Here is a 202,695-nt window from a genome sequence, read left to right on the forward strand (position 1 = left end):
GAAAATACCGGCGAGAAAGTCGATTTTGGGCTATCTCTTTAATTTGATCAAATAATTCAATTTGGGAGGGTTTGGCAGATTTCCAGGCTATATTCTGAGCCTTATTGGACTATTTTTGAACTTTTGGATCCTCCGATCCTAAGGCCTTAAGTCTAGCGTTAAAACTCTACCCTTCGAACCTACTTTAGAGCACTTACAAATCGATTGTGGTTTCAAAACTTCCTGGGGAATTTCTCTTTTTCTCTTAAATATTATGACCTTGATGGTAGTTCTCGTATAGATTTGATAATACTACATATAAACAATGTTTCATCCTGCTTCCAGATTTCAAATAGAGTCGGGATCAGGTCTGTTAACGAAAATGTAAACAGTTGTGATGGCAATCGTCAACAAAAAGATGATCAGGAAGAGGCGGTCCGCCACTTTAGCGACTGCTTGCCATTCTTCCGTCAGCTCATCAAATTTCTCTTGTTGCTTGGCTCGTTCACTCAACACTGCAATACCCTCTGAGATTTCTTTAGGCAGAACAGCGACATTGCGCTGTCTTGACGTCTCTTCTCTGTGATGGTGGTGATGGTGATGGTGATGGGCAGGGTGGAAGTTGTCATGGAAACGCCAAGCTCCATTACCTGTGGTCACTTCTGTTGTACCATGTTTTTCGTGCACTGCGGTGTCAACTTGCTGATTGGAACGAGGGCGTGCCAATTTACGTTGAATGGGTGGATCCACCCTCAGGAAGGGCGCTAGATATTCCAGCACGATAATCCTTATTGGTTTAGGAACACTTTCGACGGCCCTAGTGCATTCATAGAGGTTGAGCACGATGCAGGTTGCGATCAAAGATAACCCAATGATGACCATCGAAGCGATGAAGAACTTACCGATCAGGGGCGTAACTTTTGATGTGGTGGGCGTCTTTTCTGCTATCATCAACATGAAGACTGTCATTGCTAACAATGTCGTGATCACCAAGGTAACGCGTTCACCCGTTGCCGGGGGTAGCACGAATGTCAACAATCCAAGTGCAGTGATGAGGAAGCAGGGAACAATCAGGTTGTTGAAATAGAACAAAGTCTTCCGTCTGATGTGAATGGTGAAGGTGACATGAGGGTAGGGCTCGTCACAACACCTACAAGAAAAAATAAATTGGTAAAGCTCAAATTGCAGATGTAGAACGATAAACTCGGTATACATTCACTCACCATCTGGATAAGGCTATCACTGTGTCTCAGTAACATTCTGCCGAATGGTAGTTTGAAGGTTTCGATGACAAACTTGCACCGCAATGGACTGTGTTCAAATTCCAAGCACTTCGAGGGAGGGTGTTAGGGAAATATGGTGATAGACTCTCTACCTTCATTCATAAGACTAGTACATAGCTTACACTAACATGCCACCGCAGCAATATAATATTTAAAGAATTCTATAATAAATTGTATAATCATAACAATGTCAATTGCAAGATTATAAGAAATGCATGGGGACAAAAAAATAGTAAGTAACTACACGTTTGGGTAAACGAAGAAATAAAAGATTTTCTTTTTTCCTGAAAATAATAACAATAACACTCCATCTAAATAAATAAAAACGATGGCCTAGTTATAATTAAGGTTTCGACGAAGACATGAAAAAATCTAATTAAAAAGAAATGACTCTTATGTTTTGCAAGCTAAAGTTTATTCCACTTAAATTGGCATTCATTTTTGCTATCATGTGGAAACCATATCAGAGTAATTAGACTACTCGAGTACCTAATAAACGTACAGTAGCGAATAAACGTACATGGTCGAAAATGGAGGCATGCAAACCTAATTGAAGGATCTTTTTAATGAGGTCAGGGGGTAAATATTGGGTAATTTGCTTTCTTTTGACGAGTAGAACAAACCTCAAAAGTCAAAGATGGATATTTATCATTAGAAACAAAAGTAGGCACTTGACATTGAGGAAAATTTTTGTTAAAATTAATAAACGTACATGTACGTTTATTAGATACCCGAGAGTATCTTCCTTGAGAGTGTTTTGTACATGGTAGCAAAACAAACTTCCAATTTACATGGAATAGATTTTAAATGTAAGACGGGTTCAAGAAACGAGCTTGTCGGAACAGGTTGACGAGATAAAGCTTTTAATGCTTTAAAGATTGAAACATAAAAAATAATCAGGAATAATTAATTGATTTGATTATTGATTGATTTAATTACTGATTGATTGATTGATTGATTCTCTATTGCTACTTTGCCTAATAAACAATAGTCAAGAGGATACTGCGGATAAAATTTATCAAAAAGTTCTGCGCCATCTTAAATAGGGCGAAATAGAAACCAATCCTAGCTAAGGCCCGGACTCCACTCGCCTACGCTTTGATTGTACTTCTCAAGCAAAATCTTTTATGTTGTTGGTCAAAAGAAAAATAAAGATATGCCATTGTGGTCCATTCAGACGTACCGTCGAGAAAAGTTGAAATGCGCCTAATTTTTTTTAAAGTGCATAGTACTTTTTCATGATGCAATCTTTTCTCCAAACTAAAAGCTGATTGAATCCATTAAGATGATCGCAGCGCAGACAATGAAGAGACGTGCCTTCAGGAAGCTAGACTTTTTGAGTTTATAGCTATATACTTTCACTTTATGGTGTTTCTGTATGACTGTCTGTGTGCCTAGTCTAACCACCGTTAAATGCCTTCTGGAAGGTCCCTCCTAACTTGGAAAGCCAGAATTGGAGCTATTTCACCAAACTACTGGAGCGCAAGTTATTACGTAGGCTATCACAACTGAAAAAGTTGAATGTATGCGCCTATACAAACTTTTTTCAGGTTTTCCAAATAGATTTACCACACTGAACAAACAGTGAAAACACTCTAAGTGAGGTAAATCTATTTTGAAGACCAAAAAAAAAGTTTGTTTACATCGATTCACATTCAATTTTGGATTCATATGCTACATTCTACTTTTTTGTACTTTGCCGGTATCTTGTTCATATTTTTGCGGAACACTTAATTGGCCGGAACATACAATACGAACAAACGCGCGCGCAAAGATTCGAGATTCCTGTCCAATATCCTTGCGTGAAGCTATGAAGGCCTCCTCACTCGCTACGCTCGTTGCGGGGGCAAAAAAAATTTTTACTCTTAAAAAACCATTAAAGTATTAGCAAATAGTTACAAATTAGTTGAATTGCTCTTTTAGATCATGACCACACACTAATGTACGATCCTGGGAACTACAAAATATGGACCGTAGCGATACTTCTTCTTATCCCACGCAAATTTTGCGCTTTTCCAAATCCTCTTTCTTAAATACTTTGCTACCCACCTTAATGCACAGAAAAACAAAAAAACCTCAGTTTCTAATTACGAAGTCACCTGAAGTCATGTGTAGCACAATAAAAAATACAGCTATGATAGCAGCCAATGGGGGTAAAAATAACGGACTGGAACTCGATGGGGATTGATATTCCCATGCTTTTTATTTCTGGGGATTTAAATTCTTTTATTTTCAAGTTAGAAAATTCAGTGGGGATAGGAATAATAGCATAATATTACATAATATTACATAATATTTTGCAGTGAGGATTGGTTCAATTTTCAGTGGGGACAGAATCGGAGTATTATTTTTCACCGGGGACGACATTTTGGCTAATTTAACCAGTGGGAAGGCGTTCCAGTGCGAGAAAGGGGTAACTTAGTAAAGGACTATGATCAAAGATGATTGAAATGATGATTAGGTTTTTGTAGAAAGATATTACTTGCGTCTTGTTTCAAAACGGATTTTTCTTAAACGCTATTTAGATATAAACTAGACTGGTTATACCACATGTCTATAACGTAAAAGTCGAGGGTAGACTTACGGGTATTTGGTTATTTTGCGAACAACTTCTGCTGAGATCAACTCAAATTCACCACTGGGTAGATAGGTTGCAAGGTCAGCGGTAGGTGAAGAGTTCGTGATGTTAATCCTCAAACCGTCATATGTCCAACTCAAAAACTTCAAATCACATTTCTGATCATCAAAAGGAAAAAATTCTACATTGATGGAGCACCTACTACGTAAAATAGTGGGTGCAAACCATTTATTAAGACCATCGTGCTGCAAAATAATCTTCGTTTTGAATTGATCCATTTGGCCTGCACCCAACGTCTCTTCTGCACTGAAAAATCATTAAGTATTAAGTTGGAGAGATAACAAGTTATTTTTCATTTTCAGATTTTACAGCGTTCGGAAGTGAAAAAAAAAAAGCTTTTGATCCCTCTAAAGTAGAGCAAACTTTTTGAGTTTTGAATACTGGAACTATTTAACTAATTGAACTATTTGCTATGAAAATTTCAATAGCAAAAGGTTTACAAACCAGCTTGTTTGAAAACCTGTTGAAAACTCAACAAAAAAGGAGCGAGCAATAAAAGGCTTGACCATACACTCTAAATTCAAGGCCTGGTATAATTTAGAACAACATGGCTAGGGCCTTGTTCGTTTGAGGTTTGAAAAAAAGTTGAAACTCAACAAAAAAAGAATGAAACCTACTTGTTATACAACACGATATCCGGAACCCAAATCAACTGCGGTGGCAAATTTATGGACTTGATGCCACCATAGTCTGAAGGATCCCATTTTAATAAATGGTTAAACCAACGCTGTAACAGATGAATAATTATTTGACAAAGTAAGATATTTCGAATTTTCATCTTACTAAATAAACGGGAGGTTTGGAATAACCGGGGGAAAGGGGTTGGAAGAAAAATGTCCTGGGTGGAAAATTTTAGAAAAATTAATTAGCAGGGGACGTTTATTACCCGAGAATAGCATTACCAATGGAAAAATAAGCAAAAAAATCGTCCCTGGTGAGCGAGACCAATACCCTGAAATTCTAAAATTAACTATGATTTATTATCCTTATTGGTACCCTGAGTATCAGAGGTTAAGTTTTCAAAGAATATATCAACCTCTGAAGACCAAGTAGAGAAATTTTATCGCGCATTTGTCAATCTAATCACTGTAAAAAGAATCAAAGATGAAGAGCAAATGCTACCATATTAATGTCTAACAGACTGTATCAAGTATGCATGTTTACTATTGGAAAATTCCCCAGAAAACTCTAAGTCTAATTGAAATGAGTTTCTTTTAAAAGAAACATTTTACATGATTCCCAAATGTATAACAGTAGTTACTAAACTATTAATTATGGTAATGTTACTTCAAAGATTTATTATACAGGGTGTCCCTAATTAAAGTATCGAGTCGAAACACAATTATGAGTAGAAAGTTTTATGTGCGTGTTCACAAAATTGTATTTTAAGCTCTCCCTCTTTTTTCTTTGTCATTACGATTAATTTTTACGTTGTAACTACCTTTTGTAATAAGCCTGTGTGATGGAGAACATTCTTATATTTTAGCGATAACACACACAAACTTTTCTACTCAATCGTATGTTCAAACTCGATACTTTAATTAGGGACACCCTGTACACTGGATAAACGACTCATGAAACGATGGAGAGCGATCATTGTATTTTCATTGTTTCAGAAAACATAATTGATGTTCTAGCTTTGTCCGCAAAGGACAACTGTCATGGCGGCTCGAAGATGTCTGATTTTTAAAAATGTTTATCAGTCTTGTTTTTAAAAAGTTCTCTAGCTCTTTCGTTTTGTACATTTGCAGAAAAAAAAGTTTGAAAGTAAGGCTAGCATTCCAAGCTGGATACATTGGTGAAATCTAATGTGAGAAAAACACCAATAGACAAGAAATTCAGACAAAGTGCTTATAGTGACACGAAATTTTCAATGGGAAATATCTTTCCAAGACTGTCCCCAGAAGAGCTGAAATTAACATACATTAGACTTGAGTGTCTTGGCTCCACTGTGGTATGAAAATCCTTTGGAGGCACGTGGTGGCAAGGTGGTTTTTTTGAGGTTGAAGTTTGAAAATTTCCGGTGTCAACTTTAAATTTCTTATACACAACACCTCTTTTGCATCTTTCTCACAGCTTGAAACGTCATAACGACTTATAACTGGCAATTAGTTGGAAGAATCTGACTCTCACAGGAAAGTTTTAAGTCTCTTTTGGGAATTGGATGAGTGATTTTCGATAAGAAATGCAATAAAAATGCTTCGAAAAATCATTTAATTAGGGAAGGAGAGTGAACAATAATATCATTACTGCGGACATAGCTAGGGTAGTACACGAGAAATTGGCAAAAATCTGTTACTTGTATATCGAGTGTATAATAAATCCTTGGTTACTTCAATGGAATCGAAATAATAGACATACTTTTACTTTTCCCCACGTTGATAACCCACTGAATAGAATTGCGATTGGTCGTCACAGGTTGATATATGATTTCGGTATGTGCTTTTCACGGTACCCTATTGGCTCTAAGCTCCTTTACTTTATCCTTATTGGCTAAAATATTTGGTCACTTAATAACTAAGTCACTTTGTAATTTAATTTTGAATTTGGAAGAAGGTTATCTTGATGCTTGATGAAAGAGATAGAAGAAGAAGAAGAAGAAGAAGAAGAAGAAGAAGAAGAAGATGCGAGACTTTCTTACCATTCTAATCCACACATTGCTCACTAAAACTTGATTCTTTTCTTCCTGCAAAAAACGAAGGAAACAAATATTAATCTGCACCATAAATAGACCCTTTATATAACCCTGAAATCTTCAAGAATCACACAATCTCAAGAAGAGAAAAAAAGTAGTTTAAAGCTAGGCGGTAAATAACCCACCTATTTAAAGTAAATCCTGGAAAGGAAAATGTAAAAGTTAAGCAGATGGATATCTTACTAAATCTAATAATTGTGTGTAGGCCATCCCAAAAATAACTTGTACAGCGTCGCTTTTGTTTTGAACTGGTCGAACTTCTTTGTTATAATTATTGAGTAAATGAGAAACGAGCCGCATCTCATCATCGTCTTGATTACGAGGAGCCATAGTAAGCAGGTATGGATCCACAGCTCTGGCGTTCCTGGTGGTGGTGGAGCGGCGCACTAAATCTTCATCTATTGTCATCTCAGATTCAGAAAGAATTTTGTAAATGTCTTCATGAGTGTCTGAAAACGAAAGATAACGAAATTTGATCGATCAGTTTATTTGTACGTTAGAGAGCCTAAATCATGCTATAGAGATAATAACCATAGAAGAGCTTTCTCAAATCAAAATCTGAACAATTCTTTGCGAAATTTCATGATCTTTTGTGCAAAAAATGTATTAAAAATCTGGGTCTAATTGTGGGAAAAAGTTCCCCTAGGGTTATTAGACAGAAGTGTAAAATTGATTTTACAATTTCAAGCAGGATTAATGTTGTTGAAATGTTTTTGGTGCTCAGTAAATTCTAAGAGCTTTACTCAAATCTTTCTCAAAATCTGACCCCAATGAATTGTTCTGGCGCCTAGAAAATGAACAGACCTCGAAAAATGGAGATGAAAGTGTTATGATGAAATATAAGCATAAAAGTCAAAGATTTAAGCTACAGGTATACAATAGAAACTCAAAAACAAGTTAATGGGATGTTTCGAAATTATTGATGTATATTTAGATGGTTTAACCTCAGACATTTTGAAAGTTATGGATGACTCAGCGATACCTCGTACCATCTCTAAACTGTCCTGGTGGTCCGCCAGAAATGGGCTATTTCAGAAATAGTCTGTACCCCCTATGTTGAGGAGGTGTGGTCCAGGGTGGTCAGGAAAATAAAAAATCCAGGGTGGTCTGGTTTTTTGAATGATAAAATCCAGAGCAGTCAGTATAATTTTGTTGAAAATCCAGGGTGGTCAGTATAACGAGGTCGAAAATCCAGGGTGGTCTACAGAAATGGGAGAAAAAAATCCAACGGGGTCCTGAAAAATTGGAAAAAAATCCAGGGGGGTCACCTTTTTAAAAAAAGATCGCGAAATTGTATTCTACCATCATTCTTATGATCAGTCATACAAAATTGTCATTTACCTAAATCTGATGAAGAAGTTTTTTTTTTGCAAGAAATGTTGGCTTTGTTCAATGAGGTCCCCAGCAGTTTTGGCGCGATTGGCGTTTTTTCTACCGTGAAAAGCACAGGTCGAAATCATATATCAACGCTGTGCCGACCAATCCAGATTCTATTCAGCGCGCAATCAACGAAGACAAAAATAACCATGACGACCATCCAAGATCTTGGATGAAGTTCAAAGTTGATATTTTTATTTCCGTCGTTGAAAACACAATGCTTTTTAAAAAGAGTCAGTGATAGAGAATCATAACATAGGTCGTGTTCAGACCTGAATGTTTAAGTTTAAGGTTTAAGTAGTACTTTGTTGATATGGGAATTCAATTATAATCACTTTTCTTTTGTCATCATCGATTGGCGATCTCGAGGAATCTCCTTTCCTAACTTATAATCATGTCATCTTCTCTCTTGAGGTACTTTGAAACAAAAAAGATTTCAGGGAATCTCTCTGCAAAACAGTAATTCGTGTTCGTTGAAGTCATTACTGCTAGAGATGCTCCGAGCGTCTCTAAGTCATAAATTTCACGTTCTTTTTTCTTCATTTACAAAAGGAGCATGCTTTTCACCTGCGAATTCTGATTTCATCTATTCAGAAAACTGTAACGAAATCGTAAAAACTTTTTTTTTAAACCAGAGGGTGATTCCTTTTTAAACTTTGGTTTAACTAATGAGGAGCGTGCCGTTAAATACAAAAGGAATATAAAAGAAAAATGTAGACCTAATTGCTTTAAACCTTGGTCTGAACACGACCATAAAGTCTGCCTATTATTTCGATTCAATTAAATTGACATTTCCATAATTAAAAGTTTAGTAATTATTGTTATACATTTGGGGATCATGTAAAAGATTTCTTTTGAAAGAAACTACTTTCAATTAAACTTGGAGGTTTCTGGGGAATTCGTAAATAGTAAACTGCATACTGATACAGTCTGCTAGACATTAATATGGTAATATTTGCTTTTCATCTTTGATTTTTTCTTTAGTGATTAGATTGACACATGCGCGATAAAATTTCTATTATTGGTCTTCAGAGGTTACTATTTTCTTTGAAAACTCAACCTCTGATACTCAGGGTACGTTTTTTCATGTTCGTGATTTCGTGATTTAAGATTTTAAAAGTGCGTGATTGCGTGATCGGAGGAACAAACGTAATCAACGTGATTTTGATAGAAAAGAAATTTAAGTTGTGATAACATGGGGGGCCTTAAATGTATTCGATTTAATATCTACTGAGAATATCATTACTTACCCGATAAAACCTCTTTCAGCAACACGAATGCAATCAAAACAAAAATCTGCATCTTCTTCCCAAAACAAAAAACTGAAATCCAAACGAAACTGTAATCAAACAAAATACTTCTGAGTATGAAAAGTAAATTTTTTGATTCATCAACGTACATCAAATTAATCTTGTTTGCTATTTGCCCAGAAGACAATGGAGAGCGGTTTTCACACAAGCAGCATTTGTCAGCCCGTTTCTCACCACCATCATAATCATAAAATGAATACCAAACGCTTTTAAAGATTTGATTGATGTGTCTAAAATAAGATGAAAGCAATCACACCAGTCTTTACGTTTTGCCAGTCAAGTAAGAATTCTCTGTGACGTGGAAGATGTTGCGCCAACTTTTATCAAAGAAAGTAAGGAAACAAAATATCCAGTCCCTTTTGTAAAATAAGTGTTTCAAAAGATTGTTTGATATATTTTTAAGGAGAAAATTTCATTCAATAATTTTTGAGAATATTAAAACCCCATCGAGAGTAAAATCAAAACAAAGAACAAAAGATAGAGACAAGAAAGTTAAAACAAATTGGATATCCTTCCAAAGCCTCATCTACTTTGACCCCAAATTTCTTTGTTTTCAAAGTTGCGGTGAGAATACATACACAAAAAGTAATTCTATGTGAATAGAGAATTTTTCATGTTTGATAAAAGTTGACGTCAGTAGAAAGGAGACGATAATTTAAAATACATTGCTGGACATCTACATCTGGAGAGAGAGAACACTAAATTTTATCAACAATATTTTCATCAAGTTTTATTTCAAACATTAACATAATTTACTTCACACTTTTAAAATTTTTGATCAAAGATATCATCATTGTGTTATAGAAGTCACAGTTTTCAACTTCCAAAACATATTCCTTCGTGGAATAAGTAACTCTGTTCAATTTTTATCTAACCTTTCCAAGTAAGCTATCATTTATTCATTCTCTTACTCAACTTCTATTTGAATGGTTTCAACTCACCAACACCCTGCTGTGGAATGTCTTAAAACCAATTCAATCTTTCTGACAAGCTGGTCGACGCTTTCTCCGTCAATTGAAAATTATTTTGCACAGAAACTGAAAAAGTCAACAGAAATAGGAAATAATTTCATTGATTTCCGACTTTTGAAAGTTTTGAAAACATCACAAGATTTTTAAAATGGTGTCGCTAAAAAATTTGAGTAGAAACTCTTCCTCAATTTGACATAACAAAGGTCTTCAACTTTTCATGAAAAACGAAAGCACGAGGGGCAGTATTTCATGGGAAAAACATTCGCAAATAAAAATAATTTTAAGTAGTCTTCTTTTTCTCCTTTCAGATTTGAAGTCGAAAATGAAGATTGCAAAATGAAGAAGGAAATTACCTTTGTCTTTATTATAGGTAAGTATCACCTGTCAGTATTTCATATCTGTTATCTTTAGCATTTCGAAGAGTCATGTTTCCTTTAAACTTTTCAGCGCTTTTCTTTCAGTGGTGTTACTGGATGTTGTCAGTTGCAATGATGCAGAACTGAGGCTGTTTGAGAAATTATTCACAGGCTATAACAACAAAGTGAGACCCATCAATGACAAATCAAAACCAGTCAACACAACCCTGGATATTGCTTACGTACAGCTTGTCCAACTGGTAAGTGCTCTCATGTAACACGTTTTTTTATAAGCACATCTAATTTTTTTTAAAGCCTTCGGATGTTCTTAAATTTTTAAGTTTCGAGCCTAAAAATGTTCTTAACATGTTCTTATTTCAACCAATTTTTGACCATTTTTACCCATTTTCCTAAGAAATCGAGTGTTTTTGAGACCATAAAGCCTTAAATAGTTCCTATCTTGTTTTTAACATTTTGGCCGTCGAAGCCTTATGTTCTTATATAGTTTGTTCTTATAAAGAAAAAGTGTAACACCCCTGTGTCACCCACTGGATCCCAACCCCACTGAAAGATTTGGCCAAAGTTTCGTCTGTGGGAAAAATGTCTTCCAATTTCATATCAGTCCCATTGGGAAATTGACTTTGATTTCATCCCCATTTGAAATTCAATGTTTAGAAATTCAATGTTTAGAAATTGCACTCCAAAACTATCCCCCTAGATTTTTCAAGCCTGGAGCAATAGAATTGTAGTTTTGGTTAAAATTTTTATCCCTGATGTGGGAAAAGGTTTCACCGGTACTGTGAGACAGGGATTTCACATGTAGGTTGTAAACGGCCCTATCAGGAAAAATATTAACCGCTCAAGTAGTCATGGATGCTTTCCAATAGGGCATGCAAAACAGTGCACTAAGACGTATAAGTATGAAACAGTTTGATCTAACCCTCAAGGCAAAAGAGCTAGCACCTGTTATTGTATTTTACAGACCGAAACAGACTTCTAATAAAACCTAAAATCAATTTCTTTTCTCCAAAGTATGCCTACATATTGTTAGAAACAATTTTAAACTTATTCAGAAAAATATTACAACCTATTTCTGAAAATCATTCTAATAAATATTGAAAAAGTCTCATTTTACCTGAAAACATATACGGTTGAAGTTAAAACATTACGGGCTTCATAAAGAATTTGTTCGTACCATTTTCGATTCATGATAAATCCAAGATCACGAAGTCCAATATTTCTAACAATTCTGTATTCGAGTTAAGTTGACTAAATGATTGTCCTTCTTTTTCCTTAGGATGATCGAGAACAAACTTTGATCAGCAACGTCTGGGTGCGTCAGGTATGTCTTCCATAGTCTACTTGAAATTGATATAAAACATATTTAACTTTATCACCAACAACAAATTTTGAAAAGTTTCTTAAACTTGTGATTTTATCACCATAGTAAACACACCCTTTTATTACAGTCCCGCACTGGAGAATTTTGGCCAAATTTTTTTTCCCGGTGGAAAAAATACCCTGCAATTTCACCCCCTGGCAAATTGACTTTGATTTCACCACCTGGCAAATTGACTTTGATTTCACCACCTGGCAAATTGACTTTGATTTCACCACCTGGCAAATTGACTTTGATTTCATCCCCATTCGAAGTTTCAACTGAAAAAAATGCACTCAAAAACTATCTCTACTGGTTTTTTAAGCTAAGAATGATAGAAAATGTTTACCCACCCCCTGTAGAAAAAAAATTTCTACTGGGGCTGTGAGACAGGGGTGTGTTCACTTCAGCTGAAAAAATATTATACTCTCAGTCTGTTCCTCTAAAGGATCCTGCATTGTAACACGCATGCGTAATTGTCGTTCTTTTATACCACATGTAGTTAATTCCCGTGATAAAGGAAAGGGAATAAATCGGGGTGGTACAGTCACTTTCGGTCGGGGCTGTGGACGGCGAAATATGTCGTTTTTTATGAAATTTGTCGTTCTTTTTGTCTATTTTTAGTAAAGCAGGATTCTTTAGATAAACCCCTCTCTAATCTAACCAAATTGTTTACTTCGGAAAAAAAATATGGTTCAAAGCCTTTTTAAATAAAGTTTATTAAAATTCTTGATTGTTATTTCTTTACACAGAACTGGCAGAATGACAAATTGACGTGGGATCCGAAGGACTTTGATAACATCACCGTCATTAATGTTCATCCGTCAAAAGTTTGGCTGCCGGACGTCATTCTTTATAACAAGTGACCGTCTTTTTTTTCTTCGAAAGCCTTCTTTAAAAATGAAAAATGAAATATGTTAAACTCGTTACTTTCGAGGGTCACCTCGAAAACAGCGGTAGAGGAGCAGAAAAAAAAAGACCACTAGCATAATTACCTTCTTAAGACACTATTATTTCTTCATTTTTGTTTTTCAGCGCGAAGAGTGGCGTGGGAGCAGGCATGATGTATCGTTTCAAGACAAAAGTCTCCATTTTTCACAACGGACTTAACAAATGGTATTGAATTAACTATTCATATGAAGAATGTCGAAATGATACTTGCTCCAGGGATATATTATAGCGGAGCTGGATAACGCACATTTAAAAAGCCTTGTTCTATACACCCCTGTCTCAGTGCCCCGGTGGCCTGATTTCAGTACATGATTTTTTTCAGTACATGGTTTCAGTACATGATTTTTTCCTACGTCACTGCAGTAATCAAATTTTTATTGCACTCATTTGTAATCATCCTAAATGGCTTGGGAATTCAAGAACTGTTTTTTATTGTCGCTGTCTTTATTCAATTTATATCTCAATTCACAAATGAGTGCAATAAAAATTTGATTACTGCAGTGACGTAGGAAAAAATCATGTACTGAAACCATGTACTGAAAAAAATCATGTACTGAAATCATGCCACCGGGGCACTGAGACAGGGGTGTTTCTATCTCTGTCCCTGACATTAAAATTTGATATGAACTCGTGAAATTTGGATTTTCTCTTAGCCCATGATTCAGCTGCTGCATTTATCGTTCACGATTAAAAACTTTTAATTATCAAGAGGGTCTGTAAAACATTGGTGAATGGCAATTTAAAAAAATGAAAAACATTATAAACGTTATAAGAAGCTTCTTCTCTAAGATTATAAATAGTACTTTTTCATTTGAAATACCGCGCTACACCGCGGGGTGCCTCACTTTCTAACTGATATTTTCAGATAGCAAGTCGGTATGTCTGATTATGGAAAAAATTTCAAGTCAATTGAAACAATATTTGTCAAAATATTTACATCCGAAATTTTTAAAGAGAAATCATGAAAGCTTCTCAAATTCATAACACACGCATATAAAAATAGATTTCATTTACAAGGAAGCTTTTGGGGTATCTTCTACAAATATTATTTTGATGAAAAGCGGGAACATCATAGCAAAATATGTGCAAACGTACTGCATGAATACTTTGTCTGCTTCATTTTTCTTATAAAAACAGAACACTCAAGGGGACAGAGATGGATTTCTATTATCAACAGTTTACAATAGAAAAGACAAAGAAGCAATCCGCTAAGCAATTCTCGTCCTTCATCCAGCTCCGCTATAAAATATCCCTGCTTGCTCGGAAGAATAATACTTCCTAACATTATGCAATTCCCCCATTTTTTTTTCTAGGTACGCACCAGCCATCGTTCGGAGCAGTTGTAGTATTGACATCAAAAACTTCCCTTTCGACGAACAAAAATGTGACCTGGAGTTCGGTAGTTGGACGTATAATGGATATGAATTGGATTTGTTCTACGCCAATGACAAAGCTGACACTTCTTTCTATTTGGCAAGCGCTGAATTTGATTTGATTTCAGCCAAAGCCAAGCGATTCGTCAAAAGATACGAGTAAGAATCATTCCTTATTTAGAAAGAGTAAGCCTGGCCCGCAAATTCCTTCCTACCTTTTTCTATATAAAAAGCCTCAATTTTCATAGTACGAAGGACTTAGAAGATTTAGAACTTCTGTTCATAAAGATTTCGAAATTCTTTGAGCTGAATATGGTTAAGCTTATTAAAAGATCTTCCAAAAGATAAAAAAAAGCGAAGGCACGCGTAGGCGAAGAGGGTCAACGGAAGGCTTATCTTGGCGTCTTTTCCATCTCTTTCAGATGTTGTCCAGAACCATACCCGAATATCATCTACACAGTGCACGTGCGTCGCCAACCTGGTTTCTTTCTCTTCAACGTCATCATCCCTAGCATGGTTATCACCTTCTTTGCTATTCTCACTTTCTCCTCTCCTCCCAACGTCGGAGAGCGCATCTCCCTGGCTATCGAATCTTTCCTGTCTTTGAGTTTCTTGTGTATGATGGTAGCGGACAGTATACCGGTCAATTCGGATGTGTCTCCCCTCATCACCAACTTCTTGATGGTGTGTATGATGCTCATCTCCTTGGCACTAGTTTTTAACATGATCTCCATGAACCTGACTGGCACCAAACCCGTACCACGATGGTTACATACACTGGCTTTTGTCTACATTGGACCACTTGTTGGTTATTGCCGAGATACAAATGCCACCACCAACAGTCTTGGACGATTCTTTTCATCACGCGTGCCAAGTAAAATCGAAAATAAAGTCAGGTTTATGATTCACAAGTTGCATACTCAGTTATCCGAGAAAAAATTGTATTACGGAGAGAAAATGTTGCGCCACCTTTGCCGTTCAGAACATTGCATGCCACAAAACAGGGAGGAGGTTCTTCACGAAGAGGAGAGACAAAATATGCGACAAATCTTGAAACGCTCCTCCGTAGAGAACAATCAAAAGTTCAACCGTGATTTCTGGCGATGTATCGCACAAACTGTGGATCGTGTTTGCGTTGTCAGCTTCTCGACCAGTTTCTTGTTCGTCTCCGCCGCTGTCCTCATGAAGGGGTATGGACACCAATTAGAATTACAAAAATAAAACAATAACATCTCACTTATAATTATTTTTATCGTAAATACATTTGGTCAATTCCTTTACCGACCTATTAACAATTGAGTTTAACTAAAGAGAAATACGTAAACATACCTCAAAAATGCTGGTTTTATTTTACCCTACAAGTGAACTAATCTTAATTAAGTGGATCAATTTTCGCGAGCAGATATTTTAGGGAGACAATTTTTTTCAAAAAATAATTTGATTTTCTCAGGATTTAATTTGGCGAGCACAGAACATAAGAATTTTCGCAGGGATAAACTTTTGCGAAAACAGTCTTATTTTGTTTTTTGTTCAGGTATATGTGGTGATATTTTTTGGAGCTTCTAATTTTCACTTTCATTATCAAGCCCCAGCAAAAGTGATGACGTAAAATGGGGACCAGCAAAATGGTCAAAATTTTTCTCACCACTCATTTTTGTGATCTTATAGACCTAATTGATCATTTAAAAAAGTTAGTTTGCTTTTAACAAGTCTGTACACACGAAGAACATTGTAGCTCTCACTAGAGGGTGATAAGGTGATGAAAGGTTTTGTTTTAGCAGTAATTATTTTTTGAATATCAAATAAAAACTGGAGAAAAACAAGAAAGATAATGATCAAATGAGTGTCTAAAAATACGATAAGGAAAAATTTAGTTTAAGAATTGGTCCATCTTGTTTTCGAAAAGTACCGCAAGAAAAGCAGAATAACAGGAAAAGTGTTTTTTTAGAGGAATACCGTCTCAATTTTATTACGTAAAAATAATGAAATAATACCTGAATGCTAAAGGCACGTAAAATATGTTTTTAAGGATATTTGGGTTTTGGATAAATGAATGACGATCGAGACTCGGAAAAGATCTTGATTGAAATCAACCTCGTTCCCTGTGCATTATCAGCATTTTGATGCAATGATGGCGCTAGATCAGCCAGCACCAGGATATTCTCTGGCGTCAATCAGTAACGTAGATAAAGCCTTGGATACATGGGGACGAGGTTTGATTGAAATAATGCGCTTACTGTAAGTTGCTTACCTTAAGGGCTCTGGTCATAGTGAAAAATCAATTTCAGATTTTTTAAAGATAAAACCTTATGTTTTCGCTTCTTTGACAAGAACAAACTGCTTTTGAAAAAATGAGTAATTTAATGAGTAATTAAGGAATAAGTGTGGCATGGACCTTAATAAAACGTCATAAAGACGCTATTAATATACTTTTCACAAAAAAAGCCTTATTTCCTGGGGGAAATTATTCTATTGTTTCAAACTTTTTTTAAGTTAATGACAAATAATTTCTTTATTTAGATTTTTTCGGAAAAATGTTCTATTTGGCTACATCTGTTGTTTGCTGTTTTCGTATGGAAATTTAGTGGAGAAAATTGCCAAAAATGAGGTTTTTTGGAGATTTTAAAGGAAAGATACTTTCACAAAAATTTTCCGAAATTATATTTTTAGATACTGAATAGATACATCACCTGAACCAAAAAAAATTCCAAAATGTTTGATTTTTACCGAGATTAGGGCTTTGAAAGGTGAAATACTCTTCTTCGAAAAACTGTTCGCTTTCTTCTTCATTTAATTGTTCATTTCAATTTTTCGATTTTTAAATTCTAAAAAGGTAGGTTTAACAGGACATATAAAGCGGTTATACATTAATCCTTTTAAAATGCAGAAATTGCCATTTAAGTTGGTGTAAAATCGAAAAATTGGGTATGTCCAGAGCCCTTTAAGGGAACTAATTTTCGCAATACAAGGGGGAAAAGTTATACGTTTTAAGACTTAAACCTTGACATCTTGATAGTAAATCGGAAAGACAAAATTGCAAATAGAAACATAGCAGGCGTAATTCTTTTTCACTAGCATAAAAACTACAAAACTGAAGTAAACAACATAAGGGACTTAGTGCTAGAAGTGGGCTATACAGGGTGATTTTTCAAAAAATGTCAAACTAAATTTTTTTGAGGTCTAAATTATAAGTGTAGACAGGATCAAAATAGAATTTTTGAACAAAAATGAAGAAAAATAATGTGGGAAACCTTTTTGTAGACTAAGGTTTGTGCCCTCAAATCAATCTTTTCCCATCTACCCAGCTACCCAAATTATGAGTCACACATTGATTGAATGCCGCTCAAATTTGGCACATTCACTTCTCAGGGACAGAAATAAAGTATATCAAAACAATTATTCGAGAAATATAATTTTGGACATTTTGGGCGTAGCCCAAAGGCTTTACGCAGGAAGAGGAAGGCTTGACTATAAAGGCGAGAAAACATTCTTTCCTTCTTGACATGATTTGACGAAAAAAATGAAAATGACCCTGTATAGCCCACTCCTATAGTGCCCAAAATAAGAAATTTTTTCGGGTACAAATAAAACTAATATAATACTGCCATGCCTTTTTCAGATGCATTTATCTACTTGGAAAGGAAACACCTGCTTTTTTCACAGTCTTTTTTTCCAATGTTAATAAAATAGAACACTTTGTGGATAAAATATACGGGCAATTAGGACTGATATTGGGCAAGATTCTCCAATGGAAAACGTAGATTACTTATTTCAGGCGCAGGACTAACTTTTTCATTGCAAAGAGTAAAACATTCCCTTTTCAACGTAATCCCTTGAAATAATGCAAAACCAACATATAATAAAGAGTCACGACAATATCCTATCAGACAGAACAGACAAACTTGACCCCAAAGATTTGTTTGTTTGTTCATTGGTCAGTTTGATCGTCAAAACAATCAAAAACTATATCAAAATATGGCTTAAAATCATTTCAAAATCAATTGGTCCAAAATCATTCTAAAACGCCAAAAAGAAATTTTTCAAGTTTGCCAAAAACGGACATTGCGCAAAAAAAGTGTCAAAGATTTGGAGGGATAAAATATTGTTTAGATATCTACTGTGGATGTTTTTACCATTTTTTTGACTGTTTTGACCAATGAAGTGTAGGCCCGAAAGGCTAGAAGCGAATCTCCTTAGTAGGATTTGAAGCCGATAAATCCTACCAAAGTTGTGCAGCATGTATGTTTTTTATACAAATTCCGGCGGATTGAAAGTACGGGTGTGCCAAAAAACGGGCCTAAAATTGAAATTTTGACGTAGCCTTTGCTACTTGTGCTATGCCATTCAAACTTTGCAGATGTAATGGAAATCTTATTTGAAACATTTCCTGAAAATTTCATCAATATAGCTAATCTACCGGGTGCACCAAAAAAAGTATACAAGTTTGTCGAGATATTCGACAGACATTAAAAAAAGTCAGTTTTTTTTACCTCAAACTACTTTTTCAAACCTAATGTATGATAGCTCAAAATTCAAGTTAGAGCATCTTCTATACGATAAAAAAAGAATGAACAAAAAATCTAAATCCTGAAGCTCACAATATCTCGACAAACCTGTATACTTTTTTTTGGTGCACCCGGTAATTTAGAAGATATTAGGATTTCTGTAAAGTATGTCAAAATGACTTGTTTATAGAATTGACGTCAATTTTTAGTTGTCTGTATAGTTTATTTCTTGGCACTTTCCGCTAAATTTCAAAAAAATATATCACTTGAAAACAAAGAAACCTTTAGATTCAATTGCATTTTCCTACTTTAATGACGTCATTGGGCCCAAAATGGCGAAATTTTTAACTGGCTATTATAACTAAAGGTGTCATGTAGTCATGCAGAAAACAATGAATTTTCAAAATGATCAAGCAATATAGAGATTTTAGTAGACCGCGCGCACATTTTACCGAACGAATTTTCAAAAGGTTTTGACGATTATAACCCCATTAAGGATAGACTAGTAAACCACGTTGTTGTATTTCGCTGCAGATCAAACTTGCAATGGGATCTATTTCTATATATGTTCACTGAATACAACGTCTTTCCAATCCACTCTCCCGCGGCAATTTCAATTTTTTATAAGAACTCTTTATTATAAGCACTATTCCCGCGTTGCTGTGTCCAAGGAAAGACAGACGCTTGCTAGTCTACATTATTAAGGAGTATGACAAGCAGTAGCGTGGTGGGTAAGCTGCTCGCATCCACTAACGAATCCGTGCGGTTTTGTAGAGGTCTGCGATTCAGACTACGTGGTGGGTCGACCAAAATTGGGCTAAACTGGAGAGACACACGAAAGGTTTTGGGTATTTTTTCTCTTTCTGGAGTGCTATATCTAAGGTGTAAAAAAGGAAAGTGGTGCTGAAGTTAGTAATCATGACACAACACTACTGTGGACAAGAAATTTCACCTCTAGTTTTGCAACTTTTGTTACAAATTTTGTTCTTTGTGTCTTTTAACATTTTATCATTTCCCGTAACCACTTTGATTGAGTGAGAACATCTTTTTTACAAACTTAAATTCTCAGAACCAACATGTTTAAAGAAATGTAAACTTGTAATTTGAGAAATTCATTTTTAATTTTATTTTTCGACAAGCTTAACTATATTACATATCTACAAATAATCTAAAAAAAAAATTAAAAATAAACTAATACAACCAAGGGAACATACTCTGCAGGTGTAAAAAACGCATACATTGTTTGAGCGTTTTTCGAGTTTCTTTGCGACTTGAGCTATACTGGACAGCAAGTCGTCGAGTATTTTTGCTCTTCAGAAAGTCTAATTGCTCTTTATCGGAGTAAGATGGAGGAAAGTGTAATTTCACTTCCGCAGCATTCAGAGTGGTCAGTAATTTATAGTCTGGCTTATTGACATCTTTAGTACAGTTTTTCAAACCCTCGATAAAGGTAGAAGCGATGTTGTTTAAACTGAAACTACGGCAGATATCGATGGTCTTGTTGCGCGGTCTGCATTGACGGTTGGTTGGTTTGATGACGTCACTCTTTGGTGATCGTTCGTCAGTGAAGGTGAGAACAATGGTTCTGGATCTTGGTCTACAAACATCTTCTAAGATGATGGATCCGTTGTCTTCTTCAGGAAGAAGCATTTGATGTGAGAAAGTGTGCGAGCGACCTCTCATTTTGATGAGTTCTGCTTCTTATGATTTCCAACGTCGACTGATGCCAAAGAAATCGTCGCACTGTATATTTATGGTGATAGTGATTTCACATTAATTATTCATTTACCTTCAAAATATATTACAATAAGAACAATAGAACAAAAAATGAGAAAATAAAACTATTACAAAGCACAGCGAGGAAAATTACTAGGACTTTAAATAATTCAAAAGTTTGATGAAATGCTTCAGAATAAATTCTCTTTGTGAGTCCCGGTAAGACAGTAAAATGCGTCCTCTAAATTAAATTATTTGGACCCACGCCTATATCAAGGGTATTGGAAGAGTTTTCAGGTCCAAACTCCGGTCAAATTGTTGTCTTTTCAAAATTAAGGTGAAACCTAGATGTTCAAAATGAGCAAAGAAAATGCAACCTAGCAACTGTTCAAAATATTTTCTGTCAGAACTAAACCTAATTTACGTAATTTGTATTTTCAAAAGCATATCGACAATATCGACTTGAAGGAGGGTTTTACTCTCAGCATGATATTCTCCCAGGTGGCAACAAACGGGGAGTGTAAAATACAAAAATCAAGTTTTAGAAAAATAAAGGAGATTTCTTATGACAGTTAAAAATATCTTCGAAAATCAATAAAGGGGTGTAAAAAAATCAATAAATCAGAGGAGGAGTTTGCAATGCACTTGAGAGTAGGTCAAGATTACCATTTCATTTTCAGCCAGAGATTCGGAATGATTACACAAAAATTATATATCATAAATACATTACGTATTTCTATTATCATGTAATAAAATTTACTTTATACAGGAAACCTTTTTATACGAAAAAATATTCCTACAGCAATCCGCATAGTATCCTTTTCCTCAGCTAAACATACGGTTTGTCCGTCTGGTCCATTCTTAATCGTTTACCGGAAAATTTCGAAACGGTTAACAGAGAAGGCGTCAACGTAAATGAACTTTATGAGGTTGAATCGCGGATTAGTCAGAGTGACTTATACAATATAATTTCTCTTTTAATTCTACTTAAAATATAAAGTTAAAACTTTTAAAAGATTATTTGAAAAGTCAGTGTTAGTAGTAAACTTTTCCTGAAAATCTGCGGGAGTGAAAGAGAAAGGATATATCTAGTAGTGATTACGAAATTCATAGAATATGTCCTCCCCTTGATAATGTACATCTTTCTAGATTGTGATTGCGAAATTAGAGACGTGTGATCTAAAATGAAACTGAAGAGCAGGTAAAAGGAGAAATACTCCAAAATATCATTCAATGTCTCATAGAAGCTTCTCCTTTCCTGAATAACGCGTAAATAATTCCTTGTATAAAAAGTTTCTCTTTCAGCATGCTCCATTAGTAAGATACCTTTTTTCGCGTCACTTGAATAATTTCGTCTTCTCTGTATCATTATTGTCTCTACTGGAAACTTTCTTTTGTGTTTTCGGACGCGGTTTGGGCCTGGGTCGAGGAACAGGGCGTGCCATTGAAGAAATAACCTGTGATAAGAATTCAATACCGAGTTTATGTATCGGAGGATATCGAGGGTGACGGTAAGTGAAATCGATACAAAACAAAGTCGATAGTTGATGTACGGCTCTATATAGCCTTTGCTCACCTAAATAGACGACGGTATCTTGGTGATTTTACCGTCATCGAGCAAAGTGGACGGCGGTTTCGGCCCCATGTCAGCTTTGCTTTATACCGTCCCCCTCGATTTATCTCGAATACATAAGCTCGTTGAGAACAGAGGCTTTGTCCATCTTGGGTACCGTATCTGTATGAACAAATTTTTGAGAGTATAGACTATGGAGAATTTACGTAACATACAAAAAGAAATTAGACACGTACCTTTGGGGATCGTTTGTTCTTTCGAGGAGAAGGTGAAAAACCAGATGGACTTGAATCAGTTTCTAGTTTAGAAAAAAGGAAACGATTAATATTTTTAACGGCTATGATCTAAAAGACGGTTACATAACATTGGGAGGAAGTTAGTCGATACGAGACTCAAAAAGAAAATTCCTTCAATAAAATTATCGGAAAAACTGAAGAAGAGGTAGACTGGAGTCGTTTATAATGCGTGTAATACTAATAATACTAATACTAATAATACGGGATTTAGTTTGTATAAACGACTGGAAGAATCCGGTGTTCCAGCCTTATAGATACAGGGGCTAGCTACGCAGAAACTTGCGTAGCGAGAAAACAATTTATCAAGCAACAACAAACTCTCAAAACGAAATCAACTCAAATGAAAAACTTTCAATACACAAATCCACACATATTCTTTTTTCTCAATAATTATTTTGAGCAGGAAAAAATTATAATTGCAATATTGACACTTTTCTTTTGTTTGGAGTAAGTGCACAAAGGTTTCTAGACGACTAAAATTGTTCCATTCATTACTTTTTGCTTTATTTCTACTATGTATAAATTAGTCGTCTAGCTTGCTAGACTAAAGAAGAGGGTATCATTCTTTTTTGCGAAATTCGCAGTAGAAGACATTACACAAAACGCGGAGGGGGGGGCACTCGATTTAAAAGCGACCGTGCTAGCGGCTCAAAATGAGGCCTTTGAAATCGGACTTATACAGTGCAAAGAAAATTTTGAACAATTTGAGTCAATTTTGGCGAAAAATCAGCCCTTATGGTGACCCCCACCCCAAGGACACAGAAGGACTAAGGAAGACTTGTGAACTCTTAAAGTGACGAAAATGAAGAAATATTTTTCCTTAAGTTTCCCTGGCTTTTAGCTTTCCCCCAATTGAAAAAGAGAATTATTATGAAATGATGAAGAAATATTTTAACATCAATTTGATTAGCATTATAAAGAAATGTAAATAATATAATACGCTTTTTAGTGCAAAAAAATTAAGGCAATTTAGACCCTAAAATACAAGCTATTCTGTTACAAGAAGTCTGGAAGATTAAACTGAATTAAAGACAAAAAAGGAGAAAAAATTTCCTGACTTTTCCCGGATTTTCCTGAGATTTGTCTATAAGCCAGCATTTTCCAGTTTCTCCCGGGTCTAAGTTTCTAACACATTGCTAACACCAACGGATAAAAAGTTTCTATTTTTCTTGCTTTTCATTGTTCTTCAATCATATTACTCATCCTCAGGTCAATTTTTTGGCGTAAATTACGTAAGTACTCAATAATATCTTTTCAATGGTGAGTGAAGGAATAACAGGCCAAACCAAGAATTAATTCATATTCATCTATGAAAGCAAGCATTCCATCTTTACCTCTTGTAAAATAAAACGTACGTGGTATCCGCAAAATGTGAAAATGACAAATTTGGAAACAAAAGTCCCAAGATGGCAAGTTTCGAAAAAATTCCTTTTACGTTATAGCCACTTGAAAATAGAAAACATTTAAAAAACAACAAAAGTGTTAGCGAAATATGTTTCGTAATGGATATCAATCTCAAAATAAGTCGAACACAATTTGGTTGGCTCAATTTAGGTCCATTGAATTAAATCGAAGAACATTAACTATAATTCTATAATTCAAATTTTAGCAATCGTAGTACAATAATAGAACGTCCGGCTACGGTGCGCAAGGCCGTAGGTTCCCATGCACCGGTCATACCAAAGACTTCGTACGAAGTACACAAATCGTACTTGATGCCTCTCAGCTTGATGCTCAGCAATCAAGAGAAAGATTTAGAGTAAGTGGAGCAATCCAGGGAGAAGAGTGGCGCCCTCCCCTACCTTCAGGTAGATAGCTATCGAAAGAGAAGCCTTCGGGTCGCCTCCGACTGAGGAGCAATTTATCGCCTGGTTGAGTTTGTTTACTCGATTTTTCAATGGTAGATATTAACTAATGGTCATGTGCAGTCCATTAGGACACGTGACAAATTTTAAGTGAATGATCTGTTAAAAGTTTCCCACTTACCGGGTGAGTCGTAAGACGTTTTGGTGTTTCGAAATTTTTCTTTCAAAGCGCGAGCGATGATATCGGCCGGATCATTGGATTCAGCTTTTGAAGATTTAGTGGCTTTCATTGGTGTGCCTCCTGGTGATCTAAGATGGAGAAAGAAAACATTTGAAAGACGTGGCTTCTGAATAGCACAACGCACCGAATCTAAAAATAGTAACAAATCTGCCTAAATTTATTCGCTTGTTTAACTTGCGATCATATCCTCATTTGTGTTAATTGCTCTTGCACGTTAATTAATTACAATATCAAAAGAAAGGTAATAAGTTTCACGGTTTCCTAATAATTTCGAAATGAATTGTGGGATTATTATCATACACATTTCTAGCTGAAATAATTATGGCGTGTGAGAAGCGGAGCGCTATTGTGAGAAGTTGAATTGTTAGTGATGATTAGAGGAAAGAAACTTTAAAGAGGAATGTCGTTGAGAAAAGTTCACCTGTTGGGTACAGATTTCAGCTTGACGGAGGAGAGCCCTCTCAAAACATCAGAGAGGTTGGGTGCACTCTCCTCCTCGTCTACCTTTTTTGTTTGTTTCACTGCTGTCTGAAACAAAAAAAATAGAGGAAACGCGTCAAAGTAGACGGAATGAAAGTACCTCAAGAAGGCGGAAAACTCCTCATTTCGAAAAAACCTATTTTTTGGTTTCACAATTAAGGAAGATGTAAGGATGTAATACCATTACATGTTTCAGATGTAATTTTGAAGTATTTCTTTTGTTGACTTCAATCTTGATTTTGAAGAGCCCGTGTAGCGCTTTAGAACGCCTAGGAGACAAATAAAATAGGAACTTTTTTCAAAAGCAATCAAAGTCCTGTTATACAATCATCACTTAATGCAGCTACTTTACCTTGTTAATTTTGATGACAGGAGCAATATTGTTTGATGGGGCGGGTGGCGGAGGTGGTGGTGGTGGAGGTGGAGGTGCTTGCAAAATAATGGGCGGAACCACAGCAATTGGCGCTGGCTGGCTTGGTGGCGCTAATGGTGCCGCTGAAAAAGGGGAGAAACACCGGTTTTAATTACGTCTAACATAAATTATGTTTCGAGTTGAGTTGACAAACATTTTAGATAAACGGGCCAGTAGAGTAGATCATTCGGCAACGCTACACAAGGTTACGGGTTCAAACATACGATGGGTTTCACCAATGAGAAAAAGAAAGTGGACAATCATGGGAAAAAAACGTTGTCTACCCAATTAACAATCAGTTATTAACCATGAAGACGTAAAGTAAACGGCAACCGTTTTGCCTGGGTATGAAGGAAATTTTTCGTGTTTCAAGCTTTTCCTTTTTCGAGAGTAAAGTTAGTCGCGTACAAAAAGCACGTCACTTACATCCAGAAACGATCATGGCTATTTGTGCACGTAGTTTTGCAAGCTCGTCCTCCAATTGGTTGATTTTGGCGCCTTCTGCCGACGATTTGTTTTCTGTACTCGATGAAGATTCTTCTGGTTTGCTACTCTGCTGAAAAAAAGTGAGGGGATAGAAAATAACTCGTCTTGTTTGGGCTTTTCCAGAAATAATCCGTGTCCCCTTCCTGTTGAGGATATCGGTTATCCAGAAAAATCAACATCCTCGACGGTGGGGGTAATTTTTTTTCTTCTGGAAAAGCCCTTTAATTCTGCTCAGAGGGATTCAAAGAGAGCGATGTTTTTTAGGATAAAAAGACCTTGGATTGACTTTCTATGAAAAGGGAAGAAAATTACCGAAGGTTTTGGTTGTTGTTTGTCAGTAGCTTCATCTCTCTTCTCCCCTTCATCTTCTGCATCATTCGTTTCTTCGCTATACTCTTCTTCATCTTCTTCGCATTCTTCTTCTTCTTCATAAACAACTTCTTCGTCTTCATCGAAACCATCCCATACTAATTGTCCAATGTCTGCTAAAGTGGGTACCACATGATATTTTACCTACGGAAGAACTTCACATTTAAAGCTAAATCCAGTATGGAGGGACAAAAAAGAACTATGAAAACGGACCGAAGAGAGAGTGTATTAATTTAATATCAAAGTCGATTTTTACCTGATCAACATGCTGTCGCACATGGTCCAAATTCGCCGATACAAAGTTCGTGGCGGATGAAATGAAAGCACGTCTTGAATTGTCCAGCAACTGAAAGAAGAAGGGTATCCCTACATATCATTATCAGCTCTCAATTCGGTATACCTCTGTTAAGGTTTTAACACACAATACGAAAGATATTCAGAAGCGCAGCCAAGAGGGGCGCAAAATTTGTGTAGGAGAGCAGATTTGTATGACACCGTAATTAGCTTTTTTCATTATGAATAGTTACAGTGTCATAAAAATCTGCCCCCTTACACAAATTTTGTGTACGCTAGTGATACTTACCTCATAGTAGGCTTCTTGTGAAGATGCCATAGGTACATTACTTCCGATGTATCGCACCATACTTCTCTTGCAACCTACTGCTCCCTTTCTTGAGGAAGTGACACCTGGATAATCCTTCTTATTAAGAGGACTACTTCTCTTCTTTGTACGCATCCGCTTCTTTTTCAGCCTGTCACCAATCTAGTGAATAGAAACAAAAAATTGCTAATGCAGGCAATATTTGAGAAAGGAAAGGCAGCGTCAGGTGGTGGTCAAAAAGGACACTTTTTGTAGTGTTTTTCTACCAAAAAGGCTAATTTTAACTAAAATTTAGTTGTTTCAGGAGGGGCAGCGGCAATAACCGGGCGCTAAAAGGGCCTGAAAAATGGCCTGTAATGAATTACTTTGAGAAGCGATGGACTCTGACGATGATTTAGTAGAGTGGGTGCTTGTGGATTTAGTATAAACCTGTGGACCATTAATATTAATAAAGGTCAGGATTTTGGAGAGAGTTAAAATTGCGATTTATAACATCAGACATCAGTGTCAAGCCCAGCCCGGTGTTCAGCCGACTTACAGTAGGTCAACACTGATTTTTAAGTTCCACCACAAAAAGCCATTCCCTGTGTCTATGAGTGTTGTAGACACCTACTGTAGAGTTTGAAGATCTTTTAGCTGTAAGTTAAAGATATTAAAGACATTTTCAAGGGTTATATATTCTGTGATTCTGCGAAACGTGCCACCCTGTTTTTTTTGGAAATTCTTGGAATTCTTCTTAGTTTGGGTGTATGGGCATTTGAAATCAAAAAAATATTCTAAAATTTCAATTTACAGCGTGTTGGCATCATGGGTTATAAACAGATCCAGGATTTTGAGACTTGAAACTGCCATAAAACAATTTTCTTAGGACAACAAAATTTTTAAAAGGAAACTTTTAAAAAAAAAAAGTCAAATCTGGGAAAATCATTCCTGACCCGGTTGATTATTACTGACACGGTGTGCTGTCGAACAAAATGGGGATGTGTGAAAAAATTTCAATTAGTTGAACAAATTTCAATTTTCAAATTTAGGTCACAACAGAATCCTCCGCAAATTCTTTCAGCTTTTTATCTCTAAAATTACACCAAAAAAATATACCGATCATCCTATAGAGCACTAAAAAATATCCCCTTTCTATCTTGGTTTGTTCTGCCTTGGATTATAACTGAAAATATCTTCAAAAAACCTTTGTCCGTCCTTAATCAGCATTGATCAGGTATGTTTTTATTCTATTTGAACTAATATCAAAAAAGACCAAGGAAGCCCTGACTGATAAGTCAGCCTGTGACCTGCTGCAACAGCTTTTTGCTGGTACCTTCAGTGCAGGGGAAAAAATTGGGAAACATATTTGGTGTGCCTTTTGTGTCTGAATTCCACACTGGCCTGGCCTGGCCTGGACTGGGGACAAGTTTTTCTCATAGTTATCAACTTAGCCTCACCAAATTGCAAGAGAGCTCCAAGTCTGAAAATTTTCCCTGATAATCTAATTTTTCAAAATTGGAAGATCGATAAATCTGATTTTACCATCAGAAATTTTTTTTTGGAAATCAGGAAATTCTTTTGAAATGCAGGACATACAATTAGCTTGGTAAAATCTGTTTCCACTTCAAGAAATTTCGCCCAAGTCATCGATGACGCAAGAAATACAAAAGAAACCAAGAAAAGATCAACGAGAAAAGCTGTGGGAATAAATGATTGTTTGCCAATCTTGGAGAGTTTCCAAACTCAAGATTAAGTTGGCGGGTTTCATGAGTTTACCTCTGGTATATATATTCAGACTCCCCAGATTGGCAAACATGAAGAAATAGAAGAGAAACTAAAAATTCACCCCTGGAAAATATTTAGATTGTTTTATTTTGTTCAATCGCAAACGCTTGTAAAAGCACCAAATATTTTATTATGCAATCCTGGCAATATCGATTGTTTTACTTTGTCCAATCAAAATATTGCCGTACGATTGTTTAAAAAGAAGTATCCAATCAAATGGAGGTAAAGCGCTTTCATCAAATCAGAAAGGATTCTTTGAAAAAATAATGCTCGCATCAAATTCCCTTCATTTAAGAATTAAAGATAAGAAAAAATTCATCCCTTAGAATCAACGATTGAAACAAAGAAAGTTAAATGGCTACTCGTTATCCAAGGCGCCGAAAAGTAGTCATCAACCTTCCTCACACACAGCAATCTCGTTGGTTGAAATTTTAAAATAACTTTCCGATGGAGCGAATTACGGAAGCAACTGAGAAGAAGAGACGTTTTTATTGCAGATTTCGATATAAAAATTGCATGGGGAATACTCCTGTCAATAGACCTTTTCGCCTTTCCATTCGCCATCTTGAATATAATGCAAAAATACAGGAACGAAAAAGTAGTGGTTGGATTTAGTTGGAAAATATGCAAAACATACTGTGAAGTTGGGTAACTCACCAGTCGATCCTGACTTGACAATGGAGAACCAAATTTGGCAATGCATAATTATTACAAGTGGCCAAGAAAGTTTGTGTGACGCAAAAATTGCGCAGTCAACGAAGCGCTAGAAAAATGCCCACTGAAAATTGAAACTAGGAATTTATTGAATATTTCACTAATGAAGTATCGAACTTTTTGTTTTTTTGTAATTATTATAAATTCATAGTATTTAGATACCATTTTTCGAAAGTCAAAGCACAATTAAAGTGAATTTAAGATGATTGGGTGGATATTGGGCGGACAGGCGTTTTGCACGTCCCGAGATCCGAAATTAGACGAGAGTAAAAGATGGGGGAGTTTTTGTATGCAATATCAATCCATTTTTTTATTTTTTCGCAATTGAAAAATGAATTTTTGATTTTTGAATTAAAGAAATATAATGTAATATATTATATTTGATTGTCAATGCCAAAAGATATTTCTTTACTTTACCAATAAGCTGCTATGTTGCTTTGCCACTTACCCCCGGATTGTTTTAGTAGGCACTTCGGTAACGTGAATAAAAACACCCGTATATGTTGAACCCGACTGTGGAACCCGAAATTACAATTACATAAATTATTGTGGAAGTGAACGCTTGAGAAGAATGTTTGGGAAATCAAAAAGACAACTTTTGTAAGGATGTTGACTTTTGTTTATATGTCACTCTGTGACGGACTGATTCAATAGGTTGGCAGACGATATCATCCACCAGGATGCATCCTCTCTTATTTCCCCCCTATTTTCTACTTTCCTATCTTCTATCCTGATTTTCTGACTTTCTCTAGTGTTACTAACTGTTTTTTAAGTATTTTTCTGAAATTTGCCTGTACCGGTGAAACAGGTCTCTGACCCTGGCTCGAACCACCAAATGCAAGCAACCTTGGATTACAAACCCAATGCCTAACCGCTTGCACCAACGAGACATGGCATAAATCTGTCATTCACAAATACTTATAGCGTGTAATTAAGAGACCTTTATTAAGAAAGCTCCCAACCCTACCGGTGCCCCTACAAAGATCCCTACGGGATCCTAAGTTAGGTCTCAGGGTACAGATGCCCCTAAGAAGGCCTTCGGCCTTATATGGTGACTCTCGAGCTCCAACCCTAACCCTCACTGATAATACCAGATGATCTTAATCAAACGGAATCAACCGATTGAAATTCGATTGTCGAACACAATCGAATCTCAATCGAATGTCAAAATTCTGGGTAATATTCGATTGCTTTGATTGTTGTTCGACTGGTTCGATCGTGGATTCCGTTTGATTGAGATTGTCTGGCAGTCAGGCATTTTGAAGAACTGCATAGATGAAATTTTTTTTCCATGGGTCAATTTTGTCTTCGAAGATTGAAGAAACTTTTAACGAAAAAATAAAGTTCCCAGTTTTCTTCCTTTTTTCCCATTTTCAGTTTGAAGTTCATTTTTATTCATTTTCACGCTTTTAGCCTGAGACGTCCTATCTCATTTACACTGGGTGACGAATACCCCATGCAAATGCTCACCCCGTTCATTTGCCAGGATGTGCCTGACTGTCTGGCTTTATTCTTGCAGCTTCCCAACATCCAAGCTCTCAAATATCACAAGCCGAATGAAATTACTTTTGATTTCCCGTAGAAATTACTAGTTATTTATTATCTTGTCTCTGGTTTACAGTCTGGTCCAACTAACTCCTCTGCAGGGATATCTGTCCCTGCATGTGTGAGTGTCTCTAATTGGTCAGTAGGCGCCCAGTCACTGAGCAGAATTTTTGCGGGGTTTTCGATATTTTTCTATGCGCGCGCATAATTTATGGAAAAAAGCTGACATGTCAAAATAATATAAACAAATGAAAATGAAAACACAGGTTCATTTCTAAACAAAATGGCCGCTGGAAAAGAGCCTTTATAAATGTGGCTGATGTTTTGATGTAGTTTAAAGTAGTTTTGAAAGTTTATTGAGTTTGTAAAAGAGGTTTAATGGTAAGTTAATTATGTGTGTCTGCCTGGCTTTCCAAAGTTTTGATAGTCTGTCAACAAGGGTTCACTCACATACAGTATCAAACAAACTGTATCAAACTTTTTTAGTTGCACCAGACTCTAAAATTTTAGAAACTTTGTATGTCACAAGGTAAGAGTTTTTTTCTAAAAATTTGAGTCTGGATACCCAGGCTAGGATTTACCAAGTTGACAAAGGACCCTGCCAACGCACCGGACTTAACGAACACCAGACACGCGAAAGTCCGGTGTAAAATGAGAATTTTTTTTACCACCGGACAATCTCTACACCAGACTTAAGAAAGTCGGATGTCCGGTGTCAGAGAAGCAGCTTTGTGAATTCAGACAAAATCATATCGGCACGTAAGTGCCGACCAAAATTGGCCGTAGGCCGGCAAAATTTTGCCGACCTAGAGGTCATTTTAGGTCGGCAAAGCCGTCCTAAGTAGCTTGTTTGGGTCGGCAAAGACGAACTAACAAATTTAGCTGCTCTATAATTGTGTTAATAAGTTTTATGTTTTATAAAGAGAATGGAATGAGGCTCGATTATCATGTGATACAGGGGGGGTCAGTGTACCAGAAGGTGGCATGTATCCTGGGGTGGGTGGGTGTTTGAGAAAAAAATTTGTCATGTACTACCTGTGTACTATAATTGGGGTGTTGGGTCCAAAATCGAATTTTATTTTTACTACCTGTGTACTATAATTGGGGTGTTGGGTCCAAAATCGATGTTAAAAGTGTGGAAACAAAAAGGCTCAGAAATTATCTGCTAAAATAGAAATGTAAAGTTGTTCTATTATAAATTGATCAAGCCAAGTTTGTCCAAGATCATTCTTCCAAACTTCTTGGAATGAATTGAAATCCTACTAGATCCCACTGAAATGAAGGTTTATCAGGTCAATGTAAACATTCGAACATTTGAATTCAAACATTCAACATTGGTGCCAACTCTCACGCATTGGGTGTGAGACTCATGCATTTCCACATGGTCTCGCGTAATTTTTGAAAAGTTTGATCTCTCACGCATTTTGGATTTTTGAGAAATATTTTCCTGTTTTCCCAATTTCCCGATTTCCTGATTTTCCGAAAAAGGGTTTTCCCAATTTCCCGAATTTTGGAAAAATGTTGACCCGATTTTCTGATTTTCGGAAAAAAAGTTTCTTTATTTTCCGGATTTTTCTAGGTAGTGCCTGGTAGTAAATGGGGGGTATGGGGTGGTTTTGGTTTTTTTCCAGGTAATACCCGGTAGTAAATAGGGGGTATGGGGTGGTTTTGGGATTTTTCCATGTAGTATGGTGTACTTCAGGGGTGGGTGGGTGTCAAGTTTTGAAAAATACCTTGTAGTACACATACATGCCGCTTTCTAGTACACTGACCCCCCGCCCCCCTTGGGACGAAACCGGTGTTCCGGCTTTATAGAATCCATGGCTAGGTACGCAGAAACTTGCGTAGCGAGAAAACAATTTATCAAGCAACAACAAACTCTCAAAATAAAATCAACTCAAAATGAAAAACTTATGACCTAAATAAAAACTTATGGCAAATCCACATATTTTTTTCAAGAACTTTATTTTAGCGGGAAAAAAATATAATTGCAATTTTGACACTTTTCTTCTGTTTGGAGTTAGTGCACAAAGGTTTCTACAGGACATGGGCCTTTGATTCCAATTTCTAATGTTGTAAGATGAAAGTGGCATTGCAACCTGAGTAATTTCTTTGGGGTGTAGTGACTAAAATTTTCTTTGGTTTTGAACCTGGAGGGTAGAAGTAAATTTTTCTCCGACTAAGATAAATATTCTGATTTTTTTCCGTGATAAGGGTCCCTTTCAGAGAGTGGATTGATTTTTTGTAGCCCTAACAGAGATTTTCAAGGTTTAAAAAACGTATCCTTACTGCTCTCAAATGTCTAGTACCCATTTTGCCTAAAAGGGCCTAAAACCCTGCCAGTTTACCCGCTTAAACCTTTGGCTTATGTCTGCCATAAGAGTGAGCAGGCCAGTGGAGATATGTTTCCTCTAGGAGTGAAAGGTCATTCTTGGGCCCTTGATATGGAATAGCCTTTACATAATATATACACTGGCGAATGTGAAGCTTATTTCGGTCATTCTACAAGAGGTAACTTAAACCATAGTATTATGCTTAAACTTAAAACACTGCTAGAGAATGATTATTTCGCTAAGAGTGGAAATCTTTAGTTAGTATCAATTACTTATTCTTTGAAAAAAGTTAATAAGGTCTAAATAAGGAAATGCTCTGTGGGACCCATTTTTTTTAAGCATCACACTGCAAAGACTTCTTTCGGAAGGATAATTAAATGTTATCAAAACTCAAAATCTGTAAACTTTGAATTATTTAACAATTTCACTATGGCTTTTTAGTTATATAAGACATTATTAACCCCTTAAGAGACGATGTTATCGGTAGGAAAATAGAAGAGACTCTCTGGTTAAGAATGGTCAATGTGCTATTTTGCGTAGAATGCATATGTATCAAAAGTTTAACAAAAATATGATGTAGATCCATTTTTGAGTTCAGTCATTTCAACTACACGCTTTTTTAAAAGAATATCTTCTATAAGAATATAAGGGTGAAATTGGCCAAATCGTAAGAATAACCTAAGAATACCCTCTAGGGTGAATTTCACAGAATTTAATAAGAATACACGAGACATTTTGTATTTGGTCAACAGAAAAAACTGCTTCCTTTGTTGGAGATAAATTGAAGCTTTGAGGAAGAAATCTAATTTTAACCCAAATGTTGTTCACTCAAAAGTCCAAAACTCTCAAATTGATCATTTGTCATGTTTGTAAAAAAGTCAAGTCTAAAAAAGTAAGAATACGTTAAGTATCAATGACGAGTATACTAGACATGGGCGAAGCCCTCCTGTAATGCCCAGTTTGAGTAGAAATCGTCATCTTTGGTCCAACTCGAAGAAATTGGATTGGGTTTCATGGTCAAGCAAAAAAAAAATCAAAAGTGAGTCTTTCCAGCGAGATTTTAAGTCAAAAAGTAAAAAAAACTCAAAGATTTGACCAAAATCCACTTTATTAAGATTTTGACCGTTTTTTGACCATTTTTTGTCAACGAGTGATTCATGACCGCGTTAAAGGAATATTTTAAGAATATTTTACCCTCAATTTTGGCTCTTTCTTAAGAATACTCGACTCTCATCCAAAGTACACTATTCTTATAAAAAAGAAGTGTGCAACTTTTCTTGGTGAGTTTGTCATTTGTAAATTCATAGGAAATTTCGAAATGGTACTTTGTCTATTTATTCACGTGCTTTGAAATTTCTTCGCTTGGAATGATTTTTCTCGTTTTATATGAAATGTCGTTACTAATTAATAATGGGAGGCACTTCGGGTACTTTGCCTCGAACTTAAATAATTTATTTTCTGGACTTTAGTTAGGAATTATAAATTTTGTTGCTATATTCACAGTTATTACACGTTTTTTCAGGTTTTTTATGTAAAATCCTAAGAAACTAATTAGTATTTAGCTTTTTTTTTATAAGAATGGCGTTTTTTCATTTTATCATTGATATTCTTAACTTTTTGGCGAAAATCATCCAAAAGTATTCTTACGGTATTCTTAGGTTAAGATCAAAATTGACAATCTACAGGTTAAAATGCATTAAAAATTACATTCTTAGGTTCGGTTGCTAAGTTCCATGATGGTGATATATAAGTTACACAACAAAGCAAAACTTTGCAAAAAGCCATTAAGCAGAATACGATTCTCCAGTTGAAGTAGTAAAAAAACTGGTTAAAAAAACAATTAATATTGTCAAAAATAACAAAAAGCTCCATGCAAAAATTATTTTAGCCATAGAAAAACTTTTGAATCAAGCAATAGATAAATAAGAACCCATTTAGATTGATATCACGAAAGATACAGTCGAAATACTCAAACAGGAAGTATAGAATGAAATAAGGAAAAAAAATTGTATATGTAATCGTCAGCCGTGCAAAATTACTCGAATCTGATTGGTTTAGAGGAATGCGATTAATCGTTAATTGCACTATTACCACTTTTCGCACTCTTCGGCGGGGGGACACTTTTGTCCCCTTATTCTTTTCTCTCCCAAGTCCTGTGTCAGAGACTTTTTTTACTATATAATAAAAAACAAAGACATTTTTTTTCTTCAATATAAAAAAGAACAAAGAAATTTTACGTTACAATAGCTTCTTTTAATTGAAAACGCAATTCGAATGTCAAAAATTTTCCCTTTTTATAAAAAAACTATGATTTACTAATGATTATTTACTGACGATTACTAGTACTAATCACATGATAACAAGTGCAATTCGGGAATAATTGCACGAGTGATTTTTTTGTTAATAATTTTCCGAGTCCGAAAGGACGAGGAAAATTCGAAACAAAAAAATCACGAGTGTAATTTTCGAATTGTACGAGTTATTATGTGATTACGAGCTAATCGCACAATTTGTTTCACTACTTTTTCCCGTCAGGAAAGTAGCATTACAGAAATTACACAGGCAGTTTTATGTTTTTCTCTTCTCTCTGTGTCTTTCTTTTATTGTTGTTTATTGATTTTCTTTCTCACAAAATAAATTTCGAATGCAGTAAAACGTTCGATGAAAAAAAAATATAAGTAAGAACATTAAAATCAATTTTGTAAAATTGACGCGTTTGTAAAATTAATTAACGATTAATTGCTCTCTAAAGGATTCAATTAATGATTAATTGCTCTCTTTGAAGGCGCGCCAAATAAAAAAAAATAGCTCATCGTGCGATTACATAGAAAGCATCTTACTTGAACAATTAAATCAAAAAGAAGAATTTTTTATCATAAAAAGAGAGCATCGTAATTTTTTCAGTAATTTAATTGTAGACTTAGAAATCGATAAAAAGGGAAAAGTTGAAGAAATCGAAGAAATTTTCAAAAAAGTAGTATTAAAAATTATTGGGAACAACTTCAATATTTGGAGAATAAAAATTCAATCAAACTGAAGAAATGGTACTGAAGTGGGTAAGAGAAATTATCACCCAAAATCCTGAATTACATAACTTTTTCATAAAGAATCAAGAACACATTGGGAAAAAACCTGCCAATCACAGTTCAATCTTGAAAAACGCAATAGAGAATTTTATTATTATTGGAGGGGTAGGTGTAGGGAGTGTAGCTTTGTACGAATTTTTCTAACAATACAGCTTTAAAATACCTAAAACACATGCGGAAAATTCATCTATATTAATACGCTTAAACGTGTGTGTTTATAACGTTTTGTGAAAAGTTTTCGAAAATCTAACAAAGCTCTACAAAGCCTCCTCTTCATGGCGTTGAACCATCATCTTTTTGCACATTAAGCAGATTTCCTACCACTAGACTAACTTTGAGACCCCAAGATACTATTTTCTATTCACCAAGTTTGGAGCTTGATGGGTTAAAATCAACCTTCTTCCCAAATTTCTTTTGTCAATTTAAAATATTCTTATTCAGATGCTCTTTAAAACTTTCTGTTTACAATAGCGGCTCCCAAGTCTTTCAAAGTCACCCTCGAATGTCCAACCACGATGGCTAGCCACGATGGCTAAGAAGATCTAAAATATACTTTTGCTAAGCCATTTATTTAATTGTGGTTAAAAATTGCAATGCAATGTTATCTTTTTTCTCCTTTATTTTCTAAAATCAAAATCAAATCAACGATCGGCGGCTATCTTTCTTCCGTTAGAATTTTTTAGATGTGTAGTGATTCACTGGATTGGGACATGCAGCGTGCGACGCTGCGCATACGGCTAGTTAGTTCTTATTAAGTTTTTTCATCACGACTTTATGGCATGAATAATATTACCAGTAGTAAAATTATGGTATCGTAAACGCAGATTTATCAATTATTTTAATCAATTTCACGGTACAGAACTCACGTACAATAGAAATAGCGCTTTAAAAACGTAGATAACAATATTTTAGATAACAAGATTTCACCTGTACTATCGATAGATTTCATAAATTACGTAATTTTAGAATATCGCCAAAAAATGTTACAAAAAAAGCTGCCTATAGAAAAACTAGACTATTACATATACTTCTTCAAACTTTCAAATAGATGACTCCAATTACAGCATCGCCAAAAATGATGCGACTAAAAATTCATGAATATTTAAAATGTAACGGATTTTTCAAAAAATAAACACAAAAGCTAGATATAAGTATGAAACAAATGTCCAGCATATTCATATTCTATTTTTCGTTTCTCTTTCTCCGTAACAGGAATAACTTTTCTTAAGAAAAGATTAAAAGTCTAGCTTTAATAAATGTCTACCCTATCCTCTATCATCATCACCGCCCTGTCCAAAATGAAAAGTGCTTTTAAAAAATACCTAAATCCCCGATATTAGAAATATTTTTATTTCACTTTCGATATCAACCACGGCTGCCATTTTTTTGTAATATACACGCTTTTTTTTATTAGAATACCTAAAATTTGGCTGAGCCTGGATGTGCTTATTTTTTTAGCACTTTTCAGCCTAAAATGTTCTTAGATGCGTTCTTAAATTTTCAGACTACTCTAAATCGACAATATCATGCAAAATAAAGAGCACTTGAAATTAGTAAAATTTGGACAATATTTGACTCTCGATTTAGAAAATCCATTCCTAAGTTTGTTTACAACTGCTTGAAAAGAGGAAAAAATTGTAGTTTCTTGTCATTTTTTTCAAAACTGAGGCTGGGCATATGTTCTTACGATTCTCTTAATTTTTCGACGAATTTCAGCCTCAATGTTCTTATAAAAGAAAAAAACTCGATCAAACGCAGATATTTCAATAGAACAAAATTTTGCTTAGCCTAGAGAACAATAGCTGAATAGTGCAATTCTTATCCTCTTTTCGCAAATCTATGGCCCATATATGATATGCTTTTGTATGGTTTTGTGGTATGATAGTATCGAAGATAATAATTATTCATAAAGAAAAACAAAACGTACAGTATAAAATGTGCCAGTTGCGTTGTTGCAGGACAGATTATTATACACAGATTTCAATCATCTTTATTTACCATTTTTGGAAAATGAATAAAGACCTTTTTAAAGACGCTTTCCTTCAGAGGAAAAAAAGCCAACTGTTTTATTCTACAAGGCAAACTAAAGTCAAGGAAACATTAGAAGCAGGGTCTCTACTGAAAAGCAACAAAGGATTGAATATTCTATCGATCGGGGCTGGTGATGGAACTTTAGACCAATGTATCATCAAAGGCAATCAATTAAAAGTCGACTTGTATCATGCTATTGACCCGGTGCTGAGTAAATTTTACTCACATTTTGTAGAGAAAGTCAAATCATGGGATATACCTTATGTAGTTGAACAGAAAGCTTTTTCAGAAGATTATGATTTGCCGCCTAAGAATGAAATTACGGTCAATCAACTGAATGGCTTAATTCAGCCTTTTTGTGATTTTTTTGGTAATGATGATAACTCTGGTCAAAATATCTTTGATCTTGTGATCATGTCTAGTATGTTATACCATGTGGATCATCCAGGCTTAGCTGTCAAGAAAGCAAGATCTTTTTTGAAGCCTGGTGGTGTTATTATTATATTCATACAGACTTTTGAAATCAATTCTGAAGTCTATTCATACATGGTCGAGACGTCACCACCTGAGTTTAAAGAGGCTACCCATAATTATGCAATGTGTGACCAGGATGTTATGAAGGAGCTGGATGATATGAAGATTCCATACACTCATGACGTTTATGATGATGACGTAGGACATTGTCATGACGTCACTGAGTATCTGGCAAGTAATGGTCAATCACCAGCAACGATGTTTCGAATGTGTTTAGAGTTTCAAGCGCAAAAAAAGTTTGATGATTGGAGCGAAGAACAAAAGATGGGTGTTTATGAGATTGTGAAGAGACGAGCTTTTCAGAATGGTGAAGGAAAGGATGTAGCACCTGATTACCTTGCCACCATTGTTGTGAAGGCTGAAGATGAACGATAATGGTTCTTGATGTTATTTTTGTTGGTATAATCAGATAATGGTTTGAATATATCGGTATTTAGATAGAACTATTTATAAAGCGCTTTTTTTCGGGACACACTGTATAAGCATCTTTTTACCAGAGTAGCTTGTTAGATTCAAGAGCAGCCACCGGCTAGGAAGTATGAAATATCTGTTCTTGCGGTCCCTTTCTCCTGGAAAAAACTATCTGTTTTGTATCCTGGGCTCTGCTGGATTATATCATCTGTTCTTGGAAAAAATGGGACTCCTGGAAAATGTATATCTGTTCTCTAGAAATATTATGCTCCTGGAAAAATATAACAGCTATTCTAAGTAAGTTAAAATGCTCCTAGAAAATGAGACCTTTTAAGAAAATTATGAAGTTACCTGGAAAAAAAATCTGGCATCTGGTTGTGTTTTTCACAATTTAGCTTCTGGATTCTTTGAACAGATTGTCCGCTGGAAAATTGTATGTGTTTTACCTTAAAATGTGCTCCTGGATTCTAAGAACAGATGTCTTTAAGACGACCCCCTGGATTTTACCTGGGTGTTTTGAGGAAAGTCTCTCCTAGATTTATCCATAAAATTCTCTCCTGGAAAAAAACAACAGATATTTCAAAAAATTCTGGCGGCTGCTCTTGTAGATTTAGAAGGGGTTCAATTTGGGAACCCTCAGTTGGTTTGCTACAAACATGCCTTTTATAAAACACTTGAGGTGTGGCCTACATTTGCATCATCATAAAAAAATCTCATTACACTGAACTTACCACATGATAAAGAAACTAAATATAAAAACGTTCATTATGTTATTAAGTTTTGTATAATGTTTATTGCAACCTTGTTACTTCTATGTGTAATTATAACAGCGAGATACCCCTAACTTGATGTCACATTGTGGCTATTCTTTACAGACATAATTATTAAATGCAATTCATACCAACTTTATTACATTTCAAATATAATCTATTATAATAAGCGTAAATCAGGTCTTGCGTGTTAAAAGGTTATTATTTAACCATTTTTTTTGTTTTTGTTTTACTTTCTGTCGTGTGAGCTATAATATTTAGTGTATCTTTTTTGTTTTGTAGGATTCGAAGAATTTGAAATATAACTGTATTGTATTACGTTTTGTATAGTTTGAAATGAGCAACGAGTTTTATTTATCTCTTTGGACCGAGGCCCGGAATCATCGAGTTAGAAAACTTTGAGTTAGCTAAAAACCGAGAAAGCTAACTCGAAAAACATAATGTGAAAACGAAAATTCGTGTTAATTTCAACTCGAAAATCCTTTTATGGAATTAGAAATCGAGTTAGAGTTGAGTGACGTCATAATTTGCGCTTTTATGACGTCATAGTTTAGCTAACTCAAAAATTCTTAACTCGAAGTTTTCTAACTCGATGATTCCGGGCCTCTTCTTGGACCTACCTTGATCCTTTAGATTAATCTTTGCTCGTTCGTCCGTTCGTCTGTTCCCAACTTTTCTCGGGATTGACCTGACACAGATTTTAAGCCAAAAATGCAAAAATTTGACAAAATTTACTTTTTTAAGATTTTCACCATGTTTTGGTCAACGAGTGATCCAAGAACCTCTAAATTTAGCCTTGCTTTACTTGATTCTGTCCTCCAGCGAATTAATTTGAAGTTTTACCATTGGGCATCTTTCTAACATTCAGGCAGGTCCGCGCAGACTCTAAGCTATCCAACGAACTATAAACGAGCTTCTAACTCCTTCTAGATCCGGAGATATAAGCCTTTAAAGTTTGAACTAGTGATTTTCTTTAAAAAACTTAGAATATATGACCGTGGCACTTAAAGGGTTAAATTCTTTTGATTTCTTTTATCAAATATATCAAAAGAAAATACTAGGCACGCCCGACAAAGTACGACTTTTTAGTAAACTCAAGATTGCTCTGGACATTCTTACTATCAGTATTGAAGATTTCTAGCCTTCTAATATACGAAAATTAAATAAAACTTTGTCAAAGAAACAAGTTTATGTTCAATTTCGTTATCTGTTTGATTTTGTTTTGAAAAAATATTTTTTCAAGTCAGAGAATGAAAAGTTCTTTATAAGCACACACGATTTCAGACTTAATTTTGGAGGAAAGTATCAAGCAATAGAGTTCGCCTTAAAGAAAATATTTACCGAAAAATCATATCATTCGAGGAAGCAGGGGGGGGTCAGTGTACCAGAAGGTGGCATGTATCCTGGGGTGGGTGGGTGTTTGAGAAAAAAATTTGTCATGTACTACCTGTGTACTATAATTGGGGTGTTGGGTCCAAACTCGATTTTGATTTTTACTACCTGTGTACCAAAATAGGGGGGTTTGTAACGGCTAAGCCTTTTCAGTTCAGTGTTTTTCTCATAATTTTTGGCATTCCCTCACATTTTGTTCAGGTTTTCTCTGTGTTTCTCATTTTTCTCAGTTTTTCAGTTTTTCTCATGCTTTCTGCATTTTCAGTGTTTTTCTGTTCTCAGTGTTCACCATTTTGGATTCTAATTTGTTTATTTATGTTAATTTATTCAAAATATGCATTTTTCCAATTTTTGGTTTTGGTCAGTAATTTATACATTTTTATCATTTATCAACTTTGACCTATGACCTAGAATTTATCATTCTGTAAATTACACATTTTCTAGAATTTGCTATTTAAGCAAGGACTTTCATTTTCACATCAGTTCAACAAGAGATTTCATGGAGTGAACATCAAATTTTTCTAAGTCAACTTCAAACAAGACTTAGTCATAATTTATAAACTTTTCTCTCATCAATATGAGTTTAGTTTATTAACTTTTATCACACCACTGCCTGGATTATTCCAGCCTCACACTTCAGGCAAGCTGGTAAGTTTTTTCAGCCATTTTGTTTTTGTCGGCCATTTTGTTTTTTTTCTTTCTTGATGCTTTGCATCATGAGGCATTAAGATTAGGCTAGGACTAGCTTACTTTATTTTCAACTAATACTATTCAATCAATTTCATCAATCAATATTCAAATTTATACATTCAAACAGGCTTATACTTTAGTTTTACTTTAGACTTAAGCTTTTTCCTTGTGATCAATATTTAGTATTTTTTCAATTTCAATTTTCAGTTTGAACATTATCATCACACATGTTACAAACACTTGTGACCGCTTCAAATTTATTCATCCCCACTCCGTGAATCCCTACATTCAAACAGCGTTGAAGTTGTTTGTCAACCGATCAACGTTTCATGTCAGATCGACCCAGAAGATCAAAAGCCAATATCAGATACGATATCTATGGTACTACCGGCAAGAAAGTCATAAAGCCAACATCTCCGGAAGTTACCCATCCGCTAGCCGAAGAAGCTTATCATCCGCCAATGGAAGAAGAAGCGATCAAACCCAGAGCTGATGGCATCATGGTGGAGACTGAATTAAAGAAGCTTCTCATTGAAGAGTCTACTTTTCGAGATGAGATCACCGATGCTATCCAAGAAAACTCAACAGATATTGTAAAGAACTCATTACGGCTGATCAACTCAAGCACCGAAAAAATCAAAGAGCTACGCCTTCAATATCGGTCCATCCACAAAACCATTGCTGCATTGATGGATCCCAAGGAATACCAAACAAATTATCAACCGTTCTACACAGACATCACACATCAAGTGGTAGTGTATTTGCAACAATTGAACATTCTCACTGAGGCTCATCATTCGGCAGAGGTCAATGCTGCCACTCAGATCTCAACCAACCAAGCGTGTCTTTTAATTGACGAAATTGATCGCACAATCACTTACCTCAACGCAAGCTGCACTTGTATTGCAACCCTCCTCAGTAATGAAGAACTCAAGCAGCGTAAATCACACATTGAGGAGCAATCCAAAGAGCTGAAGGAAATACCATCAAAACTTCGTGAACTACTCGGCCTTCGTCCAGATATGGAGAAATACAACAGTTTGAAGACAAAGTATGAAGCACTCATCAAATCGAGAGCAGCATACCACGTAAAGATTAATGATGAAGTCAAACTTAGAGAATTCGACAAGCTTGAATCGTTCAAGAAGAGCCGACTTAACATCAAACTGCCACAATTCACCGGGTATGATTCAAAAATTGACATTTATACTTTTATTGATGAGTTTGATAAACTTCACTCCGATTCTGTACCCAAGTCGCTTCAGCCAGAGTTTCTCAAGAACAATTACCTCGATAAACAAGCCTTGGCTATTGTTAAAAGTCTTGACAACATCAAAGACATATGGGATCGCCTGAAACAAATCTTCGGTGATAAGGAGGTACTTTTACAACACAAACTCCACGAACTCATGGAATTGACAAAGAATCCAAAGTTACTGAAAGATTCAATTAAAATCATAGACTCTCTGAGTAAAATAACTAATACAATGAGAGATCTCATGCAACTTGCTGCAAAACACAATATTGAAAATGAACTTTTTTATAGTAACGCATTTTCTCAGATCGTCAGCAATCTAGGAGATAGCAGAATGATGAGATGGCTGCAACTTTCGTGCCAATCTCCAGAAACTGGGAAGAGAAAATGGAAGCAAATGATTGATTTCCTTGAAACTGAAATGGCGGTGCATCAGCAAAAGGCTGCCATACAGATTGCGTCCAACCAAGCTCCAAAACAACCTTCCAAGAAACAACCATCATCCTTTGGGAATCACTCAAACACTGGTGGTCAATCAACTGGCCAATCAGGTCAACAATCAAATGGTCACCCTGGTTATCAATCAAATGGGCAATCTGGTGGTCAATCAGGTGGTCAAGCAAATGGTCAATCAATCACTGAATGTTTTGTGTGTGGTGCTACTGATCACGTGCAAACCAATGGTCCAAATGGGACCAAACTTGTCCAATACTTTGCATGCAAGAAGTTTGTGGACATGTCACCTGCTGATCGTTTTCAATTTCTTCTTACAAATGGTTTTTGCTTCCAATGTCTCTACCCTGGCGCAAACGTCAACCAAGGAAAACATCGAGATGGGAAGTGTCAACATCAGTTCGCTTGCAAAAACTCGTCACACAACAGATTCCCAAGAACGAAGCATGTTCTCGTGTGCGACGAGCACAAAAATGATCAACACAACAAAGACGTGCTTGAACACTACAAAGCAAGATGCATCCTGAAACAACCACTTCCTACGTATTCAAAGAACATCAGCATCTTCCATTCGATCTTCAAATCTCAACTCATCAAACCTTCACCAACTGACGATCAACATGACGCAATTTTCATCCTTCAACCAATCAGGATTGAAAATTCCAACTTCACCATTTTCTACGATAACGGTTGTAGTGATTTTATCAGTCGTTATCAATCCGTGCAACGTCTTGGTCCATCAAGAGCAAAACAAGTCTACGATGGTACAATCCATATGAAAGGAATTGCTGGCATCTCAAGTCCAACCAATCATGGTATCTATGAAGTCAACTTACCTCTACGAATTGGGGGTAATGCACTGATGACTGGACCTTGTCTCGATCGAGTCACAAATACGTTCCCTATGTATCCACTCAATGGGGAAGTTTTCAACGACATCAAGACAGCTTTCATTACGAATGGAGGCAATGCATCAACACTTCCAACGGTTCCAGAGAAGGTCGGTGGTGATGTCGACTTCATCATTGGTATCAAATATCTACGTCATTTTCCAAAGCCCATCTTCCAAATGCTATCAGGTCTCACCATCTATGAGTCATCCTTCGAAAGTAACGATGGTTCCTTTGGTTTGATTGGAGGACCACATCAGGTATTCAATTTCATTCACCAAAATCAATCAACCAATTTTGTCACCAATCAACTCAGACTCTACTCCTTTGGATACCACGTCAATCCAGATGTCCGTCTTCTAGGCTACAACAATCATTTTGGAGATGTCCAAGACGATACAACAAATCCAATGCACTTCTTCAACTCTGTTGAGGAAGCCGGAAGCTCAATCACTTATCGATGTACCAAATGCAGAGACTGTTCAACCTGCAAAGAATCACCCAACGACATATGTAGCATCAAAGAGGAGGCAGAGCAAGAGATTATCAACAACTCTGTCACAGTCAACATCAAGGAGAGAAGTTCAACAGCAACCCTTCCTCTCATTGCCAGCACAGATCGTCTTCAACCAAATCGTGGCATCGCTCTTCAAGTCTTCAATCAACAGCTCAAACGTCTGGAGAAAAACCCTGATGACAAAGCTGACATCATCAAATCTGAAGAGAAACTTCAATCATTAGGGTATGTTGATTATGTAAAAAACCTTTCTCAAGCAGACCAAGACCTTCTTCATCAATCTAATATCCAGAACTTCATCCCATGGAGAGCAGTCTGGAAAGAAAACTCTGTATCAACACCTTGTCGTGTTGTTTTTGATGCTTCGATGCCAACCAAGAGCGGTTTTTCCCTAAATGACATCATCGCTAAGGGGAGAAACAATATGAACAAGCTTCTCAACATCTTCCTTCGGTGGAGGGGATACAGATTCGGATTCCACACAGATGTGCAAAAGATGTACAACTCGGTCAAGCTAGACAAATCACACTGGGTTCTGCAACGATATCTCTGGAACAAAACACTTGATTCTACCAAACCACCAGAACAAAAAGTTATCAAAACTTTAATCTACGGTGTCAAATCATCAGGCAACCAGGCAGAACGATGCTTACGGGAGACAGCCAAGCAATTCCAAAATGATCACCCTGACATCTACAGAATCGTATCAGAGGACGTTTATGTGGATGATTGCTTATCAGGTGATCAGACTCTTCCCAAGGTCATCAACACTGCAGATCGACTCGAAACTGTTGTAAACAATGGTGGCTTCACACTCAAAGGTTTCACATTCTCTTGCCAAGATCCAATCAAAAAGCTTTCCAAGGACAGTCATTCTGTATCAGTTGCTGGACTCAAGTGGTACCCAAAAGAAGACACCCTATCAATTGATGTTCAGGATCTGAATTTCGCGAAAAAGTATCGTGGTCGAAAACCAACTTCAATCTCTGACATCCCAACCAATCTAACACGCCGACAATGCTCATCCAAACTTGGAGAATTATACGACATCTCAGGCATCGTCACACCTTTCATTGCAACAATGAAGATGGATATGCATCAAATCGTCAAGCACAAATTTGAATGGGATGATACCTTACCGGACAACCTCCGCAACATGTGGGTATCACACTTCGAAATGATGAAAGAGATAAAGACCATCAAATATAAACGCGCTATTGTACCAGAAGAGGCCGTTAATCTCAACATCGAAACTCTTGACTTTGGCGACGCCAGTGAATATTTGGCATGTTCAGCAATTTATGTCCGATTCAAACTCAAAGATGAAACATACTCATGCCAACTCATCTTCGCAAGATCGCAAGTCTTAGAGGAAACAACCCAACCAAGAGGAGAGCTCCTGGCAGCCCTTCTCAACAGTCATACTGGCCAAACAGTCAAGTCAGCATTTGGAGACCGTCATAAATCGTCAATCAAATTCACCGACTCTCAAATCGCTCTATACTGGATCTGCAACCCAAACCTTGATCTGATGAAGTGGACAAGAAACAGAGTCATCCAAATTCTACGCTTCACTGACCGATCTCAATGGTTCTATGTCAAATCAGAAGACATGATTGCCGACATCGGAACTCGCAGATGCTCATCTATCGACACCATCAATAAAGAATCAGACTGGATCAATGGATACAGTTGGATGAAGTTACCTTCTACACTGTTTCCATCCCTATCAAAGGACAAGATTCAACTCAGTGCTCAAGAACGTCAATTGGCTTATAAAGAATGCAAGCCAGAAGCGAAGTCATTCTTTTCATCTTCAATCATCATAGCAGATGAGGTCGCTAAACGATACAAGCTTTCAAATTATCTCGTTGATCCAAACGCCAGGAAATTTTCCTCTATTGTACGTATCTTGGTTATCATTCGAAAATTCATCAAAACTCATCTCAAGATCTCATCACTTCGCCCGAAACGTCTTCAAACAAAGATTCAAGAGGATGACTTAGAAGAAGCAACGAATTACCTGTTCAGAAAGGCAACATTGGAAGTCAACACCTTTGTACCTACGAACAAGGTGAAGAAAATCTCGGAAATGAAAGATGGAATCTTGTACTATACAGGACGAATTCTTCCAACAGATAACATCACGATTCTTGGCAATGCAACAAATGTCATGAAGGATCTAGGAGCACTTCACTTTCATGTACCAATCATCGATCGACATTCACCGCTGGCATATGCCATTGTAAACGACATCCATTGGAATCATCCGACAGCCAGCCACACAGGAGTCGAAACCACTTGGAGATATATCCTTCAAGTAGCATACATCATTGAAGGAAGATACCTCGTGAAACAGATTCGATCCTTATGTGCCAAACTGCTTACACTAAACTACTTACTCAAATCCTTTTGCTAGTTTTTGAATAAATTCTCACACTTTTCCACACTAATCTACCATGCAAGCAAATCAACTCAAATCTGTCTGCTTAAAATTTAAGATTTCGGCTTTAAGATCATTTTAGCGTTTTATATTTACACATTTAGATTTATATTAGATCAACTTTATACATAAATATTAAACTTATATTTTATATACTGACGCACATTGAAAATATTTGCGTAATTTCGTAGAATTTGCGAGATTAGCTTAATTGTCTTATGCAAATACATAACTAGAACTAGAATGTCGATTTTTGATGAAACAACAACTTGATGTATCTATGGGGCCCACGTCACTAGACAGTCTCAACATCGCTCCAGCCTTCTATTGCTCCCAAACCGACTTAGCTGGACCATTTTCATCCTACTCGAATCATCACAAACGAACAACAGTAAAAATCTGGTTAATCGTTTTCTGTTGCGCAACCACAACTGCCGTGAAGATCAAGCTGATGGAAGATTACACAACGACATCCTTTGTGCAAGCATTCACACGTTGGCATGTGAAGTTGGCTACCCAAAGAAATTACTTGTTGATGAAGGGAGTCAGCTTCTCAAGGGATGTAAGTCAATGCAACTCAACTTCCAAGACATCAAGGCCAAGATTGAGGCAAAATCATCTATCGAGTTCAGCACCTGCCCAGTTGGTGGACACAACTTCCATGGTCGAGTCGAAAGAAAGATTAGAGAAATTCGAAAATCATTGGAGAAATCAGTCCACCTTGAAAGACTCTCCATGATGCAATGGGAAACCCTTGCAGCATCCATCTCCAACTCAATAAACAATCTACCTTTGGCAATAAAAAACAAAGGTGATTTTGAATTCGCAGACCTCATCACTCCGAACAGACTCATTCTCGGGAGGAACAATGACCGCTGTCCAACCGAACCTCTGTCAATATCAGATGATTCTGATAAAATCATCCGTTCCAATGGGAAAATCTTCAATGCGTGGTTTGAGTGTTGGTTAACCTCGCATGTACCATCATTGATGCACCAACCTAAATGGTTTAACACTGATCGTGATCTACAACCAGGTGACGTCGTTTTGTTCACCAAACAGGATTCTGCCATCGCTTCAACTTATCAATATGGTCGTATCAAATCAGTAAATCGTGGTCGTGATAATGCCATTCGTGATGTTGTGGTTGAATATCAGAATAGTAATGAGAATACAAAGCGTTTAACGACACGTGCTGTGAGGACTTTGATTTTGATATTGGGAGCTGATGAGATTGATTTATCAAAGGAATTGTTCAAATTGAAATGACTTGCAAATTTGCAAATTTTGCATGAATCTTCAAATCCTAAATGTGATTTGATGTTTTATGGAAAAATTCAAAAATCAAATAAAAATTATTAAAATTTAACATAATTCAAGAAAAATTTATTTAATACATTTATTTCAAGTAGTATATTTCAAGTATTTTCAATATTCATATAATTTCTATTAGTATTTTTCATATCTGTTGGGGGAGTGTAACGGCTAAGCCTTTTCAGTTCAGTGTTTTTCTCATCATTTTTGGCATTCCCTCACATTTTGTTCAGGTTTTCTCTGTGTTTCTCATTTTTCTCAGTTTTTCAGTTTTTCTCATGCTTCTGCATTTTCAGTGTTTTTCTGTTCTCAGTGTTCACCATTTTGGATTCTAATTTGTTTATTTATGTTAATTTATTCAAAATATGCATTTTTCCAATTTTTGGTTTTGGTCAGTAATTTATACATTTTTATCATTTATCAACTTTGACCTATGACCTAGAATTTATCATTCTGTAAATTACACATTTTCTAGAATTTGCTATTAAGCAAGGACTTTCATTTTCACATCAGTTCAACAAGAGATTTCATGGAGTGAACATCAAATTTTCTAAGTCAACTTCAAACAAGACTTAGTCATAATTATAAACTTTTCTCTCATCAATATGAGTTTAGTTATTAACTTTTATCACACCACTGCCTGGATTATTCCAGCCTCACACTTCAGGCAAGCTGGTAAGTTTTTTCAGCCATTTTGTTTTTGTCGGCCATTTTGTTTTTTTTCTTTCTTGATGCTTTGCATCATGAGGCATTAAGATTAGGCTAGGACTAGCTTACTTTATTTTCAACTAATACTATTCAATCAATTTCATCAATCAATATTCAAATTTATACATTCAAACGGGCTTATACTTTAGTTTTACTTTAGACTTAAGCTTTTTCCTTGTGATCAATATTTAGTATTTTTTCAATTTCAATTTTCAGTTTGAACATTATCATCACACATGTTACAAACACTTGTGACCGCTTCAAATTTATTCATCCCCACTCCGTGAATCCCTACAGGGTTGGGTCCAAAATCGATTTTGATTTTTACTACCTGTGTACCAAAATAGGGGTGTTGGGTCCAAAATCGATGTTAACAGTGTGGGAAACAAAAAGGTTAAGAAATTATCTGCTAAAATAGAAATGTAAAGTTGTTCTATTATAAATTGATCAAGCCAAGTTTGTCCAAGATCATTCTTCCAAACTTCTTGGAATGAATTGAAATCCTACCAGATCCCACTGAAATGAAGGTTTATCGAGTCAATGTAAACATTCGAACATTTGAATTCAAACATTCACCATTCGTACATTAGAGGTGCCAACTCTCACGCATTGGGTGTGAGACTCATGCATTTCTACATGGTGTCACGTAATTTTTGAAAAGTTTGATTTCTCACCCATTGTGGATTTTTGAGAAAAATTTTCCCGATTTCCCGATTTCCCGAAAAAAAGTTTTCCCGATTTCCCAATTTTTGGAAAAATGTTTACCCGATTTTCCGATTTTCGGAAAAAAGTTTCTCCATTTTCTGGATTTTTACCAGGTACTACCTGGGTAGTAAATAGGGGGTATGGGGTGGTTTTGGGATTTTTCCATGTAGTATGGTGTACTTCAGGGGTGGGTAGGTGTCAAGTTTTGAAAAATACCTTGTAGTACACATACATGCCGCCTTCTAGTACACTGACCCCCCCTGTGTGGTATCAAATGATAACACAATTAGATTAACCTAGAGTGTAAATTACTGTACGTCGGCAAATAAAAGCCGACTTCAGCTCAAGTTACGTCGGCTTTCAGGTCGGCATTGCCGAATGCCGACCTAGATTCACAGGGCTGGAGAAGGATATTTTTTTCCACTGGACAATCAAAACACCGGACATGACCAGTCCGGTGTGCGTCTGGTGTTTGGTGTTTCTTAATTTTTTGTTTCATAACTGTCGTCCAGCGTCCAAAATTCCCTGTATGCAACACTGGACTGACTGACACCGGACTGACTGACACCGGACTTATTGCGTCCGGTGTAACGAAAGGATACTTAATTTTGCCACCTGACAAATACACCGGACAGCTCCACTCGCAGCTCTACTCTACCATTTTTGTTTTGATTTAATTTTGTATTTTAATGACCAGCCCCAGGTCTTCATTTGAGGGCTATGCATGTTAGCCTCCACTGATGCAAGTTACCCAATCTTACGGTATGTGTTAGGGAGATTTTAACCTAACCATGCTTGCTCAATGGCAAGTTTTCAGGTTTTGATAAAACAAAGTCTTCGTTCAAGAAATTTTTACCTTTTCCTGGCATTCCTCTTCATCATTCTCTTGAGAATAACCTGGCAAAAGATTTCTGACATAATCGATCATGTTAGATATTGAAGAACTGTCTTGACCAGTGTCATCTACTTCACCATCCATTTTGGTACCTCTAGTGTCAGAGTGTTTTGTCTGGTCTGGATGGAATATTTTTGACTTTTTTTCACAGCAGTCAGTTCAAAGAGGGATTTTTCCTTTTTGCTAACCAATTTTTTTACCTTAGTAAAACTCTCGTAATTTCCTGAAAAGCACAAACAGCGATTTCAATCCATGGGTCATAAACCTTGATTTATAGTCGCTTCGGGAGAAGTATAAGAAGAGGGAGGTCCGCAAAATGGACCGGTGAACACCGGACACTCCTTCTCCACAGCAAGCGGACATCCCATAAGTGAGATCTTAGCTACGGAAACAGACAGCGTACGAGCGCAGCCGGACTAAGACGACGCAGCGACGACGCGACTTCCGGCGTGGTGTTGTTAAAAAAAAGAGGAAGGAATAGAAGAAGACGATAGAATATAGTCGATTCGTCGATTTCCAGGATTCTGTGGTTCGAACTAAATATTACTGACCCCTTCAACTTGAAGTTAATACATAATACCTTCTATATTTCGCAGAATTTTCATAATATTTGTATTTGCTTTTTTTTTGAGAAGATAGAGTAGAGTTACTAGAGCGGGGATTTCGGGTTTCCGCCTCCTCCTCCTTCTATCAATATGCTGAAACTTTTGTTATTTAATTAAATAAAAATCAGACTATGGGAGCTAACTAACTCAATAAAAATGAGCAGAGGTAGCTAGGTTGGCACTTTAGGAGTTTAGGTAAGGTACTGGTTGGGTGCTGTCTAGTCTATAACTTTGTCAATTGAGCTTGAACCGTCAAACCTTCAATGCTAGATTTGGAATCTCTTCTATTTGAACATTATGAAACAAAAAAATACTAAATTAGTCTTTCTCAGCCCCTGTTAAGAATGAAATTGTCACCTTTCAAAATTAAGTAAGTTAAAGGGTATCAAAACTGAGGAAAGTCGAATCATGGCCGCACATTCCGACATTTACAACACTGATGTCCCAACACTGGATTGAATTGAAGTAGGAAAACTTTGCACACATATAAAGAGGCGATATAGGGGTTCAAATACAGTTTTCCTGTCAAAATTTTGGCTGAATCCCGAAATCCCAGACACTAAAAAAACAAAATAAAGGCGAAAACTAAGATTATAGCTAATCACAGTCACCGTCTGATTTTAAAATACCAGTGTTCCCCCGTATTTGTTAAATCAAATCCCGTAATACTGTACTAAAAATGGCCATTCCCTTTAAAAGTACAATCCCCTCTAAAGATTAAGAATGTAATCCAACAAAAACATTTTCATAATTCCGTTCAATCAAATTGCTCCAAACTGAAAAATCCAATTTGTTATTTCATGATGTTAATACACTTTAACTTTCACACTTACAATTTACTATGATGTGAGGATTACGTAATATTCAGCAAGAGAAACTTTTACAGAAAAGAGAATGTCACTGCTTAAAACTTAAAATTCCTTGGATTTTAAAATCATTAAACAAAACTAAGATTACATTACAATGACGTAACACATCTATTTGAGAGCAACGAATAAGCTTTACTACCTTTAAAGTGTGAAGTCATTTACATTTACATGAAACACAAAACAACTTTTCTTAACCCTATTCGTACTAGGGGGGGGCTTTTTCTGTCTGGGGGTAAAATTATTGTTAATAGCTCCCGAATTAATAGACTTTTTGGAATGAAACTTTCTGTAAATTCCTCACTTTTATTTAGCTTCAAAATAAAAAAATTTGACTCCTTAAAAATTTTCACACCTTGAGCATGATGACATTGCTGCTGACAGTAAGGTGTCATAAAAATTGACACATTTCTAATACAAGTTTATAAATATATCGTTTAATTTAAACCGTAATTTATTGAATATTTAGGATAAAATATAAGCATTTTAGACTCAGGGAACTTTTTTTCTAAAGCCTTTGTTATAATACAATAGATATTCAAAAGAACAAAGGAAATTTTCGGTTTTTGATCACTTAGGGAATGATGAGTGACGTCATCAAAAAAATCTTTTGTCAAAAGTTACTTTATATGTAATTGGAATCCCATCTATTCAACTGTTTTTTTTACTCCTCTCCCCCTTCCCTCTCTCTACAATGTCGCTGAGTCAAGTTGGACTGAAATTCAACATTGTATAAGGGGGGAGGGGAACTTGTGAATTCATACCAAAAAGCGAGGAATTCCATTACTTTTGGCCAGTATTGTAGAGGGGTATCCGTAACCTTTATCTAGGCAAACAAAAAAGATGTCTTAAAATTTGTGCTTTTTTTCGGATGACAGATTGAATCTAGCACTTTTGTTTTGTTTTTGTGTTTTATATTTTTCGAATTCTTGGGTTGGCTAAAGCTCATTTGTTGAGTGAGACAGGGGTGTAAAAATAATGAAGATTTTTACTGTTCCGTCACTCTTTATAAGACCTTTGTGTTTTATTAATCCAGTGATGGATTTTTTTTAGTTTCTGGCGGTGGGGATTTTTTTTGTCCTTATTATACACCCCCTTCTCGCAGACGCGGTAAGATTTTTTTTAGCCAGTGGGGATAAAAAATAATTGAGTGAAACTCAATGGGGATTGATATTCCCATATTTTTTATGGCTGGGGATTTCAATTATTTTGTTTTATAAAGTCAGAGAATTCAGTGGGGATGTGAAAAATAGCATAATATTTTGCGTGAGGAATGGTTTATTTGATTATTATCAGTGGGTCAAAAATTGGAGGATAATTTCCCACCGGGGTATTTTGGACAATTTTTACAGTGCGAAGGGTTCCCAGTGGGTCTGCGAGAAGGGGTGTCTTATTTTTGCATGATTTGTAAAAAATGATAAAATTTTTCATGCCAGGGATTTTAAGGCAATATTATATTTTTCTCAACTTGATAGTTCAATATCATTAACCCTTCAAACCCTTCAAAGTGTCCAATTTACCTTGTCCCAGTCAGACTTAAAGATGTAACTTTTATGAACATTTGATTGAAAAGGTAAAAGAATAAGGATCTTTTTTTAATAGTTTAAAAGTACCTTTCCAATGGTACTTAAACCATTATTTAACTCTCTCATTATTTAAGTCTCAAGTTTTAATACACCCCTGTCTCACAGCCCCGGTGGAAGTTTTTCCTCAATGGGGATAAAAATTCCTATTGAAATCTCAATGGGGATAGATATTCTATTGTTCCAAGGTTAAAAAACCCAGTGGGATGGTTTTGGAGTGCTATTCTTAAAGTCAAATTCTCAATGGGGCTGAAATTTTACGGTATTTTCTCACTGGGAACGAAATATTTGAGAAATTTTCCAGTAGGGCTGGGGTCCCAGCGGGTCTGTGACACAGAGGTATTTTTATGCCAAATATATGAAGTTTTGGCTTTCATTAAAAAAGTTGAAATTTTTTTATTTTTCAAAACTGTGTCATCTTATGTAAAGATGTAAAGAAATAAGAATTATTAAACCTTGAAAAAAAGAGAAGGAAAATCAATTTTTCAACTTGAGCATCGATGAAAATTTCAGACGAAGATTTAGTTTAAAGAGAAAAAGTTTATGAAACATATCATAATTTCTTTGTTTAGAATTATAAATTTACAGGATTTTAAAAATAAAGCTATGTTATTTATAAAAGATTCGTAGTGATTGTTGCTAATAGATACAGTCGTCAGAGTCTTGGAAGCCTCTTGTGGTGCTGGATAGATCTTTCGGTGCGTTCTCACCTTATGACCTCCAGTCGTAGCTTTTCTGACTGCCTGATGTTGGCGTGGACAACTGCTTTAAGCTAAAAAGATAAAAAATGTAAGAGTTTTTATTGATACGTGGCTTCGTTTAAAAAGCAGACGGTATGCTAAGATAAAAAGTCGGATAAGTCTTTTTCAGATTATTTTTAATCATATTTTTAACCAATTTTCAGTTGAATTCATTGTGTAAAATGTTATTGTATGTAAATTGAGATTTCCAGGAAAATGAAGGAAAAAGAAGAAAAGTCTGTAGGCGGACAACATCACCAAAACGCAAAGCCGCCATCTTGGTTCTAGATTCCTCTCCCGTTACAGCCCCAATGAATTAGCGATGTTTCGTCAGATCTTTCCGCCCCTCAACATGATATTACTGTGCTTATTTTGAAAATTTTGGTGAAAGCAGCGCCTCATTGGGTCTGTGGTTGGATTGGAATTGACCATGATGATGACAGTGCGGTGTTGAATGATGTATGACATGCTGTGTGTGTTTGTGTGTGTGATTTTGTTTGTGCGTATGCGAAAGTAATAAACCCTTTCTAAACTATCTGATATTGTGTCAAAAGAATTACTTGAATATGCTTAGTAAGATAAAAAGTACGCTATGACTAAAAGAAAGAAAGGGAAGAGTATTATTAAGAAATAAAGAGGAAGCCAAGGGTTTATTACTTCAACTACACTCTTCAAACTTTTCTTCTTTGACCATTCAAGGCTTTCAGCGTACCTTAAGTTAAGTCAACTCGTCATACAGTCATAGTCTTGTCAAAGTTAGTTAAAATCTTCCGGTCTCGGAATAACGTCTTTATGGACACGTTCGTGAATGTCATAGTCTATGAGGTCGTCATCTTCGTGTGGGATGGTGGATTTCGTGTCGCGTTCCATGGAGTCATCAACATCGTCGACTTCATCAGCCTCATCTTCGTAGAAAGAGGCGTGTTCTTGGTCGGGAACGCCCGATCTGCGGTAATCGTTACCTTGGTTATTGTTGGAGCCCTCTGATTGTTCTTCTCCATGAGGTGGTTCCTCGTTGTGAGGCGCTTCTTCTGGGTAGTTTCCACCATCTTGCAATCCACCGATATTCATGTTGGGGCTTTCACTCTGGACACCTTCATCATGTTGAGGGGCGGATGATTGGATGTTCAAAGGCTCTTGTTGTGGACTTCCTTGAACTTCCATGGTGTTGCCATTGGAGTTGGATTGTTGAGCAAGGTTGGCAAGGTTACCCAAACCTGCTGGTAATCCTCCGTTAGAAAGACCTCCACTGAGGCCTCCTGATAGGCTGCCGACCAGATTCTGGAGCTCTCGATCACGATCAGCATTGTTGCTCATAGAGTTGGAAATAGAACCAAGATTGGACATTCCAGACTTGGTGAAGGCCTGACTTTGTCTTTGTTGTGGAAGAGCTGGAGTTTCCATTTGTGGAGGTAATTGAGTGTGGATGGCTGCATTAGATTGCCCTTGGTTTGGCATCAAGCCAGCTAAAGGACTATCATTGTTAAGTTGCGTGTTCAGTTGAGCACCAGAACTGACTGGAGTTTGGCCTCCTCCAGGATGAACGAAAATGACGGAATCACTCCCATCAGTATTTCCTCCCATTAATTGACGTCTTCGTCGTGAAAAAGCTTTTAATGTGAGTTGTTTCTTACCACTTTCAGCTGGTGATGAAGGGATGTCGCTTCTTTTACCCCATCCATGTCCAAAACCACCATCATGCTCCATGGTGAGTCCATGTTGATGACCACCATAACCAGCATAACCACCACCATAACCACCACCATAACCACCACCAAAGCCAAAACCGTTACCGTAAACTTCGTGACCGTAATCGTGGTGAAGGGGACCGTGCACAATATGAGGTTGATGAATGACAATGGGTGGTCTGTGGTACACTGTTGGTGGTGAGGTGACATGCACTGATGGAACGTGGTTACCTGCGTTGATGATGGGGACTGGGGGAGAGATATGGACAGCGGGGACGTGTGGACGGACGTGAATAGCTGGTACATGAGCAGGGATGTTAATGTAAGGGACATGGGGACCAATATGGACAGCAGGGACATGGGGTCCAATATGTACAGGTGGGTAGTGGGGACCGATGTGAATGGGTGGAGTATGGGGACCAACATGAACACTAGCAGGGAATGGATGCCAACCGTAATATGGAGCGTCACGTTTTTGGATGTTATTCGTCTTCTCAGTCAAGTCAGTTGTGGTTTGTTTGTCTTCGTCAAAAGAAGATTCATTGGACTCACCTTCAATCGATCGTTTTTGTTTGATAGCTCTCTTGTATCCATGACCATAACCTCCAGCTTCACAGCATTCTCCATCATGACCACCCAAACCACCATAACCGGCACCACCATGGCCATAACCTCCATAACCACCGCCCAAGCCGTGGCCGCCATATCCGCCACCGAGTCCGTGGCCTCCATAGCCACCTCCATAGCCACCACCGAAACCACCACCGGAACCACCACCGAATCCGTGGCCGCCATATCCTCCGTATCCACCGTGACCTCCCCATCCGTATCCAGATCCGTAATGACCTCCATAATCTCCTCCAACTCCAACATGATGTCCGAAGTCGTGGTCTGCAGCATGTCCAACAACATGAGGTTGATGGTAGACAACTGGTGGTTGATGGTAAACGGTTGGTGGTGAGGTGACGTGCACTGGTGGTCCCATGGGTCCTGCATGGACAGTGTGAACAGGTGGTGGCATGTGAACGAATGGAACGTGTGGTCCAACATGGTATAATGGAGCATGAGTACCGTAATGGATGCTTGGTACATGTGGTCCGACATGAACAGCTGGAACGTGTGGGCCAACGTGAATTGGTGGAGCGTTTGGACCAACGTGGACGGGTGGAGTGTGTGATGGCACATATGTGGTGTGATCGTGGTGGGCGCCACATCCGTAACCACCTCCATTGTAAAGACATCCACTGAATGCACAATCATGTCCAACGCATCCATGACCACCGTATCCTCCGTATCCACCACCGAAGCCGTGTCCACCATAACCACCGCCATAACCGCCTCCATTTCCGCCATAACCACCGCCATAACTGCCTCCATTTCCGCCATAACCACCACCGTGGCCATAACCGCCATAGCCACCGCCTAAGCCGTGACCGCCATATCCGCCACCGAATCCGTGGCCTCCATAGCCTCCTAAACCGAGGCCACCGTGTCCACCACAACCTTCACCACCGAAGTAACAGTTGGTGATATCATCGCGTTTTTGGGCAGCAACTTGATGTCCTGGATATTCAACAACTTGAAGTTTGGATGGTTTAGCTTGGACTTTGACTCCTTCTGGTCCAGCATTGACAACAAGTTCTGGTGGTTTCTCGTGGACAGTGAAGTGTGACTCACTGTTTTGGTCAAAATATGGTCTAGCATAGACCGCCGCAAAAAGTACGGCTAACAAGCAAATCTTATGCATCTTTGCTTCCAACAACCACCTCTCTTCTTTACACCAATTTTATAAAAAAATATTTTGGTGAAGATTGAAATCTGAAAATTTTTTGTTGCAGCAACAAAAAAATGCTTTTGCAAGAATGGGAAAAACTGCAGCAGATGAGGTAAGGAAGCATACAGAGGGTGAGCAGCACCTGTGGGTTCTCATTCGAAAGCAATCAAGCGTTCTATCAAACGACTCTTCACAAAATACAATTATTTTATGTTGTTTAATTTCAAATCCGATATCAAATCATTAAAAATTCATAATTACAGCGTTAAATGCTTTGAAGTTTCGTTAGGACTTTTTTGGAGGATTTTGAAATTAGGACGAAGGCTTTTAAAAATAAAAATCAGGTTTACTTTCACTTTTAAAATTATTCTTCATCAAAAAATTTTAAAATTCTTAAAACTTTAAACACTTTTTAATTGATATACACAAAGTGTGTAATTTTTAACTTTTTTTCGAAATTGAAAAATAATAGACAATAATTAGTTTCAAACAATGGAAACAGGCACCGTTTGAAAACAGTTTGAAATTGTAAATCAAAGTACAATCACATTTGCAAACAGCATCTTGCAAACATTCAAAACATGCATTTATCTTTATTTCTAATGAATAATTGTTCACTATGTTTAATTTATCTGTCATTTTCAATTTCATACCCAGTTGAACTTATTAGACTCTTGGAATATATTCTTTGGAGTATCTAAGCATTAAAAGGCCAATTAACTCCGTATACTCAGCCATTGTCTGTCAAAGTGCCACAAACATCCAAAATTTTTGAAGCCTTCAGATGTTTCAAGCCTAAAAACATTCTTAACCTGATCTTATTTTGACCATTTTGTGAGTATTTGTGACCATTTTCCTCTCGATTTTCCTAAGAAATAGGGTGTTTTTTAGTTCCACAAAGCCTTAAAATGTTCTTAACTTGTTCTTAACATTTTGGCCATCGAAGCCTTATGTTCTTATATAGTTTGTGTATTCTTTGGATATCTAAGTATTAAAAGACTGGGGTCCAATTAACTCGATATACTAACTCAGTTATTGTCTGTCAAAGTGCCACAAAATTCTTAGAGTGATACACGTTTTTTTATAAGGACATCCAAATTTTTTGAAGCCTTCAGATGTTTCAAGCCTAAAAATATTCTTAACCTGATCTTATTTTGACCATTTTGTGAGTATTTGTGACCATTTTCCTAAGAAATAGGGTGTTTTTTAGGTCCACAAAGCCTTAAAATGTTCTTAACTTGTTCTTAACATTTTGGCCATCGAAGCCTTATGTTCTTATATAGTTTGTGTATTCTTTGGAGTATCTAAGTATTAAAAGACTGGGGTCCAATTAACTCCATATACTTACTCAGTTATTGTCTGTCAAAGTGCCATAAAATTCTTCATAGAGCAGTATTTAAAGTCTCTATATATTAGGGGGTAGGGTAAAAAAATGGAAATTTGGAATTTTGTTATTTACAAAGATTATATTTTAAACATCATATTAATCCACTCAAAATACACTTATTATAAACCTATTTATAAAAAAGAAATCAATCCGTTTTAAAGATGGTTCAGTCTATTACATGATTCTTTTACTTGTTCTCCGGCTAACGAACAATACATTTCGGACACTCGGGAAAGAGTTTTCTATTTTCGAAACCATTTACATCTAAAAAAATTGCAAAGCGGTCCAGACAAGTCACTCTATTCGCAAGATAAAAGCAAAATATTTACAGGGTCACGCACTAGAAATTGCGAGTTAAAATAGATAATCAATTCGTAACAAACTTGAATATTCTTCAAAAAGAAGGTTTTCTTTAGCTTATGGTAATCGTGTCTCACGTAAGAGAGCGAGAAAAACGAGTCTTTCGCCTTTCACACATGAATCAAAAAAGCTCAAAATAAACATGAGCCCAAAAAATAAACTATTATATTTTCAAGAACTAATTCGGTGTTACAACTAATATACACATGGGATTAAAAATATATAATATACTCTATACAAGAAAATATTTACAAAGTTTTTTCCGTTTTGAATGTATAAGTATTTTTTTCTACTCTACTATTTTTCCGTTATAAATTATTACCTATAGCATGGCCACACCCAGCTTTAAATAATCATCTTAGACACACAATTAACTTTGCTGTTTTGGTTTAAAAAACTGGGTGCGACATACCACTAATTAAATGATTATTATGAGAAGCATGTAACTAAAAAATTAAGTTTTTCTTTACTAGGCTAAATACGTCTACACCCCTGTCTCAAAAAGCTATTCCAGAGTTATTCGTAATTTTCTGCGACAGGGGTTTAGTTTTTATTACATACAATCCTTCTGTACGTTAAGGGGCTCAAACTACCAATGAAAACTTTGTCTTTTGAATTCTAGACTTTCAATACTATTGTTCAATTTTTCGAGAGTTTTGGAAGCGGTTGCGGCGACTTTTTGTTGATAGAAATCGACCTCATTGATGAGCGCGCTTGTTGGTATGGTGATCATGTGAGATTCCGGAATGAAGGCCTGTCGCTCCTTGAATACCAAGGAATATTTCCGATGGTTCGCCCTGAAAGAAAAGAATAATGTTTCATAAAAAAATTGAATTTTTAAGCTATCAAGCATTTTAAATCAATGATTATTGAGAAAAACATGCAGACTAGATATGAGATTTAATACTTCTTTAATTGCATAATTCGACATAAATTACCTCGTCTTTTTCTCGTTTAGATGTCGAAGAAATCCTTTTAATCTTTTTTGACCAGCCCATATCTTTTCTTCGAGAGTAGATGAGTTGTTTTGAGTTCTAAAGAGGTATCTGCCTGCTTGGTTGATCGGTGTGGTTTTGATTATGATCGGGGTTGCCGTACTGATTCGGGTGCGGAACCAGCGGTGCGTCAGTAATTCACTGGCTGTCGGTCGATTCTCTGGCTCTTGTTGAAGCTGAAGAAAATAAAATGAAAGTTTTTTTTTCTGAAGCGGATTTTATCGCTGGTTATAACATCAAAGTAACCTTTCCAAAATGAGTGCAAAGTTTGAAGATAGAGTAGTGTCTTTCCCATATATAACTAAAAATTCTCAAAATCTTACAATTTCTTGAATGATAGCTTTCCCATCATCGGTCACGTGACTCCAGAGATGTTGTGGAAACACGAAGTTGGCTTCTTGGATGTTTTTAAGTAGGTGATTGTAATTATCGTTGAAGAAGGGTGGGTAACCAGACTGAAGGAGAAAAGATAGCAGACGATTATAAAAAATAACAATTTTCTCTTAAAGGAGTTAGGAATTAGAATTTAACATTTTGAAATTCTACATTGACGGTAATATATGGGAAATTCTAATAAATGATAATCAACTTTTTGTAGAGAGGTTCTTCAGAAGAATGTGAAGAACCAACACTCACCTGTAAGAGGAACATGAGAACGCCAACACTCCAGATATCTCCAGCGTAGCTGGCAATCGGTTCATCCGACAGACATTCAGGAGCCATATAAGATGGATTACCAAGCGCGTCAGCTCGTAAAAACGTCGAATCTTCCGGAACTTTTCGAGATAAATTGAAATCGATCAACTTCAGTACTGGAGTGACGTCAGGTCTTTTCACGGTTGGCACATTAAACCATAATATGTTTTCGGGACAAACGTCCTACACAAAAAAAACATGTTTAAAGTCAGTATACAAAATGACGTCTTGTTCAAAATTTAATTTTGGTTGATTGTAGAGGCTGATATCAAACCAAAATTAAATCAAATGTAACTTATATAAACCTTATAGGAAATGAAAAACCGCAAGTACATGTCGAAAATAATACGCAATGCGTGGTAGATACGGACATGGACAAACTCAAAGTTAAAACAATAGAAGTGTACATACCCTATGAATGATTCGATTTGAGTGACAAAATTTCAGAGCTTCCAATAATTGTTTGGCAATTATTTTCATGCCATTCTCATTGAACCCTGGCCAATTCAGTAAACCTTCCAAAAATGAACCCCCGGGAATGAACTCCAAGATCATGGCAATGCTGCTCGTGTCCCTGACAACGCCATGGAAACCAACGATGTTACCATGGTTACCAACTTCTTTCAAGATCTGAAAAAGAAAAATACGAACAGTTTGTATCAAGGGGAAAACATTGGTAAGAAAACAAACGTTTCGGAATTTTTGGCATTTTAAAAACAACTTTCACTATAAATCGTCTAAGTTTCGAAGCTTTAAGGATGGAAAATATCTTTTGCGGGTTATAAAACTTAAAAATACATCTTTACCTTTTGTTGAAAACAAAATTAAAAACAACCTAAAGTTACCTCAGGTCAGGCATGAAAAAACTATCATCAATATTTAATCCGCTTTGAGTGAGAGAGAGCATACCGTAGGCAAAAACAGAAAATATCATTTTGACTGAATTTGTACAATGTGGAGGGAAAAATCTGATTTAAAACCACTTTTAAAACCTACGAGCTCAAATAGTGAGTTTTGAATCTGAAAAAAACATATCAGTCACATTAGAGATATTGGAAAACTGATAAAATTTTCAAAGTATTTAATTTTGCACTCACCTCAATCTCGTTTTCAGTTTGCCATTTCACACCGAGGTCATCCCCAAACTCCACCACCTTGGCCGCGTACTTTTTCGACCCGCCAAAACTTTTTCGACATGCGTATACATTTCCCCAAGCTCCTTTTCCTAAGATGGGATCGAAATTTGAGAATCCTTTTAGATTTTCCCTCATCTTCTTCGCGCAGATAGTACCAGTCAAATTATATAAAACTTTGTTCCTTTGAGATGTGAGAGGCTGAACTTCGATTAAATAACTGGCTAATCTTCTGAACTACTCTCTGTTATATCAACCTATTTTCCTGAAATTAATTCTCCTTTGCATAACAATACAGATCGTTATCTAGATGACGATTTCTTATTTATTGTAAGAATATATATAAACCTAAAAAGGGATTCTTTCATCAGTAAAATGACGCTGAATTAAGCCGCAAACGTGTTCAAAGAAAATATATGGGGATTTAGAGTTAGGATTGAAAATAATAATCTTGGTACGATTACCAGATTTTGTGCCAAGCTTGTTTTTACATTTTAACGATAACCACATAGTAGAACACGTTCTTATGAAAAAAGTTTCAGAAGTTTTTGATGTCTTTTTGAGCTGACATCTTACAACCTCCCGATTTCTTTTTATTGATCCGCTGAGTTTGATGGCGATTGTTTATTGGCCCCCAATCAGCATGCAGAGATTTTCTATTTCATTTCTACACGTTTGAGAATGAAATGAATGGAGGTTTTTAAAAGAATAACAGAATCGCGTTACCGTGAAGTTTAGCGGCCATAGGAGATCAAGGGAATAGTCAAAGAAAAAAGAGAAAGAAAGTCAGCGAAGGTTCCAACCTAAACAGTGGGTACTTTTTACAAGCTGTGAAACTAGCGCTAGCTAAATTTACTTTTTTCTTCCAATGGTGCTTTCACAACGCTTTTAGGCTGGTATTCAGACAATGGACTCAATGAACTTACGGTACTTAACTCTACAATATAGTGATAAGTAACTTTCGTGTTTCGTGTTCGATTCTTTTAAAAAGAACCTTAAAAAAGGCGGCAATTTAGAGCTGTAGAGCTGAGAATCTTTAGTGGATAAAAGTTAGCCGATAAATAGTCTGTAACCCCTAAGTTGAGGAGATGTGACGCCCAAGGTGGTCTGGAAAATTAAATATCTAACGGATGGGTCTAGTTTTTTGAGTGTAAAAATCCAGGATTGGCCAAGGGGGTCCCGAAAAATTGAAAAAAAATCTAGGGCGTCACCTTTTCCAAAACGACCTCCTCAAAAAAGGGGGTACAAATATTTTTCAGAATTAGCCCAATTGCATTCTCCCGAAAATGTGATACAGGTCATTACACTCAGGCCCGGGGGGGGGGGGGCACTCAAGGTAAATGACCTACCAGACGTTCGGCCCTTAAGGGTAGGTTTTTCATAGTTCAGCTAGTGCACTGTAAGGGTAGGAAATTACAAAACTGCACTGAACTGCACTGTAAGGGTAGGAAATTGTGATAAAAGGCCAATTTTTTGGTAAAATTGGCACAAAATTGGTCAATTTTGGAGGAAAAATTCCACATTTTCTTGAAAATTGCAAAGATTTTCGCCCTTACGGGCGAGAAATTTTGAAAAAGTGCACTGTAAGGGTATGATTTTTCATGGAAATTCACTGCACTGCAAGGGTCCGATTTTAGAAGCCAAATTTTGGGCCGAACGTATGGTCGTTTTCAGATCGAGTGCCCCCCCCCCCCGGGCACTCAGGTGAAAGCAAAGGGAATTTATTGGAAAGCAAAATCGACTTATGACGTAAAGAACCAGCAGGAGCTGTGAATTTCAATTTCCCGAACAGCGAAATATTCATAGTTAGCACAGTTACTTCTATTTGAAACATGAACTCGGTATTGGGTTGTCTGGGAGTTCTACTTTTATTAAAACCCTATCAAATCTTATCTCGAGCTATGGTGAAGTGATTAGTTTCCCCATAAAACTTCACGTTAAGTTCTTTGTATTTGAATTTCCAAGTCATCGTTGTTTCTTCTCTTATCAAGCCCTCAAATCTTTGTGATGGCATCCTTTTAGATAAGGATCTAACGGTTTACTTTCTTGATGAATAATCAGCCGACATTTTCTTTCAAAGAAAAAATCTTTGTAATTTATTGATGTTGCAAGCATAATTCAAATCCTTTTGTGACTGTGGTAAAGTTTCGTAATAAGTCTTAGAAAGTTTTAAAATTTATTCGAAGTTTTGAACTTTTTTAAGTTTTAAAGTTTGTTTTCACATTTCAAGCACGAGTCTTAGGATAGACACAAGTAAGAAGAGGGTGCACAGCACGAGTAGGATAGACGAATCGAGGATAAGATCGAACCCTAATTTAATCAAAGTTTATCATTTAATTGATGACGTATTAACCAGCCCTTACGATAAGGTTTTGCAGTTTTGAGATAGGCAAAGGAGACATCAGCACATATTATCCTTTGGAAGTAAAGCTTTAAAATGCCGATGCAGAGATTTCATTAAAAATGGATCACTCTCCTGTTGACAACGGCATCGGCAAGTTTATCTACTCTGTACTAGAAAATGATTGTTTAGGGAACCTCAACACTGCATACCATAGTATGCTTATCCCATAATTCTAATGGCTTATTATGCATGGTATCATCTCCCAAATCTCTTATCTAACCTTCCTGAGATGGTTGTCGACATGTGACGTAATCACTTTGTGAAAACAATGATCTTCCCCTGACTACAAATAATTTTCTGTATGGTAAACAAAAGAAAGTCGGCCTCAATTTCTAGATAGTAATCCCTCTGGTTTCAATTGATGATTTTCCAACTTTCTTTAAGGGTAAAGAATAATTTTCCTCTAGCAATTTTTCTACACCTATCGTCACTATTCTGCAGCAAGAAGATTGAATGTTGCTGAAATCTGCCCTGGAAAAATGGGGAAGGCTACAAAAAAAAGAAGACATTTCATCTTAAGGTGAAAATAAAATTGTTGCTACGGATGTCTGATGCACAGCTAAATTGAACATAATAGGGTTGTCCTGTCTACTTTAGGGTTCCTTGTTGAGGTCATCTTATACAGGTTACCAAGGTTTATCTGACGGTATTGGTCATCTGCCAACGGCTGACAGCCAAAATATTTAATCCATCATTAGAACTGGTGCGAAAGACGGCCAACTCTTCTTGATTAAGCTTTGAACCCCTAGAGACGTTCAACGCTTCTTACTAAGCTTTCAAGCCTTAAAAACGTCCAACGCTTATTTTGCAACACGTAATTCCCAGACTTACATCTCCTCCCCTTTCTTTTGAAAACCTTAATCTATGTTTATGAGCCCCCGATGTTTGCAAAAATGAAATAGGCTGAACGCATTCGAAGGTTTGAGACTTTAAGATAAATCATCTCAGCGGGAAGCTAATCTACAAAAATAATCATGCTTCTTAATGAGCAGGCCATTACAATTAGAGCTTATCGTCTGTTTGTTGATTAAGAAATCAAAATGCCTCAGGATTATTACCCTTTTTCCTTCACTCTTATCCGTAGCATCCCAGAATTTTTCCTTCTCCTTTGAGTCTTTGAAATCAATTATTTAGAATTGGCTAAGTCACGTCTCTAAGTGCTTTAAGATTAACATATACCACGATCTTTAAATCGGAAATTGACTTTTTGGTAAAAAGTAGGCGATAGTAGCGTAGCAAATTTTAAAGCAATTTGTGGAAAGATGATTTTTTATTCCAGTAGATTTGCGCCATACCAACAAGGATTTAGTATGGATGCTTCAGTCCCTTAGTTTAACAATTTGGTTGAACTAAAAATTCAATATCCCAAATCGCGAATGTACACAAATGGGACACAAATGTACTTAAGTTAAACAATGTAAAATCCAAATGACCTAGCTTTTATAATTTTATAATGCTAAGTTTTTACTTTTTACTTAACAAAACTCAATGTTACGCAATCGTTTTAAGTTACACAATATCATGAAACACCATAGCTTTTAGTACCAATAAAGTACCGGGTGACCCACGAAAAAGTTCAGACGTTTCCCGACATCTTGAGGCTCAACAAATGTCCCAAAGTGCTTGGTGTTTTGATATTTAGAAAGTAGATATCCTAACTTAAAATTTGAGCTATCACTTTTTAAATTTGATCAATTTGTTCTCTACTTATGAGCTTTTAAACTCAAAATTCACTTTTCGGAAATTGTAAAAAACACGTAAAAAAGAGGTATTAAATTTATGCAATCAATCAGAAAATCACTTACAAATTGACTTACTTAACGAGTTTTATGACATTAATGATTAATAAAAACACCTTTAAAAGTAATTTTTGTCTAAAACAAGACTAGTTTTTATAAAAATTGGCGCTTTTGTAGATATCAAAAACGTCTAAAAATACCAAATTTGATACCCCTTTTTTACGTGTTTTTTCCACTTTCCGAAAAGTGACTTTTGACTTTAAAAGCTCATAAGTAGAGAACAAATTGATCAAATTTAAAAAGTGATAGATCAAATTTTAAGTTAGGATATGTACTTTCTAAATATTTAAACTCTAAGCACTTTGGGAGATTTGTTCGGCCCAAGACGTCGAGAAACGTCTGAACTTTTTCGTGGGTCACCCGGTATAAACACTGATCTTAACTATTTGACTGGATAGGGCTACCCGTATATAGGAAGCGTGTCCAAATTTAGAGCTGACTAGTCTACGTCATCTTGTTTTCAATTTTGGTCGTCAACAGCACGATTCGAATGCTTTGAAATTCAAAGGTTCGAAAACCTAAGATAAATTGGTAAACAACATGCCAGACTAATCGACTTCAAAACTGGATACACTTCCACGGGAAATCTAAGAGCAGTTATATAATATCTGTGGGTATGAATTTCAAAGTCCATCAGTGACTGTGAGGGGTTAATTAAAGCAAGTTCAAATGTAACGAACTTAACAGGGATTCCAAACACTGCGTGAACCGGCATGCATGGGTTTTGAAAACTAAACTCTTCTAAATATATATCCTATTGACGTCAGCCGAGCCTTCAGGCGATTAACTAAAAACTTTCTGTGAATTAAAGAATAGACTGATCGGCCGTTAACTATGCATTATTCAGTCGGGAACCGATCTAATCTCACGGCTTAAAGAAAATTAATCCAGTTTGGATTTTAGATTTGTAAAATAGTTGCAAGTAACGGTCATTATGAGTGACCTATCCTCAAAACTATTCTTTGAGATTAAAATTGCAAAAATGCAAAACACTGCAATAAAATTTTAAAATCTATTGCTCATAAATTCTGATGTTTTACGCAACTTTCGAATCACTACTACACTCGAATACATAGTACTACAGAAAGTGTACAAAATCTAGGTCATTACTTTGAGACAGGATTAAGGAGAAAAGAATCTTACCAAGAAAATTTTCGATGTGCATCGCATGTTTCTTGAGTTTTGTGACGATAACGCTCGAAGGTTCTTTCCTCGGGAAACTCATTTCTTTTCTCCGGACTTTGTTTGAAACGGTCAGTCCGGTCTATAATAAAAAAGAAAGATAAAGTAACATCAAAAAATATTCAAACTAACACGAAGTGGTTTTTCTTAGCCAGTTTTGAGGTGACACTCAAATACAACTTAAATTCATACCAAAGTTTTCTCTAACTGGCACGAAGTGATTTTCTTAGCCAGTTTTGAGGTGACATTCTAATACACCTTAAAATCACACCAAAGTTTTCTCAAACGTCATTTGATAAGAAAGCAATAGATATTCAGTAGCGAATGAGCAATCATTCCCCGATTATTCAAAAACCCAATTCAAACGGGTTCAATTTCTTCATGCATATTTCAGAAGTAAAAAGTTTTCGAGGAAAATAAATATTGATGGCGCGCCCGCGCTACGGGAATCGACATGCATATTCAATTTCGATTGAATTTCTTGTTTTCATTATAAGATCGACGCATTAGTCTCAATGACACCGCTTAGAAGTCGGGAAACCCAACGAAAAAATAAGTTCTTCTTTCGGTTTGAAGTTATGTGAGCCAGAAGAAGAAATCCAAAACAACAAACTGAACGAGAGTTTAAAATCTAGGGCTAGTTATGCCAAACATACGCTATTAAATAAAAACGTATCTGCTGACGTCATCAAACGCAGAACACGTCAAACCATCAAACGTGACGTGTGCAAATTGAGGCGATTCTTCAATTTCACAATTTCCTGTTCGTTAATACTCAGTCCAACTCTTCCCAGATCGTTGTTGCAACACAATATAAACTTTAAAACACGGGCTGCCAACATTGATTAGTGGGTGATTCAGATATAGTGACACATACCTCAAAGTTCCGCTCATCCGTACGAACACAGACCGCAGTGCAATAAAGCAATAAATTTATGTCCGCGTCCACTTGACTCAATATCCTCAAAAACCTTTTCTTTGACATCCAGGCATTCTAACATAGCACCGAGAAATTTCTTAAGCTTTTTTGTTTATCCCATAGTTCGTACTATCCACTTATTAAATTCTAATTGACTTTTTTTTGAGAAGTGATGAATCCGAAAGAGAATAGCACCTTGGTTCGAATTTGATATTTCATACCATCTTAAATTTCTCCGTTTTATTTACCTTATATGCGAAGTAGAAGTAATCCAATATAGGACTAGTTAGAGGAAAGCAGGAACGGGGGAGAGTGTCTCCCATCCTAAAATGACTTTATATGTATAAGGGTAGCACTCCATCTTTGGGGTTGAAACCCCAGCTAGAAATAGACTTGAATCCAATTTTTACCCGGCTTTTGATATGTTCTAAAAAAGGGACTAGGAATGAAAGTCGGCATTTTCGATCAACAAAGAGGATAAGCACTTTTAATTGAAATAGCGGCCATATTTAATGTAATCCAATCAGTCATAATTAACTTGTATGTCCTTCTCAAGAAATTGCTTTTTGCGATCAAGCCTTCTAAAATAAACTTTTTTCAATGTCAACCGATTACCTGCTTAAGCCGAATTTTCTTTCCGGAGAGGGAGCCTGAGAAACGGCTACCACATCTAAGGAAGGCAGCAGGCGCAAAATTACCCAATCCCGACTCAGGGAGGTAGTGACTTATACATTTCATAAAGCAAGGCCACTACTAATTTCATACCGCTCGACGATGCGATCAAGATCAAAGGTAACGTACAAGGTAGAAAATTTCGTTTGTAGGAAGAAATGACCTTTATAAAGCTCAGATGTAGGAATTACAGTGTAGATAAATATCAAATTTTGAGTAGGCTTCTGCTCATCCTCTAGCGAAAAAAGTTTCTTATAGGAAGTATATCTATATCTGCGAATCAGACTAAATTTTGAGAGGATTTCAAAAATTCACGATCTCTTCAAAGAAATGAGATCAAAAATATGACAGAAATAGCAAAAATGACTTAAACTTTATTCACCAAAAAGAGCTTTTCATGGGCGTAGAAACTAAAACATTTGATCACTTAATGTAGGATAAGCGGTTTTGATTTGTAATGGATTCCGTCGATAAGCTAACTCGCGCATGAGATAAAATTACGAACGAAATTAAAAGACGAATCTTCAAACACATTCTTGATTTGTCATATTTGTTAAAATATATTCAACTGATATAGATGCTTACACTCTCAACACCGCAAAAATTCCCATTCGAGAGACATAACAGCAAACTTTACTTCAACGAACAATCTCCTCTCAAAAAGGAAAAAGTATTTCGCAAAAAAAAAAGATCGGAGTAAATTATTTAGAGATAATCACACAAAGGCTTTTGGGAAAAGCAAATTTTGCAACAAAAAATAATTGAGAGTATTATTTGAATATGGAGAAGTAAAATGGTAAATTAAAGCGGCAAAAATGAAAGTTTATTGTAATTTCCAAAACAATTCATCTCGTGTCTACGACACTGACATCATTTTAACCCTGGAAACATTACGCTTAACTTCAACGCTTACAATTCTTCACTATTTGAGATTCTTATGATCTCGATATTTTATATAGAAATAAACCAGCCCGTATGGAATCATCTCATAAGGTTTCATGCGGAAAGAAATAGCGGTCAGCACCAGCAGGTTCCAAGAATGTGAAAAAACTGAAAACTGAAAGAAGAAAAACATACCATGGTTACTTATTAGTCCAATAAATATATTGCAGACCAGACCAGACATTGACGGTCATAAAAATTCACCCACTGAAGTTACTATAGTATTTGAATAATCCACTAAATGTCTGAACCACTTATTATGCAAGTTGACCTCAAAACTGTTTTAAACACACCTTTTAAATATGACGATACTGAATAATTTCATAACCGTTCCTATCAAAATTAATTTCTTTTCTTACTTCCTTAAGATTTATAAACATGTGGAGAAAAAAAACAAAGTCTTGGTATGTTATCATCTCGTGAAGTCAGGAAAGCTTCAAAATATTCGGATCAGCATGAAATCACATTTTGAAAATAAAAGTAACAGGACAACAGAACGATGGCTTGTCAAAAACAAATGAAAAATCCTCCAACATGCAAAACCAGCTATTTCCTAGTATGAAAGACCTTCCACCCAGTTGCAGATTTCCGAAGCAAAAAATAGAAACACGATAAAACTCCGGCTTTACTAATTTTAAATGAATTCAAATTATGTTTGAATATTCAACAGGTTTCCATCGGAAATGAGCTTCAGCCAAAAAAAAATCAACTTATTAACTCGCTGTAGAGGCATATTTATTTGATTGCATAACTACCTATCAGCAAGGATTAATAAACTTTGCGAAATTAAGTTCAAATAGAATATCGATTAACATACGATATACGAGTATCAGAAATCCAAACACTGTGAGAAATAAGCCTTCTATTTCATTATTTTCAAATATTTGAGTGTAAGAGTATATTTGGTTAATATTTCGAGTAGGCGGGCAGGTCTCGTGGTACATTCAAAGAACTTCCATGGTGAAATACCTACAATTCTATAAACATGTTCAAAGTGCATGAGCATTGACTTTTTATAGAAAATTTTACTACTCACTTAAAAAGTGAGCACATATGATACTGAAGCCGTTAAAAAGCGCACTTTATGATCGTTGAGCTGACGTTCTACTGTTCGCTACGCTTCATTATTCGATGATATTGAAAGCCACTGTCAATAGGACACTCGCATAAATGACGCTCTACTATTCAATACGCTCCCTTATTAGATGAAAATGCCCTTGAAAATCGAATTAGAGAGCGTCTACTGTAAATTCGCCAACGGGAAAAATTCACATACTCCTTTAGACTAGAGTCTACTTTTGGCTACACTTTGCTTTTTGATAATTTTTTATGACGCCGAGTGAAGTAGGCTTGGGCGTTTTCTATCTGGCAACCAGATGGTGAAATTTTCATCCCATACGCTAAAGCACTGAAGGTCGGGAAAATTTACAACATCTGGAAGGTTTAGATCACGGGATTTCACGAGACCACGTTAAGGATATTGCAGCAGGAGGTCTGGTAACCCAGTCCTCGTTTTCGGGGATTAGCGGGTCCAACCGAAATATTTTTAGGTTTAAAGTCAAGGGCTGTTGAACCCGACTGGGGATGCGGCACATCAAAGGCCGACTATCATTCCTCTCCGATGGGAAATTGGCCCGCTCCCTTTAGAGCTTTTAGAGTGGGCGACCGCCAATCCACCATCGGAATATCAGACAAGGGCGTTTGGTGAGGTCGCCATTTCGAGAGAAAATGTTAAAAATCTAAATAACAATAAAACTACTTGGAGTCGAAATATATAATCAAAAATGAGAAACAAACATCAATAACAGATTTGCAATCCCTTATTCTCAAATAAAAATATTGCTTCATATTGTTTTTGCCTTCCAGAAAAACTAAAATCTGGCGGACTATTTTACAGTCCGCCTAAGCAAAAGCATATTACCATATACTACAGGGCCACTTAATCGCGCCATCTAGTCTATAAAAAAAGCTTTAAGTGGACCCTGGGCTAATACTCCTTGCGAAAACCTTTTTCAGCATATAGTTAGTTACCTTAGTCCAAATTGATGTTCCTTAAGCAACAATAGGCAATGAGCTAAAGTGAAATTCTTGTTCTCGTTGACTTTAAAATTGTTACAAGAAGACCTCCTCTTTCCTTTCACATCCGTTTCCTGTCATGGACCGTACTCTACGCACACTGTTTGTACACGAAAACTTTTGCACGAAAGTTTCTCTTAAAAAGTCTTACAGACAACCTGTCATTGAACAATTAGACAAATACAATTTCCATCAAACAAAGATTCTTTCCAAACCGCAAACGAAATTCAACCCTGGCAACCCTATGACAAACAATGAGAAGTAAACCGAACGGCAAAAAGCACTTCCAGTTGTCTAAATATCACTTGAAACGTATTAAACGTTATTCGAAAACGTCATCTGCAAATTAAAGTGTGTTACTTGATAACCTAAGCATTGCTATATGCTCTCAGAACTTTCTTTTGAATGTTATTTACTCAAATATTTTGCAATCATCTGGAACCGCACTCTACCAAAACAATTTCATATTAGTTTTGCATCACATAAATTATACATTAGTTTACCGGCGTCTGATATTGCTTGATGCGATTTCCTTATTTTTCGTACAAAAATAAAAGGATATTAAAAATGTTCATCTATCTGTAACTATTTATGTTCAACTTATATAACCATAACATTTAAACCACAAGACCCAATTATTTGAAAAGCCTTGAATTAAACGGAAGTCGGTAACATGGTTTAGATTTCCAAGGTATTTGAATTCAAGAAGGAATTTGACTTTAAGAAAAAAACGGTAAAAAACGGAAAAAGTTTTTTCAAAATGTTACGGAATATCATACCATATTCAAATTGTCGATACTTAGCGCTTTACTACTTCAACATAAAAAGGTGTAGTGCCTATTTGACAAACAAACTGTTTTCTACTGGTATAAACATTTTCTAAGAGCGCATCGCAAAACTTCTGGGATCAAAATGTTCATATGTTTAGCTCAAAATTTATGATGGAGAGTTTTCATCTATTTATAAACTTTTCTTGGAAGTGATATTACCACATCAAAAGAACTTCGGTCTTTCACATTGGCTCATTGGACTACATAGTACACTCACAAAATATCCATTAAAACATTACCGTTTCATTCCAAAACAGGTTGAAAAGCTAAGTTTTCAGTTTGGTGAATTTAGAAACTATATCACAATATTTAAAAAAACTTTTAGCAAAGGGTTGTTAATCTGTTCACTTTAAATTGGGTTTAAGGTATTATCCCTTCAATGATTTCGAATGAGAAATGTTCTCTCGTAAAGCGTCATATATGCAGTAAAATACAATATTATACAAAATTCTACTGATTCTGCCATTTTGTCAATTCTTTCCTAAAATCCCGCCAAACCGTCTAAAAGAGCACAAAAATTCCATCCACCAAATATTTCTATGAAATTCCCGATTTCCGTCAAATTTTGTTTCCTGATTCTGAAGTTCCGACAACTTTCTGCTAAATTCCATTTTTCTAGACTAAAACCAACCAATTTCCCTTCTCCAACATAGGACCGCATTTCTGATTTTCCGTCCAACTTGTTCGTCGAATTCCGCTACTCCGTCCGAGTAAAGGCATGATTCCGCCCCTCCGCCAACCTTGAACCCTCCTCTCGGTGGTCTGAAAGAAATATTCACACGGAGACTTTTTTATTAGATGCTATTAAAATTTTCTTCTTTATTGAGAAAACTTACTCCTTAAAGTTCCAAACTGCTCAACAAGTGTAACAACCAAGCTATCTAGAAACTAATGAAGTTATACTTTAGCTTTACACCGAATTTTTATACAACCTGTGCAATCTCACATAACTGATTGAGGAAATAACATCTTGACAGGTTTGCAACATCCAGGAAATTAATTAAGAAGAAAAATGTTAAAAATAACATGAAGCAGGCCTCGATGATCGAATATCAATTCCAATTTCCTGGAGAGTTTGAAATATTGTGAAGAGGTTATGAAGCAGAGAAAAAGGATGTCAGTCTTCGCTTGGTATGTCCTGTTGTTCACTTGACCATCGTGAATGAAGAACACGACACCAACCTCACTATGGTATGTGCAGAAAGGAAAAGAGAAAAAACAACGAGTGTCAAGAGGAAAACAAAATAAATATTAATGCGAATGGATGGAACCAAACATATCTCATATCCTCTTGTTTCTTTTATGAGCTTGGAGAAGAATTCAAGATGTATTTTTGCAGCGCAATCAAGCCATCATTTTTCGGGTGATCCAACATAAAGTCAATACTTATTCCTCCAATCAAGCAACGAAGCAAATAGAATATTGGAGCCAAGATAAATTTGAGCGCAAGCTCTCATCATTTGTGATGATTTTCTATTTCTGTTGACATTATACAAATCACTTGACACCTTGTTAGTGGTGGGTTGGATTTTCATCACTTTCTAAACTCAAACACTTTTATCAAATTCAACTATAAACATTCACGTGTCAAAAACACCAATCATAAAGCAACTAACCACAAACTACTGCTTGGAGAAGAAAAAACTGAATATAGAAACTCAGTCCCGTGACTATAACGATTTTCTGATTCTTGATATTGTTTTCAGGCCTTTTGAAATTTGCAATGAGTAAAGCCGTTTAATTGAAACATTATTAAGGAACATTTTATTTTCAAGGTCAATGAAACTCCCTAAGAGTCTACCACAAGACTAGACATTAACTGATAAACAATTTTTAGAAAAAGCGATTGTAAGATTTCTGCCCTTTTCCTGTTCTGTATTAGAGAACTTGTGGACCTATTTTTCTTGTCTAAAAAGGGTTTCAAAGATAAAACTCTTCGTCTATTTTCTCTTTATCTCTCATAGAACTAAATACAGACGCCACGTCTATCCTTCTTCCAGGCTGAGATCTTATATAACTGAAGATCGTGAATAAAATGAGTATGGTACCATACAAGGAGATAAATTTTCTCAGATACATAGAAGATTACCAATGAAGCTATTAAGAGAGTCATACAGGAAATGATCTATTTATAACCACTAAACGCTAATGATATTCGTAGTTAATTTAATGAGAATAAAATTTTGTGATCACCCTGGATCACCAAATTTCCTGCTTTATCTTTTACTAAAAACTTAAAGAAAAAAGTGAAAGGTTTATCATCTTTCAAGAAAATATCCCTATTCTGTCTGCTCCGAAAAGGTCAAACAAGAAAAGACCAGAAAGAACAGTAAACCCTACTTATTGTTGCAAGTTTAACAAGAGTAAAAGACCAATCATATATGTTACAGTCAACCTCAAAAAGTAAAAATAGCATAACCTATTTGTACCTTTCCATTCACATACTATATTCTTTAGAAAAATACTTTTCTGGTGAAATCAAAATCAATCAAGAAAACTTACATATAATTTGATGGATGGGACACACATGATTGAGTGATGAACAAAACTTCCCCTCAAAACTGCAACATATTGGCTGCTGAGTGATCCATCATTACACCCTTTATTTAAGAAAAGAGAAATTTGATTAACGTTAAATCCAATTTGTTTTACTACAGGTGAAAACATTCAATTTATTTGCGATGTTAGCTATTTTAAGCCTTATGGAAATAAATGGATGGAAATAAAAATAAAAATAAAAATCTTGATGATATTATCCCCAAAGTCGAGGATGTATGGTGGCCCATAAGTGTCAAGTTAGATTGATAAGATTGATAACATAATCACCACTGCGACACTACTTGATATATACTTGAATATGAACTTCATAATAAAGAAATTTGTTATGTATTGGGGAAGCCAACTGCATAGCTGCTAATTTTTTTGCTCATCCCATTCTCGATACTCAAAGTTTTAAATCACAACCAGGGAAACTTTTATATGTATAGCAATTCCTATTGGGAAAACATTTCCTAAAAACCAGGAAATCTTCCAGTGTCAAAAAGTTTTTGTCAGTGAAATCTAAGGTGTTCCAAAAAGGTTCCCAATTGGGCTACTCATTGAGGTACCTTTTTTATCTCACATTATGCATGCCAGTCGCTCGTCTTGCTACTCTAGTGATCACATAATAGGAATCTTTATCCAGGTAAATGTCATAGCTGTTATGTTTTGCTTCAGTGAGATTAACCATTTTGTTGTTTTGATTTGAGTTGGCCATATTTCTTTACAATACAAACCAAAATATATGGCTTCATAGTCTATGACTCTAAAACATTTCCCTTTTTTCCATAACCAACCATTTGACAGTCTAGACTTAAAACTCCTATATCAGGATTAGAAATTAAGCTAGCCTTACCTCTTTATTTTCCATTTGCAACAATGCAATGCTGACAAGTTGACACATCACATTGACAAGTAACCCCTGTGGGAAGTTTATATCGAAATCTGCAACAAAAATGAAAGTGGTCTCTTCTACTTTGCTTTGTGGCGCTCCTTCACAGACTGTATATCTAATTTCCACCAATTAGATTGCTGCATTTCACATGGCCCTTCTTTTCTGCACCTGTGGCCTTTCAGTGTCTTGCACGCCAGGGGGCTGTAAAATCTCACCTTTCATAACACCTCCTTTTATTTGTTTCAATAATCTGTGATCCTTCAATTCTCTGAAGAACGTGAGTTAGATTGTCAACAAAGTTCCGTAAAAATCATTGAATAAATAAAAGAAGAACTTAAAATCTTAAATATTTTCATTTAAAGAATTGGTGCGAAAAAGTGAAACATGGAAAAGTTTCATTTTTTATTGCTTTAATCAAAATAGGGGATTTGGAAAATTTTCTATATTTGGTTTTTGCACAAACCCCTGTAACTATGGGTGAGCACCCTGTTGCTAAGATGTTGGCTTGAAATTGAAAATGAAACCATTGAAAATGAAAGTGAAATTGGCTCGTACACTATAAATCCCGTAATCTTGATATAGGAGTTTAAGTCTATGCTGTTTGATATGATTCTTACTCAATTTGAGGGTGCTGTTTGAGAATTAGAATGTTACCAAGCTTGAAAACCCACAGTTATAATTTGTGTTGTGTTTTTTAGTCTGTAGGTAAAATCCATGTTTTCAGTATTTTTGACCATTCTCCAAAGAAATTGGGTGTTTTAGAGCCAGTGAAGCCTTAAAATGTTCTTAACTTGTTCTTAATATTTTGGCAACCGAAGCCTTATGTTCTTTTATAGTTTTTTGTTATAAAAAATGTGTATCGTTTGAAACAATAATGTTTGAAACATTTGCGTAAATTTTTGGGCCCCCATTCACTTGATGGGGGGGGTTTGTAGGGGTTCGAAATACCGTTTTCCCGTCAAAGTTTTTGCTGAATCCCGGAATCCCGAAAATTGAAAAAAATAATAACACTGTCACACCGGTTTGTACAGGTTCAAATACCGGCAAAATGACAAAAAATAAGGCCAAATACCTTCACCGTCTGATTTCAAAAATACTGTTTTCCCGTCTTTTTTTTCGTCAAATCCCGTATAATACCGTACTAAAAAAGGGCCAATCCCGTCACACCGTAAAAGTACAAACCCCCCCTTGATGATCACAGTGTTGTGGGCCCTAAACTGCTGGTTCAAAACTTACATTTGTTCTCTCTCAAAATTTGAATTCAACTCTTTGTAGATAGAGCAATAGACTTTTTTTCAAAGAGGCCACCCTGTTGAATAATTATGTAGTCCAGCAGAAAAACAATGATAAAACCATGCATAATTATTACAATATGCATGATACAGTAAATTATGGATGACTTTATCATTGTTTTTATGACTGGACTACATAATTATTCAACAGGACGTCCTCTTTGAAAAAAGGTCTATAGGGTTCACTGATTCGATTGGGGGTAAAACAAAGCAGATCAAAGGTGATCCCTTTCACCAAAATGAATTGAATTAAAAAAGCATTTACCCATTTACCTACAAAGTAATTTTGATGATTTTGTCAGTTTTTATTTGAGCAGCACATACTGTCACATGTTAAGACACTGGACATAAGGTGAGTGGATTTCTGGTATGCTTTCACTTACCTCTGGATACATAATGTCATCACGCACATATTGCCATGTGCCTTTTTTTCTGAAGAATAATGTGGAGCAATTCCGAACTCCCGCCATTTTTTCGTCATAAAAAGAAAGCATTACGTAATCTATCAAAATGACATATATTTCATAATGGTAAGCTAAGTTGCGATCTCAAGCACAAGAACGTTTTTTCTGAAGGTTCACGGGTCATTCATTTGAGGGCTATGCATGTTTAGCCTCCACTGATGCAAGTTACATACCCTATCTCACGGTACTTTTTAATAACATCTGACACACTTTGTAACAAAGGGAAATTTCCATTCAAAACAAAACTTAGAGATTTTTCTAAGATTTCAAAACTGTTTATGATAAACAAAGGTTTTAATAATTGGGAAAATGTAGGCAAAGTTGTCTGGCGTACCTGGAAAATGAGTTAGGGAAGACGTTCAAATCTTTTTTTGGGGCAATAGGTTTTTAATTTTCCTTTTTATACACCCCCTTCTCACAGACCTGGCAGGATTTTTTCAGCCAGTGGGGGGTAAAAATAATGGATTGAAACTCGCTGGGGATTGTTATCACCATATATTTTCTATGGGTGGGGATTTAAAATCTATCTTCAAGTCAGAAAATTCAGTGGGGATGGGGAAAATAAAATAATATTTTGCATTGAGGATTGGTTTATTCGATTATTCTTAGTGGGGACAAAATTTGGAGTCCACTGCACTGGGGACGATATTTGGGCCAATTTTTCCAGTGGGAAGGGGTACCAGTGGGTCTGTGAGTCTGTGGGTGTTTTTATTATGAAAGTTAAAACATTCGATGTCTATTTTTTTTTCATAGCTAGCCGATCAAAACATTTGATATATACTTACTTGTGTTACTTGTGTGGTTTTTCGAGCATCCTGCTTCAGGTAAGGTTCTTGGTGAACCACGCCTCTGTGTGATCAATCTGTCGAGAGAAAAAGAATCTCAGCAGATATTTTTCATGTCAATTATTGAATTGGAATTAGCTCTCCTGCACCCAGTATATCCATGGATCTGGGGTTCATCTGGGATAGACTTAAGGTGTGTGTCCAGGGCTCTTTTGAATTTATCGATAGAAATGTTTTTGAGGTTTCTGATGCTCTTTGGCATAGCATTAAAAAGTTTTGCACCTTGCACTGGAAGTGTGCTGTCTCTAAATTTTGATGTTTGGTTCTTTGGAATTGACAGTGTACACATCCGGCCCAGCCGGGGGTTTTCAGTGGTTTTGATACCATTTACAGTAGGTACAATCTTTTCCATCACCTTCCAGACGTACATTATTCTGTAGCGTTCTCTTCGCCTTTGAAGTGAGTAAATTTTTTATATATATAACTACAATATTTTAAAATTTGGTTTGTTATTTTTTCTTCAACCATGTATATAAAGCTTTTTCTTTGTTTGTATCAGGGAAATTAGAAAAACCAGGGTTATGACTTCTCTATGATAAATGTACCTATAATCAGCCCATTATTAAGACAGTAAGATCATTCACTATTTAGCATTTTTAAAGTATTTAGAACTGAATCCAGTTTATTTTGTTTACTTAAAAGTCTGAGACTTTGAATCTAAATCTTAAGTTTCTCTGTTTTAAGTGTAGCGTGAAGCAATTTACAGGGCTTTTATGGCATTTAAATTTATATTTTATAACAAAGTGGGCCAGCTTTTGGTATTAAAAAGTGTAGTAGGTAATTGCAACTGTGGCGTTTATTGCAACTGTAGCGTTTTTCACAAAGTGTGTTAGAATAGGGGCCTTACAAGAGTATGAAAAGAGATTTGGATTCACAAGAATTACTTCCCCCCTCAAATTCAAAATTACTTTTTCTTTGGTCAACACATGAAAGTCCCCAAAACATAAGTCCCCCCTCATTTCTGAAAATTTCAAAAAACTTTGCCCTTAAAATTTTGCCCAAAATTCAAGCTTATTTTAAGGGGGTCTGAAACCATGGAGATTGATCTATGTTTTTCAATCAGTGATTCAAGCTTTCATATTATTCTCGTCTCTAAAGAAGGGTGTCGGAATTAGATGAGGGATGTCGATATTAGACCAACTTACGGTATCTTACTCAATATCTCATTTGCCTTCTCAATATGAAAAAAAACTGCTTCTTTTGGACAGGAATGTGCACTGTGTACAGGGCCCACACTATCAGCTTGGGGCATGGGGACATGGCATCCTCCATTTCTTTGGAAAGAGAAAGGAATTTTTAATTCCCAATCTAAAGTCGCAATCTAAAAAAAGGCTTAATCCAAACACAGTAAAAGTATTTCGTTGATATTTCTTTTTCTTATGTTTCCATTTTATCAAAGAACTTGTGCTATTGAAACAATTGAAACAAATAATTTATATGACTGCTTGTCATCTAAGGCACCAAAAAGCCATTAGCGCAAAAAATTAAGGCTAGTCGTTAACCTTCATCATATGCGGCAATCTCATCAGTTGAAATTTAAAAAATTAATTTGGGAATACTTCTATCAATGTGTATTATGTGTCAATATTATGTAAGCATTTTTTATTGTTGGAATAGAAAAGAAAAAAGAGGTATGTCTAGCCTAAGCTAATTGTCAGCTGTCAGAATAGAATTAAAGTTTCTCAGGAAAAATCATCAAAAGTGTATTTTTTTACCCATATATATCTTTTAGTTAAAAATGGTTCCACCTTCAGCCCTCCTTCAGTAGACCCTCCTATATCTTTTGTTCGAAAAACCAAAACACTGACGTAAAATGTTAGCCAGCAGTATGAGCCCTGGTCTGCCCTGGTAGATATCTTATTTCTATTATATTTGCGCCTATTTTTCAATAGAGATGTCACATGACTCAAATTCTGTGTCTTCACTTGACTCAAATCCTGTGTCTTATTGGACTAGAGAATGCAAAAGTGAAATCCCACAATCTGATTAAATAAGAGAAATACCTTGCAAACTGGAACACATACACATTCACATCGAAAAACTAAATGTCCACAAGAAAATATCTCTCTTTGCTTTGGATTAAAGGTGGTAAATTCCCGTTGATTTTATTAAGGTTTCCTCTTATCTTCTCATTTACTTTGATTAGTAGAGGCCTCTTCAATGTTTGGGAAAGCTGAGTTTGTATAAGTCATTTATTTCTCGTTGAAAAAAAGTGTTTAAAGAAAACATTTTTTATGCTAAAGGTTTAGTTTTCTTTGCAAATTTTTGTAAAATTATTTAGGAGTCTGAAATTTTTGCAGAATTTCAAAAAATTGTTAGTTCTTGAGATATATTCAAAAGTTTAGAAATCAGGAGTTTGCTTCTCCAAACCAAACAGGCGTGGACTGAGGCTCACACATTCCCACATTGTCTCACACAATTTTTGAACAATTTGATTTCTCATTCATTTTCAATTTTTGGTAAAAGTTTCCATGGTTTTCCATTTTTCCCAAAACTTTCCCCAAAAATCAAAGGTGTACAAAAATTAATGAGATGAATTACTTATAGAGACTAATAATAACTATTTGCCCTAATCACAAATTTATGTACTTACATAAATTTGTGATTAGGGCAAAATAGTTAGGTCAAATTTAAAGTTTCTATTATTTCTACTATTGTATAATAATATAAACAAATCTCTCTAAAAAAACTAAGGCTCACAATTTTAATTTTCAATACAGAGAATCAAGGAAGGGAGATTTTTAAAACAGTTTTGCTTTTGTTAATAATTGTATCTTTACTTTATTAAGATTGACAAAAAATAATAATAATTTCTATATATTTGGATATTTTTGCAAGTGACAACTCATTTCTCAAGATGTTTGGTAAGTTTATGAACAAAAAGTTCTTCCATCCTTCTTCTTATCCCAACCAAAAACAAAAATGGATCCACCAGCAACGAGCAGATGCAAAAGAGAAGCAGGAAAACGAGAAGAAAGAGACGTACATGAAAGAGCAAGAATCTTATCAAAGTCGAATGCTGTCCGCCAAAACTAAAGAAGAGAAGATGAAATTAGATTTGAATTTTTTGTACGATGTTCCACCAGGTATGAAGAAAGATGATCCAAATGAAGAAGAAGAAGTGGAGGTTTGTCTTGCAAAGTTCATTTTCTTTATACTTTTCTGGTTCATGCTCTCCACTCATGCTGAACTTGGATACTACTCTTAGTTTATTCCTGCAAAAATTAAACATACTTTGATTTTTGGCCACAAGATCATGGCGGGTGCAAAATTGTAAAGTTGAAGAATTCTTCATTTCCTAATTTTCTCTAGGTGTTGACTAGGAAAAGCCAAGTTGAATCTCATCATGGGTGATAAACAAATTTCACCCTTTTTTTGGATACATGTTAACCTTTAGCCGCCGAGAGACGTACCACGTACGTCATATATACAGGCCGAGAGACGTACCACGTACGTTTTGATACTGGGGTCCTTTCAAAGTTTAATAAAATAAAGACCAGTTTGAATTTTTCAATTCTGTAAAATTTAGCAGACAGGATAGGGGTGAAGGTTCATTTTTTAAAAATTTTACGGGTCCTGCTTTTATACATCTCGAGATATCGGAACTCAATGTCGGTGTATTTTTCAAATGTCAACAAAACATCGTTTTAGTGGTGGACAGAGGGTGTTTGATGGATTTTTGGACTGAAAAGTCATGTTTATGTCTGGTTTTTTCTTGGTTTCAGCATATAAATATCATTATATGAGATAGAGAACCTTTATTGGCAGTTTCTATGTGGTTTGAAGGGGTTTTAGGGGGTATTTCCTGACATACATGCCTATCTCTAGCTCCAACAACTCAGGGCTGTTTTGCCTCAGTTTTTCCACTATTCTGGTGTTTTATTGCTTGAATTTACATGATAGAGAGTCTGTTATAATTATTGTAGTAATTTTACAGGCTTAGGGTAAGTGCAGGGCCAATTTTAGAGCAACGGGACCACTTATTTTACCTGTTGTGGCCAGAGTGTCGATTTTGGTGGAAAAGTGTGCTTCACCGAAACTTAGATTCTGAGATGAAATGAGCTTCTTCAGCCCTGAAATTTCACACAATGGTGGCTTATAACATAAACTAAAACAAAATAATTTTTCTGGGACCAATCTTTACCATGTACCCACTTTTTTCATTCAATTTGTCAAAAAAAAGAAAAAAAGTGAAAAAATCGTAAACATGGAATTTTTACTGTTTTGATTTGAGGCTGTGTAGTCAGGTTTAAAAGGGTGATGAGGCGTCTTTTTGGTATTATCTGAAAAAATAGATCCTTAGCTTTTCAAAATGGGTTTACTTTTTACTTAAGCTTTAGCGGTTCAGATTTTATGACATTTTCCGCGAAACCTCCATTTTCATGAAAAAAACAGCGGCAGCAGCGCGCGCTGTTTTTAAAAACAGCGGTGGCTAAAGGTTAAGGTTGGGTTAAAACTGGATTGAAAATGGGACTGAATTTCTGAAGACTGAATTCCTGAAGACTGAAGTGCTTTACTGATAAGATATCAGTAATCAAAATTTGAATACTATCAGTTCAGATCAAAGTGATTACCAGACACAATTCCTTATTTTCACCAAGATTTAACTTATTTTACTTCCAGGTTAAATTTGAATGGCAGAAAAATGCCCCACGATCCAAATATCTCAAAGATTTAGGTCTTGCATGTCAAGATCAACCATTTGGAATTTGTGTAAAAAATATTCGTTGTTTCAAATGCAGACAATGGGGCCATCAGAACACTGATCGTGAATGTCCTCTGTTCTTTTCCAATATGCCATCTGATGGCTCTACTGGCAAAAGTCAAGCAGACAGTTTGCGCTTAAGTGATCCATTGAGACTTGTGGCAGATATGAAAAAGCAGCATGGTATCACGCTAAAAAAATCAGTGATTGGTCAAGAAATTGATCCAATGGCAGAACACAATCAACTTCTTGAAAGTGACGACGATGATAAACAAAAAAAATCAAAAGAAAAAAACTCACTTGTTGATAATGATTTGCAATACATAGCATCATTGAGTAACAAAGAGAAAAAGAAACTATTGAAAACTTTGAACAAGTTTGAGAAATCTGTCAATAAAAAGAAAAAAAGAAAAAGAAAAAGAAGGAACAGTGAGGATGGAAGTAGCGAAAATGAGTGGATGGAAACCAAACCAAAATTACCAAGGAGAAAACAAAAAAGACATAGAAGTAGCCGTTCACCATCCTTAAGTGAAGAGGATAGAAAATATCAGAAGAAACATAAACAGAGGGGCAATAGGAATGTACATAGAGAAGATAAAAGAAGGACGAGACATGAACGTGACTTTAGCGAAGGAAGATACTCTGATACTGAATATCGTCGTGAAAGAAGACATAGAAGAGAATCTAGGGATACGTACCCAAGGGGAGATTTTGACAATATTGATGGAGAAAGAACTCATCGTAGAAATGATGATGACAGAATAAGCAGGATGATCAGTGAATGCCGTGGCTCACAGAAATGATTTTTATTACATCTTATTATATTGGGGTAGTCTTTTGCAGAGAATTAATTTTCATTGTACTCTCAGGTGCTTAATAACCTCGACTCTTAAAGTCTTCCCATTTGTTCATTTTCTGAATCTTTCAATCCCCCTACCCTCCCCATTTTATTAATCATGGAAATATTTTTTAGCTGGCATAAAGAGTCGTTTGCATTGCTCTTACTAGCCTGATTTTACTATTACCGGGTGACCCACGAAAAAGTTCAGATGTTTCCCGACGTCTTGAGGCCGAACAAATGTCCCAAAGTGCTTGGAGTTTTGATATTTAGAAAGTAGATATCCTAACTTAAAATTTGAGCTATCACTTTTTAAATTTGACCAACTTGTTCTTTACTTATGAGCTTTTAAAGTCAAAATTCACTTTTCGGAAAGTGTAAAAAACACGTAAAAAAGGGGTATCAAATTTGGTATTTTTAGACGTTTTTGATATACAGTTTTTGAAAAAATCTGAAAAATCTATAAAAACGCCAATTTTTATAAAAACTAGTCTTGTTTTAAACAAAAATTACTTTGAAAGGTGTTTTTATTAATTATTAATGTCATAAAACTCGTTAAATAAGTCAATTTGTAAGTGATTTTCTAATTGATTGCATAATTTTAATACCTCTTTTTTACGTGTTTTTTACACTTTCTGAAAAGAGAATTTTGACTTTAAAAGCTCATAAGTAGAGAACAAGTTGGTCAAATTTAAAAAGTGATAGCACAAATTTTAAGTTAGGATATCTACTTTCTAAATATCACAACTCCAAGCACTTTGGGACATTTGTTCGGCCTCAAGACGTCGGGAAACGTCTGAACTTTTTCGTGGGTCACCCGGGTATATTTTCCATCCCTTCCCCATGGGGATTAGGTATTCCTTGTTTATCAAGCACCTGGGATTAGACACTCCCTAATAATAGAATCTATTGTTGTTGTTTTACTACTTCTGAGCCTTTAGTTTCTTACCATCAGACAATCTGCACATCACAAAATTTCTTTCCTTGTCAATATTAATGGCACTGGCCAAAGTTATTCTTTGTAAAATATACATTTTTTTATATTTATTGTACATAGAACACAAAAGAATAAATCTAACACTGAAGCTTCTGAACCATTCCCCATAAAAAAACAAACACAACATAACTATGGCTCGTCTACGGGTATCACTAATAGACTTCCACATTTACGTCTTATATTTTCATGAACAATAACGTCATTGTTTCCCTTTTCATCTTTCTTATCTTATTTATTGTTCTTTTTGTTTTGTTTAGAAAAATAAAGATAAATTGATTAATAAAAAACATGGCCTCAATCACAAGCAAGTTTGGGTTACCTTTGAGACAGGTATGAGCGTTTTCTTTTTTTTTTGACTTTTGTATTTAATGTATTTAAATAGTACGTTTTATCCCAGTGATAAATTAAGTTGTAATAGATAAATTCTGACTGAATTTTTTCATTGATCTTCCATTTCCAATTTTCAGACAATTCGTCATTGCACCAGTCAAATGAAATATGATGGTCCTGTTGAAAAGTGTAAGGAATCAAAAGAAACTTTTTAATTAGTTTTTTTCAATTCGGTTGTTGTTGACTCGCATATTTTCATTTCACAAAATATAAAGAAAGATTTATTGGGATGTTCCATCAAATTTCAATACAGGGTGAGGGTTGACAAACCTTTTCAAGTCAAAAAAGATTCTTAATAAATGTGTAGATACCCCCTGAAAAATGACAAAATTTCAAGGTGAACCCTTGGAAATTTTTTAACTTCAACCCCCTTTAACCTCTTTTAAACCCTCCCTTGAAATACTTCTCGGATTATCCCCTGGAAATTTTCGTCAACCCCCTGTACGGAGATGAAATGGAATGGCCCAATGACCTCTCATTTTCTTTAGGTATGAATAGTGTACAAATTCTTGGTCGAGTCGGTCAAGACCCAATCACTCGTGGTGAAAATGACAATTTTGTGACCTTCAGCATGGCTACATCTAAAACGTATGCAAAGAAAAATATGACAGGGGAAACTGGTTTGTTATCAATTTGTCAATTCTAATTTTTACATTTTAATTATTTCTTTCATTGCTTTGTATTTGTTTACGTTTTTGCATCCTAGAATCTTTATGTAGTACTGACGACTCTGTATTTTCATTTTATTTTCAGACTACAACACACGAACACAATGGCACAACATCACAGTCTTTAGACCTTTTCTCATTGAACGTGTCCAAAAACAAATCTCTAAAGGGTATGGTTATTTTTTCCATCATCAAACTAAAAAAATTGGCTTTTTTTTTGTTTAATCGTTTCAAGGGTACTAAGTATTTCCGCTCATCTCGTATATATTTTATTACTTTATTTTCGATAGGACAAGAGTGATGGTACAAGGAGCCATAGAATATGTTGATTATACAAAACCTGACGGAAATAGAGTTCTGATGACCAGGATTGTACCAGGTACTAATTTTGTGGTTCATTTTACACCATTTTACACGTTTTTTTATAAAAATATACTTTATGAGAAAATTCATTATGAAATTGACCGGAAGATGAAAAATATGGTAAAACCACCATCATGGTTCCACAAAAATGCCAAATTTTTGCCTAAGGTTTTTACCGTAAGAATATTTCGGGATGATTTGTCCCAAAAAGTTAAAGATATTCACGATGAATAGGACAAACACCATTCTTATAAAAAAAGCGTGTACGCCACTTTTCATCAACAATGTTCCATCTTTTTCACAATCACCTCAGACTTCTTTTTGTTTCTGTATAATTTCTATCAATCGCTGTTATTAACATTGGGTCTAAAAAAGGCTAGCGAAATCTAACGCCCTCATTAATCATTGTCATTGAACCCAATTATTAAACTGAGTCGTACTCAAAAACAAAAAAGAACTAATTCCGAGAAATCGTTAAAACCTTAAAAATTGAATTATCAAAATTAGCATGGTTACACGAAAAGGGATAAAATCTGAAAACTCTAACAAAGTAGTTTCGATTAACATGGCTATGCTGAAGAAATCAGTGCTGGGCTTTAGAGTCATACACTTTTTTCTTTTATAAGAGCAATGCCGAGCCTAAAATTAGTCAATTTCAAGCAATTTAGTTCTAGTAAAAATTGAGTGAAGCCTAAAATACCTCAATTACACCAAAAAATTAAGAACAGGATAAGAACAATTTGAGGCTTAGATTGCCAAAACGAAAAAGAACAGCCGAGCCTCAGCAAAGTTTTACTGGCTGTTGTAAAAAAAGGTGTAAACCAAAAGATTTTTCTTCATTCTGTGAAAAGTAATTTGAAAATTTTGAAGAGCTTTGACCCTCGGTAAGAAAAACCGTTTCCAATTTAACTTTTCGTTTCTATTTCCAGAGGAATTCTGTTCTTAATTAACGAAGACTTGAAAGTTTGATTTAATAAACAATTTTAAACAATCTTTATAAGTGAATCATTAGATGATCTTCCTTTGATCCTAACATTTCATCCAATCGACCAAATTTTATAAATGAGTAAAGTTCATCCTTTCTGATGCTAAATTCGTTTTTTTTTGTATACTTGTGAAAATCCACTCAAAAAGAGAATTACGCCTTGTAGTTGACTTCCTCAATCAACGATAATCTTTGTTTTTTTTTTCAGATGACATCTTCATTCTCTCCGGCACTGACCACGATGCACAAACTCACTGATAAAATTACGTGACATACTAACAAAAAGAGAAAATCAAATAGGTTTATATTTTACAAAGGAAGAAGAAAATATTTATGTTTTATAATAGCTCTAAGATTTTTTGTAGCCTTTTTTATTTCACTTTTTTTACAAGAAAGAACTCTTTTTTAACTTTTTTTTGTTACTGAACCAATGACAAAGTCACTTGTTTTCAAACCCCTCAGATTATAGATTCCAACCTGGTTATGTAATGGCTCATAGAACATGTTACAAGACAAATAAAACATGATGGATTTGTTTTTCTAATAAATTACTACTCTTTTGATTTGAAGTGTTGTTACACCAGTAAGAAAACTAGAAACATATTGACTGTTTAGTGTTACCAAACTTTCACACGAGAATCTTAAGCCTTTGTATCAAAGCGATAAATGTTCTGTAAAGTCCCTTTTCCTAGCTTCTTGGATTTCCTTAGAACAAAGTTTCGAATTTATCCAAATGTTTATCTGATCGTGTAATGTTTATCATCCTACCCTTTAAAATGCATTTTTTGTTGTTTTTATCCTTAGAAAAAAAACTGTTATTTGAACAAGACATCTCATGTTACAAGAATGTTCATTGGTTGAGCGATTTCACGAAGTATCCCATCGCATCAAACTTTTTTCTGACAGTTAGGGATAAGGAAACATAAAATTTAATATGATGATAATGTTGATTTATAAACAGTTTAAAGGGTCATGAAATTATTTTGATGGTTTGATTTGAAGTGATATTTTATTTGACCTTTTCATAGGAAGTATTATATGAATGTTACCTTGAATTATCCTTTCATTTCTTTACTTCTGTTTTCAAGGAGCGAATTCTGAGAAATTATAGAACAGAGAGAAGTACTTCAAAAAGAATGATGGAAAAAACTGCATCTTTCGATGCTTCCCAAGAAACAGGTACAAACATTTATAAACAATTCTCAGATCCCATTTCTGTCATTATTTCTTGAAAATAATTTCTATAATAACCCGAGGCTACTACTTTACTATGTGATGAGTGAGTGAAGATTTTCATTGTGTGATTGAATGCTTTTGATTTTCATTATAGGTTACGATGTTGTGGTGGTGGTACCTTCAACTGTCGTCTCGAACGTTTGTTTCTTTCGTTAACTGTTTTTCTTTTTTTACGCTTCAGTCCAACCTTATTACACAAAAATAAGTAGACATGTTATTAACACGAATTAAGAAATTTCGTGTTTATTTTTTGCGTGTTTATTTTACGGCCGTTAAAGTTATGTTTTTACTTATTTTCAAAGAGAACTTCTTGATCGAAAGATAATAATAACTCTGGTTCACTTTTCATTCCCATTTCGAGGATTTTTTTCACTTTCTTTGTAGATGACTGTGTTTTTCATTTCTTTAGACATGTCAAGAATGTATCATCCTATTCAATGCTCCACTTCCAAGAAATATCGACTTCTTCGTCAAGTTTGCTTCACCTCACAAAACGAGCTTTGTCAAAGCTGAAAGGCTTAACGATACTGCCATGAAATTTCAAACACCTTGTAAGTACCCATCCATTCTTTCTATTCGTGAAAATCTTTAACACCCAATAGACCCCCAGCTTCATCAATGTACAGTTTTTTTTCTGAGCAAATTTTACTTTCAGGCATATTTGAAACTCAATCTAAGTTTACTAAAATAGCACAGCTCAAAGTGCTTAGAAAAATCCCTGCTCTTAAATAAATTCAAATCAAAGTTTCTTTTTCTCTCGTACACTACCTTAGTAATTTAATCTTTATTTTTCCCAGATAATTTTCCAACGGGCGCATGTAAAATATCAATACACAACAAATCAAACAAAAACTTGCTTTGTCGTTATAAAGAAGACTTTCTATTCGAGTCAAACTTGGAGGCAGTACATAGTATATTACAAACAGTGTCCGATCCTATCTCCTTCATGGCTGACGCTCTGGACGTCGAAAATGATGATGGAATTGCCATCGATTTCACGCTGGAAAAAATCTTCAAAGCTAACCGTCCACCGAATTTTCACCTTTTAAAAGATAAAGAGACAGACTTGAACATCTATACTTCAGGTAGAATGGAAAGAAATCATTTACTTAACTTGAAGGAAAAACAGATAGATTGATTGCTTCGATCGATTTCACAATTTCTGTTGTGATTTTCGATGCCTTGTTTCCGCGTGGGTTCCTTTTGCAACAAGAAACATAATTGTTTGACACATCGTTCAGACAGCCAGTTCCTTACACTCTCAAAGTGTGAAATTGTTTTCATTCTCGGGAAAGTTTACTATTTAATAGTATAAGTGATTCGTGTCAGTGTCAGCCTTTGTTCTTCGTGGAAACTATTCTTAATATGCACCATTGCAATGTCTTACACTGACCCAACAGTTGATTGGTTGAAAGTGACGTATTGACAGATTTTAGGTCACTTACAACCAATCAGCTATTGGGTCCGTAATGTAATATCAGAAGACAGTGCAATGGTGCACATCATGAATTCCCTCAGTTGATAACGTTATTTATTCATCTTTCTCAGAACTTCATCATTCGCGCAACCCAACTCTTCTACACTTCGCCGCCCGTTACAATTTGGTTCGGTTATGTTTGGCCTTATCAGATTCACCAGGTGGCAAAGAAGCCTTGAACCTTCAAAACTTAGATGGACTTTACCCTCACAATTTAGCTGAACAATGCAAAAACGATTCCCTCGCACGACTACTGGTAACAAATCAAGCCTTTTACATTTTCTCTTTATAAGAATAAACTATATAAGAACATAAGGCTTCGAAGGCCAAAATATTAAGAATTTTTAACTTTTAAGAACATTTGGAGGCTTTGCAGACCATACAACACCTATTTTCCTAAGAAAATGAACAAAAACATTGTGCTCAATACATACGTGATCAAAGATATGGGTGAAAGATCTTGTATATGAGTGACATTGTTTTAAAACATTTCGAATCTTTGATACAGAAATAGGGTATTTCCATGATCTGTGTATGTTGATCGGTGATTATCTCACCTAAACACTTTGTGATGAAAGATTTTACAAACAAGAAAATGGCGAAGAAAAAAGTTATGTCTCGGAGCCATATGAAGTGTTTGATGTCATTTCATTTCCATTGATGTTATTGACAAAGTGTTGTTTATTTTTGTTCATGCTCATCTGGTATTCGCCCTTACGAAAAGATTCTTATAATATTCAAAGCTCAAGTTACAAAGTGACAAAACTTCTTGCTTGTTATTCTGTAGACTTGAATTGAATTATTGCTTAAAAGCAGATCTTGAAAATTTACTCCTGGAAATTATATTCGACTGATTTTTCTTATAAAACAATAAATTGATTTACATGGAACGACCTTTGTCAAAAATATTTCGTATGTCATACACGCGCTTTAGTGTTTATTTTACAAGGCATGCCAGAACGTGAAAATGCTGTGTAGTTTCAATACGAATTACGTCACTCATGTTCCTTGTTGAAGCCAAATGTTTTTCCGTGATATCATTGCTTTTCACTGAACGCGTTTATAATTCATAGGGACCGCGTCAAAGTAAACTTTGGAATGATCAAGTAGATTCTTGGACCAGGCTTTATATTCCTATCCCATTCCAATTCAAACAGTGTCAACGTAATAAGTACGTGAATGTTCTACGTAACTTCGGCGTGATTCATTTTTCTTTTCCTTTTAAACACCCTTTGTTTCCATGAATATCTTTTGATCGTCCATAATTTCTAAACCATTTTCCTCTTCTATTCCACATTAGGTCGAAGCTAAGGACAATGACGCATCCACCAGTCAGCGTGGGTCGAAATGCGCCGATGAAATTTATGAACAGATGTCTCCTGAACTTTTCAAACATTACAAACAAGTGAAAAAGACTTTCGTCTTCAGTAAAGATGCTCAAAGTTTTGACAGTGCTAGCAGTGATCCTTATGGAGGTATTTATTATATTGTTCGATCGATCTAAAGTTTATTCCACTGATATTTATATACCCTGGACCAAGTTTCTCATCCCCGGCCAAGAAAAATCTTTGATGATTGAGTTTATTTTGAAAGTGATATTCAATGGTAGCACTACTTAATAGCGGTGTAAATGCATCAAGAGCGCTAAATCAACTTCCTGGAATACTTTTGATGATGTAACGCCGTTAATTTTTAACAACTGCAAGGGCTTCTTTGCAGGTACCACTTCCTAAAAAACTCCGACCAAATATGGTGGATATAGCTTTGTCCAAGGTAAACAAAGGTCAGTAGTCTACTCAGGTTTTCACAAATGACATCATATTGCAAACCCACTACGTCATACATGCGCAACTATGCAATATCTCGTCATATAAATAACGTTAACTGCGTAAAGGTTTATTCCAACATCTTCGACATCATAACATGATAATCTAAGGACAACGCTGCAGCATTTTCTTTGAAGCTGACATTATCAACCCTAATTTTTTAATTACTAAGATTTAGTTCCTAAGAAAAGCACAATAGAACTACATAATGCTTGAGCATCAAGTCTTCACACAACCAACATAAAATTTTACCTTGTTGATGAAAAATCGTAAAGGGACATAAAAAATGTTTTGTTCCGAGGGGGGGTGGTCGGTACTGAAATCTTAGACATATATGAGTACTAGAAGGGTTTTCGAGAATTGTTTGCATACCACCACCCCATTTTAGAGAAGTGATATACTAAAGTGTCATAGTGTGCACCCCCCAGAATAGTGGGGGGGGGTTTGCTGATTTGGGTCGAAAATTTTCAGGTGGGATTTGGGGTTTTCCAGGTTTTAGGTGGGAGAAACAAGTTAAGGTGGGAGTTAATTTCTTTAGGTGGGACTTTGGGTGTCACTATTACCATGTAATTATGTAATTAATTTTAGATAGATAGAGCTGCTTTTATTTTGCATAAGCTGAGAGCCTTAATATATCTGCTTTTTAAATTTATATATAATAGGCATATTAATATATCATATTACGGTAAAGATATTTTGTTTTGTTCCTCGAATTAGTATATTTTTTTTGTTTTTAGCTGGGATCTGGGAGTCCGGGCTGAAGGTGGGAATTTTAGGATAAGGTGGAACCTGAATTTTCAGATGGGACCTGGAACCCCCTTGCACACTATGAGTGTATCCAGATATAATTGGCAGTGGAAACAAGAATGCCTGTAACTTTTGTTACTCAAATATAATTGTGGAATTTTTTTAACTTGTTTTAGAGAATCAAAATCGCTATATTTGAATGTATTTTTGGTTGAAAAATTCGCGATTTTTAGCTTTTTTTCTACTTATGCTATGTACAAGGTTTATTTTTACACCGGTGGTAGTTCAACCTTAGGTTAAGAAGGTTGTCAAATTTCAAGGCAAACGGTCAAAAAAGGCAAAAAGTCCAATTCGGAAAATATGGGACCCGAAATACCTCTTGGTAGCACTTTTCTATGAAACTCCAAATTTTTGGTTAGTTGCTAGTTTTCATTTTCTTCAGTGCATATGACTTCTTTATATTTCTTTGAAAGGTGTCGGTGTAGACGAAGACGACGATGAGGACGGTGGAGAATATGAAGATATGGAACTGAACAATAACATCAGTGCACCAAACAGTAGAGAAAGTAGTCTCAAAGGTTTGTCAAAGCCTAATTTATTAGTTCAAATGAACTGCTCTTTTGGACTTACTCAATGAAAGGGTCTCAAAGGTTGTTCAAAGGCTAATTTGTTGGTTCAAATGAACTAGTCTCAGGGGCTTTCTAAATGAAAGTAGTCTCAAAGGTTTGTCGAAGGCTAATTTGTTGGTTCAAATGAACTATTCTTTGGGACTTACTAAATGAAAGGGTCTCAAAGATTTTTCAAAGGCTAATTTGTTGGTTCAAATGAACTAGTCTCAGGGGCTTTCTGAATGAAAGTAGTCTCAAAGGTTTATCGAAGGCTAATTTGTTGGTTCAAATGAACTATTCTTTAGGACTTACTAAATGAAAGGGTCTCAAAGGTTTTTCAAAGGCTAATTTGTTGGTTCAAATGAACTAGTCTCAGGGGCTTTCTAAATGAAAGTAGTCTCAAAGGTTTTTCAAAGGCTAATTTGTTGGTTCAAATGAACTATTCTTTGGGACTTACTAAATGAAAGAATCTTAAAGGTTTTTCAAAGGCTAATTTGTTGGTTCAAATGAACTATTCTTTGGGACTTACTAAATGAAAGGGTCTCAAAGGTTTTTCAAAGGCTAATTTGTTGGTTCAAATGACTAGTCTCAGGGCTTTCTAAATGAAAGTAGTCTCAAAGGTTTGTCGAAGACTAATTTGTTGGTTCAAATGAACTATTCTTTGGGACTTACTAAATGAAAGGGTCTCAAAGGTTTTTCAAAGGCTAATTTGTTGGTTCAAATGAACTAGTCTCAGGGGCTTTCTAAATGAAAGTAGTCTCAAAGGTTTTTCAAAGGCTAATTTGTTGGTTCAAATGAACTAGTCTCAGGGGCTTTCTAAATGAAAGTAGTCTCAAAGGTTTGTCGAAGACTAATTTGTTGGTTCAAATGAACTATTCTTTATGACTTACTAAATGAAAGGGTCTCAAAGGTTTTTTCAAAGGCTAATTTTGTTTGGTTCAAATGAACTAGTCTCAGGGGCTTTTCTAAATGAAAGTAGTCTCAAAGGTTTATCGAAGGCTAATTTGTTGGTTCAAATGAACTATTCTTTAGGACTTACTAAATGAAAGGGTCTCAAAGGTTTTTCAAAGGCTAATTTGTTGGTTCAAATGAACTAGTCTCAGGGGCTTTTGGGGCTCTAAATGAAAGTAGTCTCAAAGGTTTTTTTCAAAGGCTAATTTGTTGGTTCAAATGAACTATTCTTTTGGACTTAACTAAATGAAAGGGTCTTAAAGGTTTTTCAAAGGCTAATTTGTTGGTTCTAATGAACTAGTCTCAGGGGCTTTCTAAATGAAAGTAGTCTCAAAGGTTTGTCGAAGGCTAATTTGTTGGTTCAAATGAACTATTCTTTGGGACTTACTAAATGAAAGGGTCTCAAAGGTTTTTCAAAGGCTAATTTGTTGGTTCAAATGAACTAGTCTTAGGGGCTTTCTAAATGAAAGTAGTCTCAAAGGTTTGTCGAAGACTAATTTGTTGGTTCAAATGAACTATTCTTTAGGACTTACTAAATGAAAGGGTCTCAAAGGTTTTTCAAAGGCTAATTTGTTGGTTCAAATGAACTAGTCTCAGGGGCTTTCTAAATGAAAGTAGTCTCAAAGGTTTGTCGAAGGCTAATTTTGTTGGTTCAAAAATGAAACTATTCTTTGGGACTTACTAAATGAAAGGGTCTTAAAGGTTTTTCAAAGGCTAATTTGTTGGTTCAAATGAACTATTCTTTGGGACTTTCTAATGAAAGTAGGTCTCAAAGGTCTTTCAAAAGGCTAATTTGTTGGTTCAAATGAACTAGTCTTAGGGGCTTTCTAAATGAAAGTAGTCTCAAAGGTTTGTCGAAGACTAATTTGTTGGTTCTAATGAACTATTCTTTATGACTTACTAAATGAAAGGGTCTCAAAGGTTTTTCAAAGGCTAATTTGTTGGTTCAAATGAACTAGTCTCAGGGGCTTTCTAAATGAAAGTAGTCTCAAAGGTTTGTCGAAGGCTAATTTGTTGGTTCAAATGAACTATTCTTTGGGACTTACTAAATGAAAGGGTCTCAAAGATTTTTCAAAGGCTAATTTGTTGGTTCAAATGAACTAGTCTCAGGGGCTTTCTAAATGAAAGTAGTCTCAAAGGTTTATCGAAGGCTAATTTGTTGGTTCAAATGAACTATTCTTTAGGACTTACTAAATGAAAGGGTCTTCAAAGGTTTTTTCAAAGGCTAATTTGTTGGTTCAAATGAACTAGTCTCAGGGGCTTTCTAAATGAAAGTAGTCTCAAAGGTTTTTCTAATTCGAAGGCTAATTTGTTTTGGTTCAAATGAACTATTCTTTGGGACTTACTAAATGAAAGGGTCTTAAAAGGTTTTTCAAAGGCTAATTTGTTGGTTCTAATGAACTAGTCTTAGGGGCTTTCTAAATGAAGTAGTCTCAAAGGTTTGTCGAAGGCTAATTTGTTGGTTCAAATGAACTATTCTTTGGGACTTACTAAATGAAAGGGTCTCAAAGGTTTTTCAAAGGCTAATTTGTTGGTTCAAATGAACTAGTCTCAGGGGCTTTCTAAATGAAAGTAGTCTCAAAGGTTTGTCGAAGGCTAATTTGTTGGTTCAAATGAACTATTCTTTGGGACTTACTAAATGAAAGGGTCTCAAAGGTTTTTCAAAGGCTAATTTGTTGGTTCAAATGAACTAGTCTTAGGGGCTTTCTAAATGAAAGTAGTCTCAAAGGTTTTTCAAAGGCTAATTTGTTGGTTCAAATGAACTATTCGGAGGGACTTGTTAAATGAAAAGAGTCTCAAAGGTTTTTCAAAGGCTAATTTGTTGGTTCAAATGAACTATTCTTTGGGACTTACTAAATGAAAGGGTCTCAAAGGTCTTTCAAAGGCTAATTTGTTGGTTCAAATGAACTAGTCTTAGGGGCTTTCTAAATGAAAGTAGTCTCAAAGGTTTTTCAAAGGCTAATTTGTTGGTTCTAATGAACTAGTCTCAGGGGCTTTCTAAATGAAAGTAGTCTCAAAGGTTTGTCGAAGGCTAATTTGTTGGTTCAAATGAACTATTCTTTGGGACTTACTAAATGAAAGGGTCTCAAAGGTTTTTCAAAGGCTAATTTGTTGGTTCAAATGAACTAGTCTTAGGGGCTTTCTAAATGAAAGTAGTCTCAAAGGTTTTTCAAAGGCTAATTTGTTGGTTCAAATGAACTATTCTTTGGGACTTACTAAATGAAAGGGTCTCAAAGGTTTTTCAAAGGCTAATTTGTTGGTTCAAATGAACTAGTCTCAGGGGCTTTCTAAATGAAAGGGTCTCAAAGGTCTTTCAAAGGCTAATTTGTTGGTTCAAATGAACTAGTCTTTGGGACTTTCTAAATAAAACGGGCCTGAAAGATTTTTCTAAATGATAATGTGTTGGTTCAAATGAACTGTTCTTTTGGACTTACTAAATGAAAGGGTCTCAAAGGTTTTTCAAAGGCTAATTTGTTGGTTCAAATGAACTATTCTCAGGGGCTTTCTAAATGAAAGTAGTCTCAAAGGTTTTTCAAAGGCTAATTTGTTGGTTCAAATGAACTATTCTTTGGGACTTTCTAAATGAAAGGGTCTCAAAGGTCTTTCAAAGGCTAATTTGTTGGTTCAAATGAACTAGTCTTAGGGGCTTTCTAAATGAAAGTAGTCTCAAAGGTTTGTCGAAGACTAATTTGTTGGTTCAAATGAACTATTCTTTGGGACTTACTAAATGAAAGGGTCTCAAAGGTCTTTCAAAGGCTAATTTGTTGGTTCAAATGAACTAGTCTCAGGGGCTTTTTAAATGAAAGTAGTCACAAAGGTTGTCGAAGGCTAATTTGTTGGTTCAAATGAACTATTCTTTGGGACTTACTAAATGAAAGGGTCTCAAAGGTCTTTCAAAGGCTAATTTGTTGGTTCAAATGAACTATTCTTTGGGACTTACTAAATGAAAGGGTCTCAAAGGTTTTTCAAAGGCTAATTTGTTGGTTCAAATGAACTAGTCTCAGGGGCTTTCTAAATGAAAGTAGTCACAGGGTTTGTCGAAGGCTAATTTGTTGGTTCAAATGAACTATTCTTTGGGACTTACTAAATGAAAGGGTCTCAAAGGTTTTTCAAAGGCTAATTTGTTGGTTCAAATGAACTATTCTTTGGGACTTACTAAATGAAAGGGTCTCAAAGGTTTTTCAAAGGATAATGTGTTGGTTCAAATGAACTAGTCTCAGGGGCTTTCTAAATGAAAGTAGTCACAGGGTTTGTCGAAGGCTTATTTGTTGGTTCAAATGAACTATTCTTTGGGACTTACTAAATGAAAGGGTCTCAAAGGTCTTTCAAAGGCTAATTTGTTGGTTCAAATGAACTAGTCTCAGGGGCTTTTTAAATGAAAGTAGTCACAGGGTTTGTCGAAGGCTAATTTGTTGGTTCAAATGAACTATTCTTTGGGACTTACTAAATGAAAGGGTCTCAAAGGTCTTTCAAAGGCTAATTTGTTGGTTCAAATGAACTATTCTTTGGGACTTTCTAAATGAAAGGGTCTCAAAGGTCTTTCAAAGGCTAATTTGTTGGTTCAAATGAACTAGTCTTAGGGGCTTTCTAAATGAAAGTAGTCTCAAAGGTTTGTCGAAGACTAATTTGTTGGTTCTAATGAACTATTCTTTATGACTTACTAAATGAAAGGGTCTCAAAGGTTTTTCAAAGGCTAATTTGTTGGTTCAAATGAACTAGTCTCAGGGGCTTTCTAAATGAAAGTAGTCTCAAAGGTTTGTCGAAGGCTAATTTGTTGGTTCAAATGAACTATTCTTTGGGACTTACTAAATGAAAGGGTCTCAAAGATTTTTCAAAGGCTAATTTGTTGGTTCAAATGAACTAGTCTCAGGGGCTTTCTAAATGAAAGTAGTCTCAAAGGTTTTTCGAAGGCTAATTTGTTGGTTCAAAGAAATGAACTATTCTTTAGGACTTACTAAATGAAAGGGTCTCAAATCAAAGGTTTTTCAAAGGCTAATTTGTTGGTTCAAATGAACTAGTCTCAGGGGCTTTCTAAATGAAAGTAGTCTCAAAGGTTTTTCAAAGGCTAATTTGTTGGTTCAAATGAACTATTCTTTGGGACTTACTAAATGAAAGGGTCTTAAAGGTTTTTCAAAGGCTAATTTGTTGGTTCTAATGAACTAGTCTCAGGGGCTTTCTAAATGAAAGTAGTCTCAAAGGTTTGTCGAAGGCTAATTTGTTGGTTCAAATGAACTATTCTTTGGGACTTACTAAATGAAAGGGTCTCAAAGGTTTTTCAAAGGCTAATTTGTTGGTTCAAATGAACTAGTCTTAGGGGCTTTCTAAATGAAAGTAGTCTCAAAGGTTTGTCGAAGACTAATTTGTTGGTTCAAATGAACTATTCTTTAGGACTTACTAAATGAAAGGGTCTCAAAGGTTTTTCAAAGGCTAATTTGTTGGTTCAAATGAACTAGTCTCAGGGGCTTTCTAAATGAAAGTAGTCTCAAAGGTTTGTCGAAGGCTAATTTGTTGGTTCAAATGAACTATTCTTTGGGACTTACTAAATGAAAGGGTCTTAAAGGTTTTTCAAAGGCTAATTTGTTGGTTCAAATGAACTATTCTTTGGGACTTTCTAAATGAAAGGGTCTCAAAGGTCTTTCAAAGGCTAATTTGTTGGTTCAAATGAACTAGTCTTAGGGGCTTTCTAAATGAAAGTAGTCTCAAAGGTTTTTCAAAGGCTAATTTGTTGGTTCTAATGAACTAGTCTCAGGGGCTTTCTAAATGAAAGTAGTCTCAAAGGTTTGTCGAAGGCTAATTTGTTGGTTCAAATGAACTATTCTTTGGGACTTACTAAATGAAAGGGTCTCAAAGGTTTTTCAAAGGCTAATTTGTTGGTTCAAATGAACTAGTCTTAGGGGCTTTCTAAATGAAAGTAGTCTCAAAGGTTTGTCGAAGGCTAATTTGTTGGTTCAAATGAACTATTCTTTGGACTTACTAAATGAAAGGGTCTCAAAGGTTTTTCAAAGGCTAATTTGTTGGTTCAAATGAACTATTCTTTGGGACTTACTAAATGAAACGGGCCTGAAAGATTTTTCAAAGGCTAATTTGTTGGTTCAAATGAACTATTCTTTGGGACTTTCTAAATAAAACGGGCCTGAAAGATTTTTCTAAATGATAATGTGTTGGTTCAAATGAATTGTTCTTTTGGACTTACTAAATGAGAAGGGTCTCAAATGTTAAAACTAAGATACATCATTTTTTAATACTCTGTTTTACAATTTCTCTCTAAATGTCACGTGCTCGTCCCTGGAGAGTTCATTTATTATGTTTTTTTCAGCCTTTGGTTTTCCACAACTTTCGACGAGAAGTTGTTCTGTTCCCGATATAGCTAAAGGTTTGTCATATTTAGAGTCTACTATTAACTTAACGTTAGCTGCAAATCACTTGGGAATTATTTACGGGGTTCCCCTATTCAGAAATCGTTCACAAAACCATCATAAGTGTCTTCGTTGAGAAGGACTTGAATCTAGTTGAACAGTTTGCTACTTGATATATAAACTCAGGAAAAGTTATTTCCCAATCTATTCAAACTGCTTCTGAAATATTTTAAATATTCCATTGTAGCTCAATCAATTAATTGGTAAATTAAAGAAAGTTTTCAAATACTTCGCTCATCTTTACAGGTTTACAAGGTCCAGCACAATCCAATGGGGTGAGTAATTTGCCTCCGGACTTCCTTTCAAACACCTAACTCTTTCTTTTGCACTTGATGATCAACTTTTTACTATACGACTTTGTTTCTCAGCACGAGTTACTGTTAAATTAAACTTTGTTTCCTTTTTAAGCAGCAAGTGAAACCAATGAATCCTTTACTTGACGAACTTCGAAGAAGAAACGACATCAAACGCACAAGCGCCCCCGTCATCACGCCTCTACCACGTGGTTTCAACACTCGTGCTGGTCTTCCCAACGGAACGAAACCGGTATACAAAAAACAATTATCTATCGAGGAAATTGACCATGTATCATCCACTACTCCTCCAAATGATGATATTTATGACATACCTACATCTCGACCCAGCCAACTTTTCCCTGCACCGCCACCTTGGGTAGCCAATAGCAACGCCCAAACAACCGCCAATCACAATCGACCACAGCAATTTTACAATCACAACGATAAAAAAGGTGCTGATGAAATTTATGATAGCCCTCCTCCTCGTAAAACTCCACTTCCCTCACCACACGTTGAACAGAAACCCCTCCCTGGTATGGAAATCTACGACTCACCGCCCATTAAACCGCCACAACAACCCAACATGGAGATTTATGACCTCCCTCCAAATAAAACAAACGCCCAATTTAATGATGATATCTACGATATGCCCCCTCCACCCAAAAGTGCACAACCCCCTGGCATGGAAATTTATGATTCACCTCCTGTAAAAGGACATGCTCAGCCAAATATGGAAATTTACGACATGCCTCCTCCGAAGAATACGCAACAGCAGCCTGGCATGGAAATCTATGACTCTCCTCCTGTGAAAGGAAAATTACAACAACGTCTCTCCGGGATGGAGATTTATGACTCTCCATCGTCGAGGTCATCTGAGAATGGTTTATACATCCCTGCCTCAAACTTCTTGCGAGATGAAATAGATGATATGTATGAAGTCCCTCCTCAAAGAACATTGCCGACAGATATGACCAGTTTGAAACAAAATCGTCTTTCTCAAGTAAGAAGAAGCTGCAATATTTCTAGTATTTTAACATTGCATACTTTTTATAAAAACATGCTGGAATCTTGTCTAAACCTAAATGGGCCAACAACCTAAAAGTAGGCCCGGGTTTTTACAATTACGTAGAAATGCAGATTTTTTTTTATTTAAACTATTCAATAAAAACTAAAATAAATTATATTATATAAGGAAAATTTATCCAAATATTTCTAAAAAAAAGCACCTGAAAAAATCCATACAGTAGCCACTGAAGATAAGCCTATATCCTATCCTTTACCTTCACAGGAACAAGAGGGTTACGAGACATACGACACACCGACGAAAAACAGCAACCATTTCATCGAAGACGACACGTATGAAGTCCCTCCCAGGCTTTCCGCTTCTACCGAAGAACTTTCCTTCAACCCAAACCTTCATAACAATCGATCCCCTCCCAAAATGCCACCTTCCCGTCTTAACGCAAAACGTTTTTCGGAACCTGTTCTTCCCCAATGTAAGTTCTAATTCATCTTCTAAGTCTTATGATTTACCATGAACACTACAGCTTAGCTTTTTCTTAAATTAAGCTATGGAGACAAACTGTAAGAATTTTATCGCGCATGTCTCAATCGCATCCTTCGATTTACCTCAATGTTTTTCCTCAATGTAAGTTTTTCTTTGTCTTTCAAAATATTACGATTTGCTTTCACGAGCTCAAATTTTAAGCATGTAACTTTGTAAGTTCAAATAGTGGTAGAATAGATTCTACTTCTGGCTGAACTTAGCTTTTTTGATAATTTCTGATGGCGCTGAGTCCATTGAAGTAGGCTAGGACCATTTGACGAGGTCACCACTTTTAAAAGAAAATGTTAAAAATCCAGATAGAAAAAAATAATCAAGAATGAGAAACAAACTTCAATAACAGATTTGAAACCCCTTATTTTCAAATAAAAACATTTCTTTATCCTATTTCTACCTTCCAAAAACGTACGGTTTGTGTTAGGGATTGCATTTACAGATTCGAACGTATGTTTCCACAGTGAGAGTTCATTGTCCATTGTAATATTTGAATCCATTTCTCAGTTTCGGCAGCAGATAAAGCACGTCTTATCCAACGACAACAAGTGGCTATCCAACGCAACCATGGTACAGCGGGAACGCCCCAACCACCGCCATCAGCGCCCTCCATTCCACCGAGAAACCCAACGAATAAACAACAGCAGCAACAATCACCCAACCAACCACCACAGCCGCTACAAAGATCGCCCAAGGTTCGTCAGTTCTTTATTTCTAATATTCTGAAAGATTTATATGAACTTAAGTACTTGAATAAAGGTTCAATGGTATCCGATTGGGCTATTCCATTTTATATCCAAACAGGGGGGTGGACGAACATTTCCAGGGGGTAATCAGAGGGGATAAAATGTTAATTCAAAATTTCCAGAGGGCAAAAGACCGATTTTAGTTCGTCCACCCTCACTTTTAAGATATGACTTTTAAGATTTTGACATTTCTAAAAATCTTTCTTTGTATGGAAATTTTATGGAACAGCCCATTCTAGCCCGTTGTAAAATACGAAATTGCGTCAATGTCTATATCTGCAAATAAATTAATACAACGACTTCATAACTGCATCAATTTTACAGACATACCAAAGAACTTGTAACCAATCAATCTTTCTTTCTTTTAGTTCCAGCGACGCCCTATGAATGCACCTCCACTGCCTCCTTCACGAGTTCCCAAACGATAAATACCTCTCTCCAACGACGAACTATTTGCTGGTTAAATAGAATGACTCAGGCTGGCCTGGATGTTATTAATACATATTAATTATACAAATTCAATGATCAGTTTACAGATTTTCCTGGAAAAATATTTTCTGCCCTCTCATTCTTTTTGAAGACTTACACGCTTTTTTTATAAGAATATTTATGACGAAATTGGCCAAAAAATGAAGAATATGGTAAGAATATCTCCATCATGAAATTTGCCAACTGAATGCGATTTTTAGAGCGTTTTACCGTTATATTACCCAGCAATGCTAAAAGGATCAACAAAAATGCTAAATTTTAGCTTGAGGCATGTATTACATGCTAGATTTTGGACGAGATTGGATCCAAACCGAAGAATACCGTAAGAATATTTCAAAATGATTTTCCTCCAAACGTTAAGAATATTCATGATGAATTGAAAAAGCACCATTCTTATAAAAAAAGCGTTGAATTGTTGTTTTTAGGAAATGACAAAATATTTTTATAATAATGTACCAAGTTTATCAATTTTGGTGATTGTTATGAGAGCAAACTATTTTGCGTAATGGTGTGACGAAGATATTACTGGGGCCTCAGAAAAATATTTTTCTAGGATTGCCTTTTTTTCACATGTACAAAACTGAATTCAATAAATCATAGACATTTTATTATTTTATTATATGTACACTCAGGTGCCAAATGAAAACAGGGGTTGGAAAAAGTAGGGGATTGGGGAATCTTTAAACTTTAGTAAACGGGGGGACTAATTAACGGGGGGGGGGGGGGGGGGGGGGGGGGGGGGGTTGGGAATTGCACCTGTAAATCTGTAAATACCCCAAAAATAAGGTGGCTGGCTATTTAGAGCAACTCTTCTTTTGAAAGCTGAAAAAAAATATTTTCAAAAATTGATAATCGGGTTAAATTGATAAGGTCTGAGGGGACTAGAAAAAAATCGAAAAATTAACAAGTGTGGGGGCGTTTATTACAGGCACCTGAGAGTAATACGTTAGCAGAAGTTTTTTTATATTTTACAATTTCCGTAACTAATTTTGTATACTGCTAATGTTATTTTTTGTCCTTCATGTTATATAAATAATGATTGTTAGCATCGAAATAATAGCAAGTTTAGCGGAATATTGTTGTTTATTCAAAAACTTTCATAATTCTTTTTATTGGCTTTTATAAGAGTTTTACCGTTGCCAATCGTTTTTTGGTTCTGCACTGCTAGACAAAGTTTGTGAGCATAAAAGATTAAGAACTCTTGACTATTTTCGTAAACAGACGAGTTGAGAACGTTGAGAGTCTCAAGCTTTCATTTTTTCTATGGGCTTATCATAGTTGAGCCGTATTCAGATCACCCTTGATATTGAAAATATATTTTGTAGAAAGCTGATTGTCCAAATTAAAAAAAACACTATCATCAAGAAATTTGTAAGTTCAATTTTTGTTTTCTCGTTTTTGCGTTTTCTACAAGAGAAATCGTCGTCTTTCTTTCGAGAACGTTTTGGTCATTCCAACCCGTCGGTGTTTGAAATTTATAGGTAAAAACATTTTGTTGATCCAAGATTTGATACCATATAGTACCGTTCTGCCAACTAGAGTACTGAGCACTCTGGTGATCTTAAAGTTGAATTTTGTCTTTACCAGGAAAGCGCACGAATTTCTTGTATTGTCTGTAGGTTGTCAGTCACCTGTTGATAAAATGTAAGCCTTTCTTTATCCATTTAAGTTTTTATCAAGATGAGCTTTACGTTAATTGGATTACAATACTGTCGCTGTATAACGAAACAATTGCAGTTGCCAAAGAGATGTCCTGACTAAAGCCCTTTCACTTCATAGCTCTTTGTTTTTATATTTGAAATTCTTGTTATACCTATTATTGTTATACCTACTACATTATGGTGGTATCATGGTGCGGTATTGATCTCAAAATATAGCGTTCAACATAAAAAAAGAAGTGATCTAATTAACAAATCACAACGCATCGACTGTAAAGCTTTTGATCTATCACCTCGCCAATCTCGTTCCCTGTGTATTATCAGCTTTTTATGCTTACTGATTGCTCTAAATATTCTCTGGCATCAATCAGTAACGTAAATAAAGCCTGGAATACACGGGAACGAGGTTGTCACCTTCGAACATCCGCTTCTAAATCACTGGATCGCATGCTAGCATAGGGTATTTTTCTTAAAAACTTTCGTGAACTACAAACTAAATGAGCTTCAATATTTCGTCTATCGTTTCAGGTTGTGTACAAATGATGGATAAGAAGAAGTAGATGTTTATTTATCGAAAAGAAGAAAGAGTTCAGCGAGAATGAGCTACAAAAGATTTAGAGGACACCTTCCTGAAGCAGAGATACTGAATGGACATTCGAAACCTGCTGTTAAGACATACGGTGTTTTCCCCTTCAACACAATGAAACAAGAGAACGGGAAGAAAAATACGGAAAATACGGAAATTATTTCAAGTGACAATCTTTTGTACCGGAAAAAGAAGAGTAAGAAAGTTGGTCATTTTGGAACATTATATTTCATAGCTGTAGATTAATTCTCTTAGATTTTGAAGATATATTTGATGAATATTTATTTTGTAAATTTACCCTATTTTCAATGAGACTCTTCAATGTTTGTAAAAAGAAAGATGTAACTCCTTGAAATAAGACAGTCACAATTGTTTTTGTATCAATATTATCTGGAACTATTAATGTTATAACTTTCGATATTATTCGAGTCTGAAGCGATTGTGTGCTCGTTGAAAAGATAATCAGGATTGAAATAAGTATCATCAAATAGAAAAAATTCAAACAAGTTTGGAAATTGAAGATAAAAAATCAAGGAGAAGAACAAAAGTAATTACTCTAGAATTGTACTGATCCCGAATTTTCACATTCAATTCTAGAACGTTTATGAAAATTTCACTGAAAACCTCACTGTCAAGATTATAAAAGAGCTCCAATTTGTTGCTTGGTTAATACTACTTCATTTTCATCTTCATTTCTCAATTAATTTTTATTTCATTTGATGATATTCCACTCCTGAATATCCTGTCAACGAACACGAAACCTCTACTATTTCATTCAAATTCTATCAGCACTGCAACCTTTTCGTCTTTATTGCAGATTATATTGAAACTTGTAAACTGCTACAGTAATTCAGAATAAATTTTGGACACATTTTCATGAGGAATAGAGTTCGCTTGACATATCTGACCCTTACTCTCGTTTAATGTGGGAGGAATCGAGGCAGCTACTTTCGTATATAGAGCCTCACTTGGTTCAATTTCTCAACAACCCAATAATTAGTGGGTGATGATAGGTGCTAATGTATTGGGCGTAATAGAGTTCGGTCAGGAAATAATTGATTCCTATTTATTCTTCTTTGTCAACTCTTTGTCAAACGAATGAAAAGAAGATTGACCTATGTGAAGAGTGAAAGAGATTTGTTGGTACGAGTTACGAAATCACCCGTGTGTCTGTAACATATGCGATTGGAAATGGAAAAATTATCTTTTAATTTAGATTAATATTTTAATTTTAATTAATGTCATGTGTTATTTGAGGGGGATAGGGGCGTCATTAGTCCGACGGTAACTTTAAAGCTTTTTGATAGACTAGATGACACTGATAAATGGTCCAGTGTAATTTTGTAAACTTTTTTGGCGATATTCTCTAGTCTTCTTAATTGGATTCAGCCCCACCAAGAATCATTAAATAGCAATTGCTAGTTTGTTATCTGAAATGCATGACGAAAGCAGATCAAACACCCCCTTCTCACAGGCCCACTGGGAACCTTCCCACGCAGGAAAAATTGTCCAAAATATCGTCCCCGGTGGAAAACTATCCTCCAATTTTTGTCCCAACTGAAAAAAATCACTGAAAAATCCTATGCTATTTTTCCCATCTCCACTGAATTTACTGACTTGAAAATAAAATAATTGTTCCCTGCAATAAAAAATAGTCGAACGTGCGCACTGCACTGGGCTCAACTTCAGATACTCGAAAGTCCAATTGTAACATTTCAAATATTTAGTATTAGGTAGCAAATATTATAACTTTGTCCGTTTTGGCTGAAATTTGGTACACTTGTTCCTTGGGTGATTACCTGGGGTTACTCGTCACCAGTCGTCTCCAGGCCCCAAAAATCAAAATTTTTTGAAAGATGAAAGAAACACCCTCAGATATTCACCCAAGGAACAAGTGTGCCAAATTTCAGCCAAATTCGACAATTTTTGAAGTCTCCAGGCTGCCCCAAAGTTTTGGGACATACACACAGACAGACACACACAGACAGACATTCTCAGATTCTAGCTCAACTGAAGTTGAGAATATGGGAATATCAATCCTCCCCATCGAGTTTCAATGCGTTACTTTTACTCCCACTGGCTGAAAAAAATGGGTGGGGGATGAGAAGGGGATGTGATCAATGAGGATATTTATGAAGTCGCCACTAATTCGTTCTAAGTTTCTATATTCCCCTTCAGTACAAAAATATTTTACATTTCATGTCCATTTACTTGAAAATGTCACCAATTTTCTTCAAAACCTTTCCTGGACGTATCATGACTGTCATAATGTGGTTGTGTGTAAACATAAATGGTTAGTAAATAAAAAAATCATAAATTTTCGAAGCTCCTGAAATTCTATCGTTCAATTCATTTTATCCGACTATTAATTCTCCAAAGCATTAAAACAAAAGTTTTTTTTTCACTAATTATGCTTCGTCAGACAAGGCATGCCATTGAGCCACTGGTTTCCTTGGTGACGTCAGCATAGCTTCCCAGTGTTTTCGTCCTAAGTTGTTTTCAGCTTTAGGTCCGACGATAACTTTTCCTAATGTTTTAGATTGTCCAGCAGAGTCTCCATAAGTCATGACCGAAACAACGATGTCTGTCTCCTTGATGCGTTCGAGTGGTGTATGGAAGACAAAGGCTTCGTTGTATACAGGCGCTGTTGAACGACGAACGCTCGACGTTTGAACCGTCTTCATGCTCTTACCAAGAATCAAAAGCGAGACACGAAGGTAGGTTGCTGTAAATGAAGGACACACAAAAAAGGTTTAAAAGTTGAGTCTTTGTCAAAAAAAATTAAAGCATAAGCTTTTTATTCAATCAAACATCCTTTTCTTTACTCCTTCCCGATGACAATGAAAAAATAATAGCTAATGTGAATCCTCTGTTTTCGGCTTAAATACGCTCTTCTCGAGATGCATAAAAGAATTGCAGGCCTTACTTTCGATTATTATTATTGCCAGGGTAACTCTAATGTTAAGATATTTAGGTTCTATTTTTTCGAATGTACTGAGAATTTCAATGTAATTGGAGTGTTAGCAATAGACCTTTTCATAAGTTACGCCACGAAAAAGTGATGTTCGTGACGTAACTTATGTAAAGGCCTATGTGTAACACAAACAGGAGGAAGTCAATTTTGAACCTACCTAATGGTACTTCTTCATCATCCGAAATATTTCGTCCCTTGAGAGCGACAAAAGTCAATCGGCCAGAGGTTGGCATGTAACACAATGAAAACAACACTTCGCCTTCTTTTGAACTGTCGACTGCAGTCTAGAAGAAAACAGTCAATTATTTTCATTAGCTCTATGATTTCCAAACAGTGTTTGAGAATAAGAATTTATAGACTAAAATAACTGGAAATGTAGTTTAAGTTTATACCTCGTTATCTGGAGAGCGTGAAAGTTCATTCAAAGCGACAGGAATAACACTTGGTTTATCTTCTCCGCCTTCAAGATCGACCGCGTCTTCAACTCCAAGGTTGTATGTGTACTCGTTGACCAATCGGTGTTGAGAAAATCGGTCACATGCGTAAACAGCCACTTTTAGTGTGCGCGTTGTGATCTCGGCCGCTTCACAGTCAAATTCGGCCGCTTGATCAAAATAGTTGCACTCAGCGACTGGTCGAAGGTCAGATTCAAAGAAAGCCATTTTCTCTGGCAACAGGTTGATGATAAGATAGACGTATGCATTTTGTGAAAGTTTCTCGTCGACTTGTGAGAGTTCAACTTGTTTAACGTTTACTTTGACGCGGTTTCGGTGAACGTAAAAACTTGATTCGACGTCTAAACTTTCGACGCGTAATTTTTGTAATTCTTCTTCTTCTACAGTGTCTCGCTCAGGGAGGAAAGATGACTGATCTAGCTTTGGTTTCTCAGAGATCTGTGGTAAACTTGGCGTGCCTTTGATGGAATCTGATAAAAAAAGACACAAAGAAAAGAGTTAAGAAGGAGATGTTATCTTTCATTTTGAAAGATGTTGATGCAAAGATATGTAAAACAAAAATTTGTCTTTTTTAGAGTAGAAATACTGACGAAAGTCATTCAACGAGAATTTTCCTTTTTTTCGAGCTCAACTTCTCGTATGATTTCAAGGGGATAAAATAAAATCTGAAGAAGGGTTCATCAAAACCGCACAGTCAAAATTGAAGGGAAACAGACTACAGAAAATTATTGAACAATAAACTGCAAGTTGAGGTTTACCTTTTAGTGCTCCTTCATCACAGGCTAAATTTGCTTTCTCAGGCTCGTCCTTTAGCTTGGTGTATTCGCCATCCTTCCTGCGTTTGGAGACCAGCCACAAACAAAGGGTGCAGCCACACGTTAACAAGGCCAATACGAACAAAAAGATAGAAACGATCAAAATCACATGCTTTGAATGCTCCGAAACTGAAATGGACAAAAACCATGAAAATATAAGTTTGTGATTTTCTAAAAAAATTTAATATGAATGAAATAATTAAGGAAGAAATAGGCTAAAATTTGAAAATGCCCTTAAAATTTAGTTATGAATTTCGAAATATTGACCAAATTTTAGGAATTTCTGAGCCCGACATTTTGATCAAAGTCTTTCAAAGGTTTTGAAAATGTTAAAATTATTTTCTCTCAAAGCGTCGATTTTCGATTTTTGACTCGGACATAACCCGTGACTCACAAACCTAGTACTACCCCCTTCAGAGATTAAAACTAGTTAAATCATGAACATGTAAACAACTGGACATCCATCTACTTTGTCTTTTTTAGAAAGCACTGCTAGCTTCGTTGCCGCCTCGTTCAAAACATAAAATGAAACAACAAATCATGACGATATACCTCATGGGAATATCTTGCTAACAACGTCAAAACTCCGACTAATATTTTTAAATTTTGACTCAAAAGTATGGAATAAATTTACAGAGTGTGATATTCAAATTATGATATTCTTATGACTCAGGCTCTCAACTTTGACATACCTTCCAGTCATAAAAAATTATTGGAGTGACAAAAGTGATTCAAAAGTATACACAGTTGAAATTCTGCATTTCAGCGTTGAAAATTAAATGTTGATCAAATATAATTCAAACTTATGATCCTATGATAAAATTTGAGAATAATTCTTCTGTGAATTAAATTCACAAAAGAATTATTCTCAAATTTTATCATAATTACGAGTAATGTCCAGCTCTATCAATCCTTTTTAGCTAAGTAATTCAAAAAAATAAAATTGTAACTGAATATTGTCGGATTTTTTAAACCAATATGCTGGCGGCAACGAAGCTCGCTTCAAAGACACAAAAGAAGATAGACGTCCAGACGTCCAAACGTTGATATGTTCAATGAAATAAACCTGAATAAACCTTCATTAACCAAAATACTCTTTCTTGGCTTTTCATGGACATTATGCATAGGCGTAGCGAGATACTCTGCAAAATTTATGGATGAGAGCGGTTTTTACGACACTATAATTATTGTCTTTGTTATATCAAAAGATAATGAATATGTCATAAACGTCATAAATTTTGCAGGGTATCTCGCTACGCCTATGTTATGAAATTCGACCCTTATGAAGAAAATAAAAAGAGACCCCTAAAAAACTGTACAATTAATTTCAGACTTTAGATTATTGATTCTAAATATATGAAGCTCCTAAATATTCTGGAAATCATATGCTTAAATAACTTTAAAGTCTGAAATTAATTGTACAGTTTTTTAGGAATCTCTTTTTCTTTTCTTCATATAATGAATTCAAAAAGCAAGCAATGGTAAGATAGTCACAACAAGGGATCGCAAAACATGAGCAGCTTACCTCCCGTATTTATAGTTTCCGGTTGTTTCTTTTGCTCAATAAACCTCAGTAAATCTGCTTGAGAAATGTCAAAAACTTTAGCTGCTTCTGCCGACATTTTGTCTCAAAAAACTAACAAATCAACAACATAACATAAATATTCCCTCCACAATTTTTCTTTAATGATTTACAAAAAGGCCAGCACAAGCTGGATAATTGATTGCGGATTGATCAATTTTTGTTCTCGAAGGTCGACACCGCGTTGTTCACGGTTCGCTTACCCTACCCTTTCCATCGCAGAGCTCTTTCCTAATAACTCTCAATAAAATACGTTTAAAATCATTTCTATTATCTTATAAGATGGAGAGCAGTTTGCAGTTATAATACCAAGGTAATTGCTTTTTATATCAAATCAAAAAAATTATTGAATTGAAATCTCCATGGCGATAAATAAGTTTGATTTTATTTTCATACAAAGCTAACAACGATGGTTATTAAAAGCTCTTTGTTTATCTTTTTTTCCGTAATTGGCATGAGATTGGTCGTTTCCGTTGCCTTTGAGATAACCCGGTCGTTTATTGAAACCTTCCACAGGCGTCCAATGAACTACAGGTAATAAGGGCAATAAGTGAATACATTCGAGAGAAAATTTGGAAAATTAAAGTCTGTCCAGATATAATTGGCAGTGGAAACAAGAATGCCTGTAACTTTTGATAGTCAAGTATAATTATGGAATTTTTTTTTGCTTGTTTTAGAGAATCAAAAGCGCTATATTTGAATGTATTTTTGGTTGAAAAATTTGCTATTTTTAGTGGTTAAATTTGCGATTGTAAAAATAAAGCTTTTTTTCTACTTATGCTATAACGTTTATTTTTACACCAGTGGTAGTTCAACCTTAGGTTAAGAAGTTTATTAAATTTCAAGGCAAACAGAAAAGTCCTTTGGAAGATATGGGACCCGAAATACCCCTTGTTAGCACTTTTCTGTGAAGTATCAAATCTCCAACTTATTACTAAAAACGGGGGTTATGTTATCTTTTTTGAACAGTGCAATTAAAAGTTGGAAAATGTTAAGTGTTGGTGCATTGGTATTATTGGTATCATTGATTATTTCGAAACGAAGTGAATTCACAGTATAATTGTTTTTATTGAAAAGATAAGCATGAACTGATATTGCCTTTGTTATTTTTAAGTCATTAAAGAACTTTGCTAATTCCCAAAACACGGGCAAAACACTAAACACAGTTTGGCTATGAGGTCATTAAAGAGATTGTAAAATGTGTTATGATCGAAAAACTGTTTTATCAATCATATCACTACCCCCGTGCAGTGTCTTGTTTTTGATCCTTCCACGACGAGAGTTACTTCTAAAAGAAATTGTTTTGATTTTCTCGCAGCTAATGCCGCCCTGTTGCTTTCGCGTTTTGAACTGAAGTTAGCTGCGCGTTCTATCTCGCTTTATATAGTCGGACATTAAGGGAATAATTTATGCAATAAAATTAGAATATTTGCTGCCCACCAAAAAAAGTTCCCTTAAGAAGGTAGTGGTTTTGTACTTGTTGAAAAGATAAACAGGAGTGGAATATCATCATAAAGAAAAGCTCAAAAAAGATCGGAAAATGAAGAAGAATTAAATCCAGCGGAAGCGCGGAGACTGGGGAGACCATTTTGAGCCTTCAGCCTCCCCACTTTTATGATTGTTCCGCTGGGCCTGTCACTATATGGAATAGAAAGGGGTTCTTCACTTTAAGTAATGATATCTAATAGACAATAGAACACCAAAGAAAAAAAGATGGCAGGGATTCCTAAAAGCATCTAGCATTTCGAATTCAAATCATTTCAATACTTGGTGCAGAAATTTTAACGACGAATAAAACAGCAAATTAGTGTAAGAATTTATAAACATTGCATAAACAGACAAAATCAGGGTCTCGAAGTGGGATACTGACAGTACAGACAAATTTAGCCATATTTGAGCAGTTCGGGCTAAAAAACGATGCATCTTTAATTTTTCAATCAATTTTGGGGTATTTTTTCCCTTCCATTTTCCGAAATGTTCCCTCGAAAAAAACTTCAGGAAGCCAAATCTGAGTAATGACATGGACTTGGGGTACGCTGATTTTTTTTGCAATTTTCAGTCGAAGGAAAGCTTTTATGCTTTTTTAAAAGGTTTCAAAGGATTTTGAAATAAGTTGCGAAAAATAAAGAAAATTTATTGAGAAGTCGGAAGATCATAGTGTCCTAGTAGATTGGTTCCCCTCCCTTGAAAATATTGAAAAAAATCCCTTTGCCCCCCCCCCCCTAAGGTTTTTAAAATAATTCCTCCCCTTGAAATTTTTTGATTTTTTGCTCATAACATAACACTGCTTCTGTTCATGTTATCTCGTCCCTATATACAAAGAAAAAATGTAAATTGTCACCACCTCGAATATAAAACACTATTAAATGTGTTTAGAGCTTGAAGTTGAACAGATATATTTTGACATCAGAGAACAGAAAATTTTTTTCCTCAGATTTTTTCTCCCCACCCTTGACTTTTTGGAGCTATTTTTTATCCCCTCCTTTTGATTGCCCCCCCCCTAGAATTTTGAAAACGATTTTGCCCATCCTTTTCCCATTCAAAAGGGGGGGGGGGGAGGACACTATGAAGATTTGGACAAAGTTTCGTTATCTCGTTAATGATATCTCAAGTTGACCCTTCCTTGAGTTGTTAATCCACCTATCCACTCATTTTTCAAAAAACTTTATCTTTTAGAAAAATATCTTTACAACGGTTCCGAAAAGGGAAGACATCGCGCCGAATGGGGTTTCCTAATTTTGACGTTCGAATCATAAACGTCAAGTTTGCGGATAAATAAAGGCTACCTTCGAAAACTGAATTTCGAAGGCAGGAAAGTCTACAGCGAAAACTGAAGCAAACATTACAAAGCATTCCATTTCTCTGCGAAGTTATGTATTCTCTACATACATAACTCTTTCCAATCGAATCTCAATTTAATTAATTTTACAACTTTCCTTCATTCTCAGGTTTTATTTTTAAGAATGAGAGTAATAATTAAAGGTTTTATTTTTTGAAAAGTTCAATGTGTTCTTTTCAAAAGCCAAACTGCCAAAGTCACAAACGGAACTTTTTGTTTTGATTTTGATTGCAACATTTTCGAATCTTTCGAATGCGTGACGCAATTTGATTGGCGCAAAATAGAACGCGCGCGAAAAAACAATGCAATGACTTCTTCTCTGAGATGACAAAAATCGCAACACCAATTTGGTGCGATGAAGTGATTTTTAGATTGATAATTGCACAAGAAAGGCCTAAAAATGTAAGGGTCGATAAGAAAGGTTTTTCTAACAAGTGACATTGCATTGTAAATGTTTAAATTGTTGAGTTACTAAGTTCTTCTTTTTTGTGAAAATACAAAAATTAATTGACTATGATACATAAATGAGCTAAATATTCAAATATTATATTCCATAAAAGTATTTACATATTTATCAAAAATATTCATTTTCCATTTTATAAAGCACCCTCTAAAAGACTACCTAACCTCAGTTAGGTCAAACACAAAAAGACGTGGAATTGAATTTGAAGTTCTGAGTAATTCTGCATTTAATTAAAGGGGGTTGGTTCCTCGGATATATCATGTACTCCTAGAAAATGTGGTTAGAGCTATATTCAAATGGATAAAAATTGAGAGTAAAAAACTATAATTTCTACCCTTCCCGTTCGAGTCTCTTTGCGCATGCGTCAATTCACACTTCGGACATCAATGTGTGGTCTTCTAAAAATTGAAAGAAAAATAAGAATATTAAATGATATGAAACGATATATTGAGTTACAGGGAGAATTTTTTTCAAAGTCATTGGCTTTTCCTTATTTACGATTTGGAATTTGATAGTGGGAGTGACAATAGCATACCGCAGTGATTCTAAAGATAGACATCAAAATTACTGTTTGTCCGAGTTTTAATCCCATCATCCTTTGCATTAATTGCTTTTGCAAGTCAATTACACTTTTTGACAATACAAAAGTAGTAACTTGCACGCATTACGAATCAAGATGAAAAGGATTGTGGGATTGAATTTCGGTCAAATGTTGAAAGTAATAATTATGACGTTTGCATAGCGGGTGTGCTATTCAGAGAAAATTTAATTCTCATGACACAGGACAATTTTTATAGATTCTATAGGCAACCCTACGTCATATTCGATTCCTTTTGGAAAAGAAATCTCAAAGAAAACTCACCATCTCTAGCTGTGGTGCAGAATCTGCAATGAAGTTTCGAACCAACCATTCGCACTCTGATGGCATTGCTATCATTCAACAGCGCTTGACAGACCACACATCGAAAGCACGATTGATGCCAGTAATAATTTTGTGAATCTACAAACATCACACGATTCTCTTTAATGAGATTCGAACAATGAGCGCAACGCAGTGTTTGATTCGGTTGCCGGAACATCGGTCGAGCTAAGTATGTTTTCGATAAGGTGTTATCCCGGAACCCATCATCCGAAAAATAACCCCGATAATCCATTGTCGCTTGTTTACGGGTTTCGTTGAAGACGTCATCATCGTCCGAAAAAGCGGTTCCTAAAGATGGTGCACCTTTTGGACGCTGGTCCACTTCGTGATGTGAGTGTTTATTTGTTCTGTTGACAGGTGGTGGTTCGGGTTGTGTGTGAGGAAGGTTTGCGTATTGTGGATATGAAGGATAAGCGTGCTCTCTCGCAGGTGATGTGGGTGTTGTAGGGAATGAACGAGTATTGGTAGTTTGAGAATGCGAATGTCCTGAGCTTGATGAACGCGCCGATGATTTGTAATTTCTGGGCGGAGGTGGGCGTGCAATGTCCGGTTCATCTAATAAGTTCTCACGTGACTGTCTCAAGATATGTTCCTGTTCTGCACGGACTTTCATCAGTTTTTCAGCCTGCAAAGCTAAACGGTTTTCTGCAGCTTCTCGCAGAATTTCTGCATCACGTTCTGCACTTTGATTGGTCGAAGATACGGGCGCTTTAGGGGCGTAATTTGAGCGAGATTGGTAGTTGGAAGGCGGCGGTGGGCGTTCATAAGTTGAGTCTTTTGCTTGACGCCATTCTTTCAACTCTTGCTGGCGTTGCCAGAATTTTTCTTCTTCTCGTAAAAGTTTTAGGATGTCAGGAGTAACGCCCAACTTCTCGACGAGATCAGGGTCATTGTCTTTCCCTCGAACCATACTTCGAATGTTGTTGTCGAAATCTCGAAATTTATCTTTCTTTGGTAGAGGCCCTGGGTCTTCATTTTTCGGTTGACTGTAAACATGATGTCTTCCATTAGAAGGGTGGTCCCACTTGTGTTCTTTCGACTTATGGTTCCGATGGTTTTCGGCACCCTCCGGCCTCCTGTGATCACCACTCCGAACGTTTATTGTGGTATTTTTGGATGGTGACTTGGATCGATCTTTTTTATCGGGAGATTTTGATCGATCATGTCGATGGCTATCACTCATTGAACGTTCTTGATGTCCAATCTGACCACCATTCAGATCGTTCTGGTGGCGAGACTTGTGATGGTGGCTCAGTGTGGGTTCACTTTTACGACTTTTGTGCTTTACTTTTTGATCCACTGGCGGTTTTGTGGGAAGTGGTGGTTCAGAGCGGCGCTCTTTTGGCCGACCGTGGCGCCCAATAGTGTCAGAATTATAATCAAAGCCATCGATTCGAACGGTGACATCTCCGTTACTTTTAGTTTTGTGTTTCTCAGATCTTGGTAAAGAATTCGTCTTCGAGTCTGATTCGTGTTTTCGATGTTTCTTCGATTTTTTAGAATCCGATTCGGATCGTTTCACTCGATCTTTATCGCGTTTGGAAGAACGATTTTCTTCACCATCATCGTGATGTTTTCGATGCTTACTGGAAGATCTTCGTTTGTGAGAAGATTCTTTTGTGATTCCTGGCATAGTTTCGTCTTCGATGCCCGAATCATTCCCTTCAGTCGAGAAAATATCGTTTTCCCCCTCGCTCAAAGTCGATTCGTCCTCTTCGACGTCCAAATTTTTCGAATAGCTATCTGTTTGAAGTTTTATATCGTCAAAGAAATTATCGATACTGCTCACACTACGAGGAATGCGAGTCGGATAATCGATTGAATCGCTTTTTGTTCTTTGATTCGGTTTTGTATCGATGACAGGTCCCTCGACTTTCCCGACGGCTAACAATTCACTAACGACGTCTTGAAGAAAGTCCAAATCGTCCGTTTTTTTCGTTTCTAAAAAAACAACAAAATAAAAAGAAGTTTTAAATCACAAAACACATCTCAATTAAAAGAGGGAGGTTTAATTAAAGATGACGGTATACAATTCTCAAATGGATTATCTTATAAAAACATGGTTTCTATAAATTGGATTTTCTTATCAAGTGCAGACAACGCTAAAATGTCAATGTCCTGTCCCAATGGACTTTCTTTCGATTAAAACATGACGTCATACAACTCGGGAAAACGAAACTAAGCAATATTTTACGAGTCCTTTTCTCAAGATACACGTTTTTATTTTATAAGAACAAACTATATAAGAACACAAGGCTTCAATGGCCAAAATCTTAAGAACATGTTAAGAACATTTTAAGGCTTTGCGGAGTCTAAAACACCCGATATCTTAGGAAAATAAGCAAGAATGGTGAAAATAAGAACATTTTTGGCTTAGGGGTTTCAAAATTTGTGGATGTTCTTATAAAAAAACGTGTTTTGACATGCACCAGATCATTAGCGACTTAATTAAGCAATTAAACAATAATAGACGAAAAACATTGAATGAAAATAACTACGATCATTATCATCAATATTATGTACAACAAAGCATATTTCATGATTCTTAAAAATCGAAGATGAAATTCTGTGATAGGGAAAATGTTGCAGTGTAAACAATATCGAAAACAAGATAACAGTTCATTGCTTTAGTAAAGGCCTTAGCCAAGTGAGTGCCTCCTGTACCAAAATAAGGTTCGAGTATTTCTATCTCACATACATACGGTAGACTCTCCAAAAACACTTCATAAAAATCTTTCAAATCGCGTGAAATTCGAGAAACAGTTGGCGAAAATAATCTCTCTTCGAATACTCAAAATGCAAAACCAATGTTATATCAAATTCCTGAAAGAAAAAGATTTCACCCTTTCAACCACCAAAAAATGCTAAGCAAAACACAAGTTCAAAATGATTGATTCTTAAAAACTCCCACTTCACCATGATCCGACAAAAATCTCCAACAATTTCGAAATTGTATTGACAAAATGTTTCCACTTTCTTGAAGAACAACTCAACGGTGGAGTGCAAAGCATCAATTAAGTTCCCATTAAACAAAATAATTGGCTCTCCCTCCTCGATGCTTTGAAAGTACAAATTGCAAAGAATTTGAATTATGAAGAACAATTAAGAGAAATGATCACTGTTTAAAAGGAAGTCGTGACTTCATGTCAATCGCTTCAACTTTCGCTTTCATCTTCCGAGGATAAAAAAATTGAAGATTTATATAAGACTCGTGTTCTAGGATTATGGGTAGTAAAAGGGATAGAATATACACGTTTTTTATAAGAACTAACTGTATAAAAAACATAAGGCTTCGATGGGGAAAATGTTAAGAACATTTTAAGGCTTTGCGGACTCGAAAACACCCAATTTCTTAGGAAAATAGGAAAAATGGTCGCAAAATGGTGAAAATAAGAACATGTAAAGAACATTTTAGGCTAAAAAACAAAACCCAAAAAGTTAATAGCATTATACTTTGGATGTTCTTACAAAAAAACGTGTAATCTTGCAAGTCCTTATCTTATATATTAACTACAGTATTGGACGAAATGGCTTCCCATAAAACATCCCAATCTCTTCGAAGGAGCAACTCAAAATATTTCCAAAAGTACAAAACCCATCAATTAGCAAAAAGATTTCATCGACACAAAACGTAACATAGAACCAACACGCTAAACAACCCCTTCGAATAAAATTCAATTCCTTTGCCTTACCGCTTGAACTCAAAACGCAACTCCTGTGATTACTGTATCAAGAAATATCTACCTCTCTTCTCTTACGAAATCTTTTCAAACAAAAATACTCCAAAAGTTTCATTTCCAAAATCAACAACAATTTTAAAGTGTCCATGCAAATATAGACTCATCGTAACAAATAATGCAAACACTAGCCTGAGAAAACACGCAATGTACAAGAACATTAGACTCGTCGTAACAAATAATGCAAACACTAGCCTGAGAAACACGCAATGTACAAGAACATTAAAACTCGCAGTTTTACGAACTAGACTGTGTCATATTATACACTAACTAAGCAAGCAGAATCGCTCTCACTCCGATTGATACAACAACGATTTTGTTTTCCTTCTTTCTTTCAAATTCTCTCACAGTTGATACACTTTCAAACGATGGGAGATTGAATTTCTTTGTCATCAAAAGGTCCTCGTATTACAGAGTGATTTGAGAGTCGATCAGAAGCTTGTGACACGAATTGAAGTATTGCGAGAGATGAATATAGTTCTACTGGTCTTTTAAGCTTGAATCTCGTTTTCCATTCTAGAAAACCAATTCTAAAATTCTAAAACCAATTCTAAAAACCAAATATAAAAAACCAAAAAAACTTTAAAGTGAAAAGCTTGATAATTCATGTCTAGGAATAAACACTTAGACCATGTACAGACGTTACGCTTTTGCATCGTTCCGGTATGGTTCGGAACGATTCCAAACCGTAAAGTCTGAACATGGTCTTAATCATTTATCGTACAAGAACTCGGATTGAAGTAAAATTGCAACCAAAGCCCGAGTCATACAATGGTCCAAAAGCTGACAGTGTAAGCAAATCAAGAGATAACACCAGAGTAGAAAAAAATACAAATGCGAAAGTTATGAATAAAGTCAATTTTGGGATGGTTAAAGGTTAAAGGAAATAGCGATTGATATCAACAAGATGACGATAAGAAACTCCTCAAACTTGTGGTAAAAAAAAGTTATGAAAAAGATTAAAATGTTAAATCTAAAATGTATAGGACGTAAGATAATAAAAATTGATGACTTCAAAGATTTTGAGTAGTAAAGGATGAAAAAAAATTCAGCATACCTTTCTTGGCTCGTTCTCTGTCTAGCGATTTTGTATAAGCGCCTCTTGCAGCACGTGTCATAGTTTGCGATCGTCCCATTGGTCGCCTTGGTACACTCGCTTCACCTTGCTCCTCTGTTCGGCGACCGTAATTTTGGCTTTGTGTTCTCGGAATATTGCTTTTAGACGGTTTCTCAGTTGTATCTGATATCGGTTCAGCAACCGGGATGTCTTCTACAGATTTTTGAGCAGGTGTTTTCAATTTCGATTTTCGTTCAAGCGTTTTGCTCTTGAAGTAATTCGTTGGTGGTTGTTGAACAGGCGAACCGGCTCCTCCGCGCGGGCTGTCTTTCTCGTCGAACATAGACAACAAATCATTGAGGTCACTAATCTCCTCCCTTGTTAAAGTATCCATCTTGTTTCGATCGTCTTGCTTTGTGTGCGTCTCTTTCTTGGGTAGTTCAACAGGTACTTCCACCACAGAAGGCGGTTTGGAGGAAACTTTTGGTGACGTTTCAACCGCCTTCAACGCCTTCTTGATTTGCGATGGAGAGTTTTTGCTGTTTTTTCGCGAAGATTTCTGTGAACTGAGTGTAAATCTTTTGCTGCCTTTAAAAAATTTGTTTTTGTTGGAACTTTCTTGTTGTGAGGTGATGAAAGAATGAGGCGAATAAGGTGTTCCCCCCTTCTGACCGCCCGTTAGATAACCGTCGTCAGGGGTGGTCGGTGCCGGACTTTTAGGTGATGGTAGAATGATCAAATCAGGAATAACTGAAAAAGAAAGGAAAACAGAGTTTTTGAAATCTTACTTATAAAATAGTATGAATCTCCGAGCGTTAGCAAAGAATTTAAGACAAATTTGACAATTGAACTATATTTGATCACTACAATAAACTACCTGACTTGCCAAACACTTTTGATATCAATCGTTTCATAATCGCTCTAGTGTAGCAACATATCGCTTAATTTTAAGTGGCAGGTGTTCTGCTCACCACGGCGTCTAACGACAAATGAGCTGAAGACAATGCAGTGGAAAACGACCGTCGAGAAACCAGAAAAAAGTGACGTCAATTTCTATTCGACATTTTAAACACCCTGACCACTTCATGTTTTTTTCAAGAATTTGCATACTTCATAAGAATATTCATGATGAGATTGGCGAAAAATAGGAATACGCTAAGAATATTACCATCATGATACTTGGCAACAGAACCTAAGAATACCATTTTTAGTTTAGAGCATTTTACCTGTAAATTGTCAATTATCCCCAAGCAATGCTAAAAAGTTTTAAAAAATGCCAAGTTTTTTCTTGAGTTATGTATTGCTCGCAAGATTTAGACTGGGTTTTGATTCTAACCTAAGAATACCGTAAGAACATTCCAGGATGATTTTCCAAAAAAGGTTAAGAATATCCATGATGAAATGGAAAAACACTATAATTCTTATAGAACACATGTATAAAGCCTGAGTTTATATACACGTTTCTTTATAAGTAAGAACATCAAAAATTTTCGAAGCCTTCAGATGTTCTTTACTTTTCGGGCTTCAAGCCTAAAAATGTTCTTAACATGTTCTTGTTTTCAGCCTTTTTTCAGTGTTTTTGTGCATTTTCCTAAGAAGACAGGTGTTTTAGAGCCCACAAAGCTTTTAAATGTTCTTAACTTGTTCTTAAGATTTTGGCCACCGAAGCCCTACGTTCTTATATAGTTTGTTCGTATAAAAAAAACGTGTAGCTCTCTGACCTTACTTGTTACTGTCTAATATCTAACTGATGCGGAGTTTTTGAGCTATTGGAGAAGACATCGAAAGTTCAATTTCATAATTCATCGAAAGAAATAAAAACTTCTTGAAAAAGATTTGAACTCTGAAAGTTTAATCTTTCTCAAGAGGTTTTTACTTTTCGAAAACACATCACGAAGTTTCATTGCCAAAGTCACGAGAGAAACAAATTAAGTTTTACGGAGAGGTTCTATACAAAAATAAAACACTCAAAAGGGTCGGTCTATTCTGAAAGAATCAACTACAATCTGTGACTAAAGAATTCCCTTCCCCCTAGTATCAATGTTGATGGGTGGAAAAGCTGCCACCATGCTCAGAAAAAGCTCACATCAACACTCATATTAGGGGGGGGGGAAGGGATTTTTCAAGAAATTGCTACATGTTTTTTCACTGATTGTAGACACCATCAAATATCAAGAAAAGTGAGCTAAGGAGAGATCATTTTGTGACATATATGAGAAGTAATTATCATACACTAGCTGAAGCCAGGGGGAGATCGCAAAGAACGTATAAGGTCAACCAAAAAATGCATCACTTTTCCAACTCCTTAGTAGAGGTTTTTTAAATCAATGTTTTTACTGTATGTGATCATTCACTTTGTTAGCGTGCAAACTTTCACAGTTTAGCATTTTGAGATCTGCGACCCCTGGTTTCCTGTGTTCACGCCATCACAGAAGCTTTGATTTAAAACAAAATAAGAAATCGGTAAAAAGACCAGTAGATAGTGGCAAATTCATGACACAAAATTCGCGAATTATCAATTGACAATTGACAATAAACAACAAACAACAAACACAATCACTTTGAAAATGGGAAAAATATTTTTACTGGAGCTTACCAAAAAACTTGGATAAGTTAAATACTAAAGTACAATTCTCGGGCGCTTTACTCTCACAATATCTGGTTTTCGGTAAATGCTCTCCAAAAAGTTAAAAACGATCTCACTCACAAAAAAGCAACCGATTTCCTTCCCGTTATAAAACATCAAACGCCTTAGAAATATTTCTGGAACACTTTCTTACCTTGACCTTTCAGTAAACTAAAACAAACTCATTCAAAGAAAACAAACTGTTTCACAGACATCATACCTTCACCTCAAACAAATTGAAAAAGCTTTTCTTAGATAAGCCGATCAGCCTACTGTTTTATCAATCGTTTGACGATTAAAATGTAGTCTATGCTGACTACAACTTTATTCATTAATGATTCACTACACGTTTTTTTATTAGAACAAACTATATAGAACATAATGCTTCGCTGGCCAAAATTTTAAGAACAGGTTAAGACCATTTTAAGGCTTTGGACTCTAAAACACCCTATTTCTTAGAAAAATGGTAAAAAATATTCAAAAAATGGTTAAAATAAGAACATGTTAAGAACATTTTCAGGCTTAAAACTTAAAAAGTACCATACACGTTTTTTTATAAGAACATCCAAAATTTTTGAAGCCTTCGGATGTTCTTATAAAAAAACGTGTATGGTACGTCATCCATAACAGTGTTCATTGTAAGAATAACCTCACCTAGATACCTAATTACAATTTTAATTCTATGATAACCTCAGGGTATGTTCCAGATCAGATTTTTAGGCAAAAAAAATTATAAGGTTCATTTGATTGCAAACTTCGAGCTAATATTTCCCAAATCTTGAGGAAGTTTAAACCTAACAAAAGACCTTTTGAAATATATGTTCTTATAACTGATAAAAGGAACTTGTGAACTATCAAAATCGAAATCGAGATTCTTAATCAGATTTCAGCATCTGGTGATAGCATCTCTTTTCTATGAAAATGATCTCATTTGATTCATTTCACCATGATCGATTAAAATCATTCATTAAGGAAGGTATACGTTTTTTATAAGAACAAACTATATAAGAACACGAGGCTTCGACTGCCAAAATATTAAGAACAACTTAAGAACATTTTAGGGCTTTGCGGACCCTAAAACATCTATTTTCTTAAGAAAAAGGACAAAGATACTCATAAAATTGTGAAAATAAGAACATATTAAGAGCCTTTTTAGGCTTAAAACTGAAAAAGTTAAGAACATCCAAAGGCTTCAAAAATTTCGCATGTTTTTATAGAAAAACGTGTTTAAAGGCACCAGCACTCGTAAAAATGTATAAGAACACTGGTACGTAATATATCTAAAAGTACGATTTTTTTTGTTTACGAGGAAGTGACTTTGAAACTTTGGAAAGGTGGCAGGGCAACGAGTTAAAATACCTTTTGCTTTGGTGCAAATAGAAGTCTTATGGATCAAGAATTGACTGGAAAGTTAATTTAGTTGTCCACTGATTTGAAGCAATTGGTTGTTCTTATAAAAAAAGAGAAACTGTCAAAATCAATTATGGAAGCTTCAGAAAGCGTTGGCAGACTCTAACAGTGAAAAAAATAATGAAAGTGTCAAGTTGTGCTAAGTGCTTCTTAGTGTGATATTTTTACTACCACTTGCTGTCATCACCAAAATAAAAATCCCATTTAACTGAAAAATTGTTTTGGTCCATTTTGGGACAAATTTGTGCAATAAAAATCGTTCTTTTTTATTTGCTGCAAATGCACCTGTCAATTCTAAACTTGGACTAAACGCTTTTTTATAAGAGCATCTAAAATTCTTCGGTTCTTAACTTTCTAAGTTTAAACCCTGAAAATGTTCTTAACCTGTTCTTAATTTTACCATTAATTGGGTTTTTGCGAGTCTGAAAAGCCTTAGTTTGTTCTCAGTTTTGTATGCAATATCTGATCTTCCACATTGAAAATACAGCAATGGTCAGCTTTCAAAAAAAAAAACTGATTCAGCAATTAACATTCACTTTTCTACTAAAAAACATAATTTCTTCTAATTTTAGAAACATAGAAGGCCCAAAAAAGAATAAAAAAAAGACTTACTTTTTTCTTTAGCAGGATTGAGTTTGACTGATCGAGGCAAGGTGTTATTATTGTTATTACTGTCCAATTGGCGCCTCGTTATTTTGTCCGAAGTTGTTTTTGAAATGTTGGGCACACTTCCTCCACCGCCTTTGCTTCGAAGTTCAGTCGACGATGATTTTTTCATTTCCATAAATTCTTGATACTAAAAATACAAAAAGATGAATTGCCCATTTAGAGAAAATGTTTTATAAATAGTCTGTCACTAAGGGACCAACAACAACTATAAGCTGTTTTTTATGAATTGATTGTCCTTATGAACTTTTTAAATTTATTTATTCATTGAAACAGCGAAAGAAACTTTTTTGCTCCAAACTATCAGTAAAGAGAATCCATGAATAAAATATCAGCACATAAAATATTCACCTAAATTTTATATATCAATCAATTTCGATTTTTTCTTAATATAGCTCGCTGAAGAAGCCTTTTGTTTAGTTATGCATAATAAAAGAAGAACAGCTTCTCGTCTACATAAACAAAAAGTTTCATCTTTCCCAGATGGCCAGCAAACGAAAACGAAATATTTTTTTGTAAGAATTCTACGTTTTTTTATAAGGACAAACTATATAAGAACATTCTAAGGCTTGGCGGACTCTAAAACACCCAGTTTCTTAGAAATTACTCACAAAATGGTTAAAATAAGAACATCTCAAGATCGTTTTAGGCTTGAATCTCAAAAGGTTAAAAACATCCAAAGCGAAGACTTCAAAAATTTTAGATGTTCTTATAAAAAACGTGTAAGACTCAAACAATTTTGTATACACGTTTTTTTCTTTTATTAGAACCCAGGTTATAAGAACATTGAGGCTGAAATTCGTCGAAAAATTAAGAACATCGTAAGAACATGCCCAGCCTCAGTTTTGAAAAAAATGACAAGAAACTACAATTTTCCCCTTTAAAGCAGTTTTAAACAAACTTAGGAATGGATTTTCTAAATCGAGAGTCAAATATTGTCCAAATTTTACCGCTCTTTATTTTGCATGATATTGTCGATTTAGAGTAGTCTGAAAATTTAAGAACGCATCTAAGAACATTTCAGGCTGAAAATTGCTAAAAAAATAAGTACATCCAGGCTCAGCCAAATTTTAGGTGTTCTAATAAAAAAAAACGTGTATGACTCAAGTATGGTCGATGTCAAACAAGTGAAGAACAAGAACTTTCAATCTTGCTTCAAGACACCCCTGTATCGCACACCTGACAGACACCCCTTCATTGCATAACTGTTGCAGATAGCTGTTCCAGTAAAGGAAAAAGGCTTTAATATCGTTAATAGCTGGCAATGATAAGTTTTTCAGTTATCTTACGGAAAAGTGAGAAATATATGATAACAGACGTTATCAAAACCAAATTTTAATTCATCCATAATTCATTTAGACAACTTGAGAAATTCCTTTTAAAAAAAGACCCTTTTCGCCCTAAATATATTGATGGACCGAAATATTTTTCCCTCTCTATCGAAGGGCTTAAAAACTGAAATGTAATTGAATGTGAAATCGTGAAAGATTCCATGGAACTCATTTTCTAAACCACGGCATGTGCCGCTAAAAAAAAAGGGCTTTCAAAATCGGGCCGTTACAGTGCAGCCCTTGAGCAGTGAAAAGGAACCCTTCCAGTGCATTTGATCGAACTTTTAGCTAGAATAAGACCCTTGTAGTGCACTCTATCAAAAGTACACCCTTACAGTGCATCTCCAGTGCATTTTGTGGGTCTCGAAAAACGTTAATGCCGTGGGTCGGACCATTTGAGCGCCCCTCCCCAGGTTGGATATCCCCACCCTTACTTAAAAAAGTACAAAGTGTATAATCCCCTTGGAAGCTAGAAAGCCCAAACAACCAAATTTTAACCTAACAACATATCAATCAAATATTCAGATATAAAAAAACACATCAGTTTCACACAACAAGTTTCTCAGTAGCCACTATCCAGAAACAAACTTGTAAACACCTCAAGCAATTTCGTTTGATGGTTGTGAAGGAACGGAAATTCGTTCCAATCATTTCCAATGGCTTTTCATTCAAAAAGTGTTTTCATTAATGACATGTAATTACACAAACAAATTAACTCCATTCAAATATAGCAACCTTCTTTTGTTGAGGTAATTAAAACCAATTTTCGGACAAATTTGATGACCTTTCGGAAAGCTCCCAGAGGATTAGAAGATCTTGATAACTGGACAACTATTGTAACCACTTTTGTACAAATTAGATAATCTGACATCTTCATGCATATGAACAGAAAAACAAACTTTATGCCTCAACCAAAGATTTATAAAGCCAGAAGGGCTAGATAGTGTACTTTGGCTGAAAAGCGTGTTCTGGTTCAGTAGGAAATCCTACCGATGTCACGTGATATTACAATAGAATTTCAGCGCTTGGTCAGAAGCTTCGCGGATTTTCAAAAACAATAAAAACGATATTTTTTGCAATATTCATTTTTTTTGCTTGGAAAAGCTTAAAGCACTCAATCTAGCCCTTGCTGGCTTTACAGAAATCTGTGGCTTCAACTTTTGGAACGTCAAAAACACAGTACATGTGTAAATCACATCACAAAACAAGTTTCAACAACGAACTGAACATGAAAACCAACCAAAAAAAGAAAGGTACTTCAAAAAACTTTTGTTTTCATGACATTTTTGAAGGGGAGACATGTAGGAAACAAACACAAGCCGTCGAATGGCAGATAGTCTCTCTTCTCTATGTAGCGGCTGACAAAGTTTACAAGAGAAGACACTTTCAACTTTTTTTTCACATCAATGTTGCAAAACATCAAAACATTTCCGATATAGACAGTTACATATCAAAACAAATTAAACGTTTACGGTAGACTTCCAGAAGGAAGAATGCATATTTCATTTAATAAACGAAATCAAACTTTTCTTTAATATATTTCTAGTTTTGCTGATGAAAAAGTGAGTTTTAATGTACACGTTTTTTTTTTATAAGGAACCTTAACTTTGCTCTGAGCCTTATTTTTTACAGAGAATTTCAGCCTCAAATTCCTTATCGACTTCCTTATTTACGTAGCTGCTAAGTTTGGATAACCATCTCTTACTGTTTTTTGAAACTTGTTTTTTTATTCTCAGCCTGAGCAGTTCCTTAACAATTCCTTATTTTTTTGACCATTTTCAGCCTCGAGTTCCTTATATAAAAAAAACGTGCAGTCAAAAACAAACTTAAGATCGCCTTCACCATAAGCAAAAAAAGCCACCTGACATCACGAAGAAATGTCCAACCTCTCTTAGAATCACGACCAAAAAAGACAGGGTCATGACAAGCAAATCAATCCAACAACAAACTCACTAATAAATCTCTATTCATCCCAACCTTTTGGATAAAACAAGGTGTCAACCAACATGTAAGGCTTCACAACTTCACTTCAATCGCAATTCTAAATAAATAAACAGATCTAGCAGCTTCCTTTCCAATTTCAAAAATCCCTCGACATGATCAACATAATGTGTTTTAACAGTGTCGCTCAGAAGTTTGTTATGATGGTTTTCATCGTATGTGCTAATATTGCCTTTTCACTTCTTACTACGTTGTTTATCTAAGCTATGGTCTAATGAAAGTGTATATAGAATCAAAAGCAAAAGTTATAAAAAGAAGATAAATAAACGAAGGATTGAAGCGAGGGATTAGTACACTACTTAAAGAGGTGAAAGTTTAACCTAACGGTCGGTGAAAACCGTTAAAAACTTCCGATTTTTACTATCCCGAAGAAATTTCCGTAAAAAAGCCACAAAACAGGAGGTTTTTTGAAATTCAGTGGATATAGATTAAGTATTATTGAGTTCTAAGTTGCTTTGTCATAACGGTCGATGATTAGGAGGCTTTGAAAATTCTTTTATGTATTTGTGTCATAACTTGGTCAATTCTTGAAAAAAAAAGTGGCAGATTCACACATCAAAATTGAGAGATTTTCAATGACATGTATTTTCACATACAAAAAACAATAGAAACAAACAACTCAGTTCAAATCGAAGAATTACGAATTGATGATCAAACTCTTCTCACAGCTCCACAGAACTTTGAACCAAATTGTATCATAAATTTCTTGCTACTGTTCAAATTCATTTAAGCCATTGCAAAGGGCGAATCAAAATGACCCCATCATCATTGATATCATAAAAGAATCGAACCATTACACTTAACACTAAACGACCAAGTATCTTTAACTTAATTCAACACAGAACTTGTTCTCTTTCCTTAATTAAGGGGAGATATGCTTTTCATTATACATTTAACGTCAATTGCTACCACAAATTGCTGATTGCGTGAAAGAAAAAAGATGCAAAACGACATCAAATTAGAATTTGTGCATTCCATTTAATTTTGAGTGCAAAGATGATGAATCGAACTATAAATTCAAACTATGTGCTCACGTAATCCGCCAAGTCTGGTCGTATGGTATGCAAGAAAACACCCCTGTCTCACAGCCCCGGTGGAACTTTTCTCCAGTAAAGATAAAAATTCCTATTGAAATCCCAATGGGGATTCTATTCTATCGTTACAACTACAAGGTTAAAAAATCCAGTGGGGATGGCTGGGGTTCCAGCGGGTCTGTGACACAGGGGTGTAAGAAAGAACTTAACACTAAATTCAAAACTGATAATCAAATTATAATAACGAGGTCAAAATCCAAATATACAAAGAATAATCTAAAATGAAGAACTCCACTCTTTCTACCATGATAACAAACCAAAAGGTAGTTTCGTCTCTATAACATAAGCTAATTCAAAATCATCTACTCTCGACATACAAATCATCTTGTTTTGTACGAATGAAAGTGACGATTTATTCAGCAATTTAGTCATTCCAACAAAAATATTTCGAATATTTCTGATGTCGTCATGGAAGCCTTTGACTCATAACTGAATAAATAAATCATGCCACAAGATTTCATTGATACTTTTAATAGACTACTACTTGGCTCCTTTCTAATATCAAAATGGTGTCATAAAAGATTTGGTGAAACCCCGTAATTTGTTGAATCTCCATGACTATAAGGATGTACGTGAGCTGTGGAAAGTTCATCCTTCCAATAACTCAAAATATTAGAAAAGCCATATTTAGGTGTTAAATAAAGGCCATTTCTCTAGCAATTTTTTATGCATGGGCACCTTTCCAAGAATACTATATAATATCCTAAAATAATATCTATCCGTCTTTCTAATCTTTAAAAAGTTGAGATAAGGCTATAGAAAAGAACCGAAAAAGTCATCTTTCAGTAACTTTCAACGTCTTTCCTGGTCTTTCCAGAGTCTTAAAATGTCCATGACTTAGCGTCTTTATGGATCATTAGCTATGAGTAACGTTCAACCCGATTCGAAAGTGGATTCTGTTAGCACCATGACTCATATCAATAACATCAGGGTGAACCAGTGGAAGAAAACCATTGTACTAAAATCTCTAACCAACCCAACTAAACAAGCCACAAAATCATCAAAGAAGACAGAACACCATAAGACAAATCAGATATTACAAAAATAACAGAGAACTTGCATTAGTGGGAAACAAACTGAAATCAATTAACAAGATATAGTCAAGCTGTTCCTTCTTTTGCTAAACCACACAGCACAAAATACAAAAAGACAAAATACCATTGGTAACATTCTAAAGACTGAGTGCTTGATTTTCACACAAGTCACCACATGAAATGGTCATCCAATTAAATCGAATGTGCCTGACCATTGAAAGTTATATAAAAAAGTATTAAAATATAACAATTCTCCCACCATCCCAGCTGCAGTGAAAACGGTATTCTTAATCATGAACAGAATTTCTGTTTTTACGTGAAAGTTTTTTTTTCCTTTTGATGGTTTTGTTATCATTTGGTGGTTTTCTCAAACCCGTCATCTTTTCATAGATGCAACAAGTGATCAAGTGATCTCTGAGTGGCTTAACGTCATCAAAGACGTGCAACTGTATTCAAGACAACTGAAAATAGAAGCACGCACTTCAATTTCTCTCTTTAAAAACTTTAAAATAAACAAAAAGGCTCAAAAAAGGCTCAATCTCATAATAACAATGCAAACATTATGACCTGATTCAACGATGGAAAATAGGCAATGGTAAAGCAATAGTAGTCAAGCAACCAGACTACAAGTCAGATATGTAGACTCTGTGCAAGAAAAAAAAAACCAAATTTTTATCCCATCCTCCAGATATTTCCAATCCAAAATGTTGTAGAGGACTTCAACTTTTAACGCTACATTGCGCAAAGTATCATAAGCCTTGTCGAAGATCTTTTATCACTAAACCTCCGACAAAGACATCAAATAAACTTTCTTCAAAAAGAAAATCTTTCCCTTACCTGATTGCAAAGCAAATTTCTTCATTTTACGAATCGATTCTTCAAAAATTCAAAACGAACAAGAAAAGAGTTTCTTATTTTCTTGTTTGGTCTAACAGACCAGTGTCAAAGAAGGGTTTTTTATTATCACGTCTTTTTCTAGGTTTCTTGCACTTGCTAAGAAAAAACGATTTTCAAAACCAATTCATCAGTTATAATAGTTATGTTATACGAAAATGCTTTTTTTGTGACAAGTGTTTTTCTACCAATGATATCATCATCTAACGATCTACGCCTCATTTCCCAAATGTACACAAAAATCATCATTATGGCTTATTTTTTGTCAACAATATTAAGTTACCATAGCAACTAAGCATCATGATTTTTTTCATGATTGCCATTAATCTTCGTGAAGTCACTAAGCCGCCATTTTGACAAAGAAAAAAACACGAATGAAAAATTCATGGCATGCAGTTACTCTACACTATTTACTTTTTTTTCATCGCAAAATGAAATTCGAGCAAGTGATAAATCAAAAGAAACATCAGAAATAGTTTGTATTATAAATCATACGACAGAAAGTTTGGAGTATTACAAGTCAAACACTGACGGAAGAAAAGAGAAAAGAAGCGACCAAAGCCAGGTATCATTAGTCTAGCAAGCTAGACGACTAATTCAGACATGGTAGAAATACAGCAAAAAGTAATGGAGGGAACAAATGTTATACAAACTAAATCCCGGAACAATAATCGTATTATCATATAGCGACTATCTGTACATTATGAACGATTCCAGTCTAGGTCTCTGACACTCTGACAAATAAAACGATACTCAAAAAAGCTGAAATCTTCCAAACTAGCCTACACACATACATAACCAATCTACAAGATATTTCTTTTGTCGTTGGCACACGTACAAATCTACAGAAAATTAATTTCTACTACGAATAGAAAACTCCCGTTCGTTCACGAGAGATGGAGAAAACTTAATCTCATTAAGTCTCTTTGCTCGTCTCTATAAAGCGATTAAAGAGTTTTGAAAACGCTACTAATCCCAACTTTTCATCTGATAGCCCAAACCCTTCGTTCAATTAATTACTTTCACTCCTCGCTACACGTACTGTTCGAAAATCCGCTTAAGCGACAGGAGAACTGACGGTCTCATGTAGACATATCACAAAACCTGACGACGACAAATTGGTATCCCCTCCATAGCCTTCATAAAAGAATCTCAGCATCCACACTAGGCTCACTTCTCTATCAAGCTGCGTCTAGGCTAAGAAACATGCAAAGATCACCAAATCAGTCACCGGAGAACGCTTTGTTTAGGGATGTGAAAATGTATATTTCAGTTGGACAGTAATTTGAAATGTGACCAACACTGAGTTTAGATGGATACAAAGCCTTGCAAAACAAAATCTATTCCACAATAAAGTCTGCACAATTCGCACAATTGACAGCTCCAAGCTTTTAGGCCTTAGAGTAGAAGTCTCACGCTCGAAACGAAAGATATGACGTAGTCTACAGTAGCATCACTCACTATACTCTATCGATTAACGAAATCCCAAAGCATCCATGTTTCCAATATCATTTAAAGCATAAGAATAAAAAGACAAAGTTTTTCTCCCATCAACAACAAAAGTGAGCAGAGTAATGAAAGGTTATATATAAAAGGAATATAATAACTGTCCAATCAGCAATGTTCAACCTTCTTCTACTCCTTTCACATTCAAAGAATCTTCCATGTGAAAAACCTCCTTGGCTTGCTACATCCAAAACAAAACTGAATCAGTCAAACTAAAATAGCATCAGTAAGGCGAGACAATTCTTAATCAAACGAATTTTCAAATCTTTCGGCAATTTGATTCGAAGCTTGTTAGCATACCATCACTAACCATTCTATTTCATTTCGTTTCATTAGGAACCTTTTTTCAAGAAACAAGATCATAAAAACAAAACAAGAGTCGTACAAGCTCCTCACGTGCCAAGCACATACACTTTCTAAAGATCTTGCACTTAAGACGAATTGAGATGGTCGTCTTTCAGACTTTTCCAGGAGCTCATCAAAGAAAGTGTGCGTAAACGGGCTTTTTCACTTGCGTGAATGCGTGAATTGGAAAGCTTTGCATTAACAAAATTTGCGTGAATTGCGAAAAAAAACATGGCGTGAATGATTCAATTCATGATTGCATGAATTGAAAGTCCACTGGGGGGGGGGGGGCTCGTTAACGTAAATTTTTTCCTCTCGACGTTCATCTAACGTCGTTGCCTGAACATTGAATCAACATTGTGAGCAAGCTGTGTGTCCGATGATAAAGGGAGGCTTCCTACCTTAGGTGGTGCATCTTTGTGAGTGTTGAAGTAAGGTTTGGATTTATTTTCCACCAGACAAAGATGTTGTTGGACATTTTCTTGGAAAGTCACTTTCTTTCTCTTGGTTCGTGACGAAGCATCACTATCGTACAGGATAGAGGTAGAAGGAGTCGACGGTGAAAGCGTGTTGTTGTGAGAAAGCCTCGAAAGGCTTGATGATATCTGAAAGAGGAAAAGAAGTCAAATTTAGATAAATTAAGGTAAACGCTTGAAGTCTAATTTTGCAAGGCGTCTAATAGTTAAGTAAATTCTCCACTAGATTGGGCAGAAAAAAAAGAAGAAAACAATAACGGGAAAGAAAAGTGACGGGATAATGGAGTCACGTCCCCTGCAAACGGGTCTATATTAAATTTTTGTTCTTATATATTGGACAATGAAAAGGATCTGAGGCCGTCTATGACCGTAAATTTTTGTTCGATATACTTTATATGACCAGAAGTTCCTCTTCTAAAAAAGATAATAGAAAAAACTCAGGAGATATTGCAAGCAACTTGGTTGATAAAGTGGATAGTGAAAAGTATTGCCTCTTACCGTTTGCTTCATGCAGAGGTTTGTATCTACTATATTCTTGAAGTATCTGAACTTGAAATTGGGTGGAATGAATTTCTCTGCATATTTCGAATGGTTCTTCAATACCAAAGCCAACCAAGATATAGTAGATACAACCTGCAAAACCAAATCAAGTAATATTCATAGAAAAGGCAGTCATTAGTATTCACTCTCAGGCCCGGCGGAAACGGGGAGACTGGGGAGACTTCAGCCTCTCCGCTTTGGAGCAAATGAGAATTCTTTCTCAAATTCCTCGCGAATTTTATCTCATTTTGAGGCTTCAGCCTCCCCAGCTTCATCCGGAGTATACTTCACTCTTAACATATTGCGTTCAATAAGTCCATATAACGTTTTAAGTCCTTTAAATCCTATCTGCTTTAATTTTAGACGAAGCTCCTTCGCTGGTTAAAACACTACAGATACTAAGAAAATAGATGTTATATTCTAGTGCAACCGTAAGAAAATAGAAACATCGGATTATAGTCTAAATGAATCCGACAGACGTCAGTTTTTTCTAAAAATTAGTTAAAAATCAATCTGTTCATGACTTGCTAAGCCAAGAAAACACAAGACAGTGAATCATCAGTCTACCTAATTAACTTTCATACTTTGATTTCAAATAGAGGTATCAGTTAGGAAGTCAGAACATGACTTTTTCGTCAATCTTCAATTACCGAGAGGACTCCTTTCACCAATATCAAACGAATTACGTGATAGATGAAAGACCTCCTCTTTATTCTTTGAAATGAAACTTTGATTAAAAAAGGATTTGTCATAATTTCAAATAAACTTTTGATAGTGACTTTACCTTCTTCGCTCTATACACCCATTCCACTTGCTTCGCTCTAAAAGAAAAGAAAAATCAGTTACCCCTAGAAAAAATAGCTGGATAGTTTCGTTCTGTGTGGAAAATGTGGAAATGAGGATCGTTTGGATGATTTCAAGAGAAGAAGTCTTCATTCGTTGTTTTGATATGTCCGTACACGTTTTATTTAAGAACATACTATATAAAAATATAAGGCTTCGATGGCCAAAATATTAAGAACAAGTTAAGAACATTTTAAGGCTTTGGGGACTCTAAAACACCCGATTTCTTAAGAAAATGGACAAATAAAAATACCCCCAAAATGGTGAAAAAAAGAATATGTTAGGAACATTCTTAGGCTTAAAGTTCAATAGTTAAGAACATCCGAAGGCTTTTAAAATTTTGAATGTTCTTATAAAAAACGTGAATAACGGGATGTCGATGGTCCATAAATCCAATGCTGTGAATGAGACTCGTCTCACAGACTACAATATCGATGGAATGCATGAATAATTGAAGTTGCAAAAAGAAAATTATTTCAGAAATCACGTCACATATGGAAGACCTTTTCATCCGAATATTTAAATCTTGACACGATGAAAAGAAAAGAACATTGGAAATTTCAGGCAAATTCTTGAAGAAAATGCGGACAGAGGGCGCTATCAAAGCTTATTTGGTTCGAATTCTAAAAGTGCCTGGTTTGGGTAATGACATGGAAATAATGTCTCAAAAGGTTTTTCGGTTGTAATGAAAATTAAGTTAATCGAAGGTTTCTTATCCAAATATTTTTATAAAATAAAACTTTACTTTCTCATTTTCATATAAAAACAAAATTAGCACAATTAGTAGATCTACCGAGCGTTACACACAATTAGCCTGAATAACTGGCAGTCTTTGAAACAGTGATTATTTTGAATTGCTTGAAGCGAAGATTGCAATCAAGTAAAGTAATCTATTCAATTTTATCAGTGTAACGAGAACATTTATGACTACTTAAAGAATAAAAGGAGCGCTAATGAGGGGGTCAATGAGAGACTGTTGTGGTAAACAGGATGTGCTGGCTAATCCTCATCGCCGTTTTCCTGTATGTAATAATGTTTGTCCAAACAAAGTCAGCTCTCACTTTGAAGACGAAAAACAATAGGCCATTTCTCAGTCGAAATGAATCATAGGTAAACAGGACTGGTTGCGCTCTAGTAACGACTTCCGGTTGGCTGGACTTAATTTTCAAAATTTTGGACCAATAGTAAATCGTCATCAGCGCGCAGTGGGCCTGATTACCCATTACGCTTTTCGACTGTGAAATGGCCTATTGAAGGATGGGAGCCCCAACCAGTAAAGTATGTAGAACCAATCAACGTCCCTTTTTGAGGAATACCTTACAAGACAAGTACCTTGTTTTTCGGTGGCTGCGTGTGATGAAATTCCAATCTTTCAACTCAAAAAGTTGATCATCGTGTAAACCAAGTTTCTTACAAGTCTTCAAAAAACGATAAATATTTCTCGCCTAGAAGAAAAAGTGAAAAAACAATATATATCCAGGCATCACTTCATCATGTATGAAAGCTTGATGTCAAGAACTTTAGATAACACTGAAAAGCCAGAGCGAGAACTTACTTTAAGAGAAGTAGGAATCGTAAACACGGATTATTACCACATCCACTTGAGATTAAATCTACCCTTTGCTTATCGAAATCCTTTGAATATAAGAATACCTGAGAAACACGCGACAATATAAACTCACTGAAACTACTATCAAACAGTTTTAACCACTTATCAGAACGAGTAAATAAAAGTTTGCATGCAATCTACATAGGTGTAATCCAAAGGTGTTGCGTATCTTGGTACACAGGGGCTTACGGGCATGAGATACTTTTGGAACTTTAAACAACCATGCTAAACTTCACCCACAGATTTTGTCATCAAACGATAGCCTTTTCAGCGGATCAAATCAAAATGTCTGCAAATCAGTTTAGAAGGCAAAGCTTCTGCTAAAAATTCCGTCCAAGAAAAAAGAGAATCTATCAATGAAATCTATCAATGAAATCCATGAAATCATTTCACAGGATCTTCATACGAAGAAGAAACAAGACATGGCTGCTCTTCACGCAACAAACACCAAAGCAATATTCTGAATGTAATGTATAATCGAACATCATTCCACATAAAAAAAGGAAAGATGAAATGTCGTTGAACTTTCCATTGTATAACAGGCTTTCCTTCTCTAATTCTCTGATTGCTTCTCTGATTGCTAACTCCCTTACATTTGAAATGTGTTGAACAAGTGATTAAGATCAGCCTCTTTTCAAATGCTATTCCTGGTAACCATAGTTCGTTCAATGCATTTCTTGAGCAGTTAAGATAACTGAAGATGACTGAATGTCTGGGTAATAGAACTTTTTCGATTCCTGTTAATAGAAACATTAAGCAAAGTCCAATATTGTTTGAATAAAACTGTTATTCTAGACACAGAAGGTAGTGGTTTTTCATCTTCTTATGCCTCGAGAGAAGAAACAATTCAAAACACCAAGCTCCGATAACAGCCTTTCCTCTTCTTTTTAACATACAGCTTTCGTCATCAAACATTCTTCTCCATTATGCTCTCATTTGTAGAAATACCTTCCTATCGAGGTATAGTCCATTACCGGCGAATCCAACGGCTAGTGTGACAATTTTAAAGATATTTCTAAGTGAAGTTTATACCAGAAAAAACCTTTTCATTATTGGGGTCATGCGAAATCTACATTCGTCAACTTTTACACTCTCATACACAAATAGTACTCATATAACTTTTCACTATTCCCAAAAGTTAGAAAATCAAAACATGTCAAACAGTTAGGTGTAAAGCCAGTCACTTAACAACAACAACCTAAGCCAGACCACGCGAAAACTTCTTGAAAGAAAAAAAAAAGGAATTCCTACATACATTGAGCACAATCACTAAAATTCGTTTAAAGTAAACAAAACTTTTCAATTGAATGAATTGAGTTTTTTTCCTGACATACTTCGGAAAAGAGAGGTAATCGTCAATTAGGTGGTATAATTAGCCTTTAATTGACTGACGTTGTATACGTAATTAAGGAAGGTTTTACTTCGTGATATATTTTCGAACATGATAATCTTCATCAGGAAATCATTGAGAAAAGCCTCCTTTCTTCGCGTATAGTGCGAAGGATCATCCATACAATATCAAAGAGCTCAAAATAACATCAATGAAAAGATCGTCGGAACAATATATTGTGGAGTCTTTACAACTCGAACCTCCATAACTCGAATATCTCTTTAACTCGAACAAGTTTTCTGCGGGTCCCGTCAGTTAACAATGTTATACAAACCAATCACCATAACTCAGCCCAATTTCCATAACTCAAAATTTCCACACAAGGTGCGAACAACTTTTTATTCCCCGTGCATTTTTGAGTTACGCATTTTTGAGTCAACTACATTTCCGAAGCTTCAATGTTCTTGTTCAACTCTTTTCATACGGTTAGCTTTAAGATTTGGATTCCCCAGGATATGTAGATGACTGCATAGAATCTAAAGTGATGAAATTTCCATAAATAAACCAATTAGAAATTCTCACAACTCTCACAGCCATTTTTTACTTTTTCAAGATGGCACACCACCATGCTAATTCACGAAAAGAAGAAATGGCATTCTTGTTTCTTGCATCACATCATCTCACAGCTGATTTAGAAAGAACTTGTTAAATCCATACCTCCTCTCACAGCGCAAAAAGCTTAATACGTTCGCATAACAAGCAGATTCTTTATATGAACTCCTCAAACAAACAAGATATTCATGAACGATAAATGCTACACTGTCTAAATACTAAAATTTCTTGAGAAAAATATGATTGCGCATTCAGGAGCATGAGACATGGACAACTGCATACTTTCGCGGACAGAAACTTTCGCGATTTTCGCGATTTTTAACCTTTTCCGCGAAAGTTTATACTAAAAAATTACACGAGAAATTCGCGAAAGTTTTTTCCGCAAAAAGTACACTTTATTTGCTATTTTATTTATACTCAGTTTTCAGTTTTTGTGCATTTTTATCGCTTTTTTGCCTGCAAAATGAATATCATTATTATCAAATTCGCTTAAATAAAAATAATAATAAAAAATGCGTTATATCCGCTAAATTCGTTCCAAAAGTAAAATTGGCGATTTTGCAACCTCGTGAAAGTTTTTGCCCGCGAAAGTTTCTGCTCTTAAAGTATGCAGAATAAAAGGAACTAGAAATACTAGGGAAAAACTTTCATCTCATCAATCAAAAAAGGATTTCCCTGATATCATTAAAAGATGCCAAGTGACCAAAGCATACATAGGCTGCGCGCATGCCCAGAATTGATTTTGATATAGGGGCTGCGTATTATGTAGCTGTCGGACGAGAATTTTATACACGATACGCAGCCCCTATATCAAAACATATCAGAGGGGATGCGTGCAGCCTAAAGCATACCCAAATTTGAAAATATAAAACTTAGGTAATCTGTTTATTTCGTAGATCCTTTTTAACACATTTCTATCTAACCAAAAAATCTTCTCAGAAAGAAATATAACATCTCAGTCATGCCAATTCAAGAATTTTTCTTCTTTTTTTAAATTTCTGCTCTGTCTATATTCGTGTCACTTTAAACATTCGTATGATATAAGCAAAGTGATATCAAAACACTGCCTTGTTTCCAATGCAACAAACACTATGAGAGTAAGGTAATGCTATTAGCAAAAAAAGCAAAATAGCCTTCTTGAATACTCGTTATAGCACAGCAAGCCGCTTGTAAGAATAATTAGATATAAAAAAGAAATGCTTTGATGTCAAAAACAGAAATAAGGAATCTATGGTATGAATCAAGAGAAATGCCTTTCTTTCCTTCCTCTCATAAAAGATGTTATATTTGAAACACTCATGCAATACAACCTCTAGGTTGTTTCAAGAGATGTACCATGTCAACAAGATTTCCATACCGTGTCTCGATCAATGTAAGATATTTAAACCTTCCTGACGACTAAAAGGACAAAGAGACTCCATTCAACAGAATCTCACAAGCTGCTTCTAAATCAAGGAGTTCTTTTCCGCATATAGGAGATTGCATGTTAGTTAAAATCTTTTGATTGACATGCCCGTAAGATGTAGCAGCGATTATTACGATTCCCTCTCAATCCACATGAAAACCCATGTAACAGTACACTTGTAATAAACTATGCTCTTGAAAAAGCAGTTCCAAGACACAAGCAAAAACCATAATATAAAAAAATCCATCAACAATTCCTTTAATGGCTTCTAATCATAGATAGCAAAAGGGCTAGATGTCGTACTTTTGCTGAAAAGTGTGCCGTGGTTAGGTAGGAAATCCTACCTAGGTCACGTGATATTACAATAGAATTTCAATGCTTGACTAATCAGATGCTTCGCGGGTTTTGAAATCAATAGCAACAATATTTTTTCTGATATTCAATTTTTTTTTGCTTGGAAAAGCTTAAAACACGCCATCTAGCTCTTCGGGCTTTATAAATCTTTGCTTCTAATTAGTCCACACGATACCTCAATCTTTCACTTAAACTGGTATTTTTCTTGTTGTATTCGACATTTTATCAATCCATTATTTGAGGCTGTTACTTAACCATTGCATCACCGAATGAAAATCATCTCGTGTTAAAAACAACTTGACAAATACAATGCCTTCTTGTTTTTTGACAGTAAAGATGTGTCAAGATTGTGAAACTCGACAACGCGTGATTTAGCGGTAATTTTCTCTTCCCTTCGATCGCCAAACAATCATGGCATTTCGGTGAATAATTTACTCTCACTCAACAGCAAATTTCCTACGAGGAAACTATAATCTCAAAATTATCTCTAACTAAGGATGGCCTACTTGATTAACCAGGGCTTTAAAATTAAAATCAAAATTTATGCTGAATCATTTGCGTTATAAAGATATAGTGACGCGACCAGAACTATTCAAGCAAACATCCAATTGTTACAGAAACTGGATCTACCAGTAACTCAAGAAAGTTACACTCAAAAAACGTTTCAACCAAACTCTGTCCACTCTAACTATAAAAACATTCTCCACAAACAAGACAACCATTCATATTATAATATCACTTGTTACATTTTTGAAAAACTGTCTTTTCCTCAATAAAACATTTTAATAGCATTCCCTTTTCAGATTGAGATCTTCAACAATTTCCGTTTTTTCTCCATCGAACAATCTCGTCTCCACTGCAAGACAGTTTTAAAAGTAAATGAAAAGACGTGACAAGTTTTCGTACAAACGTCTGGCTCCTCACATCAATCATTTCTGTAAGGTCAAAGGTATAAGCATCAATTTCATTGGAATACCATCTGTGTTCAACTCGAGAAATTTTTAAAAGCGTCTTAAAAACTTTTTTAATAACTTTACCAGACTTTTCTGGCGAATTTGAAATTGACGGTAAAGGCATTTTGTTATGACGCAAGGCTTTGAGTAAAAAAAAATTGTGCACGGACTAGTAATACGGACTCAAAGAAATGCTTTTATAATTCTATAAATTGAAAACAAAATCACCAAAACCACTTTATCAGAATATTTCTTCAAGCATTTCTTTGAGCGGGTGAGGAACGGTGGATTCAAAATTTCAAGGAAGACACGAAAAAGGGTTTTCTTGTTTTAACGGCCTCCAAACTACAACAATCATATGGAAAATCATTCCGCCTAAGTTACCTGTCAGAATCGAAAACGGAATATTGCACCGGCTGTCAAGCTGAAAATTGTCTGAAATCACTGATTGGATGTTCTTCATCACCTCGCCTGAAGATTACCTTAACAAGTGGATTAATTTCTGCAAAAACTTATCCTTCGAAAAATTAATATGCAAATTCTGGCCAAAACCTTTAGGGAAATAATAGCTGATTCGTGAAATTTAGTCAACGCAAAGATTTATCCACAAGGTAAGTCAACCCTTTCAGTCCCACGGTCCTTTTTTCTAAGTTTTTTAAGAAAATCGTTAGTTCAAACTTTAAAGGCTTATATCTGTGCGGACCTGACAGAATGACGGAAAGGTGTCTAGTGGTAAAGTGGTAAAATTCAATTCGCTAGAAAACAGAATTATAGAGTAACACTTTTGCTTGACCATGAAGCACAATCCAATTCCTACGAGTTAGATCAAAAAATGATGATTTCTCATGTCCAATATACTCAACATTGGCACTTAAAGGGTTAATACTAGGGTAGATCGTCAAATGGCAAAGTCAAAAAATTCAAAGTGTAATATTTTTTTGTGAAAATTTAATCTATTGTAAGACATTTTGCGCAATTTTTAACCTCCTAGGTCAAAAATCCAGCATTCCCCAGGGGGGTCTTTGATTCGCACTATAGCGAAAAATGAGTAAAAATGGCATTTTTTGCCCGTTTTAAGACTATAAAAGGCCAGGAAAGGGTCCATATGGTTTCTAATTGGTGTCTTGTACTAATATTCAACACAAAAAGACAAAATAACCCCAGCGAAATCGCTCAATGTTTCAATTTCAGGCTAAAAAGGCTGATTCTCCGATTTCTCCGATTCTGGGTAGCAAAATGCATGAAAGCAGCATTTTAGAGGACCCACAACTTTTAAACTATTTAAGGCACACACTTGAAATTTTCAGTAATGAAACACTTTAGAGAAAGCTCCAGGAAAAATCAATCTTGAGTTTTCAAAAATTTGCTATAAATCCATAATGACGCCCTAGAAATTGAGTTTTCATGCTAAATGCCAATATTTCAAGCTAAAACTTGGTTTTCTCAGGCTAAAATCTCAAAAATGATTTCAAATAAGGTCCTGAAACTTTTTGGTGTTGAAAGTATTCTTGAAATACTCTGGGAAAACCAAAATGGTTTGGGTCAGAAATTTGCCAAAGTCTGCCATTATGGAATTGTATTTCATTCTAAAACACAATATTTTGAGTAAGCTTGAGTGTTCTTCCTAAAGAAATAAAATTCATAATGGCAGACTTTGGCATATATATGTCCATTGTGAACCACTGTGATTTTCCTTGAGTGTTCCCAGAATACTTTCAAAAGACTTCAGGACCAAAAAATTTCAGGACACCATTTGAAACCATTTTTGAGATTTTACCCTGCGAAAATTATAGACTTTATCGCTAAATATCACGTTTTAGTGGGAAATGCAGTACCATATTGGCAGACTTTGGCAAATTTCTAACCCAAACCATTTTGGTTCTCCCAGAGTATATCCAGAATACTTTCAACACCAAAAAGTTTCAGGACCTTATTTGAAACCATTTTTGAGATTTTAGCCTGAGAAAATCAGACTTTAACCCTAAATATCGCATCTTAGTGGGAAATGCAATACCATAATGGCAGACTTGGGCAAATTTCTGACCCAAACCATTTTGATTCTCCCAGAGTATTTTCAGAATACTTTCAACACCAAAAGATTTCAGGACACCATTTGAAACCATTTTTGAGATGTTAGCCTGAGAAAATTAGACTTTAACTCTAAATATCGCGTTTTAAGTGGAAATGCAATTCCATAATGGCAGACTTCGGCAAATTTCTAACCCAAAACATTTTGATTCTCCCAGAGTTTTTCCACAATACTTTCAACACCCAAAGATTTCAGGACACCATTTGAAACCATTTTTGAGATTTTAGCCTGAGAAAATCAGACTTTAACTCTAAATATTACGTTTTAGTGGGAAATGCAATACCATAATGGCAGACTTTGGCAAATTTCTAACCCAAACCGTTTTGGTTCTCCAAGAGTATTTCCAGAATACTTTCAACACTAAAAAATTTCAGGACGCCATTTGAAACCATTTTTGAGATTTTAGCCTGAGAAAACCAAGTTTTAGCTTGAAATATTGGCATTTAGCATGAAAACTCAATTTCTAGGGCGCCATTATGGATTTATAGCAAATTTTTGAAAACTCAAGATTGATTTTTCCCGGAGCTTTCTCTGAAGTGTTTCATTACTGAAAATTTCAAGTGTGTACCTTAAAAAGTTTAAAAGTTGTGGGTCCTCAAAAATGCTGCTTTCATGCATTTTGCTACCCAGAATCGAAGAAAATCAGCCTTTTTAGCTTGAAATTGAAACATTGAGCGATTTCGCTGGGGTTATTTCGTCTTTTTATGTTGAATATTAGTACAAGACAACATTTAGAAACCATTTTGACCCTTTACTGGGCTTTCATAGTCTTAAAATGGGCAAAAAATGCCATTTTTACTCATTTTTCGCTAAGTGCGAATCAAAGACCCCCCTGGGGAATGCTGGATTTTTTACCTAGGAGGTTAAAAATTGCGCAAAATGTCTTACAATAGATTAAATTTTCACAAAAAAATACTACACTTTGAATCTTTTGACATCATGCTAAAAATGGTAGTTGACGATCCCTATTAATACTCGTTTATTGTAAGATGTTTGATCTCCAGCAAAAAAGCCTCGATAATCGGCGTGATTTACTCATCATCCACGGTAAAACAAGTTAAGCTGAGTCATCCAAACATCAGTTATATCCAGAGGTCAAAATTGATGTTTTCTAGCTTAACTTTACTTCAAGTTTTGCAAAATCGGAAGACTAGACTCTAAATTATTCATGGCCAGAATATTGTAAAATGGGCATATTTTAAAACAGTTTTTCATAAAAAGACTCCTCCTTTGTCATCAAGTGTCCTAAACTATAAAAATAATATTTCAAACACTGAAGGGAATAAAATAGTTCAGACCCCGTCCAGACACTTTCCGAAATATACATAGATGTAAATGCAGTTAAGACATGTTATACAGCCAACTCTCTGCAATTCTAACCTTTATTATTTGAATCTTTCTGTAATTCGAACTAAATCATTGGTCCCCTCAGCTGGAAAATAGTGTAAATTGCTCTCTATGTTGAATTTCTAATTGTATTGCACTTGGAAGGTTGGAGAGTACTTAAAGTAGATATGCGAGGCGAATATTTCAAAAAACATGTTGGAACAAGTGACCTACCTGGTTGTCCCCATTTAACACATATATAATTGATATCTACATAAGCGTGACCATGAAACAATCATTCAGAACACAAATAGTGACGATCTATTAAAATTAGTCGTTTGTTTCTTATGGTAAAAGAACGTTTAGAAACCAAAATTTCATGCTCTTGAAATATTCTTTCATATTCAAGACTTCGAGAGCAAAAAAACATATCTCATCAAAAAAATCAGTAATTTCAAGAACATTGATGTATGCTTATTAATAGTGATTCTTATAGATAAAGATGCGTTGTTTGAGCTGAAAAATTCTTTTTTTACAAAAATCTGCTTGAGCCATCTTTTACCTACTTTCATGCAAAAAGTCAGAAAAAACAATGATCCAATATTTCACAAAGTCCAAAAAACCCTTTTTTTAGCCGTTTTTTAGCTGAAATTTACCCCTAAATTTGTTTTTTTGAAAATCGGGCTCCGTCACATTCGAGGGTTTATAGTTATGCATCTTTGCTCAAAAAATCATAAAGAATGAAAGAGCCAATCTCGAGAAGAGCTAATACCTAAGTAATTGATAATGTGCTTATAAAAGAATATCGAATTTGGCCTATTTTCCTATAAAAACACGCCAGGCAACCAAAATTTCATGTCTAAACACACATATTTTTTAAAAGTAAGCCCTCCTGAGCAAAAAAAACATCTATCTCATAAAAAAATGGAGTAATTTGACTAAGAACATTGATGTATGCTTATTAATAGTGATTCTTATAGATAAACATGCGTTTTTTGAGCCAACAAAATTTTTTTGCAAAAATCTGCTTAAGCCATCTTTTACCTACGATGGTACCCTACTTTCATGCAAAAAATCAGAAAAAATCAAAAATCAACGACCTAATTTTTCACAAAGTCCAAAAAACCCGTTTTTTAGCCGTTTTTTGGCCCAAATTTGCCCAAAATTTTTTTTTTGAAAATCGGGCTCCGTCACATTCGAGGGTTTATAGTTATGCATCTTTGTGCAAAAAATCAGAATTAACTAATGAGCCAATCACGAGGAAAGCTAATAACAAACGAACGAACGAACGGACAAAGATTAATTTATAGGACCTCCACCGGGGTAGGTCCAAAAAAAAAACTATTTCTAAGGCACGCAATGTGTTTTTGAAACTCATATAAAAAAGTTCCACCATGCAAGTAAGCCTCAAGAAGTTGTTGATGTGAAATGAAAGTCACCAAACTTTGAAAATCAAAAATAAAAATTGTTGTTTACTCACATTGCTTTTTCCAGGCTTCAACCGTTTGAGTCGATTCTGAGGATGTCCAGACAGTCTTGCAGCAAACCTACCGAAATACAGACGTTCATCTCAATGTTATACAGAAGTCAGAATTGTTACGACATTATATAAAAATCTTAATCCAAATATCTAGTCTCCTAGCATACCCGTGGCACCGTAGGAAGATCTGCAAGAGTTGTCAATTCTCTTTGAGATCTTAATCCAGATATTGGATGAACATTAATAAAATGTCAATCATAAACATTACATTAGATCCCCGTCGCTTTTGCTTTTGTACATTCCTGTCTCAGAACTCCGGTGGGGATTTGCTCCTCGATGGGGATAAAACTTCCTATTTAAATCCCAATGGGGATAGAAATTCTATTGTTCCAAGGTTAAAAAATCCAGTGGAATGGTTTTGGAGTGCAATTTTCAAACATTGAATTTCGAACAGGGATGAAATCAAAGTAAATTTCTCACAGTGGGGCTGAGACACAGGGGTGTTTTTGTTTCCACGCAAAAGGTTTTGAACGATTTTGCTAAATAATTGCAGCCCTTTAGAACAGAGCGTGGTGCTAACTGAGCCAGTTTGATTTTCTTGGTAGCTTAACAACTGAAGATCTCATAGTATAGATCGAAACAAATATACCCCTTTTGTCACAACTTATCAGGGGTCCCGGGGTCTAATTTCCGAAAATCGCTCAGAAAATGATAACCTCTAACCAGTTGAGAACACACTCCAGATTTGTAAAAACAGTAAAAGACTTTACCGGCAAGGTGTCAATTCTAAATAAATGTTTAAAGGGACATAACAGTACTTGCGAAATTTGTAAACAAACTGTATGCAGCGGATACAAAATCAAAACAAATGTCACATGTCAAAATAAAAAATCAAACCAAATATGGCTAATTTTGATTGTTCAAAAGTTTGTTTTGGACACGTGATTTTAATTGTTCTCTTTAATGTCACGTGATTCACGCAATGTTTACATTTTACTACTTTAATGTCCCTTTAAATTGAATCTCAATGAAAAATAAGATTAAAAAACTAACATGCTATTGCTATGAACAACAAAAACGTGAAGATTTTTTGACACTATCAACATCATGTAAAACAGATGAAAATTTGAAAAAGTAAACTTACAATCTAAGAACGCATCCATCTTTCAACCATTTTAAAATACCGTCTTCTCGCGGAGCATAGTACTTTGTTACATACTGTAAAAAAAGAGAATTGATCGATTTGGTAAAGAAAATCCACATTATCAAATCATTCTAGATAGGATTGAAAAACTCTCTAAAGGTTGAAAAGGAAGCCGTTGTCCCGAAAATTTTCCTATTTTTTGTCATTTTAGTTTTTTGCGTTCTGATAGGGTCCCAAATCTACCAGACAGGATCCACTTTTCAAACCCCAGCGGTACGTCCCCGCCGGTCGTCCAGGTCAGACCGTTCTCGATGAAGTTGATAAACTCCAAAAAAAGCTATAGATTTTTCATAATCCAAATAAGGTCGAGGATATCAATTGTAGCTTTGGTTCATTTCAATTTCGTGATCATATTGTTCCATAAAAATGAAATAGCGCATTCGTTTTTCTTTTCTCTTAAAAATATTTTTTTGATTTAGTGTATTTTTTATCAGTGAATTTTTTAGGGGGGGGGGGGGGGGGGGGGGGGGGGGGGGGGGGGGGGGGGGGGGGGCATAGCCGCTGTTTTAGAGAATCGCTGGAATCATCCCCATAGCCAATAGCCTTGTAACTGAGAGCAACTGTTCTTGCAGAACTCGCAGTGAAACCCAAGCAACTGGCCAAAGCCATGCCTTTTTTACCACGTACATATAGATAGAGTTTGTAGAGGTCGAGTTAACTTTGGGTTATACAAAAAGCAATTATGCAAAAAGAGGGTCTTGTAGAGCCCTTTCGAAATTGACGTCACAAAATAATGGACGTCAGAAAAAGAAGTTGTTCCAGCGCAACAAAAACAATTCGAAAAAATTCAACAGTTTCAAATCAAGTTTTTCTTTGCTTGAGAATTGAAGAACTTTTTTTCAAAATTTGATAGTTTTGAGACTTTTGGTAAATATAATGAAGTTTCATATTGAATCGACAAAAAAGATTTTTGGTATCGATGCCGATCGAATTCTGTTTTGTCCGAAGAAAAGTTTGGCTGCAGCAAAGTTAAAACTTTTCAAACAGGTACGTTCTGATTTGTTTCCTATTCCATGAAAAACGTTATGCTGTTTTTACCCACAAAACGAGACCTGTTTTAACGGCAAAACTTTGGATTCGCGTTAACAAGCTGCATAGACAAAAGAAATTTCCCCAATAGACGATATCGGCTTTCCGAATTCTCCCCAAGTGATGACCCATGATGCATTGCGCAATGCACTGGGTTCGATTCCCACTCGCAGCGGTTCACTTGGCAAATGAATGAACCTTCGCCCGGGTCAAACCATGCCATGTGAGGGGAATTGGGTAGTCAGTTCAAGGTGCTGACGGGACGCTAATTGAAAACGTCTATAGTTGCGAAAATGGGCCTCAAAGCCTCCTGCGACTCAACCAAATAGAAATAGAAATATAAGTCTATATTGTGAAAGAAATTCTCAAAACTAAAAGTTCCATAAGAATCACTGTGTTAATATTTTATTGAATTTCCAGCTCAAATATTCAGCCATCAGTTTTGTGATTGTGTTCTGTTTTCTGATGTTGGGTGCACTCCTCTTCTATTACATCGAACACTGCTACACACCTACGCCCCGGAGAATCGAACGTCATGAAAAAGCTTATCAAGACTTGTGCGCTAGAGTAGCCCTCCTCCAAACAAACCTCTCTCTGATCAACAACACATCACAAAGCAATAATTACAAAAACGAACTGGCAGATTACGCCATTGAGCTTTGTACAAACGCCAAACCCAAAGATTACACACGGCGGTGTGAGATGGCTATCTCGACTTTGGCTGAATGGTTCGACTACACCTGCAGTGTCACTTTCACCATAGGTAAATATTTTATACTTCAGAATAACAAAATTTGTTCGATGATAGATCTCTTAGATTTTTGTAAATCCAGGGTCAAAACAAATCTGTGCGCAATCGTTGAATTGACAAAGTGCGCATGTGCTGACTGCTTAATAGTTTACAGCCTTGACATCTGTCAGTCAAAATTAATTCAGGGTCGATAGATACAAAATTTACAACATATTGTTTCCATAGGTTTCGGACGGATTGTACCATACTCAAGGATCGGAAAAGGTCTGACCATCCTATACGCTTTCCCTACCATTGCATTGGGAATGTCACTCTACTTAAGCGCGGGACACGTAGTGACGGCGTTTACAGAAGCGTGCGTATTACTTTTCTACAACAATATGTTGAATCGAAGGTTAGAGAAGAAGACGTTCAGCGTGCACGTGATGGTGGTGCAAACGTTCTTTACTTTCCTCTTGTGGGTTGCCTTCTCCTTTGTCTGCATGTACTCCTCATACCAGACGGTCACCGAATACAGTGATGCTTTCTACATCGCTTTTCTTACCATTAGTACCGTCGGCTTTGGAGATTTCTCCTACTCGAGCGAAAAAGCCTTTCGAACTCACTTCTTGGTATGGACCACACATGCTGTATTATTTACCATCAGTACTGGCGCAATCGCATATCTTATGTCCAGTGTCAACGAATTGATTGCTAACGGCAACATCAAGATACCCAAATGGTGCATGAGAAGTGCCCGAAAAAGCAGCGTGGTTCCTGCTGAAGTTTTGACCAAAGTCAAATCTTCTTTTAGAAACTTAAATAAAAAGAAAGAACAGTCTGCCTCTAAAATAACTGAAATATCTGCAAATAATCCCAAACAAATCTTCCTCTCCCCTTCTACAGCAATCAATAGTGTTAGGACTAAAAAGAATCAAGTGAAACCAAAAATAAAGAAATTGAAAGTTCGACGGATAAAGAACCAGATCTGTCAAGGACAGAAAAACCAAACGAGGACACAAAAGACAATCAGGCCGATACAGCAGCTGCTGATAAAGACATTGAGAAGGGGTCAGAGTATACAGCTGTAGAAGCTTTTGATGCAAAACAAGAGAATTCATCTGAGTCAATGAAAAGTTGGGCTTCTGTTCATTTTAAGACGAAGAAGAGGAAAAACAAAAAATAGACATTTTAAGTGGACGTAGAGATGATAGCGACAGCATTGAACACAGTTGAAGATCCAGACAAGTCGGTCCATTTTTATCATGAAGATCCTACACCAACAACTCCTTCACCGGGAAAGAAAATTCTCACACGGAAAAGACTTCTTTCGACGTGTGAAAGGCAATCCATACTGAAAGCGTTGTTAGTAGTAAAGAGATTCTCCAAAGCATTCACCACCTGCTAAAGTCAGGTTGAAGATTGAAGACTTAACATTTAGACGATTTTTTTCATAACAGATAACATTTTTATGTTTTTGTATTAAAACCTTGGATATTTTACCAAGTTACTGATGAAAAATTACTTGTTCTAGATTATTCAGTCTAAATCAACCATACTCTGCGGGAAGGAATCACCCTTTAAAGTATCAGTATCAAAAATAGTCGTTTGCTTTATTTATATGAAAATTGCAAGAGAAAAATATGATTATTTGGGCCGAGGAGAGTGGTACTAGGGTTGCGAGGTGACGGGTTTGTCCGAACCAATGTTTGAAAATCAACCCTTGGAGAGACTGAATTTCGATAATTTCTCTTCCTTTTTGATGTTTTTACACCCCTTGGAGAGACTTATTATACCAATTTTCAAACTCTAGTCCAAATTAGGAGAGTTTATGACCCTTTGAGAGAGTCGATTTCTGATATTTCGTAATTTTGGGGCCCTTTCAGAGACTTGATTGCTGTTTTATGGTTTTTGTACCCCTAAAATTACTTGTTCTAGTTATTTCTGTTAATTATTATTCAGTCAAAATCAACCCTACTTTGCGGGAAGGAACATTATGATGACAAAAATAGAAAATGATTATTTGGGCCGGGGCGGTACTAGGGAGTTGCGAGGTGATTTTCGAAGGTGTAAAAAGGATGGCTCGTACATATCCGATACCCGTTCCCATTTTGCTTCAATACCTCCCCAGGTACTTTAGGTCATACTTTTTAAATAGGTCATTAAATTTAAAGGATTTGAAATTTTCTTATTTTGAAGCATTTTCCTGTTTGACGATATAAGGCATATCCTTGTTTTTATTTTTAATTTAGTATGAGACCTGTCCCATAAAGTTGAAAGAGAAAGGCTCTATAACCACAAAGTTAAAAAAACAGTGTTGAATTGGTCTTTTCATTCTACCAAAATATAAATAGCAAGGCGTAACATTGTATGGTGACGTCACCAAAATGACGTTACCTGCGTCTGTCTTTCCTTGTGTGGGAGTTAAGAAAACACCAGGAGATCCAAAACAGAAAATAACTAGTCATAGTGGATTTCATTGAATATTTGATCAGCAGGGCCAGCTTGACATGCTGTTTTATCCAATTTATTTATGTAACATTATACTCCCAACTGGCTAAAAAAGGCAAAAAGTTCGTTCAACAAATTGACAGGGTAACAATTAAAAAGACAGAATGACAGCAGATTTTACATTCCTTTAAACACTGATAAAATACTTTGACGTTTGTTGACGAAAATGAAAGAGCTGAAATCTTAACTCATGTCAAAAGTGATTGATATTTGTCACTATCCAATTTTTTTCATCTCGCTGTTTTTGGTTTAATTTCCAGGTTAGACAATTCACAGTTGGACTAGTAAACTTAAATGGATGATTGTTTGTTTGAAAAGTATAAAAGTTGTTTATTAATTTGAATCTACAGAAACAGATGGACGGTGGAACGGTAAAGAGCTTGCATGAGAATTTTACAGGGACCATGTTCACACGTTACTGTTCCGTTTCGATCCGGTATGGTTTTCGTTACGGATCGAATGTGTTCATATTGGTTTCGGAACGTTTTGAAGCAAAAAAACGGAGCAGTTCCGTTCCGATGAAAAAAGTGGAGCGAAACTTTGCGATCTATTTTGCTTTGTATTGTAACGTGTTCTTTTTTAACGTTTCGAATTTTGACGTTCACACTTGTTTCGGGACCGTTTCGGAACGGAACGGAACGGAACCGTAACGTCTGAACATGGTCTTAAAATCATGAAATTTCAGGGCATTTGAGACGGACGTGATCATTTCATGTGCGTTTAAGGAAGAAAGATAAAATTATGTCTCTGCTTTGCAAATAATTGAACAAAACACATATAATAGCGTTTAGGGTGCATTTTGCGAGAAGCATGTTATTAGTAAAATATGACATGAAATTTCATTGTTTGAGGGCTTGGTTTACAAAACATTCGTTGAGCGAGACGTGTTTTGATGTTTTCATACATCCGGTATGAGGTATTCTAGTGCAAGAGAAACAAGGTCACATCTATGTAGCTGAGCTAGCTAGCAAACAACTTTTGGTGTAGACAAGGTCACTATGTAGCACAGACAGTGAAATGTTTTTGGGTTTTCTTAGAGGAAAATGTCAAGTAGTAGATAGGAGAAAGATCTTGGAATTGAAAAAGATTTCGTGATTACGTCAATTTATATATTCGAACACCGTTTTGGTCTTTTCCATGGCATCGATAGTTTTCTGCCGATACGACTTTTAGAAATGGTAAATTTTTTCTGCAATTACATTCTTTCTGTAACATTGTAACGTCATTCTTTGGTTACAGAGTTTTTAACAAGGGCTTATCAGTAGACCCCTAGCGAAAATGACTTCTGAGGCATTAGAAAGAAATTATTGTGGATGTGTCTCTAGTATAGATAGAGAAGAGGTCAAGAACAATAAAGTTTGGCATCATGACTTTATTCATGACATGGTTTTGAAGATACGAAGAAAGGTAAAAGTAACTATTATCTATTTTAACTAAGTAGGTTTGCAGTCCATATTTGGGTAAGGCGATAAAGTCAATCCGATTTGATTTTATCGTAGAAACCAGCTAAAAGAAAGTATGAGATAAATATGGCATGTAATTACACTTTTTTCTATTTGGGAAGCTAAATATATCTCTCGTCAATTGTCAAATATGACAGTTCACCTAAAATGTTTCCAAACTTAGATTCCAATTTTCTCAAAGACAATATCAAGTTGATTAGGAGGTAAAGATTTTGAAAAGACACGAAGCAGTCCTCCTCGGTGAATAAAATTGACAAGTGTTTTATCATCAACCAAAACAAACACATAATTTGGTGTTTTCAAACGTTTTACGTATTTCCTCTTCCTGGTCAAAACATAAACAAGGCGATGAGAACGAGGCTATGATTGGGATATTTCATCACCTTTTATAGCCATGTGTTCCTACTTGATCATGTGAACGCCCGAAATATATGAGCCATGGTTTTAGGGTCACATAATTCACTAGGGTTGAACGCAGGGTTATAGCTTATCCGGTACAAATCTTTTTTGGAAGTATCGTACTGATCGATTAGATCTACAATCTGTGACTAAATATTGTGGTAAGAATTCCCCCCTAATTCCCTCCCCCTTCTAGTATCAATGTTGATGTGTGGAAAGGCTGTCACCATTCCCAAAAAAGGCTCGCATCAAAAATGATATTAGGGGGGGAGGGATTTTCAATAAATTGCCACATATTTTGTCACTGATTGAAGAAACACGGGTTTAGCGAAAATTGTTCTACAAAAAACCCCTGTATTGCGACAGTGTAAAAATCTTACTAAATGAATCTTGAGGCGATCATGCTGGCATCTGACAAGGTTAGCTATCTTCTCACTATAGAACTATAGCGAAGGTTAGAAGTTAAATGTTTTGGCAATAAATAAAATAAGCATACCCTGTCCAAGGAAACAGAATTTTCTTCCGTACATTTCTTAACATGTAACGAAAAGAAATTTTCTATTGATCAATGTCACACCACTTTTGGAAGTGTTTAAAAAAATACGTCAGTTTGATTCTAGAAGTAGAGTTTGCGGTGTTTGAAAATGTATACAGTAGGCAATGTGTGAAGGTAGTAGTTTTCGATACAGTTTTCGATACTTCTTTCCCGCATACCCTGTATAGTGCAAAGTTAAAAGGTTTCCAGAGCAGAAAGGAAGAATTTTTGAATGGTATGTCGATCTTCGACATTTTACGTGCTCTTCAAGTTGACGTCAATGTTTTGACGCAATGAAAGTCTTTTAAATGGACGAGTGAATAACGTTTTTGAGAACAAGAGGAACGTTAATCAGCAATAGGATGATGATTGATTGCTTCAAAAGATTGACATCAATGAAAAGTTGTTTATCTTGCCAATAAAAACGAATTAGCATCTATTGTTGTTGTTTTTCTGTTTTAAGGAGGTCGTAAAAACGAGAAGGAACCGAAAGTTTGCTAACTGGATGGAGGAGTTTGTGTAAAAAAGGTTTCGTTAGTTAAACATATCATTTTTCTGAGAAAAGAGTGCAAAAAAATCCTTGCTCACAAATGGTTTTTTGTTGGTATATCAGAAAGGTATTCTTTTAGTATTCACTGCAGTATTATCCTCAGTTTTGGTGGAAGTGACAAACTGACAGTATTTTGATTCTCTGGAACTATGGAAACATTAGAATTATTGAAACCAGTGGAGTATAAAACAACCGACCCTCAAAATTAGTTGAATACCAATATCTGGATAGTTTTGTTAGTGAACAGGAATGGAATTTCGATTGAATCATTTATGATTCTGGTTATGCAACAGCCTGTACAAGGAAGTTTTATTCTGCTTGGAAAAAACTCTATCAGTTCGGATAACGTTTTAACAACGTAGCAATAGTGACAAGATGAGAAAGTCGCAATTGACTGAAAGATTTTCCCGGTAGTTTAGAAAGTTTAGAAAACGACATCAAAGGATGTTGTACACATCAAAGCAACTTTGGAGGAAGTACGTTTTCGTACACGGATGTTATGTACAGGCCTGAGGAAGGACACTGGTTTCTTTTGGTTGGTTTTGAAGAGGCTTCCAAAAAGGAAGAGGAACAACACAGTTCAGTATTTAATAGAGTTATCGATCAACATGGTACAAATAACAACAGTTTTTAAAGGAGATGGTTCACAAAAGTGTCAGGCAGCAAAGTTTCAAATTTTTGGACCTAAAGATAGAGATCTTCGAGCTTATCAGTATAAGGCACATTTCGTAAGTAATTAAGCTCTACTAAATTAATTAAAGTTAACGATGCGTGCTCTTATCAGCATCTAAAAAAATTCGTTTGGAGACGAAATGTAATGATGATTCTCTTGAAGATCTCAAATAAGAGACTTCTCACAATTATTCTCAGAAAACATGTTAAATGTCCTCGAAGAAAGATAACTAATTAGCATCATGGCTATAATCCCCCAATTTATATCTGAGACACTTCACATGGCTCCCCTTTCCCCCACTGTCAGCGTTGAGTACTCGGCCATTTCCGGACTCAACACTGATAGTGGGGTCCGGGGCACGGATTTTTATCTTACAAAAATATTTAGAATTCTTCTGTCTCATATTTGTGGGGGATTGTAGGTCAACATACACCTATTTCAACTCCTTCTAAAATTGACACATACATGTGGGTTTGTAGAAAAACCACTAAACGAAAGTTATATCACAAAGTTTTGGCAGCCATCTATGTTGCTAACGGAAATACAAATAATATTTACGAGCAATCAAGACAAACAAGATATTGTTTCAAGTGGAATTCATAAGAGAGCCGAGGGTAATAAGCTAGGATTGTGAAATGTAACAAATTGTTTGGGAGTTAATTGCTCTGTCAATTCAGAGGATAAGAAAGATACAAATAGAATGAATGTGAATCAGAATTGTAAGCGATTGTCTAGACAGGGTATGTTTTACTGGTCTTGTAACTGTTTCTGCTAGAATTCAAGAAATGATAGCCAAGTTTTATCGAAATAGAGAAAGTTTTGGAATTAGGAAGGTTCGAATGATACCTAGTGAGTAAAAACACTAAACGTAAAATACATGTTTTTTTTTATAAGAACGTCCAAAATTTTTGAAGCCTTCAGATGTTCTTAACTTTTTGAGTTTTAAGCCTGTTCTTAACATGTTCTTATTTTCACCATTTTTGAGCATTTTTGTCCATTTTCCTTAGAAAACAGGTGTCTTAGCCCACGAAGCTTTAAAATGAACTTGTTCTTAAGAGTTTGGCCACGGAAGCCTTATGTTCTTATATAGTTTGTTCTTATAAAAAAAACGTGTAAACGTGTAAAATCGATTACAATCTCATTTCGCGTGAAAGTTTGTATCAGTTTTTTGATCAGTGACAATTGGAGTCATTGAAATTGAAATCAAATCATGTTTCATTTATACAAATTGATGATTTACGAATTTGATGTTTTGACGCCCTCGTTTTTTGATATGAGGTGCGAAGTTTAGAATATGATGTTTTGGTAGCCATTTCATATTTTGTGATACCCATAGGTCCTTATGTAATCATTTTCGAAAACTGAGAACCAAAAGAGGACTGAAAGATGAACCAAGTGTGAATCTTACACCTTTATGACGAATTCATTATGAAATTTTTAAAATACCTTTAATAGTTGTTACTTCCTTTGTAAAGTGTTGTAACCAGAGAAAATTTTGGTCCCGAATCATTTCGAACGTCACGTCATGGAGTGCCCTTTACTCATAACCACAAGTTTTAAGGAGCTGATATTTCCGTCAGAGGTCAGTGGGTCAGTACAAGTCATATGTAACCGATACAGCTGTGGCATAAATTATTGATTCTATAACACATTTTTGGTCATTACTGATTCTTCTATAAAAGCAGGGATGTAAGTAACGGGTGTTGTTTGCATATTCTTTTGAAACAAACTGAAAGATGCCATCAGTACTTCAAATAGTGAAGCGTGCCACGAGGAAAAAATTTCAAGAATTTGAAGTACTTTTTGAGAGGTAGGTCGAATCTGAAGTGAAGCTTTATTTAGACGAAACTCCAGTAACCAATAACATAGTCAGTTCAAGTTCGTTCCATAAAAGGGTATAAGAACTAATCGAGAGTACTAAAAGATCTGTACAGGAGAAAGAAATGCATATCTTGCATTGCAACGCTTTTTTGCGGTTCAGTTAATTCCATAGTACTTTCATTTCGCCAATCGTTCGGTCTTTTTATTGTGTTCAAAATAAAATAGTGGATCATTCTGCAACAATTTCACTCTCGAAATAAGAAGAGATTAATTTCCAGATGGAGGCCAAGTAGTGTGGAATAGTGTTTGGTAATTCTGGTGAAACGAGATGGAATTAAGGAGTGGTTTGATGGAAGTTTGTTCATTAAATGATAATTAATTAAAATGGTATTGGATGATCAGCTTTTACTAGTAAATAGCTGCTTTTACTTATTTCAGTTATATAAGATTTGTTGTTGGATAAGTATTGATAGGCTATCCCAGCTAGTAATCAACGTCAAAACAACGCCCATTTGACATTCATAACGTCCAAATAACGTTAGATGTACGTTAAAACAACGTTGTCTGCTTGCTGGGATATGGAGTAGTTTTAGTACCTTTCAAAATCAATTTTCGATTTCTTAAGATTTCAGTGAAAATAGCATTCAACGATAATTGTTTTAAATGAGAAGGCTCGTGTTTAATATAGATAAGGAAACTTTCACGAACTTCTGATAAGAGATTTGTACTGTAAAATATACTCATATAAATACAGTAATCATCAGTGACGTCTGTTTGGTGATCGCTAAGCTCCTTTGCACTGAGTGCGTGGTCCGATGTGTGGAAAAGGAAACTCGTTGGAAAATATTTTTATTCTGATCGTCAGTTTTGTATAAGAAACCTAATTTCCCCTCGATCTTTTTATCGATCTCATTCGTAGAGACTTATCAACTTTTAGGTGCCTTGAAAAATCATGTTTAGGTGTCGTGAGGGATGAGCCCAAAAATCTCGTCACATCTATTAACGAAAATGCTTAATACGCAATCAAACTCTTATCGAAAAGGCGCGAGTATTAGAATCGCTAGGTGCGACAAAAACATATGAAGCAATTGAGAGGTCATGCAATATCCCTTTTTATTGATGTTGACTTTAAGTACAAAATATTTCTTGCATAAGAAAACTGAAAGTTAGCTTGTTGACTTTTAATTAGTTAGAATCAGAAATAAGTCTTTTTTTGTATGATACTTATTGCTAAATAGTCCCAAAGGTCCTTTGCGAATTTCGAAAGCATATTATTCTAGACAACAATAAGTAGAAACTTTATAACGTTGTCAGACTTAACCATACATGTTAAACAGTTTTAATTTTCTTACAAGAAAAATGTTGATATTAGTTTTAGAGATGACATCAAGATTTTGATTGCGTCAATCTCAATCGATGATCAAAACATGATGTGAAAACCGGGTGCGTTTCAATTGTTTAAGAAAGCTGTTTGTATAAAATGCCTGATTATTACAATCAGAACTCATCATTATTCATTTTAATGAGGTGCGTCGTATAAAAGCATTTCAATAGCTCACAATGGTTAGTATGATCAGTCAGTCAGCATCGGAAGTTAGACCTGATAACAGCTTATTTAAATCTATTCTGTTATTTAAACATTCTTTACCTCTTTATTTCTATAGAGCGATTAAACAAAAATAATCAAAAATCAATAAAAATAGAAGTGGTATTAACGAAAAGAGCTTGAGAAGCAGTCGACAGTTATTCGATCGAACAACGCGAACCAATCCAGAAGCTTATCCGTTTAAGAAGGCTGTTGTTCAAGTTGGGTACATAAATAGGACAGATCGAAAGATAAGAGAACTTGGGAAAATTGAAATAAGAAAGATGAGATCACAACAAGAAATTCGTATCATGATCCTGGGCGATCATTCACTCTGCTTCGAACATGTTTTACGACCCTATTTCAACCTGAAAACTGGACAAGATACCAAATTCATCCTTGAAGAATGCGAAACAAAAGGAATCAACATGAACTTAGACAAGAAGCCTGTTAACTTGAACGTTCGTGTAGCTACCACACGGACAGGGATGTCACGTGTGCCAATGGATAAGATACGAATCAACGACTATAAACGCAGAATGGAAGATATTGATGTCATCATGCTGTGTTACTTCCAAAACAATTCCAAAACATTATACAACGTCCGCACAAAATATTTGGAAGAAATCAAACAATACTTTCCTAAAACGCCTTACTTTTTGGTCGGTGTTAATATTGAGGAATCGATCGACGGATGTGTGAATCCACTCAAGGAGACGATTAACATCCAGGACCGATGGTTGAAACGCGATCTACAAGTCACCTCCAAAGAAGCTAAAAGAACGTCGCGGAAGATCAAAGCACGCGGCTCCGTCCAATGTTCCGTGTTGCGAACGAGTGAGGAAGGGACTGAGGAGAATCATAACGAACAAGAGGAAGCCGTCTTTGATTACGACGTCGATAAATGTAAAACCGTCAAAACGGCTATCGATAAAGTCGCAAAGTTTGCATTGAAACGGAAAAATGCACCCTGTATTTTCCCATTCAAACAAATTTAAAAAAGGAGTTTAAAATTCTTGAGACAATGTGGTGTCGCTAGATAGATTTTAAAGATAACGAACTCATTAACCCTCCTATAAAGATTAATGATTATGATAAAAAAGCAATTAAAACAGGGGCAACCCTATCAACCGCTGTACGTGCTTTAGAACTGAGAGCAATTCAAAATGCTTGAAAATTGTGTTTGTTTTTTTTTCAAACTGTAAATATTTCTTATAAATGAGAAACAATTGTAAATATATTTAAAAGAGAATTTTTATCATTAACTTGTGTGTTTTTATGTAGGGAAAAAGTCATAACCCAAAAACAGATAAACATAAATAAACGTTACGAAATGATTTGTTAAGTGTCACTTACTTTACTACCCTTCACTTTTGTAAATCCCAAGACCAGTGGGAAAGCTCTTCCTGAAATTCTCGAGCATTTTCTCATACAGTTTTTTTTATTTCATGGTGTAATATGTAATGGGCGTAGTAAACCCATTCTTTTGCATGTCCTGATACAATGCTGGACAAAAGGTTTGTAACACTTCTGCAATATTTGCAAAATACTTCAATATCGATCAAAAACAAGTTCCCAAGAGGCTCTGGGTGCTTTCCAAACCTATCCAAAGCTGTTCAAAGTCTCTGAAAGTCACCCACTGCAGTCCAACCGCAAGGGCAAACCACAAGGGCTTGATCAACTGGCTTACACCAGTATCAAAACGCTGATTTTTGCTTGTGGTTCCCTCAAAAGCAATTCAAAAGCAATTCAACGACTTCGAAAGTGTTTTTCTTAACTTCCGTCCCCTTTCAGACACATTGGAGAGTCATTTTGCTCTATTTCTCATCATTTTTCACTGAAAATTCATTTGTCTACAACCTTTTGTCCGGCATTGTAGGCTCTAACTTCATGCAGTGAATGAGTCATGGCAAGTTATCGGTTAAAAGTCACCCTCAAGCACACGCATAAAAAGAATTACAATTTATGACGCATCAGAAAAAGAGTTTATTTTTCCTGGTGCTCCTCATACAATTGATGAATGAGTGACAAGCGAAATTAACTTGTGGTAAACCAAATCAAACCGAGAACTCAACCACAAAATTCTTCTGCACTAATGACCCGAAAAACATGCATATCATTATTACAATCGAAAGAGTTTAATTGCTTTTAGTAGGAACAATATAGACACCCCCCTTCTCACAAATCCGTTAGGATTTTATCTGCCAGTGAGAGTAAAAATAACGGACCAAAACTGATCGATGGGGATTGATATTCCCATGTTTTTTATGGCTGGGGATTTGAGTTCTATTGTTTTCTTTTAAATATTTTGGCCAATTTTCCAGCGGGAATGGTTCCCAGTGGGTCTGTGAGAAGGGGGTGTATATAGGATTCAGTTCTTCACAGCTTTCCTCTATTTCAAAAACGAAATTTCAAAGCTTCTTTCTCTCATGGAGAAATGAAAAAGTTACGAGAGCAACATCTTTAAATTGAAAACAAGGTCACAACAAACATACGTCATATCACCTGCCAGAAGACAAATCAGTTGAAAAAATCAACGTCACAACACTCAATTTGCGAGCAGAATAATCAACAAACAACTGAATAATGTTACTTTTTAATTATCCGGAGAAAATTATTGTCGACAGCCGACGGCTGGTGCATAAGAGAGTTTCGTTTCCCGTAGGAAACATCCGTTAAATCTGTTTGTTTGTAAGAGATTTAGAAGGAAAGAAATCGGAGCAATCATGCAAAGGGAATCATTAAAAATGTCAAAGTTTAGAGCAAATAAACCGAAGAAAGCCGGTCTACTCGCGGGCGGATAGGCGTTTTAACAAGGCGTTCGTGAAAACCAAACTCGCACGCGTGGCGTGCGAACCCACGATAACACTTTTGATAGTCAGGTGTGCTCATGAAAGTATGAAAATTAATTTTTCCTTTTTTTTCTTCGCGTAAAACGAATTTCTTAAAAATAACATTATCGATAATTTCTTGAGGACATTTGAGGGAGTGAATTCACTCTTTTCACACCCTACCAGGTCCGCCTCTGCTACTTCTTGACAAAGTTTTTAATTGACAATACCTTTAAGTTCCGACAAAAAATTTATGTAAAGACACTAAAAATTGACACCAGAAGTTGACAGTTCGAGATAACATACGAATCAGTTTGCGCAAAAGGGGTAATCTAATTTCAGTTGTAGTGACTTTCAAGATGTCGAAATCTTTCAATTTACGGAAGATGAGAATTCATTTAACATTGCAGTATCAGCCGATATGAGAAGCGACAAGGAAAATTAAATTATAATCCACCAATGCGAGTCTAAAGTTGAAAACAGATAACATAACCTCCCTTCGTATTAATTAATCAAAAGCAATGGATCTTAAGCATACATTAAAAAGTAATTAAAGAAATTCTTAATTGATTGACGGTTGACACGTACAGTCTAAAAAATTTCAAAAATGATCCGACCAATCGGATTAAAGAATGCGTGTATGACGTTAACAGCTACTGGTACCGTTGAAACTTGATTAGCGTTTCAGTTTCTTTACGTTCATCAGTTAGCTGATTTCCCTCCGGGCTCAAAGCTAAAGTGCGTCAATATTTGAAACCAGGAAAAATTCTTCATTTGAATTCTCTGTACGTCACAATGTTAAAGATTGGCCTTTTTGATGCAATTCTTAAAAATCTATAATCAGCGCCGAAATACATTGGCAATTTTGGGTATTTTAACGCTTTTCAGAATTTAAAGGTCAGGTGAGAATTGCAGTTTCAGTACTTCCACTTAGCTTCGTTGGATTTTTTGATTTGGGAGGGGTTAAGTGGCTTCCAGACTATATTCTAAGCCTTATTGGAACATTTTTGAGCTTTTAGATCCTGAGATCCTAAGGTGCAGTTTAAAGGTTTTGAGGGAATTCCCCATTTGTGCCAAATATTTCGGCGCCGATTGTAGTTCACAGATAAATGTTTGAACTGCAATGGTTCATAAGGTAAAATCACAAAATATATTTCGAACATTCACGCCCATCATCAGTTAAAAAGTAAGCTACAAGCAAAATGTTCAGTTATTTCTAAAAAATTTAAAAAAATCATAAAATCACATGGGAGTATAAAACAAGTATTAAAAGAGAAAAGGAAACAATTAAGTCATAAAATTGTGCATGTACATATAAAAACAATGTAATCATCAAAAATAGATACATATACCCAAGGCTATCATTAATAGCGACAATGGAATAAATAGAGTTCAAATCTTAATGAGCAGCTGTCTGCTTTTAAACTCATCCTTGGTGTTGAGGTCTGGTTTTATTTCCCTAATAAATAGTGCCTCAATTGTCAATAAGTGTACTTCTCCTTTGATTGTAGAGCATAAAATTTCAAGGTCCTCAAATTCAGGTTTTCGTTTACAACATCTCATGAAATGCATCCTTACTGGCCCTTCCTTTCTATTTCTGTGTTCTTTAAAGCGGGTGATCACGTGTCGAGCAGTTTGCCCAACATAGCAAGAATTACATCTTGGACAAGAAATTTTATAAATCACTCCACTTTTCAGTTCTCTTTTGATAGAAGGTTTAAGGCTAGGAAGGGTTGTTTTGAGCTTTCTAAGTGTGACCACTGGTTGTACTGGTGCTCCACACTTGTGAAGATGGTTAATAAAGTTATCAGTCACTTTACCACGATATTCCACGAAGAACTTTACATTAGCTTGCTTTTGTTCTGGCTCCTGGTTTGACGTTAACAATTGCTCGTTTTCTTTTGAAATGATTTTCTCGATGGTTGAAGAAATGATTGGGTCATAAAATTCTGGTGGATACTGGTTCTTCTCTAACATCGACTTAGCCCTTTGAAGGCTTTCATGAAAGTGGCGCCAGTGACTGCAAGCTCTGTATATTCTGTGGACAATACCAGATACTACATTCCGTTTGTAACGTTTCGGTGACAACGGGTGGAAGTTCATCATAAGCCCGGTATCTGTCGGTTTGCAGTACCATGTTGACTCAAGGGAGTTTCCTTTGTGTATAATACATACGTTTAGGAAAGGTAGCTTACCATCCTCTTCAATCTCCAACGTGAATTTCAAATTCTTGTGGACTTTCTCATCGTCGTTAACGTCAATCAACTTTTGATCAATGTGTTGTCGTTTAATTGATCTTAGAATATCGTCCATGTAACGCTCGAAAATTTTCGCGTCATCTTTGATAAATTCTTCGAATTTGGACAACCATATATTGGCCAGACAAGGGGCTGGTTGGGAACCCATGGCTAAGCCATCCACTTGTTTGTACGGTCCATCATGAGTTAGCAACATAACGTCAGTTGTCGCAAGTTTGGTTAATGTGATAAAATGTTCTTTGTCAACAGGTGGCTTTTTACATTCCAAATAGAGTAGGTCAGCTGCATCTTGGATCGCTTCGTCGACGGGTACGTTGGTGTACAGCGATTTCACATCAAACGAGATCATGACTTCGTCCTCATCTAACTCGATATCCTTTAGCTGATCAACCGTTTTCTTTGCTGAACTATTAATTTTCGATTGTGGTACGACTGACAACCATTCTGTTATTCTTTTGGCGATGTTGTAGTAGGGTGAAGATGGCATTGATAAGACTGGTCTCATCGGTACATTTTGTTTGTGGACCTTCGCTGTGCCGTATAATCGGGTAGTTGTCCACCTGTTGATCGTAGATCTTCTAGTAACTTATCATCGATTTTACTGTTTTTATTCAAGGTAATTAGTTCTGAATTTATCCTTTCTTCCTCTTTTTAGCACCCACTTCCCTTGCATTCTTACGTGTTGGAGTTTCTTTTACGAATTGACTTAAGTTTAGAATGTCATTCATTTTTTTCCTGGTATGTGTTCTCTTTCATCACACAAATCCTTGTGCCTTTATCGAATGGAAACTGCGAGTAGTAAGGCGTTTTCTTTCAGGAAACGGTTAGTCATTTTCACGTGTCTAGGGATCTTTTGTTTTGAACAGTTTTTTTACGTATTTTAGGGTGGCGATGTTTATGTCGTTGATTGTTTCATTTGTCACGTCTGGGTTTTGGAGATTATTGAGTAACAAGTCCATCTCGGCAAGGAAGCCTTTCGAGTCAAATTTCGTCAAAACAGAGTTCTTTGGCCCCATTGAAAGTGTATCACGTACGTATTTCGGTACTGGAACCTCGACGTCTAGTAGTCTAACGGTATTGTGGAGCTGAAATAGCGGCCGATTTTGTTCTTTTGATAAATTATCCAGCTTTTTCGATTGTGTTGACATTACTTCATTCCACTCCATTCTAACTTTCAATCTCGAATGGACTATTATCGATGGTAGATACCTCCTGTGGACACTAAATTTAAGAGCGTCTCGTATGTCTTTTACGGTTGCGTCGTGGACTGCTCGTGCTTTTTTGGCTTTGTTGCATTCTTCTTTCAGTAAACGTTTCTGAAAATTATGGACGATCGTTGGTTCAAAACACCCATTTGTGGGTACACGAAATTTCAAAAAACGTGGCACTATATCAGCTTGCAAACAAGTATTAAAAGAGAAAAGGAAACAATTAAGTCATAAAATTGTGCATGTACATATAAAAACAATGTAATCATCAAAAATAGATACATATACCCAAGACTATCATTAATAGCGACAATGGAATTGTAGTTCATTTTTTTTCTTTGAACTGTTTTTTATTCGTTTCACATGTTCAACAAAAGGGTCCCCGAACCCTTTGGTCTGTTCTTGGTCCTTTTACCAATTCTGTCTGTAAAGAGATCCGAAATCTACAAAATTTCAAAATTCATTGTCGTACACGTTTTTTTATAAGAACAAACTATAAGAACATAGGCTTCAGTGGCTAAAATCTTACGAAAAAGTTAAGAATATTTTAAGGCTTTGTGGGCTCTGAAACACTTTCTTAGGAAAATGGCCAAAAATACTCAAAAAATTCTGAAAATAAGAACATGTGAAGAACATTTGAAGGCTTCAAAAATTTTGGATATTCTTATGGAAAACGTGTATTAGAATCAGAGAGGCATTTAAGTATAATTTGAAGTACTATTTCAACGGTTTCGAGGTGTTTCCTCAATTATCCTTGGCTGAACTAGTTTTCTATAAAAGCAGTCGTGGAAACAATGGGCGTAATCAGAAGACTATTTCATTGACAGTACGAATAGAGGGGTTGAGTATAAAACACAGGAAAAAACACGGATTAAATCACCTCTATTTAAGTGGGAGGTGTTTTTGTTTTTCCTCTACAGATTTCTTGTTTATGAAGCAATGAAAAGGTCGCCTGCTGTGCTTTGCAAATTCTCCAAGGTTTATTCATGTAGACAGTGATTTAAAAAAATGCCATCGTCGAGAACTTTACATCGTTGCAGAAATAATTTGAAAATCTGAAGCAACGCTCGAGATTCGATTTACTTTTTGAGTTGTATTGGCAAGTTATAAAATTAGTCTCAATTAAGCGAGGATTAAGTTATGAAGCAATGTTTAATGTATGTTGCAATTACTGTGGAATGAATTGAATAACAAGGTGTTCCAAAGGAGTGGTTTACGGTTTAATGAGGATGGTGATTTTAAATAAATAAACTTATAATCTGTTACCATATGAAATATTCACATGAAAACATTCTGACAATTGCACGGGCAAAATAGTCTCATAGGAAAATTATCCGCGCATAACCAGGTAGGGCCAAGTAAACCAGAAGCATTGATTCTAAATTCCGAAGCAAAGGACTAATTGAAATCATGAACTCCCAATAAAAATCTAGGAAACACTATCTGTCTGAAATTTGGGTACCTTAATCCCGTTGAGGCCTTTTTATACAATGAAAGGATTGCGAAAATTAATGGGATTAAGATATCCTCTACGGTAATGAATTTTGAAATTAGCCGTAGATATTGGGTTTGTGTACAGACAACTGTAACCGCGGTTGTACACAAAATGCTTTTAAAGATCACTTGAAGCTTGAAGTGGAGCAATCAGTCAGCTAACAGAAAAAATCTAAACAAGAAAATTGTAAAAACGTTCATTCAGACAGATGATCGATTTCCGGTGGTGGAAGATTGACAATCTCTCTTTCTCTCTTTTGAATGACATTCGAGGTTCAGTTTGTCGTCAAAGGATGTTCAACGAAGCACCATTAATTCAAACCACATTCTCACCAATACAACGACTTTCTGTTACAGTACGAACGTAATAAACATGAGCATTCATCATAAACATAGAAATTGACTAACTTTTTCTTGGTTCCTTTCACTCACCTCTTAGTGTTTTTTAAAGAATGAACATTTTTGCGTCGTGGAGAACCCATTCAAAAAACATTAGTTTTTAGACCTTGACCTTGAAATTTATCTTTATTGTACCGACCGGCTGACCCATATTTTCTTGCGAGTGCTATATTAAACCGGACCACTTATCTTATTAAGACCATCCAGACCGCCAAAAAAGCCATAACTGACCCTGGGCTAACCTCGGTATTGACTAGATTAATCATTCGCAGAGCAAAGCAGCTAAAATTGAATATTTCTTTTTTCAAAATATATGAAGGTTTGATATTCGAAATATTCCACTCGCAATTATGTTTTCAACGAGGTAATAAGTGCTTAACTATGATGAAGTTAAGCATGTTGTTGCCTAAATTAAGACGTTCATTTAGGTATTTCACTTTTTATTGAAAAGAAGTAATAGATGTATTGAATAAGCATAAAATGGATGAAAGTAAAATTCCGGAAATGGCCGTTTATATAACTCCCTTAAGAAGTACGGTAGGTTCACAAACACAAGGTATTTAACAATTTAAACAGCTTTTGATGTTTAAACAATGAAACGAGATAATGATATCATTAAAGCAATGAAATTAATACTTTCATGAAAATGCGCTCCTCTATTGATGATATTAAGTTATTGATCATTTATTGGACACCACTGTCAATCACCTGGTTTTCACATGGTTTTTAACGAGCATAGAAAGATCTCTTCCTTGAAAGATTACGTAATCGTTTTTGGAAGCGTAACTTTCTATTAAGCTATTACGGAGTTAGTTAATGACCACGAGGAAGAAAGAATCAGTGCTACGAAGATTGTGGCTTGCTTTAATCCAAGGCTTTCGAGGAGAGCTAATCATCGCTCAAGAAGCATCATTGAAGACCCAAAGCCCCGAAAGGACTATAGTGGAAACTCTTGAATGAGAAATGAAGCCACTTATCTCCTATTCAAAATGCGTGATCCGCGTGGTTTTTACAAAAACATAAGGTTGAAAATAAAATCCATCACAGGGTTTCGAAAAATGTGTGATGAAGATTCCTCTCTATCCTTCAAGCTTTAAAACTCAATGAACGAGCATTCAGATCTAACCGGAAGGTCTTCTAATGTGACATAACAGTATATTGGACACTATTAGATTCAACAAACACAAACAAACAATTGAAACAGTTAAGTATCCGGCTCTAATAAGAATGATATTGAAACTGTACAATTCAATTTATCGATAGCTTTCACAATGAGAAACAAGAAATGGATGATCGTATCATCGACAACAAGTGTTATGATTGCTCAAACAAAGTTAGAGCTTTGGCTGGATTTAACATCAACAAAGTAATGCTAGTTCCGATAAGAATTACAAGCGAACAACGCTTAAAGACGCCAAAACAATAGAATGCAAGCGTCAGAATGGTTAGATCTTAAAACAGCTAACAGGAAATCCACTCAGACAATAAAGTTTTCCCACCGTGCAGTACCGTTATAACGAATACAATCAACACACTTACAATTATTTCCTGACTGTTTATCCAAAGTAAGATGTGAGCTTGGTATATCGTTGACGTCGCACTTAACAAATCTCATCCAATCAAATGCACGTGCACTATCATCAATGCTAGCAAGTTTATGTATTTGTACTTTTGAGGACGGTATAGTGACTGAGGCCACTTGGAATAACCCGCAGTTCTGACCCGCGAGATCGAGGACGGTAAAAGTGCTGATTTACCTGGTTAGGATCTAGTCAAATTAGAACCTTTAACGTCTCCGTCACTGAAAAACACACATACATAAACTCGGTACTAAATATGACCGGGGCTCGTTTGCAAAAAGTATAAGAAGTACACTACTGCTTATGAGTTCTAGCATCAACATGCACTGAAATGTTGTAATTTATCATTGTCAAACTCCAGCGTCAATAAGGCCTGTTTCACAAAGACAATGTTTTTCAGAGCGGTTTGACCTAGGAAAAGGCTTGTTTCCATTGCCTTCGTTTATCAGTTTATTCTTATTAACCTGTAGGTTGAAGAAGGTGAGCCGGTAGAGCAACGTTCCAATTCCAATACAGGCAATTAGTTCAGAATAGAAATTGAATATTTTAAAGAAAAAGAAAAACGAAAAAACACATACCTCAATCCAAATACGAATTTCATTGAGCGCTTTCTTTAGGCTGAAACACACTTCGAAATTTTGCAAGGTGAAGCTTGAATCTAGATAAGGGGACATATCGAGGATGCTATCCCCTTTATCTTTCACGAAGACATCATCATATGCGCAAGAAGACATTTCCACCTCACTAAAGTCAGATAAATCAGTGATGTTCGTGAAATCGGACGCATATCCACTGTGACGGCTACCATTTTTACTGCTTGCAATGGAGGAGCGACGAGAAGATCCTCGGCGCCGTGAACTTCGTGAAGTGATTGTAATGTTACTGGCATCACTGTCCGAGAAATAATTGGTGGAGATCGAGGATGTTGAAGGTGTCCCTGTTAGAAAGAAAACGAAAGGGTGAAAATGTAAAAAAAAACAAAAAAACTTTTTACCAAAGATTGCGTTCTCAGTTGACTAAGTGGCAAGGCCAACCATATTCTAAAACTCAAAGGAATGGAGAAAATAGTTCAGCATGTGGAATTCCTTGACAAGCTTTAAGCATACTATAAAGTAACTAAAGATAATTTCAATGACAAGACTCCTCATAGAACATACGAGGCAGCTACAGATTTAATGTATTCAATTTATCTCTCGACCTCTAGCCTTCGAAGATTGTTAAACCATGAACATATAAACGACTGGACATCTATCTTTTATTGTCTCTTTGAAGCGAGCTTCGTTGCCGCCTGTATTTCAAAATTGCTATAAAAAATCCGACAATATTCCGTCCTAATTTTATTTCTTTGAATTGTTTAGGTAAAATGATTGATAGAGCTTGAACCCTACTCCTAATGCACAAAAAAATTATTTTCAAATTTTTTCACGAGTTTGCAATATATTTTATCAACATTTTCAACTCTGAAATGTTGAATTTCAACTGCGTGTATACTTTTGAATCCCTTTTGTGACTCCAATAATTTTTTTATGACTTGAAAAAAATAGCTTGCCAAAGTTGAGAGCCTGTGTCATAAGAATATCGAAATTTGAATGTGACACTCTCTAAAATTATTAGACACTTTTAAGTCAAAATTTGGAAATATTAGTCGGAGTTTTGACAAGCTGACGATGATTTTGCCTCTGTTATCTTTGTTATGATAAAGATAAAAGACTTGAGAAAAGTAGAACAACAAAGACTTTTGTCGAAATTTTGACGTTGTTAGCAAGGTATTCCCAAGAGGTATACCATCAGAATTTATTGTTTCATTTGATGATTTTAACGAGGCGGCAACGAAGCTAGCAGTGTTATCTTCAAAAATACAAAGGAGATGGATGTCCAGTCGTTTATATGTTCATGGTTAAACTAATAACACCCTAAAGGGCGTTTTTGGCGGGAAAAATGAAGCCTTACCTATTGATCCCAATGACCACTTCAGCATCTTCGGTTACTTTTTATTAATTCTACCCAAGGAATTTTATGATAATGCAGCAACTGTAAGAGAAATAATATAATTACATATAAGCGTTCCTTTTTCTTGCCTTTAGAGATTGAGCCATTTCAACAGTTTATACCACTTTTACAGAAGAAAGCACCCATTTCTATCTAACACGTGAAATATGACGAACGAGTCAAGTTTTCAAAAGTATTCCAGTCAAAACAAGTAAGAACTGTAAAAATTTTATAATGGATATGCGAAGCAGTACCTACTTATTCGACATCAAAATCTACCTCAAACTACAGTTAATGCATGAGAAAATTGCAAGATCAAAAAAAGGTAAAGAAAAAATAAAAATACGATTTTATAATGAGAATAATTAGCTCAAATAGAAACTACAATACTTACAAAGAAAAAAGCGAAATTCTCGAGACAACCAAACACTTAAAACAATATCAAATACAGACTAATTATTTGATGATAAAAATTAGTAAATGGTAGAAAAATGGTATAAAATAATAATCAGTGATACCTTACATCTCTAATCAACCATTTTTTTAATGGTTGGAGATTTCCAAAGTTGTTTTTAAGTCGCTTTCAATAGGTGTTTCTTTAGGTGATTGCCATATAATACAACCTTGCATTAGGATGCATCAGTGGGAGGCCCATATCAACCTGATATCAAAGAGATAAAACAAAAATAAACACCTCTTAATAAGTCTTAAAATCTTGTCATATAACACATTAAAAATCAGCGAAACACCCATTTTGATTGATTAATTCTATACAGGCTTATAACTACCTTAAGGTTTTGACATTCAGTCGAGGCAAACTGGTAATAGAAGTCATTATAACACATTGTCTGGTGATCTTGAAAAGGGTCATAAAAAACAAGACACATTTTTCCTGAGTAAACTTCCTCTTGAGGCGGGTCTTGTTGGGCGTTATTAAAAAGATAAAAATCTGGTTGTGTGGATGTGTTATTCTTTAATGACAAAAATCATGGGAAAAAGTTTTTTGAGGGAGACAAATTTGAAATCAAAACATCCTCAAATACATACAGACTTTTTAAAATGTAAAACAAGTCACACTGCCCAATCTATTCTTTTTTTAAATCAAAGTTTTCTTCTTCATTGTTGCTTGAGTTTCCTACTACCGTTTTTCTTAAACGAGATCTGAATATTTGGTCAAGTTTTGAACAGAAACTGTAAGTGTAGGTACTAGAAACTAGGATAAATTCTAGAGCCCTGTCTGGCTCAAACCAAATAAAATATAATGCCATTTTGATGAATCTGATTTTCGAAATTTCAACAAAACTGACACCAACAACGTTAGAAAAGAGTAATTCTTTTAAAAGGGCAACTTTTTAAAACCTGATTAAAAATTTTGACTCTTATCTTTTGATAAAACATTAAAAGTTCCTAACCTCTTATAGATCACTAGATCACCCTATCACAAGGTAGAAACAAAAATAAAAGAAAACAAGCTACATGCTGAATGGACCTACCTGAAGATTGATGTAATAAGACAATTGAAAAATGACAACAATAGTATGAAAATGCAGAATAATACAAGAACAACTCAAGAAATTCAAGAAATCCGGCGATTCTCAGCTGTTCTGGCGATTTTTGGAAAGTTCCTGTACCAAAATCAGTTTCATTGAAAATTGAACCATGCTTAATCGTGGACATTCTTATAAATAATGTTTTTGTTTGAAAAAAACAAAGACATAAAGCGAAAAAATCCAATGAAAATCTGCAAAAACGGCAATTTCCGGCATTTTCGGCCGGAAAAAAAATTTTCTCAAAAAATCAAACTCGGTCATGCGAATAGGCATCTTTCTGCAAAAATCAGAAAAAACTAAGGATGAAAATTCGAGAAAATGTCAAAAAAACGGTTTTTCTGGCATATTTCTGGCATTTTCGGCCGGAAAAAAAGGTTTTTCGAAAATCGGGCTCCGTCACATTTTAGATATTGTCATTTTGCATCAGTGTACATTTCATAAAAAAATATAAAGTACAGCTTGAGAAATTCAAGAAATACTGTCTTTCCAGCAAAAATAGGTTGTTCCCGCAATTTTTAAATAGTTCCGGCTTCAAAAATCAATTTTATTGAGAATTGAAACATGCTTGATAGTGGGTATTGCTATTAATAATGTTTTTGAATGAAAAAACAACCAATTATAAGGAAAAAGTCCAATGAAAATCCAGAAAAACGGCGATTTCCATCATATTTCCAGCCTTTTGACCGGAAAAAAATCAGAAAAAACTAATGAGAAAATCTTGAGAAAATGCCAAAAAAACAGTTTTTCTGGCATATTTCTGGCATTTTCGGCTGGAAAAATTTTTGTTTCAAAAATCGGGCTCCGTCACATTTTGGGCATTGCCATTTTGCATCATTGTGCCAAAAATCAGAAAAAACTAATGAGCCAATCCTAAGAAAAGCTGGTAACAGACAGACGAACGAACCGACGAACGGACAGACGACATCGGTTAATTTATAAAACCTCTGAGGTAGGTCCAAAAATTTAATTTTAAGACATATTTTCGACTCCCTCTAAAAACACGTAGTTGGTAAAAGTTTTCTGTTTAAGATAAAGCATCAATGTGAGGCTACTCATTTGTTGCCAGTCATTCGAGATGAAGCGTGCAGCTTTCCTCTGGACCATTTCCAGCTTATAGATGTTGGAGGCTGAGTAAGGGTCCCATACGACTGAACCATATTCCAGGATGGGTCGAACATGGGTTTTGTAGCATTGAAGCTTTGTATTTGGCATGATCTGAGATTCCTTTTTATGAAACATCGAGTTTGATTGGCTTTCTTAACAGTATAGTCGATACACACCTAGATATTTTGCTGAGTCAACAACTTCTAGTACTTGGTTGTGCATTGAATATGGTTAAATGATAGTATTACGCTTGTTGGTGATTCGTAAAACTTTACATTTGTCCGGGTGTTCCCAATTTATGAGTTGGTTTAAGTCTTCCTGTTGGCTTGCAACTTGAGTCGATGACTCTGTAAATGTGTGCATCATCAGCAAATAGTCGTATTTTACATTTAACTAATTCAGGAAGATCGTTTATGCAAATTAAAAACAGAAGAGGTCAGAGGACTGTGCCTTGAGAAACTCCAGAGATAACATTAGCTTTTTCAAATGTCTCACCGTTAATAGCAACAGTTTGGATGCGATTGGAGAGGTAGTTAGTGATCCATTCAAGGGTTTTACCTCTTACGCCGTAGTGATGAAGTTTTAGACACAGTTTTTTGTCAATTTTATCAAAAGATTTTGAAAAGTCAAGCAAAATGGAATCGATTTGCTTAGCTTCATTCAAGGAATTAGCAAGGTCTTGGATGGTTGTTACAAGTTGGGATTCACATGACCAATGTTTCCTGAAGCCATTCTGGCTATCTGTCAGAATGTTAGCGTTGTCAAGGTGGGCCATAATGTTGATGTGTAAAATATGCTCCAAAATCTTACAGGATGTGGAGGTAAGACTAATTGGCCTGTAGTTACAGGCTTTGGATTTGTCGGTTTTACCAGGTTTGAATACAGGGGCAACCAGGGCATGCCTCCAGTCATCTGGGATGGAAGACTGTTTGAGTGAAACTTGCATCACTAAGGTGAGACCAGGAGATATTTGATCAGCAAACTTGTTGAAAAATCTTGATGCGACACCATCTGGACCAGCAGCTTTGTTAGGGTTCATATCATTAAAGGAGTTTCCGAACACCAGGCTCTGTGATATTGATTTCTGGCATGGGTGTATTCGCTTGACCCTGCAAGGGTAGGATTCGACCGTCAGGAATGGAGAAGACATTTGAAAACTGTTTGTTGAGGGTGTTTGCTTTCTTGGTGTTATCAATGTGTAAGCTGCTGTTGTCTTGCAGAGGTACTACTCCATTATCTTCACATCTACGGGATTTTATGAATCGAAACAGTATCTTGGGATTATTTACCCCATCTGGGCTAACACAGTTTTTGAAAAAGTTATTGAATGCTGATTTGCAAGATTTACCGCAATCATTTGTTAGCTTTTTGAAGCGACCCCAGTCTGCAGGTTTTGATGATTTTTTGGCTCCCTTGTAGGCCCTCTTGTTTCGCCAAGATAAACTTTTACATTTCTGTGTTATCCACGGTTGAGAATAACGACTTGATGTGTATTTTGAAGAAACAGATAGCATGGCATTTTCGATAAGAGCTTTGAGGGCTTTACTCATGTCATTAACAGGGAATTCAGAGTTTTGTGGTCACTGAAACCTGAGTGAGGGGCTATTCTGCTGACAAAAGTTGGTCGGTTTATCACAATAATGTCAAGAGTGTTTTCTTGACGTGTAGGGAACTTGACTAGCTGCTCTAAGCCACACTCGTCAAAAGTCTCAAGGAAGCCTTCGCGGATGTTTTTTTTGTAATTAATACTGACAATAGTGTTATTGTTCCAGTTTATCTGGAAGATTTGTACCACCACCAAACCAATGTGGAGAGTTTTTGAATGTGTTATTCAGATCTTTGATTTCATTACATATGTTGGTAGCTACAAGAAGATTGGAATCAGTAGGTCTGTAGCACGAAGTGATGATTACTGGGTGTTTACGTGTCTGGATTTTGATTGAAAAAAGTTTGTATGTCTCTGATTTTTTTACCTGTTCTGTGATGTGTTCTTTTTTGACAATTATGATTGCACAACCTTTGGAGTTAACTTTTATTCTGTCACGCTGAAAGCACTTGTATGTTTTAGGTAAAAATTCATTATCCTTGATGCAGGGATCCAAGTGGGTTTCAGATCCAATGATAACATCAATGTTAACATCAAATAGTGCATCTTTTAGGAGTTCATTCTTGTCCCAGAAACTCGGCAGTTTATGCACAAGATGGGGATTTGTTTGGCTTATAGCTTTGGTGTGTCATCGCTGGCATTAAACATGTTGAGGAGTTGAGGGTATTGTCAAATAATAATGGGTTGATATTTTTGATACCACAGTTGCAACATTCCCAAGTGAGATGAGGAGTTTATTCATAGGCTTGGTAGATAAGACTGTTCATTTCAATAAATCTTTGTGGGAACCATTGGTCACACGAGTGGCAAGCTATTGCTCTTTGACCCCATTTCACAGCTTTGTAACACTCGCCACATGGAAATTTAATAGAATGAGCTGGTCCTGGGTTGGTTTCAATTTGACCACTAAGGATCAGTAACAAGTTGATCAGATGATAGGTTGATTGTTTTCTGGGCTGAATTTTTGTATGATACTAGTTGTACAAAATAGTGAAGAATACTTCTTTGGTTCCCATCATTTATGAATGTGATGTCAGTGTTGAATACATATCTTATCTGTCTTTGATGTTGTTAGGTCTCAGCCAGATTGTTGAAAACAACACAATTGCCAATAGTTTCAGTAAATACATTGTTAAGATCAGAACAAGAATAGCCAAGCCAATGAACTTTTCACCCAAAGGTGCAGTTTGATCACAACCCTTAGAGGGCTTAGAACCAGCTGGGAACAGTAGTTTTACCAGAAAACCAGTTTTTAGGCCTCCAGAGCTGTCTGGGCTTACACTGTAGGCTTACAGCTGATGTTAGTGCTATATTGTTGGGCTTAACAGCATCTACCCACAACTAAACTTTTCATCCAAAGGTACAGGTTGATCGCAGCCCTGATGTTTTTAAAGTGCCATTTTGTCAATATTTGGGATTGACGGTTTGTCAATTAAAATTTTCAAAATAGCGTTTTTTGTATATAATAAATAACATTTCCTTTGTGTATATGTTTGTTGTGATATGTCTACAATTGTTTTGGAGTCAAACTACTTGTCAAACAATTGTCAAGTAAGGATCGATGGTGACGTCACCGAAGCATAAAAAAGAAAGGATTTTGTCGGTTTTATGCATATATATACCAAACCTTTTTGGTGACGAAAGAGAATCTAATAAATAATTAAGTTGCGAGATATTCTCTTCGCCGCGTGAGCGCACTTTTCGTAGACTAATCGGAATACCTTCTTTTACTTGCGGGATTGATGGTAACTTTTCATCTTCGTTAGTTTTTAAATGAAGCACAACCAAAAAAAAAAGCTTCAGAAAGTTGTGTATTTCTAGTGAGTAAACGATTCTGACAATTAACGAAATTGATGATGATTTTCTTTCGGTCAGGCAAATGGTCCGCATTGGGGGTTCTAGTCTTGACCTCTTAACCTATGGGAGATTTACCATTTGGGTAAACGAGACAAAACTAAAAAAAAGCTGGTGTTTTGAAGCGCTTCCGTGCGATCGTAATATCGCTCTTTGTGACGCACTGGTAAATGAACGGCGTATTAAAAAATGAATGCTGAACGCATTTAAAGTCCTTTGAGATGTTGGGAAGGTGGCTTAAACACGATGAAATCAAAATTAAAGGGAAGAATTCTCTTCAAAGTTTGACTCTATCCCTCCCGGGTGACGTATCTTTTAACCATATTTTGAAAAAGATTTTTGTGGCAAAAATGATCAGAAAACAGAAAGGGCGACATCCGAGCCGGCTATGCAATTAGATTTTTTTTGCCGTAGTTCTTGATGTTTAGGAAAACTTTGATGTCAAGATAAGCGGAGTGAAATAATAGACATGACACGCGATTCGTCGAAAAAAGGCAGCCCGGGGGAGGGGGTACTTAGGCAAGAGAAGGGTATGGGTATGTGCCGGGCTTAAGGGCGCCTTTTTTGAAACATGGCAGTTTGAAAAATCGGAAAATCGAACTTCAGTCCCACTAAGAATTGGAAAAATAGGAAAATTTCAACTTTTTGCCCCCAGAAAGAAAGAAATTTGGTCAAATTAGTTCCAAAAAATGAATTAAAATTCACACAATTTCCCTTGTTTCTTCTCCTCTTTATTCTGCTAAGGGTCCGAGGGGCAGGGCCGAAAGCCAGCTCGCAACCATAATCCCCGTGGAAGGCAGCTAGGACACGCAGACAAAAAAGCGTGATAGCGCAATTTTATGTTGCTTTTTATAAAATAACTTTGTCATAACATAACTTCAATAATTTTTCAAATTCAACAATGACTTAGATTTACAGCAAAATAATTATCGACATACATATGTTTAAGGTCCCTTTTTACGAAGAAAGAATTCTAGTTTTTACCGCCTTTTGAATGTATTTTTAATGTTGCTGTTGTTCTAACAAACGTGATTTTTATGTTTTATTTTATATTTGTTCTTTTCTTTAACAGATTCTGTTTAAAAGATTTTCTTTTGTTTTGAAAAGAATTCGAATGTCTCAAATCAAATAAGGTCGTTAAGGGGCCGTCGACAAACGATTTTCCTTTTTTTTAACGGCTTCTGGCCGTAAGGGGTGGGAGGGGGTTACTGCAATGCCGTTAAAAAAGTTTTAAAAAAAGGGAAAGTCTCACTTACAAATTTCATCAGTCCAAAAAGTAGAAACATGTGAAGAAAGGCTAAGACCAAAGCAACCACACGACATTCACCTTATTCCCGATCACCAATTAATGCTTTGACAAGAAAAATGACTGGTCACGTGACGAAAGTCGGCAATTTTTCCCTCCGCCTCGTTGACTCCTTGCTCCACCCATCCCGCCCTGACTTGCTGCGGGGCTTGGAGTTTCAAAATTGAAAGGTCACGGCTCAAAACCACATGTTTATTCCGTGCGAAAAGAAGAACTTTGAGGATTACGAATCGAAAGAACATGGCGGCCATGGACCAGTGAAAGTATTTACTTTTGAAGAATTTTTTTGGCCGCTTAGACGTAGGGGGAGGGGGTCTGAACCTTAACGACCTCAGGCCGTTAAAAAAAAGGAAAGTCATTTGTCGACGGCCCCTAATTACATTCGAAAAAATAAAAAAAAATAAAAAGTCTAATCTATCAATCAAAACAAAGTCTTTATAAAACGGCGCGAATCTGATTTAACACATTTGTGGAGCAAGAAGCAAAAGTCATCTTTTAAAAGAACAAAACATTGCTTGCGAAAACGAAAGTGACACAAAAAACAAACTGACATACTGACTACGGCTATTAATATATAGATATGAAAAAAATCCATAGTAGAACACACACGAATGTCTGGAACGAATAAGACCAAATTAGTGGCGAAACAATGTAGCATTTATGTCACTCACTTGCGAGGCAAGTTACACATTCGTTATTTGGTAATCCCATTGGGCAATAGGCGGTTAAGCAGCAGGCGTTCTCTAATTTTCCAATTGGTCATCATTTTATGTTATGACAGCAGAAAGTATGATTGATAATCTTGGTCAGTGCGTCACAAACAGCCATATAAACAAAACTCAACATTCTCACAAAAGTTGTCTTTTTGATTTCCCAAACATTCGTCTAAAGCGTTCACTTCCACAATAATTTATGTAATTGCAATTTCGGTCAGTCCACAGTCGGCTTCAACATATACACGTGTTTTTATTTACGTGACCGAAGTGCCTACTAAAACAATCCGGGGGTAAGTGGCGAAGCAACACAGCAGATTATTCGTAAAGTAATGAAATATCTTTTGGCATTGACAATCAAATATAATATATTATATTATACTATTATACTATTATTATACTATATTTCCTTAATTCAAAAATCAAAAATTCATTTTTCATTCGCGAAAAATAAATATAAAAGAATAATGAATTAATATTACATACTAAGACGCCCCCGTCTTTTACTCTCGTTTAATTTCCGATCTCGGAACGTGCAAAACGCCCGTCCGCCCAATATCCACCCAATCAGCTTAAATTCACTTTAATTGTCCTTTGACTTTCAAAAAATAGTATTTAAAAATTATGAATTTATAATAATTACAAAAAACAAAAAGTTTGATACTTCATTAGTGAAATATTCAATAAATTCCTAGTTTCAATTTTCAGTGGGCGTTCTTCTAGGGCTTCGTTTATCGCGCAATTTTTGCGTCACACAAACTTTCACAGCCGCTCGTAATAATTATACATTGCCAAATTTGGTTCGCCATTGTCAAGTCAGGATCGATGGTGACGTCACCTAAGCATAAAAAAGAAAGGATTTCGTCAGTTTTATGCATATATTAATTTGCGAGATATTCTCTTCGCCGCGCGAGCGCACTTTTCGTAGACTAGTCGGAATACTTTCTTTTACTCGCGGGATTGATGGTAACTTTTCATCTTCGTTATTTTTAAAATGAAGCACAACCAAAAAAAATGAAACTTCAGAAAGTTGCGTATTTCCAGTGAGTAAACGATTCTGACAATTAACAAAATTGATGATGATGATTTTTTTTCGGTCAGGCAAATGTCTCGTATTGGGGGTTCTAGTCTTGACCCCTAAGCCTACGCGAGATTGAAGCGTTTGGGTAAACGAGACAAAACTCCAAAAAAGCTGGTGTTTTGAAGCGCTTCCGTGCGATCGAAATATCGCTGTTTGTGACACACTGTTGGTGGAGTTATCAAAACAAATTTGTTGTCAAAGAGATTTAACAGTAAGTGAAAATACAGGCCAGATATCAACAGTCCCATGTTTTGACCAATCGTATCAAGAATACCATCTTTATCACATTAAAGGGCATTTGATGCGCACAACCTAAACTTGCAATACACCTTTCCCGTAATTCGTAAAACTAATGCGCACGCATTATTTTGATGCTCTCCACCGTTTGGTCTCTGGAGGTAAACAAACCCGTTTTTGCCTGCGTTCCCTTAGGGAAAGTTGGTTTTTTGAGCTTTTCTTAAGTTCTGTCGAACAAAATCCCCTCAAATTTTAGTATGTTCAACCTATTCATGATATTATACCACCCTGAAAATATTTTGCCAAAAGAAGGTTGCTGTCGAAAGTTAGAGGCTCAAATCCCAATTTCCCTAACCCCTCACAGGCAAAAACGCGTTTTTTACCTCCCAAACAATTTTATACACAACGGTGGAGCGCACATTTTCCCGGGCCATTTCTGAGAAATTTGAATTACGGGAAAGGTGTATTGAATTGTGGCGACAGGAACCATCTAGTGATATAATATAGAGAATTCCCAAAAGTCAAGATCCGTAAAACAATTGCTTTCTCAAGATTTCTGAGCCAATCAGAATACATTAAGAGCATAGAAAACTGTTCTAAGTCTCTCCTGCTAACAAAATCCTTTGCTGGAAGTCATCAGCTCAGCATAAAAATATCCGAAGATTGTATTCAGCAAATGTTTAGGTTTATCGGGCTATGACTTTATTCTTTGGATCGGAAGTGATAGCTTTTCTATGCAAAGGATGGTTACTCATACCTGTCTGTCTGTGCTGTGTAAAACCAAGGAATTGGTAAAACTGACCAAATAAAACGATGAAAACAACCAAGGAAATTAAACAGCCATCACGAGTCACGTCCCGCCAAACATGAGGAAAACCATGTGGTTGTTGCTCAGCCAACCAAAAATCCGCGCGCTTTTTGAAACATTTTTCGTACCACTACTCGGAAATTTCTCCCTATTAGCCTCCGTCTCGGAAGAAGACTGGGCCCGAATTTGCGGACGTTTTCACAGTTTCACTTTCGTTTTCGGCTATGCGACAGCGTTTTCAAGCAGAAAGCAGAGGAAATCTGTGAAATTATGGCAGGGAATGCTAACCTATTTTTCCAGTGTTTCTCAAGATTAGAGCAAGATTATTGTTCTAGAAAGTTCATAAAGGCCTAATAGTTTCAGATTAGTATGATTTCATCAGAAAAAACATTTACACCAAAGCTCCTTATTGATATGTGAAGGCTACCAAAAATAGCAATGTCCTCCATCAGAACAACTTTAACATAAGGGACAAGGACAGTCAAGAAGTCTACTTCTTTGTTGAAAATTTGCACAAAATACTTAGAGAAAATGGTACTATGGAAGCCCATTCTATACTCCTAAATGATAGTTGAAAGATCAGCAGTTGAGAGGGTTGATTAAAATAGAACTCAAAGCACACAATCAGACAATAAAGTATACATATATATTTGTCCAGAAAGAACTGGTATGTTGTTTGCTTTGTTTTGATGTTTAAAAATATGTACTTAGCAGTCCTAAAAAAATACAAATTTGAATATAATGAGGGCAGCGAGTCTGGTTAAATGTTACTATATTTACAAGAAAGGATTACTGAAAAAATACTACTGTATGTACTACTGATGAACTAAACTCAAAAACTAAAACTTTACCATAAATTTACATTACGACAATTTAAAAATCTATCTTTAATACATAATAGCAACAAAGAAAAAAACATGGCTCAAAGTTTTAAACTTAGAGCTAGTCAGAGCTTCAATTCACAGATTCAGTAGGTATAAAGCCTTCAAAATTTGAAAACAGACACTGCATTGGTGTTACTACAAGACATACTAAGATCCACGGTTTTTTCGATTCATGAAAAAAATAAAGTATTTATCAAAAAAGGTTCTCTTTTTTTTTGGTAATCAATTCCAACAAACAACAATCAATATAACAGTTTTTTGAAAACCATCCCACAGTGTAAACATTATCAACCAACTAAACCCACACCGCCAAAATTGTAAAAATAAGTCAATATAATTTCTATCAACAATTTCTCATAAAATGTTTTTTTCCAACATTCTGATACCAATCATGGCTGGAGGCATCATGTGTAGAGTGACTGTGTGGCATTTCATTGCTTTTAATGATCACAATACCAAACATCAACCAAACAAAACTGACGCCAAGCCAAATCTGGCGATTAAAAATTTCCATGAAAATTATAATTGAAACTTATCTCGTAAAATGCTTTTTTCAACATTCTGGAGGTGTTCAAAGATAGAGCTATCATATGTAGAGCCAAGCAATACATGAAATGTCATTTGCTATCCCATTTGCCTGTTTGCCATGAGATATATGAGTCAACAAATCAAACAAAAACCAACAAATCATGTCTCTTCACTTTCATGTCACATCGTGTTTATATGGGGTATCAGAAAGCCAATCCACAAGAAGAGCCATCTTCCTTTATTATCGAGTGTTCCAAAACTATTGGTAGGTTGTTTGGAAGTAAAGAAACCTACACAGTTTACTTTATTTTGAAGATTTAACTTGAAAACAAACTGCATCTTTCCAGTAGAAACTCATGTTTCAACCTGCTACATAACATTGGTCAGTCGGGTCGGTTACTAATATGTAATAGTTTTATAATAGCTGAGCTTGAGAATCCGTAGGCAGAACTTGTAACATGTATTATGTGTATAATTATGTCAGTCGACTTGAATCATGATACATTACTCCCATTTCACTGGATGCATTTTCGCTGTGAAATTATCCGCAAAATCTTCTGACCGCGTTCTGAGACGGAGGCTAATTATGGATACTCAAGATAGGTACATTTTGAAAGCTTAACCAAGCTGGCACTTTGTACGAAAATGAGAAAACTAGTTGGATTGCTAGCTTGGCATAAGCACTTTGAATTCATGAAAGGCCATCACGAAAATTGTTTTGATAGAGATTTTTAAAATTACAAAAAAAAACAGATTACCCCCAACAAGCTTTTACCAGCTTTATACCACTGTATACCAAGCAATAAAGTAACCAAAACCAGGTATATATGAGGTAAATGGTGCAAGTTATCTTTTTTTCTATTTTTGTGATTTGTATACAGTATATATACACAGTAGACTCCTGGTTTTTCGAAGCTCCAAGCTAGCTACTCGTCAAGGGCAGGGAACGGCAGGGGGCGGGGTGAGAATTTATTCTCTGAATTGCCGAATAATACTACACAACATCAGCATCACACAGATGGTCTGAGATTTTAAGGGTACCTGCCCTTATCTGCCTACACATGAGAAAATGTGATTCCCCAAGTAGTTTTGCCAACTGACCAGTCTGTTTCAAGATATTCTACTTTAAAATTTCAAATTCTGAGCTCTTTCCAACATGAGACTGAGATGCTGGATGAGAGGTCCGCGAGTGAACAAGTTATGTTGATTCTTATTAGTTTTTATCTTTAAGAATGTTGTTTTGTATCTAAACGATAATAAAAGATAGTTACAACATAAGCTCTGAATAAATGAATAAATGAATATACCTAATATCCCAACATCTCCCCCCAGATCACAGCAGGTCCTGCTGGGAACGAACGAACAAAAAACGAACAAAAATCAATAAAATCAACAGGTGCTATAAGAGCACAGAGAGAATGAAACTCTCATAATGTATCAAGGACAAGTCAGTGTCCTGTAACAGTTCATATAGCAAATAAACTAATGCCATGCTCTAAAAGCACCGAGAGTATCAAAAGTCCCTCGTATAGTTCAATCAGACGGAAAACGTCAAGCATCAATAAACATCAAGAAAGTCAATGTCACATCAACGTGGCAATTATACAGTTCGTTTGATCACTTTCATCGTGGAACAACGTATCGACCAGTTTCAGGCTCGTACACCTTTCTTGGTTGACGTATGCGTGATGAGCGTCGTGGAGAGACAGTCTCACGAACAACTGACTGCTCTTTGTTGACGACCGCAGGTGGCTCTGCGATGATAGCCGCAGGTGGCTCTGCGTTGACAGCTGTGGGTTGAGCAATCGGGGTCATTGGTTGAACAACAGGATCCCTCTGAGTTGCTGGAGAAGGCGAAGGTAGTTTGAATGATACATCAGACGACGGCTTGGAGGCAACTGGTAGTGGTCCGGCTTGACGTTCTGAACGAAAGTCGAGTGGCGTATACTTCCGAAGGAATTGTCGGTTCCTCAAACTCAATCGACCAGAGCCTGACATTCGAACACGATATTGATCAAAATCTTTCACCTCCATCACGGTACCTTCACGATCCCAACGTTTAGGGTGGTTGCCGGTCTGGTTTTGAATGAACACCTTATCTCCGAATTTCAATGGTGCCAAAGGACGAGCGTGTTGGTTAAGCGATTCCATTGAGCGGATGCAGCGATTCTTCAATGAACGTTCTTTTAGGTCCCAAGCGTCTTTCCAACGATTGCTGATCTCGGGGTTGTCGAAGGCGGAGATGTGTTTGGAGATTGAAGGAAGGGTATCTCTGAGGCGTCTACCAAACAGAATTTCAGCGGGCGACAATTTACAACCAGCATCGGGCGTGTTGCGAAGTGTCAACAAGGCACGTACCATCTTGTCTGTGTCAAGGGAACCATCGGCGGAAATATTGTTCATCAGAAGGCGTTTAGCGGTCTTGACTGCAACTTCCGCACGACCATTGGATGATGGGAGATAACTTGAAGAATTGCGGTGACGAATCCCCCAGCGTTCGAAGAATGACTGAGTTTCGTGTGCTGTGAATTCTGGTCCGCCATCACTGGATACTTCTTGTGGTACGCCAAACGTTGCCATCAGCTTTCTCAAAGTTGTACATAGCCCTTTGGAGCCAGATGTTGAAGAGCCCTGGAGGATACGGTAGATCTCGGTCCAACTTGATAGGCGGTCAGCTGTGACGAGATAATACCATCCTTTGAACAGGAAGTAGTCGCAGACAATCGCCTCGAATGGCGTGGTAGGTATGTGTGGTTCGAAAGGTACTGGACGGGCTTGTGATGGTGCAATACGGTTGCATTCATGACAGCTATCCCGAGTCTTCTGTATGTCGACGGTGATGTCTGGCCAGTATACCTCGATTTTGGCTCGTTCATTCATTGCTGTGACACCCTGATGTGCGGAATGAAGTGACTTGAGGACTTCGAGGCGAAGAGAGCTAGGAATGACGATGCGACGCTTCATCAAGACTACTCCATCGATGATGTAGAGGTCGTGTCGAAATTTCCAGAATGGTTGAAGATCAGCTAATAGGTTCTCTCGTGATGGGGGAAAACCAGATACAATGATTTGTGACAGCTCCTGGATTATCGGATCTTGGGAGCTTTCACGCCGGACGATGTCCCAGGTGATTGCACGAATGTCGTTTGCTGCAATGTCGATGAGATCAGCTTCCAAGTTGTCGTCAGGTTCTTCATTGTCGTGGACAGCAAGAGCGGTAATCCACGATGAGTCATCCTCGTCTGGTGAATCAACAGGATGGCGAGATGTTGCATCTGAAAACGGGTTGTCTTTGCCGGGTTTGTGTTCGATTGCAAAACGCCACAGTAAAGTCTTCTCTTTCAGACTTTGAAGTCGAGGATTTGTTATTTCATCGAGTGAACGGTCGCCGAAGATGGCAATCAAAGGCTTGTGGTCGGTGATGACGAGGAGGTTGTCACAACCTTGGGTGAAGTAGCGTGTCTGTTTCAAGGAGTAGGCGATAGCGAGTGCCTCTCCTTCAACTGGAGCGTAACGTGACTCTTCTGGTTTAAGGAACCTGGACCCTGCGAGCGTGATTTTCCAGCCGTCTTGACAGCATCCTGGGGATTGACTCGGACAGGAGCAGTGCTTTTGTGACAAGAAAAAGCCGATGCCAACTTTCGACCAATCGGGGCGGAGACAGGTTCGGCGATGGAGATCGAAGATGGTGACCCCCTCGATGATGGCATCGATGATGATTTGTTTGGATCGACGAAAGGCTTGGTCAAGTTCTTCTGTCCAAACGAATTTCTGCTTTGGGCTAAGCAACGGTTTGAATGGTGCCATAACCTCACAGAGACGATTGTAATGTCCGACTTGATTAATGAGCCCAAACCACGACCGGATGTCAGTAATATTGCGGGGCACGGGAAATTCTTTGATTGCGTTGATGAATTTTCAACAGGTTTGATCTTGTCCTCAGTGATACGAAAGCCTGCAAATGTAGCTTCCTTCTGGCAAAATTGAAATTTGTTGCTATTGAGGACGATGCCACCTTGACCCACAAGAATTAAAAAGTCAATAATGCGCCACCAGTGTTCCTCTAATTCACTGTCCCACATGATAACGTCGTCAACACATTTCGACTTTCGTTGAATGTCAGCGATCAATTCGTCGTATCGCCTTGCGTACCCGTCACCACTAGCAAGAAAACCTTGTGGGGCAACCTTGTATCGATAGCGACCCCAAGGAGTTATAAACGTGGTAAAATGTTTGTCTTCAGGTCGGAGGGGAACAGAATGGAATCCGTTCCAAGCGTCTGTGACAGTTTTCCATGTATGCGAGGGAACTTCTTTGGCTTGTTGGAACGGAGGCTTTACGTAATGCGTTTCGCGCAGACAATGGGGGTTGAGAGGGGACAGATCAACCGTACGTCTGGGGGTGCCATCTGGTTTGCGAGCGATTACCATCCTGTGACACCAAGGGGACGGCTCACCAATAGGGACCTTCTCGATGACCCCCATGGCAACGTCAGCATCCAACTGTTCTTTCACTGCTTCTTGCCAATGGATTGACACCGGGATAGGTGTGTGGACAGCACGAGATGTTGCGTCTGGCTTAACGTGAAGACTGATTGCTGGACCGGACAATGATGGAAGGCGTTGGTGTTTACATTGATTGAAGGTAGATGATGAGTACGTCTCGACCAACCATTCTTTCATCTGAGGGATGTTCTCGGGGGTAGGTGCGAACGGGAGCTCTTTAGGGCGGGGTGGTGGGTTGATTCTAACGGAGCAGCCGCATGGAGCTTTGTTATCATCAATCGCACATTCCTCATCAGCTGAACCGACACGAGGGAAGTCCTTTCTTATGACGCCAAGTTGAACGAGTGCTTCTCTAGACAAATAAAAACGTTGAGTGTTAGTTAGGGCTAACATAAGTCATCACAGCTGCCATACGAGTTTGGCCAGCTGAGTCAGTCCCTTGCAAACGTAATAGAATCGCACCGGAAACGTCAATCTTCTCCTTGTTAGCTGCATAGAGGGTGTGTTTCACTGGTATGAGGTCATTTACGTTGAACCCACACCGAATAAAGTCAGATAAACCCCACAGGCAAGACTGAGCGCCCGTATCGGTTACCACATTAACTTGAGAAGGTTGAACTTTTGGAGTAGGTCGACCTAATTTAGCATAGTCCCTTGGGTCGACATTTACTGACAATTTCAATGTAGGGTGTTTCATCGAGTCGTGACTCTTCCAACCTGAGCTTGGATCAAATAACATATGCTCAAGCTTTGTATTGTTTGTTATACAGTCAATTGAGAAAGCAATAGCATCAGCATCATCTCCTGTCGGTTCTCGTTGTCGTGTACCCCCTTTTAGATTGTTCCTAGGGTTATGCTTGCGCCAACACGTAGCACACAATTTACGTTCGACCATCTTCTTTTGACGCTTGCTCCAAAACATTTTTTCCATATCAACATTACACGACTGACAATGCGTCCGTTGAATGTCTCTTTTTCCAGGTTTGTTTCTAGCAGAGCGGTGAGCAGAGATGGCACTATTCGAAGAATGTCTATTAAGCGCATCTCTAGCCATTTCCTTAGCCTCGATAAATGATACAGTTTCCTCAATAGAGCTGTTATCAAGCCCAGGCCATCCCAAAACCTCTCTCGCTTAACCTCGTCCTCAGCCAAACCAGAAATCAAAACGTCCTTTGCAATAATATCAGTGAAGTCGACGGATTGATTACAGTCATTACTAGGGCAGTCAATAGTGTAGTGGCAGGTAGCAGCTTTGCCTTTAATTCTAGCGAAAAACGATCGAACGCTCTCCCCATCACATTGGTTCACTGATAGTAGATCGGATCTACGAACGCTAATTGCAACGGGAATGACGGCTAAATGTTTGATAGCTTTGAGAACCTCGTCTTCTGTTTTGGAAACGATATTAGGGTCACCCCGCAAAAGATTGTTTCCAAGGGATTCATCACAACACTGAAACAGCTGCTGGGTTACGTCCTGAGGGGTGAGCTGGGTTCCACGTTTGAAGAGGGTCCAACGAGCTTTAAAGGCGTTCCAGGTCTCTTCAGTCGACTCAGACGAAATGGACGGTCTCAAAAGTTTAGGTGCCTTCTGCTTGGCATTATGGGGGGCTGCAGCTCCGACGTGGGCGTTGTTATGAACGGTTAGGAGGGCAGCCGCTACTTCTGGGGCAACATCACCAGTATTGTAGTCACAGCCAGCAATCGGGCAAGCGTATGAAGGCATAATCAACAACCAGATATAGTGATACCAAACAACATGAACAAGTTATGTTGATTCTTATTAGTTTTTATCTTTAAGAATGTTGTTTTGTATCTAAACGATAATAAAAGATAGTTACAACATAAGCTCTGAATAAATGAATAAATGAATATACCTAATATCCCAACAAGACCTCAAACTCACAAACAAGTACAAAGGTCTTTCATTCACACAAGTCTCTGTGCAAGTAGTAAGTAAAATATATTTTTATAAACTGCGCTTTGTAGTGTCCAACTTTTTGCTATGGAATTGGTTATTGTGTTGTGTTGTTATGCGGTTTTACATTTGCATTTGGACTATAAGTTCTCGGTTGGCAGACGATATCATCCACCACGTTTGCCAACCAAATCAATCATGGTCAAAATATATTGAGATTTTAGTGCATTTTAACTGTTTTCAGAATTTAAAGTTCGGGCGAGAATTGCTATACATTGCAAGCCTTATTATCTGGAGTAAATTTTAAAAGCTTCTAAATCCTGAGATCTTAACCAGACGTCCGCGCTCGATAGGATCGATCATCGGAACGGCTCGATGACAGATCGATATGTGGTCGATGGATTACTTAACGTTCCGGATAAGAGATCGATGGAAGATTCAGCCATTAAAAAGTCTTGAGTATCAATCCTTCGTTGATCCATTATCGAGCTAGTATTTCAATCGAGTATACCGATTCGTCATCGATCGTTAATCGATTTGTTAGCGATCATAAATCGAGTATGAGTCGATAGGGTCGATAAGATCAATAAAAGATCGATGATAGATTGATAAATAATCGATATAACTAATCATACTTACTTCTGGTTACTTTTGGTTGTCTTCGAGCTTCATGCTCTGGTAAGAAACTTTCTGCTTCACACCACAATGCTGCATCCATCAAACCTGAATAAAGGAAGGATGTCGGCAGCTAAACAGTTTTCATGTCAAGAATGGAGTTAGAGTCGGCTCTCCTGCACCCTGTGTAACCATGAATCTGTGGCTCGTCTGGGATCGAACTGAGGTGTCTGTCTAGAGAGTTTTTGAACTTTTCGACTGTAACATTCTTCATATTTCTAATACTCTTGGGCATTGAATTGAATAACTTAGCACCTTGCACAACAAGCGTGCTATCATGTAGTTTTGAACTATGGGTGCGAACACACATCCTTCCCAATCTTGGGAGTTCCTTGAATTGAAATTTATTGTTGATGTTTGGAACCATCATAAGCTTTAAAAAATCTTGAGTATCGATCTCCTATCCGGATATCGTTAAGTAATCCATCGATCACATATCGATCCGTCATCGAGCCGTTCCGATGATCGATCCTATCGAGCGCGGACGTCTGGTCTAAAGCAGTGAAATAAGCACTACCGTAACTTGGTCTAATATCGACATCCCTCCTCTAATTCCGACACCCTTTTTATCAGCTGAAATTGATAGAAAGGTTGAAACTGTTTTTCTTTGCTTAGTGATGGTCAGAGAGAAATAATCCTTTTTCAATCAGTGATTCAAGCTTTCATATTATTCCTTTCTATAAAGAAGGGTGTCGGAATTTGACGAGGGATGTCGATATTAGACCAACTTACGATAAGGTCCTCAGTCTTAAGTCTCATTGTTAAAACTTTCCAATAGACAGGCAGTGCTGATGACATCAAAAAAAGTGAAATAAGTTAAAATTGAGGGACAAATATTGAGTACCCTCAACTGCTCTAACTTTGGGACGATTGGTTGAAACATGAGACTGTTGATATCTGGCCTGTATTTTCACTTATATACTGCTGTCATAACATGTCACCCATAACTTTCACTGATAGCGCACCCTTTTAAACTTTTTTGTTTTCATTCAAAATGACCGAAAGCCAATTGGAGAATTAGAGAACGCTCGTCGCCTAGCCGCCTATCGCCCGATGGGATTAAGACATAACGAGTGTGTAACTTACCGCAGGATTGATGTCAAACGCTCCATCGGTTTGTCACTAATTTGGTCTTCTTCGTTCCAGACATTTGCGTGTTTTCCACTACAGATTTTTTTCATATTTCGATTTAGAAGCCTACTCGGTGCGAAAGAGAAATCGTGTATTTTTTAATACACCGTTCATTAACTCTAATCAAATGATTTTGGAGGTTCAGTGTTAAATGGTAGCCAAATTGCTGTCCCATGTTTTGTCAGATAGTCCCAAGTTAGAGCAGTTGACGGTACTTATTTATTTGAAATCCTTAAATATAGTTTAAAGAGTCAGAATAATTTACTCTGCATGTTTAGAAATCTTTACCAGACGTGTCAGAGAAAAATTTACAAATTGATGACGTCACAAGCAAAAGTGAAAAAATTGATGTTGCAAAATTTCAAAGTTTTAAATACCATTCGAAGCGTTTTCTGATGTATAGATTTTAAATCACATCAGTCTCAATAAGCAGTCTAAGCCTAACTCCTATCAATTTTCTCAAGTTAGGTTGAGAAATCGGATATATATACATTCGTTTAGATAATGTCTTCTATACAGTTATAACAGTGCCAATTCGAACAAGACTTATTTGTAGGTAATATCTAATTTCCTGCTGGTTTTACTTGCATCCTCTGAAGTATGAGCTCATTTCAATTTTATTTGCTATCTTTAGATTTAAAAAAACTAACAAGGAAAAACATCAAAATGTGTGGTGTAAAAGATAAAGAAGTAACAGAAGCCAAAGTCTTAAGTGGAAAAGAGATTTCCAAGTGAGTAACATTATGAAAAGAGAGTGCTTTCATAACAAGAAGAATATAGACGTTCATGATTGCTAACTTGTACATTTTAAAAATTTTTATGGCTTAACATTTTGATTAATGTTATTATTTCGAAATAGTTTTGCATAAAAATTTTCTCTATATGATTGAGGAGCTAAATCTTATCAGCAGTTTAAAGATTTTTTTGAAAATAAGGAACATTAGCTAAATAAAATATGTACTTCGGAAATTTTTTTTTTTCTAAAGCTCTCAGTAAAACTTGAAAAAATTAGGTGAAAAAGGGGTTGATTTGTGAAATTTAGTCCATGTGACCTTTTTGTTGCGAAAAAAAGTTCAACACGAAAATTTTCCCACTTAAAGTAACCACTGCATCTCGCTTCTTTGCAACTTCAGGAAAATTAAAGAAGGAATGAAGGAAGAAGTACAACAAATTAAAGAAAAGAATTCTGAATTCACTCCTGGACTGACCATTGTGCAGGTAAATTTGTCTTCATTTTGATCGTTTGAATTTTTTTTTGAAAATCTGATGGCTGATGGAAGAGGAAAATTTTGATTTTTGTTGAAGTTTATTTGCTTTACCTGGATTTACTTGTGCGTTCTTTTAGCCTTCATATGGAACGTGCCAGCGTAATTATATATTTATTTAAATATCTTTTTGACCACTGAATTGTTTAGTATAAAACGTGAAAAATATTTACATATTAAGGGAATGTGGAGGCTAAAATTCTCTGAAAAAATAAGGAATATCCAGGCTTTGAGCTACATAAGCTTTAAAGCTTCTTATAAAAAGTGTATTATCATAATAAAAACCCATTTTCCTTCAAAAATACAGGAACTGAATTTTCTCTAAATACAAAATAAAATTTTCATTTGAAAATACGGATGAATAAAAATAATATTTTGGGAAATTGTCTCTGAATAGGACAAATAGTAAATCAGTAAGGGACTAAGGGTCAGTGACTCTTACTGTACAATTTCCTTTGTAAGTGGTTTCCACATATAAAACATAGTGTACACTTAAAATGTACCCTTCTCTGACAGATTTCTGTCTCACTTAGGTACAAAAAGAGCTTTTTCGTTTCCAACTTCAACAAAATTTTGCGAAACTTGAAGAATCTTGTCTAATTTGTTGTTAAATTCCATTCGACCGTCTGAGACTAAAAGACCACTGCACTTAAAGCTTTGCTTTGACCACTGCACTTAAGCGTATGAAGCTCACAAACCAAGTTTCCTACTTCAAAGTTAAAATCGGGCGAGGAGTCCAAATTGTAAATAAAGCTACTAGCTTATGAAGGTAGTTTCAAATTTTTACTGTTTTAAATATAAAATGTGGTATAAAAATATAATCCACCAGGGTGTGAAATCATTTACAATGTACGTATATTAATTTTTTGGGAATAGTGACTAGCAGATTGGATTGACGTCACTAACAATGCTGCATACACACGCCAGTACTAACCAAACTGATATGCAAAAACGTCATAAGGGTGGTATTATAAACACTTCATTGTCTCTCGGTATCAGTTGTTTCGGAGGTCGCGCTTTGTGTCTATATTCTTGAAGTTTATATTTTTCAAAATTACTATATCTATTTTAAAAATAAAGAGCAAGATTTGAGTCTTTCAAAAGTTACCTTTTTGCAACATAGTCAAGACGATTGGCGACGTTGTCGTCTCCATAACGACGTCGTGCGTCTTGCTCGACACCGTTGTCGTTCATCTGAACGCCTAATTAATGGCGCTTATTCGAGCAGGGCGCTTATGATATTATTTTAACTAAAAGGGGGTGCTTATTCGAGCGGGGCGCTTTTTCGTGGATTTACAGTAGAGAGTTTCTTTTGGTTATTTATTATACCCTTTCCTTACTCTGACCTCTGAGTGTCAGATCGTTTCGCTCGCGCTTCTTGTGTTTCTTTATGTTTTGTTTAGGTGTTGATTCTGCGTGTGAAACGAGTTGTGCTTGGAATAATTGGTTTTAAGCTCTATATTCGTTAGTGGTGTCCAACTATTTAGATTTTGATAACTATGAACGAACCGCTCAGAACCGCTTGAACAAATAAAAGTTGCTGAATGATCACGCACGAGATTGCCTGATTTGGATCATAACTCGAACATGCATGAGAAACACAAATTTGTTCGAGTTAAGGAAATTTCGAGTTATGGAGTAAGGTTTATAAGGCTTGCTAACTGAAGGTACGAGTTATAGAGGTTCAAATTAAAGAGACTCGACTGTAGTCTGAAAACATTAAAGCCTACCCTATCTCATCTCTGTAGGTATTTCGTTCTCGAGTTATAGAATCAATTATTCACTTTTTCTTGTCAAAGCGCTCTTATGTCTCGCCAGATCACTGCCGAAAAAAACTAACAAACTTCTGATATCATTTCATTATCATAGGTCGGCGATCGGGAAGATTCAAATGTTTATGTGCGGATGAAGATGAAAACCGCCACTGAGGTAAGTATAATGCTCTATTGTTTCAAGCTGCGGCAGGTGTTTTTTCTTTTCAATCTACAGTAGATTCTTGCTTTTTCGAACTTCTATTATTCGAATCTTTCTATAATTCGATATTTTTCCCAAATTCCCGTCCAGGAGAAACGCTCTTGATATACTTCCGATGATTTGAATTTCTCTGTAATTCGAACAAATTACACTTCGCGTCTGAGCTGGCTGGGGGGGGGGGTCGGTAGTAAAATCTCAGACACAATGACGTTTACTACTGTGGTGGTGTGGCGAAAAATTGAAAAAAACTTTTACTACCCAGGGTAGTTAAATACTAAAATGGGTGGTATCTATGTGTTAAATGTTGAAAAAAATTTACTACCTGGGTAGTTAAAACTGGTAAAATTAGCAAATTTTCGCTATTTTTGTAATTCTTTTAATTTTTTAGATGACTTTTATGAAAAAATGTGAAAATTTTTATAATTTGAAAAAATTTTCTGTTGGAAAGTTGTTTGCTGTTAACAAAAAATGCTCAAATTTTTTTGTCATTATAAAAAACACTTGAATTCTAAGGGCAAAACATTAATTTTTGCACTAAGTGAAAAATGTGTCACAGAAATAATCATTTTTTAGCTTTTTTTGTAAAATCAGTCCAAAAAGTAACCAAAAAATAGGTGGCCTCTATGACAAATTGTCCCAAAAACTTTTACTACCAGGGTAGTAAAATACCTCTTCCAAGAGTCTGGGTGGTGGTATGTAAAAAAATTCGTAAAAATCCTTTTACTACTCATATATGTCTGAGATTTTACTACCGACCCCCCCCCTGGTCTGAGTTCGAATAAGCGAGATCTTAAGATATTTTAAATTAAATTGAGATTCGTTCTACCTGCCTACTTGTTTGTATTGAGCACATTATTAAAAGTTGTTTCAGCTTCTTCATTATTATGCACTGATAATCTTGAAGTGCTTTAAATGTATTTGTTGGAGATTTGATATTTCACTGTTAGTAATAGATTTCATGATTCGATGGGCAAGCGACTCGTTAAGCAACTCGGCCCTAGCTCCGTTCTTGATTTTCTCTTAGCTTGGTTTCAAACCTGAACATGTCAAAGTATCAAAGAATGCATCAGAAAGTGAGCTCATCAACCTCATCAACAGTTTGAACGCCGACAAAAAACAGTCCATGGAATCATCGTTCAACTACCTCTTGATACTGACGAAGAAATAGATACCACCAAAGTTATCAATTCTGTTCTTCCCACTAAAGATGTCGATTGGTAAGCACGTGTGATTGACCTAGTGTAATTCATCATATGCACCACTGCAATGACTTCATGAAATGTGTAGATATAATGTTTTTGATTTTCGCTTGCAGCTAATCATTCAATTTCAGAATAGGTGTAGGGGTGCATATTCTAAATTCCTTTCTCTTAAAACAGGGGTCTCATTTGAAAATTATAAGGGCTTGAAATAAGGGTCGATCACCAGACATGCCCGACCCAAAAATCAACTTTTCAAGCTAATGCACGCAACTCTGAACAAACATTTTGTACCGACCACTTGAAATCATTATGAGCCGTGTTTAGCAATTTTACACCGTTTAGTGGGGCTTAATATATAGTATTCAAAAGAGAATTGTCTTTTGAATTTCAAATTTTTAAATCACACTCTTTTAGTCTGAACGAGGTCAACACTGGGAAATTAGCACATGGTGATTTGAAAGGCTTTCTACCTTGCACACCACACGGCTGCATGACCATGATCGAAGAAAGCGGAATAGAATTACAAGGAAAACGAGCTGTGGTTGTTGGAAGATCGAAAATTGTGGTATGTTATAGAGGTCGACTTTTAAGGTCATGCTGCAAAACCACCTTTCCTTAGAAAGTTTTCTGTATCTATTCCAAGATTTGAAAAACAAGTTTCACTTTTAAACAAGCTTAAACCTCGCGGTTTCAGAAAACTGGATCAATATCATTTATTTCAAATTCGAATAACTTAACTTAAAAAAATATAAAAACACATTCATCACCGAGTCTTTAAATAATGCAAAAGATACACAAAAGAAATAATTCGAATCTCATGTTTATATTCCAGGGTATGCCAATGTCAATGCTGTTAACTTGGGCAAACGCCACCGTCACCATTTGTCATTCAAGGACGCAAAATCTAGAAGATATTGTAAGTAGTTATGTGTTTTAATGATTGGCTGTTTTGATGAAATTTCCTCAGAAATGAACCGGAGAACGTTATCACAGATCCAGGCTAAAAGCTGACATTAGGTTCCCATTTTCAGCACTCAGTTTGAAGTTTAATTTGCATTTGATCGACGCTTTATTCCCTCTTTGATTTTTCAAAAATATCATACTTTGTTTTTGCTCATTCTCTGAACAACCTGAATTTGTTCAAAAGGTACGAGAAGCTGATGTCTTAGTAGCAGCCTGTGGCCGTCCAAAGATGATCAAAGGCTCGTGGATCAAAACAAGGAGCGGTTGTTATTGACTGTGGTATTAACTCTATTGAAGGTTCGTGTAAAACAGTTTTATTCTGGATTAACAAGTGAGCAAGTTCTATTGACATTCCGACCATAGATTGATAATACCCGAAGGATTAGATGGAGTGCTTTAAAGCTCTTCCAAGCAAAACAAAAGTGAATATCGCAAAAAATGTTGCTGCTATTGTTTTCGAAAACCTGCGAAGCTTCTGATTGGTAAAGTGCTGAAATTCTATTGTAATGTCACGTGACTTAGGTAGGATTTCCTACCTAACCTCGGCACACTTTTGAGCAAAAGCAAGATATCTAGCCCTTCGAGCTACGATTCCGACACTGTGTTGTAGATTAACGCTTTTTGTCTTTAAAAAGAGTCTGTTAATTAAGACTTCTTCTAAAATGTGAGTCCTTTTTTCATATGGTTACAGGAGAGAATTAGTATAATATCCCAATAAAAATAAGCTTGTGTTTAAGTTCTTACGTGCTTTTGGGGTATTCATCCAAGTCCTTTTTTTCCAGATGCATCAAGAAAGAGTGGCAGAAGGTTGGTAGGGGATGTTGACTATGATGAAGCCAAGAGGAGAGCATCTTACATCACACCTGTACCCGGAGGTTCGATTTTTCATTCATATTACCACAAATTTATTTATTTTCCTACAAAGTGAATCGCTATTTCATTAATTAGCTGTTTCATTGCTTTTCTTCAAATGCCCCTCTTAAGGTTAACATGCAAAAATTAAACTCTCAATATTTTCGTCCCCGTCGTTGATGATATATTTTCATTGTCTCTTTTCAATTAAAATCAAAGGGAGTTTGTTTTTGACACTGTTTTTAGTCTTTTATACCCCGCCTTGAAGTACAAAGGTCAAGAATTTTACACCTGAATCACCATAATACTTCATTAAAGTGATTAAATGCAATTCTCAAAACATTCTGAGTTGTTTTGATGGATCATGAGATAGCCTTAGAACATACTAAAAGTTTTTGACCATTTTGAATTTTATTCTAGGTGTTGGTCCAATGACAGTGTGCATGCTGATGAAGAATACGTTGGAAAGTGCTAAACGACATTTGAATCTGCAGGATGAGAAACGTGAAGAAGCTGCTAAATAAAACAACCATCCTGAATTCCTTGGGTTTGAATATTTTTTGACGTGGCAAACGAGAAATCATTTTGATTGCCAGAAATTTATCACTATAATATTGTATTAGATTTTAGATGTAAATAGTTTGGTTATAATGTTTTATGTTATTTTCATTCCTTTTTTATATAATATTTAGCTTAATATTAGCTTTTTGAAACAAATTTTCATTATAGATTCACTAACTAGCTTCAAATTTGATGTTCTCTAAAGAATATGTAGAAAATATTTTGTTACAAGCGCAATTGTACAAAGCTCGTTATATATTTGGGTTTTTGAGCTAAAAACTTAGGCAAAGTTAGATATATCCCCTAGCATCATTAAATTTTTATTTTTTCAAGTAGATTCATAGATAGATTTTTCCAAAGTTTTCACTAACATGACAGTAATTTTTAATCTAGTGTGATAATTCCAAATATTTTGATTTATTATAATTTAATCAACTAAAATATTACAATATGTAAAGTAAATTATATTCAACAAAACCACTAAATTTAGTATGACAACTTTTGTCTTATGATTTTATTTTTATAACTTTTTTTATTTTATGTTGAATTTAGAAAAATAGAACCAAGACTGCTTCTCCTTCATCATTTCAGCTCCTTTTTAACACCCCTGTGTCAGTGACCTGGTGAGATGCTTTAGGAATGGGGTATACAAAAAGGGGACGTTTGCCGGTCGAAATAAAAATCTCAACCACGCCACTTCAAAAATCCTATTAAGTTTACAAACTTGATCCCTGATTGAATAGCTCCTCTTTGTATTTCTTTTATTTTTTTTTGCTATTTTTTTCAAAGTTATTATTTTTGGGACCTGACTTGGTAAAGCTATTTAGTCAACTGATATGACATATAATTGACACATTCACTGGTGTAAGGAATATCTATAAAAGCGCACTTATCCCTAAAAAATCTCAATCTAAAGAACTCAGAAATGTTCCTATTCGAATTAAAGTTTACAAAATTGAGGACCTCTTGGGTATTCCTTTCATTTTTTGCAATGTTTTTAAGCCTTTTATCTTCTTTATGACCTGGAGACGAGTTAAATTCTAAGCTTACTTAGTGATTACATAATTCAGCTTTAGATGTAAATAAAACTGGCAGTGGAACCAGTGTTGTTAACATGAAAGAAATAACTTAAACGAGGACTGTTATATTTTCGAGTTTTGCCAAGGGGAAAAGTGCTTAATTCCCAACCAGTTGCAATTTTTGGGTCAACAATGATATAAAGACAATTAGTAAATAATTTTAAGTCTGAACTCTGAATCCAATATTATCACCTTTCACTCACAATCCATTTGCTCTTAGCAATCTCTATGATATTCCCTGGCGTTTTTTAACAACTAATTACTATTTCAATATTTCTTCTTTTTTTCAGTAAAAATTGAAAAAAAAAGCATGAAAAAAAGAAATTTCAATTAAAAAGTGAGAAAATGAAGATGGATCTATTTTGTTGGAGAAAAAAACAAAGTAACACAACTACTTCAAAAATAAGTTATCTTTCAATAAAATATTAGCTTTCAAGTTTTACTTTAACATAAATCAAAGACTTTTTGGGAGCTAGAGGGTAATCTAGTCTGCTGTTGGAAATGTAGCAGTTGTGGCAGTAGTAAAGCTTTTGTTGCATAATGATCTGTTTTCTCTTGTTACTTTACCTTGTGAGTTTATTTTTTGTGCTCGTAAGCAAATCTGTAACGACATGATTGTCCTAGATATAATCCTCAGTTAAATGCTTCTAAAATTTCGATGAGAAACAGGTCAACCCCCCCTTTAAAAAACAATGCCTCGTTCTCCCCCTGAAAGTGGAGTTTGCTCACTATGAAAACATTAGGCCGTTGATTAGTTAGATGTATTTAATGTCGGTATTTTTCTCTTTGTCTTCAGGTTGATTTCTCCGCCAGCAAATATGTAGACCCTTCAAAAGATATTCGTAAGAAAACAAATTAGTTTTAATTATCTTATTTTTTGTCGATCTTCCCTTTCAAAAGTCTGTTCGACGGTGTTCTATGTTTCGACTAAATCTACTTCAATACAATGCAAAAAACAACCGCAACCACATTGCCAAACTATTGCATAGCATGAAACACTGTGTAGCAATTTCAAGTTAGTTTATTACTGAAATATTATTTTCGTTCAGTTTCCTTTGAGCACTCTGTGACTATGACTATTTTTCTTATTGTATTTCAATACTTAAGGGCTCTGACCATAGTAAATTTTTCATAATTGCCGTGTTTAAAATGTGTTTTCTGACTGATGTAACCAACAAAACTATGGCATGTTATACATTTTCTGTTAGACAAACTATTCCTGAATCTGAAAATTCAAAAATTGCATTGAAAAAATTTGATGAAGAAGAAAATGAAGACTTTTGCGAGGAAGAGTATTTCAACTTTGAAGAGCTTTACCGAACAATAAAAATTTTTGCGGAAAATTTTTGTAATTGCATCTTTGTCTCGAAATCTTCAAAATAGTGGGTTTTTCATCAATTTTTCATCTGGGATTTGCTTAAAAAAACAGTCATAACTTTTGACACATCTATTTAGAAAAATTTTCCGCAAAATTTAAAATAGTTCAATTCTTTGCGGACAGTTTGAAAAAACTTCAAAACAAAAAGGTTAATTACCCATTAAAACTTAGCACTTTTTATTAAAGAAGGTGATGCAACATATTATTAACGTCTTTTTAAAGTTCTTAACGTCATTTTTGCAATTAAGTTCTTAATTACTCTTAAGGGATTTGATTAAAAAGCAATTTATAAAGGCAATTCTTTGTTAAAAGTGTTAAAGAATCTAAAACATAACTTTCATGTTCAGATACTAAAATCGATTTTCCGACTATGGTCAGAGCCCTTAAGCAGAGCATAAAACATATTTGAGATGAAATAGAATTTTGCTAAGCATAATGAGGCTGGTAATCAGGTCAAAATAACTCCGAAAAAGTCTTTTTGGTAATGATGAAACGATAAAGTTAAGATAAGAATGATACTGGGACTCCATTTAAGCGGGACTAAAATACTGAAAAAATGTGCGCGCAAAAACATGAGATGTTTTTCCAACTTCCTTATGATGTGTGAAACTATGAATGCTATCCTCGGTATTTTTAGGCTTCCTGCGGTGGCAATGCCGATTATTCTACAGTGGAATCATCAAAAATTATTTTAGTGTCGGTGCCGATATTAAATATAGAAAATTCAAGGATCACGAGTTAAGATTTTGGCAAAAATTTCAGGGTTGAAAATTTTGTGATTTTTTTTTAACCATAACATTTCTTGGTAACAAAAATTCGCAAAACAGGTAAAGATTTAACAGACCGAGAGCAAAAAAGTTGATTTTTCGCGAAACCCCCTCCCCCTTCACAGAAATTTTATGACGACCCTTTTCAATGTTTTGATGGTAGAATTTTATCTCGTATTACCAAAGGCCATTTTTCGGCTGCTCTTAAAGTTACTGTTCGACTTTGGGAACCTAAGAATGATTATAAAGACGAAGTTATAATTTTCTCGAGCTCTAGCTTTCCATATAATGATTCAGTCATAATGCGGTTATATCATCAGTAAAATCTCTAGGAAATTCTGAGCAAGCTTCATGTAACTCGAGCTTTTGTCATTTCCATAAACTCTTTGCTTAGAAGTTGAAGTTTTCAAAGGATGGGAATGTTTTCCCTCTGAGACCCCCGATTGTAGAAGTTCCAGTAAAGGACCTAATAACTTACAAGATTTTCATATTATTTTCTTTTTTCAGTCCCTAAGGATTTGAAAGTTCGATGGTGGTATCGACCCCTGATTGCAGTAAAAGTCAAATCTTTTTATCGGTCATTTTTCCTTTCCTTGAAAGTGATTATTAAATATTCTTAAAGACTTTTTCTTTACGCAGAGCCCGAATGTCTTCATTACTTCAACGTTACGAAAGAAGGTGTATTTTCAACGCCCGACTACCCTAACGCCTACCCACCCCTCAAAAAATGTGGATGGATCATCAATCATTCTCCTAATGATGCTGACATCAACATAAATTTTCATGACTTTGAATTAGAGAAGTTTCCACGTTGCTACAAGAGTGATTACATGACAATTTACAGAGATCAAGGAACTGGAAAATGGGAACAGGTAAGAAAAATCCCTTACGCTCTTATTGAATTTAAGTCTTTCAAGTCATTCATCGATGCTAATGAATTTTATCCAATATTTTCTTGGATGAAATGTTGGATACATTTGTGTCTTAACAATTAATGTTTTTTTGCACTGAAAGTCTCATAATATGGGATTGAGTCGGATTTTATCTGAAAACACCCGAAACTATTGCACGAATACCGACAGGTTAAAATCACACGACTCCAGTAAATTGGTTACGATGGGTTCGATTCCAATCCTGTGTTTATATATTTGTTATTATTATTTTGATTTAAAGATCGGATCAATGTCTGGCTACTGTGGTGAACTTCCCAACTTCCTCATATCCACAAGTGCAAGACAAATCTTGGTCAAATTT

General features: G+C 35.9%; 14 protein-coding genes and 2 long non-coding RNA genes across 23 annotated transcripts; 10 read left to right on the forward strand and 6 right to left on the reverse strand.

Moving 5' to 3' along the window:
* Positions 1-204: 204 nt before the first annotated feature.
* LOC136814055 (neuronal acetylcholine receptor subunit alpha-3-like) lies at positions 205-9,615 on the reverse strand. Its single transcript, XM_067070556.1, has 6 exons — positions 9,223-9,615; positions 6,779-7,044; positions 6,542-6,586; positions 4,518-4,627; positions 3,847-4,146; positions 205-1,129 (listed from the first exon to the last, which is right to left on the reverse strand). The coding sequence occupies exons 1-6, from the start codon at positions 9,371-9,373 to the stop codon at positions 328-330; spliced, it is 1,674 nt and encodes a 557-aa protein (XP_066926657.1). The 5' UTR covers positions 9,374-9,615; the 3' UTR covers positions 205-327.
* On the forward strand, positions 9,559-15,648 carry LOC136814064 (neuronal acetylcholine receptor subunit alpha-6-like). Of its 2 annotated transcripts, none has more exons than XM_067070569.1 (8): positions 9,559-9,614; positions 10,562-10,623; positions 10,715-10,869; positions 11,907-11,951; positions 12,740-12,849; positions 13,023-13,103; positions 14,252-14,470; positions 14,734-15,648. In XM_067070569.1, the coding sequence occupies exons 2-8, from the start codon at positions 10,590-10,592 to the stop codon at positions 15,530-15,532; spliced, it is 1,443 nt and encodes a 480-aa protein (XP_066926670.1). In that variant the 5' UTR covers positions 9,559-9,614; positions 10,562-10,589; the 3' UTR covers positions 15,533-15,648. The 2 variants fall into 2 exon arrangements, with proteins under 2 accessions (XP_066926670.1, XP_066926665.1); XM_067070564.1 differs by lacking the exon at positions 9,559-9,614 and adding an exon at positions 9,731-10,165.
* A 5,592-nt stretch (positions 15,649-21,240) lies between these two features.
* On the reverse strand, positions 21,241-51,442 carry LOC136814086 (mitochondrial fission regulator 2-like). 2 transcript variants are annotated; one of them, XM_067070591.1, is made up of 10 exons: positions 51,210-51,442; positions 26,778-26,957; positions 26,451-26,540; positions 26,138-26,338; positions 25,766-25,895; positions 25,280-25,422; positions 24,869-24,975; positions 24,388-24,515; positions 22,342-22,403; positions 21,241-21,989 (listed from the first exon to the last, which is right to left on the reverse strand). In XM_067070591.1, the coding sequence occupies exons 1-10, from the start codon at positions 51,330-51,332 to the stop codon at positions 21,870-21,872; spliced, it is 1,284 nt and encodes a 427-aa protein (XP_066926692.1). In that variant the 5' UTR covers positions 51,333-51,442; the 3' UTR covers positions 21,241-21,869. The 2 variants fall into 2 exon arrangements, with proteins under 2 accessions (XP_066926692.1, XP_066926700.1); XM_067070599.1 differs by having other exon boundaries at positions 25,766-25,892; positions 51,210-51,430.
* On the forward strand, positions 41,559-48,895 carry LOC136814215 (uncharacterized). Its single transcript, XM_067070734.1, has 3 exons — positions 41,559-42,026; positions 42,276-47,601; positions 47,974-48,895. The coding sequence occupies exons 2-3, from the start codon at positions 42,398-42,400 to the stop codon at positions 48,893-48,895; spliced, it is 6,126 nt and encodes a 2,041-aa protein (XP_066926835.1). The 5' UTR covers positions 41,559-42,026; positions 42,276-42,397.
* On the forward strand, positions 49,560-49,894 carry LOC136813774 (uncharacterized). The gene is made up of 2 exons (XR_010847548.1): positions 49,560-49,615; positions 49,865-49,894. It is a non-coding gene; the product is annotated as an uncharacterized lncRNA (long non-coding RNA).
* Positions 51,443-54,842: 3,400 nt separating the features above from the next.
* On the reverse strand, positions 54,843-58,628 carry LOC136814104 (uncharacterized). The gene is made up of 2 exons (XM_067070611.1): positions 55,755-58,628; positions 54,843-55,074 (listed from the first exon to the last, which is right to left on the reverse strand). Exon 1 carries the CDS (start codon positions 58,475-58,477, stop codon positions 55,799-55,801), a length of 2,679 nt encoding a protein of 892 aa, XP_066926712.1. The 5' UTR covers positions 58,478-58,628; the 3' UTR covers positions 54,843-55,074; positions 55,755-55,798.
* A 1,322-nt stretch (positions 58,629-59,950) lies between these two features.
* Positions 59,951-76,494, reverse strand: LOC136814113 (probable myosin light chain kinase DDB_G0292624). 3 transcript variants are annotated; one of them, XM_067070631.1, is made up of 8 exons: positions 76,402-76,494; positions 68,422-68,542; positions 63,040-63,167; positions 62,354-62,572; positions 61,883-62,125; positions 61,570-61,701; positions 61,190-61,422; positions 59,951-61,048 (listed from the first exon to the last, which is right to left on the reverse strand). In XM_067070631.1, exons 1-8 carry the CDS (start codon positions 76,426-76,428, stop codon positions 60,841-60,843), a joined length of 1,311 nt encoding a protein of 436 aa, XP_066926732.1. In that variant the 5' UTR covers positions 76,429-76,494; the 3' UTR covers positions 59,951-60,840. The 3 variants fall into 3 exon arrangements, with proteins under 3 accessions (XP_066926732.1, XP_066926740.1, XP_066926724.1); XM_067070639.1 differs by lacking the exon at positions 76,402-76,494 and adding an exon at positions 70,637-70,705; XM_067070623.1 differs by lacking the exon at positions 76,402-76,494 and adding an exon at positions 69,338-69,673.
* A 6,195-nt stretch (positions 76,495-82,689) lies between these two features.
* LOC136814134 (corepressor interacting with RBPJ 1-like) lies at positions 82,690-85,926 on the forward strand. The gene is made up of 2 exons (XM_067070652.1): positions 82,690-83,060; positions 84,557-85,926. The coding sequence occupies exons 1-2, from the start codon at positions 82,791-82,793 to the stop codon at positions 85,439-85,441; spliced, it is 1,155 nt and encodes a 384-aa protein (XP_066926753.1). The 5' UTR covers positions 82,690-82,790; the 3' UTR covers positions 85,442-85,926.
* Positions 85,927-86,695: 769 nt separating this feature from the next.
* On the forward strand, positions 86,696-89,306 carry LOC136814144 (single-stranded DNA-binding protein, mitochondrial-like). The gene is made up of 6 exons (XM_067070659.1): positions 86,696-86,803; positions 86,941-86,992; positions 87,352-87,483; positions 87,617-87,701; positions 87,822-87,910; positions 89,088-89,306. Exons 1-6 carry the CDS (start codon positions 86,762-86,764, stop codon positions 89,135-89,137), a joined length of 450 nt encoding a protein of 149 aa, XP_066926760.1. The 5' UTR covers positions 86,696-86,761; the 3' UTR covers positions 89,138-89,306.
* Positions 89,307-89,952: 646 nt separating this feature from the next.
* Positions 89,953-104,287, forward strand: LOC136814154 (uncharacterized). 2 transcript variants are annotated; one of them, XM_067070674.1, is made up of 13 exons: positions 89,953-90,058; positions 90,210-90,253; positions 90,525-90,666; positions 90,913-91,200; positions 91,664-91,848; positions 92,893-93,067; positions 94,639-94,743; positions 101,042-101,098; positions 101,388-101,416; positions 101,553-102,437; positions 102,726-102,933; positions 103,503-103,690; positions 104,110-104,287. In XM_067070674.1, the coding sequence occupies exons 1-13, from the start codon at positions 90,016-90,018 to the stop codon at positions 104,167-104,169; spliced, it is 2,409 nt and encodes an 802-aa protein (XP_066926775.1). In that variant the 5' UTR covers positions 89,953-90,015; the 3' UTR covers positions 104,170-104,287. The 2 variants fall into 2 exon arrangements, with proteins under 2 accessions (XP_066926775.1, XP_066926769.1); XM_067070668.1 differs by having other exon boundaries at positions 101,550-102,437; positions 104,110-104,219.
* Positions 104,288-105,611: 1,324 nt separating this feature from the next.
* Positions 105,612-106,870, forward strand: LOC136814167 (uncharacterized). The gene is made up of 2 exons (XR_010847601.1): positions 105,612-105,711; positions 106,417-106,870. It is a non-coding gene; the product is annotated as an uncharacterized lncRNA (long non-coding RNA).
* Positions 106,871-108,622: 1,752 nt separating this feature from the next.
* On the reverse strand, positions 108,623-112,551 carry LOC136814173 (synaptotagmin-1-like). Its single transcript, XM_067070688.1, has 5 exons — positions 112,244-112,551; positions 110,662-110,847; positions 109,841-110,373; positions 109,606-109,732; positions 108,623-109,199 (listed from the first exon to the last, which is right to left on the reverse strand). The coding sequence occupies exons 1-5, from the start codon at positions 112,338-112,340 to the stop codon at positions 108,883-108,885; spliced, it is 1,260 nt and encodes a 419-aa protein (XP_066926789.1). The 5' UTR covers positions 112,341-112,551; the 3' UTR covers positions 108,623-108,882.
* Positions 112,552-115,593: 3,042 nt separating this feature from the next.
* LOC136814185 (uncharacterized protein DDB_G0284459-like) lies at positions 115,594-181,840 on the reverse strand. Of its 3 annotated transcripts, none has more exons than XM_067070695.1 (14): positions 181,710-181,840; positions 172,020-172,162; positions 171,463-171,543; positions 170,091-170,449; positions 148,387-148,460; positions 147,243-147,309; positions 137,417-137,529; positions 136,026-136,062; positions 135,200-135,334; positions 134,627-134,830; positions 125,967-126,150; positions 121,319-122,068; positions 116,465-118,465; positions 115,594-116,000 (listed from the first exon to the last, which is right to left on the reverse strand). In XM_067070695.1, exons 3-14 carry the CDS (start codon positions 171,488-171,490, stop codon positions 115,972-115,974), a joined length of 3,981 nt encoding a protein of 1,326 aa, XP_066926796.1. In that variant the 5' UTR covers positions 171,491-171,543; positions 172,020-172,162; positions 181,710-181,840; the 3' UTR covers positions 115,594-115,971. The 3 variants fall into 3 exon arrangements, with proteins under 3 accessions (XP_066926796.1, XP_066926804.1, XP_066926813.1); XM_067070703.1 differs by having other exon boundaries at positions 172,025-172,162; positions 181,710-181,804; XM_067070712.1 differs by lacking the exons at positions 172,020-172,162; positions 181,710-181,840 and adding an exon at positions 171,756-171,771.
* Positions 149,235-151,743, forward strand: LOC136813779 (open rectifier potassium channel protein 1-like). Its single transcript, XM_067070271.1, has 3 exons — positions 149,235-149,433; positions 149,896-150,238; positions 150,452-151,743. Exons 1-3 carry the CDS (start codon positions 149,323-149,325, stop codon positions 151,294-151,296), a joined length of 1,299 nt encoding a protein of 432 aa, XP_066926372.1. The 5' UTR covers positions 149,235-149,322; the 3' UTR covers positions 151,297-151,743.
* A 10,165-nt stretch (positions 181,841-192,005) lies between the features above and the next one.
* On the forward strand, positions 192,006-198,769 carry LOC136814206 (bifunctional protein FolD-like). Its single transcript, XM_067070723.1, has 9 exons — positions 192,006-192,131; positions 192,534-192,618; positions 194,535-194,594; positions 195,664-195,856; positions 196,256-196,406; positions 196,674-196,757; positions 196,989-197,101; positions 197,587-197,679; positions 198,077-198,769. Exons 1-4 carry the CDS (start codon positions 192,067-192,069, stop codon positions 195,805-195,807), a joined length of 354 nt encoding a protein of 117 aa, XP_066926824.1. The 5' UTR covers positions 192,006-192,066; the 3' UTR covers positions 195,808-195,856; positions 196,256-196,406; positions 196,674-196,757; positions 196,989-197,101; positions 197,587-197,679; positions 198,077-198,769.
* On the forward strand, positions 195,847-198,180 carry LOC136814254 (uncharacterized). Its single transcript, XM_067070774.1, has 6 exons — positions 195,847-195,866; positions 196,256-196,406; positions 196,674-196,757; positions 196,989-197,067; positions 197,587-197,679; positions 198,077-198,180. The coding sequence occupies exons 1-6, from the start codon at positions 195,847-195,849 to the stop codon at positions 198,178-198,180; spliced, it is 531 nt and encodes a 176-aa protein (XP_066926875.1).
* Positions 198,770-202,695: the final 3,926 nt, after the last annotated feature.

This window comes from Clytia hemisphaerica, unplaced genomic scaffold, assembly GCF_902728285.1.
Source record: "Clytia hemisphaerica strain Z4C2 unplaced genomic scaffold, Clytia hemisphaerica genome assembly, whole genome shotgun sequence".
Taxonomy (NCBI): Eukaryota; Metazoa; Cnidaria; class Hydrozoa; order Leptothecata; family Clytiidae; genus Clytia; species Clytia hemisphaerica.

What these genes read in the sequence shown, in the direction of transcription:
- LOC136814086 (XM_067070591.1), bottom strand. Translation starts at nt 51,332, where the DNA reads ATGGATGGTGAAGTAGATGACACTGGTCAAGACAGTTCTTCAATATCT. An exon ending in AAGAGGAATGCCAGGAAAAG is followed by an intron (nt 26,958 to 51,209) that starts GTAAAAATTTCT and finishes TCTATTCACTAG; the next exon opens with ATTGGTGACAGGCTGAAAAA. An exon ending in AGAACAAACGATCCCCAAAG is followed by an intron (nt 21,990 to 22,341) that starts GTACGTGTCTAA and finishes TTCTTATCACAG; the next exon opens with GTTATTTCTTCAATGGCACG.
- LOC136814154 (XM_067070668.1), top strand. Translation starts at nt 90,016, where the DNA reads ATGATGGAAAAAACTGCATCTTTCGATGCTTCCCAAGAAACAG. An exon ending in TAGAGAAAGTAGTCTCAAAG is followed by an intron (nt 94,744 to 101,041) that starts GTTTGTCAAAGC and finishes TGTTTTTTTCAG; the next exon opens with CCTTTGGTTTTCCACAACTT. An exon ending in CGCTACAAAGATCGCCCAAG is followed by an intron (nt 103,691 to 104,109) that starts GTTCGTCAGTTC and finishes TCTTTCTTTTAG; the next exon opens with TTCCAGCGACGCCCTATGAA.
- LOC136813779 (XM_067070271.1), top strand. Translation starts at nt 149,323, where the DNA reads ATGAAGTTTCATATTGAATCGACAAAAAAGATTTTTGGTATCGATGCC. An exon ending in AGTTAAAACTTTTCAAACAG is followed by an intron (nt 149,434 to 149,895) that starts GTACGTTCTGAT and finishes TTGAATTTCCAG; the next exon opens with CTCAAATATTCAGCCATCAG. An exon ending in CAGTGTCACTTTCACCATAG is followed by an intron (nt 150,239 to 150,451) that starts GTAAATATTTTA and finishes TTGTTTCCATAG; the next exon opens with GTTTCGGACGGATTGTACCA.
- LOC136814215 (XM_067070734.1), top strand. Translation starts at nt 42,398, where the DNA reads ATGTCAGATCGACCCAGAAGATCAAAAGCCAATATCAGATACGATATC. An exon ending in TTACTCAAATCCTTTTGCTA is followed by an intron (nt 47,602 to 47,973) that starts GTTTTTGAATAA and finishes AAACCGACTTAG; the next exon opens with CTGGACCATTTTCATCCTAC.
- LOC136814254 (XM_067070774.1), top strand. Translation starts at nt 195,847, where the DNA reads ATGTCGATTGGTAAGCACGT. An exon ending in CGCAAAATCTAGAAGATATT is followed by an intron (nt 196,758 to 196,988) that starts GTAAGTAGTTAT and finishes TTTGTTCAAAAG; the next exon opens with GTACGAGAAGCTGATGTCTT. An exon ending in CATCACACCTGTACCCGGAG is followed by an intron (nt 197,680 to 198,076) that starts GTTCGATTTTTC and finishes ATTTTATTCTAG; the next exon opens with GTGTTGGTCCAATGACAGTG.
- LOC136814113 (XM_067070623.1), bottom strand. Translation starts at nt 69,445, where the DNA reads ATGTCAAAGAAAAGGTTTTTGAGGATATTGAGTCAAGTGGACGCGGAC. An exon ending in TTCTCATGTTCCTCTTACAG is followed by an intron (nt 61,702 to 61,882) that starts GTGAGTGTTGGT and finishes TTTCTCCTTCAG; the next exon opens with TCTGGTTACCCACCCTTCTT. An exon ending in AAGCTATCATTCAAGAAATT is followed by an intron (nt 61,423 to 61,569) that starts GTAAGATTTTGA and finishes TATTTTCTTCAG; the next exon opens with CTTCAACAAGAGCCAGAGAA.
- LOC136814173 (XM_067070688.1), bottom strand. Translation starts at nt 112,340, where the DNA reads ATGTCGGCAGAAGCAGCTAAAGTTTTTGACATTTCTCAAGCAGATTTA. An exon ending in GGAAACTATAAATACGGGAG is followed by an intron (nt 110,848 to 112,243) that starts GTAAGCTGCTCA and finishes TGTCCATTTCAG; the next exon opens with TTTCGGAGCATTCAAAGCAT. An exon ending in TGATGAAGGAGCACTAAAAG is followed by an intron (nt 110,374 to 110,661) that starts GTAAACCTCAAC and finishes TTTTTTTATCAG; the next exon opens with ATTCCATCAAAGGCACGCCA.
- LOC136814104 (XM_067070611.1), bottom strand. Translation starts at nt 58,477, where the DNA reads ATGCATAAGATTTGCTTGTTAGCCGTACTTTTTGCGGCGGTCTATGCT.
- LOC136814055 (XM_067070556.1), bottom strand. Translation starts at nt 9,373, where the DNA reads ATGTACGTTGATGAATCAAAAAATTTACTTTTCATACTCAGAAGTATT. An exon ending in GCTGAAAGAGGTTTTATCGG is followed by an intron (nt 7,045 to 9,222) that starts GTAAGTAATGAT and finishes TTTCGTTTTCAG; the next exon opens with ACACTCATGAAGACATTTAC. An exon ending in GATATCGTGTTGTATAACAA is followed by an intron (nt 4,147 to 4,517) that starts GTAGGTTTCATT and finishes ATGATTTTTCAG; the next exon opens with TGCAGAAGAGACGTTGGGTG.
- LOC136814134 (XM_067070652.1), top strand. Translation starts at nt 82,791, where the DNA reads ATGTTTGGTAAGTTTATGAACAAAAAGTTCTTCCATCCTTCTTCTTAT. An exon ending in ATGAAGAAGAAGAAGTGGAG is followed by an intron (nt 83,061 to 84,556) that starts GTTTGTCTTGCA and finishes TTTTACTTCCAG; the next exon opens with GTTAAATTTGAATGGCAGAA.
- LOC136814064 (XM_067070569.1), top strand. Translation starts at nt 10,590, where the DNA reads ATGAAGAAGGAAATTACCTTTGTCTTTATTATAG. An exon ending in TACCTTTGTCTTTATTATAG is followed by an intron (nt 10,624 to 10,714) that starts GTAAGTATCACC and finishes CTTTTCTTTCAG; the next exon opens with TGGTGTTACTGGATGTTGTC. An exon ending in GCAACGTCTGGGTGCGTCAG is followed by an intron (nt 11,952 to 12,739) that starts GTATGTCTTCCA and finishes TTCTTTACACAG; the next exon opens with AACTGGCAGAATGACAAATT.
- LOC136814144 (XM_067070659.1), top strand. Translation starts at nt 86,762, where the DNA reads ATGGCCTCAATCACAAGCAAGTTTGGGTTACCTTTGAGACAG. An exon ending in TTGGGTTACCTTTGAGACAG is followed by an intron (nt 86,804 to 86,940) that starts GTATGAGCGTTT and finishes TCCAATTTTCAG; the next exon opens with ACAATTCGTCATTGCACCAG. An exon ending in CAAAAACAAATCTCTAAAGG is followed by an intron (nt 87,702 to 87,821) that starts GTATGGTTATTT and finishes TATTTTCGATAG; the next exon opens with GACAAGAGTGATGGTACAAG.
- LOC136814185 (XM_067070695.1), bottom strand. Translation starts at nt 171,490, where the DNA reads ATGCTGAAGTGGTCATTGGGATCAATAG. An exon ending in TGAAGCCTGGAAAAAGCAAT is followed by an intron (nt 137,530 to 147,242) that starts GTGAGTAAACAA and finishes TTTTTCTTCTAG; the next exon opens with GCGAGAAATATTTATCGTTT. An exon ending in CTGCACCACAGCTAGAGATG is followed by an intron (nt 116,001 to 116,464) that starts GTGAGTTTTCTT and finishes TTCAATTTTTAG; the next exon opens with AAGACCACACATTGATGTCC.
- LOC136814206 (XM_067070723.1), top strand. Translation starts at nt 192,067, where the DNA reads ATGTGTGGTGTAAAAGATAAAGAAGTAACAGAAGCCAAAGTCTTAAGT. An exon ending in AGTGGAAAAGAGATTTCCAA is followed by an intron (nt 192,132 to 192,533) that starts GTGAGTAACATT and finishes TTGCAACTTCAG; the next exon opens with GAAAATTAAAGAAGGAATGA. An exon ending in AGATGAAAACCGCCACTGAG is followed by an intron (nt 194,595 to 195,663) that starts GTAAGTATAATG and finishes ATTTTCTCTTAG; the next exon opens with CTTGGTTTCAAACCTGAACA.